The 243,793-nt window shown below is 46.7% G+C and overlaps 10 protein-coding genes and 2 long non-coding RNA genes across 14 annotated transcripts in view; 7 read left to right on the top strand and 5 right to left on the bottom strand.

Moving 5' to 3' along the window:
* Positions 1-366: 366 nt before the first annotated feature.
* On the bottom strand, positions 367-23,407 carry LOC110090814 (uncharacterized). The gene is made up of 10 exons (XM_078386428.1): positions 23,194-23,407; positions 22,239-22,496; positions 21,058-21,339; positions 20,088-20,238; positions 10,388-10,509; positions 8,235-8,407; positions 3,403-3,928; positions 2,035-2,316; positions 1,502-1,664; positions 367-853 (listed from the first exon to the last, which is right to left on the bottom strand). Exons 1-10 carry the CDS (start codon positions 23,390-23,392, stop codon positions 850-852), a joined length of 2,160 nt encoding a protein of 719 aa, XP_078242554.1. The 5' UTR covers positions 23,393-23,407; the 3' UTR covers positions 367-849.
* Positions 23,408-23,674: 267 nt separating this feature from the next.
* On the top strand, positions 23,675-31,460 carry LOC144587274 (H-2 class II histocompatibility antigen, E-S beta chain-like). The gene is made up of 6 exons (XM_078387344.1): positions 23,675-23,906; positions 25,415-25,714; positions 27,972-28,247; positions 28,397-28,507; positions 29,302-29,325; positions 30,438-31,460. The coding sequence occupies exons 1-6, from the start codon at positions 23,816-23,818 to the stop codon at positions 30,452-30,454; spliced, it is 819 nt and encodes a 272-aa protein (XP_078243470.1). The 5' UTR covers positions 23,675-23,815; the 3' UTR covers positions 30,455-31,460.
* A 5,433-nt stretch (positions 31,461-36,893) lies between these two features.
* Positions 36,894-49,144, top strand: LOC110071588 (H-2 class II histocompatibility antigen, E-S beta chain-like). Its single transcript, XM_078387365.1, has 6 exons — positions 36,894-37,111; positions 39,140-39,442; positions 41,638-41,913; positions 42,065-42,175; positions 42,918-42,941; positions 48,202-49,144. Exons 1-6 carry the CDS (start codon positions 37,021-37,023, stop codon positions 48,216-48,218), a joined length of 822 nt encoding a protein of 273 aa, XP_078243491.1. The 5' UTR covers positions 36,894-37,020; the 3' UTR covers positions 48,219-49,144.
* Positions 49,145-52,209: 3,065 nt separating this feature from the next.
* Positions 52,210-63,339, top strand: LOC144587275 (H-2 class II histocompatibility antigen, E-S beta chain-like). Its single transcript, XM_078387345.1, has 6 exons — positions 52,210-52,551; positions 54,773-55,066; positions 57,594-57,869; positions 58,021-58,131; positions 59,442-59,465; positions 60,553-63,339. The coding sequence occupies exons 1-6, from the start codon at positions 52,461-52,463 to the stop codon at positions 60,567-60,569; spliced, it is 813 nt and encodes a 270-aa protein (XP_078243471.1). The 5' UTR covers positions 52,210-52,460; the 3' UTR covers positions 60,570-63,339.
* A 2,679-nt stretch (positions 63,340-66,018) lies between these two features.
* On the top strand, positions 66,019-75,255 carry LOC110090811 (H-2 class II histocompatibility antigen, E-S beta chain-like). The gene is made up of 6 exons (XM_078387343.1): positions 66,019-66,258; positions 68,476-68,778; positions 71,268-71,543; positions 71,695-71,805; positions 73,121-73,144; positions 74,234-75,255. The coding sequence occupies exons 1-6, from the start codon at positions 66,168-66,170 to the stop codon at positions 74,248-74,250; spliced, it is 822 nt and encodes a 273-aa protein (XP_078243469.1). The 5' UTR covers positions 66,019-66,167; the 3' UTR covers positions 74,251-75,255.
* Positions 75,256-78,241: 2,986 nt separating this feature from the next.
* Positions 78,242-114,534, top strand: LOC110090810 (uncharacterized). Its single transcript, XM_078386427.1, has 16 exons — positions 78,242-78,433; positions 79,332-80,216; positions 80,490-80,613; positions 80,868-80,929; positions 83,827-83,953; positions 85,747-87,160; positions 92,367-92,814; positions 95,665-95,770; positions 97,101-97,174; positions 97,973-98,099; positions 100,249-101,072; positions 107,243-107,758; positions 108,087-108,210; positions 108,844-108,917; positions 110,937-111,063; positions 113,008-114,534. Exons 2-16 carry the CDS (start codon positions 79,800-79,802, stop codon positions 114,168-114,170), a joined length of 5,727 nt encoding a protein of 1,908 aa, XP_078242553.1. The 5' UTR covers positions 78,242-78,433; positions 79,332-79,799; the 3' UTR covers positions 114,171-114,534.
* On the bottom strand, positions 103,304-106,149 carry LOC140703912 (uncharacterized). Its single transcript, XR_013542490.1, has 2 exons — positions 105,089-106,149; positions 103,304-103,619 (listed from the first exon to the last, which is right to left on the bottom strand). It is a non-coding gene; the product is annotated as an uncharacterized LOC140703912 (long non-coding RNA).
* A 2,048-nt stretch (positions 114,535-116,582) lies between the features above and the next one.
* On the top strand, positions 116,583-128,171 carry LOC110090805 (uncharacterized). 2 transcript variants are annotated; one of them, XM_078386963.1, is made up of 5 exons: positions 116,583-118,102; positions 118,536-118,656; positions 119,823-119,926; positions 120,319-120,445; positions 122,560-128,171. In XM_078386963.1, the coding sequence occupies exons 1-5, from the start codon at positions 117,707-117,709 to the stop codon at positions 123,954-123,956; spliced, it is 2,145 nt and encodes a 714-aa protein (XP_078243089.1). In that variant the 5' UTR covers positions 116,583-117,706; the 3' UTR covers positions 123,957-128,171. The 2 variants fall into 2 exon arrangements, with proteins under 2 accessions (XP_078243089.1, XP_078243088.1); XM_078386962.1 differs by having other exon boundaries at positions 116,585-118,102; positions 122,551-128,171.
* A 6,145-nt stretch (positions 128,172-134,316) lies between these two features.
* Positions 134,317-198,679, bottom strand: LOC140703781 (uncharacterized). Its single transcript, XM_078386426.1, has 7 exons — positions 198,365-198,679; positions 192,181-192,370; positions 182,198-182,473; positions 176,003-177,984; positions 175,271-175,418; positions 150,592-151,516; positions 134,317-137,136 (listed from the first exon to the last, which is right to left on the bottom strand). Exons 4-7 carry the CDS (start codon positions 177,741-177,743, stop codon positions 135,859-135,861), a joined length of 4,092 nt encoding a protein of 1,363 aa, XP_078242552.1. The 5' UTR covers positions 177,744-177,984; positions 182,198-182,473; positions 192,181-192,370; positions 198,365-198,679; the 3' UTR covers positions 134,317-135,858.
* Positions 155,140-161,465, bottom strand: LOC144587311 (uncharacterized). The gene is made up of 3 exons (XR_013542462.1): positions 161,303-161,465; positions 160,186-160,267; positions 155,140-155,207 (listed from the first exon to the last, which is right to left on the bottom strand). It is a non-coding gene; the product is annotated as an uncharacterized LOC144587311 (long non-coding RNA).
* A 5,880-nt stretch (positions 198,680-204,559) lies between the features above and the next one.
* Positions 204,560-243,793, bottom strand: part of LOC140703825 (uncharacterized) — a 412,915-nt gene continuing 373,681 nt past the window's right edge. Inside the window, exons 2-3 of the mRNA XM_078387265.1 lie at positions 222,412-222,541; positions 204,560-216,640 (exon numbers count right to left, since the gene is read on the bottom strand). Coding sequence (XP_078243391.1) covers positions 215,179-216,447 — 1,269 coding nt within the window. The 5' untranslated portion in view covers positions 216,448-216,640; positions 222,412-222,541 and the 3' untranslated portion in view covers positions 204,560-215,178. The remainder of the gene's footprint in view (positions 216,641-222,411; positions 222,542-243,793) is intronic.
* Positions 224,758-243,793, top strand: part of LOC110090808 (uncharacterized) — a 25,590-nt gene continuing 6,554 nt past the window's right edge. Inside the window, exons 1-6 of one of the 2 annotated variants that reach the window (XM_078387380.1) lie at positions 224,758-224,882; positions 226,643-226,772; positions 229,012-229,067; positions 234,378-235,134; positions 236,849-236,852; positions 242,769-243,793. The exon at positions 242,769-243,793 is cut by the window's right edge and continues 1,910 nt beyond it. In XM_078387380.1, the coding sequence (XP_078243506.1) occupies positions 224,814-224,882; positions 226,643-226,772; positions 229,012-229,067; positions 234,378-235,134; positions 236,849-236,852; positions 242,769-243,738 (1,986 nt within the window). In that variant the 5' untranslated portion in view covers positions 224,758-224,813 and the 3' untranslated portion in view covers positions 243,739-243,793. Of the gene's footprint in view, positions 224,883-224,924; positions 225,874-226,642; positions 226,773-226,990; positions 228,295-229,011; positions 229,068-234,377; positions 235,135-236,848; positions 236,853-242,768 lie in introns of those variants that run through there. The other variant, XR_013542448.1, reaches the window with a different exon arrangement.

Genomic DNA, 243,793 nt, shown 5'->3' with positions numbered 1-243,793 from the left:
GTAGAAACATGAGCTGAGCCAATCAGAGCCCCCAAGACTGTTAGTGTCATCCGTTGCCAGGCAGGGAGGTCAGCCCTTTCACATCCACCCTGTCTGGGATGGGCTTATTTCATTGTGCTGTACTGTCAAAGGTATCTTCTCTTCTCTTTGATGGGCGCATCTTCCATCACTGGCCATGAACACTTTTAGAAAGAAAAGAAAAACCCACAGGGAATCTAGTTCATCTCAGACTAGGAAGGAAGAGTCACCCACCCCAGCTTACAGAAGATCCTGGCATCAACCTCACTTTTAGGCATGGATCCCAGCAGGCAATTCTTCTGGAGTTCCTCCTTAAGAAGAATTCTAAGAAGAGCAAGAATCAAGGCCTTCTCTTGGAAGCTCTGAACAAGCACTTTATTCATTGTTTTCTGGACAGAACAGAAGCAAGGCGGGAAAGGCAGAGCTGGGATGGCAGAGGTCCGAGAAGGAAGATTTTTTTGGTGGGGGCCCGAATATATCTTTTCAACACTTCATGCAGACTTCTGGGCCACCTGATATTGTCTTAGGAAATCAAAGAACTGAGGGTTTCTCTCTTACAGGAGGCTTCAGACTGGCTGTCCAAGTCTCTCATTCAGTGGCAGGCAAAGGCCAGCTCTCGGGCAACATGAATCCTTCAGGGACACCCCCACCCCCACCACAGGCACTGGTTGCTGGGATGGCCAGGATCCAAAAGGTGGCAAAGGCACTGGGAGTTGTTGGAGCAGACAGAGGAGAGAGAGTAGATTCAGCAGGTGAGGGTGGAATGCTGTGGAAGGAAGGACGGCTGGTGGAGCGGATATGGGAAAAGTAGCTCTTCTCTCTGTTGCCCAATTATCTGGAAAGGAAGAAGGAGGACTGGTTAAAAGGCAACAGCTGGCCTGGCATCCTCAGAGCATCACCGCTCAGCGCCTCTCCAGGTCAAAAGAACCAAAATCAGGAAGTTTTAGGGCCCAGGAAAGGCCCTCCTGTCCCCTGTTAAACCCCCTGCCTTCTGCTTCCTTCCAGCATCTCCTGCTCGACTGAGGATGCTCTCAGGGTCTCTCATTCGAGTCTCTTCCTGGCCTGCCTTTCATTCTCACCTTCCTGCAGAAGAGACCTGGGTTTTGTCTCTCCTCTTGCCTGCCTTCCCTGGAAGACAAAGCAGTCTAGCCAGGACTGGGCTTCAGGCTTTTCTCTCTGGAACGGAACTTTCTTAATAAGGCTCGAGCCTCACCTGGGCAGGATGAGGCCAACCTGCCCACCCTCCACTTTATTTATTTATTTATTTATTTATTTATTTATTTATTTATTTATTCATTCATTCATTCATTCATTCATTCATTCATTCATTCATTCATTCATTCATTCATTCATTCAATTTATATCCCGCCTATCTGGTCGATATGACCACTCTAGGCAGCAATGCCACAGATGCTCCCTTCCCTGGCACTCAGCCCCGTGCGGCCACTTTCTGAGTCCAGCTTATTCAAGGGATGCCACTCACAAGCCGTCCCTGCAGGTGCTGCTCCTCTGATGATTCTGGTTCATCCTCAGGGCTTTGAAGAAGAAGACGGTGCCAACCACGATGCCTAGAATGCCAATGGCCAAGCCCAGGCCACAGAGTATGTTCTCTGGCGTCTCTGGGATAAGGGCTGGCTCTTTCGCATCTGGGGAAGGTGAAAAGCACGGTAAGAATGGACTCTCTTTGAATACCCCCCCTTGTACCCCACTGTTAGTTGGACAGAAAGAAGCCCAGATTTGTGACACAGATCAGTTATTAGACTTGAAAATAAAGATGAAAAGGAAAATGGCTAAGACAGTGGAGTAAAACATTGCATAGGTGTCTGTTCACCTCCATCATGTATTTATTACATTTCTTTGAGTGGGTGGCCACAGAGGACTGAGCCACAAGAGAATAAAAGGAAGCAAGAAGGCAAGTATGTCTGAGATGCATAAACTGGGCTGATCTTACTAGGTCAGAATAAGGATTCCTGTTTGCTAAGGCATAGAGGAATCCTTTAACCCGATCCTGCTTACACCAGAGGCGGGTCAGGCTCCCCTGGAGGCCCCAGTGGTCCACTTGGCAGGCATAGATGTCTCCCTCCTCTGGAACGAAGGCCAGGTAGGAGAACTTGCGGAACGTGTAGTCCACGCTGGGGAGGAAGCCCGTCTCCTGCACGCCCTGGGAGACCACCTGCCCGTTCTTCAGCCAGGTGATGTTCAGCACTGGGGGGAAGAACTGGTCCACGAAGCAGATGAGCACGTTGGGGTCCCCCAGTTCCACAGGGTCTTTGGGGTACACTTTGGCTGAAGGGGCAACTGAGGGGAAAAACGGACAAAAAGGGTGACCTTCTGAGTGCAGAACCTACCATCCTCGCATCTCCCTCGGCACAGCTCCTCCTTCAAAGGCATCTCCCTGGTGGCTTCCTCAGGGCAGTCTCTCCCTTTTTGCCCATGGCCTCAAGGGGCAACGGCTGCTCAGCTGGAAGGGAGACCCTGAAATGGGGTGTGCTGACAGATTCATTTCTGAGCCCAGATGCCTGTAGCCCCCTCTAGCAAGGAAACCAGAAATAGCATCAAAAATGTCAAGGTGCTCGGATGACGCATCTGGTCCATGGTACACAAAAGGTGTTGCTGGGCATTTCTCACACAGGAGAAGACTCTGTGTCGAGTTCAGGAACCCTTCTGCTTTCGTCCCCCCCCCCCTTGTAAATCTAAGAAGACTTTCTCCCGCTTAAGGCAGCTGGATTTGGGGATTAAGGGCTGACTGGTGGGGTTAGGGGGGGCGGACGATGCTGGAAGCAGCCCCTGGCCTTTCTGGTGGGTCCAAAACAAGGGAGATGGGGGTGCTTGAGAGGTGACAATACGGGGTGGGGGGGGGAAGGAAAGTAAGAGTCTTTCCTGCAGTGAAATACCTTTTTCAGGTGGGATAGATTGCTGTTTGCCCCCCCCCGCACCAGCGTCCCGGGGTGGCGGGGTGGGGGTGGGGGTGGAGGACTTTCCTGTCCCCTCCCTTGTCCTCTGGGTCGTGCCTGCTTGGAAAGAGTCCAGCCTCTGCAGGGACTCGGAAAACCTCATCGCTACTTACTGAAGGCGGAGGGCGGGTCAAGGGGATGCGGGGGGGGGCATGTCGGGGCCTCCCTTCTTGTCTGAGCAGGGACTGGGGAGGGGGGAATATTGGACGAGGAGCCCCCCCCCCCCCACCAAGGGGCAGGACTTAGTGAATGAGGGTCGGAGGACGGTGCCTGTTGGGCCAAAGCTATCTCATCTCCTCCGCCGCGCGGGGATCCGGACTCACCTGGACGGCAACCCGTCCGACGTGAGGAAAGGTTTTAGGGAAAATTGGGGGGGGGTGGGTCCGCAAGGGCTAAGAGCAAAGCCGCATCCCGGGAGAGGCTCACTCACCTGGGGGCTCTGGCGCACTGTGCGTCTCCGAGGGGAGGACCAGGACTATCATTCCCATGAGGCTCACCTCGAAGAGGACTCCAAAGCCCATCGCAGACGCCTTCCCCTTGGGCGGCTGAGAAAGAAAGCGAGCGCAGGCGACCCTTCGCCTCCCCAAGGACTGAGAGGGACTGTCGGGGCTCAGCCCGGGCCGGGAGAAAGAACGCCAGCCGTCCACGCCCCGCCCCCTTCGCCCTTGGGGCCAATCAGCCCTGAGAGACGAGGCGGCGTCAATAGTCGCCACGCAGAAACCTCCTCGAAGGGGCAGGATGTGAGCGGCTCTCATTCTCCTCCCCGCCCCCTTCCCTCTCCACCTGAGGCTTCGGGGCGGGGCAGGTTCGCCTGGCAACTGACTGGTCAGCGCCCGTGCCTTTTTCCCATTGGACCAGCCTCCTGGCTTCACACCATCACCACCCCCGTCTCCCCGAGCTCCCCCCTTCCTCTGACGCCGCCGTCCCGGGAGAGCAGAGGGATCGCTCGGCGGAACATACAGTTAAGCTAAATCCGCAGATTAACACGTAACAGTACAATTTGAAACTCTTTTGTATTTCTCATATTTTATAACTTTTTGCTCATAAGAGTTTGAGTGTTTAAAGGAAGTGCCTTTAGCCCACAACGGCTGTGTTTGCTCTTTTCGTTCTTCGGGTGTCCTACCTGGTCAGGCTGGCGTGCAAGGCTTAAAGTACATAGCCAGGAGCATTTTATCCCAAATAAGGGAGCAACTGGAAATTCATTTGTCCTGCCCTATTCATGTGATGATGCTTGCATAAGTAACCCTTTCTCCTTCTTTCCTGCTCTCTGTATTCTTCACAAACATAGGGAAGTAATCCTGCAGGGCAGGGAGGGGGGGGGGAATCCCAACTCTACTGGGTGTAAGCTTTCAAGAATGTGCTACTGAGTCCCAGACGGGGACCTGAATCCCAGGACCCCTTTTTTGTTAACAGGTGCCCAAGCAAGAGATATGCCTTTGCACAGGTTGGCCTGGCACTGGAACAGATCTTTTAAAGTATTGAGCTAAGGGGAATGAAAATAACAGTAAGAATACAAGGAATTTAAAAGCATCATTCGTAATTCATTAATGGTAGTAGACTGACTGCATACATGCGAAAAGTTAAAGGTTATTCATACAGAGTGATATGTTTTTCATTGCTATGGAAGTGACTAACAGGAGAAGTCCTGACTCCTGGGGCTAGCAAGGCAGCAGACCTCCTCGTTTCGATAGGCAGTTCTTAAGCATCTGGGGGGTCAAAAGGATGTGCCCTAGGATGTGGGCAATCTTAGAATTGCAGAGCTTGGGAGAGACCCGGTGGATCGTCCAGCCAGCCCCTATGAAGGAGGCCTGTGGGGAATCGGACTCCGAACTTCTGGCTTCTCAGCCAGAGACCTAAGGCATAAAATGTGCTAATTGGGTGAAGCAAGGGGAGGGTTGAGTGAGGTTTGGCTAGTGAGGTTAGTGAGACAAAACAAACAACCTTGACCTACCTTCTCAAAGGGCAGGCACTGTGGTTGTCAATATGGAAATAATACACTCAGGAAGCTGAGAGACGAGTATCCCACTGTAAAATTTAGATGTGCACACAGTGCTTCATCACGCTTTGTCAAAATTCATACTTGCATCACCACAGGCACCACGTATTCCCTCTGCCCATTACACACCGGTCAGCTGCCCAATCTCAATCCATTGTGCAGTGCCGGGGTCCTCCTTCTATATTGGCTATCCAGGCTGGGCAGGAGCTCAGGCTTCCCTTCCCCGCCTCCTCTGGCAGCCAACCACTCAAGGGCTGCACAGTAAGAATCCCCAGCCCACCTCCTTGTCTGAGTGTTCAGCTGCTGGAGGAGGCAGGGAAGGGAAGCACACGCTCCTGCCTGGACTTATTTTTACCCACCTGTCTCCTTAAAAAGGACCCAAGGCAGACTATATCATTAAAAGACAATATTTAAAGCAAACAGTAGGAAGTGTGCAAATACTAAGATGTATCAAACAAATACCACACTAAAAAAAGGGTAAACAAAAGCAACATCAAAAACACATTCAAAGCAATAAGTCACAACCATCCATCCATTAAAAAAAACCCCACTCAGGTAACCCCATCACTCAGGAAAAGCCTGCTCAAGTTCTGTAGGCAGGTTGTTATTTTGATACGTAGCAAAGGAAGCAACCAACATGAATCTGACCCGACTCTGGGAGGCAGTGGAAGATAGGAGGGCCTGGCGTGCTGTGGTCCATGGGGTCACGAAGAGTCGGACATGACTAAATGAAACGAAAGGAAGCAGTTCTTTCTTTGATTCTGGGGAGCCCTTTCCTAGATCAGGAAAAGTGGCCTTCAACCAAGGGGGCAAAATAAACCTCCAGGATGCTGATGGACGTCTTACCCTCCGTTCTGCCCCACAAACCTTTCTGGTCCCTCTCTCTGAACTCTCTGGACGTTCTTCCCAAGAGCCACGATGTGCTTGCCGATGCTGGATTACTCATCAGTGGAAGCAAAAGTCTTGCCCAACCCAGAGCCATCACCAGGGAGACCCTTGAAGGCGCCTCTGACAGCGATCCGGTCTGCACCACAAACGACCAATAGCCCTGGACTGACTCGGAACTACGTTGCTGCAGCAACCACGTCAACAGACCAGGCTCTGGAATCCAGCAGAACAACCACTCCTTTTTAAGTGAAAACTAGTCTAAAGCTTTCCCAGGACTGGACAGCCACCCAAGGAGGACGACACGGGCGGTGAGCAACAAGTTGTGAATGGGGCAGCCAGCGAGGGGAGGGAACACACAGCACCTTTGCGCACAGCACATATGCCATGTGCACAAAGCATGAAGTGCTCCAAGCTCATCTCTACTACAGACCCAACTGCTACATATCAAAAGGAATCACAAAACTTTCTTTAAAGTTGCCGTCTGTTCAGTCCTTTGGTTTCAATCTCAATTCAAAGGTCACCTATTTTTCATAGACCAAACTGGTTCACAGGTGATCCTGTTTTATTTTATAGAAAGACGAAGAATATTTGACAGGCTTCTGCCCAGTGGAAAGATAGTGGATGGGCAAAGAATAGGGAAGTGTCATCCAGGCTGAACACCAGATGTGCCAGACTGACTCTCCCAGTGGCGCCAGTGGCTTGGAGACCAACGCTCCCCCCTCTTCACTTTTTCTCTCCCCAGTCCCCCTGCAGAACATTTCCTGCTCCAGTAGAAGCATGAGTGGGACAGAGCAGGTGGGACACCTGTAAAGCTGCACTGTGGGGAGTTTGAGGCTGTTGTGACACTCGGGGTACCCAACGCCTGGCTTTGGAACAGCCAGAAGGCTTTCCTGGGATACAAGCAGAGGGTCATGGATGGTTGAGTCCTTTGCCTCTAGGAAGAAGAGTAAGTTGGGGGTCCATCAGTGGATTGGGTGGAGCAGGGAGTGGGACCTCAGCCTGGCACAAGAACAGCCAGAAAGACCTCCTGCAGGGGAAGAAGGAACAAGGAAAGGGCCGGTGTAGTCCCGAAGGTTACACAAATGCAAGAGTGGGTGATACCTTTTTGATTGCATTAAAAATAAAGCAAACAGCAAGCTTTCCTGGATGAAATCCACTTCCTCAGGCTCTAAGCACACGCCGTTCATGGATGGTGCAGAAATGGATGCTGTGTGTATTTTTTGAGATGATCATTTATTCTTGAGAGGTTCTGACTGCCCTTGTAGCAAGATTTGGAAAACCCACACAGTTAAAAAAAAGATTTCAATAGGCCAGAGATGGTTGTGGGATCGAATGAGTCAAGTCTTGGCTCAAAGTGGGTGAATGAGAGAGTCTACAGCTGGGGGAGGATTTGGGGCTTTGCTTGCAGGCTATTAAGGGGGTCTCGGCTCTCCAGGCTGAAAAACTGAGTCACTGCTTGCTCTTCCATCTTGCCCTGGCCTGTGTGCATGCGCACACACACACACAGACACACATTTCCTACTTCCACCTGATGTTGTTGCTTTATGTCTGTGTGGACCTTGTGAAAGGTTATGAGGGGGTGGGTGCCTGAGCCTTAATGATCAGCCGGCTTTAGGCTTGTTGGCTGGTTTGCTTGCTTTATTCCCATACTGCCTCAAAATAAAATAAAATAAAGCAAGGCGGGGGAGTGTGTGCGTGTGGAGGTGGGGAGAAGGCTCAAAGGAAAAGAAACTGTTGAAAGTTTTTTGGGAACTCATTTAAGTTCCAGTAAAATGCACAGCGGAAGGCCAGCTACTTGAGGGACAGAATTAGCTAAGGAGCCCCCTTTTGTCCACCCTCACCAAGGATTAGCACTTTAGAAAATAATACTCAGGAAGCAATTTAGGTATAAAAAGGTTTCTGTATTTTACTCACATAAAATGTCCATTTCTAAAATGGGCAGTTTTCCTTCTCAGCCCATGTGGCTGGATCTTTTCGGTTCAGTGATCCAGCCTGGAGGTCTACCATCTTCCCAGGTGAAAAAAAAGCATGTGAACAACAAAGCGCATGGTGGGACAAGGGGCGGAGCTTATCTAGCCCGGGAACAACAAACCCCTCTGATTAGTTAGCATGCAAACAAACAAGCAAAACAAGTTAGTCTGTAATGCAGGCCCCTTCCTCCCACATCTTGAGATTTGCATTTGGATTACTAACCGTCCAACAACCCTCCTCAATCTAGCATGCTAAATTTCAACAAGTCCCATCATGCTTCGCAGTTTCTGGAAGCGATCTCTTGGTAGCGGTTTTCTCAGGATGTCTGCTGTCATCTCCGTGGATGGACAGTAGGTCATCTGAATGGTACCCCTCTGGACCAGGTCTCGCGCTAGCTCATATCTTACATCGATGTGCTTGGTGCACACGTTCATCTTCTCTCCCTGCGCCAACTTAATGCAGCTTTGATCGTCTTCCATTATCTGGAATGGCATTCCTCCATCTATCTCGAAGTCCATCAGCAGTTCCTTCAGCCATAGCAGTTCTCTGCATGCTTCTGCTGCTGCAACGAACTTAGACTCTGTAGAAGACAAAGCTACAATATCTTGTTTATGACTGCCCCATGAGATAGGGCCATTACCATATAGAAACAGAAAGCCACTGGTAGATTTACGATCTTCGCTATCTTCTGCCCAATCTGCATCTACCAACCCTATAAGTTTTGGGTTCTGGTTGGCTGGCAGCCTTAGCTTAAAGTCCATGGTCCCTTTCAAGTATCTAGCTGTCCTTTGTATAGCTGTCCAGTCACTCTGTGTTGGTGAGCTGACTTTTCTGCTGAGTATCCCTACTGCAGTGGCAATGTCAGGTCTCACAGTAGTTGTCAAGTATAAAAGCTTTCCTATAGCTGCTCTATACTGGCTATTGTTGGGTAAAGGTTCTCCTTTCTCTTTATTTTTGAAAAAATCTGTGTTCATTGGTGTTGCAGCACTGTAGGTATCTTGCATATTCAACATGTGTAACAGTTCTAGTATCTTTTGTTTCTGACTCAACAAATATGAACCATCTGCCTCTTTCTCAATTTGAATGCCCAGATAATATGTTGCATCTCCCAATTCCTTTATTTCTACCTCCTTGCTCAGTTTCTGTACTACACTTCTGTACTCTTTTTCCTCATTGGTGGCCACTATCAGGTCATCAACATAAGCTAGAATAAATGTGCAATGTCCATTCCTGTTCCTAGTATATAGGCACTGATCTGCCTTTCCTTGCTTGAAACCTTGTTTAAGAAGCATCTTCTTCAGTTTCTCATTCCAGGCTCCGGCTGCTTGTTTCAGTCCATAGAGGCCTTTCTTCAGTCTGCAGACAAGGCCAGGGTGCTTCTTATCAATAAAACCTGGTGGTTGTTCCATGTACAGTTCCTCTTTGATTTCTCCATGTAGAAATGCAGTCTTGACATCTAGGTGCTTGACTAGCATCTGTCTGGAGGCTGCTATACTCAGGAGCATTCTTATGGTGCTGTGTCCGACAACTGGAGCAAAAGTCTCATCAAAGTCTTCTCCATACTTTTGAAGAAATCCTTTGGCAACTAATCTTGCTTTGTAGCATTCCACTTCTCCATCTGTTCCCCTTTTCTCTTTGAATACCCACTTGCATCCAATTGCTTTCTTGCCTGGTGGTAGCCTTGTCAGTGTCCATGTTTCATTCTTATGTAAGGCTTCTATCTCCTCCTTTGCAGCTTGTCGCCATTTGGCGCCCTCTTGTGCTGGCATTCGTTCAACTTCATCCCAGGTTGTTGGCTCATCTGTCTGCAACAGGTGAGGGGGCGGCACACCTCTGTTGGATCGTGATGAGTGCCTGACTTCTGGTTCTGGAACCTCTGGTGGCATGGTGCCATCTTCCAGTTCTACAGTGTTGTCAACTGCTCCATCTGTATCCCCTTCTGTTGGTGTCCTGTTCTCATCCTGTGCCTCATCCTCATCCTCCTCTGCCTTTGGTTTAGTTTGTGAGGGCACTGGCATAAGTATGTCTAGGAGAGGTTGGTTGCATTGATCCTGCTCATCAGAGCTGTCTAACACAGTCCCTCTCTTGTCAGCCTTCCTTTGTTCATCAAAGTGAACCACGTGTCTTGCACTGACTTCACCAGTTCTCAGATTCATGACTCTGTACTGTTTGACGCCAGATGCATACCCAATAAGAATTGTTTGTTCAGTTCTAGAGTCCAGTTTATGCTTTTTCTCCTTGGGAATATAGGAGTATGCAATGCTTCCAAAAACTCTAATGTGTGAGATGTTTGGGATTCTACCATGCCAAAGTTCAAAGGGTGTTTTTGTGGTGCCTTTTGTTGGCAATCTGTTCTGGAGATACGTTGCTGTCATGATTGAATCACCCCATAGCTTGTTGGGTAGTTCTGCATCTGCAAGCATGCATCTAGTCATCTCTAGAAGGGACCTTAGCTTTCTCTCAGCTATTGCATTTTGTTCTGGTGTGTATGGAACAGTCCTTCTGTGTAGAATACCTTGTTCCTCAAAGAATGCCTGTGTGCAGTTTGAAATGTACTCACCAGCGTTGTCTGATTGAAACGCCTTAGGTTTTCTTTCAAATTTGTTGCTCACCATGGCCACATATTTCCTCAGAAGTTTGTGGGTCTCACTCTTGTCCTTCAGTAGGTAGGTGACACAGTACCTTGAAAAGTCATCCACAAAAATTAGAATATATCTGTTGCCTCCCATTGATGGCACATTAATTGGTCCACATAGGTCAGTGTGAATTAATTCCAGCACCTTCGTGCTTCTTTGTTCAGGGCTTGAGTGAAACAAGGGACTGACACCTTTTTCTGTAAGGCAACTTACGCACCTGGATCTTTTGTTTGTGTCTCGTGGCTTTACCTCAATTCCTTTGGCGAGGTTCTTGTTGTGCAGCTCCAGGATCACATTTGTATCTCTATGTGCAAATCTGCGATGCCACAGATCCAGGCTGCTCACCTCTTCTTGCACCGTCTGCAATGTGTTGATTTGCACCTGTTCATCTAAGAGACTGACTTTATATATGCCATCAGATTCATAAGCTTGCAAATGTATTTCATTGTCCTTTTCAACTATGCACTTTTCACCATCAAAATGTACTTGAAAACCCTGTTTTGTAAGAGCTGAGACACTGAGCATATTGCATTCGAGATTGGGAACATAGACCACTTCCCTCACTGTATTCACATAGATTGCATTTGATACTGGACACACCAAAGTCCCAGATCCCTTTCCTTGAATCTCTAGACAGTTCCCATCAGCGACTTTAATTTGCCCATTGGTACTTGAATCAAAAGTTTTAAAAAATGTTTTGTCATGGGCAGCATGCTGTGAACATCCACTGTCAATAATCCATAAGCCTTTATTTCTCTTGTAGCTTGGTGAAACTTCATAAGCTATAAATGCACTCTGTTTAATTTCTCTCTTTGGCCTTTCTGTAGCTCTGTCCCTCTTGTGACCAGAAGCTGCATTCCTTCCTTTGTTAGCTCTTTGTTCAAATTGGTGAGTGCTCCTATTGGCTGGAGGCTCTCTGTGGGCGTAACAATCCTTTGATTTATGCCCTGGTTTTCCAGAAGACCAGCAGCTGATACGTGATTGGTCGTGGGGCGGAGCTTTTCTCTGGCTCCTACTTTGAATCAGGTAATTTGATCCACTTGCCTCTGGGGAACTGAAATAGCCTCCCACCTGGTTTCTACATTGATCTCTCAGAGCTTTAACGCTGGCTTCAAAAGACAATTGTTGTGCATTTATAATTGAGGCAAAAGCATCAAAACATTCTCCTAGGGATGCTATCAAAAATCCCTTTTTAATCCTGTCATGCATTTGAAAACCAGTTGTATTCAGACTGTCTATTATATTTAAAAATTCAAATACATGCTTTTCACAATCCTTCTTGTTATTTAATTGTATTCTTGTTAGATCTTTAATCAATGCCGCTTGAGATTGAGGGCATGCAACCCCAAAAAATTCCTCTAGCTTTTTAATCATTTGTTTTGCTGTCTCGCAATTCTTAACATAGACTAGTTGTTGGTCAGTTAAGTTGTGGTAAATTACTGCTTTTGCAGTTGTATCTTTCTTTTCCCATTCTATTCTAGCTCTGCTTTCTGCAGGTCTGTCTGAGTTTAAGCAATCATTAAGCTCCATGGCCGCAAAGTCCATTAATAATCTTTGTTTCCATCTTTCGAAATTAACTGAGGTTAGGACTGGCAATTTACCCAGAAAATCCTTCTTTTCTGCCATGCTGAGTCCTGCCTCCTTCTGAGCAAAAGCAGCAAGCAAGCAAACAAAAGCAAAATCTCTTCAGCTAGCTTTGGTATATTGAGGGGGATGGGGGAAAGATAAAAACGCAGATACACTCAGAAAACAACAAAGCCCGAAAAAAAAATACTTCTTAGCTAATCTTTTCCTTTTTCAGCTGGCTGTGTTTAGGTACTCTCAGGGCCACATAATCTGTTAAGAGTTCTTTGGGAAATCGTTTAAGTTCCAGTAAAATGCACAGCAGAAGAACAGCTACTTGAGGGTCAGAATTAGCTAAGGAGTCCCCTTCTATCCACCCTCACCAAGGCTTAGCACTTTAGAAAATAATACTCAGGAAGCAATTTAGGTATCAAAAATGGTTTCTGTATTTTACTCACATAAAATGTCCATTTCTAAAACAGGCAGTTTTCTTTCTCAGTCCATGTGGCTGGATCTTTTCGGTTCAGAGAGCCAGCCTGGAGGTCTAGCATCTTCCCAGGTGAAAAAAGCATGTGTGTGAACAACAATGGAGTCTCTCAAACCGCGTGGTGGGAAGGGGAGTGACAAGGGGCGGAGCTTATCTAGCCCGGGAACAACAAACCCCTCTGATTAGCTAGCATGCAAACAAGCAAGCCAAACAGGTTAGTCTGTGACGCAGGCCCTTCCCCTTTGAAATGTACATCTAGATTGCTTGACCATCCAACAGTAACATGCATCCCTGCAAGGTCTCTGGGAGGCTTTTTCTCTGCCCGGGCTTGTCAGGACATTCAGCCTGATGGGGAGGAAGAGGCATCCCTTTGAGGGAGACCCTTTTCCCAAAACGCAATCACTGCCTCATTCCAAAAGACATTGTTTGCTGCCCTTTGCCGAATTCTTTATAGTCCCCCCCACAACACACACACACACTTTGCTTGTAGGTTATTAATGGGGGGCTACGATTGCTAAGGGTCCCCCTTCCTTCCCCCCTTCCTCCTCCTTCCTTCAGGTCATCCATTGCTAAGGGTCCCCCTTCCTCCAGCAACTGGTTGTTCAACTGCTCCCCAGCAGCAGGGTAGCTCCGTGGCTGAGGTCTCTTGTAGGTTGGGAGTCCGATTCCCTACTCTGAGAGGGGCTGGACTTGATGATCTACAGGGTCCCTTCCAGCTCTGCAGTTCTCAGATGCTGCGAATGGGTGGGTGGGAGCGGCCGCACGGATTCCTTCCTGGTGGTAGTGGAAGGTGACGCCGCTGTGTTTTCATCTGTCATGACCTCCGCTTCCATGTTGGATCGAGGCCCCCCGGAATACCAGAAAGAGGGAGAAACAAGGGGGTCCTAGATCAACTCGAGCCAGAACTATCTCTGGAGAAATGGACCATCATGTTGGCAAAGGCGGAAGGCGGCAGGAAATGAGGAAGCGCAAATACGAGATGGACTGCCTCCCTAAAAGAAGCCACAGACTTGGGTCTGCAACAGCTGAGCAGGGCCGTTGAAGACAAGAGCTTTTGGGGATCGCTCGTTCATGGGGTCACCATAAACCGGAGAGACCTAACAGCACCTGACAGGAACAAAGTGGGGACAGAGCGCCAGCGAAGATGATGAAAGAAGCAACCCACGGGGGGGGGGAGGATAAAAGGACCTGGGCTGCACGCGGGCGCGCCCACGCACGTTTTCCTCTCGCAGCCAAACAAGACCTGGGAGGATTTGCACGCGCGCGGGGGGGGGGGCGGTTTCACGGGCGCTGCCCCGATCCGGCTTCCACGGTGTTTTGAGGCGGTGGGCGTTAAGAAGGCCCCACCCAGAAATCGGGGTCAGGATCCAACACAAAGACCCGAGCTTTCGCTCCCCTTGGTCTCAGTTAAGAAAGCCAAGGGGCTCAAATCAAAGCGACTTCGTTCGCGAAACTCCCGCTGTCCCGTTTAAGGCAGCGGGAGTTTCTTTGGAGTAAACGCCGCCGTGCTCTTAAAACATGGGGAGGCCCGGAGGATGTGAAACCCCACACGGGTTCCTTCCTGGAGGACCCCCCCGTGGCGGCCTCACCCTTGTGTTTTCTGTGCGCGGGGTGTGTGTGTGTGTGGATGGAGCCGAAGGAGCGAGGAGGATCCGGTGGTTCGCTTCTTGCCGACCCGCAGCCGCTTGGATCCAGCCCAGCTTCCCTCTTTCCTTTCTTGGAACGCTGAGCGGAGGATCGCGCGTGGGGAAGCGAAACCTGAGCGCTCCCCCCCCCCCCACCCTTGGCGTCCCCTCTGAAGGGGGGGGAGGACGGCTCCGGGAGAGGGAGGGGGATCCAGGAGGAGCCCAGAGCCTCTCTTTTCCTCTCCAGAAGGCTAGAAACAAGGGAGGGGGAGGGGGGAACTGTGCGTGCGTGTGCAGAACCGGAACTCAAGCCTCTGACTCTGTTCCCTCCGCCACCCCAGAGCGCCCCTCTCTTTCAGCCTCTCCCAGGCCACCTATAGAGAGAGGCTCTCAGGCACGACCTGAACCTGCCCTAATATGAAGTGGAAGGATGGGCGTCCCTCCCCTCCTGATAGAAATCTAATCCCTCAAGGAGATGGAGGGGCTGCCACTGAAACGCGTGCCTATAAGCCACAGAATTGGACCAACTTGAAAGATCGGTTCCCTTTTGGGGGGGGGCTCAGATATTTCCAAGGGAGGGAGCACCCCCCCCCTCTGGCTTGGGTTTTCTAGCCGCTGGGGACAGAGAAAGGCAGCGCTGCTGGTTCTGGAGGCCACTCAGGGCTTCTCAGGAGGAGCACGTTTCCTCACCACCAGAAAGGACTCCCTTTGCCTAGAGGCAGAGGTTCCATGTGCCCCAGACTTCCCTCTCCCCCCTGCCTCTGCCCCTATGGCTGGCCTGGCCATCACCTTGTGCGTACCTTGCCCAGAAAATCCACCTGCCACCAGGGGTATCTCAGTTCCCCGGTCGCTGCAAAGTGGTTGTTGTTGGTGGTGGGGTTGCTACTCCAAAAACTGCCCACCTGGTATAGATGGGGGCGATGCCTGGAAACGAGATAATTTGCCCCTCCAAGGAGCCCAGAGAGGAGAAGGCATAGCTTTATCTTGTCATGTCCTCAACCCACCCCCACCCACCCCTCCGTGAAGCCTGGTCTGCGCCCAAGGACTTCCCCCACTTGGTTCAACTTGCTTGATGCAGCCTTCCGTGTCTTTTCCTCTGTTTGGGGACTTTCCTGGAGTTGAACCAATCAGAGCCTCAGCTTTGGTTTCGTCATCTGTGTCTAGGCAGGGAAGGCAGGCCTTTTGCCACCAACATCGCCCTCCTCCTAGAGCTCCCGCTCTTTCACTGTTGGAATGACTAAGAAATAAAGGATCTTGGAAGGGCAGAGCAGGAAAGGAGGGACCCTACGGAAGGGACCATCCAGGCCTCGAGCCGGTTTGGAACAAAACAGTAAGAACAAAAACGCATTCCGGAAAAGATCCATTTTATTCATTATCATATTGAAACCTTCTTCATGGATTGCTGCCTTGTCGTGGCGAAGGGGCTTGAGTAACTCAGAGAAGCTATGGGCTATGCCGTGCAGGGACACCCAAGACGGACAGGACATAGTGGAGAGTTCCGACTAAACGCAATCCACCTGGAGTAGGAAATGGCAAGCCACTCCAGTATCTTTGCCAAGAATGCCCCATGATCAGAAACAAAAGGCTAAAAGATATGATGCTGGAAGATGGGACCCTCAGATCAGAAGGCGTCCAACATTCTACTGAGGCAGAGCGGAGGACAAGTACAAGTAGCTCCAGAGCTAATGAAGTGGTTGGGCCAAAGCCGAAAGGACGCTCAGCTGTGGACGTGCCTGGAAGTGAAAGGAAAATCCAATGCTGCAAAGAAAAATACTGCATAGGAACCTGGAATGTAAGATCCATGAACGTTGGGAAGCTGGAGGTGGTCAAACAGGAGATGGCAAGAATAAACATCGACATTCTGGGCATCAGTGAACTAAAATGGACAGGAATGGGCAAATTCAGCTCAGATGATTATCATATCTACTATTGTGGGCAAGAATCCCGTAGAAGGAATGGAGTAGCCCTCATAGTCAACAAAAGAGTGGGAAAAGCTGTAATGGGATACAATCTCAAAAATGATAGAATGATGTCAATACGAATCCAAGGCAGACCATTCAACATCACAATAATCCAAGTTTATGCACCAACCAGCATTGCTGAGGAGACTGAAATTGAACAATTCTATGAAGATTTACAACACCTTCTAGAACTGACACCAAAGAAAGATGTTCTTCTCATTCTAGGGGACTGGAATGCTAAAGTAGGGAGCCAAGAGATAAAAGGAACAACAGGGAAGTTTGGCCTTGGAGTTCAGAACGAAGCAGGACAAAGGCTAATAGAGTTTTGTCAAGAGAATAAGCTGGTCATCACAAACACTCTTTTCCAACAACACAAGAGGCGACTCTATACATGGAAATCACCAGATGGGCAATATCGAAATCAGATTGATTATATTCTCTGTAGCCAAAGATGGAGAAGCTCTATACAGTCAGCAAAAACAAGACCTGGAGCTGATTGCGGTTCTGATCATCAGCTTCTCATAGCAAAATTCAAGCTTAGACTGAAGAGATTAGGAAAAACCACTGGGCCACTCAGGTATAATCTAAACCAAATCCCTTATGAATACACAGTGGAAGTAAAGAACAGATTTAAGGAACTAGATTTGGTGGACAGAGTGCCTGAAGAACTTTGGATAGAGGCTCGTAACATTGTCCAGGAGGCAGCAACGAAAACCATCCCAAAGAAAAGGAAATGCAAGAAAGCAAAGTGGCTGTCCAACGAGGCCTTAGAAATAGCAGAGAGGAGAAGGGAAGCAAAATGCAAGGGAGATAGGGAAAGTTACAGAAACTTGAATTCAGACTTCCAAAGAATAGCAAGGAGAGACAAGAGGGCCTTCTTAAATGAACAATGCAAAGAAATAGAGGAAGATAACAGAAAAGGAAAGACCAGAGATCTGTTCAGGAAAATTGGACATATTAGAGGAACATTTAGCGCAAAGATGAACATGATAAAAGACAAAAATGGGAGGGACCTAACAGAAGCAGAAGACGTCAAGAAGAGGTGGCAAGAATACACAGAGGAATTATATCAGAAAGATTTGGATATCCCGGACAACCCAGACAATGTAGTTGCTGACCTTGAGCCAGACATCCTGGAGAGCGAAGTCAAGTGGGCCTTAGAAAGCCTGGCTAACAACAAGGCCAGTGGAGGTGATGGCATTCCAGTTGAACTATTTAAAATCTTGAAAGATGATGCTGTTAAGGTGCTACATTCAATATGCCAGCAAGTTTGGAAAACTCAACAGTGGCCAGAGGATTGGAAAAGATCAGTCTACATCCCAATCCCAAAGAAAGGCAGTGCCAAAGAATGCTCCAACTACCGTACAATTGCACTCATTTCGCACGCTAGCAAGGTTATGCTCAAAATCCTCCAAGGTAGGCTTCAGCAGTACGTGGACCGAGAACTCCCAGAAGTACAAGCTGGATTCCGAAGAGGCAGAGGAACTCGAGACCAAATTGCTAACTTGCGCTGGATTATGGAGAAAGCCAGAGAGTTCCAGAAAAATATCTACTTCTGCTTCATTGACTATGCGAAAGCCTTTGACTGTGTGGACCACAGCAAACTATGGCAAGTCCTTAAAGAAATGGGAGTGCCTGACCACTTTATCTGTCTCCTGAGAAACCTATATGTGGGACAGGAAGCAACAGTTAGAACTGGTCATGGAACAACTGAGTGGTTCAAAATTGGGAAAGGAGTACGGCAAGGCTGTATATTGTCCCCCAGCTTATTTAACTTATATGCAGAATACATCATGCGGAAGGCTGGACTGGAAGAAACCCAAGCCGTGAGAGTGAAAGAGGAGAGTGCAAAAAACGGTCTGAAACTCAACATCAAAAAAACTAAGATCATGGCCACTGGTCCCATCACCTCCTGGGAAATAGAAGGGGAAGATATGGAGGCAGTGTCAAATTTTATCTTCCTGGGCTCCATGATCACTGCAGATGGAGACAGCAGCCCTGAAATTAAAAGGCGCCTTCTTCTTGGGAGGAAAGCGATGACAAATCTTGACAGCATCTTGAAAAGCAGAGACATCACCTTGCCAACAAAAGTCCGAATAGTCAAAGCTATGGTTTTTCCTGTCGTGATGTATGGAAGTGAGAGCTGGACCATAAAGAAAGCAGACCGCCGAAGAATTGATGCCTTTGAATTGTGGTGCTGGAGGAGGCTCTTGAGAATCCCCTGGACTGCAAGGAGAACAAACCTATCAGTTCTAAAGGAAATCAACCCTGAATGCTCACTTGAAGGACAGATCCTGAAGCTGAGGCTCCAGTACTTTGGCCATCTCATGAGAAGAAAAGAGTCCTTGGAAAAAACCTTGATGTTAGGAAGGTGTGATGGCAAGAGGAGAAGGGGACGACCGAGGATGAGATGGCTGGACAGTGTCTGCGAAGCAACCAACATGAACCTGACACAACTCCGGGAGGCAGTGGAAGACAGGAGGGCCTGGCGCGCTCTGGTCCATGGGGTCACGAAGAGTCGGACACGACTAAACGACTAAACACACATATTGAAACAGAGGAGAAAATTGCAAAATACTGTACAGATTTTATTGAGAATTTGTGTAAGAAAAGTTAGTAGAAAGTCTCTCAAAAATAGAGAAAGGGAGGGAAGCAAACAGCGAGCCAATTTCTGCCTGAAAATCTTCCTTTTCCAGGATTAAGCACCACTGGCAGCAATAGCAACCCAGGTCTCAGCCAAGAAATAATGAATTATTAATGAATTATTAATAAGGAATTAAGAAGCCACCTTTCAGCCCCCAGGTCTCTCCGACCTCAGCCTGTAAACACAGCAAAAAGGGCCTGAACACAGGGTAGGAGGGACAGCGGTGAAGTCTATGCTAAAAATTGCAACCTTCCATATTAGAAAATCAGCCAGAGGTTTTCATTCCCACACACTCCTATAATAAAGACTGAGAAATCAGACATTTCAAGTGAAATCTGATCAGCTGGGGAAGAGGGTGGGCTTTCGAAGCAGGGCATTGTGCAAGCGATGGGCCAGGAGAGAAGGTGACCTGGCTCTGCCTTGGTTATCTGGGAAAAAAAGAAAGAAGGAGGTGGTTAGAAGTCTTTAGAAAATGACCCCCGGCCCCAAGTTAAAGAAAACATTTTAAAGCATGTTTCTAGACCATAAGGACAAACAAAGGAACCCCCTCATCAGGGCCTCTGTTTGATGCAATTTATTCTTGAGAAAGGCCTGGGATTCTGTGGAAAACAGGGCAAATGGGGGGGAGCAGGATCTGTGCATCCTTCTCTCTCCCCCTTATACTTTGGCCCCTATTCAGCCCATCTCGGATCAGAACTGAACATAAATCTGAATCTTGATCCCTCCCAATAGGAGAAAGTACGGCTGCTAAGAGAATCCTGCCAATCGCAACACGGGAGGAGGGGGAAGGAACCCCATCTACTCCACTCCCATTGTCCAGGCTGGGAGCACAAATGGCTTCCAAGTTCCCTGAACTAATTGCTAATGACTGAATAATGACTCCATGAAGCCAGGCAGCTGTACAGGGGCCCCAATCCAGCTGGGACTCAGGAGTGCAGACTTTTCTGCTTGTTTGCCCAAGAGGAAGGGGAAAAAGGTGCCTAAAACCCAGCCGTGTACAAATATACACACAAGGAAGCACAAATTCATTGCACAGAGGCTGTATCATGTGCACAACCGGAATTGAACACAACTTCATGCCTGCTATTTTACTAGTGAAGAAAAACATCCCAGATAGCTTGTCTATGAACTCCAAAGGGAAGGCTGAGCGTTGACCCTGTAGGATCACAGGGTAGGGCTGAGACTTGAGCATCGTCAGGCCTGGGTGGCGCTCAAGCCCATCCCTCCAACTCAGTGGAAGGGAAGCCTTTCTGGGTTCATCAACCCTTTCCGGACATTTTGGGGCTCCTTTGAGCAACCTCTCCAGAGCTGAGGTGAAACAGAACAGGACTGCGTTCGACTCACATGGTGCCCCTGCGATGGTTTGACTCCTTCATCTTCCTGGCCTTGAAGAAGAGGACGGGGCCGGCAACGATGCCCAAAACACCAAAGACCAAGCCCAGGCCGCACACCACGTTCTCCGGCGTCTCAGGGATGGGGGTTGGCTTCCTGGGATCTGGCGTTGGAGAGGAAAGAAGGGAGAGCCAGAGGTAAGGACAGGCTCTGTATGTACTGTATGTTTGTGAGGGTGTTTGTACCTCCAGCCGTGTTTTTGGTGCAACAATGGCCACTCAAATTTTCTTGTCTGCTACAGGTCTTTCACCCAAGACAAGAGTGTGTCATAAGATCATATAGTGTGTGCATTGCGGCACAGAATTCAACACATACCAAGGGAAAGAACAAGAGAAAACCCAAGCACAGGTTATATAGATTTCAGAATGAACTTGATCATGTAGCCACCATGAACTGGGACAACACATAAAAGGGCCCCATAGAAACAGAACCTGGCTGTGCAAACAGAGATTAAACCCTGGCTAAGATCCTGGTGGTTTCACCACCAAATTGCTGTAAGAGACGAAATCGGTGTCGGCATTTTCTGTTTTTCACCTAGTCAACATGCATCTAATGGAAATGTCTCAATTGACTGCAATTGGTCTCCAGACACTCTACATTTTGGATAATGATGACGTGGGATTTTGGGCACGGGAGTTACATGGAGGCCCTAATCCTTGTGAAAGATCAGTGGCTGATGGAGCCTGGCCCCTCAAACACTCCAGGAGCCCAAAGAGGGCTCTGTAGCAAAGGGGGTGGTGGTACAAGGCCAGCACCTCCCTCCCCCCACCACAACCTCTTTGAAAGAAAAGAATTTGGCCAGAAGATATCACGGGTTTCCTTCCCTGTTCTTTTTGAAAGATTTGGGGTGACTGGGCCTGCCATGTTGAGATCTTGGGAGTTTTGCTTTTCTCAGCCCTGAGAAGGACCCAATCCTGCTTACACCAGAGGCGGGTCAGGCTCTCCGGGAGGCCCCAGTGGTCCACCTGGCAGGCGTAGATGTCCCCCTCCTCGGGAATGAAGGTCAGGTAGGAGAACTTGCGGAAAGTGTAGTCCACGCTGGAGAGGAACCCCGTCTCCTGCACGCCCTCCGAGGCCACCTGCCCGTTCTTCAGCCAGGTGATGTTCAGCACTGGGGGGGAGAACTTGTCCACGAAGCAGATGAGCACATTGGGGTCCCCCAGCTCCACAGGCTTTCTGGGGTACACAGTTGCCGAAGGACCCACTGAGCAAGAAAGATGGAGACGGTTAGGGTGACATCGAATCCCTAGCAGTAGCTGCTTTTCTGTTCTAGAACAGGCTAGATCAGGATCTGTTCTTGATCAGCCCAGAATGCAGAACACGCCACAAGGGACTCAAGTTACAGGAAGTCAGATTTCCACTGAATATCAAGAAAAACCTCCCAACTCTTACAGCAGTACAGAGGTGGAACCCATGACCTCTGAAGGTGGTGAGCACTCCAGCTCGGGAGGCACTCAAGAGGAAGACAGTAATTGGGTTTCTGCCTTGAGAAGGGCATTGGACTCAGTGGACTCCCTCCAACTCCACTGTTCTAGGGTTCTGTGATATCTCTGGGCATACACAGAGCGCCATCAGCACACAAGGTTCCATGCTTCGAAAGGTAAGTCTTGATCTAAATGGGTAGGTGGGTAGCCAAGTAAGAAGAAGCAGTAGGTGTATGTTTGTGTGCGTGTGTTGACAGACTCTGTTCCCTTCTGGGTTGAGGCTGCAGGGAAACCTCACTCATTCCGTGGTGAAAAGGGGGGGTGGTAGTTAATTGGCAGGCACAGCCCCTCAGACCAAGCTGGGGGACGAACCCAAATTGTCTTTGCAGGGGCATCATCTCCCAAAGGTAGCAAAGAGAGAAACCGAGGACCCACCCACATTAGAGGCAAGATGGAAGAGTCCTTCCTATCTGCTTTGAGGCACGTTGGAGTTTCTCCCCCAGCATCAGAAGGTCCCCTTCACTGGATGGTGGGGCTCACAAGCTTGCCAGCCTCAAGGGCTGAAGAGGGGGAGGTCCAGCTGAGAGGACAAAGGAGGGAGAGTGGGAAGAGGTGGGAAGGGAGCTCCCCCCCCCGAGGGACCGCCTCCTGCTTCTCCTCCTCCTCCTCCTCCCGGTACCGTTCTGGGCCCGGGTCCAGTTGGTCCTCTTCATCAGATTCTCCAGGTTGGTCTTCAGAATGCCCAGGTTGCCCAGGGCGCCCTGTGTCTCAAAACCGGTGAAGCGGGTGAAGTCGGGCAGCCTCCAGACGTTGCGCTTCTCCTCCCAGTCCACGTGGAAGATCTCCTCCTCGTCAAACTCGAAGCGTTCCTCTCCGGCCTCTTTCCGGGTTGGGAAGGTCTCTTGGAAGAAGTCGGCCTCCACCAACTTCTCTCCCACTGAGCAAGGGAGGAGGAAGAGAAGGAAGGAAGGAAGGAAGGAAAGGCGGGGGAGATGGGTTCGATCATTCCTTTAAAGCCTTTAGACCCCACCTTCATCATCCCTAAATTAAATTAAATTAAATTAAATAAATAAATAAAGAGGACCCAAGGCCGCCTACAATGTTTAAAGCTAAAAGCAGAAGGAAACAAAAATTCAAAAGGATCAAATACCACAGTTTAAAAAACAAAAATATCAGTAAATAAAAGCAACACCAAAAATGACATGTAAAAGCAAGGGTGTGTGTGTGTGTGTGTGGAGAGACTCCCCTGCCTTGAAAGGGGGACCCTCACAAAAGGGATGGGAGTTGGAAATTGGGGGTAAGGAAAAAAGCAGCAGCGCCGGAGACCGCGATCACCCTTTTCCTGGAGGCTCACCTACTTGGCGGGGCTGTTGTGAGCGCTCAAGGGAAAGCCAACCCTTCCGGGCTAAGATCCAGCAAGTCTGCCTTTCCTCCCCCGCTTTCTACTCCCAGGTAAATCCCATTGACGTCGATGGGCCCCCTCCCCGGAAAAGGGCTCGCGTCAGGCTCGTGGAGACCCCAGGGGCCCCTTTGCTCCCTCGGAGAGCCAGGTAGCCCCTCTGCTTCTCTCGGGTGGTCCCACCTCGGAGCTCCCTCCCCCCTCCTCGAGCCCCCCCCGCTACTCCCTCCCTCACCTTCCAGCGCCCGGGCCAGCGGGAGGGCGAGCAGGAGCGCCCAGAGGCTCGGGCGAAGGGCTGGTCCTCGGGCGGAGGGGACGGCGGGTCGCGCCATCTCAAGGGCCGGTCGGGCAGCGGGCGGGGAGGACGGCGGGGCGGCGGCGGCGGGAAGGAGGGCTTCGGCCGGGCGCTCCCTCGAGGCTCTCCCTCGGGTCATTGCCTCCGGAGGGAGGGGGAGGGAAGCGTCCCGTCCCCGTCCGCGGGCTGGGCTTGGCCAATAGGAAAAAGGCCCCGGGGATGACCAGCCTGTTGCCAGGCGAAGGGGCTCCGCCCCGCAGCCCCGCCGAGAGAGCGAAGGGGAGGCAAGAAGGGGGGGCAGGAGGGGGCTCGTCGCTCCTCTCTTGGCCATCGGGAAAGTTTCTGCGCTTCCTTGCCTGGCGACTGATGACGCTCCCGCCGCTTTGACGGCTGATAGGTCCCGAAGGTGGAGGGGGCGGTGCTTGGTGGCCGGAGGTCTTTTTCCCAGGGGGACGAGCAGGGGCTGAGCCCAGAAAGTCCCCGTCCGGACTTGGAAGACGGAAGGTCCAGATTTGGGGGGGTTGGGGGCTGCCCCCGAGGAAGAGGAGGCGTAGGTCTGGCGATGGGCTTTGGGGGCCGGCTGGTGGCGGGGATGATGGGAATTTTAGTCCTGGTCTTTTCCCGGAGGGCGGAGAGCGCGGCGGAGCCCCCAGGTGAGTGAATGCCTTTCTCCCCTGGAGGTCCTTACCGGGCTTCCTTCCATTTCTGCCCCGTGGCTCAGGCGTGGCTCTTCGGGATTTCCTTCGCAGACTTTATGGGGTGGCCTCTGAAGACCCTCTAAAGCGCCCGCTAAACTAACAATCCTTTGATGGTCTGCCCAAGGGAATATGGCTGAAAACGTCTCCATTGACTAAAGGGCCCCCCTTTTGAGCCAGAGAGTCATTGCCCGCAGGTGATTCCCCTCCCAGAAAAATTGAATAGCAATGCTTTTAATTGGTATCATTTATTTTCATACCTCCTTTTATATCGATGTGCTGACCTCCGAAAGGTCCTGTCCTGCACGAGAGCTGCCCTGCTCAGCTCTTATGAACTCAGGCCTGTCGCTTTCGCTCCCTTTAGGGAGTCAGTCCATCTTGTACTTGGTCTTCCTCTTTTCCTGCTGCCTTTCCTAGCATTATTGTCTTTTTAATGGAATCCCTCGTTCTCATTATGTGCCCAAAGTAGGACAGCCTCCTTTCCTACATTTCTTTTCTCCAGAGATAGTAGTTCAACCCTGCTTTGCTTCCGGATCCACTTTTATGTTTTTCTGGCTGTCCCACGAACCTGCAAAGCTCTCCTCCAGCACCACGTTTCAAACGGATATACCCCCCCCCGTACGTTTCCTTGACAGTGCAGCTTTCACACCTCTACAGGATGATGGGAAAGATAAGAGTGTGGATGGTTTTGGTCTGGGTCTCCTGTGCCACATTCTTCCACTCAGTTTTCTTTTCTAACTGCTGGAGGTCTGCTCTCCTCCAAGCATCTCCTCCAGACGTAATAACCATAAAGGGGAAGTAAGGCTGCTCCCTCCCCTTTACGCCAACTCTGCTTTCTCCTTCCTTCCTGCCCCTCTGGGGAGAATGAACCTGGGGCGTGGGGGTGGTGTCAATCGGCCTCCTTCTGACCCTTTTTAAAGTTGCCTTCTCCTTTTGCGATCAGAAAAGACAAGGGGTTTTCATAACAGGGAGCGCTGCTGGTGGGTTGGGGTTCCCAGATGTATTCCAGAGGTGACTCCCTCCCTCCCCCTTTGCGAAGCAAGACGTTGGACCCCCCGCGGTTGCTTCTTCTCTTCCCCCCCCCGCGCTTTGCCCCCAGTCTTCAAAATGGGGTCTCTACTTAAAACATGTTTTAAAGCCCCCCCCCCACACACACACAAACATACACACAGTGTGTTTTCCTTATGAAATGGGGCCTGGCCGGGGCAGAGAAGGTCGGCTTGTTTGGGGAGGGCTTCGTGGGGGGGATTATGCCCCGACATGACCCTCCTCCCTCCGCGCACCCCTCGCTCTCCCCCCCCCCCGTCCGTACTTCTTCCGGGCGCTTCGGAAGCAGCCGCGGCTCCGAGAAGCAGGGCCTCCCCCACCTCCGGGCAGGTGCTTCCCGGCCTTCGCTCTTCCCGGACCTCCCGCTCACTTCTTGCCCCCTCCCTCTCCCCTCGATCTCTCCCGATGCCCCCCCCCAGCTCATTTCTTGTACCAGGGAACCCACGAGTGCTACTTCCAGTCCAACGGGAGCGAGGCCGGATCGGGGCCACCTTCTCCTCCGCGGGTGCGCTTCCTGGAGCGCCACTTCTACGACCGGCAGGAGTACTTGCGCTTCGACAGCGACCGCGGAGAATGCGAGGCCGTCACGACCCTCGGGGAGCCCATAGCCCAATACTGGAACAGCCAGAAGGAGATCCTGGAGTACAAGCAGAGCGAAGGGGATTCCTTCTGCCGCCACAACTATGGCATCTTGGAGCCCTTCGCCCGAGAGCGGAAAGGTGAGCGGAGGGGGGGGAGAGAAAGAGAGAGGAGGGTCGGCAGGTGTTTGGGGGAGGGGGGGCAGCGGGAAGGAGGAGGCAAGGGTTCCGCGACGAGGAGGGGCCTCCCTTGACCCCTCCTCGCCCTGTGCGACCTTCAACCTTTGGAACTGGGTGGCCATTAACATCAACTTTTCATCCAATCGGTCTCCAAAATCCATTGACTCTTGTGCTGGCATAGAGCCGTTCCCCTTCGAAAAGACATACAGTACTCGGGAATCTTTCATGGGCCCAGGGAGCAAAAGTAATTACAGGTAGCATTCCGCCTCAGAAAGAACTGCATTGGGTATCACCTTCTCTCTGTTCTGAGTTCAAATGTCATTTCCACCATTTATTTATTTTTTGTTTGTTTGTTTGTTCGTTCTTTATTGCATTCATTCTTTTTGTATCCCCCTTTCATTAGTGTCACACTATTATATATACCATTCGATTAGTGCAAAAGCTGGGGTTATGCTCCTAACAATTATTTACTGAATTTGTCTTCCTAAGAGTCTGCCACACATAATGTAAATTATAGTTGTAATGATTCTGTTTATTCTTATGCAGTTATTCTGTGTTATTCACATCTGATCTGTTGATCATACAGGTAAAATTCACTATTCTCAGTGGTTTAACAAATAATATTCAAGGAGGGTTAAAACACAGAGAGTAAAAAAATCTAATGGGGAAAAGCAGTTTAAAATATAGCAGGATGGGAGATTGAGGAGATAAAAATAAAAATAAAAAGAGAAAAAAATCAAAAGGAAAAATCAATGCGGATCAGCACACAAGCTCTCTGAAGAAAGAAAAGTCTTACTTTTTTTCCCGAGTGGGACAGGCTTACCATCTCCAGGAGCAGATTTCATAAGGATGGGGCCACCACAGAGAAGGCCCTGCTTGTAGTAAGTGACTTTTCAGCTTCCTTCAGGGCAGCCTCTCAGAGGACCCTAGTCTGGGAGCACCTGGTGGGTCTGGCGGATGACAGATTCTCTGATTCTCTGACAAGTCATATTTTCTGACAAGTAACGTAGTCCCAAACCCTGCAGCATTTTACACACAAGAGTTAAAACCTTGAACTTGATCCAACGGGTAACCAGTGCAGACAAGCCAGAAGTGGAGTGATGTGCTCACATTTGCTCACACCAATCACCGGTCTGGCCATAGCATTTGGAACCCACTGTAGTCCCTGGGTCAGTTTCAAGGGGAACCCCACGTAGAGAGCACTGCAGTAGTCAATCCAGGAGAGGACCAGTACAGTACTTGTACCAGTGTGATGAGGTAACCCTCCTCAAGGGAAGGGTGAGGATGCCTGAGCCGACTGAAGGCTGCAATCTGGAAGTCCCTATAAAGGGCTGAGTCCAGATGAACACCGAGATTACATAATTGATCCCTAATCCAGAGGGCAGACCCATCAAGTCTAGAGATTAATCCACCCAACCTGTCTGAGGGGCCGCCCCGCGGAACAACATTTCAGTCTGGCCCTTGTCAGTTGGAGCCATGGCCCTTATTATACAAAATAAATCCTTTCTCCTCCACAGCTGTGAATAAGACCATTTACTGTATTCACGGTTATAATTGCAGACAATATGAGCAATTATACCAACGACAAAACACGACACTTTGTGGACCTAGGCCCTCGGCAAAAGCACCGTTCCAGAAGTTGCTTATGGAATTGCATGGTTCAAGTGTCCTTTATGGATTCAAATAGAGATTAAAAATCCAGGACTACTTCCTCAACTGTGTTAGGGGTCCAAAATACAAGGGTACAAGCTCCAAAGGTGGACTGTTTAATACCATAAAATAAAATATTAGTTCAATTGCTTGCAAATCATGAATTCACCCTATGGATACACCCCCAACAGAAACATGTAGGAATTCTATCTAGATCAAATTAGTAGAGACCAGTCAAAGAGGCAACAGCAGTTCCAGCCTCTTCAGTTCTCCCGCATCTTCTCATTCAAATCTCTTAGTCACAGCCCCACTCTTTCTGGATCCCTCCCCTTTAGGTGGAACAGAAATGTAATAGGGATTAAAGAAGAGGGGTGGGGTGGGGAAGATAACAGGATGTTGTGAAAGGACAGGCTTTGATCTGAAAGTGGGTTTTCTTTCCCAGTAAGATAGACAGGCTGAGGGAGGGGAAGGGATCCTCGTCCCTCTGACCTGAGAAGTCCTTTTTTCTTCCTCCTCTTCTCTCCCATCTTCTCACATTCCCCTTGTGCCTTCTTTGCCTCCCTTCCAGTTCAGCCCCTGGTGGAGATCACCCCCTCGGAGAACTCCCCCAACATTTTGCTGATTTGCACCGTGGACAGTTTTTTCCCCTCGAAGATCAAAATCACCTGGTTCCGAAATGGGAAGGAGGAAGACGAGAGCCAAGTGTTCACCACGGACCTGATCCGGAACGGGGACTGGACCTTCCAGATCGCGCTGATGCTGGAGGTCCAGCCGGAGCGGGGAGACGTCTACGCCTGCCAGGTGGAGCATGCCAGCTTCCCAGAGCCCATCTCTGTTCATTGGGGTAAGGCATGATTTGAAACTCGCCAAGAGGTCCCAGCCCTTCCCAGTTTATCTGGGCCAGTGTCTCAGAGGAGCTGAGGACTGAAAGGAATGAGGGCCAGATCCTGAGACTGCCCCCCCATTTCACCCAGACCTCTTCTCTCTCTGCAGAACCACAGTCGGACTCGGCCAAGAACAAGTTGTGGACAGGAGTGGCAGGATTTGTGCTGGGGCTGGTCTTTCTGGCTCCCGGCCTCATCCTGTACCTGAGGAATAAGAAAGGTAGGAATGTTGGGGCAATACCATAAGAAATTATGTATGTGAATGTGTATGTATGTGAGGGGGGGGCAAAAGCTCTCACAACATCAGTTTCTAAGAAATAGATCATGATTCTTTCTGGGAGCAGGACAGCCTTCTCAAACTAGAAGAAAAAGCCAGGTCATTTTACAAGATTTCAGGACTGGACCTTTTGGAGATCGTTCAGTTCACAATCATTCTGGGAAAGATGGAAAAGAGGATGACCAGGTGAGCTCAGGAGAACTTACTTCTGAGTTATCTGGAAGCTGAGTCGTGTCAACTGGACTTCATTCTTATGAGGCTGAAATCTTTCTATAATATTCGGAGTCACTTCTTCAGCTACTTGGGTGAGGAGCAAAACGTTTCAATCTCCTAAGAAAGAAGTCCAGTTGACATGACTCAGATTCAAGATAACCTCACCCGGAGGACTGAGAATCTTCACAGAGATATTTACTTCTGAATTCTCATGCAAGTACTACGCAGGATTGACCGGGGGCAGAAAATGGACTGGACACAGTGAGGAGAAGAAACATCTGCAGGATGATGCTGTAATCTGAGCTGTCCTGAAACGGTGCAGAAAAATGTGTACACCTGAAGGTGAATCAAATATACCAACAGCAAGGTTGCTGCCAAGATCTTTCTGAAGAGCTGAGAAGGCCCTTCTGCAATATGGGGTTTTTTTCCACCTTAGAAGTCAAGAGGTGCTGATGGGGAAAGGGGGCAGCCCCATGGAAGGGCTCCGGATCCCAACATCTTTTTCTCTCTCTTTCATTTGCCAGGCCATGTCATCCCTCAGCCTCCAGGTAAGTTTTTATCACAATGCTTCTTTTTCAGAAAAAGACTCCCAGAAGCCTTTCGGTCATGGCAGGGGTAGCTCTTGCCACCGCTTTCCCCTGCTTTGTATCCTTAGGGCTCATCCACACCTCCTTTTGACTCCTATTTAAGGGATCCTTCATGCTCCTGATGACTGGGGTTTGTTGAACAGGTCCAAACCATGTTACCGGAGATGCAATCCAACCCTTCCTGCTTCCCCTCCTTTTAAAGATTGTTTTCCCTTGTTTACAAACAGAGTTTTTCTTTTTATACCTGATCCCTTGAGATCCCTTATGCCTGTTTGTTCTGCCCTCTGAAACAAGCCCCTTTCCTATGGCGCTGTAAAGAATTCCCAATAGTAGGACTCAGAGGAAACTGATCATAGTTGTCAATTACACCAGACTGAGTGAACAGGTAGGAAAACCCAGGAAGAAGTGGTTCTAGATCTCTGGGGAAAACGGACCAGGGTTCCAACCCAGATTAACCTCAGCCATTGATCCTCATTCAAATGAGCCCATAGAGTCTCTCAAGCAGCAAACAAGGAGCATTAGATTTTCTTGGGGAAAAAGGGATCAGCTCCACTGGAGTTACATGAGTGCCCTCTTTCCCTGAGTACATCCCAGGCCGAAGAAAAGAAAAATTAAAAGAAAACATGTTCTGGTGACTTAAAAAACCAACTGACATATTTTAATGTGAGCTTCGGTAGACAAGTCCACTTTTTCAGAAAATTGTTAAAATAGAGTAGTTAGTCTTGAAGGTGCCTCAACATTGTCATGTTTTAAATTTTTTCTATTTTTCTTTGTTGTTTCGCCCGATACGCTAGCAGAAACCTATAGGGCTCTCTATTCTAAACCAGGACCTCCCAGAGCAGCTCCACTAGAGTTCAATGAGCCAACTCAAAGTGTACTCAGATACCTTGCGTGGCTGTATTCGGCAGAAGGGCTGCAGACTGGAGTGATTCCTGTTCATGGACATCCTTGGTCAACAGAGAGTCAGGGTCCTCTGATACCTTTTTTGACTCTCTTAGTTGAGGTTCATCTGAGATTGTTCTCTGCCTCTCTTGATCTCCTTCACTGTTTTGTCTCTCCTCCTCTGTCTATAGTGGCGCTCATGGACTAGGCTTCCCCAGTCCAATGGCATCGCATGATGCAGAGAAGCAGCCTTCCTTCCCAGCTATGGCCACCATTCCTTCCCTTAGAAGAGCCCGATGCTTGGATGGGGAGGCACTGAAGAAGCAGAGAATGTCCAGCCACCAAGGACTCACAACATCCTTCCCCCCTTCCTGTTCCAGATGCCTGAAGTTGTCTCTTGTTCATCCTGTCTCCTGCTTTGGCTGAGCTTTTGCATGTCCTTTGCCCTTTGGGACTACAAGTAGGGTTGCAAAGTCCTGGTTCGATGCATGTTCCTTGAGATTTGGGAAACAAAATCTTGAGGACAAGGAGGTGTTGTTGTTCTTGGGACCTTGTGAAGTTCCAAAAGTGGGGAATGCAAGGGTTGGAAGGGAGGGAGAAATGGCTCCTCCCCGGCTAGGTGACTGCAGAAATACCATCGGGATCCTCATCCCCTGCTGGTCTGCCAGGTCTTCCCCCTCTCCCTTCTCCTCTCTCCCCGCATACCCTTCCCCTCCTCAGTATTGATCTTCTTTTCACTCTGGGTCTGGGGGTGGGGGCTTTTAGCAGACAGTGCTGGTTCCTGGATCCCAAAGGAGGGTGGAAGGCAGAGGTGGGGGGGCTGCTGTTCTGGCTTGAGGAGTCCCATTGTCTTGCATGACTCTCCCCCTTCCCCTTCTTAGGGGCCCAAGACAAGACCTCCTGCAGGACAAATGCTCTCTCTCTGTGATCATGTCTTTGTCTCCCTCTTTCAAGGGTAGCTGTAGATGGGGGGGGAGGGGAGATGGATAGACACCCATTTAGCAATGACATAATCTAGTTTGAGGTATTTTTGAGTGGCATCCCTTAGAATGGCTTCCAGTTCTTAGGACGGGTCTTTTTCACCTGCTATAATCGCTTACGAATGATCTGTTAATAATACGCTTGTAAAATTTTGATTTATTTCCTGCCAATGTAAGTCTTGCTACTGTGATCTCCATGCAACCCACTAAACTCAAGATAACAAGGAATGAAAACCTGTGTAACAATTTGTGGTTTGTGTCATCAGCAAGAAACCCTTCCGACTTATGTCATGTGTCTTCACGAGGTTGAGAAGGGGAAGAAGGGAAGGTGGATGTCAGATGTAAGCCCCGCGTCCTCTGGGCTGGGCAAGGCTCTACTCTTTCCACCAGCTGATTGTCGCCCTTCCCACAAGGCTCAGCTTCATGTAAGACTTCAGCCAAAATAAAACAAGGTCCCATCTTCAAGGTGGGCAATGTAAGCAAGACAAAGCAAAACACAAGAAGGAGAAAGAGATTGGGTCATCTCTCAGAGTAGAAGATTTATTTCAGCATGAGCTCCTGCAGATGCCTGTCCTCTTCCTCTGAAGCATCACTTAGCAAAGAACATCCTTAGTCTTTGGAGTCTTGATCGCAGGCCTCTCTGCTCTGGGCTATTATCTGAGTTAACCAAGTCAAGCAGCCACCCAGGAGAAGGTCTGTGGTTATTGACTGATTGGTTGGCTGCTTGGTTGGTTTTGATTTTTTTTACCACCCATCTAGCTGCCAAGGCCATTCTGGGTGGTTTAGACCAGTGGTTCATAACCTTTGTTACTCGGATGTTTTTGAACTGCAACTCCCAGAAACCCCAGCCAGCACAGTAGGTGGTGAAGGCTTCTGGGAGTTGCAGTCCAAAACTCCTGAGTAACCCAAGGTTAAGAACCAGTGGTTTAGACAATTAAACCTCATATCACTAAACAACAGTGACAACGAAAAACAAAAATAAATTGAATAAATCTAAATTAAGTACAAACATACTAACAGTATTCAACTAATAATAACTAAAATAATTTAAAAAAACAAGGTGGTAGTTTTGATAATATAAGTGTTAAGAGCACCACTGTATTAGGATGTTAAGGTCCAGAGAAGTCTGTCTTAAAAAGACAAGTTTTTAACAGTCGCTTAGAAGTTCCCAATGAAAACGCCAGGAGGATTTCAGGTAAATAAAACAAGGTTCCAACTTCAAACTGGGCTACATATATTAAGCCAGGACAGATGGAATCCATGTGTAAGCACACGGCTCTCCTAAGAGAATTTTGCGGCTGGAACAGAGGGGTTTCAGGGTCCAGTTACTCCCATAATAGCTGCAATGAGTTCCTTTCACAGCCAGGCCATCCCACTGGCACCCTTTTTGCAAATATGTTCCCAATTAGCAATTAACTGAGAACACCAAAGATAAAAACCATGAGTCTGAGAGTCTGCCAAGACTAGCAAAACTCAGATAATTAATGGACTCAAGTAGCATAATTGTGGCCTAAAAAGGAAAAATAATTATGCAGGTTATCTGCTCAAGAGACCAAACATACGTTTTTAAGAATTATTGTTTTATTAGAAAAATAAAGAATTTAGAGATATTCAGTTTGTTGCAAAGCATAGCATTCAAGCACATTTCCATAAACTAAGGCAGTTAGAACTTTAGCAAATTCCAGTTACAGTGGGGTCTTGACTTAAGAACGGCTCGAGTTAAGAACATTTTGACTTAAGAACCGCTCTCATAGGAAAATATTGACTTGACTTAAGTACTTAGATTTGAGTTAAGAACTGAAAAAAAACCACGTGGGAGGCAGGGAAAGTGCAAAATGTGAACTTTCAGTTAACTGTTGGCCAGTGAAAAGGGTGCCTGTCTGCTTCCTCACTCCTCCCAGCGTTTAGAGAGTGGATTGGGAGTCTTCAGACTGCCTGGTACTGCCTGGACTGTATTTTCCCTGCCTTCCCTGAACCTTTCTTGACCTAAGAAAAAAAGAAACAAAATATCCCCCTCTAGTGGTCGAAGGTGGAATAGCAGCTTCCCATTAGTTTCTATGGACGGAAAAGAGCAGATACGGATCAAATGGTTTTCAATGCATTCCTATGGGAAATGCAGATTTGACCTGAGAACTTTTTGACTTGAGAACCGCCTTCCAATACGGATTAAGTTCTCAAGTCAAGACCCCACTGTATAAAAATAAAATAAGAAAACTCTAATTCATAGCTAGAAAGGTGGGTAAGGCTGAGCCCCCCTTTCTCTATTCCCTGCTATGAACTACATCCTAGGAGTTTACTAAAAAAATAGCAATGGGAACTCCAAAGTCCATTCAAAAATCCAAAATCCAAAGTAAAATCCAAAAAGTCCAAAAAAGTTCTCTCACTGTCACCATCCTGCCATTTTTCTTCCCATGCTGGAACCACCTCCTTCTTCACTCTCCACTGAAGTAAGCCCATCAGGACGAAGGACTGTCTCACCACTCCCCGCCTCCTTTTCTCACGGGATGTGCAGGTGTTGTTGACATTCTTCCGTGATGTTATGTCTTTGGTCCTTATCATCTCTGGCCAAGGTTGCTACATGGAAAATTCCAACTAGCTCTAAGAAAAAATAGCTTCTCGAAGCATCTAGTTAAGCTAACACAGACCAAGATGGATTCCTTCTACACACTTCCATGATTACAAATCCCATCTAGAAATTACATTCTAGCTTCAATAACCTAAAACATGACAGATTCGGAAAATATAACCAAAGCCAAACAAATCAAGAAGAAAGAGCTCGTGTCACCTCTCAGAGTGGAAGATTTATTTCAGCATGAGCTTCCAGAGATAATGATCCTCATCCTCCAAGGCATCCCTTAGCAAAGAACATCATCCCTTTCTGGACTCTTCAAACCTCTCCAGTCAGGGCTATTATTTCAGGTAACCAACCCACAGTTGGAAGCCTACCTAAGAAGAGAGGGTGGTGTGTCTCCGGTGCCAGGGGTGGGTGGGACTGTGATCTCTTAGGCATTTGTTAAGATTGGCCATGGGCGTGGAGGAGGCCAGCATCTGCTCTGCCTCAGAGGTTTGTTCACAGAGGGGCCAACCAACTGCTTTACTCTGCCTCCCGTACCCCCAAAAGAAAACTAACACATGACTGCGAAATCATATTCCAACCGTGAAGTGGGGGGGTCCACTCAGGCCGTGCAGAAGGGACGAATGCACCCATTGGGTTGTCATCTCCTCCTCCAGGAACTCTCCCAGATGCTGAACTCCAGCTCCCAAATGGGTTCAGCACCTGGACAGCTCCCTTAAGAGTCCTCACCTGTGCTTGCTTGCAGCCAAAGGAGTGTGAAGGGGCCTTGAGCCTCCCATCCTGGTCATGACACCGGCAGCCCCCTTGACCAGCAGCCACCAGCCCAGCCCTTGAGCTGCAATATTCATCATCCGCATTTCAATATTCTGCTGGTCTCTTCTCCAGATTCCCTTTTAGGGACCGTCTACAACAGGTTTCCTTCTCTGCTCCCTTTCAGGGCCCTGGGAGGCCTCAGACGGAAGGAGCATCATTGAGTTTGGGATTTCCAGCAGCTGGGAAAGAGAGTCAAGCCACCCCTGGTTCTAGAGTAGAGAGCCTTGAGCCGCCCAGAGTAGACATTGTCTAGATGGGCGGGATTAGATAGATAGATAGATAGATAGATAGATAGACAGACAGACAGACAGACAGACAGACAGACAGACAGACAGACAGACAGACAGACAGACAGACAGACAGACAGACAGATAGATGTCATCTAGGGCTTCTCACTCAGAGTTTTTTTCCTACCAACACATGAAGGGAGCATTTCTGATATGACTGCATTCCTCAACCCAACCAAAGACCCGCAGAGTTCAACTCATTTAAGGCAGCATTACAGCATTTTGGTATGTTCAAATCTGGCTGGGAACTTTCCTGGTGTGAAACTTGAGCTGAACCAACCAGAACCTCAACACTGATTTCATCATCGTTTGCCAGGCATTGAAGGCACTATCACCTCCCTCCCTACTTCCCTCCCTCCCTCCCTCGCCCTGTGACTCCCCCTTCTTCAATGCCTGAATGGCTGACAGGGAGAGTCCACCTCTCCTGTGGTTTTGCAACAGTACAGGGAGAGGCAAAGCCCCTTTCTGGAAAAATGCGGATTCTATTCATCACACCTCTTTAGGAATAGAGGAGAAAGTATAAAACAGGGATCTGAGGTGGTCCAGGTGGCCCCCCAGCTCTGCCTTCTCTGGGACCAAGCGCCATCAGCAAAAGGGATCCAGAAAGAGCAAACCTAGTTCTCGGCTAAGAAATGATTTATGAAATGAAGAAGCCGCACCTCCAGCCCCTGGTCTCTCCCACCTCCTCCAGCAAGCAGAACAGAAGGGGCCCCGAACCCTCAACTGAGCCATGAGCCTCACAGGGCAGGAGGGGTGGGGGGCAAATCCTGTGCCTGGAACTGCAGAGAGAATTTAGCGCTCTTAAAAATTGCCACCCTCCCTTGTAGAACATCAGCAAAGGTGTTTGCCCCCCTCCCTCCCCCATTTTCATCATCACAATCTCTAGCCTGAAATATCAGAGGTTTCAAGTGGAATCCCAGCAGGTTGTATAAAGAGTGCGCCTTTTGAAGCAGGGCTTTGAGGAAGCCTCCGGTCAGGAGAGAAGGTGGCCTGGCTCGGCCTTGGTCATCTGGAAAAGAAGAAATAGAACGGGGTGATTAGATGGGGAATCCGAACCCTTCCGGGCTAAAATCCATCGTGCCTGCCTTTCGTCCTCTGCAGCGGAGGCGCCGAGTGATCCTCCTTCCTGCCTTTCTACTCCGAGGTAAATCCGGTGGACCTCGATGGGGCTTCCTCCCAGCCAAGGGTGCGAGAGGGAGAAGCTGCGGGCCACGAAGAATTCAAAAGCCCATCGGGCGTGTATGTGGCGCGGGGGGGATGTGTTGCGAAGACACGTCAGGCTCCTGGGGACACAGAGGGGGGGCCCCCTTTCCACTGAGGGGGGCGAGGTAGCCCCTCTCAGGATCAGCCTCTCTCAGGATCAGCCCCCCTCCCGGTCCCTCGTCGGCTCCCCCTCACTGCTCTGCTTCCCTTGGCCGGTGCCTTGCCAGGGCTCCCCCCCCTCTTCTTCCCGGCGCCTCCCCTCCTCCGAGCCCCCCTCCCTCCAGCTTCTCCCTCCCTCACCTTCTAGCGAGCGGGAGGGCGAGCAGGAGCGCCCAGAGGCTCGGGCGAAGGGCTGATCCTCGGGCGGACCGGACGGCGGGTCTCGCCATCTCAGAGGCCAGACGGGCAGCGGGCGAGAAGGACGGCGCGGCGGCGGGAAGGAGGGCTTCGGCCGGGCGCTCCCTCGGGGCTCTCCCTCGGGCCACTGCGTTGGGAGGGAGGGCGAGGGAAGCGTCCCGTCCCCGCCCCCGGGCCGGCCTGGACCAATAGGAAAAAGGTCCCCGGGGATGACCAGCCTGTTGCCAGGCGAAGCGGCTCCGCCCCGCAGCCCCACCGGGAGAGCGAAGGGGAGGCAAGAAGGGGGGGGCGGGAGGGGCTCCTCTCTTGGCCATCGGGAGACTTTCTGCGCTTCCTTGCCTGGCGACTGATGACGCTCCCGCCGCTCTGACGGCTGATAGGTCCCGAAGGTGGAGGGGGCGGTGCTTGGCGGCCGGAGGTCTTTTTCCCTGGGGTGGGGCGGAGGCTGAGCCCCGAAAGTCCCTGTCGGGACTTGGAGGAGGAAAGGTCGAGGTCGGGTGGGGGTGTCCCTTCTTTTCTTTTTTCTTTTTATCGAGGAAGAGGCGGCGTAGGGTCGGCGATGCGTTTGGGGGGCCTGCTGGTGGCGGGGATGATGGGGATTTTAGTCCCGGTCTATCCCCGGAGGGCGGACGGCGCGGCGGAGCCCCCAGGTGAGCGAATGCCCATCTCCCCTGGAGGTGGGGATGATGGGCGGGGAGGGTGAGAGCAGCAGGGCAGGAGACTGCGCTCAGGACGCCCGTCTTCTTAAGGAGGGGGGGAACCTTCCGTGGACTCCCCTCTTCGAGGTGGGGAAAACCTCAGGAGGCTTCGTTCCGTTTCTGCTCCCAGGCTCAGGCGTCGCTCTTCGGGATTTCTTTCGCAGACTTTACGGGGTGGCCTTTGAAGACCCTCTAAAGGGGCCGCTGACACTCCTTTGATCGTCTGCCCAGGGAATAGGATGGCTGAGAACCTCTCCATTGGCCAAGGAAGCCTCGTTAGAGCCAGAGAGTGATTGCCCTCAGGTGTTTCCCCCTCCCGGAAAAAAATTGAAGAGCAATGATTTTAATTGGCATGAATTATTTTCATACTTTATTATTGGTGTGCTCACCTCCAAAACGCCTTGATTTCGAAGATGTGCCCTTGATGAGCGCTTATGAACTCAGGCCCGTGGCTTCTCTTAGGGAATCAATCCATCTTGCGTTTGGTCCTCCTCTTTTCTTGCTGCCTCCCGCCTTTCCCCGCATTATTGTCTTTTCTAGGGAATCCCACCTTTGCATGTTGTGCCCAAAGTAGGACAGCCACATTTCTCAAGCTGAACCATTTTTTCCCTTATATTCGCCAAGGCTTTCACGGCCGGGATCTAATGGTGGTTGTGGGTTTTCCGGATGCTGTCCTCTGAAGATGCCCATGGCCACAGAGACTGGAGAAACGTTAGGAAGAACAACCTCCAGAACATGGCCAAAGACCCCGAAAAACCTTTTTCTGAGATGCAGGATTTTGCACTTCTCCCTGTTGAATTTCATTCTGTTGCTTTCGGCCCACCGCTCCATCCTATCGAGGTCATTTTGAATTTTGTTCCTGTCTTCTAGGGTATTAGCTATTCCGCCCACTTTGGGATCATCTGCAAATTTGACAAGCTTTCCCTGCACTCCCTCATGCAAGTCATTAGTCAAAATATTGAAGAGCGCCACGTCCAGGACTGAGCCTTGGGGTATCCCTCTTGTTACCTCCTCCCAGTTAAGAGAAGGACCCATTAATTCTTGTTTGTATATACATCTTCATAAGTTTTTTTTGGAAAAACTTCTAGTTTTTCTTCCATTTTATTACTTCTATGCCCATTCTGATTTTTTATAACTCAAACATACTCAAAGATATTAGATCCCTCTGGACGTTTTCCATAGGGTAACCCTTCTAGTTCCTTCCTTTTCGCTCGTAACTCTCGTTCTTCTCGCCTTCCCCCTTTCCGATCGGAAAAGACAAGGGGTTATCATCACAGGGAGCCCTGCTTGGTGGGTCGGGGTTCCCCCGATGTATTCCAGAGGTCCCTCCCTCCCTCCACCTTTGGGAAGCAAGGTCTGTTACCGAATGCCTTTGTTCCGGTCCCACTTCTCCCCCCCCCCCCGCGAGAAGAGGGGCCTGAAAGCTGGACCCCGAGAGCACCTCAGGCTCGCTCTTCTCTGGCGAAGATCCTGCTCTCTCTCCCCCCCCCCCCACCGCGCTTTGCCCCTAGTCTTCGAAATGGGATCTCGACTTCAAACATGCTTTAAAGCCGCCCCTCCCCAATGCATTTTCCTTATTAAATGGGTCCTGGACAGGTCATAGAAAGTCATGCTTGTTCGAGGGGCTTATTGGGGGGGCGCTGGGGGGTAGAGTGGGGGTCGAAGGGTTGCCCCAACATGACCTTCCTCCCTCCGCGCTCCTCTCGTTCAGCCCCCCCCATCCGCACTTCTTCCCGGCCCTTCGGGAGCAGCCGCGGCTCCCAGAAAGGTGGCGTCCCTCCCCCACCCCCGCCGTTCCCCCCCTGCCTCCGCTGTTCCCGGTCCTCATGGGGGAGGGGGGGAGAGACGGGGAGGGGAGCGAGAAGGAACCTGCCCGCGGGAATCGGGGAAGGCAAGCGGGGCTCCTTCATTCGTCCCTCCGGGACCTCCCGCTCACTTTTCGCCCCCTCCCGCTCCCCTCGATCCTTCCCCCCCCCCCAGCGCATTTCCTGTACCAGTGGACCGCGGAGTGCCACTTCCAGTCCAATGGGAGCGAGGCCGGATCGGGGCCACCTTCTCCTCCTCGGCGGGTGCGCTTCCTCGAGCGCCTCTTCTACGACCGGCAGGAGTACGCGCGCTTCGACAGCGACCGCGGGGAATACGAGGCCGTCACGCCGCTCGGGGAGCCCGACGCCCGATACTGGAACAGCCGGAGGGAGATCCTGGAGGACGCGCGGAGGGCGGTGGAGCGTTTCTGCCCCCACAACTACGGCATCTTGGAGCCCTTCGCCCGAGAGCGGAAAGGTGAGCGGAGGGTCGGCAGGTGTTTTTTTGGGGGCGGCGCAGCGGGAGGGGGAGGCGAGGACGGAGGGGGGTCTCCTCCTTTCCATTCGGGGCCACCATCACCCCACCCGCCCGGCCTCCGGGTCAGGCAGGACTGCCAGGGGGTGTGGGATTCCCGATGAGATGTGTGTGTTGTGTTGCGGGGGGGGGAGTTGTTTAGGATTCTTTTCTGGGCGTGGGGTTTTCCCAATAGAGCACAGGGGGGGCGGGGGAACATGCCCAGGAAGTGGGGGGCTGAGACCCCATAAGAGTCTGTCAACCAAGAAAAGAGGAACATTTGGTTTTTTTGCGGGGGTGGGTGGGTGGGTGATGGAAAGGGCCGGTTCTCTCAGTTGAACCCCTTCCAGTTCTACTTCCTGGGCTGGTTTTCTTGGTCTGCTCAGAGGTTTCCCGCTCTCTGTGTCTCAGGCCTCTTTTTTTAAAAAAGAAAATAAATTAATAAAAGAAAAAAATACAGTGGTTTAGCAAATAAAATTCAGAGCAGGAACTGGCAACCACTCTAGTATCTTTGCCAAGAAAACCTCAGAAACAAAGGGCTAAATAAAATTCAAGGAGGATTAAAAACACAGAGAGAGTAAAAAACCTAATGGGGGAAAAGCAATTCACAACATAGCAGGACAGGAGATTGAGGAGACAAAAAGAAAATTAAAAATAGGAAAATAAAAATAAAAAGAGGGGGAAAAAATCAAAAGGAAAATTCAACCTGGCTCAGCACACAAGGTCTCCCAAGAAAGAAAAATATTAATTTTTTTATTCCCAAATGGGACAAGCTTACATTATCCAGAAGCAGAATTCATAAAGATGGGGCCACCACAGAGAAGGCCCTGCTTCTAGTAGAAGATGTTTCAGCTTCCTTCAGGGTGGCCGGGAGGACCTGGTGGGTCTGGCAGATGACATGGAGATCAAATTCTCTGACAAGTAACAAGGTCCGAAACCCTGGAGCACTTTACACACAAGAGTTAAAACCTTGAACCTGATCCAATGGGGAACCAGTGCAGACAAGCCAGAAGTGGAGTGATATGCTCACATTTGCTCGCACCAATCACCGGTCTGGCCATAGCATTTGGAACCCACTGTAGTCTCTGGGTCAGTTTCAAGGGGAGCCCCATGTAGAGAGCACTGTAGTAGTCAAGCCGGGAGATGACCAGTACTTGTGCCAATGTGGTGAGGGAACCCTCCTCAAGGGAAGGGTGAGGACGCCTGAGCCGACTGAAGGCTGAGATCCAGCAGTCCCAATAAAGGGCTGAGTCCAGATGAACACCGAGATTACATAATTGATCCCTAATTGAAACATAATTGAAACCGGAGGGCAGACCCATCCTGTCTAGGGATTAATCCACACAACCTCTCTGAGGGCCCCCCCTCACAGAACAACATCTCAGTCTTGCCCTTGTCAGTTGGAGCCATAGCTCTTATTTTACAAAATAAATATTTTCTTATCTACAGTTGTGAATAAAACTGCTTATTCACGGTTATAATGGCAGACAAAATGAGCAATTATACCAATGACCAAACACGCCCCTTTGTGGACCTAGGCCCTCGGCAACAGCACCGATCCAGAAGTTGCTTATGGAATTGTATGATTCAAGTGTCCTTTTTGAATGCAAATTCAAATAAAAATCTAGGACAGCCTCCTTATCTCAGTTAGGGGACAAACACATTGAAGAACCAGCTCCAAATGTAGACACTTTAAAACCATAAAATAAAATATCAGTTCAATTGAAATGCAAATCATTAATTCCCCATGTGGACACACCCCTCCAGCACAAATATAGAGGATTTATACTTAGATCAAATCAGCAAAGGCCAGTCCAAGAGGCAACAGCAACTCCGGCCTCTTCCGTTCTCCCACGCTTTCTGATTCAAACCTCTTACTCACAGCCCCACTCTTTCTTAATCCCTCCCCTTTAGGCAGAACCAATATTTCATAGGGATTACAGAAGGGAGGGGTTGGGGAAGATAACAGGATGTTGTGAAGCGACAGGCTTTCATCTGCAAGTGGCTTTTCTTTCCCAGTAACACTGTCAGGTAGATCATATGGGCTGAGGGAGGGGAGGGGATCCTTGTTCCCTCCAACCTGAGAAGCCCTTTTTTCTTCCTCCTCTCCTCTCCCATCTTTTGACATTCCTCTTGTGCCTTCTTTGCCTCCCTTCCAGTTCAGCCCCTGGTGGAGATCACCCCCTCGGAGAACTCCCCCAACACTTTGCTGATTTGCACCGTGGACAGATTCTTCCCCTCAAAGATCAAAATCACCTGGTTCCGAAACGGGAAGGAGGAAGACGAGAGCCGAGTGTTCACCACGGACCTGATCCGGAATGGGGACTGGACCTACCAGATCGCGCTGATGCTGGAGGTCCAGCCGGAGCGGGGAGACGTCTATGCCTGCCAGGTGGAGCACGCCAGCTTCCCGGAGCCCATCTCTGTTCAGTGGGGTAAGGCATGATTTGAAATTCGCCAAGAGGTCCCAGCCCTTCCAAGTTCATTTGGGCCAGCGTCTCAGAGGGGCTGAGGACTCACGGGATTGAGGGGCGGATCCTGAGCCTGGCCCTTCCATCTGACCCCGGACCTCTTCTCTGTCTGCAGAACCACAGTCGGACTCAGCCAAGAACAAGATGTGGACAGGAGTGGCAGGATTTGTGCTGGGGCTGGTCTTTCTGGCTCCTGGCCTCGTCCTGTACCTGAAGAATAAGAAAGGTAGGAGGGTAGGCAGTACCAGGAGAAATTGTGTGTGTGTGGGGGGAGAGAGACAAAAGCTTTCACAACCTCAGTTTCTAAGGAATAGATCATGATTCTTTCTGGGAGCAGGACAGTCTTCCCAAACTAGAAAAAAAAAGCCAGGTCATTTTACAAGGTTTCAGGATGGCTTAAAGACGGGACCTTTTGGAGATCACTCAGTTCACAATTATTCTGGAAAAGATGGGAAAGAGGATGACCAGGTGAGCGCAGGAGAACTTACTTCTGAGTTATCTGGAAGTTGAGTCATGGTAACTGGACTTCTTTCTTATGAGGCTGAAATCTCTCTATAATATTCAGAGTAGCGTCTTCAGACTTCCAACCTACTTGGATGAGGATCAAAACATTTCAATCTCTAGTCTAGTTGACATGACTCTACTTCCAGATAACCTCACCTGGACAACCTTCACATATATTTACTGACTGGACACAGTGAGGAGGAGAAACATCTGTAGGATGATGCTCTAATCTCAGCTGTCTTGAAACTGTGCAGGAAACTGTAGATCTGTGTGCACCTCAAGGTGAATCAGATGTACAGATGGCAGGGTTCCTGCCAAGATTTTTCTGAAGAGCTGAGAACGTCCTTCTGCAATACGGGGTCTTTCCCTCCTTAGTAGCCAAGAGGTGCTGTTGGGAAAGGGGGCAGCCCCATGGAAGGGGTCCAGATCCCAACTGATCCTTCCTTCTCTCTTTTCTTTTCCAGGCCATGTCATCCCTCAGCCTTCAGGTAATTTTTCCTCACTACTTTTCTCTTTCAGAAAAAAAACTCCCAGAGGCCTCTCGGTCATGGCAGGGATATCTCTTGCCACTCCTTCTCCCTGCTTTGTATCCTTAGGGCTCATCCACACCTCCTTCTGACTCCCATTCAAGAGGTCCATTCTCCTGATGACTGGGGTTTGTTGAAGAGGTCCAAACCATGTTACCGGAGATGCAGTCCAACCCTTCCTGTTTCCCCTCCTTTTTAAGATTGTTTTCCCTTGTTTGCAAATAGAGTTTTTCCTTTTGCACCCCCGTCGCTTGATATCCCTTATGCCTGTTTGTTCTGCCCTCTGGAACAGGTCCCTTTCCTATGGGGTTGTACATAATTGTCAGTTGTGGGAGTAAGAGGAAATTGACCAAAGTTGTCAATTACACAAGACTGAGTGAACAGGTATAGGAACCCAGGAAGAAGCTATTCCAAATCTCTGGGGAAAACGGACCAGGTTTCCAACCCTGATTAACCTCAGGGGTGGGACTTTCTGTTTTAAAAAGAGCATGTCCCAGGACCGAAGTTCTCAAATTCTCTGACTGTATCTCAGGCCCTAATATGGTAAATAGGAAAGCCAATTAGATTTGCATAAACATGGGAGGCAGGAAAGTTGTAAAGGTTGGATCATACTTCTGCACTATTAAAGAGCAGGCCGGGTAGGTGGGGCTCATTAGCCCTGGAAGGCAGCCCATCTAGGAGAAGGAAAACTCTGATTCCAAACCTCCACTGCCTTGTGGCTATATCTACTCATGGAAAAGGCTTCAGGAGTTAACGTAGAGGCAAAATCCGGAGCTGGAGTCCCGAAGGCTGTTCGTGTCGTTCTGCCAACTCCTGTGACATTGCTGGAACCAGTTGTATTGGCTCTTGCCTTTCCATTGGACCATTTCAGCAATGTGGAGAGGGGGGATCTGCTGCTTGGGTAACAGCCTATCCTCCATATTACTTTACCCAGGCTTCATGCTCTGGAGAGGACCCTCCTCGATTCAGAGCATGTTACCATAGTCTTTCAAGACTGAAGGATGCCTATGGATGATCCTCACTAGAGTGAGCCCATAGAGTCTGTCAAGAAGCAAACGAGGAGCATTAGATTGTGCTGAGGGAAAAGGGATCAGCTCCACTGGAGTTAAATGAGTGTCCTTTTTCCCTGAGTACATCCCAGGCCGAAAAGAAAAGAAATGTTCTGGCAACTTAAAAATGAATTGACATATTTTAATGTGAGCTTTGGTAGAAAAGTCCACTTTTTCAGAAAATTGTTAAAATTCAGCAGTTAGTCTTTAAATGCCAACTCCTGTGCTATTGCTGGAACCAGTTGTATTGGCTCTTGCCTTTCCATTGGACCATTTCAGCAATGTGGAGAGGGGGGATTTGCTGCTTGGGTAGCAGCCTATCCTCCATATTACCTTACCCAGGCTTCATGCTCTGGAGAGGACCCTCCTCGATTCAGAGCATGTCACCATAGTCTCTTGGGACTGAAGGATGCCTATGCAGTCGTTAAGGTGCCTCAACATTGTCGTCTTCTATTTTTCTTTGGTTTTTCACCCAATACGCTAGCAGAAACCTATCGTCGTTTAGTCGTTCAGTCGTGTCCAACTCTTCGTGACCACATGGACCAGAGCACGCCAGGCCCTCCCGTCTCCCACTGCCTCCCAGAGTTGGGTCAGATTCATGTTGGTCGCTTCAATGAGACTGTCCAACCATCTCATCCTCGGTCATCCCCTTCTCCTCTTGCCTTCACACTTTCCCAACATCAAGGTCTTTTCCAAGGAGTCTTCTCTTCTCATGAGATGGCCAAAGTACTGGAGCCTCAGCTTCAGGATCTGTCCTTCCAGTGAGCACTCAGGGTTGATTTCCTTTAGAACTGATAGGTTTGTTCTCCTTGCAGTCCAGGGTACTCTCAAGAGTCTCCTCCAGCACCACAATTCAAAAGCACCAATTCTTCAGCGGTCTGCTTTCTTTATGGTCCAGCTCTCACTTCCATACATCACTACAGGAAAAACCATAGCTTTGACTATTCGGACTTTCGTTGGCAAGGTGATGTCTCTGCTTTTTAGGATGCTGTCAAGGTTTGTCATTGCTTTCCTCCCAAGAAGCAGGCGTCTTTTAATTTCGTGGCTGCTGTCTCCATCTGCAGTGATCATGGAGCCCAAGAAAGTAAAATTTGTCACTGCCTCCATGTCTTCCCCTTCTATTTCCCAGGAGGTGATGGGACCAGTGGCCATGATCTTAGTTTTTCTGATGTTGAGCTTCAGACCGCTTTTTGCACTCTCCTCTTTCACCCTCATTACAAGGTTCCTTAATTCCTCCTCACTTTCTGCCATCAGAGTGGTATCATCTGCATATCTGAGGCTGTTGATATTTCTTCCGGCAATCTTAATTCCGGCTTGGGATTCCTCCAGTCCAGCCTTCCGCATGATGTATTCTGCATATAAGTTGAATAAGTAGAGGGACAATATACAGCCTTGTTGTACTCCTTTCACAATTTTGAACCAATCCGTTGTTCCATATCCAGTTCTAACTGTTGCTTCCTGTCCCACATATAGGTTTCTCAGGAGACAGATAAGGTGGTGAGGCACTCCCATTTCTTTAAGAACTTGCCATAGTTTGTTGTGGTCCACACAAAGGCTTTTGCATAGTCAATGAAGCAGAAGTAGATGTTTTTCTAGAACTCTCTGGCTTTCTTCATAATCCCGCGCATGTTAGCAATTTGGTCTCGAGTTCCTCTGCCTCTTCGGAATCCAGCTTGTACCTCTGGGAGTTCTCGGTCCACATACTGTTGAAGCCTACCTTGGCGGATTTTGAGCATAACCTTGCTAGCGTGTGAAATGAGTGCAATTGTACGGTAGTTGGAGCATTCTTTGGCACTTCCCTTCATTGGGATGTAGACTGATCTTTTCCAATCCTCTGGCCACTGTTGAGTTTTCCAAACTTGCTGGCATATTGAATGTAGCACCTTAACAGCATCATCTTTTAAGATTTTAAATAGTTTGACTGGAATGCCATCACCTCCACTGGCCTTGTTGTTAGACAAGCTTTGTAAGGCCCGCTTGACTTCACTGTCCAGGATGTCTGGTTCAAGGTCTGCAACCACATTATCTGGGTTGTCTGGGATATCCAAATCTTTCTGGTATAATTCCTCTGTGTATTCTTGCCACCTCTTCTTGATGTCTTCTGCTTCTGTGAGGTCTCTCCCATTTTTGTCCTTTTATCATGTTCATCTTTGCACAAAATATTCCTCTGATATCTCCAATTTTGCTGAACGGATCTCTGGTTTTTCCTTTTCTATTATTTCCCTCTAATTCTTTACATTGTTCATTTAAGAAGGCCCTCTTGTCTCTCCTTGCTATTCTTTGGAAGTCTGCATTCAATTTTCTGTAACTTTCCCTATCTCCCTTGCATTTTGTTTCCCTTCTCCTCTCTGCTATTTGTAAGGCTTCCTTGGACAGCCACTTTGCTTTCTTGCATTTCCTTTTCTTTGGGATGGTTTTTGTTGCTTCCTCCTGTACAATGTTACGAGCCTCTATCCAAAGTTCTTCAGGCACTCTGTCCACCAAATCTAGTTCCTTAAATCTGTTCTTTACTTCCACTGTGTACTCATAGGGGATTTGGTTTAGATTATACCTGAGTGGCCCAGTGGTTTTTCCTACTCTCTTCAGTCTAAGCTTGAATTTTGCTATGAGAAGCTGATGATCAGAGCCGCAGTCAGCTCTAGGTCTTGTTTTTGCTGACTGTATAGAGCTTCTCCATCTTTGGCTGCAGAGAATATAATCAATCTGATTTTGATATTGCCCATCTGGTGATTTCCATGTGTAGAGTCGCCTCTTGTGTTGTTGGAAAAGAGTGTTTGTGATGACTAGCTTGTTCTCTTGACAAAACTCTATTAGCCTTTGTCCTGCTTCGTTCTGAACTCCAAGGCCAAACTTCCCTGTTGTTCCTTTTATCTCTTGGCTCCCTACTTTAGCATTCCAGTCCCCCAGAATGAGAAGAACATCCTTCTTCGGTGTCAGTTCTAGAAGGTGTTGTAAGTCTTCATAAAATTGTTCAGTTTCAGTCTCCTCAGCATTGGTGGTTGGTGCATAAACTTGGATTACTGTGATGTTGAAAGGTCTGCCTTGGATTCGTATTGACATCATTCTATCATTTTTGAGATTATATCCCATTACAGCTTTTCCCACTCTTTTGTTGACTATGAGAGCTACTCCATTTCTTCTACGGGATTCTTGCCTACAATAGTAGATGTGGTAATCATCTGAATTGAAGTTGCCCATTCCTGTCCATTTTAGTTCACTGACACCCAGGATGTCAATGTTTATTCTTGCCATCTCCTGTTTTACCACCTCCAGCTTCCCAAGGTTCGTAGATCTTACATTCCAGGTTCCTATGCAGTATTTTTCTTTGCAGCATTGGACTTTCCTTTCCCTTCCAGGCACGTCCACAGCTGAGCGTCCTTTCGGCTTTGGCCCAACCACTTCATTAGCTCTGGAGCTACTTGTACTTGTCCTCCGCTCTTCCTCAGTAGCATGTTGGCCGCCTTCCGACCTGAGGGTCCCATCTTCCAGCGTCATATCTTTTAGCCTTTTGTTTCTGTCCATGGAGTTTTCTTGGCAAAGATACTGGAGTGGCATTGCCAGGTCCTACTCCAGGTGGATTGCGTTTAGTCAGAACTCTCCACTATGTCCTGTCCATCTTGGGTGTCCCTGCACGGCATAGCCCATAGCTTCTCTGAGTTACTCAAGCCCCTTCGCCATGGCAAGGCATCAATCCATCACTCCTATATACGGTGTTGTACCACCACGTTCAACAACATATATAGGAGTCAAATAATGATACCAAGACAAAGAGAACCCAGCCGCCCTCTAGAGTCTCGCCTTCTCGATGAACCTCCCTCTCTGCTCACTACATAGCCCATCGCCCTTCCTGTAACCCCTCTTTCTCCCCAGTGCATGCTGGTACTCACTGGAACCTATAGGGCTTTCTATTCTAAACCAGGACCTCCCGGAGCAGCTCCTCTAGAGTTAAATGACCCACCTGAAAGTGTATTCAGATACCTTGCATGGCTGTTTTCTGAGAAAGGGCTGCAGATTGGAGTGATTCCTGTTCAAGGACATCCTTGGTCAACAGAGAGTCAGGGTCCTCAGAAACCATTGTCGTCTCTCTTACTTGAGGTTCATCTGAGATTGTTCTCTGCCACTCTTGATCCCCTTCACTGTTTTGTCTCTCTGTTTTCCTCCTCTGTCTATAGTGGCCCTCATGGACTAGGCTTCCCCAGTCCAATGGCATCGCATGATAGGGAGAAGCAGCCTTCCTTCCCAGCTATGGCCACCATTCCTTCACTTAGAAGAACCCAATGCTTGGATGGGGAGGCACTGAAGAAGCAGAGGAAGTCCAGCACCAAGGATTCACAACAACCTTCCCCCCTTCCTGTTCCAGAAGCCTGAAAGTCCTGGTTCAATGCATGTTCCTTGAGATTTGGGAAACAAAATCTTGAGGACAAGGAGGTGTTGTTGTTCTTGGGACCTTGTGAGGTTCCACAGGTGAGGAATGCGAGGATTGGAAGGGAGGGAGAAATGGCTCCTCCCGGGCTAGGTGACTGCAGAAATACCGTCAGGATCCTCATCCCCTGCTGGTCTGCCAGGTCTTTCCCCTCTCCCTTCTCCTCTGTCCCCGCATACCCTTCCCCTCCTCAGTATTGATGTTCTCCTTTTCACTCTGGGTCTGGGGGGGGGGGGCTCTTAGCAGACAGTGCTGGTTCCTGAATCCCGAAGGAGGGTGGAAGGCAGAGGTGGGGGGGCTGCTGTTCTGGTTTGAGGAGTCCCATTGTCTTACATGACTCTCCCCCTTCCCCTTCTTAGGGGCCCAAGACAAGACCTCCTGCAGGACAATTGCTCTCTCTCTGTGATCATGTCTTTGTCTCCCTCTTTCAAGGGCAGCTGTAGATGGGGGGGGAGGGGAGATGGATAGACACCCATTTAGCAATGACATAATCTAGTTTGAGGTATTTTTGAGTGGCATCCCTGAGAATGGCTTCCAGTTCTTAGGACGGGTCTTTTTCACCTGCTATAATCACTTACGAACGATCTGTTAATAATACGCTTGTAAATTTTTGACTTATTTCCTGCCAATGCAAGTCTTGCTACTGTGATCTCCATGCGACCCACTAAACTCAAGATAACAAAAAATGCAAACCCATGTAACAAATTGTGGTTCATGTCGTTAGCAAGAAAACCTCTACCAACTTATTTAATTTGTCTTGGCGAGGTTGAGAAGGGGAGGAAGGGAAGATGGATGTCAGAGATGGAGGGTGGGCATGGTAAACCCCACATCCTCTGGACTGGGCAAGGCTCTGCTCTTTCCTCCAGCTGACTGACACCTTTCCCACAAGGCTCAGCTTCATGTTGGGTGACTCAGAAGAGTTCGGCCACAATAAAACAAGGTCCCGTCTTCAATGTGGGCAATGTAAGCAAGACAAAACAAAACAAAAGAAGAAGAAAGAGCTTGCACCACTTCTCAGAGTGGAAGGTTTATTTCAGCATGAGCTTCTGGAGATAACGGTCCTCATTCTCCAAGGCATCCCTTAGCAAAGAACATCATCCCTTTCTGGACTCTTCAAGCCTCTCCACTCAAGGCTATTCTTTCAGGTAACCAACCCATGTTTGGAAGCCTACCTAAGAAGAGAGTGTGGTGGGTCTCCGGTGCCAGGGGTGGGTGGCGCTGTGATCTCTTAGGCATTTGTTAAGATTGGCTATGGGTGTGGAGGAGGCCAGCATCTGCTCTGCCTCAGAGGTTTGTTCACAGAGGGGCCAACCAAATGCCCTACTCTGCCTCCCGTGCCCCCAAAAGCAAACTAACACATGACCGCAACATCATCTTCCATCCATGAAGTCTTGGGGGGTCATCTCAGGCCTTGCAGAAGGGACAAATGCACCCCCTGGGTTGTCATCTCCTCCTCCAGGAACTCTCCCAGATCCTGAACTCCAGCTCCCAAATGGGTTCAGCACCTGGACAGCTCCCTTAAGAGTCCTCACCTGTGCTTGCTTGTAGCCAAAGGGGTGTGAAGGGGCCTTGAGCCTCCCATCCTGGCCGTGACACTGGCAGCCCCCTTGACCAGCAGCCACCAGCCCAGCCCTTGAGCTGCAATATTCATCATCCGCATTTCAATATTCTGCTGGCCTCTTCTCCAGATTCCCTTTTAGGGACCGTCTACAACAGGTTTCCTTCTCTGCTCCCTTTCAGGGCCCTGGGAGGCCTCAGACGGAAGGAGCATCATTGAGTTTGGGATTTCCAGCAGCTGGGAAAGAGAGTCAAGCCACCCCTGGTTCTAGAGTAGAGAGCCTTGAGCCGCCCAGAGTAGACATTGTCTAGATGGGCGGGATACAAGCACAATCAATCGATAGATAGATAGATAGAGAGATAGATAGATAGATAGATAGATAGATAAATAAATAAATAAATAAATAAATAAATAAATAAATAAATAAATAAATAAATAAATAAATAAATAAATAATAGAGGTCACCTAGGGCTTCTCCTACCAACTCATGAAGGGAGCATTTCTGATATGACTGCATTCCTCGACCCAACCAAATACCCGCATAGTTCAACTCAATTAACACAGCATTACAGCATTTTGGTATGTTCAGATCTGGCTGGGAACTTTCCTGGTGTGAAACTTGAGCTGAACCAACCAGAACCTCAACACTGATTTCATCATCGGTTGCCAGGCATTGAAGGCACTATCCCCTCCCTCCCTACTTCCCTCCCTCCCTCGCCCTGTGGCTCCCCCTTCTTCAATGCCTGAATGGCTGACAGGGAGAGTCCACCTCTCCTGTGGTTTTGCAACAGTACAGGGAGAGGCAAAGCCCCTTTCTGGAAAAATGTGGATTCTATTCATCACACCTCTTCAGGAATAGAGGAGAAAGTATAAAACAGGGATCTGAGGTGGTCCAGGTGGCCCCCCAGCTCTGCCTTCTCTGGAACCAAGCGCCATCAGCAAAAGGGATCCAGAAAGAGCAAACCTAGTTCTCGGCTAAGAAATGATTTATGAAATGAAGAAGCGGCACCTCCAGCCCCTGGTCTCTCCCGCCTCCTCCAGCAAGCAGAACAGAAGGGGCCCCGAACCTTCAACAGAGCCATGAGCCTCACAGGGCAGGAGGGGTGGGGGGCATATCCTGTGCCCGGAGCTGCAGAGAGAATTTAGCACTCTAGAATTTGCCGCCTTCCCTTGTAGAAAATCAGCAGTTTGCCCCCCCCTCCCACTTTCATCACAACAATCTCAAGCATTGTGAAGTGTGAAATGGAATCTCAGCAGGTTGTATAAAGGGTGCCCCTTTTGAAGCAGGGCTTTGAGGAAGCCTCTGGTCAGGAGAGAAGGTGGCCTGGCTGGGCCTTGGTCATCTAGAAAAGAAGAAGAACGGGGTGATTAGATGGGGAATCCGAACCCTTCCTTTCCAAAATCCATCGTGCCTGCCTTTCGTCCTCTCCAGCGGAGGCACCGAGTGATCCTCCTTCCTGCCTTTCTACTCCGAGGTAAATCCGGTTGACGTCGATGGGGCTTCCTCCCAGCGAACGGTTGCGGGCCACGGAGAATTCAAAAGACCATCGGGCGTGTATGTGGCACAGGGGGGGATGTGTTGCGAAGACACGTCGGGCTCCTGGGGACACAGAGGGGGCCCCCCTTCCCACTGAGGGGGGCGAGGTAACCCCTCTCAGGATCAGCCTCTCTCAGGATCAGACCCCCCTCCCGGTCCCTCGTCGGCTCCCCCTCACTGCTCTGCTTCCCTTGGCCGGTGCCTTGCCAGGGCTCCCCCCCCCCTCTTCTTCCCGCCGCCTCCCCTCCTCCTAGCCCCCCTCCCTCCAGCTTCTCCCTCCCTCACCTTCCAGCGCCCGGGCCAGCGGCAGGGCGAGCAGGAGCGCCCAGAGGCTCGGGCGAAGGGCTGACCCTCGGGCGGACCGGACGGCGGGTCTCGCCATCTCAGGGGCCGGTCGGGCAGCGGGCGAGGAGGACGGCGGGGCGGCGGGAAGGAGGGCTTCGGCCGGGCGCTCCCTCGGGGCTCTCCCTCGGGCCACTGCGTTGGGAGGGAGGGCGAGGATAGCGTCCCGTCCCCGCCCCCGGCTGGGTTGGGCCAATAGGAAAAAGGCCCCGGGGATGACCAGCCTGTTGCCAGGTGAAGCGGCTCCGCCCCGCAGCCTCGCCGGGAGAGCGAAGGGGAGGCAAGAAGGGGGGCCGGGAGGGGCTCGTCGCTCCTCTCTTGGCCATCGGGAAAGTTTCTGCGCTTCCTTGCCTGGCGACTGATGACGCTCCCGCCGCTCTGACGGCTGATAGGTCCTGAAGGTGGAGGGGGCGGTGCTTGGCGGAAAAAGGTCTTTTTCCCTGGGGTGGGGCGGAGGCTGAGCTCCAAAAGTCCCTGTCGGGACTTGGAGGAGGAAAGGTCGTGGTCGGGTGGGGGTGTCCCTTCTTTTCTTTTTTCTTTTTATCGAGGAAGAGGCGGCGTAGGGTCGGCGATGCGTTTGGGGGGCCTGCTGGTGGCGGGGATGATGGGAATTTTAGTCCCGGCCTATCCCCGGAGGGCGGAGATCGCGGCGGAGCCCCCAGGTGAGCGAATGCCCATCTCCCCTGGAGGTGGCGATGATGGGCGGGGAGGGTGGGAGCCGCGGGGGCCAGAAACCAAGCCCAGGACGCCCGTCTTCATAAGGAGGGGGGGAACCTTCCGTGGACTCCCCTCTTCGAGGTGGGGAAAACCTCAGGAGGCTTCGTTCCGTTTCTGCTCCCAGGCTCAGGCGTCGCTCTTCCGGATTTCTTTCGCAGACTTTACGGGGTGGCCTTTGGAGACCCTCTAAAGGGGCCGCTGACACTCCTTTGATCGTCTGCCCAGGGAATAGGATGGCTGAGAACCTCTCCATTGGCCAAGGAAGCCTCGTTAGAGCCAGAGAGTGATTGCCCTCAGGTGTTTCCCCCTCCCGGAAAAAAAATTGAATAGCAATGATTTTAATCGGCATAAATTATTTTCATACTTTATTATTGGTGTGCTCACCTCTAAAACGCCCTGATTTCGAAGATGTGCCCTGATGAGCGCTTATGAACTCAGGCCCGTGGCTTCTCTTAGGGAATCAATCCATCTTGCCTTTGGTCCTCCTCTTCTCTTGCTGCCTCCCGCCTTTCCCGGCATTATTGTCTTTTCTAGGGAATCCCACCTTTGCATGTTGTGCCCAAAGTAGGACAGCCACATTTCTAACTTTTTTTTCCCCTCCAGAGAGAGTTTAGCCTTGATTTGCTTCGGGAACCACTTGTTTCTTTTTCTGGCTGTTGGGCGTATCTGGAAAGCTCTCCTCCAGCAGTTCAAGCTAAACAATTTTTTTCCCTTGTATTCGCCAAGGCTTTCACGGCCGGGATCTAATGGTGGTTGTGGGTTTTTCGGATGCTGTCCTCTGAAGATGCCCATGGCCACAGAGACTGGAGAAACGTTAGGAAGAACAACCTCCAGAACATGGCCAAAGATCCCGAAAAACCTTTTTCTGAGATGCAGGATTTTGCACTTCTCCCTGTTGAATTTCATTCTGCTGCTTTCGGCCCACCTCTCCATCCTATCAAGGTCATTTTGAATTTTGTTCCTGTCTTCTAGGGTATTAGCTATTCCGCCCACTTTGGTATCATCTGCAAATTTGACAAGCTTTCCCTGCACTCCCTCATCCAAGTCATTAGTCAAAATATTGAAGAGCACCGGGCCCAGGACTGGGCCTTGGGGTACCTCTCTTGTTACCTCCTCCCCGTTAAGAGAAGGACCCATTAATTCTTGCTTGTATATAAATCTTCATAATAATTTTGAAAAGCTTCTAGTTTTTCTTCCATTTTATTACTTCTATGCCCATTCTGATTTTTATTACTCCAATATATTCAAATATATTAGATCCCTCTGGATGTTTTCCATAGGGTAACCCTTCTAGTTCCTTCCTTTTCGCTCGTAACTCCACCATCATCGCCTTTTCTCTCGTTCTTCTCGCCTTCCCCCTTTCCGATCCGAAAAGAAAAGGGGTTATCATCACAGGGAGCCCTGCTTGGTGGGTCGAGATTCACCCGATGTATTCCAGAGGGGCCTCCCTCCCTCCCTCCCTCCCTCCACCTTTGGGAAGCAAGGTCTGTTACCGAATGCCTTTGTTCCGGTCCCACTTCTTCCCCCCCCCGCGAGAAGAGGGGCCTGAAAGCTGGACCCCGAGAGCAGCTCAGGTTGGCTCTTCTCCGGCGAAGATCCTGCTCTCTCTCCCCCCCCCCACCGCGCTTTGCCCCTCGTCTTCGAAATGGGATCTTCAGTTCAAACATGCTTTAAAGCCGCCCCTCCCCAACGCATTTTCCTTATTAAATGGGTCCTGGACAGGTCATAGAAAGTCATGCTTGTTCGAGGGGCTTATTGGGGTGGGGGCGCTGGGGGGGTAGAGTGGGGGTCGAAGGGTTGCCCCAACATGACCTTCCCCCCTCCGCGCACCTCTCGTTCAGCTCCCCCCCATCCGCACTCCTTTTGGCCCTTCGGGAGCAGCCGCGGCTCCCAGAAAGGTGGCGTTCCCTCCCCCACCCCCGCCGGTGCCCCCCCCGCCTCCACTCTTCCCGGTCCTGATGGGGGAGGGGGGGAGAGACGGGGCGGGGAGCGAGAAGGAGCCTCGCCCGCGGGAAGGGCCGCCCGCCCGGCTGTCTCCCGCCTTCTTCCCGAGAGGAGGAGCTGCGGGAAGCGGGGAAGGGAAGCGGGGCTCCTTCAGTCGTCCCTCCGGGACCTCCCGCTCACTTTTCGCACCCTCCCTCTCCCCTCGATCCTTCCCCCCCCCAGCGCATTTCCTGCACCAGGTGACCTCCGAGTGTTACTTCCAGTCCAACGGGAGCGAGGCCGGATCGGGCCCTCCTCCGCGGGTGCGCTTCCTCGAGCGCTACTTCTACGACCGGCAGGAGTTCGTCCGCTTCGACAGCGACCGCGGGGAATACGAGGCGGTCACGACCCTCGGGGAGCCCGACGCCCAATCCTGGAACAGCCGGAGGGAGATCGTGGAGGACGCGCGGAAGGCGGTGGAGCGCTTCTGCTCCCACAACTACGGCATCTACCAGCCCTTCGCCCGAGAGCGGAAAGGTGAGCCCAGAGAGAGAGGAGGGTCGGCAGGTGGTTTTTTTTGGGGGGGGCGCAGCGGGAGGGGGAGGCGAGGAGGGAAGGGGGTCTCCTCATTTCCATCACCCCGTTCAGCCCCCCCCCCGTCAGGCAGGACTCTCAGGGGGTGTGGGGTTCCTGATCAGATGTGTGTGTTTTGGGGGGGGGTGTTTAGAATTCTGGGCGTGGGGTTTTCCCAGTAAAGCACGAGGGGGGGAACATGCCCAGGAAGTGGGGGGCTGAGACCCATCACTTCCCTCGGGCCTTCAACACCCCAAAGAGTCTGTCAACCAAGAAAAGAGGAACATTTGGAGGTTTTGCGGGGGTGGGATGGAAAGGGCCGGTTCTATCAGTTGAACCCCTTCGAGTTCTACTTCCTCGGCTTGTTTTCCTGGTCTGCTCAGAAGTTTCCCACTCTCTGTGTCTCAGGCATCTTTTTAAAAAATATTTATTAATAAAAGAAAATATACAAACAACAGCACTAAAACTAAAATACAAATTCAATAGTGACTAGACTAGTGACGGCACCTTGAACTTCCCCCACCCTTGCTTCCTTCATCCTTTGGGACTACGTGGCCAGTAATATCAACTTATATCCCTTTTCACCCCATCCCTCTCCAAAATCCATTGACTCTTTTGCTGGCATAGAGCCTTTCCCCTCCAAAAAGACATACAGTACTCAGGCATCTTTCATGGGCCCAGATCGCAGAAGGGGCCATAGGTAGCATTCTGCCTGAGAAGGAACAGCGTTGGGTATTATCATCTCTCTGTCCTGAGTTCAAATGTCATTTCCACCATTGTGTGTTTTTTTGTTTGTTTGTTTTTTTGTTCTTTCCATTCGTTCATTTGTTCGTTTGTGTCCCACTCCCATTAGTGTCACAGCACTGCTCTGGGCGGATTACAACTTGTAAAACAGAAAATAAAGATAAAGATATTAAAACCAACAGCAATAACCTTAATAAAAACCAGGTGGCAACCACTAATCCCTGAATGGATGGGAAAAAGAGGGGAGGGAAGAAGAGGAGGGGAAAGGAAAAGGAGTTGGGGAAAGGAGGTCATCTGGGGTCAGTGTGGAAAGCCCCTCCAAAAAAGCCATGTCTTTAAATGCTTCCTGAAAGTCCACAGGAAGCTCCTCCAGAAGCTGCTTCCATCAAGTGGGAGCCACCACAAAGAAGGCCCTACCTCTTGGTAGAGGATTCATGGGCCTGCCTCGGGATGCTCACCCGAAGGAGCCTCGACTGGGATGATCTTGTGGGTTGGGCAGATGACATGAAGGAGAGATGTTACAAGACGTCACATGGGACTCCTGACCTGGGAATCCCAAACTATGGAGGGCTTTCTATGTATACATTTTAAAAAATCTAAAAATAGGAAAATTAAAGTAAAAATTACAAAAAATAAAAGAATTTTTAAAAATCAATCCAGATCAGTACACAAGGTCTCCCAAGAAAGAAAAGTCTTGTGTTTTTTTTCCTGAAAGTCAAAAGGGATGTGGTGAGGCTTACCTTCTCCAGAAGCTGATTTCATAAAGATGGGGCCACCACAGAGAATGCCCTGCCCCTAATAGGAGACTTTCCAGCTTCCTTCAGATTGGCCTGGTCTGGGAGGATCTGGTGCGTCAAGCAGATGACACTGAGGTCAGATTCTCTGCCAGGTAACGTGATCTGAAACTCTGGAGAACTTTACCTGCAAGAGTTAAAACCTTACACGTGATCCAAAGGGTAACCAGTGCAGATGAGCCAGAAGTGGAGTGATATGCTCAAATTTGCTCACACCGATCTGGCCATAGCATTCAGAACCCACTGTAGTCTCTGGGTCAGTTTCAAGGGGAGCCCCACGTAGAGAGCACTGCAGTAGTCAATCCGGGAGATGACCAGTGCTTGCAAGACAACAGTTTGTTGACCCAGACCCTCAGCAACAGCACCGATCCATAAGTTGCTTAGAGTTGCATGGTTCATATGTCCTTTTTGAATTAAAATTCAGATTAAAATCAAAGACAACCTCTTCATCTGGGTTAGAGGTCCAACATACAGAAGACCCAGCTCCAAATGTGGACTCTTCAAAACCCTGAAAAAATATCAGATCAGTTGTATGCAAATCATGAATTCACCAAATGGATTCATTCATCCCTCCAACAAAAACATATAAGAATTCTATCTAGCTCAAATCAGCAAAGGCCAGTCCAAGAGGCAACACTGGCTCCAGCCTCTTCAGTTCTCCCACTCTTTCTGATTCAAACCTCTTGCTCACAGCCCCAGTCCTTCTTAACCCCACCCCTTTAGGTGGAACCAAAATTTGTAAGGATTACAGAAGGGACGGGTGTGGGGAAGATAACAGGTTATTGTGAAATGACATTCTTTGATCTGGAAGTGGGTTTTCTTTCCCAGTAAGATAGACAGGCTGAGGGAGGGGGACGAGCTCTTTGTCCCTCCAACCCAAGAAGTCCTTTTTTCTTCCTCCTCTCCTCTCCCATCTTTTGACATTCCTCTTGCCTTTTTTGCCTCCCTTCCAGTTCAGCCCCTGGTGGAGATCACCCCCTCGGAGAACTCCCCGAACACTTTGCTGATTTGCACCGTGGACAGATTCTTCCCCTCGAAGATCAAAATCACCTGGTTCCGAAATAGGAAGGAGGAAGACGAGAGCCGAGTGTTCACCACGGACCTGATCCGGAACGGGGACTGGACCTACCAGATCGCGCTGATGCTGGAGGTCCAGCCGGAGCGGGGAGACGTCTATGCCTGCCAGGTGGAGCACGCCAGCTTCCCGGAGCCCATCTCTGTTCAGTGGGGTAAGGCATGATTTGAAATTCGCCAAGAGGGCCCAGCCCTTCCCAGTTCATCTGGGCCAGTGTCTCAGAGGGACTGAGGACTGAAGGGAATGAGGGGCAGATCCTGAGCCTGGCCCTTCCATCTGACCCCAGACCTCTTCTCTCTTTGCAGAACCACAATCGGACTCGGCCAAGAACAAGATGTGGACAGGAGTGGCAGGATTTGTGCTGGGGCTGGTCTTTCTGGCTCCCGGCCTCATCCTCTACCTGAAGAATAAGAAAGGTAAGAGGGTGGGAGGGTGGGGCAATACCAGCAGAAATGTGTGTGTGTGTGTGTGTGTGTGTGTGTGTGTGTGTGTGTGTCTGTGTCTGTGTCTGTGTAAGGGAGAGAGAGAGGCAAAAGCTCTCACAAGCTCAGTTTGTAAGAAATAGATCATGATTCTTTCTGGGAGTAGGACAGTCTTCCCAAACTACAGTGGTGCCTCGCAAGACGGTGTTAATTCGTTCTGCGAAAATCGCTGTTAAGTGAAAACATTGTCTTCCGAAACACGTTTTCCCATTGAAATGCATTGAAAACCTGATAATCCATTCCAATGGAACGGATTGTCATCGTAAAGCGAAAATTGCCATAGGAAACATTGTTAAACAAAACGCGGTTCCCAAGCGAAGACAGCCGTCTAACGAAACAGAGACCATTAAAAGACTCGTATAGCGAAGCAAGACCAAGCTGTCAAAAACATCGTAAACCGAAAAACAGGGACCTGAAATTTAACCGTCTTGTGAGGCAAGGTCCCTAGCATCGTAAAGCGAAAATCGCCCATAGGAAACATAGATAAACAAAGCGCAAGACTGCTCCGAAAACCTCATCGTAAAGCGAATTCGTCGTTATGCGAAGCAATCGTCTTGCGAGGCACCACTGTAGAAGAAAATGTCAGGTCATTTTACGAGATTTCAGGATGGGTTAAAGATGAGACTTTTTGCACATTGTTCAGTTCACAATCATTCTGGGAAAGATGGAAAAGAGGATGACCAGGTGAGCTCAGGAGAACTTACTTCCGCGTTATCGGGAACCTGAGTCGTGTCAACTGGACTTCTTTCTTATGAGGCTGAAATCTTTCTTTAATATTTGGAGTAGCTTCTTCAGTCTTCAAAGCTACTTGGATGAGGAGGAAAACATTTCGATCTCCTGAGAAAGAAGCCCAGTTGACATGACTCTACTTCCAGGTAACCTCACCTGGAGGACTGAGAATCTTCACAAATATATATTACTTCTGAGTTGTCATGCAAGTCTTATGCAGGATTGAAAAGGGCAGAAACCTGACTGGACGCAGTGAGGAGGAGAAGCATTTGCAGGATGATGCTCTAATCTCAGCTGTCCTGAACCTGTGCAGAAAACTGTGTACAGATCAAGGTGAATCAGATGTACAAATGGCAGGGTTCCTGCCAAGATCTTTCTGAAGAGCTGAGAACACCCTTCTGCAATACGGGGTCTTTCCCTCCATAGTAGCCAAGAGGTGCTGATGAGGAAGGGGGCAGCCCCATGGAAGGGCTCTGGATCCCAACTGATCCTTCCTTCTCTCTTTTCTTTTCCAGGCCATGTCATCCCTCAGCCTTCAGGTAATTTTTCCTCACTACTTTTCTCTTTCAGAAAAAAAACTCCCAGAAGCCTCTCGGTCATGGCAGGGATATCTCTTGCCACTGTTTCTCCCTGCTTTCTATCCTTAGGGCTCATCCACACCTCCTTTTGACTCCCATTCAAAAGGTCCTTCATTCTCCTGATGACTGGGGTTTGTTGAAGAGGTCCAAACCATGTTACCGGAGATGCAATCCAACCCTTCCTGTTTCCCCTCCTTTTTAAGATTGTTTTCCCTTGTTTGCAAATAGAGTTTTTCTTTTTGCACTCCCGTCCCCTGATATGCCTGTTTGTTCTGTGCCTCTGGAACAGGCCCCTTTCCTATGGGGCTGTACATAATTGTCATTTGTGGGTGAAAGAGGAAACTGATCATGGTTGTCAATTACACCAGACTGAGTGAACAGGTAGGAAAACCCAGGAAGAAGCGGTTCTAGGTCTCTGGGGAAAACGGACCAGGGTTCCAACCCAGATTAACCTCAGCCATTGATCCTCATTGGAATAAACCCATAGAGTCTGTCAAGAAGCAAATGAGGAGCATTTGATTTTGTTGAGGGAAAAGGGATCAGCTCCACTGGAGTTAAATGAGTGTTCTCCTTCCCTGAGTACATCCCAGATCTAAGAGAAAAGAAAAAATGAAAAGAAAAAAAAATGTTCTGGCAACTTAAAAATGAATTGACATATTTTAATGTGAGCTTTGGTAGAAAAGTCCAGAAAATTGTTAAAATACCGCAGTTAGTCTTTAAGGTGCCTCAACATTTCATCTTCTATTTTTCTTTGGTTTTTCACCCCATACACTAGCAGAAACCTATAGGGCTCTCTATTCTAAACCAGGACCTCCCGGAGCAGTTCCACTAGAGTTAAATGACCCACCTGAAAGTGTATCGAGATGCCTTGCACGGCTGTTTTCTGCAAAAGGGTTGCAGATTGGGAGCGATTCCTGCTCAAGTACATAAGTCAGTGTCCTCTGATACCATTTTTGTCTCTCTTAAATGAGGTTCATCTGAGATTGTTCTCTGCCACTCTTGATCCCCTTCATTGATTCATTTCTCTGTTTTCCTCCTCTGTCTATAGTGGCCCTCATGGACTAGGCTTCCCCAGTCCAATGGCATCGCATGATGCAGAGAAGAGCCTTCCTTCCCAGCTACGGCCACCGTTCCTTCCCTTAGAAGAGCCTGACGCTTGGATGGGGAGGCACTGAAGAAGCAGAGGAAGTCCAGCCACCAAGGACTCACAACATCCTTCCCCTCTTCCTGTTCCAGAAGCCTGAAAGTCCTGGTTCAATGCATGTTCCTTGAGATTTGGGGGCCAAAATCTTGAGGACAAGGAGGTGTTGTTGTTCTTGGGACCTTGTGAGGTTCCACAGGTGGGGAATGCAGAGGTTGGAAGGGAGGGCAGAATGGCTCCTCCCGGGCTAGAGGACTGCAGAAATACCATCGGGATCCTCATCCCTTCCTTGTCTGCCAGGTCTTTCCCCTCTCCCTTCTCCTCTCTCCTCGCATACCTTTCCCCTCCTCAGTATTGATGTTCTTCTTTTCCGCTCTGGGTCTGGGGGGGGGGGCTCTCAGCAGACAGTGCTGGTTCCTGAATCCCGAAGGAGGGTGGAAGGCAGAGGTGGGGGGGGCTGCTGTTCTGGCTTGAGGAGTCCCATTGTCTTACATGACTCTCCCCCTTCCCCTTGTTAGGGTCCCCAAGACAAGACCTCCTGCAGGACAAATGCTCTCTCTGTGATTGTATGTTTGTGTCCCTCTTTCAAGGGTAGCTCTAGATGTGGGCAGGGGGGAGGGGAGATGGATAGACACCCATTTAGCAATGATGCAATCTAGTTACGGTATCTCTGAGTGGCATCCCTGAGAATGGCTTCCATTTCTTAGAATGTTCCTCACCTGCTATAATCATTTATGAATGATTTGTTAAGAATACAGTTGTAAATCTCTATTTCCTGTGAATGTACGTAAGTCTTGCTACTGTGATCTCCATGCAACCCACTAAACTCAAGATAACAAAGAGTATAGACCTGTGTACCAAGTTGTGGTTTGTGTCATTGGCAAGAAAACCCTTACAGACTTATTTCCTGTGTCTTAATGAAGTTGAGAAGGGGAAGAAGGGAAGATGGATGTCAGAGATGGGGGGGCAGGCATGGGGGGCCTCACGTCCTCTGGGCTGGGCAAGGCTCTGCTCTTTCCACCAGCTGACTGTCACCCTTCCCACAAGGCTCAGCTTCATGTAAGACTTCAACCAAAATAAACCAACGTCCCGTCTTCAAGGTGGGCAATGTAAGCAAGACAAAACAAAACAAAAAAATGGAGAAAGAGATTGTGTCACCTCTCAGAGTAGAAGATTTATCTCAGCATGAGCTCCTGCAGATGCCTGTCCTCTTCCTCTGAGGCATCACTTAGCAAAGAACATCCTCAGTCTTTGGAGTCTAGATAACACACCTCTCTGCTCTGCGCTATTATCTGAGTTAAACAAGTCAAGCAGCCACCCAGGAATGGGTCTGTGGTTATTGGTTGGTTGGTTGGCTGCTTGGTTGGTTTTGATTTTTTTTTTTACCACCCATCTAGCTGCCAAGGCCATTCTGGGTGGTTTAGACAATTAAACCTCATATCACTAAACAACAGTAAAAAGAAAAATAAATTGAATAAATCTAAATTAAGTACAAACATACTAACAGTATTCAACTAATAATAACTAAAATAATTAAAAAAACAAGGTGGTAGTTTTGATAATATAAGTGTTAAGAGCACCACTGTATTAGGATGTTAAGGTCCAGAGAAGTCTGTCTTAAAAAAACAAGTTTTTAACAGTCGCTTAGAAGTTCCCAATGAAGACACCAGGAGGATTTCAGGTAAATAAAACAAGGTTCCAACTTCAAACTGGGCTGCATATATTAAGCCAGGAAGGATGGAATCCATGTGTAAGCACACAGCTCTCCTAAGAGAATTTTGCGGCTGGAACAGAGGGGTTTCAGGGTCCAGTGTACTCCCATAATAGCTGCAATGAGTTCCTTTCACAGCCAGGCCATCCCACTGGCACCCTTTTTGCAAATATGTTCCCAATTAGCAATTAACTGAGAACACCAAAGATAAAAACCATGAGTCTGAGAGTCTGCCAAGACTAGCAAAACTCAGATAATTAATGGACTCAAGTAGCATAATTGTGGCCTAAAAAGGAAAAATAATTATGCAGGTTATCTGCTCAAGAGACCAAACATACGTTTTTAAGAATTATTGTTTTATTAGAAAAATAAAGAATTTAGAGATATTCAGTTTGTTGCAAAGCATAGCATTCAAGCACATTTCCATAAACTAAGGCAGTTAGAACTTTAGCAAATTCCAGTTACAGTGGGGTCTTGACTTAAGAACGGCTCGAGTTAAGAACATTTTGACTTAAGAACCGCTCTCATAGGAAAATATTGACTTGACTTAAGTACTTAGATTTGAGTTAAGAACTGAAAAAAAACCACGTGGGAGGCAGGGAAAGTGCAAAATGTGAACTTTCAGTTAACTGTTGGCCAGTGAAAAGGGTGCCTGTCTGCTTCCTCACTCCTCCCAGCGTTTAGAGAGTGGATTGGGAGACAGTCTTCGGACTGCCTGGACTGTGTTTTCCCTGCCTTCCCTGAACCTTTCTTGACCTAAGAAAAAAAAAACAAAATATCCCCCTCTAGTGGTCGAAGGCAGAATAGCAGCTTCCCATTAGTTTCTATGGACGGAAAAGAGCAGATACGGATCAAATGGTTTTCAATGCATTCCTATGGGAAATGCAGATTTGACCTGAGAACTTTTTGACTTGAGAACCGCCTTCCAATACGGATTAAGTTCTCAAGTCAAGACCCCACTGTATAAAAATAAAATAAGAAAACTCTAATTCATAGCTAGAAAGGTGGGTAAGGCTGAGCCCCCCTTTCTCTATTCCCTGCTATGAACTACATCCTAGGAGTTTACTAAAAAATAGCAATGGGAACTCCAAAGTCCATTCAAAAATCCAAAATCCAAAGTCAAATCCAAAAAGTCCAAAAAGTTCTCTCTCTGTCACCATCCTGCCATTTTTCTTCCCATGCTGGAACCACCTCCTTCTTCACTCTCCACTGACGTAAGCCAATCAGGACGAAGGACTGTCTCACCACTCCCCGCCTCCTTTTCTCACGGGATGTGCAGGTGTTGTTGACATTCTTCCGTGATGTTATGTCTTTGGTCCTTATCATCTCTGGCCAAGGTTGCTACATGGAAAATTCCAACTAGCTCTAAGAAAAAATAGCTTCTCGAAGCATCTAGTTAAGCTAACACAGACCAAGATGGATTCCTTCTACACACTTCCATGATTACAAATCCCATCTAGAAATTACATTCTAGCTTCAATAACCTAAGACATGACAGATTCGGAAAATATAACCAAAGCCAAACAAATCAAGAAGAAAGAGCTTGTGTCACCTCTCAGAGTGGAAGATTTATTTCAGCATGAGCTTCCAGAGATAATGATCCTCATCCTCCAAGGCATCCCTTAGCAAAGAACATCATCCCTTTCTGGACTCTTCAAACCTCTCCAGTCAGGGCTATTATTTCAGGTAACCAACCCACAGTTGGAAGCCTACCTAAGAAGAGAGGGTGGTGTGTCTCCGGTGCCAGGGGTGGGTGGCGCTGTGATCTCTTAGGCATTTGTTAAGATTGGCCATGGGCGTGGAGGAGGCCAGCATCTGCTCTGCCTCAGAGGTTTGTTCACAGAGGGGCCAACCAACTGCTTTACTCTGCCTCCCGTACCCCCAAAAGAAAACTAACACATGACTGCGAAATCATATTCCAACCGTGAAGTGGGGGGGGGGGTCCACTCAGGCCGTGCAGAAGGGACAAATGCACCCACTGGGTTTTCATCTCCTCCAGGAACTCTCCCAGATCCTGAACTCCAGCTCCCAAATGGGTTCAGCACCTGGACAGCTCCCTTGAGAGTCCTCACTTGTGCTTGCTTGCAGCCAAAGGGGTGTGAAGGGGCCTTGAACCCCGTGGCTCCCCCTTCTTCAATGCCTGAATGGCTGACAGGGAAAGTCCACCTCTCCTGTGGTTTTGCAACAGTACAGGGAGAGACAAAGCCTCTTTCTGGAAAAATGTGGATTCTATTCATCACACCTCTTTAGGAATAGAGGAGAAAGTATAAAACAGGGACCTGAGATGGCCCAGGTGGCCCCCCAGCTCTGCCTTCTCTGGGACCAAGCGCCATCAGCAAAAGGGATCCAGAAAGAGCAAACCCAGTTCTCGGCTAAGAAATGATTTATGAAATGAAGAAGCCGCACCTCCAGCCCCTGGTCTCTCCCGCCTCCTCCAGGAAGCAGAACAGAAGGGGCCCCGAACCCTCAACAGAGCCATGAGCCTCACAGGGCAGGAGGGGTGGGGGGCAAATCCTGTGCCTGGAACTGCAGAGAGAATTTAGCACTCTAAAATTTGCCGCCTTCCCTTGTAGAAAATCAGCAGTTTGCCCCCCCCTCCCACTTTCATCACCAGAATCTCAAGCATTGTGAAGTGTGAAATGGAATCTCAGCAGGTTGTATAAAGGGTACCCCTTTTGAAGCAGGGCTTTGAGGAAGCCTCTGGTCAGGAGAGAAGGTGGCCTGGCTCGGCCTTGGTTATCTGGAAAAGAAGAAGAAGAAGAAGGGGGTGATTAGAGGGGGAATCCGAACCCTTCCGGGCTAAGATCCATCATGCCTGCCTTTCCTCCTCTCTAGCGGAGGCACCGAGTGATCCTCCTTCCTGCCTTTCTACTCCGAGGTAAATCCGGTGGACGTCGATGGGGCTTCCTCCCAGCCAAGGGTTGCGGGCCACGAAGAATTCAAAAGCCCATCGGGCGTGTATGTGGCGCGGGGGGGGGGAGGTGTTGCGAGGACCCGTCGGGCTCCTGGGGACACAGGGGGGGACCTCTTCTGCCTTGGAGGGCAAGGTAGTGCTTGGTAGGATCGGGCCCCCTCCCGGTCCCTCGTCGGCTCCCCCTCCACGCTCTGCTTCCCTTGGCCAGTGCCTTCCCGGAGCTCCCCCCTCCCCTTCTTCCCGGGGCCTCCATCTCCTCCGCCCCCCCCCCGCTTCTCCCTCCCTCCCCTTCCAGCGCCCGGGCGAGCGGGAGGGCGAGCAGGAGCGCCCAGAGGCTCGGGCGAAAGGCTGGTCCTCGGGAGGACCGGACGGCGGGTCTCGCCATCTCAGAGGCCGGTCGGGCAGCGGGCGAGGAGGACGGCGCGGCGGCGGGAAGGAGGGCTTCGGCCGGGCGCTCCCTCGGGCTATTGCCTTGGGAGGGAGGGGGAGGGAAGCGTCCCGTCCCCGCCCCCAGCCGGGCTGGGCCAATAGGAAAAAGGCCCTGGGGATGACCAGCCTGTTGCCAGGAGAAGCGACTCCGCCCTGCAGCCTCGCCGGGAGAGCGAAGGGGAGGCAAGAAGGAGGGGGCGGGAGGGGCTCCTCTCTTGGCCATCGGGAGACTTTCTGCGCTTCCTTGCATGGCGACTGATGACGCTCCTGCCGCTCTGACGGCTGATAGGTCCCGAAGGTGGAGGGGGCGGTGCTTGGCGGCCGAAGGTCTTTTTCCCTGGGGTGGGGCGGAGGCTGAGCCCCGAAAGTCCCTGTCGGGACTTGGAGGAGGAAAGGTCGAGGTCGGGTGGGGGTGTCCCTTCTTTTCTTTTTTCTTTTTATCGAGGAAGAGGCGGCGTAGGGTCGGCGATGCGTTTGGGGGGCCTGCTGGTGGCGGGGATGATGGGGATTTTAGTCCCGGTCTATCCCCGGAGGGCGGAGAGTGCGGCGGAGCCCCCAGGTGAGCGAATGCCCATCTCCCCTGGAGGTGGGGATGATGGGCGGGGAGGGTGGGAGCAGCGGGGGCCGGAAACCAAGCCCAGGACGCCCGTCTTTATGAGGGGGGGAACCTTCCGTGGACTCCCCTCTTCGAGGTGGGGAAAACCTCAGGAGGCTTCGTTCCGTTTCTGCTCCCAGGCTCAGGCGTCGCTCTTCGGGATTTCTTTCGCAGACTTTACGGGGTGGCCTTTGAAGACCCTCTAAAGGGGCCGCTGACACTCCTTTGATCGTCTGCCCAGGGAATAGGATGGCTGAGAACCTCTCCATTGGCCAAGGAAACCTCGTTGGAGCCAGAGGGTGATTGCCCTCAGGTGTTTCCCCCTCCCGGAAAAAAAAAATTGAATAGCAATGATTTTAATCGGCATGAATTATTTTCATACTTTATTATTGGCGTGCTCACCTCCAAAACGCCCTGATTTCGAAGATGTGCCCTTGATGAGCGCTTATGAACTCAGGCCCGTGGCTTCTCTTAGGGAATCAATCCATCTTGCGTTTGGTCCTCCTCTTCTCTTGCTGCCTCCCGCCTTTCCCGGCATTATTGTCTTTTCTAGGGAATCCCACTTTTGCATGTTGTGCCCAAAGTAGGACAGCCACATTTCTAACTTTTTTTCCCCCTCCAGAGAGAGTTTAGCCTTGATTTGCTTCGGGAACCACTTGTTTCTTTTTCTGGCTGTTGGGCGTATCTGGAAAGCTCTCCTCCAGCAGTTCAAGCTGAACAATTTTTTCCCTTGTATTCGCCAAGGCTTTCACGGCCGGGATCTAATGGTGGTTGTGGGTTTTTCGGGTGCTGTCCTCTGAAGATGCCCATGGCCACAGAGACTGGAGAAACGTTAGGAAGAACAACCTCCAAAACATGGCCAAAGATCCCGAAAAACCTTTTTCTGAGATGCAGGATTTTGCACTTCTCCCTGTTGAATTTCATTCTGCTGCTTTCGGCCCACCGCTCCATCCTATCAAGGTCATTTTGAATTTTGTTTCTGTCTTCTAGGGTATTAGCTATTCCGCCCACTTTGGTATCATCTGCAAATTTGACAAGCTTTCCCTGCACTCCCTCATCCAAGTCATTAGTCAAAATATTGAAGAGCGCCACGTCCAGGACTGGGCCTTGGGGTACCCCTCTTGTTACCTCCTCCCAGTTAAGAGAAGGATCCATTAATTCTTGCTTGTATATAAATCTTCATAGTAATTTTGAAAAGCTTGTAGTATTTCTTCCATTTTATTACTTCTATGCCCATTCTGATTTTTATTACTCCAATATATTCAAATATATTTGATCCCTCTTTAGCTTTTCCATAGGGTAACCCTTCTAGTTCCTTCCTTTTCGCTCGTAACTCCACCATCATCGCCTTTTCTCTCGTTCTTCTCGCCTTCCCCCTTTCCGATCCGAAAAGAAAAGGGGTTATCATCACAGGGAGCCCTGCTTGGTGGGTCGGGGTTCCCCCGATGTATTCCAGAGGTCCCTCCCTCCCTCCCTCCCTCCCTCCACCTTTGGGAAGCAAGGTCTGTTACCGAATGCCTTTGTTCCGGTCCCACTTCTCCCCCCCCCCCCGCGAGAAGAGGGGCCTGAAAGCTGGACCCCGAGAGCACCTCAGGCTGGCTCTTCTCCGGCGAAGATCCTGCTCTCTCTCCCCCCCCCCCACCGCGCTTTGCCCCTCGTCTTCGAAATGGGATCTTCAGTTCAAACATGCTTTAAAGCCGCCCCTCCCCAACGCATTTTCCTTATTAAATGGGTCCTGGACAGGTCATAGAAAGTCATGCTTGTTCGAGGGGCTTATTGGGGTGGCGGCGCTGGGGGGGTAGAGTGGGGGTCGAAGGGTTGCCCCAACATGACCTTCCCCCCTCCGCGCACCTCTAGTTCAGCCCCCCCCATCCGCACTCCTTTTGGCCCTTCGGGAGCAGCCGCGGCTCCCAGAAAGGTGGCGTTCCCTCCCCCACCCCCCGCCGGTGCCCCCCCCGCCTCCACTCTTCCCGGTCCTGATGGGGGAGAGAGACGGGGCGGGGAGCGAGAAGGAGCCTCTCCCGCGGGAAGGGCCGCCCGCCCGGCTGTCCCCCGGCCTTCTTCCCGAGAGGAGGAGCTGCGGGAAGCGGGGAAGGGAAGAGGGGCTCCTTCAGTCGTCCCTCCGGGACCTCCCGCTCACTTTCCGCCCCCTCCCTCTCCCCTCGATCCTTCCCCCCCCAGCGCATTTCCTGCACCAGGTGACTTCCGAGTGCTACTTCCAGTCCAACGGGAGCGAGGCCGGATCGGGCCCTCCTCCGCGGGTGCGCTTCCTCGACCGCTACTTCTACGACCGGCAGGAGTTCGTCCGCTTCGACAGCGACCGCGGGGACCGCGGGGAATACGAGGCCGTCACGACCCTCGGGGAGCCCGACGCCCAATCCTGGAACAGCCGGAGGGAGATCGTGGAGGACGCGCGGAAGGCGGTGGAGCGCTTCTGCTCCCACAACTACGGCATCTACCAGCCCTTCGCCCGAGAGCGGAAAGGTGAGCCCAGAGAGAGAGGAGGGTCGGCAGGTGGTTTTTTTTTGGGGGGGGCGCAGCGGGAGGGGGAGGCGAGGAGGGAAGGGGGTCTCCTCATTTCCATCACCCCGTTCAGCCCCCCCCCCCGTCAGGCAGGACTCTCAGGGGGTGTGGGGTTCCTGATCAGATGTGTGTGTGTTGGGGGTGTGTGTTTAGAATTCTGGGCGTGGGGTTTTCCCAGTAAAGCACGAGGGGGGGAACATGCCCAGGAAGTGGGAGGCTGAGACCCACCACTTCCCTCGGGCCTTCAACACCCCCAAAGAGTCTGTCAACCAAGAAAAGAGGAACATTTGGAGGTTTTGGGGGGGTGGGATGGAAAGGGCCGGTTCTATCAGTTGAACCCTTTCGGGTTCTACTTCCTCGGCTTGTTTTCCTGGTCTGCTCAGAAGTTTCCCACTTTTTAAAAAATATTTATTAATAAAAGAAAATACACAAACAACAGCACTAAAACTAAAATACAAATTCAATAGTGACTAGACACACGGCACCTTGAACTTTCCCCACCTTTGCTTCCTTCATCCTTTGGGACTAGCTGGCCAGTAATATCAACTTATATCCCTTTTCACCCCATCCCTCTCCAAAATCCATTGACTCTTTTGCTGGCATAGAGCCTTTCCCCTCCAAAAAGACATACAGTACTCAGGCATCTTTCATGGGCCCAGATCGCAGAAGGGGCCATAGGTAGCATTCTGCCTGAGAAGGAACAGCATTGGGTATTATCATCTCTCTGTCCTGAGTTCAAATGTCATTTCCACCATTGTGTGTTTTTTTGTTTGTTTGTTTTTTTGTTCTTTCCATTCGTTCATTTGTTCGTTTGTGTCCCACTCCCATTGGTGCCACAGCACTGCTCTGGGCGGATTACAAATTGTAAAATAGAAAATAAAGATAAAGATATTAAAACCGACAGCAATAACCCTAATAAAAACCAGGTGGCAACCACTAATCCCTGAATGGATGGAAAAAAGAGGGGAGGGAAGAAGAGGAGGGGAAAGGAAAAAGAGTTGGGGAAAGGAGGTCATCTGGGGTCAGTGTGGAAAGCCCCTCCAAAAAAGCCATGTCTTTAATTGCTTCCTGAAAGTCCACAGGGAGGGGGCTTGGCGGAGCTCCTCCGGAAGCTGGTTCATCAAGTGGGAGCCACCACAAAGAAGGCCCTACCTCTTGGTAGAGGATTCATGGGCCTGCCTCGGGATGCTCACCCGAAGGAGCCTTTAGCAAATAAAATTCAAGGAGGATTAAAAACACAGGGAGAGCAAAAAACCTAATGGGGGAAAGGCAGTTTACAACATAGCAGGATGGGAGATTGAGGAGACATTAAAAAAATCTTAAAAATAGGAAAATTAAAGTAAAAATAAAAAAAAGATTTTTAAAAAATCAACCCAGATCAGTACACAAGGTCTCCCAAGAAAGAAAAGTCTTGTGTTTTTTTTTCTGAAAGTGAAAAGGGATGTGGTGAGGCTTACTTTCTCCAGAAGCAGAATTCATAAAGATGGGGCCACCACAGAGAATGCCCTGCCTCTAATAGGAGACTTTCCAGCTTCCTTCAGGGTGGCCTGGTCTGGGAGGATCTGGTACGTCAAGCAGATGACACTGAGGTCAGATTCTCTGCCAGGTAACGTGATCTGAAACTCTGGAGAACTTTACCTGCAAGAATTTAAACCTTACACGTGATCCAAAGGGTAACCAGTGCAGATGAGCCAGAAGTGGAGGGATATGCTCAAATTTGCTCACACCGATCTGGCCATAGCATTCAGAACCCACTGTAGTCTCTGGATCAGTTTCAAGGGGAGCCCCACGTAGAGAGCACTGCAGTAGTCAATCCGGGAGATGACCAGTGCTTGCAACATGACAGTTTGTCGACCCAGACCCTCAGCAACAGCACCGATCCATAAATTGCTTAGAGTTGCATGGTTCATATGTCCTTTTTGAATTAAAATTCAGATTAAAATCAAAGACAACCTCTTCATCTGGGTTAGAGGTCCAACATACAGAGGACCCAGCTCCAAATGTGGACTCTTCAAAACCCTGAAAAAATATCAGATCAGTTGTATGCAAATCATGAATTCACCCCTCCAACAAAAATGTATAAGAATTCTATCTAGCTCAAATCAGCAAAGGCCAGTCCCAAGAGGCAACAGTGGCTCCGGCCTCTTCAGTTCTCCTACTCTTTCTGATTCAAACCTCTTACTCACAGCCCCACTCCTTCTTAACCCCACCCCTTTAGGTGGAACCAACATTTGTAAGGATTACAGAAGGGACGGGTGTGGGGAAGATAACAGGTTATTGTGAAATGATATTCTTTGATCTGGAAGTGGGTTTTCTTTCCCAGTAAGATAGACATGGTGAGGGAGGGGGACGAGCTCTTTGTCCCTCCAACCCAAGAAGTCCTTGTTACTTCCTCCTCTCCTCTCCCATCTTTTGACATTCCTCTTGTGCCTTCTTTTCCTCCCATCCAGTTCAGCCCCTGGTGGAGATCACCCCCTCGGAGAACTCTCCCAACACTTTGCTGATTTGCACCGTGGACGGATTCTTCCCCTCGAAGATCAAAATCACCTGGTTCCGAAACAGGAAGGAGGAAGATGAGAGCCGAGTGTTCACCACGGACCTGATCCGGAATGGGGACTGGACCTTCCAGATGGCGGTAATGCTGGAGGCCCAGCCGGAGCGCGGAGACGTCTACGCCTGCCAGGTGGAGCACGCCAGCTTCCCGGAGCCCGTCACCGTCCAGTGGGGTAAGGCATGATTTGAAATTCGCCAAGAGGTCCCCGCCCTTCCCAGTTCATTTGGGCCAGCGTCTCAGAGGGGCTGAGGACTCACGGGATTGAGGGGCGGATCCTGAGCCTGGCCCTTCCATCTGACCCCAGACCTCTTCTCTCTCTGCAGAACCACAATCGGACTCGGCCAAGAACAAGATGTGGACAGGAGTGGCAGGATTTGTGCTGGGGCTGGTCTTTCTGGCTCCTGGCCTCGTCCTGTACCTGAAGAATAAGAAAGGTAAGAGGGTGGGAGGGTGGGGCAATACCAGCAGAAATTTGTGTGTGTGTGTGTGTGTGTGTGTGTGTGTGTGTGTGTGTGTGTGTGTGTGTGTGTGTGTGTGTCTAAGGGAGAGAGAGAGGCAAAAGCTCTCACAAGCTCAGTTTGTAAGAAATAGATCATGATTCTTTCTGGGAGTAGGACAGTCTTCCCAAACTACAGTGGTGTCTTGCAAGACGGTGTTAATTCGTTCCACGAAAATCGCTGTTAAGTGAAAACATTGTCTTCCGAAACACGTTTTCCCATTGAAATGCATTGAAAACCTGATAATCCGTTCCAATGGAACGGATTGTCATCGTAAAGCGAAAATTGCCATAGGAAACATTGTTAAACAAAACGCGGTTCCCAAGCGAAGACAGCCGTCTAACGAAACAGAGACCATTAAAAGACTCGTATAGCGATGCAAGACCAAGCTGTCAAAAACATCGTAAAACGAAAAACAGGGACCTGAAATTTAACCGTCTTGTGAGGCAAGGTCCCTAGCATCGTAAAGCGAAAATCGCCCATAGGAAACATAGTTAAATGAAGAGCAAGACTGCTCCGAAAACCTCATCGTAAAGCAAATTTGTCGTTATGCGAAGCAATCGTCTTGCGAGGCACCACTGTAGAAAAAAATGTCAGGTCATTTTACGAGATTTCAGGATGGGTTAAAGATGAGACTTTTTGCACATTGTTCAGTTCACAATCATTCTGGGAAAGATGCGAAAGAGGAAGACCAGGTGAGCTCAGGAGAACTTACTTCCGAGTTATCTTGAAGCTGAGTCGTGTCAACTGGACTTCCTTCTTATGAGGCTGAAATCTTTCTATAATATTTGGAGTAGCGTCTTCAGTCTTCAAAGCTACTTGGATGAGGAGGAAAACATTTTGATCTCCTGAGAAAGAAGCCCAGTTGACATGACTCAACTTCCAGGTAACCTCACCTGGAGGACTGAGAAACTTCACAAATATATATTTACGTCTGAGTTGTCATGCAAGTCTTACGCAGGACTGAAAAGGGCAGAAACCTGACTGGACGCAGTGAGGAGGAGAAACATTTGCAGGATGATGCTCTAATCTCAGCTGTCCTGAACCTGTGCAGAAAACTGTGTACAGATCAAGGAGAATCAGATGTACAAATGGCAGGGTTCCTGCCAAGATCTTTCTGAAGAGCTGAGAAGGCCCTTCTGCAATGTGGGGTATTTCCCACCTTAGAAGCCAAGAGGTGCTGATGGGAAAGGGGGCAGCCCCATGGATGGGCTCTGGATTGTAACTGATCCTTCTTTCTTTTCTTTTCCAGGCCATGTCATCCCTCAGCCTTCAGGTAATTTGTCCTCACTACAATTCTTTTTCAGAAAAAAAAAACCTCCCAGAAGCCTCTCGGTCATGGCAGGGGTAGCTCTTGCCACTCCTTCTCCCTGCTTTGTATCCTTAGGGCTCACCAACACCTCCTTCTGACTCCTATTCAAGAGGTCCTTCATTCTCCTGATGACTGGGGTTTGTTGAAGAGGCCCAAACCATGTTACCGGAGATACAATCCAACCCTTCCTGTTTCCCCTCCTTTTTAAGATTGTTTTCCCTTGTTTGCAAATAGAGTTTTTCTTTTTGCACTCCCGTCCCCTGATATGCCTGTTTGTTCTGTGCCTCTGGAACAGGCCCCTTTCCTATGGGGCTGTACATAATTGTCAATTGTGGGTGAAAGAGGAAACTGACCAAAGTTGTCAATTACACAAGACTGAGTGAACAGGTATAGGAACCCAGGAAGAAGCTATTCTCGATCTCTGGGAAAACAGACCAGGGTTCCAACCCAGATTAACCTCAGCCATTGATCCTCACTAGAATGAGCCCATAGAGTCTGTCAAGAAGCAAACGAGGAGCATTCGATTTGGGGGGGGGGGAAGGGATCAGCTCCACTGGAGTTAAATGAGTGTTCTCCTTCCCTGAGTACATCCCAGATCTAAGAGAAAAGAAAAAATGAAAAGAAAAAAAAATGTTCTGGTAACTTAAAAATGAATTGACATATTTTAATGTGAGCTTTGGTAGAAAAGTCCAGAAAATTGTTAAAATACCGCAGTTAGTCTTTAAGGTGCCTCAACATTTTGTATTCTATTTTTCTTTGGTTTTTCACCCAATACGCTAGCAGAAACCTATAGGGCTCTCTATTCTAAACCAGGACCTCCCGGAGCAGTTCCACTAGAGTTAAATGACCCACCTGAAAGTGTATTGAGATGCCTTGCACGGCTGTTTTCTGCAAAAGGGTTGCAGATTGGGAGCGATTCCTGCTCAAGGACATCAGTCAGTGTCCTCTGATACCATTTTTGTCTCTCTTAAATGAGGTTCACCTGAGATTGTTCTCTGCCACTCTTGATCCCCTTCACTGTTTCGTCTCTCTGTTTTCCTCCTCTGTCTATAGTGGCCCTCATGGACTAGGCCTCCCCAGTCCAATGGCATCGCATGATGCAGAGAAGCAGCCTTCCTTCCCAGCTATGGCCACCGTTCTTTCACTTAGAAGAGCCCGACGCTTGGATGGGGAGGCACTGAAGAAGCCGAGGAAGTCCAGCCACCAAGGACTCACAGCATCCTTCCCCCCTTCCTGTTCCAGAAGCCTGAAGTTGTCTCTTGTTCATCCTGTCTCCTGCTTTGGCTGAGCTTTTGCACATCTCTTGCACTTTGGGACTACAGGTAGGGTTGCAAGGTCCTGGTTCGATGCATGTTCCTTGCGATTTGGGGGCCAAAATCTTGAGGCCAAGGAGGTGTTGTTGTTCTTGGGACCTTGTGAGGTTCCACAGGTGGGGAATGCAGAGGTTGGAAAGGAGGGAGAAATGGCTCCTCCCGGGCTAGGTGACTGCAGAAATACCATCGGGATCCTCATCCCCTGCTGGTCTGCCAGGTCTTCCCCCTCTCCCTTCTCCTCTCTCCCCGCATACCCTTCCCCTCCTCAGTATTGATGTTCTTCTTTTCTGCTCTGGGACGGGGGGGGGGGGCTCTCAGCAGACAGAGCTGTTTCCTGAATCCCGAAGAAGGGTGGAAGGCAGAGGTGGGGGGCCCCTGCTGTTCTGGCTTGAGGAGTCCCATCGTCTTGCATGACTCTCCCCCTTCCCCTTCTTAGGGGCCCAAGACAAGACCTCCCGCAGGACAATTGCTCTCTCTCTGTGATCATGTCTTTGTCTCCCTCTTTCAAGGGTAGCTGTAGATGGGGAGGAGGGGAGATGGATAGACACCCATTTAGCAATGACATAATCTAGTTTGAGGTATTTTTGAGTGGCATCCCTGAGAATGGCTTCCGTTTCTTAGGACGGGTCTTTTTCACCTGCTATAATCGCTTACGAACGATCTGTTAATAATACGCTTGTAAATTTCTGACTTATTTCCTGCCAATGCAAGTCTTGCTACTGTGATCTCCATGCAACCCACTAAACTCAAAATAACAAGGAATGCAAACCTGTGTACCAATTTGTGGGTTGTGTCATCAGCAAGAAACCCTTCCGACTTATGTCATGTGTCTTAACGAGGTTGAGAAGGGGAGGAAGGGAAGATGGATGTCAGATGTAAGCCCCGCGTCCTCTGGACTGGGCAAGGTTCTGCTCTTTCCTCCAGCTGATTGCCGCCCTTCCCACAAGGCTCAACTTCATGTCAAGCGACTCTGAAAAGTTCGGCTACAATAAAACAAGGTTGGGGGGGGCTGTCCCACGTGCTGAAGCCATTTTGGAGCCGGAGTGTGTATTCGCTACCTCTCCAAGGCCCCAGGGGCCGGGCCAGCTCCCCCAAAGCCCCTCACTTGTGCTGGTTTTCCTGCAAGGGATATGAAGGGGCCTTCAGACTCCCATCCCGGCGGTGACACCCGCAGCCCCCTTGACCAGCAGCCGCCAGCACAGCTCTTGAGCGGCAATATTCATCATCCACATTTCAATATTCTGCTGGTCTCTTCTCCAGATCCTCTTTAAGGGAGGAGTTTAGCCATGGCTGGAATGATTCCTTGATGTCCCTCAGTGTCCATCAGACCTGGTGGCGTCAGAGACAGAGAACACAAAGGAGCTGAGTTCCCTTTGATAATTTGCAGGATGTGACCTAACCCACTGCCCTCCCACCCACGCACCCCGTCATAGCTGCCAGAGGGCAGTTCCCATCACCCTCTATAACTGTGTTGGCTGCAGGATAATGGGAGTTTGAATTCCCTTCCTGTGGAGGTTCAATTGGCCCTCAGCCCTGCTAAGCTTCCAAAACATGGCTCTTTACCCAGGCTTTCCCAAATTTCACCCCCAGTTTATGCTGGCCCAAAGAGTTTTTTTTAAATAGGCTTGATTTTTTTTTAAAAAAATTGTTGTATAGTATGTTTTTGTTATTTCCTGGAAGCCGCCCAGAGTAGAGGCATGTCCACTAATTAGGTAGGGGTACAAGTTTAGATAAATAAAAATTAAAAGAAAAAAAGGTGTGGTTTGATCTGTCTGGAGGATGCCTGCTTAAAGGAAAGGCACCGCAGGCCAGCTGGAATGATGGAGGGAGGGTGTGATGTCAAAGGACCACAGAGATCTCTTCCTTCTGAGCCAGAAAGGCCATTCTTTGGGGGCTGGAAGTGGGGGGGGTTGACCCAGGCAAGTCCTTGCATCCTTTCCCCACAACTATTGTCCGCATTCAAAAGATCCTGTGCACACCACTTTTCCTGGTCCCCCAGGGGTCATGGGCTCCTTCCTTTTCTTCTTTCTTGTCTCAGGAACGACAGGGCCCTGAGACATGGTGTGCCACAGGTTAAATCAGGTCCAGCTTGTAGGTAAAAGGGGTACATCGGACAAAGAGCTTGTGGACATGTGGCCTGAAGTGGCCTGCAGAGGTGTGGCCTGTGGACCCGATGGCTGACCTGTGGAATGGTCGGCCTCTGGAAGGGCATCGAGGAAAACTTTTGGTTTGCTACATCCGCAGCACAACGGACCGTTTCCTGTTGGCAAAAAGGGCTGAGGATTTTCTCCCAGGCTGGACCTTTTGCATGATGGAATGAGCAGGGAAAAAACAGAGGCAGGATCTCTGTGGCAACAAGGCTCTGGACGAGCTGGAAGACAAGGGAAGAGAGTGGACAGGATACAAAGTTGGATGCTTTCGGTGACTCCAGGCCGTGAAAGTATGAAATGATTTACCCTGATAAGATGCTCTGGTCACACCGTGTGCCACACTTTACTTGCTGGAAACAAAGAAAATAAAGTGCAATACACTTTCTCTCCCAGCTTGCCATCTGCCAACACAGAACTGAATTTTAGGGGTGAAGGTAAAGAGGCCAGACATAATGCAGGAGAATTAGGGGCATCAGTGGAGCAAAAAGCAATTATTTCTTGAGGTTCAGAGTCCCCTTCATTCGCACTCACATGTAATTTTTCTTTTTGTAGATGTTGACTGCTCTGGGGCCTTTCAGGCCTTCGTTTGCCTTGATTCTGAGAGAAGATTCGGTTTCTACAATGGGTTGGAGTTTTAGAATTCAAGGAATTGATTTTATGCCCTAGAATTGAAAAGTTCTTTTGAAATGTGCCTCAGAGAGGTGCAGTAAAAGTTGAAGTATTAAACTACAACTGGGGAAAAATTTGTTTGTTTTCCAAACATAGAAGTGATAAGATCACAAGGCAGAAGTAGCCCATTCCGTTTCATGCCAGTTTTTGTGGTGAAAAAAGAAAACAACTGAGCTCTTACACGGGCTGGGAGGGAACCTGCCTGGTTGTAGGTGAGCATCATATACATGAATAACACGCAGGCGACACCGCGTCTTTCTCTCTGCGCATCATCGTTGATAAACCCATCCTGGATCTGGGGGAGGGGGCTAGAAACCTCACTTGTCCCCACACACACACACTTGCCGACGTCTACGTTGCCTTCTTTTGCCGCCTCGACCTCCCCTCGGACCCACGTGCCCTTTTCCTCCAGCGCACTTTGCGCCCACCCGATTCTCCAGGGAAGCGGAGGCGCACAGATGCTCCTGTCCCGCCCGGAGCGTGGGAAAATCCCACGCTTTTTTCCCACGGTGAGAGAGAGACCCAGACAAAGATAAAATAAAATAAGGCGAGGGATTTAATACACAATTCTCCCTTCAAATACCTTTCCAGGTACCTGGCTTTTCACTCTATAACTCCCAAAGTGTCCTGGAGGCAGCAAAAAAGACCCCCCCCCCCCCACTCTATTTCAAGAAGTCTTTGCAAATTCCACACGTACGCTCACGCACGCACACACACAAAGAGAAAGAATGAGAGACAGAGACACACACAGAGAGAGAGAGAGAGAGAGAGAGTTGGGTGGCCGGGAAACACTGAGATACCCGAATTTCTCCGAATCAAGTAAAACTTTTAACGCTCCCAAGCGTCTGTCTTGCTTGCTACCCTCTTTGACGTGTCTGGATCTAGCTCTCCAAGAGTTAAAGTCACTGTTTTTCCTTCCTAGAGAGGCTTTTGGAAACGTCACTTCCTCCCCAAGTTTTTGGTTTTTTTGGGGGGGGGATTTTACAGAAAAACTCCCGAAAAACAAGTCTGGCCCTTTGGACTGGGTGCCGGGTGCGGTGCGCGGGGTTTGTGGGTGTCTTTGGGGCAAACAGGGGGAGACGGATCGGTGCGAAAGACAACGCTGCGTGCAAGCCAAGCAGGTGATGATGTCTTATTTGGGGGGGGGGGTCCACATTTTGCAGAGCACCCGCCTTGCGTGGGCAGGGTTGGATGCCCAGCTGTTCAGCCGGTGCTGAAAGGAATCCCCCCCCCGCACGCGCGCCGCCGCCGCCTCCCTTCTTCCTCCCACGTTCAAGCTCAGTTTTTAAAAGTTAGCAGAAAAATGGGGGGGGGGGGGGTTTGGAGATCCGGAAGCCCCATCTTGGGAAGGAGGAGCGGAGACAGAAGAGCCAGGGCACCCCTTTTTGCCCTGGAGTCAAAGGCAGAGCTTGGACAGCGCCTCCTTGACCAGCTTTGGAGTCACAAAGGAGTCTTCGTCCCGAAGGGTGACGAAGAGAGCTGTGGCGCCTTGAAGGCTGGCGCAGCTTTGTTCGGGAGAAGCCCGCGAGGACTGCAGCCCCCCTCAAACCCCTTTGAGAAAGCTGCTGCCGAAGAAAACGGTCCGGTACCAACAGCATTTTATATTTGAAGAGCAGTTAACCAGGCAGACATTCCTGCTGGTTAGAGATGTTGGTTTTGTCAGGTTTTAAAAGGGGGTCACTTTTTAAAAATAAATTTATTGTCATTGTAAGTCTATACATAATATACACATACAACGAAATTCACACAGGCACCCAGAGACCAGACTGCATGCACACACATAAAAATCCCCAAACACTCCCCACCCATTAAAACAAACATCTACACCGCAGGCTAAGCAACACTGTCCAACTGTTCACAACTGGTGGTCTTTAAGTTCATTATTAAGTGAAATTATAGCTTTGGAATGATAACTATTCAGGAAACGTGGGGTCCGAGTCTTCAGGAGAAGGATAAAAGTGGGGGAGAATGTTCCTAAATCGATATGTCTGTTTCATACGTTTCATTTCTCTTCTGTAGGAAAAGTTCTGCCTAACAACTGGAAAGGTCCTTTCTTATCATCTGGAAGTGCCTTCTTGCTTGTTTGCAAATACAGTATCTTCAATGAATTTTGTGGTGCAAGAAGAATCAGGCTTGGTGGACTGCGGCCCCCTCTCCTTCCCTCGCCCCTCCAAAACAAAATTGATGCCCAGTAGAGTTTTGTTAGCCCACTTGAAGGTACCAACATGAACGTGATCCAACTCCGGGAGGCAGTGGAAGACAGGAGGGCCTGGTGCGCTCTGGTCCATGGGGTCACGAAGAGTCGGACACGACTGAACAACTAAACAACAAAAGCCCACTTTAGGAAACCACAAGATTCCGTGCTTTCTGCTGCAGCCTTTTACTGTCATTAACTGACTGGAATTTTTCTGCAAATCACAAGGAAGTGGCAGGGAAAGAAATTTATTCGTCACAGACCTTGTGAAGACGTTTTTATGCCCTTCAGAAATGGATACACAAAGTCCGGCTGGGAAGAGAGATGGAAAAGGCCCAGAGGCTGGAAGCAACAGCCTGTTCTACAGGGAAACGGTTCAGAAGATCCTTCGAGGAGAGACCTCCGGCTCAGAGGCAGAGCGCCAGCGGTTCAGGAACGTCCGCTACCAGGAGGCCGAGGGACCCCGGGAGGTCTGCGCCCGACTCCACGGCTCTTGTCGCCGGTGGCTGCGGCCCGAGAAGCGCACCAAGGCGGAGATGCTGGACCTGGTGGTGCTGGAGCAGTTCCTGGCCGTCCTGCCCCCGGCGATGGGGAGCTGGGTCCGGGAGTGTGGGGCGGAGAGCACCTCCCAAGCAGTGGCCCTGGCCGAGGGCTTCCTCCTGAGTCAGGTGGAGGAGGAAAAGGAACAGGTGATGGAGGAGCAGGAGCAGGTGAAATAAGTCCACGCATGCAACCCCTTGATCCTTCCGCGTGATCCTTTCCTAATCTTAGATGAGAGAGAGATTTTGCTGTTTGTTGAAAGCAGATTGTTCCCTGGGAGAGCTGCTGAATCTGACACTCTAGAACCATGGGTCTCAAAGTGGACTCCCCAGATGTTAATGGGCTTGTGGAGTTCGGAGAAGGAAGAGGAGAAGGCCCACCTTGATTTGCACTCTTCCTCGTCCTTTCCTTCCTTCCTGAGCATCCTGGTGGTTCTGTTTCAGGGGCAGGAGCCGATCCCGGAGGCGGCGGCATCCCCCGAGGCCTGGGAAGATTTCTCCATCCACTGCCAGAAGCCGCTTTTGGGGGATTCCTCACAGGAGAACAGAACTCATGGCGCCTTGTGGGGTAAAGCGATTCCTTCCGTCTCCTTTGAGAGACCTGTGAATTTCCTGAGGAAATGTCAGACCCTTTCTCTCCCTTGCTCCCCGGTGGCCTTCTCACAGATGCCAACAGTACAGAGGCTGGGTTTGGTCAGAAACACTTTGCATGTCTCTCTCTGTGTGTATGAGAGAGAGAGGCGCCTGCCTTTGGCCTCTCCTCGCGTCTCTTTGCACCCGTTCTAAAAAGTCACGTTTCTCTCTCTTTTGTCTTCTTCACAGAGAACGGAGTGGTGCCACAGACTCCCGCCGAAGCAGGAGCCTCGCTCGGGCGGCCAGATCTGGTAGGTGAAGTGGGTCAAAAACTTGGTCTTTTCTCCTTCTTCCTTCCTAAGCTCACGTTCCAAGCCTAGGTCTTTTCTTTCTGACCCGCTCCCAGCCATGTTCTAAGTTCCGCAAACAGCCCTTTGTTCAATCTCATTTTAACAGGGAAGCCACGTTGGGATATGTTGCTCTTTTTTAAACCACAGAAAACATATCTCTTTTTTGTTGTTGTTCAAAGTCTCTTGGAGCGGTGGTTAAACTGCAGTACTGCAGCCAAAACTCTGCTCACGATTTGAGTTCAATCCCAGGTTGCCGATTCAAGGTCGACTCGCCCTTCCATCCTTCTGAGGTGGGTAGACTGGGAATGTGTAGCGTGCAGAATTAACTTGTAAACTGCCCAGAGAGTGCTTTCAGCACTATGGGGCAGCATAGAAGCGGCACATTTTTAAAAGACACTGGAAGCAGAATCTCCATTGACTTGGCACTGCGCCGAGAAGTTAATTCCCTGGTCATGTGTAAGGTCGGTGCAATAACCATTCCCCAGGGATGACCCACAGACAGGAAAGGCTGCCGCCTTTGGAAGCAGGAGGGTTTTAGGGAGCTCCTCAAAGGTGGACCCAGGTGGAGGGAACGGTGGTGGACCTCGGCCACAATTAAGGAACATGTTTCATTAAAAGGGGAATTGAAAATAAAACAGCCAACATTCTAATGCCATTGTACAAAATGCTGGTAAGGCCACACCTGGAGTATTGTGTACAGTCCTGGTTACTGCTCCTCAAAAAAGACAGGATCGAACTGGAAAAGGTGGAGAAGAGAGTGACTCAAATGATGACTGGGCTGGGGCACCTGCCTTACGAGGAAAAGCTACAGTGTTTGGGGCTCTTGAGTCTAGAGAAAAGGTGCCTGAGGGGGGACACGATGGAGACGTCTCAAATTCTGCTGGGGATGGATCAAGTGGATCGAGGGAAGCTCTTTTCCCTCTCACACAATACTAGAATCAGGGGACATCCAATCCAATGGAGTGTTGGGAGAGTAACAACAGACCAAAGAAAATATTTCTTTACTCAGCGTGTTGTTAGTCTGTGGAACTCATTGCCACAGGACGGGGTGATAGCATCTGGCCTAGAGGCCTTGAAAAGGGGATTGGACAGATTTGTGGAGGAAAAGTCTATCGCAGGTTACAAGCCATGATGGGGAGGTATAATCTCCAGGTTTAAAAGGAAGGGACCTCCAAATGCCAGATGCAGGGGAGGGGGACCAGGAGATAGGGATCTCGTTGCCTCGTGTACTTCCAGAGGCATCTGGTGGGGGCCCTGTGAGATACAGGAAGCTGGACTAGATTGGGCCCTTAGCCTGATCCAAGAGGGCTCATCTTCTTAGGTTCTCATATCACAGAAGGCAGAGGAGACCCTTGCCCACCCTGCTTCAAATGGGTCCCGATGGTCAGTTTTGTAGTGCAAGAATAAACCTGCAGGTGGGCATGGAATGTGGGGGGCAGGGAAGCTGAGAAAAGCCGTGGGGAGGCCCACAGAGGTTTTCCCAGCTTGATCACAGAGAGCTTTCTGCCCTCCTCTCTGGAAGATGAGGTCCTCTTTAACGTTCTTACCAGATAAGGTTTCCAATCTCTGGGCCGTCATCCCTGTGTTTTCTCACCCAGGCCTGAAAGAGGATCTGAGACTCCCTGTCCAACAAGCCATTATTCCTTGTTCTCCTTCTAATGTTTTTTTCCTGCACCAAAATTGTCACTCAAAGTTGCAGCAAAGGGCAAAGGGACCCGGCTCTTTCGTTCTCCCCTTCAAACTCTGGTCCCCAGTCTCAGCCACTCCCCTGACTTAAGACAAATTCTGTTAGACATAAGACATAAGAGACATAAGAAATTTATTTGTCATTGCGCTCACAAGTGGGTGCAACGAAATGAGGTGCTCTTCCCCAAGGTAAAACTGGACAACACTACAAAAAAAAGTTAAAATATACACAACTTTCACCATCCAAATATAGATACCCCGTTTTCTCTCAGCAATTAAAAAGTCCACCAAAAACTTATGGCCCCGCATTTAAACTCAATACTGCACTTGGGTAAAAACTGTTCTTGAATCTGCTTGTCCTTGCTTTCAATACCCTGAATCTCCTTCCTGATGGTAATAGTTTAAAGAGCTGATATCCCGGATGAGAGGAGTCTTTCAGTATGTTAGATATCTTCCTCTTACATCTGTTCTTATACAATTCTTCCAAAGAGGGGAGTGAACAGCCAATGATGTTTTGGGCCGTCTTGATCACCCCTTGAATTGCCTTTTTCTCTGCCACTGTGCAGCTCGTGAACCATACACAGAGACAGTAGGATAATATACTCTCAATTGAACTCCGATAGAAGGTGATTAACAAACTCTCAGTCAATTGTTGCTTTCTAAGAATCCTTAGAAAATACAACCGTTGTTGTGCCTTCCTGATTAACGCAGCGGTGTTTGCACTCCAAGTCAGGTCATTTGTTATGATAGTCCCAAGAAACTTACATTCAACCACCTGTTCCACACAAACTCCATCTATATACAGTGGCTGAATGTCTGCTCTTTTTTTCCTATAGTCCACTATGAATTCCTTGGTTTTTTGGATGTTAAATAAAAGATTATTTTTTTTGCACCAGCGGGATAGCTGTAATACCTCGTCCCGATACGCAGACTCATCATCCCCAGAGATAAGTCCCACTAGTGTAGTATCATCTGCAAATTTGATAATCCTATCTAAATTCTGTTAGATGGAAGCTGGGAGCGAAGCCTCTTCTCTCCCGCAGAGGTTGGGGAGTCTCCCTTGCAGACTTCTCTTTGGTGGGTGATGAGTGAAGGACAAGGGGATTTTCACCCCTTTTCTGGTCCCGTCTGTTAATGGGGGGAAGAGAAACGACTTTTCCTTCCTCTTTCAGAGCTCCGTGTCCTTTGAAGAAGTGGCGGTCTACTTCACCAACGCAGAGTGGGCGCTGCTGGGGGCGGCCCAGAAGGCGCTGCATCGGGAGGTCATGCTGGAGAATTCCAGGAGTGTGGCCTCTTTGGGTAAGCCCCCCCCCCTTTTCTGTTCTAAGTGTTTCCTTGCAAGCATAGGTGAGCAAGAAGACCAGCGCAGCCTTCCCAGAATTGAGCTCTGTCTGTCTGGCAGGACCGTAAGGTGTCATCATATTTTTTTTCTCCATCTTTGGCCCAAGTCCTCTTGCAGAGAAATCTCCAAAGCCATTCTGTGTCGCAGGCTGAGTTGTTTGGGGCTTGGTATGCAGCCGAGGATTCCTGCGTAGATTTCTTAACTTACTGCAGTTTGCCTCCAAAAGTTACACCTTTGGTATAACTGCACAACAGGACTCAGGCTATTTGTTTTTAACCTTTGGTCTGGTCTTTTTTCTTTCTTTCATGCTGTCTGCTGTGAAGGAAACCATTTTATCTCTATTTTTCAGTGCTTGGAATTGTTCCCCTTAGCAGTCTTACAGTTCATTCATTCCTATTGGACACAGTCCAACACTGATCTGATTGGAGATAAGAATATTAGTGCTACCTCCCACATTTAGCCCTGTGCATCTTTGACCGCTGGCAGAGCCTTCCCGGAGGCCCCTTTGACAGTGCCACCCACCCCTCTCAGGGAGGGGCTCCTCATCCTACTTTCATTGCCAAAAAAACCCAACAACCTGTGATTGGCCCAGAGTTACCTTCTGAGTTTCATGGTGGAATGGAGATTTGGACCCAGATCTCCAGACTCATAGGAATATCCCTGGATAAATAAAGAGAGACACAGAATAATGGGACACGTCTGTGGGAAGCAAAGTCATATAAAAAGCTGTTAAAAAGTGGGATTTTTTGCTTGTTTGCTTGTTCTACAAAGCTGGAAATGTTGTGTTTGTGTGTGTGTGTGTGTGTGTAAGTAAGTAAGTAAGAGAGAGAGAGAGAGAACAGATAGACTAAAAGTGACCCTTTAAGAAGGGCTTCATTGTATTGCCTTTTGATAACAAAACTTGAGGTGTTCATCTTTTGTAGACCTTTTTGGAAACATGACACCGTGCTGTTCTGGTAAAAAAAACCACACAAAATCCAGAGTATTGAAGCACTATTAAGACCAACAGATTTTTCTCCTGGTGAGCTTTTACAGATTACAGTTTGGTGACCACCAGAATGAATTAGCCTTAAAACGGTGTCATAATATTTCTTTTTGTGGGTTTTTGTTGTTTTTCTGTGCTTTCATTTGGCTGATTTGGTGTTCATGGGAACCCTGAACCTTTCCAAGGCCAGAATGCAATTGCTGATTTACCTTGGTGTAAGGGAAACCACATTAAATCTCAACCCCAGATTGCTACTGCTCATTTTACGAAGTAGTAGTTGGACTCCTAGATGCACGGGCCCCGGTGCCTTGAACGTGGACCTGACATGTATTAGAAGTTGGCATAAGAATCGCATGTTGTGGCACCAGTAAATTAGGCACGGACGTGGTGCTGCTGCAGGTTAAACCGCAGAAGCCTCTGTGCTGCAGGGTCAGAAGACCAAGCAGTCGTAAGATCGAATCCACGCAACGGAGTGAGCTCCTGTGACTTGTCCCAGCTCCTGCCAACCTAGCAGTTCGAACACATGTAAAAATGCGAGTAGATAAATAGGCACCACCTCGGTGGGAAGGTAACAACGTTCTGTGTCTAAGTCACACTGGCCACATGACCACGGAAACTGTCTTTGGCAAAACACTCGCTCTGTGGCTTGGAAACAGAGATGAGCACCACCCTAGAGTCGGACACGACTGGACTAAATGTCAATGACAATCTTTACTTTTACCTTTACCTTCTCTCTGTCTCTTTCTCTCTCTCTATCTGCTTCAGCAGGTAACAGGGGGGACGGCAACCCTGGCGATGGTCCATGTGAGGTCTCATCAGAGAAAACCAACCATCTGGAGACGGACGAGGTCTTTGGAAATCAGGAGGGACCAAAGCAACCTGAGGGAAGCCCAACAGAAAAGGCTCAGGACGCGTCTTCCCCCAAGATGAACAGCAAACATGGCGTTCCGGCCCAGCACGCCAGACACAAAGGGAAGAAAAGGAACGTCTGTCCTGTGTGTGAGAAAATTTTCAGCCACAAGTCAGACCTCAACGTCCACCAGAGGATCCACACGGGCCAGAAGCAGCATAAATGCTCCGAGTGCGGGAAGAGCTTCCGGCAGAGTTCGCACCTGGCTTCCCACCAAAGCATCCACACCGGAGAGAAGCCGCACCAGTGCCCGGTGTGCGGGAAGAGCTTCCGGCAGCTGGCGTACCTCACCTCGCACCAAAGGATCCACACCGGAGAGAAGCCGTACCAGTGTCCGGAGTGCGGGAAGAGCTTCAACCGGAGCACCAACCTCACCTGCCACCTCAGGAAACACACAGGGGAGAAGCCCTACCACTGCTCCATCTGCAGCAGGAGCTTCTGCGATAAGTCCGGCTTCAATCTGCACCAGCTCATTCACTCCAGGGATAAGCCTCACAAGTGCTTGGTGTGTGGCAAGAGTTTCATCCGGCGCTCGCAGCTCACCTCCCACGAGGGGATCCACACGGGGGAGAAACCCTACAAATGCTCGGTGTGTGGAAAGAGCTTCCATCGGAATTCCAACCTGACCTCCCACCGGAGGATCCACGCGGGGGAGAAACCTTTCGGCTGCTCCGAGTGCGGCAAGAGCTTTTACGATAAGCAGCACCTCCTCATCCACCAAAGGATGCACACGGGGGAGAAACCCTACAAATGTCTGGAGTGCGCGAAGAGCTTCCGGCGGCATGCCAACCTTGCCTCCCACCAGAGGATGCACACGGGACACAAATCCTATAAGTGCGTGCACTGCAGCAAGAGCTTCTACGACAAGCATCACCTCGTGATACACCAAAGGATCCATACGGGAGAAAAGCCGTATCGGTGTCCGGAGTGTGGAAAAAGCTTCAGTCAGAGTTCGAGCCTCACGTCCCATCAGAGAGTCCACACGGAAGAGAGGCCCTACCAGTGCTTGGAGTGTGGGAAGAGCTTCAGCCAGAAGCGGAACCTCATCCGACATCAGAAAATCCACTCGGGAGAGAAGCCGCACCAATGCCCGGAGTGCGGGAAATGCTTTTATGACCAGTGTCAGCTGAAGAGGCATAAAAGGATTCATGGCAGGGACGAGAAAGCCCCATGTTCTTGGAGCCTTGGAGGGGATTCAGGCGGGGCACCCACTTTACATCCTCTCAGAGCATTCAAACAGGAAAATCAGTGTATAATTTCTGAGATCAGGTAACAAAAGATGTTACTTCCCCAGTCCTGGGAAACATAGAATCCTAGAATAATTGGAGTTGGAAGGGGCCTGTAAGGCCAGCGAGGCCAACCCCCTGCTCAAGGCGGGAATACGAATCAAAGGATATCTTCCAGGTGGTTGCCTACCTTTCTCTTGAATGCCTCCAGTGTTGGAGCACTCACCACCTTGCAAGATCCTTGGTTCCATTGTCGTACTACTCTTAACAGTTAAGAACTTTTTCTAGATATTCAGCCAAAATCTGGCTTCCTGTAACATGAGCCCATTATAATGCGTCCTGCATTCTGGAATGATCGAGAACAGATCCTGCCCCTCCTCTGTAGGACTGCCTTTCAAGTCTTTGAAAAGTGCTATCACATCACCCCTTCAGTCTTCTTTTCTGAAGGCTAAACATGCCCTCTTGAGAATCCCCTGGACTGCAAGGAGAACAAACCTATCCATTCTAAAGGAAATCAACCCTGAGTGCTCACTGGAAGGACAGATCCTGAAGCTGAGGCTCCAATACTTTGTCCATCTCATGAGAAGAAAAGAGTCCTTGGAAAAGACCCTGATGTTAGGAAAGTGTGAGGGCAAGAGGAGAAGGAGATGACAGAGGATGAGATGGCTGGACAGTGTCATTGGAGCAACCAACATGAATTTGACACAACTCCGGGAGGCAGTGGAAGACAGGAGGGCCTGGCATGCTCTGGTCCATGGGGTCACGAAGAGTCGGACACGACTTAACGACTAAACAACAACAAAACATGGCCACTTCTTTCAGTGTTTACACGCAGGTCTTCATTTCCCTGATCATCCTTGTCCCCCTCCTCTGAACCTGTTCCAGTTTGCTAGCATCCTTCTTAAAGTTTGGCATCTAGAACTGGACATAGAACTCATGCTGAAGCCCAAGAAGTGCCAAATAGAAGGGAACTAGCTCTTCACAGGATTTGTAGACTTCTATTAATGCAGCTGAAAATAGCGTTTGCCTTTTTTGCAGCCACATCACAATTGTTGGCTTTTTTAAAAACTTGTAATCTAAAACAGGGACGTGGTGGCGCTGCGGGCTAAACCGCAGAAGCCTGTGCTGCAGGGTCAAAAGACCAGCAGTCGTAAGATCGAATCCACGCGACGGAATGAGCGCCCGTCGCTTGTCCCAGCTCCTGCCAACCTAGCGGTTCGAAAGCATGCAAATGCTAGTAGATAAATAGGGACCACCTCGGTGGGAAGGTAACAACGTTCCGTGTCTAAGTCGCACTGGCCATGTGACCACGGAAGATTGTCTTCGGACAAAAATGCTGGCTCTACGGCTTGGAAACGGGGATGAGCACCGCCCCCTAGAGTCGAACACGACTGGACAAAAATTGTCAAGGGGAACCTTTACCTTTACCTAATCTAAAACAATTCCAAGAGCCTTCTCACTCCCGGCATTGCTGAGCCAAGTATCCCTCATCTCAAAACTGTACATTTGGTTTCTTTTTTTTTCCCCTGGTGTAGAACTTTGCACATTTCCCTGTTGAATTTCATTCTGTTGTTTTCATCCCAGTGCTTTTTAAAATTCCCCCCCTCCCATCCTCCAGGGTATTAGCTATTCCACCCAATTTTGTGCCATCTGTGCAAAATTAGAGTATTCTTCTTGGGAGTTACCCTTCAAAAGATACTTGGAGTAGAGAAAGAGCTTTGGTCACTGTCTACAGTTTTAAGGTGTAAGATCATTTGCGTGTGACCAGGTCATTTATGAAAACTGTCCTGTGATTTTCATCTCGTGTTGCATGGAAGGGGCCTAGATGATCAACCTCTTCCCTGAACAAACATCCCTTAACTGGGATGCAGAGTCACTTATAGTCTGTGAAACAGGTTTTGTGCCTTAACAGGATTCCAATTCCTTCCCAAAGATTATTAAGCGAGCAGCCTGTATGAGTTTTTTTTCAAAATTTCCATGTGCCTTAATTCTTGCCCAAATTTGTATTTTCTTATCAAAATATATATGGTATTGCATTAAATGTGGTTCGCTGATAATAACGCAGTGGCTATTGTCTTATATAGTCCTGGTCAGTGGTTCCTGAACTTGGATAACCCAGGTGATGAGTTGGACTGCAATTCTCAGACACCTTGGCCAGCACAGCTGGTGGTGTAGATTTCTGGGAATTGCAGTCCACGAATACCTGAGTTACTCAAGGCTAGGAACCACTGGTCTAGGTGATCATTTGCCATAAATCTTGAATTATCTAGTGGCAGGGTCCTGAGATTTCCGATTTCCAGAGCTAGGTATTGTTAGCTAGTGATGTGCACAGCGATGCATATTTTTTTTTAATGATCATAGTACAGGAAAAATTGGTTTGAAGCTTTTACCTCCCTCATATTTGAGTCTATGGGAACATACTGTATTTTTCCTTGTATAAGATGCCCCCATGTATAGGACCCTCCCCGGTTTTCTAACCCAAAATTTCTTTCTTTGCAAGAAAGTAGTGGGGGGAAGCAATTCCTGCTTTCCCCCTCCATTTCCTTGCGTGGAAAATGCTTCCCACCTCCCATTTTCTTTGCAAAATATGGAGGGGGGAAAGCAACTTTTTGCAACAAAAGCGTAGGGGGAAAGCAGGAATTGCTTTCCCCCCTTCACTTTCTTGCAAGGAAAGTGTAGGGGGAAAGCAGGGATCAAAGCACTTTGATTCCTCCCCCCGCCTTACTTCCATGTATAAAACAACCCTCAATTTTTTCCTCTAATTATTTTAGGAAAAGTATCATTTTATACACGGAAAAATATGGTAAAGTAGTAGTAGAAGAGGAAAACCAGACATGAGATAAACTGATTTATTCAAGAAGACTGTAGTGCTTTGTAAAAATGTACCATTTGTCAAAGAAGCCTCCTTAACAGTAGCTGGACTCAATGATCCATAGAGTCCATTCCAGCTCTGCAATTCTAAGATGATGATTATGATGATGAATGAACTTCAACTCCCAGAATTGCTCAGGAATACCCCAGAAAGAATTCTGAGAGTTGTAACCCACAGTCTGTATTTTGTTCACCTGGATCAAAAGGCAGTAGCGCCTTACTTCCTGTTGTTATTGTGGAAAACAAAGGAGAGAAGCTGCTGTGAGGCTTCCTGGGAGACATAGTTCTTTGAGTGTTACCCTCTATAGTGCCTAAAGGGCAGCGAGACTACATCTCCCAGAAAGCCCTGCAGCAGCTCCCTCTTCCTATTCATTGACAATGGGAGGCACAGGCCTCCGAGATCGGCCATGTTCCGGGTGAGCAAAACGTAGGTCTGGGCGCGGAAGCTGGAACTCGGAGAATTCTGTCTGGGGAATTGTGGGAGGTTGAGATTTCAGAGAAGAAGGACATGGCCCACGAAGGACCAGGAAATGGTTGTTGAGGGCAGGACTTTGCATATGTTAGACGTGGTTTGGCCGTGCCCACCAGCATGAATACAGCAACACAGGAAACTGATCCATCCTAGCCCAGAGTCGCCAACCGTTTAAGTGGAAGTCATGGCTGTTCGCCTTGAGTTTCCAGGAGGTCCTGCCTGTCTCCCAGGAAGAGTGTCCAAAATGAGACGAGAAGCGAAAGAGAGCTCGCCCGCAGGCTCGTTTTCTTTCTCGGCCACAGAGTTGGTGCAGAAATGGCCGAGGCTGGGTGGCTGAGTGATGCCGAAAACTAAAATCCCAAACCAAGAGCAGATCATGAATTTCCTTCAATATATTAAAAAACGAGCAAGCTTTCGAACCCGGCTGGATCAGGGTGGCAGGGTGGGGGCTGGTTCCATCCGCATGAAGTGGGTGGTTTCTCTTCAGGCCATGCACCAAAAAAGGGGGCCACCGAACGAGCCATCCCAGAGGCCAGATCAGGATGAACAGCCCTGTTCTTGCACCCACACGCAAGGACTGGGTGGATTTTGAGACATCACTGAATTGATTGGGAGTGGGGGGTGGGGACACACCTGCTAGTATTGCTTGGGTTAGATCATCATCATCCTCTTAGAACTGCAATAGCAGGTGATGAGAGACCAGACTGAAAGGGAGCCATCCCTACATGCCCTTAAAGGGTGGCCAGCCAGCAGAATCCTACCTGGGGCAAACAGACCCTCCCTCTCTCTCTCTCTCTGCCCCCCCCCCAGGCCAAGGGCCACGAGATATACACCCCCATGGAAAAGGAGGGAGGGGACGCCATAACCCCCCCTCCCTTCCCTCCTCCCCAAAAGAAAGAGGACGTTTATCCTTGCAAAACATACAAAGAAAGACAAGAGAGCCTGGGACCTTAGAGATAAGGAGGGCTGCAAGGTGGAACGCAGAGGCTCCCTTTCCGGTTCCCATGCGAAGGGGGCGGAGGGGCGTCCCTCGCGCCCAGGCCCTTCCCATTCGCCCGTTTGAGCCTTCGATGGGAAACCCGAAGTGTATCATCAGCGGCAATACAACCGGACTCCTAAGGGCGAGGAAGGCGGCTTCCCGGCGTGGGGCGGTGGTGGTGGCGGGCAGGAGGTGAGTGGGGGTGGAGGGAGACCGAGTCGGGCTGCCTAGAGAGGCCGGAAGGGGGGAGGAAGGGAGGGAGGCCCCCTGCTTCCTGCCGCGCACCCTCCCGTGGGAAAAGAGGCCGGGATTTTCCCACGCGGGGGAACCGGAGCGGCGCGCCCCCTGCCGAGCGATCGGGGAGGGGAGGGCCGGGGAGGGGTCCCGGAGATCCCGACGGAAGGAAGGGTGGGGAAGGGGTGGTCTTCGCTGCATCTCCCACCGAGGCCAGCCTTTCCTTCCTGGGCTCGCCTCTGAACCGGAGTCAAACCGGTTTTGCCGTGGGAAAGGTAAGCCGGGAGAATTGCATTAAGGGTGGGGGGTGGGGAGTGGGGAGTGGAGGCGCCGTTGCAGCCTGTTGGGAAAGGAGGTGGGGATTATTATTATTATTATTATTATTATTATTATTATTATTATTATTATTATTATTATTATTATTATTATTATTATTATTATTATTATTATTATTATTATTATTATTTGCGGGGGTGGGAGGAAGAGAGAGAAGGAATTCCCTGGAGCTGATCCGGAGCAAAGAGGAACTCCCAAGGGGATGCGCGTGGGGGGGGGAAGGCAAACGGGGTGGGGGGGTGGGAAAGGAGGGAGGGAGGGGGGAAGTACCCTGGCCGGGGTGCCTGCCCTCTTCCCCCCCCCCAGGCACCTGAGCTCCGCTGTCTGCCCTCCTCCTCCTCCTCTTCCTCCTTCCAGGGATCGGGGCCGCCCGAAAGGAGTGCGGATGCTGGAGCCGTCGTTGGAGGTCCTTTCAGAACCGCGATCGCCCCAGGAGCGCGACATGGGAGAGCCGAGGGCAGCTGCTGGAACCGTTCCCGGGGACGCCCGGGTCCCGCACGACAGTGGTGGGGAAGGAACCACGCTGCCACTGGAGGAACCAGGCCAGGGGGAGTCCGGCTGGCGCTTCGGGGACCTCCGCCCCCGGGAGGTCTGCGCCCGACTCCACGGCTCTTGTCACCGATGGCTGCAGCCCGAGAAGCGCACCAAGGCAGAGATGCTGGACCTGGTGGTGCTGGAGCAGTTCCTGGCCGTCCTGCCCCCGGCGATGGGGAGCTGGGTGCGAGAGTGTGGGGCGGAGAGCACCTCCCAGGCGGTGGCCCTGGCCGAGGGCTTCCTCCTGAGCCGGGCAACAGAAGAGCTCCAGGTGAGACCAGATCAGACCTTTTCTCCTCCAGGTGACGGGGCTTTGGGGAGGGGGGGGACTACATCTTCCAGAGCTGCCTCAAATATGGGAGGGGGAGGCAAATCCCCGCTGGCAGAGGGGCTGCAGAGTTATCGGTGGAACCTCTGCTTGAATTTGGAAGGCCCCGGGTTCAAATCCCCAAAAGAACCCCTACAGAAGGCTGGGCTGGGCTCCTAAAGAAAGCCCTGGAGGGCCAGGACGAGGTTGATTTCAGTCCAAACTGAGTGGAATGTCTTCAGAAGGACTCCAGTGGGGATTCACCCCCCACCGTATCCTTATTTATTCATTTATGTCAAACATTTTCAACCCGCCTTTCTGCTTGGAAAGGACCCTAGGCAGCTTGCAGGGATGAAAGATCATATTTACAGCTGAAAACAAGGAGTACAGGACAGTGGTTAACCTCATTAAAAAGCAATATTTAAAAAGTATGAACAATAAATAAAGAGGCATCCTACATGAATTATCAGGCCTTAACTAATGTTAAGGCAAAGATCAATAAGCATACCAGACTTTTAAAAAACGTCACTCTGAGGAATAAGGTAAAGGTTCCCCTTGACATTTAGTCCAGTTGCGTCCGACTCTATGGGTAGGTGCTCATCCCCATTTCCAAGCTGTATAACCAGCGTTTGTCCGAAGACAGTTTCCGTGGTCACATGGCCAGCACGACTAGACACGGAACGCCGTTACCTTCCCACTGAGGTGGTCCCTATTTATCTACTTGCATTTTTACATGCTTTCGAATGGCTAGTTTGGCAGGATCTGGGACAAGCGACGGGAGTTCACTCCGTTGCGTGGATTCGATCTTACAACGGCTGGTCTTCTTTACCCTGCAGCACAGAGGCTTTTAAACCGCAGTGCCACCACGTCCCTTTTACTTTGAGGAATGGAAAACACAAAAAGGGAAAACACAAGTAGTAGTAGTAATCCAGTCAAAGCAGTGATGCATAACAATCTATGTAAAAATCACACACGGGGGGGGGGGAGAGAGAGGTAGCTATATATATGTATATATTTGCAATACTGTATTTCCTGGTAAAAATTTTCCCCAGCCTTCCAATAATCCTTTATTTATGGGCACTTTCAGGGTTTTTCAATGTATCCACTCAAAGAGGGGAAAGACAAGGGTTTATGTCAGCACAAAATAGAACAATAACCTGGATTGCCGCACTTAATGAAAGAAACACTATCACAGTACAGTGGGGTCTTGACTTGAGAACTTAATCCGTATTGGAAGGTGGTTCTCAAGTGAAAAAGTTCTCAAATCAAATCTGCATTTCCCATAGGAATGCATTGAAAACCATTTGATCCGTATCTGCTCTTTTCCGTCCATAGAAACTAATGGGAAGCTGCTATTCCGCCTTCGACCACAAGAGGGGGATATTTTGTTTCTTTTTTTCTTAGGTCAAGAAAGGTTCAGGGAAGGCAGGGAAAATACAGTCCAGGCAGTCCAGTACCAGGCAGCCTGAAGACTGTCTCCCAATCCACTCTCTAAACGCTGGGAGGAGTGAGGAAGCAGACAGGCACCCTTTTCACTGGCCAACAGTTAACTGAAAGTTCACATTTTGCACTTTCCCTGCCTCCCACGTGGTTTTTTTTCAGTTCTTAACTCAAATCTAAGTATGTAAGTCAAGTCAATATTTTCCGATGAGATTGGTTCTTAAGTCAAAATGTTCTTAACTCGAGCCGTTCTTAAGTCAAGACCCCACTGTACAACCATAACAAAAACACCCTGATCACCATAATCACTCAATCCCCTGAAAAGGACAAAGAGCTGATCCCACAGCTATAAATACTCAACTATCCCACAAACAGCACCAGAACATAGAGTTCTAACTCCTGCCCTTTGAAGATGCCGGCCACAGAGACTGATGAAACATTAGGAAGAAAAACCTTCAGAACTCGGCCAAACAGCCCAAAAACCTGCAACAGCCAAAGACATATTATTCTAGGAAACAACAGAGAGCAATACTAGAGAATTTTTGCAAGGCTTCCAGGGAAATAAAATTACGCCCTGTTTTCGCACAGCTGATCGCTTTCCCCCGTTTTCGCACAGCTGATCGGCGGGCCTTTGTAGAGATCGCTTGGCCCCGCCGATCAGCTGTGCGAAAATGGGGCGTTTGCGATGATCGGGGGGGAAGCGATCACCACAAAGTGATTTTTTCCCATAGGGAACATCGCAATGCGATCGCAAAATCTTCATCGCTATGCGGATTCATTGTTAAACGGGGCGCCCATTAAGCGAGGCACCACTGTATATTTAAAAAATGTAAGGTTTGTGGTCCTCGTACACCATCTCACCACAAAAGTGACTGAAACTTTAATTAGACCTTTGAGTCTAATGATCGCAGACATAAGCTATCCTTGAGTCCTTGATCGCAGACATAAGCTATCTTTTGACACCACCACCCCCGTATGGATCTTCACCAGGCTAGGAGGAATATGTAGTCCGTAATCCATAATAATACTTCGAACATTTTAATGCTTTCACTTAAAAGTGCATAAAACAGCAAAAGAATTTTTTTTAAAAATTTAAGTCCTATTTAAGTTTTTTAATTTTAAAAAAGTTTATTGTTCTTTAAAATTGATCTATTTATCCACTGTGCTGGAGACCCTAACCTTCCCCTCCCCTTCCTAAAGCCATTTATGGCAGTGGTCCACAACCGTGGGCCTCCAGATGTTCTTGGACTTCAACTCCCAGAAATCCTGGCCAGCCGAGGTGGTGGTGAAGGCTTCTGGGAGTTGTAGTCCAAGAACATCTAGAGGCCCAAGGTTGAGGATCACTGATTTATGGGATCCCCTTCTCTCTTTCAGGCCCAAGGGACTGTTGCCAAAAGAGCCTCTGATCTCCCTGTGGCAATGAAGGCCACCTTAGAGGAAAGAGCTGCGGAGAAAATGGATGGAGCTCCCTCCGTATCAGGTCAGAATGCACAACCTACTTTCTCCCCTCTTATCAACTAGGAGCATGACCAAAACCCAAGGACGGCTTTTATGTTCTTACAGTTTTAAGGGTATATCAAAACCACATTTGAACCTTTTTTTAAAAAATCTTTTAATTCTCATATATTTTCCAAAATACTAATGGTGGCACCTTTTTGTTGGAGTAGGACAAACAGTTCCCAACCTGTGTGTCATGGCTCCGTGAGGCTCCCAGGATCGGAATCAGGGGCATTGATGGGAGAAGGGACAGAACATAGAGCGATGGAGGCTGTAGAGCAGCAGTTCATAGCTCTGTGTCAAACAGGAACCGGAGTTGAAGGCCGCGTGCCTGCCTCTCCTTGCCACATCTCTATGGTTCCAGGTGCAGGCCCTTGCCAGATGGCCTCAGGAATGTCCTGCATTAGGACCTGGAAAAAGGTGGGCCCTCTGGAGTACTGTGGGGCGGAGGAGATGGGATGGCTTGGGAGGAGTGTCACTCGGTGGTAGGGAAAACCCTGATGGCCCCTCCAAGCAAGGCAAGCGGTGGCCAGCGATCAGTGAATTATTAAACGAGCTGCTAGTCCATAACGTTTGTGAATCACTGGGGCAGGAGGATGATTCTGTTGGCAAAATTGTCATTATTCTTACATGCGGTCAAGTTGCCTTTGACTTAGGGTGACCCCATGAATGAGCTGTCGCCAAAACTTCTCGTCCTAGGGAGTGAGTCCGTCTTGCATTGGGTCTTCCTTTTTTCCTGCTGCCTTCTACCATTCCCTGGACATAATTAAAAGTGTGTTAACACACCACTTTAAAAAGATGCCACTTGCATCTGTTGTTCCCTTGAGGGTGCACCTCAAGTCATGACTAGCACCTTGTTAATTAGTGATCATTAGTTGGTGACAGTTGCACTGCTCAACATGAATGCACATAAGACGCGGGCAGATGCTGGAAAATGCAGATTATAGAAAGTGCTATTAGAATAGTGAACACTACACATAACACGGCCTCTTTAAATATATAATTAGTTGAGTTTTCAATTCTACTTTATTAAAACTGTGAACCAACTTGAGTCCCCTTGTCAGAAGAAAGGCAGCCTATAAATAAGGCAAATACAATAAATTTAAGCTGAAATGTCACTGGGCAGAGAATAGCCACGGGGCTGGGAGACCTCCCTTCAGAAGGGGGTGTTTCAAGGATCCCCATCATTTGGGAGGGGAGAGATTCCAAAAAGCATTTTTACCAAAGTAATGTCAGAGAATCCCATGGACAATGTAAGAATTGAAGGGATCAGGTCTGCCCAACACTTTCTGCTTCCTGTCTTGCCCTCACAGGCAAAAGATCTTCTCTTGGGATTCACTCCAGAATGTCTCTCATCTGTGATGTTCCTGCGGAGGAGCCGAATAAGGTATGAGAAGAACGGGCAGGACAGCTGCCTTCTTCCTCACCAGGGTCTGGGAGAACCTCGTCTCTGTTGGATATACTGCAATCTACGTATGATGGCTTTAAGAGGTTTTGGCTGGGAGGGGCTTTTCTGGACTTTGGTTGAATATCAATCAATCTAGTAACAGCCAGCTGATCCCTCTCTGCCCCAGATCCTTTTCCCTGTCTTTTTCCAGTCAGGCTTCTGGCAGCTGCACAACCAGTCAGTTCATCTCTAATTAAGTTAGTTAACCAATTAAGCTCAGGGATGTAACAAGTTTAACATTTTTACGCAATATGATGTTTATTTTTATATATGAAAAACTGTGAGTAAACAAACGTTTAATGCTCTTTCATTACCAGAGTCTCTAAGTGAATGATTGAGAGAGTACAGTAAGCGCCAGTTGCAGTAAACTAACCAAATAAGGAGTGGTCAGCTGGGGAAGACTTGATAGCTCAATCTTCTCTGTAGATTCCTGTCAGAACCATTTTATCTACTACATTAGAGGAAAGCTAATTTTTTCTGTAAGCCACATTCAGTTTTCTCACACCACCCTCTGCTGCCCAAGAGTCTTTTCCTTATCCTACACAACAGCAGCAGCAGCAGCAGCAACAACAACAGTAATAATAGAACCACGGAGCTGAATCATAGAATCTAGTGCCTGTCAAGGAGTTGCAGTGGGGGATTGAACTTCCAACCTCTGGTTCTACAGCCAGATTTTTTTTATTTTTTGGGGGGGCGGGGCTTGATCTCCCCTGATCAACCTTGGCCTCTTTCTTCCAGGCTCCAGTGACCTTTGAGGAGGTGGCTGTACATTTCACGGAAGAGGAGTGGGCCCTGCTGGATCTGGGCCAGAAGACCCTGCACCGGAAAATCATGGAGGAAAACCACGGGCTTTTGGTCTCACTGGGTAAGTTTACTCCTTCGCCTCCTTGATTCTTTACGGGAATGTGTGTTCCAACCTTCAGATCCCTTCCTGTGTAGTAGGAATCCTCAGCTCACTGCTGTGTGAACACAGAAGGATCCCCAAATCTCAAAAGAACCTCCACAAGATAAAAACATTGCAGATTAAAAAATATGGGGAAAATTAGAAAGGTTTATCTCTGCTGCCCAAATGGCACCAAGCGGCATCGAGGGAGCTCCCCCTTTGGAGCACAAATCTAGACATGCAAAGCAAAGCTTATCTACCGCCCCATAGTGCTTCAATCACTCTCTGAGCAGATTACAAGTTAATTATGCAGGCTACTCATTGCTCCTTCCCGCCAGCAAGGTGGTTGCTCGGTTTACCAACCTCAGAAGGATGGAAAGCTGAGTGAACCTCGAGCCGGGTACCTGGGATTGAACCCAAGTTGTCAGCAGAGTTCTGGCTGCAGTACTGCAGTTTAACCACTGAAAGACAAGGTCGACACTCTTCCCTTACAAACCGCCCAGGTGGACAATGAACCTGGAGAAGGGGATCTGGGGTAGGAAGGTTCTTAGGGGGACAGGCCATCCTTCTGGGGACTTTTTTCTCCAACATTGAAGGAAATGCTTTAAAAATCAACTCGGGATTTGGGGTCGCTGCCGCTGTTGGAGAAGCCTTAGAGCCGTGGTTCTCCACCTGGGGTCCCCGGATGTTCTTGGACTAAAATTCCCGGAAGCCTTTTCACCCCTTACCTATGCTGGCCAGGATTTCTGGGAGTTGTAGTCCAAGAACATCTGGGGAACCCGAGGTGGAGAATCCCTGCTTTAGAGGAAAAAAAACCAGCTTGAATGCCCAGTTCCAGTTAGCCGTCAGAGACACGTGAACTGCTTTCGGATCTAGTCCCACAAGAGGGACATTCCAGCATCTCATCCGTAAGCTCCCAGATCGTGGATCAGTGGGGCTAGAGTAGCTGTGGGTGCCATAGGGCATGGGTGGATTGGTAGGATCCCAAACGCACCTTCGAGCACTTCTGGTCCTCTCCGGCACTCACACACCCTCCAAAAACAATGTGGACAATTTTTTTAAAAAAATGATCAGAGAACTACATGTGTCTGTTTTTGCCGTGTTCTGAGATATGTCAGGCATCCTTGTGGGTGTTATGTGCCGTCATGTCAGCTCAGACTTATGGGGACCTTAAGAATGAGATCTCTCCAAAATGTCCTGTCTTCAAATAGACCTGCTCAACTCTTGTACACCTTTGGCTTCGTATTGGGTCTTCCCTCTTTTCCTGCTGCCCACACCTCCGATTAAAATTAATAACAATACCGTCCTTTTTTTCAGCCACTAGAGGGTGCAAGTGAGCCTTGGGTCCTTTTGAGGACAAAGGCGGGGGTGGGTGGGAATATTTAAAATAAATAAATAAAAAAACATATTTGTATTCTCAAGGGCTTTCATGGCCAGGATCCGATGGTTGTTGTAGGTTTTTTTGGGGGGGGGGGGCTGTCTGGCCGTGTTCTGGACGTTTTTTTCTTCCTAATGTATTCTCGAAGGCTTTCACGGCCAGGATGGGAAGGAAAAAACCTCAAGAACACGGCCAGACAGCCTGAAAAATCTACAACAACCATCCAAAAAAATATTTATTTATTTTGTTAAATGCCTATAACAGTGGATGTCACTATGGGTGGGTGTATGTGGTGGTGTACAAGTTAGTTAGTTAGTTAGTTAGTTAGTTAGTTAGTTAGTTAGTTAGTTAGTTAGTTAGTTAGTTATCTATTGATAAGTGGCGGACCTCCTTCGGCCCCATCTTGAGAAGGCAGGATTCTCTGGAAAAGACCTTCATGTTGGGAAAAGTTGGAAGGCAGCAGGAAAAGAGGAGGACCCAATACGAGATGGACTGATTCCCTAAGGGAAACCACAGGCTCGAGTTCAGAAGAGCTGAGCAGGGCAGTTGAGGACAGGATGTTTTGGAGAGCCTTCATTCATAGGATCGCCATGAGTCAGAGAAGACTTGGTGGCACATAACAGCAACGACACAATAGGCGGCGGCAGCATTACACCTTTAAAAGTTTGGGCATGCACCCAGCCATTAACTGGTCCTGGTCTCTGGATTGTGGGGTTTATTTCTCCCTCCTTTCTTCTCTCTTTCTTCCTGCAGGTAAACTGAGGGAGAACGAGACGGATGCTGAGCCCCCGAGAGGTGAGGGGGAACACAGGGAGGAGCCTGTCCTCCCTGAAAGCTCTGGTTTCGGCGAAAACACCCCCCACGAAGGACACGACAAGCCACCAGTCCCCCGGGATGCAAAACCCACAACGGGCCAATCGAGGCTTGACAAACCTCAGGGAAATCCCAGTGAGGAGACCCCGTGGAAGTGCGTGGAGTGTGGGAAGAACTTTACCCGGAGGGACAGCCTCTTTCGGCACGAGCGGTGGCACCGAGGGGAGAAGCCGTGGGTGTGCTCCTTGTGCGGGAAATGCTTCAGCGAGAGGTGCCACCTCACCCGGCACCAGCGGGTGCACTCGGGGGATGAGGTGTGGCTGTGCGCGGTGTGCGGGAAGAGCTTCATGTACAACCACAGCCTGCTCAGGCACCAGAAAATCCACACGGGGGAGAAGCCGTTCCAGTGTTCGGAGTGCGGGAAGTGCTTCATGGAGAACTCGGCCCTCTGCAAACACCAGAGGGTGCACACGGGGGAGAAACCCTACCAGTGCCCCGAGTGCGGGAAGCGCTTCAGCCAGAGGATCGGCCTGACGCTGCACCAGAATGGCCACCTGGGGAAGAAGCCCTACCAGTGCCCCGAGTGCGGGAAGAGCTTCAGTCAAAGGACAACCCTGACGTCTCACCAGCGGATCCACACGGGGGAGAAGCCCTACACCTGCTCCGTGTGCGGAAGGAGCTTCAACCGGAAGAGCAACCTCAATTCGCACATGAGGCTCCACATCAACGCGCAGAGGGAGGAGATCCTGTCGCACTTGAACCCTTAGGCCTGCTTTGGAAAGCCACGTGGCTAAGGAATTTTAGAAACCTGTGGAGTTTGGGGGAGGAGAATCTGGAGGAGAACAGGAAGTATGGTGTAGTGGATAGAGGGTGACGGTTAGGATTCAGGAACCTGGCTTCAAACCCTGTGGGGGATTTTATGGGAACGGTCAGACGCTCCTGGAACAGCTCATGTATCTTAAAAACCCTACTGGGGTCACCAAAAGTGTTAAATTGGGCAAGAAATAATTGTAGTGCTGGAGGAGAGCTTTGCAGGTATGCAGGACAGCCAGAAAGACAAACGAGTGGGTCCCAGAGCAAATCAAGCCTGAATTCTCTCTGGAGGCAGAAATGTTGAGACGGAGGCTGTCCTTCTTTGAGGACATCCTGAGAAGTGGTTTTTCCTTTCCCTTCCTATAGGGGCGCTGTGGGGTGGTGCGGCTGGCCCAAAGCCACCCAGGCTGGCTCTTCTCTCCCAAGGGGGACCCAGTGGGGGAATTGAACTCGCAACCTCTCACTCACTGAGCTGCAGTGATTTGGTGTACGGCAGACTCGGCTACGAGTGGCCCTCCCATTCCATGGCTGCACTGCACCTCCCATGAAGCTTAGCAGGGGTTTTAAAAATGGGATTTGTAGTCCCAAGAGTTTCCTGATGCATTGCTCAGCCTGGTGGGCGCTTCTGGGTCAGACGGGGTTGCACTTAATACGGCAGTGAAGCAGGTGTGCCAGCTGTGCCCTCTCCTTGAGCCGTCAAGGAAGCGTCTGGCGAAAGTGGCATGCGTCCTCGATAACGCCCTGCCTGGATTACTGCAGTTCACTCTTTGTGGGGCTGCCTTTGGAGATTGTTCAGAAGCGAATCACAACCGCTCCACTGGCTGCCGGCTGAGTTCAAAAGCGCTGGCGATGCTCTGTGATCTATACGGTTTGGGTCCCGGCTATCCGAAGGGCCCTGTCACCCCTCTGTGGAGCCCCTCTCTGTGTTTTAAGATCAGGGGAGGCTTCTCTCTTGGTCTCACCAGCCCCACTGGCTCGTTTGGCGAGGATGAGTCTTCTCTGTGGTTGCTCCCAGCCTGTGGAACTCCCTTCCCCAAGACGCTAGGCTGAATCCTTCATCTTGTCCTTTCACCAGCCGGCAAAGGCCTTGTTTTTAATTGACTGGGATAAAGGCCATTATGCTGTTTTCCAACACACACACACACACAAAACACACACACACTCTTCAAGTGCTTTTAAATGGTAGATTTTAATCTTGTGGATTGTTTCTTAATATTATTATGGCTTAGCTGTGCTTTTAATTGTCCTTGTGCTGTTTTCATTGATTGTGAGCTGCCTGGGGTTGTGTGGAGGGGGAGGGCAGGGAAGGGGGCTCATAAAATTGATAAGGAAATAAATAAATGGATAAACTGGAAAACCTCCCGTGAAGCGTGTCTAAATGAGCAGTGACATGGGAGCTGAGCCAAACCGGGACAGGATCCGTCTCGTGAGTGGAAGAATCGTGAGTTTCTCATCCGGGGGTGGGGTGCTTTGGGGGGGTGTCGAGCACCCCTCTTCTGCCCCTTTCTTTTGGGCCAAGGAAACAATGATTAATGGGGAGGGGTTCAGGAAAGGCGAGCAGTGTAGATGATTAAACCTTGTCCTTTTGCAAAAGATGGGTAGCCCCTTCCTCTTCAGAAAGCTTTTTTCAGGACCCAGCAGGGTATGAAAGGGCTTGAGGGGTGCCGTTCATGGCCGTGCTTCTGCTTCCCCCCCCCACAAAAAAACCACCTTGGTCTCTAGTACGAGCAATAGGGAATATATGGCTCCCACCGAACGGGTGGACCGCTCGAGCCAGAGGTTGGGAGTTCGAACCCCCTCCCAGGCCTCCTTGACAGGGGCTGGACTAGATGATCTTTAAGGATCCCTTCCAGGTCTACAGTTGTGAGATGATGGCGGTGATGATGATGATAGCCACAATATTCTTTCTTTTAAAAGGGGGGGTGGGTTAGGGTTTGAGAGGTGGAAAGACTTCACTGTGGCTGGCGTGATTTATTTAAATACGGACTGAGCTTCAATCTAGAGACCAGCTGACTGGAGGCTTTTATAGGGTTCCTCTCCCCTTCGTGCCATCCGTGTGGCTTCTCACACGTGAAGGACGCTGGTGTGTGTGTGTGTCTATGAGAGCAGAAGTCTCTCGCAGCCCTGGTACACACCCCACCCCACCAGCTCACTACACAACACCTAGACACACAGACACACATTTCAGGTTATTGCTTTCTTATTTCCTTTATTATTATTATTTCTTAAGCTGAAGTTTACTGTGCAATTTTATGTGCAACCATGGGACAGGACGGTGCCGCTTGGATTATGCTTCCATCTGCTGACGGGGTCAGTCTGTATCTGCTCACTGTTCTGTCACTAAAAATATTTATAAATCGCCTTATGGTCTTTTGAAAAGACCATCCAGCTAGCAAAAGTGGAAGGCAGCAGGAACAGGAGGGAAAGCTGGCATGAGATGACTTGACTCAGGATGACTCTTCCTCCTCTTTCTGGACAGTTTGTAATCGGGCAAAATCCTAAGACACAAAAAAAGAGAAGACAAAAACAGCTGGCCCCTGAAAGACTTGTTACATATTAATGTGAGCTTTTCATGGACAGGTCCACTTTGTGGGATGTACTGAAAATGAATGAAATGTTGCATGAACTGCTAACTATTTGTTGGCTCTTGAAAGTTACATCTATCTAATTTCTGGCTTCCCTTGCTTTAGGGCTCTGTTGTAACAATTCCTCAGGAGACAGAAAACAGACTCCGAGCCTGGACAAAGGTGGGGGGGGGGAGAGAAGAGAGAGTGGTGTGTATCCGCGTGGGGGGGGATGTTGAAGACTGGGGATTCACTTAAAACTCAAGAGGGAGAGAGAAAGAGAATATTAAATATAAAAGAGAAGAAGATGGCAGAGGGGAATCCCGTGCGTTAACGTAAGGAATACGGAGAGTTTTTTTACCTTTGAGCCTTGTGATGAGAGACATTGCTTCTCCCCCCTCCCCCGCCGGCCAGGTGACACACACCCCTCCCCTAAATGGCACTGCACCCCCTCCCCAATTTTCCCGGTTCTTCTCCTGCTGCAACTCCAGCGGCCCGCCTCTGCAGCCCTCGCTTGCACAGCATTCCCACTGAACTTGCATTGCATTTGCATTACAATTTGCATTGCATTGCAACAACAGCATCGTATTTGCACGCACTTGATTGCATTGTATTGCATTTGCACCCCCCCCTCTCTCTCTCTCTCTCTCTGGGGGGGCGGAAGGCGACGTCTCCGAGACCAACTCCGCCCCTGCCAGCCACTCTTTCCAGGGAGGGGGGGGAAGAAGGGGAGGAGCTACCCCCCACCACCACCACTGCTCTGCCCCTCTAGGAAGCAAAACTCTCTCTCCGCTCCACCGCCCCCCACAATACAAAAAATAATTCCGCGGGGGAGGGGCTTGCCGGGGCCTTTTCCCTCCCCCTCCCACGCTTCCCCCCCCCCCCGCGCGCGCTTGTCGGAGGGGGCGGGCCCTCCCCTGACTGGCCGCGGAGGCGGAGGGCAGGGAAGAAGCCAGTGAGCAACCAGGGGAGGGGGGGGAGCTTTCTTGGAAGGGGCGGGGCCTCTGGGCACTCTCCTATTTCTCCCCCCCCCAGCCCTCCATGCAAGAGAAAGTTCCTGTTTGCAAAGAAAGGGACGGCTTACACTCTCTGGGCTCCGCAGCTGATCTCCCCGAAGAGGACAAGGAGAGGGGGGGGAACCCGTCTCCCTCTCCGCCGCCCCCCCCAGTTTTCATCCCTGTGGTGAGTTGCAACGGGGGGGGAAGAGTCTCCCGGGAGGAAGGGAGGAGGAGGGAAAGAGGTTTGGGGGGGGGGTCCGACTTGGCTTGAACCCGGTGCTTCCATCAGGACGAAACCCCCCTTCCCAGCGGGGGGGGGGAGGGAAGGGGAAGGATCGACCCCTCTCTGTCTCCCCAGGACCCCTTGGGAGGGGTGGGGAGACTGACTTGCCGCCTACCCCCCACCTGAAAAAGCTCTGCCGACCTGCATCTCGCGCGGGAGGTGTTGGAGAGACGTGGGTTCCTCCCTTGGCACCGCCCACTCCGCTCTGAATGGGCAGCTAGCCCCGGAGGGCCGAGAATTCCCTGGGTGGAAACTCTTATGTTGGGGGGGTCGTTGCAACAGCCCTTGCTCAGCTCTTGCAAAGTCAAGCCTGCGGTTTCCTTTAGGCAGTCAGTCCATCTCGTGTTGGGTCTTTCCTCTTTTCCTCCTGCCTTCAGCTTTTCCTAGCATTATTGTCTTTCCCAGAGAATAATGGGGCTTCTCAGGATGGGCCCAAAGTCTGGGACTGATGCCTTAACAGCCTCGAAAAGGTCCTCTCGTTGCCTGAACTGTGCCCAGGTCTTGCAAAACTCAGGGCTAGAGTTTCCTCCTTCACAGCCTGGGTGAAGCCAGTTGCTTCATGCAACTGAAGGATAGTTGTCTTGAGCCAAAGGATGATGGTGGTGGATGTTAGAGGACAAAGATGCCTCAAGGGAAGAAATCTTCCTGGAATGTCAAATTCATGGCTTTGCATGTGTCATGTCTTTTTTTTGGGGGGGGGGAGTAGCCCAGAGTAAATTAGAGAGGACAACTCAGAAATGCAACAGTGCAACAAAACCTGTGTCCACGAGAGTCCCCCACTTACTGTGCAGGAGAGAGAGAGAGAGAGAGAGAGAGAGAGAGGACATCACGGTAAACAAACCACAATTGCAGAATTCTGTGGCTTTGTTCGGTAACAGAGTTTACAAACAAAATTTATTATGTATTAATTATTTCATTCTTTTGCCCAAAAGCATCCTTCAGAGCAAATGCCATAGTGGCATATATTCTTTTATTTTGCTTATTTAAAATATTTTTCCCCTGCCTTCATCCTAAGAAAGGAGCTGAGGTGGTTTATATAGCTGAAAACACAAGATTAGAAGCTAAAAACAGTATAGAAATATAGAACAAGATTTAAACAAATATTATATTTTAAAATGGTAAATAAAATCAATACTAAAAAACACACATAAAAACAACAAGACACAACACAGGTGGCCAGTCATTGAAGGGGAGCCTGCCTGAAGAGAAAGGTCTTGGCCTGCTGGCGGAAGGAGAGCAGAGCTGGGGCCAGCCCATCCTCCGGTGGCAGGGAGTTCCAGAGTCTAAAGGAGCAGCCATAGAGAAGGCCCTCTCCTCAAGATCTTATCCCCCAGGCAGGCTCATAACAATCAAATAAGAAATGCTTCACACAAATAAGCATTAGAACAGCTGGGTGTCCACACACAGAACAACACACACACACAACACACACAGAGGAGCCCTCTGCTGCTTGTGCAAAGCAAGTTGGAGGTCTACAAGATTTCTAGCTGCGGCTTATGTGCTTGCACGGTCCATGCGCTGCAGCTTCTCACCTCCTTAAGCCGATTACCTTTCAAAGGAACCAAACTGGGCACCATCCTGCTCCCTCAAACCCCCGGGTCTGAAGCTGCAGAAGGGCTGTCGTCCAGCCCCTTAATGGGCTCTGAAATTGCAGAGTTGCGTAGGAGAAAACAACGTGTGAGGTGCTGTCTTTTTTTGGCTGGCTTAGGAAGCCGCTCTCTCGGCGGTCGGATCCTGGGTCTCCCCCTCCCCCGGTGTCGCTGCCACGGATGAGGAGCAGCGATGGCCCTTCCAGGTTTCAGGCGGTTTCCCCAGGCGCTGCTGGGTACCAAACATTGGATCTCTGCACCCCACAGAATAGACCTTTGTTCTAGATGGGCGGGGTAGAAACCCAATCAAATCAAATGAAAACAAATAAATAAATAAAATCTCCTGTGCACGCCGTGTCAGCAGCTAAATTCTGCATCAATAGCATTAATGCCATACATCAGCTCGGCATTAGAATGGCTTTGCTGGACTTAGAGCAGGATACAAGCTTTTGAGTTATGCAGGACTCTTCCTCTCCCTTGACTATTTTTTATTTTGTTTTTTAACAAAGGGGAAAAGAGGAGAATGTTTGTTCTGAGTAGGGAATGAATGGGGTATCACGATAGTCTTGATTTTCCGTCTTCCAGAAATCCTCGGAGAGACCCGCCTTCGCCTCTTTAAGATGATCTTCTTTTCTGGAAACTACCATTAGAATGTCCAACCCGGAGGGGTCAGTCCTTTGACGCCGACCCTGCCTTAGGAAGGAACGTGGCCTTAGGATAATACAATCCGTTGACTTTGTTTTTGCGTGGCTGAGCCGTGGAGAGAGAATGCGTGTGCAGGATCCACCAGGGGGAGAGGGCCAGGAAGAGCCTGGCATCCCCCACCAGACTGGAAAGGATGGAAAAACAGTGGAAAAAACAGCCCAAAAGATGCTGGCCGTAACCATACCAACCCTGGACACACAGCGCCAGCGGTTCAGGAACGTCCGCTACCAGGAGGCCGAGGGACCCCGGGAAGTCTGCGCCCGACTCCATGGCTCTTGTCACCGGTGGCTGCAGCCCGAGAAACGCACCAAGGCGGAGATGCTGGACCTGGTGGTGCTGGAGCAGTTCCTGGCCGTCCTGCCCCCCATGATGGGGAGCTGGGTGCGGGAGTGCCGGGCAGAGAGCACCTGCCAGGCGGTGGCGCTGGCTGAAGGCTTCCTCCTGAGTCAGGCGGAGGAGGAGGACAAGGAGCGGGTGGCGGAGAAGGAGGTGAGAAAGGTAATGTCTCCTGACAGGGTCAGATCTGAAGACGTTTCATGCTGGCATTTCAGAGAGTCTGAAAACATGACAGGGGGCATTTTATTCCCCCAGTGGCAGAGGAAAGTCTGGGTCTCCCTGTAGCTTCTGCACGAGATATACCGGGAGAATCTTATCGCTTTCAGATAATTATCTTTGGAGGGGAGGGGTCGGGAAGGCCCAAACCGCTTTCCAGCCCTATAGATTAACGTAAAGGATTTCAGTGTTCAGCAAAAGGGGGGTTAATTCATCATCCTTTGTTTCTCTTCCTTATATCTCCACCTCGGTGGAAACTTGGCTGGTGTTTCAGGTACAAGGACCTCCCGTGGCCACTGATTCCCTCCTTGAATCCGGGAAGGATCCGTCAGATCCCCGCCCAAAACTGCTACTGTGGAAGGTCACAGAAGGGGATCGAGAGCCAGAGAGACATCTGGGTAAGTCTTCCTTTGATTTAAAGTGTAATACCTGGTGTCCTTTTTCTTTCTTTCTCTCTCTCTCTCTCTCTCTCTCTCTCTTTCTTTCTTTCTTTCTTTCTTTCTTTCTTTCTTTCTTTCTTTCTTTCTTTCTTTCTTTCTTTCTTTCTTTCAAGTCTGTGTTTACCTTCTTTAAATGTATTTCCTGACATTGCAATACATAGGTTATTTGCAGGTGTCCTCCTTATTTTTTAGGCTGTCTCGTGTCCCTTTCTTGGTGGGGGAGTAGACGTAAAAGCAACGAAGCCGAGAGTGCTAAAGAGAACCCTGGAACAGCATCGGGGCCCAAAGTATCTCAGTTGCAGGATTCTGGCCCCACAGTGGCCGATCTGGTGGCGCAAAGGGAGGTCGGCTGGCAGGATGTGACTCTCCTTTTTTTTTTTTTTTTGGCTCCTGCCCCGAGATACTAGGGGTGACAGGGGGCCGTCCAGACTAGTAGCCAGCAATGGCTTGGACTTCCATGAACAACTTCTTTGCCATTTTTTGCCACCACATCTTGGGGCAATGAGTTCCATGGGTTAACTCTGCACTGTGGGAAGAGGATCATTCTTTTCTGTGTTTTGAATCTCCCACCCTCTGTTCTCTTCCACATAGGCAAAGGGATGACACCCTCGGGATCGTGTTCCCTTCAAGGCAGGGGAGAAGCAGCTGCCATGCTGTCAACTCAGGTGAGAACCTTGTGACATAGCAGGAAATTCCTTGCCATTTTTCATATTTTTTTTTTCTTTCTTGCAAAATCGAGGCTCTGGCTTCCTTTATTGAGTTGATCCATCTCATGCTTAGTTTTCCTCTGTTCTTCATGCCATCAAATTTTCTCTGGGTTCGTTAGCTTTCAAAGAAGGTTGAGAGAAAACCAGAAGCCTGTGTTTGTCATTGCTGGCATTTGTCTCTGAAAAAAAAAAGATAACTCCAAAATGAACAAGAGAAATACTTTGCACCTTGTACAAATTACATTCTTCTTTTAAATATCCTTTAAAGTTGTTGGGTTCCCCCCCAAAAAATAAAAACAGATAAACTGAATGTTCAGAAAAAAAATCTCTTAATTTTTTTTCTTTTTATTGGACAAGCTAATATAGGCAGGTCTGCGGGTATAATAATATTGTTTTCAACCTACTGAATATCTAAATATAGTCACTACAGAAACTTAATACGATGCTGTAGGGATATAACTACGAAAACCTAAGGAAATACGTAAGTACTTCAACAGAACTTAATATTTACTTATTTATTTATTATATTTATATCCCGCCCCGCTAGTTGTTTGACTACTCGGGGCGGCGTACAACATACAAAATAAACAATTAAAATTGCATCATTATCAAGATTAAAAAGTCATTCAAGATGGGGGGGGGGGGGGGGAAGAAAGAAGATAGATCAAATAGTGCCTGGAGGGAAGGCCTGCCTGAATAGCCAAGTTTTTAAATAGGATGCTTCAAAATGGAATAATAAGAAATTAACTAAAGTATTACAAATAGTTTACAAAAGTGCAAACTATGAGCTGAGTTTTTTTTTAAAAAAACCTCAGTTATGTCACATCTGTGTAAGTATCTTTAGAAAACTAAAGCATAAGCAACTAAGGAATTACAGTGGTGCCCCGCATAGCGAGGTTAATCCGTTCCGGATTAACCCTCGCTATGCGGAATCGTCGCTAAACGGGTAGGGAAAAGGTATTGAAATGCATTAAACTTAGTTTAATGCGTTCCAATACCTTGCTTACTTACCCGTTCAGTGAGGATTCCCTTTGCCGGCAGCCATTTCCGGGCTTCCGGCAGCCATTTTGGAGCCGCCAAACAGCTGTTCGGCGGCTCCAAAATGGCCGCCGCAATACCCGATCTTCGCAATGCGGGTTTTCCCCATTGCGAAGATCGGGTATGTTTCCGTATAGCGATCCCGAAAAAGGGATCGCTATACGGAAACATCGCTATACGGTGCACTCGCTAAGCGAGGCACCACTGTACATCAGTGAAGGTTTGTAATGTTGCAAAAGAACGGCTGGACAGCTCCGTGGTTTAGGCGTCTAGATGCGGAGCCAGAGGTTGTGAGTTCGATTCCTCCCGGGCCCTCTTTATAGGGGCTGGACTTTAAAAGATCCATAGGGTCCCTTCCAGCTCTGCAGATGATGATGATGATGATTTTAGTCCCATCCCACTGCCAGGAGAGTCTCCTCCCCTCTATAGAGGCTCTCCTCTCAGCCTTGTCTTCTGGCTCACGCTCTCTTTTCTGGCTGTTATTTATACCCTTTAGTAATTGCTTCTCTCTCCCTCCAAATATCAACAATATCATAGGGTTGGGGTTGATAGGTTGCAGACTTCTCTACGTGGGCAAAATATTTTTTAATAGAAATCTCTGTTGCTTTTACTAAGGTGTCAAAGTACCAGCTCTGTACATTCCGATGCGTGCAGACGGTCACTTTCGCAGATAAGTCACCTCTCTGAGTAAACAGCAGAGAGGAATAGCGCTCCTTAAATAAGAGAGTGGTGGCCTCTCCATAACCTTCCAAAAAGCAAGCAAAAAGAGAGAGAGAGAGAATTAAAAATGAGAGGCTGACAAAGATAAGAAATATTTGACTAAGGCTGTTTTCTATCTCTTCTGACGTTTTGGGAGCAAGCAGGAGGGGTACTCCTTTCTACTGGATGGGAAGTCATTCTTTAGACCTCTTTCTGGAAAAGGTCTCCTTTTCCTTTCAGGGCCTGGTCTCCTTTGAGGAGGTGGCTGTATGTTTCACAGCGGACGAGTGGGCCCTCCTGGATCCGGGCCAGAAGGCTCTGCATCAGGAAGTCTTGGAGGAGAACTGTGGAAACATAGCTTTGCTGGGTAAGGAAGGGAATGTGGAACCGTGGGTGTATGGGTGGGACTTGGAAGTTCAAGCGATTTTTATACTGTGGTTGGGCAAAAAAGGGCCACCGCCATGCGGTACTGGACACCGCCCTTCAAGAAGGATGCTGACAAATGTTTGGAAGAGGGCAACCGGGATGATCAGGGGACTGGAAACCAAGCCTTATGAGGAAAGACGGAAAGAACTCAAGGCACGTTTAGCTTTGAGAAAAGAGGACAGAGGAGTGATAGGATGTTGTTGTTTAGTTGTTTAGTCGTGTCCGACTCTTCGTGACCCCATGGACCAGAGCACACCAGGAGTGATAGGATAGCACTTTTCAAATACTTGACGGGCTTCATTCAGAGGAGAGGCAGGGTCTGTTCTCAATCGTCCAAGACTGCAGGACATGTAATAATGGGCTCAAGCTACAGGAAGATTTAGGCTGAATATCAGAAGAAGAAAAAACTTCTGGACTTTTGGAGCAGTACGACAATGGAACCCATGACCTCAGAGGGAGGTGGGGAGCGCTCCAACACTGGAGGCATTCAGGAGAATCATAGACGACCACGTGGCAGATCTCCTTTGATTCATATTCCTGCACTGAACAAGGGGTTGGACTTGATCGCTTTATAGTCCCCTTCCAGTTTTATTATTCTTTGTCCTACGCAGACTCCCATTCCTAATTCTTTACTTTTTAAAAAACAAATTATTTCAGAATGTCCCCTTGCACCTTTTAGAATTCTGAAGGGCAATTTCCACTTTATTTTATTTTATTTTAATTTTTTTAATGCAATTCCCAAAGGGCTCTCTAAGACTCTTATAGGAGTTGCAGCAGCAGAAACTCGGATCTGCACACCCGTAGGTTGCGAGTCATTTACCTGCACCGTTCAATGTCTGAGGCTTTTGCTTCCTGTGGCTGAGCCATTTAAAAGGATAAAGGAAGCTGTCCCCGTGCTCCCTGGGAGCTGTTGTCTCTCTGCCCATTAGACTCTATAGGGAGTATCTCCCGAAGAACTACACTCCCATACAGCACAGCATCAGCAGCTTCAAAAAAAATTATTTGATTTTCAGTTAAAAAAACACACACAAAAAACATGCCTTTAAAAATTGGGAGGGAATGGAGGCATGAGAGTAGATACAGTGGAGGCCCGCATAGCGAGGTTAATCCGTTCCAGATTAACCGTCGCTATGGGGAAACATCGCTATACGGAACGGAAAAACCCATTCGTTTAATGCGTTCCAATGGGGTCCAAAACTCACCGTTCTGCGATGTTTCGCCATCCGGCCGCCATTTTCGCACCCTTGGTAAGCGAGGGCAGGGTGCGTAAACACTGCGCACGGCCATTTTGGGCGTCCGACAGCCATTTTGGAACCGCCGATCAGCTGTTTAAAAAAAATCGCTATGTGAAAATTGGTAAGCGAAACGCTTACCGATCGTCGCAAAGCGATTTTCGGCCATAGAAAGCATCGGTATGCGATCGCATTAGCGATCCCAAAAAACGGATAGCTATGCAAATTCGTCATTAAACGGTGTGCTTGTTATGCGAGGCACCGCTGTATGTCCTTCTGGGTTCTGACAGATGTCATGTGCAGCCCTGGGACCTCTGTAAGTCCCACCTGTCCACCTCCTGATTTACACTATCAGGGCAGAAGCTCCCAGATATACATAGCAAGAAGAGGGCTAAGCTCTGAACTGCCTATCATAGAACTGTAGATTAAGACGAGATATCGGAGATCATCTAGTCTTATTCCTGCAGATGCAAATGCTCCCTAAAGTCCCCCCAATGTCCAATTTGAGATTAAAAACCTCCAGTGGATTCACCTATAAAGACCCCTTATAGAAGGTAGGAGGTCTTCCTATCATTGATTTTTGTGCCAAATCTTGCCATATTCCAGGTCTGTACTGGGTATGATCCCTGATAATCATCCGTTCTTTCTTCCAGCTGAGAGGGAAAAGGAGGATTATGCTGGACCCTGTTCAGAAAGAAACGAGCCTCGGAAGATGGAGGAAATCTTCGGAAACCGAGAGCATCCAGAAACGCAGGAGAAAAAACTAATAGAGCAGGCGAGGAGTCATTCTTGGCCAGAAGATCACGTCCGTGAAATCCTGGTTCCCCAGGAAAAGCAAAAAGCAGCCAGAACGCACATCTGCCCGGTGTGCGGGAAAGGCTTCAATCGCAAATCAGACCTTAATGTGCACTGGAGGGTACACACTGGGGAGAAGCCCTACAAATGCCCCGAATGCGGAAAGAACTTCAGGCAGTTTGCGAGCCTCTCGTCTCATCGGAGAATTCACACCGGAGAGAGGCCGTACAAGTGCGCCGAATGTGGGAAAGGCTTTTACGACAAATCCAGCCACCTCATCCACCAAAGGATTCATACGGGGGAGAAACCCTACCAGTGCTTGGTGTGCGGAAAGGGCTTCCACCAGAGCTTCGGCCTCACTTCCCATCAGAGGATCCACACGGGAGAGAAGCCTTACGTCTGCTCCTACTGTGGGAAGAGCTTTTACGACAAGCCACACCTCACGCGACACCAAAGGATCCATACCGGGGAGAAGCCCTACACCTGCGCGGAGTGTGGGAAAAGCTTCAGCCAGATAACGAGCTACAATTCTCATCAAAGGATCCACACTGGGGAGAGACCTTTCGTCTGCTCGGACTGCGGGAAAAGCTTCTACGACAAATCCAACCTTTTGACGCACCAAAGGATTCACACGGGAGAAAAGCGATATAAATGCCTGGAGTGCGGGAAGACCTTTAGTCAAAAGAAAAGCCTCACTTCCCACCAGAGCATCCACACGGGGGAGAAACCGTACCGCTGCCTGGAGTGCGGGAAAAATTTCAGGCAACACACGGACCTCGCCTCGCACCAAAAAATCCACACAGGGGAGAAACCCTACCAGTGTCCGGAGTGCGGGAAGAGATTTTACAGGAAAGCTGACCTGAACAGGCACCAGAGAACTCACACAGGGGCAAAAAGACCCATCCTTGCCTGGAGCGTGGACATGGCCTCCGATGGTGTATCCATGCTGCGTCCTCTCGGTGAATTTACACAGGAAAACCAATATATAACTCCCGAGATTAAGCAGGAAGTTTACTGTTAAGCCCTCCCTGCTTAAGGCGTCAGAGAATTCACATGAAAAAGACCTTATTTCCTCTCACTTGCTCTTTATCTCAAAAATATTTGCTGCTTGTTTCCATCAGACTCAGTGACACAAACGTGAGGATGATGGCGAAACGCAGTGGACAAAACAGAACTGTCTCTTTGTATTTGTAACCCTTTATAGCCTTCCAGGTGTTTTATGGGTCCTGAGTCAGTCCTATCCTTCCTTAATTATTATTAATCAACCAGCTTACACCAGTTTTGGGGTGTGTTTTTTTTACTTTGCTTTAATTTTATGCCTTTATTTGTGTTTTCTTGCAAAAAATAATATACATGTCTGTTGGGAAGTCTCTCTTTAGACTGAACTTGGGGTTGAATCCTATCCTGCTTTTCCAAGGGGCCGTAGAATCATTGAATCGTGAAGTTGGAAGGGGCCTACGAGGCCATCAAGTCCAACCCCCTGCTCAAGGCAGGAATACAGATCAAAAGGGTATCTGCCAAATGGTTCTCTTAAGCTTCTCTTGAAGGCCTCCATGGTTGGAAGGTTCACCACCTCTCCAGGTCACGGGCTCCACTGTCGTACTGCTCTAACAGTTAGGAAGTTTTTCCTGATCTTCAGCCGAAATCTGGCTTTCTGTAACTTGAGCCCCTTTTTGCATGTCCTGTACTTTGGGATGATCCAGAACAGACCCTGCCCCTCCTCTAAATGACAACCTTTCAAGGCTTTGAAAAGTGCCGTCCTATCTCCCCTCAGTCTTCTTTTCTTGAGGCTAAACATGCCCAGTTCTTTCAGTCTGATCCTCCTGGTCGCCCTCCTGTGAATTGGTTCGAGTTTGTTAGCATCCTTCTTGAAGTGCGGTGTCCAGAACTGGACAGAATCCTCAAGGTGAGGCCTAACCAGAGCTGAATAGAGGGGGACCAGCACCTCGTGGGATTTGGAAAATATACCTCTGCTTATGCAGCCTAAAATAGCATTTTCCTTTTTCGTAGCCACCGCACACGGTTGGCTCGTATTCCCCTCCCGTGCAATTCATAGTCACATTATATCAGGCCCTCACGAGTGGTAATTATGGGAGCAGGTCTGCCTCAATAGCAAATTAAAAACAAACAAATTAGCCTGGCGTTCCATCAGCAGACAATTCTTGTTTAGGCTTAGAGGGTAAGAAAGAAACAAGAATATCCTAAAATCAGATCAGACAGAGGAGCCTTTTTCCATCCTGAGAAATGGAAAATGCTCGTTTCTTGAAAAAGAAAAATGTTTTAATGCCAGTTTATAGCCTCCCCCCGAATTCCCCCCTTCGACAAAAGTTCACAGATTGGGTCCAGAGACGTCTCCCTTAAGAGAGAGTCTCACAGCACTCTGCACATGCTTTTTGAGGGTCTTGTGTGGCTGTTCAACAAATAAAATATTATTGCTTGGGCACAACCAAGAAGCAAAAGGTTTATTCCTCTTGCCTCTTAATAGAAGAGGCACCCCGGTGCCATACAACCCGTTTCCAGAGCTACAATAAAATGAAGACGTAATTTCATTTAAAATATTTTTACATGATTTTATTGTTGGATAATGGGCAGTATTTATTACATTTTCATTCCTCTATTGCCCCATGCTGTAGACTCCTAAATCCTCCATCCTTCTTTGTCCGCAGAGCATAGAATCATGAAGTTGGAAGGGGCCAATAAGGCCATTGAGTCCAACCCTTGGCTTGAGGCTCGAAGACCGATGCACCTTTGCTTAATAAACGGGTGGGTTGCTCTTGAGACCCGGATCGGAGCCCGCAGGCAGATGTATTTTTATTTTTGCATTTTCTACAGGGTGTCCAACTGGGCACGCTGTTGAGCAGCTGGGCCTCTGGGCGATTTCACAGGTGGTCAGAACCAAGCATCTCTTTTTGCGTTACGCAAACTCTTCCGGGAATTAAACCCAGACAAGGAAAAACATACACACCAAAACATGGGGGGGCGCCTAAAATCGGTTTTCTTCTTCCAAATGAAAGCTTTGGATGTGAATGCACCCCCACCTCTCTTCTCTTTTTTGGGGGGGAGGGGGTGCCCCAATGTTTCTGGTGTTTTATTCTTATTTTTGTCTGGGTCTGTTTACACAGACCCAAGAAAAGGGTCCTACGGAGAGCCGGTCTTGCTAAAATGAGAACCTCTTCATTGGTGGTGGGTGTCGTTTGAGGAGCGGGGGATTCTGGGAGATGGAGTCCCCTCCCAAAGGGAAGACCTCTTCCCCCCACACACACACAGATTTCCACCGCCTCCCCGGCTGCGGCCGGCAGTGGGACCGGGAGGGCGCGCGTGCGCAAAAAGCGCTCCAAGGCGCGGAGGCGGAGGATGCGTGTTGTTTTGTGTGTTTGTTGTCTTGCAAGGGAAGGCGGCGGAGGGAGGAGCAAGCAAAGGCGAGCGGGGGCCCGGGGGGGAGGATCCCACCAGCATCACTCATTTTGCGTCCCACCCACCCCCCTAAAGTGCTGCTTGCTGGAAAAGGTCGGGGTGCAGCAGCAGCGAGCGCTCTGTCTCTGGACACGGGATCCTGGGCACGTCGGAACGCCTCCCGTGCAAGCGCCCGCTGGGTGCCAAAAAGGAGACGGGGAGGGGCTCCCAACCATGTCAACCCATGTTCTCTCATTTTACACGTGAGTAGGTGGAGGCGGGTCCTGTGTCTGGAAGAGAGACGCGAGAGGGTGGATCGGGCAAACCCCAGCTGGGTTTATCCCGCAAAAGGGGAGGGGAGAGGGAAATTCTCGCTGTCCCCGCCGCCCCCTTGGGGGCTGCTTGAGATCCTGGGAGGTGGGGCGGCGGAGGGGGGGGAGAGCCTTCCTTGCAGATGCCTGACAGAAAGCGATGGGGAGGAAAACAAGAATTAAAAGAGGCGCCCACCCTACAGAAAATCCAAAATTCGTTGCTGGAGGAGTTTCTTGCTTAGAAAACTAAAATACTTTGTTATGTGCTGTCAGGTCGTCCCCGAGCTCTTTAGAAAGTGCCTTTGTCAATGCTACCGATCCCTCCCCCTGGAGTTCCCACGGCTGACTAGGAATTCGAACCCAAGCCTCCTGCCTCCCCAGCTGACACTCGTTTTTAATTAGAAGGGAAGCTGGGATACGGAGCCATCCCCATTCAACCACAGGGACTCACTTTGGGTTTTCTTTTTCTTTTTTCTTTGTTCAAGTAATCAAATGTACAGTATGAGAAAACTTTTTCAGGAGCATTTAGGACCCCGAACATCAAACGTTCAGGGACGTGGAGTACAAACCAAGAACGCAGGTATGAAGTTGCCTGTACTTGTGAAGGACTGTGTCGGGGTGAAAAAAATATATCCCATTTTCCGACGGCTGGCAAAGGTAAACTGACTCTTGAACATCTCACAAACCCTGAGCCCCCCGTGGTGAGAGGCAGGGTGGTGTAGTGGGTGGAGTGGCAGGCAAGGAACCAAGGGACATGGGTTCGAATCCTTACGCAGCCAGGGAAAGTCAAGGTGGCAAGGAGTAAAACCTCAAAGGCTTCAAAAAACTAGAGCACCAGGAGGGGAGAACGGAGATGGAGGAGCAGAAAGCAGCTGGCCGTGAAGCAGGAGGAGGCCACCACGTCAAGGAGACTGTGAACAAGGAGATATTAGTGGTGGGGGCAGCTGGCCCGGATCTACACTGCCAGCGGTTCAGGAACGTCCGCTACCAGGAGGCCCAGGGACCCCGGGAGATTTGCACCCAGCTCCACCACCTTTGCCACCAATGGCTGCAGTCTGAGAAGCGCACCAAGGCGGAGATGCTGGACCTGGTGGTGCTGGAGCAGTTCCTGGCCGACCTGCCCCTGGCGATGGGGAGCTGGGTGCGAGAGTGCCAGGCAGAGAGCACCTCCCAGGCGGTGGCCCTGGCCGAAGGCTTCCTCCTGAGTCAGGCGGAGGAGGAGGACAAGGAGCGGGCAGCGGAGAAGCAGGTAATTTCTCTTGAGAAAGTCATACCAGCAGGCCAACCTTTTCTGCATGGGGAGATGCAGAAAAGGGGGAGCCCCCAACATGAGTAGGTGGATCGAGCCCTTCCCAGTGGATTATGATGGAGCTTTGCTACGCAACACAGCCTCCTGTGCAAATTCTCCAACCATGGCAGCCGTCAAGATACAGCTGAGATATTTCCCTTTTCCCCAAGTGGGGGTTGGGGGGGGGGAGAATGAAGGTGATGTTCTGTTCCAGGTTCTCTTCTGCCCAACTTCTTTCATGGCTTTGCTTACCTCAAAAGCACAAGCTAGGCTTTAAAAAGTACACACAGGGTTGAAGACATTCGAGAAATTTTATTTTTGCAGTTCCCATCCCTGTTCAGTCCCCTAATACCATTCCTTTGTGTCCTACCTGCCCCCCCCTCTCCTGCTCCAGGTAAAAGAGAATTTATTCCCAGGGGCCCAGTATTCTCCAGAGGCGGTGAGCGCTCTATCAGATCCCATCCTGAAATTGCTGTTCAAGTGGATCATGCTGGGGCAAGACACCACTTTCCTCGGTGAGGATCAGCCAGTTCCCGCTTCTCTTGGGTGACGGATGCCCATGAACTTGGCCTTTTGAATTCCATTTCTCCCTCCCTGTTAATTTTTTTCCATGTTAAATGTTTTTTTAAAAAAATCTGACAAATTTCAAAAAAAGCTTTGTTCCCGTGTGTGTATGTTCCGTGCCATTAAGTCAGAACCAGATTATAGTGTCCCTAATAAGGTTTTCAAGAGAAGTGAGATATTTAAAGAGTGGCTTTACCAGTTCTTCTCCTCCCCCAACCCTGGGAGCTTCCATGGCTGAGTGGGGATTCGAACCCTGGTCTCCAGAGTCCTAGTCCGTTACTCTTATCCACTACCAGCGGTCCCCAACTCTTTTTGGGGCGCAGACTGGTTGAAGGGAGCGAGCTCCATGTGCGGGGGATGCCCCCCTGCTCGCGCAGTGGGCATGTCATGCTCACGCAGTGTGTTGCACCTGCGTGGGTGACACGTCCCCTGCGCAAACATGACACACTCACCGTGCATGAGTGCGGGGGGGGATCCATATCCACAGCCTAGTTCCAGCAAGCCCACGGAACGGCACCAGGATGCGGACCAGGGGTAGACAACTCCTGCACTACACCACACTGGGAGCCTGTCCTGCCTCTCTCTCACAGACACACCAAGTAAAGGAGGGTTTATGCTAAGTATTCCCTCGTTGCAAGCACTGTATCACAGGGTTCCCCAACCCCTGGTCCACGGCCTGCTGCCAGTCTGTGGCCTGGGCTGAAGATACAGATCTGCCACCCACCCACCCCCACATGTACTCCCCCACACACAGCCCCTTCGCGCATGCGTGCAAGTGCTCCCAAGTGCCCCTCCGCCCTTTGCGCATGCAAACAAGTGTGCATGCCCCGCTCCTTCGTGCATGCGCGCTGTGCATGGGGGCATGCACCACCTTCCCCAACCAGTCTGCGGTGTTAAAAAGGTTGAGGACCACTGCTCTATCACATCCCATGCAGAAACTGCCCTCTTAGTGGCTCCTACAGGTGCCCACAGCAAAGGCTTTAGAACAGTGTAAACAATCCAGAAACTTTTGAAATTACGCACCAAAATAATTTTGGAAACAGAGGGATTTTACTCCGGGAATTAAAATGCAAGCCGTTTATTGATCCCCTGGACATTTTCTCTGTCCTTCTCATAGGAAATGGAGCAGCACTTGTAGACGCTGGGATGGTGCGGTGGGTTGCTTCCAGGTTTTCGCCTCGTGATGGTGGGGCAGGATCAGCTTCGGCAGAGACCCAGAAGGTCAGAGAGGCAACTTTCAAGGTCACGGGGGGGGGGGGCGGGAAAGGTGTCTGGCAATTATAACATTCAGAAGGCTTGCACGGTGGCTGCAGCCCCCCCCCCCAAAAAAATTTGATTCTGCATTTTGTTTTGGCTGTGTGTTGCAGTTTAATTCTTTCTTATAACAAGAATGTACTGTTTTTTTAAAAAAAAATCTGCATCCATGAGCTTCTTGAGTCATAGAATCACAAGAGTTGGAAGAGATCACAGGGGCCATCGACTCCAATCCCCTGTCAATACATTAAAACTGGCTCTACATGAATTTGTTTGTTTGTTCGTTTGTTTGTGAATTCGTTTGTTTGTTCGTTAAGGATATGATAATCTCTTCTTTCTTTCTTCCTTCCTTCCTTCAGCATATGGGGATCTGTGAGGAGGTAGCTGTGCATTTTACAGCGGAGGAGTGGGCGCTGCTGGATCCGGATCAGAGGGCCCTGTACTGGGAGGTCCTGCTGGAGAATTACAGGAACGTGGCGTCGCTGGGTAAGGGCTCTGTTTCTGCTCTGAGGGCATAAAAGCAGATAAAATGAACAGGGCCCTCTTCCATCCTGGCATCCTCTCAGACGCGTGGGTGCCCGTTCTTGATGAACGGCTCTTTTTGTGGGGCTATTGCTCTACATGTCTGACAGGCCACCAAATAGAGCGGAGCAAGGTCTCTGCCCCAAAGACAGTGCAGTCTAAATATGTCTTGCCTGGATGAACTTGATAGGAACTGTGATGGACCCAGTAAATCAACAGGATTTATACAGGAGCCAAATCCTCTCAGCAGTTGGCTCGGTGGGTCTTCTCTGCTAGGGACTACCCGTGGCATTGAGGCCCTTTTGTCTATTTTATTTTACTTTATTTTATTTCATTTTGTTTTATTTCTATGGTACATTTCTTCTAATTGTGGAACCCAAGTTGGTTCACCATTCATTCATTCATTCATTCATTCATTCATTCATTCATTCATTCATTCATTCATTCATTCATCCACCTACCTACCTACCTACCTACCTACCTACCTACCTACCTACCTACCTACCTACCTACCTACCTACCTACCTACCTACCTACCTATTTTATCTGTATACCACCCCTCTGGCTGCCAAGGCCACTCCGAATTATGAAAACAACCCAGTGACAAACACAATAAACGATTTTATGTTCAAAACCATTAAACGTGCTCTGGTCCATTGGGTAACAGTCGGACACGACTAAAGAACAAAAGACAAAAATTATTTTAAAAATCGGGAGTGATCAAAGCAGCTTTCAAAAGCTTATTTGTTTAGTTCATTTTTTTAATGACACCTTTCAGTGGACTTAAAAAGGGGGGGGAGCTCACAGGACAGAGAAAACAAATAGGAATTTGAAGCAACGACAGAAATTAAACTGTTTAAAGGCACCGGCTAGTTACAGGCTGAGATGCATGAGAGGGTGGGGTTTTTTTCTGGCCTATTGAGGGGACCTTTTTCTCCCTTTGGAAACTGTTTTTTGGGGGAAAATAATTAATTTTTAAATTTAAAAAAATACAGTGCAACAATAAGAATGGGTAGTTTCCCTGGAGGAAACAGGCTGCGGCTCACAAGTGTGTTGTTGTTGTTGTTGTTGTTGTTGTTGTTGTTGTTGTTGTTGCTGCTGCTGCTGCTCTAAAGGACACTTTTTCTATTTTGGAGTATAAAGCTCTAAAAATAATGGAAAAACTCTCCCCCCCCCCACTTCTTCTGAAGATGGATTTAGCTGACCCAGTTTATGGCCCATTCCCAGTAGAGAGCCATCTAGGTTTATCAAGAGATAAGAGAGTGAGCAAGCAAGGGAGAGAGAGAGAGAGAGAGAGAGAGAGGTGCCCAAGGCCACATTGAACCATATGACAGGAGAGGTAGAAAATAAGGTATAACTCTGCAGTTGCATGGCTGCTTTTTACTGGCATTTCGTTTATAATGATTATAATGGGAACTTTCCACTTATATTGGAATTGGCTTATTGATGTACCACAGTAGTTCCCAACCGTGGGTAATCCAGATGTTGTTTGACTGCAACTCCCAGAAGCCTTCCGGGCATTTTTGTCAAGAACATCTGGGGATCCAAACTGGGAAATATTGATGACAAGCAAGCAAGAGGTGTGTCTTCCTGCCTGCCTTTGGATTTAGTTTTCTTATTTTTAAATTTAGAAAAATTAGAATTCTCCGCTTGAATGTGCTTTTTGGGAACAGCGTGGCCTTAAAATCCAGGATTTACATGGATCCCTTCTTCCTGTATATGGTTTAATCGGAGTTCAAGGCTGGGGTCAGCTCCAGAAGGAATCAAGGTGCTGGGCTTTTTTTGGTCCCAGATCACTTTCCTTCTGGGTGGTGGTCATTTATTTATTTTATTTATTTAACTTATATGCCGCCCATTCTACCCAAAGGTCTCTGGGCGGCTTACAACAATTAAAATTCAATTAAAATACAATGCAAAATGCCTGGCATGATCTTGTGATTTAAGATTTCTTCTGAGATCGGAGGAGAAGCCACCACAAGCTCCATGTCTACACCTAAATTTTATTTATTTTTTCCCAGATATGCCAAAGACAATTTCTTTCTCTTTCTCAATTCCGTTCCCTTCCGCAGGGCTTCCAGTTCCCACATCTGATATCCTTTCTTGTCTGGAAAAAAGCGACGGTCCGTTCGTGGAGGGGAGCAAAGAAGGAGAGACGCCTGACGTTTCAGCACCTGTGGGCGAAAAACCCAACAAATGTTGTGAGTGTGGGAAAGGATTCAGCACTCAAGGAAACCTGACGGTACATAAGAGGATCCACACGGGGGAGAAGCCCTATGAATGCTCTGAGTGCGGAAAGCGCTTCACCCAGAGCATGTACCTCAAGAGGCATTGGATGACCCATGCAGAGGAGAAGCCGTACAAATGCGCGCAGTGTGGGAAGGGCTTCAGCGACAAAAGTGGCTTCAACCGGCACCAAAGACTCCACGTAAGGGAGAGATTTTACCACGGCTGCTCCGAGTGCGGGAAAAGCTTCCAGAACAGAGCGCGCCTTGAAAGGCACAAAATAATTCACACGGGGGAGAAGCCCTATAAATGCTTGGAATGTGGGAAGCAGTTCATATATAGGTCAGACTTTTGCCTACATCAAAGAGTCCACACGGGCGAGAAACCCTATAAATGCACGGACTGTGGAAAAGGCTTCAGCCAGAGCGCACACCTTAGAAGACATCAAATAATACATAGAAAGGAGAAGCCTTATAAATGCCCCGAGTGTGGAAAAAGCTTCACTCAGAGAACCCACCTGAGCAGACATTTGAGAAGCCATATAAGAAAGAAATCCTATAATGGCTGCTCAGAGTGTGGGAAGAACTTCCTCAGCGCCACACATCTTGAAAGCCATCAAAGGCTCCACACGGGGGAGAAGCCCTATAAATGCTCGGAATGTGGAAAGCAATTCATATACAGCTCAGACTTCTATTTACATCAGAGAGTCCACACGGGGGAGAAACCCTATACATGCGTAGAGTGTGGGAAGAGCTTCAGCCAGGCCTCAAACCTCAGCCGGCATCAAAGAATGCACGCCGAGGAGAAGCCCTATAAGTGTGCTGAGTGTGGGAAGAGCTTCAGCCAGAGAACCCACCTCAACAGGCATGAAGGGATCCACGCCAGGGAGAAATCCTATAGTGGGAAAAGTTTCCAGAATCGCATCCAGCTGGAGAGTCACAAGTGGAACCACACAGGGGAGAGACCTTATAAATGTTTAGAGTGTGGGAAGCAATTCATGTATGGCTCGGACTTCTGTATACATCGAAGGATCCACACCGGGGAAAAGCCGTACCAGTGTGCCGAGTGCGGAAAGAGCTTCAACCGGGGCTCAAACCTCCACAGACATCTAGCAGTACATGCAGAGGAGAAGCCCTATAAATGTTCAGAGTGTGGGAGGAGCTTCAGTCAGAGAACCCACCTCAATGTCCATCAAAGGATCCACAGGGGGGAGAAGTCCTATAAAAACTTAGTACAGTGGTGCCTCGCATAATGATTGCCTCGCTTAACGAGGAAATTGCTTGACAATTAGGTTTTTGCGATCGCAAAGCGATGTTTTAAATGGGTTTTTTTCGCATTGCGTCGATCAAAATAGCTGATCATCAGGTTTTCAAAATGGCTGCCCGCTGTGCTTAGGGACGGATTCCTCACTATACAGGCACCAAAAATGGCCACCGTATGGAGGATCTTCACTGGACGATGAGTTTTTAGCCCATTGGAATGCATTAACCAGGTTTTAATGCATTTCAGTGGGTTTTTATTTTCGCGTTACGATGTTTTCGCTCTACAGTGATTTCGCTGGAACGAATTAACATCATCAAGTGAGGCACCGCTGTATGTGGAAGGAGCTTAATTCAGCATGCTTATTTCACATCTCATCCAAAAATCATAAAGTAGTTCTGACCTGTCCTGGAATGCTGGAATTAATTCATCTGGAACGCAACCTTTCTTTGTAAACCCAGGAGAAAAATATTACTGTTTTTGATTCATTATGCAAATATTCATTAGCCATACCACAAAAACCCAAATAAAGATTTCGAGAAATATTAAGCTAAAATGTTCCTTGCATTTATTGTAGAAATATTTTGATGAGGGTTTTTCTTTTATTTTGAATGGAAGGATTCCTTTCTAGGTTGACGACACTCCGATACGCCATGAGAGGAAACCATATGGGAAAACAAGCAAGGGAGAACAAAACAGAATGGAAACGTGGTTCATGTTTCGATCCCAATCACCAACCGCAAATGGAGAAGCCCAAACGTGTAACCATTATGGGAACACTGCATCACCTTCACATCCAAGCAAACATACACATTTTATCCAAGCAAAGTGACGCCCTAGGTTTAGCGTCAAAGATGGTTACCATAATCGAATGAGATATGCCAAATGTTCAAGATGGGTTGCAAAAAGAAATAGGCATACAATTCCATGCCATCAAGTCCCTTTTTTTTTTAACTTATTGCAGTCCCGGTAAGAGTTACAATAGTAGGTTCAGAGAGCGCTTTCCCATTTCTACTCCCCAGAGTTTCCACGGTCCAGCGAAGGTTTGAACCTGAGTTTCCCAGACTCTGTCCATTTCTACTCTACTCACAACACATCACACCATCTCTCCATCGAGGGTTTTTGAGGTATGTGAAATGTCTTGACGAGTGCCTTACCAGTGCCAGACACCCCCAGTGAATTTCCCTGGGTGCATTGGGATTTGAACCCAGGTCTCTGCGTCCTATGTTCTGTCCGTTACACCCCACCGTTTCTCAGTGAGGCTCAATCTCCTTGCTCTTGCTTTATGAACTCTTTGGGACTTTTCCATAGACAGAGCAAGCCCTCTTGTGTTCCTTGAGCGGAAGCCCAAACTGAAGGGACTGGCTAGACCAAAGCTTCCATTCACAACTGCCTGGGCCTTCTGGAGAAGCAGGGAGTGAAGGGAGGGCTCCTCGGCTCCCGGGCCTCTCTGCTCCCACCAGAGCATCAACCTTTGTCAAAAATAGATATCCTGACCCCTGCACAAAGCAGATCACGGCAAATACGGGCAAGAAAGAGACCGGCCAGGGTCTTGCTGTTTCTGGCCAGTGGAGGAGGGGGCTTGATAGCCCCTTTCTCCTCCCCCCTCAATTGCAGGGGGCCATGGCTGGTCAGAGAGGGAGCGTGTCTATGTCTATCTATCTCCTACTGTGGAGCTGGGCATGTGTCTTGCTCTGTGCTTTAACATCCTGATGAGCCCAAATTTGTGTTGCAACAGGCGATGAGAATCAAACTGCATGTATTGATCAGTGTATGTGTGTGTGTGGGGGGGGTGTTTCTATAGATCTTCTATTTGTAAGCTGCCTATGATGACTAGACAGGCCAGGAAAAGACCAAGAAGCCAAGAAGGAGGAAGACGGACATCTGAAGACAGTTCTTAAGGCTTGTGGATATCCAAATGGGCCTTTAACAAGCCAATGTCCCAACCCAGGAGGACCATGGAACAGTCTGCGATCCAGAGCCGATGGTCATTCCTTACTCGGTGGGTGTGTCTGAAAAGCTCCAAAGGATTGTGGCGTCCACCCTCGTGCCCCTTTTGCTTGACCTTCAAGCCTCAGAACACAGGAAGGCAAACACTCTCCTCTTTAACACTGCTGCCACCAGGTGATCACTAATCAGAAAGATTCAGGTCCACACTTCAAGTTCCTTTAAATAAATCTTTGGTTTATTGATTGCAGAGATTCATAAACATCTTCAGTAGTTAATCACACCTAAATTTCCCAAACTACACACTCTATTACTCTGTCTGGCTTTTCTCTCCTGCCTGACTCTTACATTTCTCTAACTGACTCCCTGACTGACTCAGGCTCCGCCTCTTATAGCATCTCCTTCGGCTCCGCCTCTCATCAGCATTAATATGCATGAATCATTATTACATAACAAACATAGACCATTGCATAATATAACATGAACTATAGACCTAATAGATAGAGAACACTACAAGAATTTTTTTTGGTAAACACCACATAGCTGTGCACTTCAAACCCACAAACACACTAAAGCAGAGACTCATCCACCCAAAAGACAGGACAACAAAAACACAACAGGAGCAATATAGTTTATGGGGTCCGACACAAAGAAGAGTGTTCAGAGCTCTACATTGGAGAAACCAAACACCCACTAGACGAGAGAATGTCCGAGCACAGGAGGGGCAATGGCTCAGGACCACAATCCGCAGTTCCTTCGTTTGAAGGACAAAGGACACTCATTGGATGACCAAGATGTAGTCATTTTGGACCGAGAAGATAGGTGGTTTGAGAGAGGGGCTGGGGAAGCCATACATGTGCATATAGAAAATCTCTCGCTCAACAGGGGTGGAGACTTTAGACACAATCTGCCTCCTATTGCTCATGCAATCCTTTCATCCATCCCTAGAAAGAACAGGACTACACTTACCAGAAAGACCACTGTTAACAACCAACCCATGACAACAGGTGGAGAAGGACTGCAGAGGTGGAATTATCCTTCACCCCCAGTCCTTGGTCCATCTTAGGAGCCTATTCAGACCAGAGGGAAGTGAAACCAACGTGGAGGATCTATCAGGGGTCTCCTACCAACTTTCCTCAGACTGAAGAAGCTACTTGGAGGAGTAGCAAAAACGTTTCAACCTAATAAGAAAGAAGTCCAATCGCCATGACTCAACTTCAAGATAACCTCACCTGGAGGACTGAGAATCTTCACAGATATATACCTTTCCCTCGCCATCATAAGTGCACGTGCCAATAGGGAGTAGCTGTTGGTGGTTTAGGAGGCTGGTCAACCAGATGAAAGAAAAGAAAGCAAGGGTTTTTCCTTTTCTTCTTTTGTAGGAAGAGAACATAAGACTGAGGTAGTGGTTGTTCCTGGCTTGTTCTCAGTTTAGGTCAGCATCTGGGACTTAATGTGAGAACAGGGGCTTCAAGACAAGCAAGGCTGGCCGTCCTGCCCTCACCTGAGACCTGATGCCTCCCTCTGTCTCTCCCTTCCCTTGGGAGCCAGCCATGTCATTGGGCTCAGTGTTGGGAGGGTGGAGGAGGATGCCCCCGCCTTTTGAGTCCCGCTGCTTTCCTCCTTCAGGGACTTCCCTCCACCCACCCCTTCGGCCCACAGCAGCCACCTCTTCCTCCTCTTCTTCCTAGCACTCTGGCTGTCACTGAGACCAGCAGATGGCCACTGGCAGTGTTCAATTTGATTTTGGCCACCATGCCTCTCATCAGCCCCTTTTTGGTCTGGTCTGTTCAGCCGCATAAGACCGCTCTGCCCCCTCGCAGAGGTTGGTAATAATCTTGTTCTAAGCAGTGGTAGCTCTTGAGCTAAGACCCTCGGGTCAGCCTTTTAGGATCTTTGGGGCAAATATTAGCCATTCTCTCATCCCTAGTCCCTCCTTTTTGATTTTCCTACTCTTGAAGCAAATTGAGATGCACAAGACAATTATTTAGCAAGGTTGTCATCCATTTACCAGTTTGAATCTACGGAGGGAAAACCATGATTTCTCTACGTTGACATTATGCTGCATCGTCTTGCCTGCTTCTTGCTTTTGGTGCCTGTTATGTGCTGTTGGTATCTGGTTTGTTGTACACATGTCTTATGTCCTGCCTCCTTGTATTTATACTTCTCTTAATTTTCTTACATTTCCTCTCAGTTCTCAACAACTGAACCTTGCCAGTGCAGCAAACCACTAACCTATTTAAAAAATCTCTTAAAAGTTTATATGGAAATCTCTATTGCTTTTGCTAAGTGAGCAAACTCAAAAGGGAGAGATAGCTATGGTAGCTATTTGCTTCTACATTAATCCACTTGAATACAATCCCACTAGGTAAGCAGAATGCTTATAAAGGAAACTGGAGGAGTACCAATTTGCTCTAATTGTACTGTATACTCCAGTACTCTGGGAATTTCATGGTCTAGCACTTTTTTCCAAGGCTCTCTCCCCCCCCCCCCCAACACAATGTTTTCATTTCCTTACCAATATTTACCACATCCAAAATCAAATATCTACCTAGGAAAGAAATTCTTTATGAGGAATGTTATTTTATGTTGATTTTGCTTCTCTGTGTTGATAGCTGGGTCTCTTGCACTGATTTTTAGCACACTGCTGTTCAAATCACATTTTGTTAAGCCCAAGATACATTTCAGGTACCATTTTGACACTCCTTGATTCTTTTATCACTATATACCAAAAAACATTTAAAGCTTGATATTCAGGAAGTGCTATTTTTTTCCTCCTTGCTTAATGTAACCTTCTCTTTTAACGTGTTGTTTACCAGTATTTCTCTAGAATGGCAGTTTCCTAACTCTTAATTACCTTTGGAATCCCACTTGTCTTACCTTCATTAGGAAGACTGCAACATATGTGAACATTTAGTTAAGAAAACCATTAACATTTCCCTGTAGCAGAGTAGGAACATTGATGTATGGTTAATCCTGTAAAACACCCACCCAAAAAGGAGTTCAGAAGATACCACAACCTCTAATAAGGAAGTCACCTTCAAGATATCTCCTCCTAATAAGGAAGTCACTTTCAACATATCACCTAGACAGGTGTCCTAGAAGAACATGGGAGACCAACTGTATGTTTCCTCCTTAGCGAAACAGGAAAGGGAGACTGATAGACTCCTGAGTTATCCATCTTACAAGAGATGTAGGAGGAAGTGATCAGTGTCAGACGGAGAAACTTCCTCACCTCCTCTACTCCCACATCCAATTCTGGCCATTCGAGTGGGATAAGTATGCTAAGAGATGATGCTTCCATGAAGCCAGGCCAAAAGAACTTTGGGGTCTAAATATCTCCATTTCATCACCAGGCTGTCATGGGGGGCATAGCTGAATGCTAGCTTTCTGTAGTTCACATATGACACATCATCATGGATTGGGGCTCTGGAGATAAGAATAGGCCCCCCCTGAGGTTGAGAAATGGTAACAGCAGAAAAATCAGGGATAAGGAGGAAACTGCTCAAAGTACCTCTTTTTCTCATGTTCTAAATAAGAGGACATTTCTGATATTTTCTGCCTCTCAGTCTGGCTATGTCCAAAGAGACATCTGAGTGACTGGTAAGTTTTAGTGTTAATTCAACCATTTTTCATATCTAATGTCCAGTATTCATCCTACTTTTTGATGTCTACTACTTTTGATTCATCCATTCAAGGGTCAGAATCTTGTTGCATAGCCAGGCCTACATAACTTCGTCTTGTGCAAGCTGTTATGAAAGTTGTATTGATTTGAAAGTCATATCCAGTAAATAGTTCAAGGGGCATAGTGTACATTCTTTTGTGTGTCCGGTGTATAGTTTTTGTGTGGATTGTTGCGTAATCAATTGCTGCAGTTCACTGTGCAACTGGTTGCGCAGTGTGGCACTTGGCCTGCGAGGTATTACCTCTCTTTGAACATACCCTGGCATAACTTTACACTATACCAAGTCCACTAGGATTTCAGCCACTTTTACCTAAAAACAATGACACCAGACACATAAGCTTATTGTCCTACTATATAGTTTTAAATCACTGTATCCTTCATACAGATTTTGAATTTTATTTTATTCCCCAAAAAAGTAGAATCCTGAAACAAAAAAGGCAACTCTCTAAAAGAAGATTTAATATTTTCCATCTAAAGTCTGGCTTCACCTAAAGAGCAAAGGAAATGTGACACCATAGTTCTTCCAGAAAATGTCTATTGGAGCCTTCATTGAATTCTGTCTAATGTTCTCCCTTTGATGTTAGTCACATTTTCTCCTTTTAGTGCCTGTGAGATATATTGATTTATAATAAGCCTTTAAGGGGAGGGAAAAAAAAAAAAGAAAACAGCGTATTGATCAAACCAAAGCAGTACCTGGGGAAAACTATAATATGAATGTTAATAATACCACTCAGACATCTAGTGGGTATATAATATTAGACACTGTGGCATTCACCCTTGTGACCCTTGCTTGCCCTTCTGTCACAAAGGCTCACATCGTCTTTTCCTCTCGCTGCCACCAGTGAATTACCTCAGTCCACAATATAAACAATGTGTGTCAGGGCACTTGTCTTGTGAACACAAACAGAACTTATTTATTGAAGTGAAGCAGACTGAATAATAACAGAAGTCCTTCAGATACACATTATACACAAGCAACAGTTCTCTCAGTACATACTTCTTTTCTCTTGCTATATCATTACCACCTTCTCTACCTACAGTGGTGCCTCGCTTAACGAGGATAATCCGTTCCAGTGAAATCGCTGTAGAGCGAAATCGTCGTTAAGCGAAATAAAAAATCCCATTGAAATGCATTGAAAACCCGTTCAATGCATTCCAATGGGCTGAAAAACTCACAGTCCAGTGAAAATCCTCCATAGGGGTGGCCATTTTCGGTGCCTGTATAGCGAGGAATCCATCCAAAAACACAGCGGGGAGTCATTTTACACAGCGGGTGGCCATTTTGAAGCCGCCAATCAGCTGTTTTAAAAATGTCGTAATGCAAAGAATCGGTTCCTGAAGCAGGGAACCGATCACCGTCAAGCGAAATTTCCCTATTACAATATCGTTTTGCGATCACAAAACCAGCTTTCTCTCAGTATTTGTTTCCTCTCTCTCTAACAATCCAGCCCTTATTTCTGACTCCTCCTTCTCCCGCCAAACCTCATATAGCTGCTGACTCCGCCTCTCCAGTCCTCTCATAGACTCATGCAAATCAGCTCATGAATATGAATAGCATGAGTGACGTGGGGCATCGTTACATTCCTACCCCCCAAGAAAAAGTTTGTTTCATGAGGGAAAACCTTACAGTTTACTGCATTTGAGAAGGCTTTCACGGCCAGGATCTAATGGTTGTTGTGGGTTTTTTGGGCTTCTTGGCCGTGTTCTGAAGGGGGTTTTTCCTAACGTTTCACCAGTCTCTGTGGCCATGGGCATCTTCAGAGGACAGCAAACTGTCCTTTCTCCTCCACCGGGCACCTCCTCCGCTGCTGCAAGCACAATCGGGGCAGCCCTTTGGGAGGAGCCAGGCTGTGGGGAAGGCTGAAGCCAGTCCTCAGTTTGCTGTCCTCTGAAGATGCCGGCCACAGAGACTGGCGAAACGTTAGGTAAAACCACCTTCAGAACATGGCCAAGAAGCCCGAAAAACCCACAACAACCTTACAGTTTACCCTTATGAACAATGGAACATACAGGGAACATTGCATACAAAACATCATCATCATAATATGCTTACCAGTTATGTTCTAAATCATATACCATATCTTAACATATAACACTTTATATTTACCATATATTTATACATACCAGAGAGTTCCAGAAAAATATCTACTTCTGTTACATTGACTATGCAAAAGCCTTTGACTGTGTGGACCACAGCAAACTATGGCAAGTCCTTAAAGAAATGGGAGTGCCTGACCACCTTATCTATCTCCTGAGAAACCTATATGTGGGACAGGAAGCAACAGTTCGAACTGGATATGGAACAACTGATTGGTTCAAACTTGGGAAAGGAGTACGACAAGGCTGTATATTGTCCCCCGGCTTATTTAACTTATATGCAAAATACATCATGCGGAAGGCTGGACTGGAGGAATCCCAAACTGGAATTAAGATTGCCGGAAGAAATATCAACAATCTCAGATATGCAGATGATACCACTCTGATGGCAGAAAGTGAGGAGGAATTAAAGCACCTTGTAATGAGGGTGAAAGAGGAGAGTGCAAAAAACGGCCTAAAACTCAACATCAAAAAAACTAAGATCATGGCCACTGGTCCCATCACCTCATGGCAAATAGAAGGGGAAGATATGGAAGCAGTGACAGATTTTACTTTCTTGGGCTCTATGATCACTGCAGATGGAGACAGCAGCCACGAAATTAAAAGACGCCGCTTCTGGGGAGGAAAGTGATGACAAACCTTGACAGCATCTTAAAAAGCAGAGACATCACGTTGCCAATAAAAGTCCGAATAGTCAAAGCTATGGTTTTTCCTATTGTGATGTATGGATGTGAGAGCTGGACCATAAAAAAAAACAGACCGCCAAAGAATTGATGCCTTTGAATTGTGGTGCTGGAGGAGACTCTTGAGAATCCCCTGGACTGCAAGGAGAACAAACCTATCAATTCTAAAGGAAATCAACCCTGAGTGCTCACTGGAAGGACAGATCCTGAAGCTGAGGCTCCAGTACTTTGGCCATCTGATGAGAAGAGAAGACTCGTTGGAAAAGACCTTGATATTAGGAAAGTGTGATGGCAAGAGGAGAAGGGGACGACCGAAGATGAGATGGCTGGACAGTGTCTGCGAAGCAACCAACATGAAATTGACAGAACTCCGGGAGGCAGTGGAAGATAGGAGGGCCTGGCGTGCTCTGGTCCATGGGGTCACGAAGAGTCGGACACAACTAAACGACTAGACGACAACAACATGCATAAACCTGCTGGTTTTCTATTACCATGTTTACTAGAGCAAACTTATTACTTTAAATGTTTAAAACAATCGATGCAATTATGAACATTCGCACTACTCACGTCAATACAAATCACATTACCTTTACATTAGGAGGAGAAGGGAGGAGCCGATCTGGCCTTTCTCCTTCACCGGGCACCTCCTCTGCTGCTGCAAGCACAATCGGGGCAGCCCTTTGGGAGGAGCCAGGCTGTGGGGAAGGCTGAAGCCGATCCGATCTTCCACCCCCACCATCCGGCGCAGCGCTTTCGGAGAGGCCTCCCGGTGGGGGGGGGGGAAGACTGGATCGGCTTCAGCCTTCCTTCCCCGCAGCCCGGCTCCTCCTGAAGGGCTGTCCCGATGGTGCTTGCAGCAGCGGAGGAGGTGCCCGGTGGGGGAGAAGGCAGGAGCCGATCTGGCCTTTCTCCTCCACAGGGCACCTCCTCCGCTGCTGCAAGCACCATCAGGGCAGCCCTTTGGGAGGAACCGGGCTGCGGGGAAGGAAGGCTGAAGCCGATCCGATCTCCCCCCCCCCACCATCGGGCGCAGCGCTTTCAGAGAAGCCTCCCGGTGGGGGAAAAAGACCGGATCGGCTTCAGCCTTTCTGCACCACCGCCCGGCTGCTCCCAACATCGCTAAGCGAAAATCGCCCATAGGGAACATCGTTAAACATAGCGTAAGACCACTCCAAAAAAGCCATCGCTAAGCGAATTCTTTGTTAAACGAAGCATTTGTTAAGCAAGGCACCACTGTATGTACTTTCTTAATAAAAGTAACTGATTTCCATTGCTGAATTAGTCCAGTCTCTTTTTAAAACACTTTTACTGTTTTCTTTTCCCAGTATTTTTCTGGGGTACTGTCTAGCTCTCAATCGGCAGCTAAAGATAGCTACACTTTATCTGGCCTCACGCCAGCCACAATGTTTCTTGGTCTGAGACAATCTTCTTGCCTCCAGAAACAAAACAAATTCTATTTTCAAGCCTCTGCTTTTTATTTTCCTATCACCTCAGATCCGCTCTGACTGTGGCTTCCACATTTTATCCACCAGTGCTCCCTTATCTCCCAGAGCCTTGGATTTCAAGCTAACCCACTGGGTCTTTTCAAATCCTGAGGTAACAAAAAAAGAATTTTTCCTTTAGAGTCGGTTCCTATCTATAGTTCCCCCAGATCTGCATTCAAAAGCTCCGCCACCAAAATTTTCCACAAAAGATCTAACACGTCACCCACTTCTTCACCACAGACCTCTGACTAAAAAGTACCCACGACTCCAGAAAATTCGCTTTTAAATATTGGCTTCACTGGATTATTTCATATCCCGCCGCTGCATACCAATTCTGGCATTCACCCTTGTGACCCTTGCTTGTCCTTCTGTCACAAAGGCTCATGTCGTGTTTTCCTTTCGCTGCCACCAGTGGATTACCTCAGTCCACAATATAAATGACGTCTGACAGGACACTTGTCTTGTGAATACAAGAAGAACGTATTTATTGAAATGAGGCAAAATGAATAACAGAAGTCCGTCAGATACACATTATACACAAGCAAAACATTAACAGTTCTCTCAGTATGTACTCCTTTTGTCTTGCTATAACATTACCACCTTCTCTACCCATTTTCTCTCCAGTCCTCTCATAGGCTCATGCAAATCAGCTCATGACTATGAATGGCATGAGTGACGTGGGACGGCCGTCGCAGACACCTGTCTGGTATATATGTTTCTTGTTTGATAAAAAGGCAGAGCTGTTTGTATCTGTTGTTACTGCCTTGCTGATTAGCAATCGGCCCTGAACCAAGAGATAAAATGTCCCGCTGATCTGCAACAGCCTTACCCAGCCAGCAACAAAAGTAATCATTTAGAGTTAACTATATATAGCCAAGAAAGCTCTCATTCATGAGAATGAGCAAGAGAGATAAGGATGAAAGCCTTATTTAGAATACTGATTATGCTGGGTGAGGACATGTTGCTTTTGATGCTAACTGCTATGTTAAACTATAGCAGTGATGGAAACCTATGGCACACATGCCACAGCTGGCACGTGGAGCCCTTTCTGCTGGCACACGAGCCATAGGTCACCAGATTGCTACTCCCCCCACACAACCAAACCTCAGGAGGTGGCTACAGCTGGTGCTGGCACTTCGGCAGGCGGATCCGAAGCAACTGGTGCTGGCAGCACACGACTCCAAAAAGATTCGCCACCGCTGAGCTTTAGTATGTCATGATTTATCTTCTCTTACGGATTTTATGTTTCGAAGGTTTTCTGAAATATTTATGTGACTGCAAGGAGTCAGGCTATTTTTTATGCATATTACAATGGAACCAAAGTTGAACTTCCAGAGATGTCTCAGCAGCTCTCTCATGCATTTCTTTGCTTATATTCATTTTGGATTGCCAAGAGTTATTTTAGACGCAGTACACAATTTAAAACATAATCATGTCTCTGTGCTTTGTGAAACCATTATGAAATGATATAACCACATATGCTGTATTCCACAATACTCCATTTTTGTTAATTCCTATTTGTGAAAATCACAATGTAAATTTGGCATAAGTTTGCAAAGCTTGCTTGCCGGCGGAAAAATGAAACAGAAAAAGATGAAGACAACATACGAATAATTATTCAACAATATCAGATGTATGTGTAAATTAAATACAAAGTATCCAATAAAATAAAATAATATAAAATAATATAATTATATCCCCTGGCTACCAACAAACCTAAAATATTTTGTTAGCAGTTACCAATGAACAAGCTCCTGTGAATTATATGGTTCTGCTGGAAGGCAGTTTAAAAAAGAGTGCCCAGTAGGATCTGACATTCCTTTCCATATTTCACATATTTAAACATTAGCACTTAGAATTTAAAAGCCACACTTTTCTCATTTAACAAGGTTTCCATTACTGCGGCTCCTTCTGTTTTCAATGCAGCTGATGTGATTTCACCCCTGGGTGTAAAGCAGGTCCTGCCATTGGTGCAGCTTTTTTCCACACTCCATGCATTCATTTGGTTTGTTGTTTGTGAATTCTTTGATGGGAAGTAAGCTGATTGTTTTTTCTGAATGTCTTTCCACATTCCATGCATTCAAATGGTTTCTCTCCAGTGTGCATCCTTTGATGCGAACTCAGGCTATCCCTCCGAATGAAACCCAATCCACATTCCGTGCATTTATATGGTTTCTCTCCAGTGTGAATTTTTTGATGCGAACCCAGGCTGTCGCTCCGATTGAAGCTCTTTCCACATTCGGTGCATTTATATGGTTTCTCCCCTGTATGAGTTCTTTGATGTGAACTCAGGCTGTCACTCCGATTGAAGCTCAGTCCACATTCCATGCATTTGTATGGTTTCTCACCAGTGTGAGTTCTTTGATGAGAACTTAATTGATTGCTGTAAACAAAACTCTTTCCACATTTCATGCATTCATATGGTTTCTCTCCTGTGTGAGTTCTCTGATGTGAACTTAATTGACTGCTGTAAACAAAGCTCTTTCCACATTCCATACATTTATATGGTTTCTCTCCAGTATGAGTTCTTTGGTGTGAACTTAGATGACTGCTGTGACTGAAGCTCTTTCCACATTCCATGCATGTATATGGTTTCTCCCCTGTGTGAGTCCTTTGATGTGAACTAAGGTGACTGCTGTTAATGAAGCTCTTTCCACATTCCATGCATTTATATGGTTTCTCCCCTGTGTGAGTTCTTTGATGTGAACTTAGGTGACCACTCTGACTGAAACTCTTTCCACATTCCTTGCACTTATATGGCTTTTCCCCAGTGTGAGTTCTTTGATGTAAACTTAATTGACTGCTGTTACTGAAGCTCTTTCCACATTCCATGCATTTGTATGGTCTCTCCCCTGTGTGTGTTCTTTGATGTGAACTTAGGTGACTGCTGTGACTGAAGCTCAATCCACACTCCATGCATTTATACGGCTTCTCTCCTGTATGAGTTCTTTGATGTGATTTAAGGCTGTCACTTCGATTGAAGCTCAATCCACATTCCAAGCATTTATATGGTTTCTCACCAGTATGAATTCTTTGATGTAAAGTAAGGGTACTGTTGTGGCTGAAGCTCTTTCCGCAGTCAATGCATTTATATGGTTTCTCACCCGTGTGAGTTCGTAGATGTGTACTTAGGTGACTGCTTTGGCTGAAGCTCTTTCCACATTGCAGACATTTATACTGCTTCACCCCTACCACGGGTTTTTCATGTGAAATATGATTACTGCTCATTTTGATACTCTTTGCATGTTCCATACATTGGTTTGGTTTTTTTCCTTCAGCTCAATTCTATGTTTATTCAAATTTCTTTCTTTCTTTCCTTCTTTCTGGTTGCTGTCACAATTTCATAAACATTGGGCTTCTGAGAACTTGCATATTTTTCTTTTTCTAGCTTTTTTCCTGTCTTTTCTCTCTTTCTGGCTGTTTAGTTTTTTTTGTTTTCCTGCATCACACTTAGTTCTGCTTGGTGATAGAATAGGTGGCTCTGTATAATTCTGATGGTTCTGTTCATTATCTGATGGAGAAAAAAGAGAAGGAGGAGTACAGCACAGCAGCGAATTGCATTGGGGATTTACTTTGTTTTTCACTTTAATGAGTAGAGATGGGGGTGTTTGTATACGCATAAGCCTGCACAGCTAGACGTAACAACGGTCCACCCCCCCTATGGCCGGACCATCCACTCACATATCCACCGTCACCGCTCTCCCTTCCAATCGCTCCAGAGCTTGTGGTCGGCTATCCACTCATCAGCCTGGCAGGGAGACTCATCTTTCCTCCTTCTGCCAGGAATGGTTAGCCGACCGAGAGCTCCAGAGCAATTGGAAGGAAGAGTGGAGCCAGCAGCAGCAGACACATGAGTAGAGTCTGGCAACAAAGGGCTGGACCCTCATTACTCACAGCTGTGCAGGGCTATTCTTATTTGTGTATAAATACCCCAATTTCTAGTCATGAGAAAAGAAGGTATCCCATAACAATTATTGAATGCAGAATGACTTTGCTTCTAAGCATAAATGAAAATAAGATGGAAATGGCTTAGAGACACTCTACTAGGTCTGTGATTTGATAAAACAAAAATGCCCATTTAGACAGTGGACATCATTGGCAAATAGTTGCATATTGAATATTCCAGCATTCAAGTGCCCACCACCTCCCAAGGCATTTGGTTCCCCTGTTGTACTACTTTAACAGTTAAGACATTTTTTCCTGCTATTCAGCCTAAATCTGGCTTCCTGTAACTTGAACTCAATATTGCATGTCCTGCACTCTCAAATGATTGAACACAGATCCCGTCCCTCCTCAGGATGACAACACCCCCTCACACACACAAACACACACACCCTCCTTTTCTCAAGGGTAAACATGCCCAGAGCTTTCAGTCTTTCCTCACAGGGTTTGCTTTCCAGTCTTCTCATCATTCTTGTTTCCTCTCCTGTTCCAGTTTGTCTGCATTCTTTTTCAACAGCGCTCTTCTGAAATGGGCCCAGTACTAACAATGAAGCCTGCTCAGTACCAAATAGAGGGGAACTAGTATTTCATATGGTAAATCCTTAAAGAAATGGGAGTGCTTGATCACCTTATCTACCTCCTGCGAAACCTATATGTGGGACAGGAAGCAACAGTTCGAACTGGATAAGGAACAACCGATTGGTTCAAAATTGGGAAAGGGGTACGACAAGGCTGTATATTGTCCCTCTGCTTATTCAACTTATAGGCAGAATACATCATGTGAAAGGCCGGACTGGGGGAATCCCAAACTGGAATTAAGATTGCTGGAAGAAATATCAACAACCTCAGATATGCAGATGATATCATTCTGATGGCAGAAAGTGAGAAGGAATTAAGGAACCTTGTAATGAGGGTGAAAGAGAGTGCAAAAAACGGTCTGAAGCTGAACATAAAAAAAAACTAAGATCATGGCCACTGGTCCCATCACCTCCTGGCAAATAGAAGGGGAAGATATCGAGGCAGTGACAGATTTTACTTTCCTGGGCTCCATGATCACTGCAGATGGTGACAGAGCAGCCACGAAATTAAAAGACGCTTGCTTCTTGGGTGGAAAGTCATGATAAACCTCAACAGTATCTTAAAAAGCAGAGACATCACCTTGCCAACAAAAGTCCGAATTGTCAAAGCTATGGTTTTTCCTGTCGTGATGTATGGAAGTGAGAGCTGGACCATAAAGAAAGTTGACCGCCTAAGAATTGATGCTTTTGAATTGTGGTGCTGGAGGAGACTCTTGAGAGTTCCCTGGACTGCAATAGAACAAACACATCCATTCTGACGGAAATCAACCCTGAGTGCTCACTGGAAGGACAGATCCTGAAGCTGAGGCTCCAGTACTTTGGCTATCTAATGAGAAGAAAAGACTCCCTGGAAAAGACTGTGATGTTGGGAAAGTGTGAAGGCAGGAAGAGAAGGGGATGACAGAGGATGAGATGGTTGGACAGTGTCATCGAAGCTACCAACATGAATTTGACACAACTCCGGGAGGCAGTGGAAGACAGGAGGGCCTGGCATGCTCTGGTCCATGGAGTCACGAAGAGTCGGACACAACTAAACAACAACAAAGTACTTCATAGGACTCATAATCTCCTTCCAACTTTATTGTTCTATGATTCTATGTGAACTGTCAAAAAATTCATAGTCACAATATATTGCATTTACAGTATTTTCACTATGTACCATGAAGATTACCCAATCAAACTATGATGTAAGATTAGTCTGGCAGGATTTGTTCCTGAAAATCTTTTTACTACTGCATCATTTTCAGGTGCTTTTAGACAAATCACTTTCATCCTCTGCTCCAGAATTTTCTCAAAGACTGATGTCAACCTGAGCATTCTGCAGTTCCCAGGATCCTCCTTAACCACCACCACCACCACCTTTGAACTGTAGAGTTGGAAGAGACCCTATGGATCATCGAGTCCAGCTTCCTCTCAAGGAGGCACAGTGGGGAAATGAACCCCCAACCTGATTCTGCAGCCAGAGACCTAAATAAAGACAGCAGGTAGATTGAACCTCAGATGTTTTCTGAAATAAACATATACAGAAAGCACCTTCGAACATGGTGGAGAAGAACAATAAGAAAATGAAAGACACTTAAGATCACACAAGTTGGCACTCTACACTATATAAGGTCATTTTATTCATGTGAATCCACTACATGCCTAGGATACAGAAAAGTATTACCTTTTTGGCGGTGAAAGTTCCTCTAAATTTTGTACTTTTGCCATATTACTTTCTTAAAATTCTTATTTCAATTTTAAGCTCTTTAAATAAAGACAGAAAAGCTTTTAATGACTTTTTCTTCTACTCTGAAGTAGAACTGCATGCCCAGAATATTTTAAAAGGTGCAGTAAATTGTCCGGGTTCGATATTACTTACATCGGGAAAAAATGCAACTAATTTGCAGTGCATGCCCTTATTTTTTACTTAATATCTGAACTTCATATAGATTCATATTCCCCTAGCAACGTAACGGCACCTAATTATGTCACTATTGTGACCCAGAACATGAACAATTTTCTTGTACTTTTCGAGGTTATACGTATTCTTCTCAGTTTGCACTGTATTGCTGCTGGTGTTTTATTTTCTTGGGATCCTTCATTCTGGATTATTTTTCTCCAGTGCTTTTTTCCCACTTTAGTAAAGCCCCTTTAGTAAAGTGCAGGACAGGTGTCATGTTGTGTCCAGCTTATGCTGAATTTATGAATAACTCTACTCAGCTCTTACAAAATTATGGCTATGGGTAATTGTCCAGTGGGCTATTACTTATTGTCCAGTGGGCTATTAGTCATTGTCCAGTGCAGTTAAAACCTGGACTGGATGAAGAGGAACCCAAAACAGGAGTCACCCAATGCCAAGGACTTAACATTCAAGCTGAATAACCCCAAGGCCACCATGCTCTACATTAGAAGAAGAGCAGCCTTATGAACCAAAGCTATGTATCTCCATGCCTCCGTTGGCATACACAACATACACACAGAGTGAGAGAGAGATCATGTTTTTGTAATTAAAGATGGTATGTGAGTGCAGGAGATAAGAGTGCACACGTCAAACACTTGATCTACAAGCTGCATTTCTGGGTTTTTCTTGCTATTGTTTATGAGCTCTAAAGTGTGACTATTCACGTCTGACTGCTGGCTTCAAATAATTCATTTTTTATGTTCTCTAACAACTTGTTTTATTTCTTTTCAAGATTTATATCCCACCCAGATCACAAGCTCCAGGACTGAATTCAACAACAACAAAGTACAGTGGTGCCTCGCATTACAACATTAATTCATTCCAGTGAAATCGCTGTAGAACAATAACGTCGAAATGTGAAAAGAAAAAAACCCATTGAAACGCATTTAAACCCGTTTAATGCGTTCCAAGGGGCTGTAAACTCACCGTCCAGCGAAGATCCTCCATAGGGCAGCCATTTTCGCTGCCTCTGCAGCGAGGAATCCGTCCCAGAAAACGGGGGGGGGGGGCATTTTGTTTACCCGGCGGCCATTCTGAAACTGCCGATCAGCTGTTGGAAAATCGTCGTTTTGCAAAGAATCGGTTCCCAAAGCAGGGAACCGATCATCGCAAAGCGAAATTCTCCCATAGGAAACATCGTTTTGTGATCGCAAAAAGTTCATCGTAATGCGGTTTCGTCATTAAACGGGGCAATCGTAAAGCGAGGCACCACTGTACATAAAACAATTCCCATAGTCCATTGGTTTGTTTAAAATGTGGTGCTCCAGAAGAGGTTTGTGGATAACCTGGACAGCCAAAAAGATGAAGAAGTGGATCCTAGATCAAAGTTCAGGGTTGTTTTCAACAAGAACAACGTGAAACATAGTTTTATAAATGAAATTTAAAACAATTTTGGCTCTATGAAACTATTTAGTATATTGCACTCTATTCTCTATCCTGTACCCAGTAACAGAAACAGGAAACCTAATACTGAATTATGCAATTATTTTACTTTTCTGTCTTGTTTTCTCATAAATGTACCTTGATGGTGGAAAACCCCCACCATATTAATTCCTGCCTGTTGTTTCTCATTTATGGTGTGGAATTGACCATCTTTCTGTTATTACAGAGATCAGCTGCAAAAGTAGCAAAGGCCAATTTAGGCAGCATTAACAGAAAAATAGTCTCCAAATGACACAAGGTATTACTTCTCCTCTATTGGGCACTGGTGAGACCCCATTTTGACCACTGTGTAGGCTTCTGCTTGTTAACAAGGATACAGGCACATTGGAACAGGTTCAGAGAAGAACAAGGATAATCAGGGGGCTGGAAACCAAGCCATATAAAGAATGACTGAAAGAACAGGACATGTTTAACCTTGAGGAAAGAAGATTGAGAAGGCACATGATAGCATTTTAAAATACTTGAAAGAGTGTCATAGTGAGGATGATTGTATCTGTTTTCAGTCATGCCAAAGTTCAGGATATGTAATAATGGGCTCAAGTTACAGATATAGGTTGATTACCAAGAAAAACTCCTTAACTGCTAAAGCAGCAGGAGAATGGAACCAACTCTCACAGGAAATCATGAGCGTTCCAACACTATAGGCATTGAAGAGGAAAACAGAAAACCATCTTTCAGACATAGTTTAACTTCTTATCGTTCATTGAGCAGAAGCCTGGATTTGATAGCCTTATATTCCAGTTTCAATTCTATTTTTCTATGAGCCTACGATACAAAAACAAACAAACAAACAAACAAGAACATCTCACCTACCTTGGAAATGTTAAACAGACTTGGAATCTGGTTATTCCCTTTTAGTCCAGAGAGAAGCAAGGAGAGATCAACTCACTTTCACCTGTCCATGAGAGAAAAGGAAAAGGATCAGTCAAAGAAAACAAACAAAAAAACCCCACTTTCCCTTATACTATGCCCTTTTCATATCATGTGGAGCTACATCAACACATCTGCCTCTTCTTTGGAGAAATAGAAAAAAGAGAATGGAAAGAAAGCTAATGAAGAAAGAACATGGAGGAAGGAAAGGAGGAGGAGAAAGAAGGGGAGGCATCTCACAGACTCTGGGGCAAAAGCTCAGCCATTGAAGTTAGCAGGGGTAGGACAGTGGTTCTTAACCTTTGTTACTCGGATGCTTTTGAACTGCAACTCCCAGAAACCCCAGCCAGCACAGCTGGTGGTGAAGGCTTCTGGGAGTTGCAGTCCAAAACTCCTGAGTAACCCAAGGTTAAGAACCAGTGGAGTAGGAGAACAGCAGGCCGTGTTTCCCGCTGACTCATACTGGAAAAGAAGGAGCGTGGAAGGCTGCAATTTCTCCACCTGAGAAACCATTTAAGGGAGCCAGTGAATTGTAGTTGACAAGTCAGACTAGTCACAAGTACAAAAGAACACCAACACCTTCGATGTTAGTCAATATATTTGAGGATTACAAATCTACTGAATGGATCTCCTGCCTTTAGGAATGTCTCAGAATGGAAGCAGGAAGAGACACAATCTTCTGACGCCACTTTCTACCCCCAAGTTGACACCAACAAACCTCACACAGAACTGCCGCCTTCACTGCCGTGCTGGATTTCCATTGGTTACATCCTCCCCCCCCCCCCCGTTTTCACTTGGGCCATTACATTTTTTGCCACTATCCTGGCTGCCCTGTGTGGCAACAGGAAAGGAGTGGTGTTGTGGAGGGAGTGGTGGTGGGGGCAGTTCGTGTCTCAAGGCTTTTCTCAGTTCTTCACCTGCTCTCTTCCAACCCACACCCTGCTCGGGCGTCCCTCTTTCCCTCATAGCCAACCCACTCCCCTCACAGGAGCTGGGGGGGGGGCAGACATTGTGAGGTCTATCCCTACGTAAGAGACCCAGATGGGGAAAAAAAGGCCCGCCTTACAAAGCGTTTGTGCCACGAAGGATAAAGAGGCGCAATCTGGAGCCCGGCTTGAAGCCCGCCCACCCCCCGCATGTTCAGCCCTATATCTGCCCCCCCAAAACACACAAACCGTTCCGCACCGCGAGCGCCCACCTCATTCGAAGCCCGACCGCGAGAGACTCCGGAAGAGGCCGCTCTGGCCGCGGACTTGCTGGAAACCATAGAGGTCGGTCACAGAGGCGCGTACCTTCCAGTTCCTGTCCGGAAGCGCCCGCGGGAGGACCTCCTTCCCTGCCTTCGTAGCTCTATGTTCGCTCTCCTCCCCCCCCCAGTGTTTTAATGAATGGAGGGTTTTTTTTTTCTAAAAACAAAAGGGTTATTCGGAAGGAAAATGGGGGGCAGCGAGGGCGAAGCGGAACAAGAGCCCCACGCCATCCCTGGGTTGCCCGGACTTAGGCGGCAGAAGCGCAAGGTCGGCCATTCCTGATTTCCAAGCCCCCTCCCTCCTCGTGACCAGAGAAGAGGCTCCTGCCGTGCAAGAGAAAAAAGACGCCGAGCCGGGAATAACCGCCGCCTTCGCTGCTGCCTCTTTTCCCGCCAAGCGCCCAACGACTGCCCCCTCCCTTTGTGGGCACGCGAGCTTTTACCTCCCATGTGTCAGAGCGCATGCGCACCCTTCCCTCCTTCCCACAGAGGCTTTGGGAAAAGGCGGGAAAGCGGTGGTGGGCGAAGAGGGAGGGACCTGGCCTGAAGGTGAAACCATTCTTTCCCCTCCCCCTCCCTGTATTTATTTTTTAAATTGCATTGCATTTTTAACTCTGGTGGTTAAAAATACAATGTGATTAAAGAAAATAAAAAAAGAACAAACAAAAAGGACAAAAACGTGCTGGCATCATAAAAGAGTCACTCACTACTCCCCCCCCCCCAAAAAAAATAATTCTGAGGTGACAACTGAACTATAACTGCTAATAGGGAAACTGGTCGCAGGAAGCCTTTATGCCCCACAGAGAAAGGCAGTGAACCATCTGAAAAGCAGAGTACGGAAACTACTCTCTTTTTGGATTAAAACTCCCTGAATTCCCTAACACTGTGAGCAAGGGCCAGGCTGGTTGGGAGGGGGTGTCCTGGGAAATTATATCCCAAAATAACATTTCCTAACTCTGTTGATACAGATACTACAAGATGGCGTCAGTAGCGGGCGGCTAACGCTTACGTCCGCCGAGCCGGCTCGCCTCTTCTGCTTTTACTATTTTTTCTCTTTCTTTTTCTCCCCCCTCTCCCCTCATTTTCTTCCCCCTCTCCCCTCTTTTCTGGGTCCTCTCCTCACCCTCCGATTGCTGGCTGCCGGATCGAATGCGGTGACCGCGGGGCTAGAGCCGGAGCTCAAACACGGAGCCTGGGTTGAGGTCCGGTCTGGGCTTCCCAGCTTCAGCGGAGCTTGGACGCTCGGGAGCCTCGCTGCCTGCAGGAGGTGGCGTTTCGGGCGCTTTTCGCACCGCTGGGGAACTGGAGCCTGGAACCGGAGCCTGGAACGATCGCCGGAGACCTGCCCTACCAGGGAACGGGCTCGCCGGCCAGGCTTATGACAGGGCCCTTCCTGGAGGAGAAGGACCGGCTACTGGCGGCTGGGCATCTGCCCTCCCCTGATAATCTTCGCTCCGACCGCATGGTCGAGGTCGAAGCCCGGAGCCTGGAACCTGGGTTGTCGGATCTCCTGGGGCTAACGGTGGGGACTGGGCCGTTTGTGAGTGCTGTGGATCTCTGGCCGCTGTCGTGGGGCCAGAGAGGTGGCGAGGTGGCGGAAGGAAGATCTCCAATGACCGAAGAGAGAGCCAACTTGCCGGGCGGCCGCCATGTTGGGCTCCCTGTGGGCAGTGCCTTCTCCAGCTTTGGACTGCTCACCCTGCCCTTCCTGGACTATTTGCAGAAACACCTGCAAAAACATCTTGTCATCCTCTCAAGGAAGGATAAAGGAGAAACCAGGGACTAATTATTCTTTTGCCTGGACTTTGCTGCTCCCAACGCTGCCGGTTCTTTTTAAACTGATGCAACTCGTGAGTAACACCCTCACTTTGGCATTTTCCTTGGGTTTAATATCAATCCAAACAACCTTTAAAAATTTATTAACATCATTAAGAACATCAAGACCAGTAAAGCTTAAAGGACAAGGTTGTGAGGTGGCAGAGGATGGACTTGGTTTAGATGGGGGGGGGGGGTAACACTCTTGCTATTCTACAGTGGGGTCTCTACTTAAGAACGTCCCTACTTAAGAACAATTCCACTTAAGAACAGCTCCATTTGCTAAATTTTGCTTCTACTTGAGAACAGAAATCCAAGATAAGAACAGGGAAAAAAAACTTTCCTGCTCTTTTTTTAACCTTAGGTCATCTTAGGTTTAAAAAAAATTCTCCCCCTAGTGGTAGAGTACGTATTAACCAGCTTTGCATTAGTTCCTATGGGAACTAATACTTCAATGTACGAACGCACCTCTACATCACAAAAAAACAGCCAGAACGGATTAATTGGTTTTCAGTCCATTCCTATGGGAAATTTTGCTTCAACTTAAGAACGTTTCAGCTTAAGAACACCATTCCAAAATGGATTAAGTTCTTAAGTAGAGGTTCCACTATAGTTTCTATGGACAGAAAAGAGCAGATACGGATTAAATGGTTTTCAATGCATTCCTATGGGAAATGCAGATTCAACATAAGAACTTTTCAACTTGAGAACCACCTTCCAATACGGATTAAGTTCTTAAGTAGAGACCCCAGTGTATTATGTTTTATATTTTTTTTAATTTGAATTATTTTGTAGTGTGTTTATAATTTTGCATTATAACGTATTGTGTTTATTGTCAAGTTGTCATATTATTTAGTGTCTGCTTTCTTATTTCTCCTTTTTGCTTTGTCTGGCATAGAGTGGGAGGCCTGCTTGCCCAGCGAGGGGCCTTTATCATCCTGGTGGTTATGGGTAGAGGGCGATATGGCAGTGGCACAGTCCCTGCTCGTGTTAGTAGAACAGTGAACAGATGTTTGAAGGCTGTTAACTGTTCTGAGACTGCGGCCAACCCCCAGTATCGAAGTAGCCAGTTCAGCCACCCTTCCACTCTAACCCTCGTCCTGTTGAATGCCAGGTCTGTATCCAACAAGCCCCAGGTGATTCAAGATCTTATCCTGGAGGAGGATGCAGACCTGGCATGCATAACCGAGACATGGCTCAATGGGGAGGGTGGCCCTCCCCTGGCCCTTATCTGCCCGCCCGGTTATGATGTCCAGCACCAGGGTAGACTGGAAGGGCGGGGGGGGGAATAGCCATTGTCTATAAATCCAGCTTGGAGGTTACCAGGCGCTCCTCGGTGGTAAGGCTGGGTCTAGAGGAACTCCATGTGTTGATAGGGGCCAGGGATGGAATTGGGATTTTGCTGGGCTACCGTGCCCCCTGTGGCCCAGCCACTTCCCTTCCGGAGCTGGCCGGTTTTGTCTCCGCGGCATTGTTAGGATCCCCAAGGCTTTTGGTCTTGGGTGATTTCAACGTGCACACGGAGGCAGAGGTTGCCGGGCCAGCTCTTGAGTTCCTGGAAACCATGGCTTCCTTGAACATGTCCCAGCATGTCAACGGCCCCACCCACATGGGTGGTCACACTCTGGACCTGGTTTTTTCCTCCAATTGGGGCGAGAGTGGTCTGATGGTGACGGACCTAGTGTCAGTCCCCTTGTCATGGTCAGATCAACCCCTTGTTAAATGTAACCTAACAGTGGTCCTCCCCCCCCCCGCAGGGAGCAGGGGCCTATTTCAATGGTCCGCCCTCGAAGACTACTGGATCTGATTGGTTTCCAGGATGCCATGAGAGGTATTACGGCTGACCTGGCTAGCGGTCCTGTCGACGTCCTGGTGGACAACTGGACCACCGCTGCCACCAGGGCAGTAGACACGATGGCGCCCAAACGCCCTCTCCGGCGCAGAACTCGTCCGGCGCCCTGGTTCAACCAGGAGCTCCGGGCGATGAAGCGAACAAGGAGAAGGCTAGAGCGTAGATGGAGGAAGAATCCGACGGATAACAATTGGATAGCTGTCAAGGCCACAACTAACCTTTACCTGAACAAGTTGAAGGCTGCATGTAGATCATTCTTCGCTAACTGGATAAGCGACGCGTCCGAACGGCAGGCGGAGCTTTTCCGTATAGTGCGCGACCTATCCGGAGTTGGTCCGGGAGATGGGCTTTCCCCTAGTTTTTCACCAGTCCAATTTGCAGCATTTTTAAAATCTAAAGTGGAGGCCATCCGCCAGGAGCTCTCTCCTTTTTTGAATGCAGTGAATCGAGCTGAGATGTTCAGCGCTCCGTCTTGCCCGGTTATTCTCGACTCCGTTTAGCCGGTAACGCCTGACTCTGTGGCCAGGGTGCTTGATCGCTGTCGGGCCACCACCTCCTCCTTGGACCCTTGCCTGGCCTGGCTAATCAAAGCAGCCAGGCCGAAAACAACTGAATGGGCCACAGCAATAATAAATGGGTCTTTCCTTGAGGGCTGTTTAACATCGATATGAGACCGCTAGCTAGCCTTTGCCTGGAAGCCTTTGGGACACCCCCCCCACCCTGCAGCCACTGCCTGAAGCCACCCCGCGCCGCCTGCCCCAGCCGTTCTCGGACTTCCAGGCATCCGAGCACGGCTGGGGTAGGCGGCGCGGGGCGCTGAGAGCCTTCCGAGCTCTTAAAGGGCTTTCTGCAATGTTGGAGGGGGGCCCTTTGAGAGCTCAGAAGGCAAATGTCGGCAGTGGCTTCGGGGTCCTTCCGAGGCCGCCGCCCACCGCCGACATTTTCCCCCAGCTGAGCAGCGGGGCTCCCGCTGAGCTGGGGGGAAATGCCCCTTCCGAAGGGGAATGCAGGTGGTGGCTTCGGAAGGGTCCTTCCAAGGCCACCGCCGGCATTTTCCCCCAGCTGAGGGCGGGGCTTCAAAGCTCCCGCCGCTCAGCTGGGGGAAAATTGGGCTATGGGGAAAAATCGCAAAGCGATTTTCCCCCATAGTCAACATCGTAATGCGATCGCAAAAGCGATCGCAAAATCCACATCGGTATCCGGATTCGTCGTTAAACGGGGCCCTCGTTAAGCGAGGCACCACTGTATTTGAAAAGTGCTATCATATCAACCCTCAGTCTTCTTCTCTCAAGGCTAAACATGTACAATTCTTTCAGCCTTTCCTCATAAGGCATGGTTTCCAGCTCCCTGATCATCCTTGTCGCCCTCCTCTGAACTTGTTCCAATTTGTTAGAATCCTTCTTGAAGGGTGATGTCCAGAACTGGACACAGTAATCAAGGTCAAGGTCCCTCATTAATTTTATTATATTCAAAAAAAAAGAAGTAATTTCTCATATTTTCTGCATCGAACTCAGTGCAGCTCATGTTCAATCAAACCTCCAAGCCAGTGATAAATTTCAATATTATTTCGACCATTTTCTGAATCTAAGCTTCAGCATAAATTCTACTTTCTGAAGCCTAATTATCAGTGAGGTATGTGATTCATTCATTCATGAGTCAAAAACTTGTTCTGTAGCTAGGCGTGCATAAATTGCAGTTGTGTGCAAGGTTTTGTTAAAAATACTGAAATGAAAGTCACATCCGGGAAGAATTTCCATGGGCACAGTTGCAAGTTCACTTGTGTTGTTTGTGTGTAAAAGCAAATTGTGCAGTTCACTGCAGAACTGGTGTGTAGGCAGACATCTTGCTTGGGTGTAATCTATTAGTGAACATAATCTGGTATACATTTACATATTCTGGTATAAATTTACATTAACCTGAGTACAACAGCATTTCAGTTTAATTCAGAGTGGTCGATCAGACCAGATGGTCGGGATATAAATTAAATAAATAAATGAATAAATAAATGAATAAATGAATAAATAAATAAATAAATTCCGCCAGAGTGTTAGAGCTTAGTTCACATCAAATTGTTTAATTAATTAACTTTTAATTCAAGACAATGCTCAGACAGATGAACATGTTTTCCTAGAATCTTTCATATAATATTTCCTACTGTTTTTCCAAAATTCATTCTGTTAGAACAATCCTCTACCAGAAAGAGGCACTCACCAACCAAAGATATATTTCCCATTTAGATTTGAGTTTGGATTCCCCTTAAAAATAAAAGGGAATGTGACAGCATAGTTCTTCCAGCCAACGTCTACTCAAACCACATACAGCTATTCTGATGCTCTCAAATGTTCTTTGTCTATATCAAATGTGTTTTTTCCACATATTAAAAATTTAGCACATTACAGTGGTGCCTCGACTTACAAACGTAATCGGTCCCAGAAGATGTTCGTAAGTGGAAATGCTCGTAAGTCAAAGCACCATTTCCCATTGAAATGCATGCGAACAGGAATAATCCATTCCAGCATTTGAAAAACAACCAAAAATAATAATAAAGCACACAGAAAGCCCCATTGTTACCAATGGTTTGAATTTCCCACGTTATCCCCCTGCCTTTAGGTCAAAGCTCCGCTTGAAAGTTGAAGCAAAATTTTGCGAGTGGAGCTGCTCGTAAGTCAAAAGGTCCGTAGGTAGGGGTGTTCCTAAGTCGAGGCGCCACTGTACATGTATTAGAATTTAAATTCACTAGTTTCATGTTCAATTATATTTCCATTATTACTGTAGCTCCTTCTGCATTCCATGCACCTTATGTGGTCTCACACTTGTGAATCCTTCTGCATGTAAAGGCCACTACAGCTGGTGAATCTTTTTCCGTATTCTATGGATTTATTTGGTTTCTCCCCAGTGTGAGATCTTGAATGTGAAATAAGGCTGCTGTTCTCAAGGAACTTCCTTCCACATTCCATGACTTTATACAATTTCTCCAGTGTGAGTTCTTTCATGACTGCTGTTAATGAACCTACTTTCATATTCCATGCATTTATATGGTTTTGCCCTTGTGAGTTTTTTCATGTGAGCGTAGGTGACTGCTGGTACTGAAACTCTTTCCACATTCCATGCATATATAGGGTTTTTCCCCAGTGTGAATTCTTTCATGTGAACGTAGGTGGCTGCTGCAACTGAAGCACTTCCCACATTCCATGCACACATATGGTTTCTCCCCTGTGTGAGTTCTGCGATGTGAACTAAGCTGACCACTCTGACTGAAACACTTTCCACATTCCATGCATTTATATGGTTTCTCCCCAGTGTGAGTTCTTTGGTGTGAACTAAGGTTGCTACTGCGGCTGAAGCTCTTTCCACATTCCATGCACTTGTATGGTTTCTCCCCTGTGTGTGTTCTTTGATGGGAATGTAGCTGACTGCTGTTAATGAAGCACTTTCCACATGCCATGCATATGTATGGTTTCTCTCCTGTGTGAGTACGTTGATGGGAACTAAACTGACTGCTGTTAATGAAGCTCTTTCCACATTCCGTGCATTCAAATGGCTTCTCCCCTGTGTGAGTACTTTCATGTGAAATCAGGCTGTCACTCCGATTGAAGCTCTTTCCACATTCCATGCATTTATATGGTTTCTCCCCTGTATGAGTTCTTTGGTGTAAACTTAATTGGCTGCTTTGACTGAAGCTCTTTCCACATTCAATACATTCATATGGTTTCTCCCCTGTGTGAATTCTTTGATGTAAAGTTAATTGACTGCTGTGATTGAAGCTCTTTCCACATTCCTTGCATTTATATGGTCTCTCCCCTGTGTGAGTTCTTTGATGTGTACTTAGGTGACTGATTTGGCTGAAGCTCTTTCCACATTGCAGACATTTATACTGCTTTGCCTCTACCAGGAGTTTTTCATGTGAAATAAGATTACTGCTCATTTTGATACTCTGCATGTTCCATATATTGATATGGTTTTTCCTTCAGCTCGATTATATGTTTGTTCAAATCCGAGGTACACTGGAATGCATTTTCTCAGTGGAACATGTTCTCCTTTCCTTCTTTCCTTCTTTCTGGGGGCTGTCACAATTTCATAAACCTTGGCCTTCTGAGAACTTGCATATTTTTCTTTTTCTAGCTTTTTTCCTGTCTTTTCTCTCTTTCTGGCTGTTCAGTTTTTTTTTGTTGTTGTTGTGTTTACCTGCTTCACACTTAGTTCTGTTTGGTAATAGAATAGGTGACTCTGTATAATTCTGATGGTTCTGTTCATTACCTGATAGAGAAAAAAAGAGGAGTACAGCACAGCAGCGAATTGCATTGGGGATTTACTTTGTTTTTCACATTCATGAGTAGAGACGGGGGTATTTCTATATGAATAACCCCGCACAGCTAGACGTAACAAGCTTCCAGCCCCCTCCCCAAGGCTGGACCACTCACTCATGTGTCCACCGCCACCACTCTCCCTTCCAATCGCTCCGGAGCTTGCAGTCGGCTATCCACTCATCAGCCTGGCAGGGAGACTCATCTTCCCTTCTTCTGCCAGGAGTGGCTAGCCGACCGAGAGCTCCAGAGCAATTGGAAGGGCGAGCGGAGCCGGCAGCAGCGGACGCATGAGAGGATGGTCTGGCCCCAGGGGGCCGGACCCTCGTTACACCCAGCTGTGCAGGGCTGTTCATATTTATATACGAAAACCCCCATCTCTAGTCATGAAAAAAAAATCCCGTAACTGCATCAGCACAGGAGAAGGAGAAGAGTGATTCCCTTGAATTTTGCATGGTCAGATAGAATGGCAGTATAGTCAGGATTGACATTTTGTTTGTGAAAATCATGAAATCATTTCCTAGTTTTCTTTTTTAATAAAATGTATAAAAACCTTCAAAATCGTTTTGCTTTTCCAAAGCATCTTAACATAAAGTGAAAAGTCAAAGCATAGGGGATTTCTTGAGTCCTTGTGTCTAGATTGGTTGCTATACATGCAAGAGAAAAACTGAAAATTGTTGAATGTGAGCAGTTAAGTAAACAAAAATATGGGGATTGTTTAACCAGAATGAAACTGAAGACAGACAAGAGCACAGATGATGTAAAAAGCATCTAAAATGGTTCAGTTACTCAGGATAATTATACAATAATTAATGGGTCTCTCAAGGAGACACTCATTAGGCCCAAAGGGAAGAAACCAAGTTTGGCGGTGGAAAACATTGACAATTATAGGCCTGTCGCCAATGTTTCTTCCCTTAGCAAAGTGGTAGAGAGGATGGTGGCTGACTAGCTCCAGGCTCTTTTGGATGAAACCAATGCCCTAGATCCATTCCAGTCGGGTGTCAGGTCGCACCATGGTACGGAAATGGCATTGGTCGCCCTTTCGATGACCTGCTGAGGGAGGCTGACAGGAACAAAATGTCTTTGTTGGTCCTCCTCGATATCTCAGCAGTCTTCGATACCGTCGACCATGGTATCCTCCTGGGGAGGCTCTCTGAGCTCGTAATCGGTGGTCTGGCGCTTGCCTGGCTCCAATCCTTCTTGGAGGACCGTCCTCAGAGAGTACAGCTTGGGGAGAGTGTTTCAACCCCATGAAACCTCAATTGTGGGGTTCTTCAGGGCTCAATTATCTCCCCAATGCTGTTTAATATCTACATGAGGCTGCTGGGTGGGGTCATCAGGGGATGTGGGGCTTCGCGCCATCAGTACGCTGATGACACCCAGCTCTACATCTCCTTTTCTCCAACCACAGTGGATGCCGTTCTGTCCCTTCAGCGCTGCCTGGAGGCTGTACTGCAATGGATGCAGGAGAATGGACTGAGGCTAAACCCAGACAAGACGGAGGTCCTGAGGGTGGGTGGCCCCTCCATTGGTGATTTGGGAAACTCCCTCTCTTTTGGGGGAGTGAGGTTCGCAGCTTGGGGGTCCATCTGGATCCGGCGCTCATCACGGAAACCCAGGTGGCGTCAGTGGTCCGCTCTGCCTATTTCCATTTGTGGCCCAGCTGCCTCCCTATCTTGAAGTTGGGGCACTCACCACTCTGGTCCATGCGCTTGTAGTCTTGAGATTAGACTACTGTAATGTGCTCTACATGGGGCTACCTTTGAGTGTTGTGGAAGCTTCAAATGGTGCAGAACACAGTGGCCAGACTTCTCACAGGGATGAGAAAATATCAGCATATCTCCCCCACTCTGGCTGCCTTGCATTGGCTGCCTGTTCGTTTCCGCATTAATGAGGACATACAAAGCCCTAAACGTTTTAGGACCTCAATATCTAGCGGAACGCCTTCTCCCACCTAGATCTACCCAAGCCACGCGTTCTAGCCAGGAAGGACGGCTGAGGGGCCTAACGCCGAGGGAGGCCCGGAGAGAAAAGAACAAGAAACCGGGCCTTCTCGGCAGTGGCCCCTTGCCTTTGGAACAGACTGCCCCTTATCTGGCTCCCTCACTGGGTGTTTTTAATAGCAAAATTAAGACTTGGCTCTTTAGGCAGGCTTTCCCTCCTGTCATCACTTGAATTTTTTTCTTTTCCCAATCTTGAACTACATTACTATTGTTGTTTTTTTACTTCATTTATATTGTTTTTATTCCATTTTTTATTGTTAGCCGCCCAGAGTAGACTTCAGTCTCTATGGGCGGGGTATGAATTTAATAAAGAAATAATGAATAGAACAGAGAAAAATAAATTGCTATCATGACCTGCAACTCATGATTTTTACGTTGAGATCATTCTATCAGTAACAAGACCCTTATATGTTTCTTATAGATGTGGTCAATGTAAAAACTGCTGAAGGCTGTGAAATATATTTGTGAAGGTGATCGAGAGAGTGTGCCGTCCTCCGTTAAAAAGGAAGATGTAGAGGAAGGCGGATGTGTGGAAGGGGTGCTGATAGAACTGGACCAAACGGAGGTGGTGTCTGAGAGGGCTGAAGAGGTGTGTCTTGTGGAAGAAGGAGGGGAGGAGGTGGATCTAATTATGTGGGAGGAGATAAAAGAAGGAGGAGGCGCGCGGGACTTTAGAACTTGGACAGACTTAAACGTGGACAGACCAAGACACCGAGGGGTCCAGACTGAGCCCATTCTCGACCCAAGTCAAGCGTCTGGAGCAACATCGGGGTTCCCTAATCTGATGACCGGAGGGGGACTACTGCCGGATCCACCATTCCTGGGAGCCAAAGGCAGAGGTATTGAGCCCCTGGAATGGAAGGTTTCAGTTTTCCCCCTGAACTATCCTGGGAGAGGGAGGCGTGTGATCCGGCCCGGGCCAGAATATCAGAAGAAACCTTTAGAGGGAGATTGGGCCCGCCACCCTTGCTGCGGCACGGTGTGTGCACTGAGGAGCGTGCCCTTGAGTCAGATGACAGACAGGGAGAAGTTTGGGCCAGCTCCCTTCTAGGCGAACAAACCGCGGTTCCTACTGTTCGTCCTAAGAAGTACCATTTGTTGAATGATCAGTTGTTGCAAGATCCGTTTGATCCTTTAGAGTTGGAAGCTGTTTACAATAAAGTGTTTAATAATGAACCTCGGGATGGGCCTCCGTGTCTGTTTCCCGCCTTCACTACAAGTGCCCCCCCCCCGCTGGAGAAGGACCTTCTTACAATATTCCTTCAATTTTAAAATCTATCAGAAATATCTACTACTGGGTTTTAACTTTTTATGTCTACACGCTTCTATCTTTTCTGACTGATGGACTTCTGTAGATGGAAGATAAAACTAAATAAATGCTTATATATCTGCAATTTAACACAGTTAGAATAATCCCATTTGAATCATTGGAACCTAAGGAAGAATTGACTCTTCACATTCCCATTGATGCAATGGCCCCTATTCTAGTGGGATTTACTATACAATGGTGCCTCGCATTACGAGCGCTCCGTTTTACGATGAAATCACTTTACGTTGAAGGTTTTGTGATTGCAAAAGCGATTGCAAAACAATGTTTCCTATGGGGGAATTTCGCTTTGCGATGATCGGTTCCCTGGTTCGGGAATCGATTCTCACAAAGTGATGATTTTCAGCCAGCTGATCAGCTGTTTCAAAATGGCCGCCGGGTAAAAAACATGGCTCCTTGCTCTTTTCTGGGACAGATTCCTCGCTGCACAGGCAGCGAAAATGGCCGTGCTATGGAGGATCTTCGCTAGACGGTGAGTTTCAAGCCCCTAGGAACTCATTAATCGGGTTTTAATGCGTTTCTGTGGGCTTTTTAATTTCGCATTACGTTTTCATTCTACAGCGATTTCGCTGGAACGAATTAACGTTGTAATGCGAGGCACAACTGTATTAAACAACAGAATTTTGGCCACTCTGTTCCATTAGCTTGTCTGTGTCCACTGACTTGCATGATCGCTCAGGCCTTTATTGGCTATCCTTAGCCTGGTTCTCTTTCCAGAAACTGCCTTTGCTCCAGAACTCTGCTTCTGTCTTACGCCATCCACACAATCAGATCAAAGATTTTCTCAGAAAAGTATGTTTCTTTCCCAGCTGCATCGGGCCAAGGCTGGCATCAGAACTGCATTCTTCTTAAGCCAAAATGTATCATTTATTTATTTTATTCATTTCAAATCAACTGACTTTGGCTCCTGAACGTAGGAGAATAAGGGGATACCATGTTGCTCATTGTTCAGATGCTTTGACCATACGTCTGATATCATTTTAAAATTGCCAAGCTGGACTCCTCTGTTTACTTGAATGGGGGAAATTTTAACTGCTGAAATGTTTTAAAATATTGGAAATAAAGACTTTCCTCACCTCCCTTAATTGGGAAAGATGACAATAGAAAACCACATACGTAATACTGGAATTTCATACTGATTTTTATTCTCCTACCAAAGGGAATAATAATAATAATAATAATAATAATAATAATAATAATAATAATAATAATAATAATAATAATAATAATAATAATAATAATAATAAATAATAATAATAGAACTACATTACTATTACTATTACTATTACTATTACTATTATTATTATTATTATTATTATTAAAGAGGAGTGTTTTTGTATCTGTCCTCATTTGTTTTCAGTGAAAAGTGGGAAAAACAAGAACGTCTGGAATGGCGTTTAGAGGAAGCCCAGAGGAGGGAATACCTTGGGGACCCTGGAACCCCCATGAGAGAGAGAACCCCTCCGGGGTGAGACCCAAGATGAGGAGACCCTCCCGTTATTAGGAACGGAAGAAAAGGAGGTTCTCGAGGGAGACGGCAGCCCCTTTTTGCAGTGACCTTGGGAAAACAAATCCTTGAACCCGTTTGAGACAGATGTGTGGTTGCCCCTGCATCGCCCGTTGGTGACAAGAGAGATGTTGCACAGTGATCATTTGAACGAAGCCTTAAGGTTGAATGATTCAATGAATCCAAGTTATGGTTTAAACCTACAAGTGACTCCTGCTTTATTTGGGGGAAAAAGGAGGCTCTATGCAAACCCTCACACAGAATGACTTGACTTCCAACCATAAAGGAAAATAAGATGGAAATGGCTTAGAGACACTCTACTAGGTCTGTGATTTGATAAAAACAAAAGTGCACTTTTAGACAGTGGACATCATTGGCAAATAAGACATCTGCATTTTTCTCTTGAATACTTCCAGCCTCCCAAGGCATTTGGTTCCCCTGTTGTACTACTCTTAACAGTTAAGATGTTTTTCCTGCTATTCAGCCTAAATCTGGCTTCCTGTAACTTGAACTCAATATTGCATCTCCTTCACTCTCAAATGATTGAACACAGATCCTGTCCCTCCTCTGGATGACAACATCCCACCACACACACACGCCCTCCTTTTCTCAAGGGTAAACATGCCCAGAGATTTCAGTCTTTCCTCACAGGATTTGGTTTCCAGTCTTCTGATCATCCTTGTTGCCTCTCCTCTGAATCTGTTCCAGTTTGTCTGCATTCTTTTTCAACTGTGCTACTCTGAAATGGAGCCGGTACTAACAATGAAGCCTGCTCAGTGCCAAATAGAGGGGAACTAGTACTTCATGGGACTCATAGCCTCCTTCCAACTTTATTGTTCTATGATTCTATGTGAACGTTGTCCAAAAAAAATATTCATAGTTGCAATATATTACATTTACAGTATTTTCACAATCTACCAGGGAGATTACCCCATCAAACGATGATGTAAGATTAGTCTGGCAGGATTTGTTCCTGAAATCTATTTACTACTGCATCATTTTCAGGTGCTTTTAGACAAATCACTTTCATCCTCTGCTCCAGAATTTTCTCAAAGACTGATGTCAACCTGAGCATTCTGCAGTTCCCAGGATCCTCCTTAACCACCACCTTTGAACTGTAGAGTTGGAAGAGACCCTATGGATCATCAAGTCCAGCTTCCTCTCAAGGACGCACAGTGGGGAAATGAACTCACAACCTCTGATTCCGCAGCCAGAGACCTAAATAAGGACAGCAGGTAGATTGAACCTCAGATGTTTTCTGAAATAAACATATACAGAAAGTGCCTTCGAAAACGGTGGGGAAGAACAATAAGAAAATGAAAGACCCTTAAGATCACACAAGTTGGCACTCTACACTATCTAGTCATTTTATTCCTCTAAATTTTGTACTTTTGCCATATTACTTTCTTAAAATTCTTATTCCAATTTTAAGCTCTTTAAATAAAAGAAGACAGAAAAGCTTTCAATGACTTTTTCTTCTACTCTGAAGTAGAACTGCATGCCCAGAATATATATTTTAAAAGGTGCAGTAAACTGTCCGGGTCCAATACTACTTACACCTGAAAAAAGGCGACTAATCTGCAGTTCATGCCCTTATCTTTTATTTACTTAATATCTGAACTTCATATAGATTCATATTCCCTTAGCAATATAACGGCACCTAAAATTATGTCACTATTTCTTTTTAACAAGGAGTGACACGAACTATTTTCTTGTACCTTTTGAGGTTATACCTATTCTTCTCAGTTTGCACTTTATTGCTGCTGGTGTTTTTTTTTTCTTCTGGGTTATTTTTCTCCAGTGCTTTTTTCCCACTTTAGTAAAGCCCCTTTAGTAAAGTCCAGGACAGCTGTCATGTTGTGTCCAGCTTATGCTGAATTTATGAATAACTCTACTCAGCTCTTACAAAATTATGGCTATGGGGTCGTTGTCCAGATCACAAGCTCCAGGACTAAATTCAACAAGAACAACGTACGTAAAACAATTTCCATAGTCCATTGGTTTGTTTAAAATGTGGTGCTCCAGAAGAGGTTTGTGGATAACCCGGACAGCCAAAAAGATGAAGAAGTTCATCCTAGATCAAAGTTCAAGGTTGGTTTCAACAAAAACAACGTGAAACATAGTTTTATGAATAAAATGTAAAACAACTTAAGCTCTATGAAACTATTTAGTATATTGCACTCTATTCTCCATCCCAGTATCAGAAACAGGAAACCTAATGCTGAATTTTGCAATTATTTTACTTTTCTGTTTTGTTTTCTCATAAATGTACCTTGATGGTGGAAAAACCCCACCGTATTAATTCCTGCCTGTTGTTTCTCATTTCTGGTGTGGAATTGACCATCTTTCTGTTATTATAGAGATCGGCTGCAAAAGTAGCAAAGGCCAATTTAGGCAGCATTAACAGAAAAATAATCTCCAAATGACACAAGGTACTACTTCCCCTCTATTAGGCACTGGTGAGACCCCATTTTGAGCACTGTGTAGGCTTCTGCTTGTTAACAAGGATACAGGCACATTGGAACAGGTTCAGAGAAGAACAAGGATAATCAGGGGGCTGGAAACAAAGCCATATAAAGAAAGACTGAAAGAACAGGACATGTTTAGCCTTGAGGAAAGAACACTGAGTGGGGACATGATAGCACTTGAGAGGGGATATGATAGCATTTTAAAATACTTGAGTGTCATAGTGAGGATGGATAGGATCTGTTTTCAGTCATGCCAAAGTTCAGGATATGTAATACAGTGGTGCCCCGTATAGCGAGGTTAATCCGTTCCGGATTAACCTTCGCTATGCGAAAACATCGCTGTATGGGGCAGGAAAAGCCTATTGGAACGCATTAAACTTAGTTTAATGCGTTCCAATAGACGCCAAAACTTACCCCTCCAGCGATGTTTTCGCGGTCCGGCGGCCATTTTGGAGCCGCCGATGGCCGCGGATGACCCGAAATGGCCCCCCGCAGCGTTTTCGCTACCTCGGTAAGCAAGGGGAGGGCGCGAAAACACTGACGGGGGGCATTTCGGGTCATCCGGCGGCCATTTTGGAGCCGCCGATCAGCTGATCGGCGGCTCCAAAATGACCGCCGGACGCCCCAATCGTCGCAATGCGAGCGCGGCGATTGGGGCAGCTCCGTATAGCGATCCCCAAAAAGGGATCGCTATACGGATTCTTCGTTGTACGGTGCGCTCGTTAAGCGAGGCACCACTGTAATGGGCTCAAGTTACAGATATAGGTTGATTACCAAGAAAAACTCCTTAACTGCTAAAGCAGCAGGAGAATGGAACCAACTCTCGCAGGAAATCATGAGCGTTCCAACACTATAGGCATTGAAGAGGAAAACAGAAAACCATCTTTCAGACATAGTTTAACTTCTTATCGTTCATTGAGCAGAAGACTGGATTTGATAGCCTTATATTCCAGTTTCAATTCTATTTTTCTATGAGCCTACGATACAAAAACAAACAAACAAACAAACAAGAACATCTCACCTACCTTGGAAATGTTAAACAGACTTGGAATCTGGTTATTCCCTTTTAGTCCAGAGAGAAGCAAGGAGAGATCAACTCACTTTCACCTGTCCATGAGAGAAAAGGAAAAGGATCAGTCAAAGAAAACAAACAAAAAAACCCCACTTTCCCTTATACTATGCCCTTTTCATATCATGTGGAGCTACATCAACACATCTGCCTCTTCTTTGGAGAAATAGAAAAAAGAGAATGGAAAGAAAGCTAATGAAGAAAGAACATGGAGGAAGGAAAGGAGGAGGAGAAAGAAGGGGAGGCATCTCACAGACTCTGAGGCAAAAGCTCAGCCACTGAAGTTAGCAGGGGTAGGAGAACAGCAGGCCGTGTTCCCTGCTGACTCATACTGGAAAAGAAGCAGCGTGGAAGGCTGCAATTTCTCCACCTGAGAAACCATTTAAGGGAGCCAGTGAATTGTAGTTGACAAGTCAGACTAGTCACAAGTACAAAAGAACACCAACACCTTCGATGTTAGTCAATATATTTGAGGATTACAAATCTACTGAATGGATCTCCTGCCTTTAGGAATGTCTCAGAATGGAAGCAGGAAGAGACACAATCTTCTGACGCCACTTTCTACCCCCAAGTTGACACCAACAAACCTCACACAGAACTGCCGCCTTCACTGCCGTGCTGGATTTCCATTGGTTACATCCTCCCCCCCCCCCGTTTTCACTTGGGCCATTACATTTTTTGCCACTATCCTGGCTGCCCTGTGTGGCAACAGGGAGTAGTGATGTGGAGGGAGTGGTGGTGGGGGCAGTTCGTGTCTCAAGGCTTTTCCCAGTTCTTCACCTGCTCTCTTCCAACCCACACCCTGCTTAGGCGTCCCTCTTTCCCTCATAGCTTACTCACACCCCTCACAGGAGCTGGGGGGGGGCAGACATTGTGAGATCTATCCCTACGTAAGAGACCCAGAGGGGGGAAAAAGGCCTGCCTTACAAAGCGTTTGTGCCACGAAGGATAAAGAGGTGCAATCTGCAGCCGGGCTTGAAGCCCGCCTACCCCCCCGCTCTTCCCACCCCCATATTTGCCCCCCCAAAACACACACACACACACACACTTCGTTGAGCACCGCGAGCGCCCACCTCATTCCAAGTCCGACCGCGAGAGACTCCGGAAGAGGCCGCTCTGGCCGCGCGATTGCTGGAAACCATAGAGTTCAGGCACAGAGGAGCGTAGCTTCCAGTTCCTATCCGGAAGCGCCCGCTGGAGGACCTCCTTAACTGCCTTCAAAGCTCTATGTTCTCTCTCCTCCCCCCCCCCCCCAGTGTTTTAATAAATGGTTTTTTTTTCCTAAAAGCAAAAGGGAGGGGTGTGAGCAGCCCCTGCCTTTATCTTCTCCAAAGGGAACTTCGCGTGGGGTGGCGGTGGTGGAGGGAACCCCAAGTTTTTCACTACGGAGTGAGACGGGGGAGAAGAAATGACGCTCAGTCCCCCCCCCCACAAGCCAACGGTCCTTCCCAGAATCCTCAGGAGGGCCTTCCGTCAGAGCCCAAGGGGGGAGGGTTTCTCAAGTCCATTTCCTTCAAACACTGCGCATGCGCGGGAGGGTTTGCAAAGACTTGCGAGCCCGCTCTCTCGCCAGTCAAACGGGCCTTCCTCTACTTCGCCTTGCGAGGGGGGTGGGCTGTCGGGCTACTCGGAAGGGAAACTGGGAGGGGGGGTGGAGGGCGAAGCGTAACAAGAGCCCCCGCGCCATCCCTGGGTTGCCCGGACTTAGGCGGCAGAAGCGGAAGGTCGGCCGTTCCTGATTTCCAAGCCCCCTCCCTCCTCGTGACCAGCGAAGAGGCTCCCGCCGTACAGGAGACAAAAGACGCCGAGCGGGGAATAACCGCCGCCTCCGCCGCGGCCCCTTTTCCCGCCAAGCGCCCAACGGCTACCCCCTCCCTTGGGGCCCGCGAGCTCTTTTACCTCCCAGTCACAGCGCATGCGCACCCTTCCCTCCTTCCCACAGAGGCTTTGGGAAAAGGCGGGAAAGCGGTGGTGGGCGAAAGGGGAGGGGCCTGCCCTGAAAGGGAACTGTCCTTTCCCCTCTCCTCCCTGTGTTACTGTGGCCCTGACGCACGAGGTTAAAAACACAATGCAAATTAATAAAAAGCAAAAACAAAAAGCACAATACGTGGTTGCATCATAAAAGAGTCACTCATTATTTCCCCCACACAGACACCCACCCAAATTCTGAGGTGACAATTTAACGAAACGGACTAATACGGAGACTGGCTGCAGGAAACCTTTATGCTCCGCAGAGAAAGGCATTGAACCATCTGAAAAACAGAGTGCGGAAACATTACTCTCTTTTTGGATTAAAACTCCCAGAATTCCCCAACACTGAGCAGTGGCCAGGCCAGATTGGGGCCGGGGATCCTGGGAAATTCTAGTCCCAAAATAACATTTCCTAGCTCTCTTGATAAGATACTTTACTCATTTTGAACGGTCACTCTCTGTGCAAGACATGTATCTGGCCAGTCTAGTTAATCAGGAGATTTCAAGTTCAGAAAATAACACTAGTGTTCAACGCTTGTTGTAATAGTAGCAAGAAGGAACAAAATGGAAGTTCCAACTGACCAACAGAAATCTGTGTAAAAAGGCGATTGCATCAAAGACCAAAAAGGGTTATATGTTGTGAGCTTTCGTGGACAAGTCTGCTTCCTCAGACATACCAGAAAAAGATAATGTGGCAGATATATGTGGCATCAAAATCAGGTATCTTTCTATGGAACTCATGATCACCCCATTGCCCAGAGGAGGGTGAGGAGGCAGCCCCTTCTTCCCTTTTAAAGGGTTTGTGAATGACAGACTGACAGGGACTGACCATTAACCAGATTTTAATTCATTTTTGTGGATGAAGGAGTCAAATTAAATCATTTATATAGAAGAACAACTTAGCCTTACAGCAGTCACCTTGCCTCTGTAACTTGCTTTGCTACATGAATGTGGAAACCTATTATATCAGGTTTCTGCTTAGCAGAAATAGACACAGAAGGGAAGCCAATTGTGTTCCTTTCCTTGCAAGTACAGTGGTGCCTCTCTTAGCGATTGCCTTGTTTAATGATGTATTCGTTTAGCAATGAGGTTTTAGGAGCGATCTTGTGCTCCGTTTAGCGATGTTTCCAATGGGCGAATTTTGCATAGCGATGTTCGGGACCATGCCTCGCATAGCGATGACAGTTTAGGTCCCCCTGTTTCGCTTAGTGATGTTTTTGACAGTTCCGTTTTCGCTATTTTTAAAAGGTGTTAAATTGTCTTAAAAGGGTTTAGAGTGCTTGAAATTGTTAGTGCACTTAATAAACCATTTGTTAAACTAATTTGGCTTCGTTCTGACTCTTTTAGAATTTTTGGTGATTTTTTTTTCTCCCCCATTGAAATGCATTGAAAAGGTTTCAATGCATTCCAATGGGGGGAACCGCGTTTCGCTTAGCGATGTTTTCCCATAGTGATGTATTTTTTTGCACCAATTAAAATCACTGTAACTAGTTTTCATTGGGAATTTTTCCTTGCTTACTGATAAGAGAGCATTGGTAACTAGCGCTAAGACAGGAGAGAAGAGTTATGGCCCAGAGCCTAAGCGCAAGTGACCCCCCCTTTGTGCTGTCCTTCTTCACACCTCTTTGCTTCCCTCTTTTTCATCTAAAAAAGTTGCATCCATGTACTTTTGCTTCTTTTCAGCTGAAAATAAACAAATATATATTGGATCTCCTTGTCTCTGTTTAATTGAAAATATATCAGAGACAGGTTAATGTCCAGAAATTACTTCTGCCCCCCCTTCATGGTTTTTTGAGAGAACCACAAGTAGTCTTTCTTTGCAACATCCCTTAAAACTCTGCAGCTAAATTACTATTAAGGCCTATTAGGCCACTGAATCCAAATCCCTGTTTGTGCAGGAATAAAAATCAAGGGAGATCTTCCAGGTGATTGTCTAAACTTCTCTTGAATGTCTCCAGTGTTGGAGCACTTGTCATCTCTCAAGGTCATTTGTTCCATTGTCATACAGCTCTAACAGTTAGGAAGTTTTTTCTTGCTGTGCAGCTCAAATCTGGCTTCCTGTAACTTGAGCCATTGTTCCTGCACTCAGGAATGATCAAGAAAAAATCCTGTCTCTCCTCTGTATAACGGCCTTTCAAGTATTTGAAAAGTGCTATCATATCAACCCTCAGTCTTCTTCTCTCAAGGCTAAACATGTCCAATTCTTTCAGACTTTCCTCATAAGGCATGGTTTCCAGCTCCCCGATCATCCTTGTCGCCCTCCTCTGAACTTGTTTCAATTTGTTAGAATCCTTCTTGAAGTGTGATGTCTAGAAGTGGACACAGTAATCAAGCTGAAGCTTAACCAGAGCTGAATAGAGGGGGACTAGCACCTCACGAGATTTGGAAAATATACTTCTATTAATGCAGCTTAAAATAGTATTTGCCTTTTTTGTAGCCACATCATACTCTTGGTCCATATTCAGCAGTACAATGATAATTGTATTTTATTTTTATTATATACTGGAAGCCGCCTAGAGTGGTCTGGTAGTCCAGATAGGCGGGATACAAATCAAATAAATAAATAAATACCAAGATACTTCTCGCTTTTAGTATAGCTGAGCCAGGTATCTCCCATCTTGTAACTGTGTGTTGGTTTCTTTTTCCTAGGTGCAGTACTTTGCAGATCATCCTAACAGATCCAACCTTCTGTGAAGGGGTCGTCCAAACATATATGGAGGATGTTAAAGCCATCACTCTTAGATTATCACCTCCAGTTGTAAACATCAGGCTGAATGTGTGATCCACCACATGCATGAGACCATTCACATTTTGGGATAGGCTGATGGATATCAGTCAGAGTTCCCTGTGTTGTGAAGAAAATGCTACTGTTAGGACAGTACTGTATATGAATTGACAGAATGGTTTCCTAAAGCGAATGTGTCAGACAAGGGTGCATTTTATTTCCTTCTGTTCAATCTGCATGCAGAACATATCATATGGAAACCTGGACTAGATTCATATGGAAGAGGAATGAAAATTGGTGGAAGGAACATCAATGATATATGATTTATCAGTAAGATAACACTATCTTACTGATAAAAAGCAGCAAAGACTTTAAATGGCTTGTAGTGAAAGTGTCAAATCAGGACAGCAGCTGAGCATTAAAAATACCAAATCATTACTACTGAAGAATTACAAAACCGTAATATATACAATTATTAAAGATTGTGTATAGGGTACTTTGGTTCAGTCATCAAGCCAAAGCAAGACTGCAACAAAAAAAATTAGAAGACTAAGACCTGGAAGAGCAACAATGAAGGAATTAAAAAAATTAATCAAGTGTAAGGATATGTCACTGGAGATGAAGACTAAGATTGTCCACACTCTTGTATGTCCAGTCACCTTGTACAGGTGTGAAAGCTGGACAGTGAAGAAAGTTGACAGGAAGAAAATTGATTTGTGTGAAATATGGTGCTGGAGGAGATGTTTGCAAATGAAACTAGCACTGTTGTGATTTGGGCCCATCATGAGAAGGCAAAATTCATTGGAAAAGACAATGATGCCAGGAAGAGTTGAAGAAAGCAGAAAAAGAGGAAAATCAAATGTGAGCTGGATTGATGTCCATCAAGGAAGCCACGGGCTTGAGTCTACAAGAACTGAGCAGGGCTGTTGAGGACAGGGCATTTTGGAGATCACTCATTCCTAGGGTCGCCGTAAATTGGAGTGACCTGATGGCACATAACAACATCAACAAGCACACAAAAACTTGACAGAAGATGTTTTTATTTGTTCACCAGCGATGGAATTGGTGCCACCTCAGAAGTGATTATATTGTGTGAGCCAGTGCCCAAATCTGATCATTCAACATCAGCAGGTTGGCTGGCATTCTCTTAGCCTGTTCTATGCACGTAAAGGTTAGTTGCACGAGCAGGTGGACTTTTAGTGAGCTTACAGAAAGAGGCATCCACTGCCTCCCTTTACCCTATTCTGTTCAGTACGGCTTGTATCGTGGGAAGTCAGATGTTGCATGGAGAGCATAACACGTCCAGGTAATTATGGTCAGTGATTCTGAAGAGCATGTGGGAAGCCTGCGCTCAGACAGCATTTTTCCCTCATCCCCATGTTGCTACTTGGCAGTGGGATTCTTTCACCCTATTGCATGTCAAAACTGTCTCTAGTTGAGGGTATTGGCTACTTGTATCTTTCCAAATGTCAGTATTCATTTCCCAAGAGGGCAGGTATCACGGAGGATTAAGCCTGGAATTTCTGGGGACTTCAGAAGTTAACACTTCCCTAAGACGTGTTGATTTATTGAATCTGCTGTATTTAAGACTGACAACTGGATATTTACTCCAGTGGTGCATACATCTTCGTCTTAGCCCTTAGCTGAAAGACTTGCTCAAGGTATTTTGGAATGTTACAGTTCCATGCTTTATAATTAGTTGATGATTCCTTTTAATGCCTATTACATATACTGAGAATGTGAAGGGCGTTTGAACCCCATCTGGAAGGGGGCACTCAGGCATCAGGTAGGCTCTGTTTTGGGAGCACATTTTCTCTGGGAGAGGTATATTTTTCTTCCTTCTCTTTGTCCTTGCTAACTGCCTGGGCTGAGGTGGAGGGGGGGAGATTGGAATGAGAATGTGTAGGGCATTTGGGCCCCATCTGGAAGGGGGCAGTCAGGCATCAGGTAGGCTCTGTTTTGGGAGCACATTTTCTCTGGGAGAGGTATATTTTTCTTCCTTCTCTTTGTCCTTGCTAACTGCCTGGGCTGAGGTGGAGGGGGGGTAGATTGGAATGAGAATGTGTAGGGCATTTGGGCCCCATCTGGAAGGGGGCAGTCAGGCATCAGGTAGGCTCTGTTTTGGGAGCACATTTTCTCTGGGAGAGGTATATTTTTCTTCCTTCTCTTTGTCCTTGCTAACTGCCTGGGCTGAAGTGGAGGGGGGGGGGAGATTGGAATGAGAATGTGTAGGGCGTTTGGACCCCAACCGGAAGGGGGCACTCAGGCATCAGGTAGGCCATTTTCTCTGGGAGAGGTATATTTTCTACCTCCTCTTTGTTCTCACTAACTGCTGGAGCTGAGGGGGGGCAGATTTAAATGAGCATGATGAGAGGCACTTTTCTTACCCCAATCTGGTAAATTGGAAAGCCAAACAGCATTGCATACACCTAAGGGGCAGGAAAACCTTAGGGGCCGGACCATACCTCAGCGCTATTAGGGGGCAGGCTGGGTGGATGGGGCTCATCAGCCTTGGAAGGCAGCCCATCTAGGAGAAGGAAAACTCCAGTTTCAAACCTCCACTGCCTTGTGGCTATATCCACCGATGGAAAAGGCTTCAGGAGATAACCTTGAGACAAAATCCGGAGCCGGAGTCCCGGAGGCAGTTCGAGTCGTTCTGTCAACTCCTGCGACGTCGCTGGAACCAGTTGTATTGGCTCTTGCCTTTCCACTGGAACATTTCAGTGATGTGGAGAGGGGGGGGGTTGCTGCCTGGGTAACAGCCTGTCCTCCATATTGCTTTACCCAGGCTTCGTGCTCTGGAGAGGACACTCCAGCTTCGCATACAGCGTCGAAACAACACGGGAAGTAGCAGTTACTGGTTATAAGTCTTTGCTCAATTGACGTAGAGCAGGACGCCAGGGGCTACTTCTGAGAGTGGGAGAGGTCATTGCACCTCACTAGGTAGATACCGCCCGCCTTAAGCTGGGCAGCCCCCAGCCAGTAAGGTGCTACCTCGCCACGGTCTGTTAACTTCACGGGGTGCGTGGGGTTTAGGGTGAAACCCGACAAGCAGATCGATAACCGTGCACCATGGAACAAGCGTAAGAAAACTCCTGCCCTAAAGCTGGGCACCTGGAATGTACGGACAATGACCCCTGGCTTTTCTGACTATGGCTTTTCTGACGACCTGCAGAAAATAGATGACGTGCGCAAGACAGCTGTCATTGACATGGAACTTAGTAGACTGCAGATTGACATTGCTGCCCTGCAAGAGACGAGATTGCCAGACTCGGGATCTGTCAAAGAAAAAAACTTCACATTCTTCTGGCAGGGAAAACCATCAAATCAGACCAGGGAATATGGTGTGGGCTTTGCAGTCAGAAATACTCTGCTGAGATCCATTGTTCCACCTACTATGGGGAGTGAAAGAATCCTGTCTCTGCAGCTCCACTCATCAGCGGGACTGGTCACCCTCATTAGCGCATATGCACCAACGCTGTCATCCACAACAGAAGTGAAAGACAAATTTTACGATGAACTGGCTGCTACTATCAAAAAAGTCCCTGAGAGAGAGCCACTGTTCATTATTGGAGACTTTAATGCTAGAGTTGGTGCTGACAATAACTCTTGGCCCACCTGTCTAGGCCGTTTTGTCATTGGAAGGATGAATGAAAACGGCCAACGCTTGCTGGAGTTTTGCTGCTATTATGGTCTTTGCGTCACTAACACGTTCTTCAATACAAAGCTTCAACACAGAGTTTCTTGGAGACATCCAAGATCCAAGCATTGGCATCAGCTCAATTTGATCCTCACTAGACGTTCAAGCCTTCCTAGCACTACGATCACACGCAGCTACCAGAGCGCTGACTGTGATACTGATCACTCTCTGGTGTGTAGTAGAGTAAAACTGCGAACAAAGAGACTGTACCACACAAAAAAGGAAGGAAGACCATGTATTGATATCAGCAAGACTCGCGATCAAAGAAAAGTAGAGAAATTTGCCCAAGCGCTTGAGGAAACCCTTCCAGGCCCAGCTGAGGCAAGTGCACCTGAACGCTGGGAACATTTCAAGAACGCTGTTTATAACACTGCCTTGTCCACATTTGGCAAGAAGACCAAAAAGACGGCCGACTGGTTCGAAGCCCACTTGGAGGAGTTGCTTCCAGCCATCAAGGATAAGAGGAGAGCTCTAGCAGCATACAAAGCCTGCCCTAGTGAGTACAACTTGCAGGCTCTTCGAGCTGCTCGTAGCCAAGTCCAACAGACTGCCAGAAGATGTTCCAATGATTATTGGCTCCAGCTTTGCTCTCAGATACAGTTAGCAGCAGACACAGGTAACATCAAGGGAATGTATGATGGGATCAAGCAGGCTTTAGGTCCAGTACAGAAGAAAACTGCTTCGCTGAAGTCTGCCACAGGCATGTTCATCCAGGACCGAACACAGCAGATGGACCGCTGGGTGCAGCACTACTCTGAGCTGTATTCCAGAGAGAATGCAGTAACTGAAGAAGCATTAAATAACATTGAGTGTCTCCCTGTCCTGGAAGAGTTGGACAGTGAACCAACCTCAGCAGAAATCAAAACGGCCTTGGATTCCCTTGCCTCTGGCAAGGCACCTGGAAAGGATAACATCCCTGTTGAAGTGCTGAAGTGCTGCAAAGAGACCATCACCACCGAACTGTATGAAATCTTTCATCTTTGCTGGAGCGAAGGTAGAGTACCACAGGACATGAAGGATGCAAACATCGTCACATTGTACAAGAACAAAGGAGACAGGGGCGACTGCAATAACTACCGCGGCATCTCTCTTCTTAGCGTTGTAGGAAAGCTGCTTTCCCATGTTGTGCTGAAGAGGCTCCAGGTGCTTGCAGACAGAGTCTACCCAGAATCACAGTGCGGATTCCGAGCAAATAGATCCACCACTGACATGGTATTCTCCCTCAGACAGTTGCAGGAGAAATGCAGGGAACAACAACAGCCACTCTTAGTGGCCTTCATAGACCTTACAAAAGCATTTGACTTGGTTAGCAGGAATGACCTTTTTAAAATACTAAGATTGGATGTCCTCCTCGACTCCTTAGCATCATCAGGTCCTTTCATGAGGGAATGAAGGGCACTGTAGTTTTTGATGGCTCAACATCAGATCCCTTTGACATCCGAAGTGGAGTGAAACAGGGCTGTGTCCTTGCGCCGACCCTGTTTGGGATTTTCTTTGCTGTCATGCTGAAGCATGCCTTCGGAACTGCAACAGAAGGGGTCTATCTCCGGACTAGATCAGATGGAAAGCTCTTTAATCTCTCTAGACTGAGAGCAAAGACCAAAGTTCAGATGAAATGCATGTGGGACTTCCTCTTCGCTGATGATGCAGCCATTGTTGCCCACTCTGCCGAAGACCTCCGACAACTCATGAATCGTTTTAGCAAGGCCTGCCAAGACTTTTGACTAACTATCAGCCTGAAGAAAACACAAGTCATGGGCCAGGGCGTGGACTCACCTCCCTCTATTACCATCTCCATGCAAGAATTGGAGGTTGTCCATGAATTTGTGTACCTTGGCTCAACCATCTCTGACACTCTTTCCCTAGACATCGAGCTGGATAGATGCATTGGCAAAGCAGCTACCATGTTCTCAAGACTCACAAAAAGAGTATGGCTCAATAAGAAGCTGACAGCATATACCAAGATCCAGGTCTATAGAGCCTGTGTCCTGAGCACACTCCTGTACTGCAGTGAGTCCTGGACCCATCATGCACGGCAGGAGAGAAAGCTGAACATGTTCCATATGCGCTGCCTCCGATGTATTTTTGGTATCACCTGGCAGGACAAAGTTCCAAATAGAGTAGTCCTAGATCGAGCTGGAATTTCTAGCATGTATACACTACTGAAACAGCGACGCCTACGCTGGCTCGGGCATGTTGTGAGAATGGCTGATGGTCGGATTCCAAAGGATCTCCTATATGGAGAACTAGTGCAGAGAAATCGCCCCAGAGGGAGACCACAGCTGCGATACAAGGATATCTGCAAGCGGGATTTGAAGGCCTTGGAAACGGATCTCAACAGATGGAAAACCCTGACATCGGAGCGTTCAGCCTGGAGGCATGCGGTGCATCACGGCCTCTCGCAATTTGAAGAGACCCTCGCCCAGCAGGCTGAGGCAAAGAGGCAGTCACGAAAGCAGCAAAATCAGGGAGCTAGACGGGGTACAGATTGTATTTGTCCTAAGTGTGGAAGGGATTGTCACTCTCGAATTGGCCTCCTCAGCCACACTAGACGCTGTTCCAAGTCCTCCATACAGAGCACGATACCAGTCTCTCGAGACTGAAGGATGCCTATGATGATGATGGATATCATACTATCCATGTACTCCAAGACCAAACTCCTGGCTATCACCTACACATGGAGGTTGAAGTCATTCAGGAACACAAGCTAAGAAACCTCAGCAGTGTAGTAGAAACAAAATTCATTAGCCCTGGTAGAGAAAGTGCTGGTTCATGGGGAGAGTGGTACACCAGAACTATCATTCTAGCCCATTGATCCAGATAGGTGGAGAAACTCCAACCCTGAGCAGACCAGGGCTGAGACTTCGCTTGCTCTGATGGAATCTTTTTGGGCACCACCTCCCCACCTTTCTGGTCTGCCCTGTTGCTGGCTGGAATAATCTGGAGCACATATGGGAGCCTCCCCACCCTCAATATCCATGCCAGATTGGGAGGCATGAGAAGCCCAGGAGGTACTGGTGCTACTGGAGCACTCGATGGCTGTCTTGGAGATAATCTCTTGCAGGGACCCTGACACCAGGCATTGGGAACAGTTCTTGTGCCACCAAAGGAAGCAGTACAGTGGGACAAAGCAAGAAGCAGCTGGGTAACCAACACAGTGCACAACGCCAGCAGAGGAAGCCACTGAGGCAAGCAGCTCTGCAACAAGGCTCCTGAGCGTAACACACTGTATTTTTCCATCTATAAGAAACACCCCCCCCCTTTTCCAAACCCAAAATTAAGAAAACTTAGGTTTGAGTATTCAGCCTCTGGGTTCAGAATGCTTGGACATTAGGAGTCTCTACAGACTCCATCTCCAATGAGGTGTGTTTCAATTGGTTTGTTCAGCATCAGCTGACATCAGTTCCATAAGGTTTGTGACTGGAGGAAGCTAAGTCTCCTGGCTGTAGGAAGCTAAGCATCCCAATTGGAGGCAGTTAAGCCTTGTGACTGAAAGAATCTTGTTTACAGAGGCAAGGTACAGGCTGTTTTGTTCTCTGTGTTCTCAGCTCACTTCCATGTATAAAATGCCCCTCAATTTTTAGTGTAATGATTTTAGGAAAAGAGAGGTTACTTACCTGTAACTTGTTCTTCAAGTGGTACTCTGTGAATGCACACGAATGGGTTAAACTGTACCTGCGGAGGATTCTTCAGACTATTCTAAACTTTAAATAATGACAAGTGAAATGTCTCCCTGTATTGCGAATGCTCTGCCCGCTGGTACCTCAGTTCCAAATATTTGCCACTGTAATGGCTCTGAAATTTAAATAGTCATGACGGATACCAGGGAGGTAGGGTGGGGCGTGTGGATTCACAGAGTACCACTTGAAGAACAATGGTTATAGGTAAGTAACCTCTCTTTCTTCGTGGTCTCTGTGAATGCACACAAATGGGTGACTAGCCAGCTCACTTACCGGAAGGAGGGCCGTCACGGCAGAACCAAAGTCAACACAGCCATTCCGAAGCTTGCTTCTTTTTTTTTTTTAGCTCTGACATCCAGTCTACAATGGGTAGCAGAGGTAATGGTGTAGACCAGGTTGCGGACCAACAGATGTCAGAGAGTTCAATGCCATGCAGTGGATGTAGCCATAGCTCTCGTGGAGTGTACTTTGATCACTTCTGGTGGAGTCTTGCCAACCAGGTCATAGGCTAAAGCGACGGCAGAAACCAACCATCTGGAAATTGATTGGGAAGAAGCTGGATGACCTTTCTGAGGCCCATGAAAGCAAATAAATAGCCTGGTAGATTTACGGAAGTCCTTCGTTCTTGAGACATAAAAGGCTAAAGCCCGACAAACATCGAGGGAGTGGAGCATGCGCTCAACATCTGACAAAGGGTTGGGAAACAATTTTGGGAGAATCAAGGGCTGATTAACATGAAATTCTGAAATCACTTTAGGGAGATATGAAACATCAGGATAGATAACAACTTTCTCTGGATAAAACTGTATGTAAGGTTCATCAGCCCATAGTGCAGCTAGTTCACTTGCCCTTCATGCAGACGTGATGGCCACCAAGAACAAAGTCTTTAAGGACAGTAATTTCAAAGAAGCAGTAGCCATTGGCTCGAACGGAGAACACGTTAGCACCTTCAGAACAGTCTGAAGAGATCATTGAGGACTTTTCCCAGAGATAGGATCAGAGTCTTTGCAGCCAAAGTTTTAAGGCAGGCATGGTCAGCTTTTTGCAAGCTTGACAAGAATTAGGCTGTTGTCTCTCCCTTAAACAAAATAAACAGCGGTCCTGGTCATCCGTTAAGGGGATTTTATTCACATGTTCGAATGGCCCTGAAGAGGCCATAAAATTTGGCAGGAACCAAGAACAACACCAACAAGGGACAAACTCATGGGAGACAGTATTGATAGCAGTCCTGATTAAGCTGTAGATATCAATCTGATAGAAAATGAAGGAATTAGAAATCAAAATCCAAAGCCAGAAAGATAATCAGCCCAAGAGTCAAGACAAATAATCACAGAAGCCAAATCAAGATAAAGCAAAATTGAAGGTAAAAACAGTCCAAGTCAATAAACCAAATGAGGATCGTAGTCAAAAAACAGTCCAAGATCAAACCAAATTTTTTTTAATGAAGAATAAGCTCTAAACCAGGGGTGGACAATTAATTTCTATGGGGGGGGGACATGAAAAAATCTGAACTGTGTTTAGGGGCCGAACCAACTTTACTTTAAAATAAAATGAAACAGTGATGTTATGATTTTTATCTTAAACTTGTTAATCTTCAAAAATACTAAAAAGGTTTTTTTGAGATATGCTAAGCAACGGATAAACTTTAGACACAAAGCAATAAATGGTTTTGATGTTCAAAACTGTCCACCGGCTGGACAGGAGCGCCGCAGTTTGCCCAGGTCTGCTCTAAGCGAATCGAAGCAGTCCGTTTGCAGGACGGTAAAAAGGAACTGAAGTACCAGCGTGCGGAGCATGCATGATACAGGGAGATGTTTCACTTGTAGTTATTTAAGCTCTAGAATATTCCTGTAATTTAATACATTCGTGTGAATTTAGAGACCACGAAGAAGCAGTAGCATCTTATACACGAAAAAATACGGTATCTAGCATGGGCAAGCTGGTCTTCCCCCTCCTCCTATACAGCCATCATGGAGATGAGTGCTCACATGTGTTCGAAAACTACTCAAGGTCCCTCATTAATTTTTATTATATTCTAAAAAGGAGTAATTTCTCAACCTCAGTGTGGCTCATGTTCAATTAGACCTCTAAGCAAGTGATGTTTCAATATTAGTTCAACCATTTTTTGAATCTAAGCTTCAGCATAAATTCTACTTTTTGATGCCTAATTATCACTGAGGTATATGAATCATTCATTCACGGGTCAAAAACTTGTTCTGTAGCTGGGACTGCATAACTTGCAGTTGTGTGCAAGGTTTTGTGAAAATTGCACTGAAATGAAAGTCACATCCAGGAAGAATTTCCATGAGCATAGTTGCAAGTTCAGTTGTGTTCTTTGTGTGTGGCTCTCATGTAATTTGTTGTAAAATCAAATTGTTCAGTTGACTACAGAACTGGCGAGTATCTAGGCACACATCTTGCTTGGTGTAATATCAGTAAACATATTCTGGTATCAATTTACATTAAACTGAGTCCAAAAGGATTTCAACTTAATTAAATTCAGTCAGAGTGTTAGGGGTTAGTTCACATCAAATTAATTGTTTAATTAATTAACTTTTAATTCAAGACAATGCTCAGAAAAACAAAGACAGATGAACATGTTTTCCTAGAACCTTTCATATAATATTTCTTACTTTCCCCCCAAAATTAATTGTTAGTACAATCCTCTACCAAAAAGAAGCACTCACCAACTAAAGATATATTTCCCATTTAGATTGAGTTTGGGTTCCCCATAAAAGTGAAAGGGAATGTGACAGCATAGTTCTTCCAGCCTATATCTACTCAAACCACGTACAGCTATTCCGATGCTCTCCAATGTTTCATTTATATAAAATGTTATTTCCCACATATTTAAAACTTAGCACATTATATGTATTAGACTTTAAATTCACTAGTTTCATGTTCAATTAGATTTCCACTATTACTGTAGCTCCTTCTGCATTCCATGCACCTTATGTGGTCTCACACCTGTGAATCCTTCTGCATGTAAAGGCCACTATAGCTGGTGAAACTTTTTCCATATTCTATGTATTTATTTGGTTTCTCCCCAGTGTGAGATCTTGAATGTGAAATAAGGCTGCTGTTCTCAAGGAACTTCCTTCCACATTCCATTACTTTTTAGACAGTTTCTCCAGTGTAAGTTACAGTGGGGTCTTACGAACGGCCCGAGTTACGAACATTTTGACTTACGAACCGCTCTCATAGGAAAATATTGACTTGACTTACGTACTTAGATTTGAGTTATGAACTGAAAAAAAACACGTGGGAGGCAGGGAAAGTGCGAAATTTGAACTTTCAGTTAACTGTTGGCCAGTGAAAAGGGTGCCTGTCTGCTTCCTCACTCCTCCCAGCGTTTAGAGAGTGGATTGGGAGACAGTCTTCAGACTGCCTGGTACTGCCTGGATTGTATTTTCCCTGCCTTCCCTGAACCTTTCTTGACCTAAGAAAAAAAGAAAGAAAATATCCCCCAGGCTGAACAGCAGCTTCCCATTAGTTTCTATGGACGGAAAAGAGCAGATACGGATCAAATGGTTTTCAATGCATTCCTATGGGAAATGCAGATTTGACCTGCGAACTTTTTGACTTGAGAACCGCCTTCCAATACGGATTAAGTTCTCAAGTCAAGACCCCACTGTATTTCATGACTGCTGTTAATGAAGCTACTTTCATGTTCCATGCATTTATATGGTTTTGCCCTAGTGAGTTTTTTCATGTGAGCGTAGGTGACTACTGTTACTGAAACTCTTTCCACATTCCATGCATGTATACGGTTTTTCCCCAGTGTGAATTCTTTCATGAGAACGTAGGTGGCTGCTGCAACTGAAACACTTCCCACATTCCATGCACACATATGGTTTCTCCCCTGTATGAGTTCTGTGATGTGAACTAAGCTGACCACTCTGACTGAAGCACTTTCCACATTCCATGCATTTATATGGTTTCTCCCCAGTGTGAGTTCTTTGATGTGAACTAAGGTTGCTACTGCGGCTGAAGCTCTTTCCACATTCCATGCACGTATATGGTTTCTCCCCTGTGTGCGTTCTTTGATGTGAACGAAGTTGACTGCTGTTAATGAATCTCTTTCCGCATGCCATGCATGTATATGGTTTCTCTCCTGTGTGAGTACGTTGATGGGAACTAAACTGACTGCTGTTAATGAAGCTCTTTCCACATTCCATGCATTCAAATGGTTTCTCCCCTGTGTGAGTTCTTTCATGCGAATTCAGACTGTCACTCCGATTGAAGCTCTTTCCACATTCCATGCATTTATATGGTTTCTCTCCTGTATGAGTTCTTTGGTGTAAACTTAATTGACTGCTTTGACCGAAGATCTTTCCACATTCAATACATTCATACGGTTTCTCCCCTGTGTGCATTCTTTGATGTAAACTTAATTGACTGCTGTGACTGAAGATCTTTCCACATTCCTTGCATCTATATGGTTTCTCCTCTGTGTGAATTCTTTGATGCGAGCTTAATTGACTGCTGTAACTGAAAGTCTTTCGACATTCCATGCATTCATATGGTTTCTCACCAGTGTGAATCCTCTGATGTGAACTCAACTGACTGCTGTAACAGTAACTTTTTCCACATTCCAAACATTTATATGGTTTCTCCCCTGTATGAGTTCTTTGATGTGAACTTAAGTGACTACTGTGACTGAAGCTCTTTCCACATTCCATGCATGTATATGGTTTCTCACCAGTGTGAGTTCTTTGATGCGACCCTAGGTGACTGCTGTTAATGAAACTCTTTCCACATTCCATGCATTTATATGGTTTCCCCTCTGTTTTAATTCTTTGATGTGAACTCAGGCTAGTGCTCTGATTGATGCCCAATTCATAATCCACACATTCATATGGTTTCTCCTCTGTATGCATTTTTTGATGGGAACTAAGGTGACTGCTGTGAGTAAAGCTCTTTCCACATTCCATGCATTTATACAGCTTCTCCGCTGTGTGAGTTCTTTTATGTGAAGTAAGGTTACTACTCTGACTGAAGCTCTTTCCACATTCCATGCATTTATATGGTTTCTCCCCAGTGTGAGTTCTTTGATGTGATTTAAGACTATCGCTTCGACTGAAGCTCAATCCACATTCAATGCATTTATATGGTTTTTCCCCTGTGTGAATTCTTTGATGTAATGTAAGATGACTGGTTTGACTGAAGCTCTCCCCACATTCCATGCATCTATACGGTTTCTCCCCCGTATGCGTTCTTAGATGTGAACTAAGGCGACCACTCTGACTAAAGCTCTTTCCACATTCTGTACACTTATATGGTTTTTCCCCTGTGTGAATTCTTTGATGAATACTTAAGTTACTGCTTTGGCTAAAGCCTTTTCCACACTGTTGGCATTTATACGGTTTCACTCTTATCAGGGATTTTTCACATGAAATATGATTATTATTCATTGTGATGCTCTTTTGATGTTCCATACATTGATTTGTTTTTCTTTTAACTCACACTCTTCTTACATATTCTTTATATGTAGTTTTAGACGGTCACAATTTCGTAAACATGGTATCTTGAGCAGCCGAAGATTTTCACCGGTGGTTGGCTAGCTTCTTTTTTCTCTTTTCTTTTCTTTCTGGCTATTTTTTCCCCTTGTTTCACGCTTGTTTATTTTTGCTAACAGAACAGGTGGATTAGTACAATTCTCATTCTCTTGTTTGTTACCTGATGGAGAGAAAAAAGAGAAGAGGAATGCAACACAGAAGAAAGCACATTGGGGAGTGAGTCAAGGCGGAGGTCCCCAAACCCTGGTCTGCGGCCCAGTGCCAGTCTGGGCCTGGGCCATGGTGACAAATTTCCCACCCTGCTCACACAGCCCCTTTGCATATGTGCAGGAGTGCACCCGTGTGTACCTCTGAGCACCCCCACCCCTTTGCACATGCACATGGGTGCCCCCTGCCCCTTTGCGCATGTGTGCAAGTCTGCACCCACCTGTGCAAGTGTACCCTGCCCCTTGGTGCATGCGCGCTAGTGTGGGGGGTGCCCTGCTTTCCCCGTACATGGACCCCGTCCTCCCCCGACTGGTCTGCAGTGTCAAAAAGGTTGGGGACCACTGAGTCAAAGTATTTGTCTTAGTAATGAAAATGGGACGAATCCAATAGCTGCATTTAGGACAGCAGAAGAAGAAAAAGATGGTTATGACTCAGTTTCCTTCTGTGTGGTCAGCATTTTCTTTGTGAAAAACATAAAACCATTTCCAATTTCACTTTTCTTAATCAATTAGCAAAGGGAAAAAAAGCCTTCACCCTTGCTTTGCTTTTCAAAAGCAGAGTAACATAGCTAGGAGAGAGAATTTACCAACTCGTTGTGCCTAGACCCAACATTATCAGTTTCATGTTACGTGTGCAGGAAAAATATTATGAGTTTGAAGTTAGGACCAGTTTAGTGCTAAACAAAAATATTGGGCTCACTTGACTAGAATGGGATTGAAGATACACATCACATGCGCGTGATGTAACTATAGAAAATGTACCAAAATCACTCCATTATGCCGAACGGAGGAAGAGAAAACATTGACACCATGCTGGGATTATTTTATATTGGAATTATTTTATGGGTAATAGACCCTTGTATTGGAGGAATCCCAAACTGGAATTGGGATTGCCAGAAGAGACATCAACAACCTCAGATGTACGGATGGTACTACTCTGATGGCGGAGGGTGAGGGGGAATTGAAGAACCTTGTAATGAGGGTGAAAGAGGAGAGTGCAAAAAAGGGTCTGAAACTCAACATCAAAAAACTAAGATCATGGCCACTGGTCCCATCACCTCCTGGGAAGTAGAGGGGGAAGATATGGAGGCAGTGACAGATCTTGCCTTCTTGGGCTCCATGATTACTGCAGATGGAGACAGCAGCCACAAAATTGAAAGACGCCTGCTTCTTGGGAGGAAAGCGGTGGCGGATCTTGACAGCATCTTGAGAAGCAGAGACATCACCTTGCCAACAAAAGTCCGAGTGGTCAAGGCTATGGTTTTTCCTGTCGTGATGTATGGAAGTGAGAGCTGGACCATAAAGAAAGCAGACCGCCGAAGAATTGATGCCTCTGAATTGTGGTGCTGGAGGAGGCTCCTGAGAATCCCCTGGACTGCAAGGAGAACAAACCTATCAATTCTGAGGGAAATCAGCCCTGAGTGCTCGCTGGAGGGACAGATCCTGAAGCTGGGGCTCCGGTACTTTGGCCATCTCATGAGAGGAGAGGACTCCTTGGAAGGGACCTTGATGTTGGGCCAGTGTGACGGCGGGAGGAGAGGGGGACGACCAAGGATGAGATGGCTGGACAGTGTCTGCAAAGCAACCAACATGAATTTGACACAACTCTGGGAGGCGGTGGAAGATAGGAGGGCCTGGCGTGCTCTGGTCCATGGGGTCACAAAGAGTCGGACACGACTAAACGATGACAAGACCCTTGTATGGTTCTTATCATTCTGTATCAGTGTAATAATTGCTAAAGGTTATGAAATATATTACTTCAATTTTAAAATGTTGCAGAAATATCTATTGCTGAGTTATCTTCAATTGTTTACAAGCTTGTACATATAGGGACTGTAGCTTACATCCCTGTGGCCATCCTCTAAACTTATTTACCATAAGGTTGTCTGCATTCTTATTCAACTGCACTATCAAGAAGGGGGAGACTGTATTGATGATGCAGCCTAAACAATGTCGAACAGAAGGAGACTAATAATTCATTGGGACTTGGTCACTTCTATTAATGAAGCCTAAAGCTGTCTGCTAGAAATAGCAGAGAGGAGAAGGGAAACAAAATGTAAGGGAGATAGGGAAAGCTACAGAAAATTGAATGCAGACTTCTAAAGAATAGCAAGGAGAGACAAGAGGGCCTTCTTAAACGAACAATGCAAGGAAATAGGAAAATAACAGAAAGGGAAAAACCAGAGATCTGTTCAAGAAAATTGGAAATATGAAAGGAACATTTTGTGCAAAGATAGACATGAAAAAGGACAAAAATTCAAGGGACCTAACAGAAGCAGAAGACATCAAGAAGAGGTGGTAAGAATGCACAGAGGAATTATACCAGAAAGATCTGGATGTCCTGGACAACCCAGATAGTGTGGTTGCTGACCCTGAGCCAGGCATCCTGGAGAGTGAAGTCAAGTGTGCTCCAGATATAGTATCGCTGAGCCAAGTATCCCCTTTAACTACGCATTGGGTTTCTAATTCCCAACTTCCTCTTTTTCCACTTTTTTGAAGAGAGGGACATTAACCCCCAATGCTCTCGCATTTCACCGATCCTCCATGATTTGAAGAAAATGATACAGAGTGTTTCTGAGAGTTCTTCAGTCAGTTCATTCAGTACTTTTGGATGTAGTTGTTATGCCCTGGCCATGTTAACTTATAAAAAAATTTGTTAGCTATTTGTCTACCAGACATATAGAGAAGATGCCTACAGGTATGGTGAAAAGGAAGGATAAGAAAATGAAGGACACTTAAATTGCTGAAGCTGGCATTCCACCCTATCTGTAGTAATTTTATTGTTGTGTATTAATTAAATGCCTAAAGTTATAGACAGTTTTTGGATTTTTCTTATCATATAAAAGTGCCTTGAATTTCATCCTTTTCATGTTTTAATTTTAAGGAAAAGAGAAATTTAGACAACGCAGATATCTTTTGATTTATATTCCTGCACTCAGCAGGTGGTTTGATTTGATGGCCTGATAGGCCCGTTCCAACTTCATTATTCTATGATTCTACAGGGAACCTATAAGGCAGGGGTCTCAAACATGCGGCCCGGGGGCCATTTGCGGCCCCCCAGATGATAGTTTGTGGCCCTCGCCTTGCCTGCCCCCCCAAAGCGCCCACACATCCTCTGCTGTCAAGAGAAAAAAAAGCCTTGCCTCGCTCGCCAGCTCTCTCCCAAGACAGCACCTCTTGCACCCTCCATCCAGAACTGCAGCCTGCCAGCCAGCCCACCTGTCTGTCAGCTAAGGAAACTCCTGGGCGGCTTCCTCGGGCTCTTGCTCCGCTTGGCGGAAAATCTGATGCAACCCAGCCTCACCCAGACTCTGCCTCCAGAGACCCCCAGGTAAATTAAGTTTAAAAAACCCTGCTATGCCATAAAGTCCAACTCTCTGCTCAATACAGGAATCCAAATTAAAGTATATTGGATATATGGTTGTCTAATTTTCACTTGAATGCCTCCAGCACTGGAGTACGATCCCTTGAGGTAACCAGTTCCATTGTTGTACTGCTCAAACAGTTAAGACATTTTTTTCTGATAATGAGCAGATATATGACTTTATATAACTTGAACCCATTATTATAGAACCTGCACTTTGGGATGACTGAGAACAGATCCTGCCCCTCCTCTGTATGCCTATCTTTCAAGTATTTGAAAAGTGCTATTATATCTCTCTTCAAACTTCTCTTTATTGAGTTCAGTGTGGTTGCATAGCAAAAAAGGGGCAGTTTTATTTTTCATAAATGCAGTGGTGCCTCGAGTTACGACCATAATCCATTCCAGAAGATGGATGTAACTCAAAATGGTCATAGGTCGAAGCACCATTTCCCACTGAAATGCATTGGAACATTAATCCATTCCAGAAGAAAAAATACGCCCCCAAAATAAAATAAAAATGAAATGCTGCAAGCCCCATCGCAAGGTGCTGGGGCTGCAAAAAAACCAGAAATAAACAACAGAGCAAGCCCCAAAGGTACTGGGGCTTAAAAAAACCCAAAGAAACAAAAAATAAATGAGCCAGTCCCATCAGAAGGCGCTAGGGCTGCAAATAATAGTAATAATAATCACAAAAAATAAAACAACAATAAAGCACAGAAACATAACCCCCCCCAGATCAAACCCACCCTGCAAAACCCACCCAGAATAGTTTTTAAAAAGCAGAAAGCAGCACCTTTCCTTACCAAGCAGTCCCAAGCTTCCGTTGTGGCGAAAGAGCTACAGAGAAGCAGCCTGTTCGCCTACCAATCATCAGCAAATTTGAATTCCCCGCCCTTTTCCCCTGCCTTTTTTCGGCTGCAACTCGAAGCTCCGGCCGCAAGTCAAAGCAAAAATTTTGTGGCCTGAGCAGGCCGTAACTTGAAATGGTCGTATGTCGGGACGTTCGTAAGTCGAGGCACCAGTGTATAGGCTTAGAATCATAAGCAAGTTCCTCAAGAATCCACCTTATCTAAGTAGACCTACAGACAACAGTAAAATGAAGAAACAGTATTTACTTACAAAATTATGTGCTCAAAAACTTGACATGAAGTTATGAAATCATTAATATTACAAAGAAGAATCAACTAGTCTGTTAAAACCATGACTAGGGAAAGAACTCTACATAACTGTTAAACTGCAACTAACTGAAAACAAAACTGCCTCAGAGTAAAGATGGTTAAGCCCCTAGTGATGGGAAGGAAAGAGAGCTCTTGACTGGTTCCTTGGGAATACCATGTTTCCCCGAGAATAAGACAGTATTTCTTGTATTAATTTTTGCTCCAAAAAAAGCAGTAGGGCTTATTTTCAGGGGATATATATTTTTTTTCATGCACAACCATTTACATTTGTTCAAATACAGTCATGTCATCTTCTGGTTGCTGCACGATGGTGGAGGGCAAGCTTTCACTTAACTAGGGCTTATTTTCGGGGTAGGGCTCATATTACGAGTGTCCTCGAAAATCATACTAGGGCTTATTTTCAGGTTATATCTTATTTTTGGGGAAATGGTAAATAAACAAACAATTTAGGTTTTTATACATAACCTGCTGGGTTGCTACATATTTCAACACTTCCCAAGGCTAAACATGACCGTTTTTTCCCATCATCCCTCACATGGCTTGGTTTCCAGCCCCTGACCATCCTTGTTACCCTCCTGTGAATGTGTTCCAATTTGTCAGCATCCTTCTTAAAATGTGGTGTCCATAGCTGGACACAGTACTCAAGATGAGGCCTAACCAATTCTGAATAGAGGGAGCCTGACTCCAACAGAAAGAGAAAAGGAAAGGCTGGGAAGGCATGAAGAGGAGGACCACTATATCCATACGTTCCGTGCGCATATTTCCGCATATTTCAGTGCCTGAAAATATAAATAACGCCTCCACCAGAAATATGCATTTCCAAGATGTAGTACCAGAATTGACAACTAGAGGGAACCAGTTGTCACTATATATTGGTCTGTCTTACCGCAATTTCCAACATATGTTGGGTCTTTGAAGCTGATCCCCTATGAATACAACAGGCCTATTGTAAACAGAAAGCATGCATAGCCATAATTCTGAACATAAATCAGATTACTAGATCATTTACTCAGGGTGCATCAGTTATTACAGTGGTGCCCCGCATAGTAAGGTTAATCCATTCCGGATTAACCGTCGCTATGAGGAAACATTGCTAAACGGAAAGTAAAAACCCATTGGAACACATTAAACTTCGTTTAATGCGTTCCAATGGGGCCCAAACTCACCGTTCAGCGAAGTTCCTCCATAGCGCCGCCATTTTCGCGCCATCGGTAAGCAAGGGCAGGGTGCAAAAATGCTGCGCAGGGCCATTTTGGGCGTCCGATGGCCATTTTGGAACCGCTGAACAGCTGTTTAAAAAAAATCCCTATGCGAAAATCGGTAAGCGAAACGCTTACCAATCGTCGCAAAGCGATTTTTGGCGGATTCATCGTTAAACGGTGCGCTCATTATGCGAGGCACCAATGTATATACACCAAAGTCTTTATAAATCTAGATAAAAAATCCAGTGGAAATATTCAAGTTGCTAATGATGATTACAGGAAAATGAAGGTAATGGGACTGACATTCTGCAATGTGATCTGCCAGATAAGTGAGACTACTACATGTTTTCTCTGTGTTGGTTTTTTATGATTTTTTATTTTACCTTCTATCCCTTTAGTTTCTTTTTAAAAGTTGTAGTTGTTGTTGTTGTTGTTATTTATTATTATTATTATTATTATTATTATTATTATTATTATTATTATTATTATTATTATTATTATTATTATTATTATTATTATTATTATTATTATTATTATTATTATTAATTAATTAATTAATTAATTAATTAATTAATTTATATGCCGCCCACTCTACCCAGAGGTCTCTGGGCGGCTTACAATTAAAATTCAATACAATAAAATATAAAATGATTAAAATACAATTAAAATACAATTAAAATACAATTAAAATTACCATCAGGACGCACAGTTATTTCAATTAAAAGCCTTCTGGAACAGGAAGGTTTTGACCTGGCCCTGAAATGTCATCAACGTCGGCGCCAGACGAATTTCAGTCGGGAGGGCATTCCATAGTCTGGGGGCAGCAGCCGAGAAGGCCCTTTGTCTCTTTCAAAAGGGTCCCCTGGCTAGATCTTAACTGCCGGCTAGGTTCATATGGAAGGAGGCGGTCCTTCAAGTATCCAAGGCCCAAGCCCTTTAGGGCTTTATATGTCAAAACAAGCACTTTGAATTGGGCCTGGGCAGCAACTGGTAACCAATGTAACTTATACAGAATCGGCTTGATGTGCTCTCTAGCGGCCCCACCACTCACCAGCCGCACAGCTTGATTCTGGACCAGTTGCAGTCGCCAGACTGTCTTCAAAGGCAGCCCCACATAAAGCGCATTGCAGTAATCTATGTGGGATGTTACCAGTGCATGTGTAACTGTCATGAGACTCCGCTTGTCCAGGTAGGTCCGTAGCTGGTATAGTTTCCGCAGCTGAAGGAAGGCACCCCGGCCACCGATTCCACCTGGGCTTCCAGTGTTAGACTGGGGTCCAGGAGCACCCCCAAACTGCAGACCCTGTCCCTAAGGGGGAGTGTAACCCCATTCAGGGCAGAGAAATGGCCCTCCAGCCTGTCCGGCAAAGCACCCACTAACAGCACTTCCATCTTGTCAGGATTTTCAATTTATTAACCCTCAGTACATATAAAGTACAAATAAAGTACATAAAATATTTTCTTGCCTTGGAATGATGTTAGAATACCAAGGGCAGACACAAGTTCTCAATTCAGAACCATACTTTTTTGTTACCTACTGATCATTCTCCCCCCCCCCATGTTTTGCATGTTACATCGTGATCTAAGAATTCACAACAGAATTAGGATGGTGATAGTGATAAGCCGCCCAGAGTGGCCTTTTAGGCCAGATGGGCGGGGTATAAATGAATGAATGAATGAATGAATGAATGAATGAATGAATGAATGAATGAATGAATGAATGAATGAATAAATAAATAAATAAATAAGAAAAAAGAAAAAGAAAATGCAACTCCCTTTGGCATTTTGGAAGTTTCTCGATACCTTCTCAGTTTCCCTAGTCTGAAGGAAAGGACCTAAAGATTAACCGGTAAAAACTTCAAAGGAGTGCTCGGTTTGTGACAGATGGTAACAGCATGGAGTTCTGACATCACTACTTCGTACACAGAGATCCAAAAGCAATTCTGGAGCTGCAAACCAAAAACTTCCTACAGGTATCGAAATAATTCTACATGATTCAACCAACACAACCAGATGTGTGAGCTACATCACAGAAAAGATGTACCTACCAAAGACTGAGAGAAGAAGCACTTAAGTGCTAGATGTAATACTCAGTCACTTGTATGAATCAATCAAGATCCCATCGCTGGGGCATAATAAATATATTCTAATATCTGTGGACGACTTCTTGTGGTACTGTAAAAGAAACTCATGATATGCCGAAGAAGTAAGCATAGTGGAGGAAGCACCATGGAAAATAGTCACAGAAGCAAAAAGAAGGAGAATACTATCTTCACTGGTGGAACTGCAAAACTGCTTTCAGGTTCTTGATGGGGGGGCCTGTCAGCAAGCAGTCAAAGTCAAAGAGGAGACCTTGCAGGAGTATATGAGAGGGACTGAAACCTTTGTCCTTCAGCTAAGCTTCCTGGAAGATGGACTGTTAGCAAGAGATGGCTTGCACCTCAAAAGGACTGGGAAGAAGAACTTCATCAGGGGGGCTTTAAATTGAACTTGAAGGGGGAGGGAGAAAGAAGCACAGAGAAATGGACCAAACAGTTCTAATGAATAATAATATTCATAAAATGTACAAAGACAAACAGGTCACAAATCACAAAGGCTCTATCTATGAATACCAGGAGTCTCTGAAACAAAAACTGAAAATCTTTGTTCAGGAGGGTAAATATGACTTGATAAGGAATAACTCCAGTGATGGGATGGCTCCAGTGACTGGAACACAGCAACTGAAGGACATTAATTGTTCAAAAAGAAGAGAAATAAGAGAAAAGGACGAGGGGTTGCAGTAAAAACACACATTACTGCACAGAAATACAGGAGTAGATTGGTTGTCCCATTGAGACCATCAGGATCTATGTAGGTAGGGTGAAAAATAGTTGACGTCTACTAACCACCCAATTAAGGAGTGGATTAAAATTCTGAAAAACAAATTGCAAGGATTTCAAAGAGACACGACATAGCAGTGACAGAAGACTTAAATTAACATAATATCTGTTGGGAGGCAAATTCTGCCAAGTATGCTCTTCCAAGAAATTTCTGGCTTTTGTGGCTGATAATTTTCCTACAAAAAAGGGAGAAAGAAAATAGAGAACTAGCTATCCTTGATTTGAAGGACGTGGTGGCACTATGGGCTAAACCGCAGAAGCCTCTATGCTGCAGGGTCAGAAGACCAGAAGTCGTAAGATTGAATCCGTGGGACAGAGTGAGCCCCCGTCGCTTTGCCCCAGTTCCTCGCCAACCTAGCAGTTCGAAAGCATGTAAAAAAAATACAAGTAGATAAATAGGTACCATCTTGGTGGGAAGGTAAAATGGTATTCCCTAGTCACGCTGGCCACGTGACAACGGAAACTGTCTTCGGACAAGCGCTGGCTCTACGGCTTGAAAACGGGATGAGCACCACCCCCTAAAGTCGAACACAATTGGACTAAGAATGTCAATGGGAACCTTTACCTTTTAATCCTTGATTTTATTCTAACCAATAGAGATGACTTAGTGGAGGAAGTGGTAATACAGGGAACCCTGGGCGAGAGTGACCATGTTCTACTAGAGTTCTTTATTTTAAAGGAAACCAAAGCAGATTACAGCCACATGTATATGGTGGATTATGAAAAAGTCTATTTTAATAAACTCAGGACAAAGTTAAGTAAGGTCCCATGGCAGGAGATCCTAAGAAGAAAAGGAGCCCAAGAAGGATCTGAGTTTCTAAAAAAGTAAATTCTAGAGCATAATGACCAACAAATCCGAGAAGAAAAAGGGTGGGAGACAGCAAAAATATCAGTGTGGCTTCACAAAAAGCTCAGAGAGGACCTGAAAACAAAAAAGGACATGGAAGGAAGTGTAAGGAAGATGAGGCCACAAAGGGAGAGTACAGTGGTGCCTCGCTTAACGAGCGCCTCGCTGAGCGATGAAATTGCTTAACGAGGCGCTCTGGGCCATCGCTGGAGCATTCGCTCAGCGATGGCCCCTATGGGGATTTTTCGCTTTGCGATATTCGCTAAGCGTTTTGCTTAGCGAATATCGCATAACGAAGCCGGGAGAACAGCTGATCGGCGGTTCCAAAATGGCCGCTGGAAGGTCCGCGCCGCATTTTCGCGCCCTGCCTCGCTTACCGAGGGCGCGAAAATGGCGGCGCTATGGGACAACATCGCTTAACGGTGAGTTTTAAAGCCATAGGAACGCATTGAACGAAGTTCAATGCGTTTCTATGGCTTTTTAATTCCCGTTTAGCGATGTTTTCGCATAGCGAAGGTTAATCCGGAACGGATTAACCTCGCTATGCGAGGCACCACTGTATATATGTGGCAAGTAGTTGCAGAAATGACAGGGCAAAAGCTGAGGTTAGTTATACTAAAAACAACAACAACAAAATGTACAAGTATGTGCACAGCAAAAGACAAACAGTGGCTCAATTACTCAGTGGAGATGGAAAAAATAACAGACAACAAAGAAAAGACAGAAGTGCTGAATTCTTTTCTTTTTTAGCTCAGTCTTTTCCCAAAGGACAGACTATGACCCTCCAGACAAAGGTGAAGTACATGTGGAGGGGGCATTATTAAAGCCGGAGATTGATAAACAAATAGTCAAGGAATACCTTATTGCCTCTACAATATGCAAATATATTTATGGCTGACCTAGAACACCACTTCCTTTATTGTACCCAAACCCCACTCGTCTATTTGAGGTACACTGATGATTTTTAAAACCTTGCCCTATGGAAAAGAAGCCCTAGATCAGGCTTGTCCAACCTGCGGCCCGAGGGCCGCATGCGGCCCAGGTCAGCTCATAATGTGGCCCAGTGCAATTTTTTATTTTCCAAGAAATTCCAAAGTTTTAAGTTACACTGCCGGCGCTTGCGGCCGGAATGTGGCCAGGACATGTCACAACAGTAGAGGGGGAGAGAGGGAAGGAAGGAAGGAGTGGGAGGGGAGGGGACAGGGGGGCTGCGTGACTGCATTGCTCTGTCCCCGTCAATAGGTGGACCCCCTCCCGGCCCCATAAAGCCACCGGAGTCGAAGCTGGCAGCCTCTGCTGTCTGAGATCACAGCTGCCGGTAAGCGCACTTGGAGTGGGGCTACGGAGGACGGCTAGGGCTGTCCCCCCCATGCGGCCCAAACCAAATTTTCATCTTCTAATGTGGCCCAGGGAAGGTGAAAGGTTGGACACCCCTGCCCTAGATAAATTCTGTCAGGGTTTCAATGACTTTCCACCAGGATTACCACACAATAGGTGCATTTTCTTGACACCACTGTGAAGTTACCACATAGATATTGTTACAGTAACGGTGATGTCATCTGCCCATCATTGCTATGGTTGTTTGTCATCTGCCAATAGCGTGAAGGGAGGTGGGACATAAGAGGGTGGAGCTAGGGTATTTAAGGGGGAGTGAATGAGGTGTGAGTCAGATAGGGACTTGATAGGGTCTGGATAGGGATTTAGGGAGTTAGGGCTTGTACATGTTGTGTAGTACTGTGCTATATATAGAGTGAAGGTCTGAGAGAGAGAGAGTGTGTGTGGGATACTTTATTATTACTGATTGCCTTTTATTTTAATTATTATTGTGATTTACCATTCCTTTTGTTATTATCAATAAACATAAGTTTTTATTTTAAAAATCATACTTTTGTCTGAAGAGCCTTATGAGGGAATGGTTGGTGGCAGCGTGAAATAAAGTGAGTGTGAGTGTGACGTGGCAGCTCCTTTGTGACGTGAGAGGAGGCTGTCACAGATATCTTAGCACTACTCTATCAAAAACCCACCGATTAATATACTGACCTGCATGCCTCTAGCTTCTATTCTGAACACACCACTAAATCTATCATTTACCGCCAACCCTTCATATACAATCGCATATGGTTAGACCAAACTCAAGGATCTCCAAAACGCATTCCCCATGAAACAATGCGCACTGAATATGTTTAAAGAACAAATTAACTGAGCGAAACGAATAACCAGAAGCAACCAACTGCAAGACAGACTCAAAAGACAAAATGATTAACACTGCTAACATTTTCAGTCCACAACTGAGACCAAGCACTTGCTAGCAGGCCTATGCAAACGATATCAAAGGCATGTTTACTTGTTCCTCAACTAATGTGATTAATGCCATTTTTGCCAACAGCGCCCCCTGCACTCTACATAGCACTAAGAGGACAACCTCTTCACAGAAACGTGCCTCAAATCACTTTTCGCAAGACCTGAAAGTTGCTATTCAAAGAACAATGACAGAAGAATTTAGGGGAATCAGCTGGGACAAAATATATACAGTGGTGCCTCGCTTAATGGTGATAATCCATTCCAGGAAAATCGCCATTAAGCGAAAACATAGTAAAGCGAAAATAAAAAGCCAATTGAAATGCACTGGAAACCTTTCAATGCGTTCCAATGGGCTTAAAACTCACCGTCTAGTGAAGATCCTCCATAAATCATACTGCTCTTTACAAAATATCTTTTTATTTGTTTGTTTTTGTTTTGTGTTCCTTTTGAGGTTTTGACCTCCTATTTTTAATAGCCCTGTTTAGCCTTTACAAACTCATGGCCATGGATTCCTTATTATATCTCATGTTTGGTTGCTCTTCTAGTATTTTTTCTTCTAGAGTCAAATTGAGTAATATACAGTGGTGCCTCATTTGATGATGTTAATTCGTTCCAGAGAAATCGCTGTAGACCGAAAACATCATCAAACGAAATTTAAAAAAAAAACATTGAAACGCATTGAAAACCATTCAATGCGTTCCAAAGGGCTGAATACCTGCTCGTCCAGCGAAGATCCTCCAAACAGCAGCCATTTTCGGTGCCTGTAAAGCGAGGAATCCGTCCTAGAAAACAGCGGGGGGGGGCATTTTCTTCAGCTGGCGGCCATTTTGAAATCCAACGATCAGCTGTTTTCTGATCATCGTAAAGCAAAAATCGGTTCCCGAAGCAGGGAACCGGTCATTGTTAAACGGAAAAAACCATTTAAACCATTGTTCTGCGATCGCAAAAACCTAATCGTACAGCGGTTTCCTCATTAAGTGAGGCAATCGTTAAGCGAGGCACAACTGTAATCAGTTTTTTAGCTCACTCTGCACACAAGACTGGGACTTCTCTATATTATGATTATTAAACAAGGAGGTGGAGAATAGCTTGGCCAAGATTCACCAAGGAGAAAGGACAAACTCTACAAGTACAATAAATTAACTGCCAGTAATGACATCAGACAAGAAACTGGAATGCTATCAGTGAGGGAAGTTACAATTTCCTTTATGTGCAACAAGGAGCGCTGATCCTTCAGGATCTCCAGAACACTGATTACACCATTCAGGTGAGATGGGTTCAGATCTGCTCCAGTCCAAATCCTTCTTAAAATGGACCATGAAATGTGTGCTTATGAACCGGCCTGATGAGGCTAAAGGAAAAAGGACTATTCCTTGCCGTGGAACAGAAGTTCTATAAACAAAGGCTGCATACTTCCACTTCTTTGGCATACACAACACACATTCACACATAGAGAGAGCATGATTCTGTACTTAGAGCTGGTATGTGAGCACAGCAGAGAAAGTCTGCACCCCACCTACTTGATCTACAAGGTGCAAGCACGTTTTCTGTTGATGATGATGAGCTCCAAGGTGTGATCGCTCAGGTTGGACAATTAGCTTGAAATGAAATTTATCCTTTCCATCCCCTCATTCTCACAATTCATTCCAAACACATTCATTCCAAATTGGAATGAATTTCTTTTGAATACTTATACTGTACACTGCACAGTATCAAAAACGTTTAGGATGGGGCTCAACAAGAACATAAAACAAGGTTCATACTTCAAAACACATGTTAAATAAAACATATTAATTGTTTAGATTATAAAATAATCCTTTGGTATATACCAGTCTATTCTTTATCCTGTGCCCAGTAACACAAACATGTGAAGAGTGCAATTTCTGAATTGACTCCATCTCTATGGCAGGCTGAAATTTAACATGTCTTGTTTTGTCATAAATGTACCTAAAAGCTGAAAAAACACCCTATTAATTCCTCCCTGTTGTTCTTCATTTCTGGTGGGGAACTGGCCATCTTCTTGTTAGTACGGGAATTGGCTACAGAAGAGGCAAAAGCTGTTTTAGACAGCAATAACAGAAGGACAGCCTCCAATCGATGTTAAGTACTACTTCCCCTCTATTAGGAACTGGTGAGGCCTCATCTTAAGCACTTTGTAGAATTCTGCTCTTTAATAAGGATGCAGGCAACCTGGAACAGACTCAGAGAAAAGGAACAAGGAAGATAACGGGACTAGAAACCAGTCCCTAGAAGGAAAGAGTGAAAGAACAGAACATGTTTAGACTTCAGGAAAGCAGACTGGGAGGAGCCATATAGTCCTCTTCCAATCCCATTTTTCTATGATTCTAAGATTGAAATAAAGAACAACATTTCACTTACCTTGGAAATGTTAGATGGACTTGTTTTTTCCTTTTGGTCCGGAGAGAAGCAAGTAGAGATCAGCTCACTTTACCCCGTCCTTGGGAGAAAGTATGAGTCTGGAGGCTTCTTTGATAAAACACACAAAAGCTTTTCCTTATAGTGTATCCCTTTGTCCTTTCCACATCATATGGAACTACACCACGTTTGCCTTTTTGGAGAACAGAACATGGAGAATGGAAAAGCAGTTAAGAAAGGAACAACAGGGATGGATGGAGGAAGGAAAGAGAGAGGAGGGACAAGAGGCATCTCACAGACTCTTAGACTCAGCGATTAAATTTAGTAGCGGTGGGAGGTGGGGAACCAGAGCCATAATTCCCACTGACTCATACAGGAAAAGATGAATGGGAAGCTGCTATTTCTCCACCTGAAAAACCTTTCAGTTGAGCCAGAGTGCTGCAGTTGACAGACTATCAGACTAGGACCTGGGAGGCATGGGTTCAATCATCTCTCCAATGCTGTTTAACATCTACATGAGGCCGCTGGGTGGGGTCATCAGGGGGTGTGGGGCATCATGTCCCCAGTATGCTGATGACACACAGCTGTACATTTCCTTTTCATCTACAGTGGGGTCTTGACTTGAGAACTTAATCTGTATTGGAAGGCGGTTCTCAAGTCAAAAAGTTCTCAGGTCAAATCTGCATTTCCCATAGGAATGCATTGAAAACCATTGATCCGTATCTGCTTTTCCGTCCATAGAAACTAATGGGAAGCTGCTATTCTGCCTTCGACCACTAGAGGGGGATATTTTGTTTCTTTTTTTCTTAGGTCAAGAAAGGTTCAGGGAAGGCAGGGAAAATACAGTCCAGGCAGTACAGTACCAGGCAGTCTGAAGACTGTCTCCCAATCCACTCTCTAAACGCTGGGAGGAGTGAGGAAGCAGACAGGCACCCTTTTCACTGGCCAACAGTTAACTGAAAGTTCAAATTTTGCACTTTCCCTGCCTCCCACGTGGTTTTTTTTCAGTTCTTAACTCAAATCTAAGTACTGTATGTAACTCAAGTCAATATTTTCCTATGAGAGTGGTTCTTAAGTCAAAATGTTCTTAACTCAAGCCGTTCTTAAGTCAAGACCCCACTGTACCTCTGTGGATGCCGTCCTGTCCCTTCAGCACTGCCTGGAGACTGTACTGGAATGGATGCAGTCGAATGGGTTGAGGCTGAACCCAGACAAGACGGAGGTCTTGAGGGTGGGTGGTCCTTCTATCAGCGGTATAGGTGACTCCCTTTCTTTTGGGGGTACAACCCTTGCCACAAAGAGTGAGGTCCGCAGCTTGGGGATACATCTGGACCCGGCATCCGTGGTCCGCTCTGCCTATTTTCATCTATGGCAGATTGCCCAGCTGCGGCCATATCTTGATGGGGGGCCCCTCACTACTCTAGTCCATGCGCTCGTAATCTCGAGATTAGACCATTGTAAAGCACTCTACGTGGGGCTGCCTTTGAGGCTAACGCGGAAACTTCAGATGGTCCAGAAGCCAGGCTTCTTAGTGGGGTGAGAAAACACCAACATATCTCCCCAACTCTGGCTGCTTTGCACTGGTTGCCCATCCGTTTCTGCGTTGATTTCAAAGTGCTAATTATTTTAGTGGGTGGGGAGTGTTTGGGGAATTTTGTGTGTGTGCATGTGTCTGGTCTCTGGGTGTCTGTGAATTTCGTTGTATGGATTTTGTGCTAATCTCCCACTCTTTATCTAGAGAGGTACTGGAATTTTCTGTAGGTCTAAGGCTGGATAGTGACCACCTCCCCCTTAATACCACCCTCCTTCTCTCACAATCTGTCCACCTGAGTGCAAAACCTCATCTCCAAAAGAAATTTCTAAGCTTCAAACAAAAGAGAATAAATTGGTCTGAGGAAACCCACAACAAGCTAGAAGGCTTCTTTGGCTCCGCCGAGGGGGAGTCTCTAAAAAATTCAATCATAGGAGCCACAAATGCCACCACTGCCATAAACAACTACTCAGTCCTAATCAAAGCGATGAATACGGCCCTAACCTCCAAACAACTGCTCCCACAAACTTCATCAAAGATAAGCGGCCCTAAGTGGTTTGACAGGGAATGTTATGCAGTTAAAAAACAACTGGGGAGGTATATAACAACTATAGAAAGGAAAACCTAAACGTATTACCTGCAGAATATTATAATATAAAAAAGAAATATAAACAATTAATAGCATATAAAAAGAGACAAGAAATTCAAAAGGGATGGAATGCATTAATAGAATGTACTTTAAATAAAAAATCTAAACTCTTCTGGGCTCTTGTCACTGATGCCCTGAGATTGTCCTCAAACCAGCTCAGCTGTAATATTTCAGCAGACATCTGGGAAGAGCACTTCTCTTCTCTATTTGGGGACATTAACGAGAACTCAACAAATTTCTCCCCAACTATAAATTTAAATGGCACTCCTCTATGGAGGCCGGTCACAGTGACTGAAACAAAAACCCTGATTAGAAGTATGAAATCAGGTAAGGCCCCGGGAACAGATGCCATTCTCCCTGAAATGCTAAAGGCTAATATGGATTGGTGGGCACCTCTGTTGGCAAACTTGTTTACCCACATCAATAACTCTGGTAAATTTCCCATCGCTTGGTCTGAAGCCATTATAATTCTTATCTTTAAAAAAGGAGAAAGAGGAGACCCATCAAACTACAGACCAATCAGTCTACTCTCTGTGCTGGGTAAATTGTACTCTAACCACTTAAATCAAAAACTACTTACTTGGATAGAAGAGGAAAACATACTGGGGAAGGAACAGGCAGGATTTAGAAAGGGCAGATCAGCTATTGATCACTGTACGATTTTGAGCCATCTTGCAGAAAAATATATGTCCTCTCATGGTAACGGGCTCTATACTGCATTCATAGACTTAAAATCAGCCTTTGACTCTGTACCAAGAGATAGTCTATGGACAAAATTATACAAAACCTCCATAGATAAGAGACTCCTTCATCTTATTAAATGTCTCTATCAAGGCACCATACTCCGTGTTAGATGTGGTATAGAAGGAAACCTGACAAAACCTATTCCGGCTAATAAAGGGGTTCGACAGGGCTGTATATTAGCCCCCACGTTATTTAACCTGTATTTAAATGATCTGCTTGGGTGGTGTCTTGGAAGAGACTTCCATCCTCCTAAATTGGCAGAGACCAAATGCCCCCTACTGCTTTATGCAGATGATGCGGTTCTTCTGTCCCTATCGAAAATAGGACTTAAACGGCTGATCTGTATATTCATGGACTATTGTAAGAACAACCAACTGGTTATAAACTTTGTTAAAACCAAAATTATGGTTTTCGCTCAATATGTAACACCTAGAAATTGGATCATTAATGGTTCTTGCATTGAGCAAGTAAAACAGCTAAAGTATCTAGGTATCACATTCCACCACAAACTTTCTTGGGCTGCCCATAGACGGTCCATAATCCAAGCAGCCAAGAACACGCAGAAAGCTATCTTGCGTTTTTTCTTTACTAAGGGGGGGACAATTTATACCAGCTGTTATCCAAATTTTTAAGCTCAAGATTCTGCCCCAACTGTTATATGGAACCTAGGACTTCACACAAGTATAGAGAGTGTTCTCTCAGTTTTTCTAAGATCCATTCTGGGAATGCCAAGATGCGTCCCTGCAGCTGCCTTACGATTAGAGACTGGTCTAACATCACTAGAATGCAGCGCCTGGCTTTTTGCTTTTAGATATTGGAACAAGGTTATACATGCTGATCCCTCCATGGGATATCTAAACCTTCTACAGAAAGATGTCCATAACAGCTCATGGCTTAAAGCTTTTCCAGCCAAACTGGATCTATTAGGGCTCTCTTTGGACTTCCCTTATGCCCAGGAACCCAAGGCAGCCAACTCTATCTTAGAAAAGCGGATCAGGGACATTGACTTCCAGTATTCTATTTCAATGGCTCGCAAAACATGCTCCATTTTGCACCTTGGCCTAAACTACAATTTCTCCCAAAGTGCTAGGTATTTAGAGAACATGATTATCCCTAAATATAGGCATGTATTCTCAAGAGCCCGATTTAACTGTCTCCAATCCGCAATCTTAGATGGACGATATTCCGGCACCCCTTACAAAAAAAGATTGTGTCCTTGTAAGGATAGAGAAATTGAAACTATGAAGCATGTCCTTTTGGAGTGCAATTTTTACATAAACGAGCGTATCAAATTCCTTAACCCCATAATGAATGTCTTCCCAGGTAGGACTCTGATTTGGCATACAAAATATTTATTAAGTGATACAAACAAGAAAACCACTGTTATCAGTGGCCAAATTCCTCTTCTCTGCCCAAAGAATACGTAAAACAATCTTGACCTCTACCTAACCCTGTCATTTAAAAAAAAACATTGTATGGGTAATCTACTTTGTTAATTTGTACTGTTTTAGCTGATTTGAAATGTTTTAATAGTTTCCATCCATTTTAAATCTGACGTATGTATTTTAAGGGGTCCAAGTCCATAAAATAAAGACTGACTGATGATATATAACATTAATACAAGAAAACATCATAGGTAATCTATCTTATCACTTTATACTGTTTTAATCGTCTTGAAATGTTTTAACTGTCTCCACTCATTTAAAATATTACATGTATGTATTTTAATGGGTCAGAGACTGCAAATAAAGATTGTATTGTATTGTATTGAATTTTGTTGTATGGGTATACTGTGTATATACTTACAATGACAATAAATTATTATTATTATTATTATTATTATTATTATTATTATTATTATTATTATTATTATTATTATTATTATTATTATTATTATTATTATTATTATTATTATTATTACTTATAAAGCCCTAAATGGTTTGGGACCTCAATATTTGGCAGGTCGTCTCCTTCCACCTAGATCTACCCGAATCACCCAATATAGCCAGCAGGGACGGCTGATGGGTCCGACGCCGAGGGAGGCCCGGAAGGAAAAAACAAGAAACCGGGCCTTCTCGGCAGTGACCCCTCAGCTGTACAACGCCCTCCCAACAGAAATTTGGCTGGCACCCTCGCTGGGTGTTTTCAAAAGCCAGCTAAAAGCTTGGCTATTCAAGCAGGCCTTCCCTCTAGTCAATTAAGTGATTCTTATTTCTCTTTCTTTTGATTCATGCCACCTTGGTAATGTTTGCTTCAAATTAATTGTTATAATTGTAATTTTATGATTTTATATTGGTCTGTTTTTATCTATGTAAGCCGCCCCGAGTAGACATGGTCTAGAGGGGCAGGGTAAAAATCCAATAAATAAATAAATAAATAGATTTAGGTTTCTGCTGAAATATATCCCATGAAGAAACGTCCGTCACCTTCTCAGACCTAAGCCTGCTCTGCCTTTATTTCAGAAAAAGATTTTTTTGTGTGTTTGAAAGCAACACATGGAAGCCCCCAAGCCAGACAGGAAAGAAATTGCCCTCTATCTCCTGCAGTTGATTCCTCAGTTTAGAAGTGATCTTGAGATGGACCCTCTGTTTGCCCCAATCTCTGCCAGATCATCTAGATAAGAGCAATTTAATCAAGAGCTCCTTAAGACTCCCTAAAGGGTGATAGGGTGTATGTGCATAAGACAATATCCACAACGTATTTTATATCCCGGGCAACTAGGCTGGATCAGGTCCCTCCCACCAGCTGACCTCTACTCACCCATCTTGACAGCCAACCTCCTCCTTTTCCTTGCTCCACCTGACAGGCCTGCTTCTCACCCAGGGACTTGGGGCTTTACAAGAACTTTTCCAAGGTTTGGCAAAGGGAGGGAGTGAATGCGGTTTCCAGTGGACACCTTGCGACTTCAGGAGGAAAACTGAGCTTTTCTCTCAGTCCCCCTTTATACGCGAGGATCTCCTGGGAGGAAAACTGAAGAGGACCCCCCCCCCCCCCAGCCCCTACTGCTGTCTTGCTAGGAAGGGACGTCGGGGGACTCCTTGCTCCTAGCGGGTGGGGTCTGGATCTCTCCCAGACATCCCATCTGCCCCCCTGAATCTTCCCACGAAAGACACTCCGGAAAAAAAAGGCCTGCCTTGCAAGGCGTTTGTGCCACACAAGCCAAAGAAGTGCAATTTGCAATCCGGCTTGCACAGAGAAACACTATCCACCCCCGCTTTCCCAGCCCCATATCTGCCCCTCCAAAAACACACAAACACACGCACCGTTCAGCACCACGAGCTCCCACCTCCTTTCAAGTTCGGCCGTGGGAGATTCCGGAAGAGGCCGCTCTGGGCATGACTCTCTGGAAACCATAGAGCTCTGAGGCGTGTAGCTTCCGGTTCCTGTTCGGAACCGCCCTCGGGCGGACCTCCTCCCTTGCCTGCGTAGCTCTATGTTCCCTCTCCTTTTCCCCCTAGGAGTGCTTTTATGAATGAAGTGAGCCCCCCCCTCTAAAAACAAAAGACGGGGGGGGACGGGAGTGAGCAGCCGCCCCCCTTTATTTTCTCCAGACGGGCAGGAGGCCTCCAGAGAGAACAAAGGAACTCAGGAGGGGGTAGCGCTAGAGGGGACCTCAAGTTTTGACTAGGGGGTGAGACGGGGGGGGGGCGAAGAGATGACGCTCAGCCCCCTCCCCGCCCCCAAGCCAACGGTCTTTCCCGGGACCCTGACGAGGGCTTTGCGCCGCAGCCCACGGCCTCGGAAGGGGAGCGAAGAGCTCTTTCTGCTGCCCCCCCCGCCCGAATGAACGAGGTTCCCCTTGAAGGGGAAGCATAAACGGGGAGGGGGAAGGGCTTCTTTCGCCTTCTCTCCCCCCCCCCCCCCGCAGTCTCCATCAAAGGTGGTTGCTGGAGGAGAGCGAAATCCCCTGGGGGAGGGAGAGACGGAATCCCGAAGGGGCCAGAGACGCCTCAGCATTCCCCCTCCCCCTCAGGCGCCTGGGTGCCTGACAGAGAAGCTGCGCCAACGGTGGGAGGGAGACCGTCTGGGGCTTCCTTGCGAGGAGGAGGAGGAGGAGGAGGAAAGCCGCCTCCCAGAGCCCCCCCCCCCACGCCGCTTCTCAACACGATCCCTCGGGCCGACAACCCGAATCATTCACTGGGAGAGGAGGGAGGGGGAGAAGCGGTTCCCGCGCAGGAATAACCGCCTCAACCGCTGCCTCTTTTCCCGCTAGATGCCCAACGGCCGCCCCTCCCGCGCGCGCGCCTTTACAGCCTGAGCGCATGCGCTCCCCTCGGCGGCTGCCGGGAAAGCGCCAGTGGGCGAAGGGGGCGGGGCCTGGACTGAGGAGAACAGTCCTTTCGCCTCAAGGCTTTGGACCCCTTCGGCTCTTCTTTCTGTCTCTCTCTTCTGTGCCCTCAAGTTTGTCTCTTAACCACCACCCCAAAGTCCTTCCTCAGCTTTTTTCCTGTCTTGCTTCTCCTTCCAACAGCTGCATCCTTTAACCTTCCAGAGGGAAAAGAGGGACCCAGGCTTCCCCTACTGCCATCATTATGAATTTTACTATTGGACATAACAATAGAGAGGGACTGACATAGCAGGACTTCATTTTCAGAAAGAGAGAAAGGAGGGAAAATTGCATAAAGAAGTCGAAGGTCTACATTTTTAGCAATAAATGCTGCAGGCAAGAACGCAAATCTATCCAAAAAGTACAGGAGTTTATAGCCTTAAAAGTCACATCTCTTCAAGTATGTGAATGTAAAATACGTTACTAAGCCTTTTAATATTTTGTCACACTGAGAAAATTACTGAAAATTGTTCTCATTCATGGAAAACAGTCGTGATCCCTGGGTGCTTCCTTCATGCTACTGTATCTTCCACCTCAAGAGAGTAATTCAACATATATTTAGGAGGCCAAACACTTAATATTCATATTACCACTGTTGATTTATGGCAGAAGTTCTCACATTTTTACAGCACAAGCTAAAGATACTATCATCACAGTGTTTAACACCCACTGACCCACTTCTTACCAACCAACCACAATCTCTGTATTTTTAAATCTATATATTGATGCCACGTATAAATATTTGCCATGTTACATCTCCTTCTCTTATGTCATGAAAGATGAACTTTCGTGTCTAATGAACTTTTCCACGAAAGCTCACGTTAAAAAAAATTTAACAGTTGGTCTTTAAGGTTGTCTTTTTTACTTTTTGATTTTAATTTTGTTTTCACCTATAATACTTGGAATGCACACATTTCCTTTCTAAAAGCAGGAAGGAAATGCCTTGTTATCAATTTTTCTCCAAGGAGATGAAAAAAGGGGTACAGACAGATGCCCTCAAGAGCTGCAATCAACACTTCATAGTCAGGTGAAATTTCCAGAACAAGTGGACTCATTTCAGTTTTCTTAGCAAGTTTTCTAGAAATATTTTTAAACTTTTTATTGCATCCAATTCTTTTTGAGCTTTAAGATTTCTGAAGTTTTGAATTTTTTTAAAAAAATTAAAAGCATCTATCATGCCAATAATTATATATTTTGTTAATGAGAATGACACACAATCCTCTTGGGTGGACATGCAGGTGCTCCTGCATATGCATGAAGGGCTGGGGGAGCACTCACACTGGTGCTGGTGTGCATGCCCCCCCTTCGCACATGTGCCCAAGAGCGCAAGTGTGCCTGCGCAAGCGTGGGGTGGTGGTGCCCTGCCTCCCTCAGAGGCTCAGCTGCTCCGTGGTCCCAAAACAGTTGGGGACTGCTGTTCTAGAGAACAGAGATCATCTACAGGCCAGGTATCCCCACACTCACCTGATGGAGGTATGTCAAAGTATAAAACTTTATATAAATAAAGTGTACAATTATGAAGGACAGTAATTCATTCATTTATGTCATTTATATCATTAAAAGATGATATTTAAAGCTAAAAACAATAAGCATACAAATGCTCAAAAGGATTGAGCCTTTTCACCACTCTACAAAATGGTAAACAAAGGCAATGCTGAAACTGTCGTGAACAACCCAGAGTAGGGGTTTTCCACTGGATGAGTGGTGTATAAGTGCAATAAGCAAACATAAAACTTTCCGCTTTCCCCCCCTGTCCCTCACCTTCTCTCTGCTTCTCCATTCACTTAGCAGCCCTCCTTCAGTCTCAGTTTCTGCTTCACTCTCCACCGTTTCTCACATTCAGATAAAAGCACATGGGCACAGGAACACAATTTCATCATCATCATCATCATCATCATCATCATCATCATCATCATCATCATCATCATCATCATTATTAAAATATAGTCTTTGATTGGTACTACATAACAGGTACAGGTTTTCACCAAAAACTTAAATATCAGTGTGATATGTGTATTCTTCCTAACACTGTTCTGAAGGTTGTTCTTCCTGATGTTTCGCCAGTCTCTGTGGCCGGCATCTTCAGAGGACTGGAGTAGGAACTCTGTCCATGCTCTGTTGCTGAATGATATTTATTTATTTAATTTATACCCCGCCCATCTGGTCTTCCGACCACTCTGGGCGGCCACAGTACTTTTATCAATTAACATTTTCAATCACCACTTTCAATTTGTTTGTTATTACACTTTTCCATTGCTTACCATTCTTTCATTTTAAAGTACCATTACACTTGCAGTTACTTCTTCTTAATTTTACATAACTAGAAGTTTATTACATTCTACATGTCTTACCATTTTTTAAAAAGACAATTACCTTTGCTATTACTTATTTTTATTTATACATAACTTGAAGTTTATCACATTCTACTTTTATTTTCAGTAGTCCTTTTTCTTCTTCCTTCAGTCTTCGTGCCCAAGCTTCAGCAGCTATCTTTTGAGTCTTTCTTTTCTTACGGAATTTAAAGTCCATACCTTGCAGTTTCCTCTTCCAGCTTGCAAGCTTGTTCTTCTGGGCTTTCCCATTTCATAACCTCACATAAAGTTTCTTTCTTTGCAATGTCCAGTCAATCAACAATCTCTCCTTCCAGTTGCCAATTAAATGTCTCACACCTGCTTGGTCTTTCTTGTTGCCTGCTTTGCTCTACACGGCTCCTGGTTCGAATCCTGCTACAGCGATGATGTTGAAGACACTCTGGAACTCTGGACCTCTCACAACATGCACATTGTATTTTTGAGAGCTGGGAACCAAGTTTTGTTGAGCTTCCCTGCACAGGGAAGCCACTGAAATCCACAAGCACTAGCACAGTTTCAACAAAAAAGAGGAAAGTATGGAGCTCAACAAAACTTGGCTCCCAGCTCTCAAAAATACAACGTGTAAAAGGTCAACGAACTTTACCCAGCCACAAGGACAGGGGATCACTACACACAAAAGACCAGCTAATGACACCCATCAACCACAGGAACAGATAATCTCTTCTCCTTAGCACAACAATACACCCACAATAATACACACTAATCAACCATCTACAGAAAAAGACAAAAGCCTGTCTCACAGCCATAAATACTGCACTCCCAAGCCAACTACACCAGAGCACAGGTTGCTATCCTCTGAAGATGCTGGCCACAGAGACTGGTGAAACGTTAGGAAGAACCTTCAGAACACGGCCAAAGAGCCCGAAAAACCCAGAACAACCATTAGATCCCGGCCGTGAAAGCCTTCGCGAATATATTTCTCACCTACCTTGGAAATGTTAGAGGGAACTTGGAATTTGGTTATTCCATTTTGGTCCAGAGAAAAGCGGTGAGAGATCAGCTCACTTTCACCCACCCCCTTGGGAAAAAAGGGAAAAGGATCAGTCTGGTGGCTTCTTGAATAAAAGGACACCAAACACTTTTCCTTACATTTAATGCTCTTGTCCTTTTCGTAACTTCTCGAGCTGTATCCCTCTCTCTTCTTCAGTGAGTGAAAAAGAGAGAAAGAAAAGGCAGATAACAATGAAACAATGGGGAAGAACACATGGAAACAAGACTCAGAGACAACAGCTCATAGATAGTAAGCGTGGGAGATGTGAACCACAGACCAACAGTCCATGTTTCCAGCTGAAACATATAGGAAAAGAAGGCTGCAATTTCTCCACCAGAAAAACCCTTCAGATGGGCCAGTGTAGAGGACAGAAGGTCAGACAGAACCTCAGCAGACCTGGGTTCAAATCTCTGCTGACCCACAGATACTGACTGGATCTAGATGGCAATGATGAACCTCTTCTCAACAACATTGAACCTCAAGAATCATTGTATGAGAAGCAACGTAGTGTTATTTATCAGGTATCTAGGACAGGGACTCAGGAGACCTGTGTTCAAATCTCGGCTCGGTCAAAGAAACCTACTGGTTTCTTTCAAAAATTCAAAGGTCATCTGCTCCTTGAACATCTCACTTCTCTCTCAAAAAAAAATCCCTCTTAGGGTCCCTGTAAGCCAGAAGCAACATCACAGCACAAAAAAAGAGCCATATCTTCTAAGCTAGTCCACATATTTGAAGGTTAGAAATCTACTGAATGAGTCCTCTGCCACCAACAGTGTCTCTTATCTGGAAGCACGAAAGCAACCACCTTCTGCTCCCAAGTCAGCACCAACAAACCTCACACCAATCTCCCCCCTCTCACTGCTATGGCAGATTTCCATGGGCTGCATCTCTCCACTACGACAAAGCAAATAAAATCCTTCTTATTTCCCTTTCCCGGATTATGAAAGAGGCCAACACATATGTGATGGCAAGAGAAGGGGACGACCGAGGATGAGATGGCTGGACAGTGTCTGCGAAGCAACCAACATGAACCTGACACAACTCCGGGAGGCAGTAGAAGACAGGAGGGCCTGGCGTGCTCTGGTCCATGGGGTCACGAAGAGTCGGACACAACTAAACGACTAAACACAACACATATGCCTGAGGGCTCCTCTGCCTCAGTGCCCTGTGTGCCAAGAGGAATGCCCTGCGTGGTGGTGTCATGGAGTCAGGATGGGCAGCGTTCATGTCCCAGGACTGTTCTCACATTCAGGGACGTCTTCACTTGGTCTCTTCCAACTCTCACCCTGCCCAGACTTCCCTCTTCCCTCCCAGGAGCTGGGACCGACACCGATTGCTGCTAGTTTGCCTTGACTCTAATGCAAAGGGTTTGATAATGACCTGGTGTGGAACCCACAGATGGAAAGGCTGGCGGTAAAAATGGAAAAGGGAAAAGCAACCCGATGGCTGCAGACTCCTGCTGGTTTGCCTAATTCTCCTTTCCTCCTGTCCTCCATGCTCACGCTGGCTGTTTCCACAACCTGCTCCCCCTGCTTAAAGGAGATTCCCAAAATGGAGGCCGCAGGATGGATCCATATCAACAAATGAAGAGCAGGCCTTGGGTAGAGTGAATGGCACCGCATTGTGCATTTGGGACCAAACGTGCAAAAATATATTCTGCATTTCCACAATGCAGAGTGACAGAGTTGCGGTATTACCAGGATGCACCAGGTGGCGCTAACCAAAAGAACTTCCCTGAGAGATGAAGACACCAAGCAATAAAGCAGTGTTGATAGCAGAATAGTTGTATTATTTACAGGATATATACATACATGTACAGCTTCGTCCTTGTTTTCAGTCCCAAAGTCATACACAGCAGTTGCCACAGAGTTCAATGTATAAATCAGAGTCAAAGTCCTTGTAAATTAGTTCAGCAGTCAAATACCATATGTTCAGTCCAGTAGCCAGAGTTCTTCTTCCAATATACAGCACGAAGACACGGCTTCTTCCAGGATACTCCAGCACAGCACCACGACAACACCAACCCACAACACAGCAACCCACAGAGTGTGTGTGTTAGGTCTGCTAGCTTTATCCCAGGGTTAGCCAATCCTGGGAATGCTCTCTCAGCTGTTACAATTTACTCAGCCGGATAAATTCTAGCTATGCTTCTTTCTACAGTACTGATTCTGATAAATACTTATTTCTATGTACAAAACTGTATTTAACAATTCCTTCAGGTTTAGCTCAAACCTGTCAATCTACTCCAATTGTTGAATTCAGTTTTGTTTACATATATACATCTTTAAATTGTTTTTCAATATTTCACATTACATAATATTCACATGCATATTCATTTCACTGCATTCCCAACATGTTACAAGCTCTTTCATATTTTGTAGGTCTTAATACCTTAGTTAAACAATCTGCAATATTCTTTTTAGTTTCACAGTAAATCAGTTTGAACATTCCATTTTCTATACTTTGTTTTACATTTTGATATTGTATATCTATGTGTTTTGACCTGTTTTTAATATTTGGAGAAGTTGCCATCTGAATAACAGCCTGGCTATCCTCATACACTGCTATTGGATCTTGTAAATCTATTCCTAGATCCTGCGCTATTGTTTGTAGTAAACAAGGTCAGTACATAGTTCAAATAGTGCAGCGTATTCTGACTCAGCAGATGATAATGATATAAACTTCTGTCTTGCTGTTTTCCAATTTACTAAACTTTCACCTAAATGAACTGTCGTGCCTGATGTAGACCTTCTTGTTATGATATCATTTCCATAATTTGCATCCGCGTATGCAGTTATGGCCAACTCTCCCTTTGGTTCTAAATATAATTGTTTTGTGTCTCTTTTAAATATCTCAATACTCTCTTAGCAGCTTGCCAATGTTTCTCATTTGGCTTTCTCACATTTCTTGATTGTAAATTTACTGCTATCGATATATCAGGTCTTGACCATCTACTTAGGTACAACAGACTACCTATCAAAGATCGATATAAATCAATATCATATTCAGGACCTGTTACATTTTCTCTTTCAAATTCCACATTTATTGGAGTGATGGCACCTTTGCAATTTTCCATGTTGTATTGTTTTAATAGCTTCAGTATTTTATTTCTCTGAGCTATTTTAAATCCTTTTGCATATCTCTTTATTTCTACTCCTAAGTAATTGCTAATTTCACCCAAGTCTCTTAAATTGTAATTTCTCTTCAGCATTTTAATTATGTTACTAGCAGATTTCTCATCCTTTGTAAATATGGCAATGTCATCTACAAAAATCTTCTGCTTCTGTTAGGTCCCTCCCATTTTTGTCATTTATCATGTCCATCTTTGCACAAATGTTCCTCTAATATCTCCAATTTTGCTGAACAGATCTCTGGTTTTTCCTTTTCTGTTATTTTCCTCTATTTCTTTGCATTGTTCATTTAAGAAGGCCCTCTTGTCTCTCCTTGCTATTCTTTGGAAGTCTGCATTCAATTTTCTGTAACTTTCCCTGTCTCCCTTGCATTTTGTTTCCCTTCTTCTCTCTGGTATTTCTAAGGCCTCATTGGACAGCCACTTTGCTTTCTTGCATTGCCTTTTCTTTGGGATGTTTTTTGTTGCTACCTCCTATACAATGTTACGAGCCTCTATCCAAAGTTCTTCAGGCACTCTGTCCACCAAATCTAGTTCCTTAAATCTGTTCTTCACTTCCACTGTGTATTCGTAAGGGATTTGGTTTAGATTATACCTGAGTAGCCCAGTGGTTTTTCCTACTCTCTTCAGTTTAAGCTTGAATTTTGCTATGAGAAGCTGATGATCAGAGCCACAATCATCTCCAGGTCTTGTTTTTGCTGACTGTATAGAGCTTCTCCATCTTTGGCTGCAGAGAAGATAATCATTCTGATTTCAATATTGCCCATCTGGTGATTTCCATGTCTAGAGTCGTCTCTTGTGTTGTTGGAAAAGAGTGTTTGTGATGACCAGCTTGTTCTCTTGACAAAAGTCTATTAGCCTTTGCCCTGCTTCATTCTGAACTCCAAGGCCAAACTTCCCTGTTATTCCTTTTATCTCTTGACTCCCTACTTTAGCATTCCAGTCCCCTAGAATGAGAAAAACATCTTTCTTTGGTGTCAGTTCTAGAAGGTGTTGTAAATCTTCATAAAATTGTTTAATTTCAGTCTCCTCAGCAATGGTGGTTGGTGTATAAACTTGGATTATTGTGATGTTGAAAGGTCTGCCTTGGAGTCGTATTGACATCATTCAATCATTTTTGACTATGAGGGCTACTCCATTCCTTCTACGGGATTCTTGCCCAAAATAGTAGATATGATAATCATCTGAGTTGAATTTGCCCATTCCTGTCCATTTTAGTTCACTGATGCCCAGTTTGTCGATGTTTAATCTTGCCACCTCCTGTTTTACCACCTCCAGTTTCCCAAGGTTCAATGTAGGCATGGCTAAATCTGGGGACCCTTAAGAAAGAAACTATGGTGTTGTGTGGAGTCTTGCGTTGGAGAGTTGCTATTTACTGAAAGTGTATTATTGAGTCTGCTGACTGACATATATCGTTCTATTGCACATAGTTGTAGATACACTGCTGGTGAAGGAAGCCACCCTCTTTGTGTGTCTGGATATCAAAAGGAGAGATTTGGGAGTCTTAGGGCAGCTTGACCATTCTGGGTTTTAGAGTGCAGTCTTTTGTCGAGACAGCTGGGAATTGAACCTGGGACTTTGTGAGCCTACAAGCTGCAGCCTCTCCCTGACTTAAGAAACTTGGCTATTTTTAATGTATGCTGGACGCCCATATCAACAGATCAAATATTAGCCAAGGTTTCTTAAGTCATTACCAGATGGAACTGTTACATTGTTATATACTATTATTTTCTTTCCCACCTAAACAAACCCATTCTTCTGAACACGGCTCAAAGGTAAAGTCTGTCATACTTTACATGACTTGTTGTTCCTCTGTTGTTTCCTTTAATCACTGTTGCTGTTTACAGAACCAAGCTTCAAAAGTACTGAACACAAAACTTGGGTCTCATGACTAGGGTGTGAAGTTCAACCAAGCACCACTGCCCCTTTATCTTAAAGCCTCTGCCGAGTGTTGTAGCAGTCTCTGTACTAATCATATGCCTGACAAAGTGGACATGTTCCACAAAACATTAAAACACTTAGTCTGAGGAGCCACTGCTGTCTTTCACTTTCTAATATCAAGTTCTGCTATGCAAGGATCAGGGAACTTTTTTACCTTTTACCCCCCCCCCCAAATTTTTTTATATACACTGACATTAACCCCTTGATTGGAAAGGAAGGAAATTATACATTATTTGAATTCAAAACCTTTTTGAATCTACACAGGCTGTGTACCAAACTAGCAAGGTGCACCAAATTTAATAAAGATGTGCACTATTTTTACTGGAACACATTGCAAACCAGCCATGAGGTGATGTAAGTAGTAAGGTGTCCAATGTGCCTAGCAAGTTGCATTAAATTTTTGCTAGCTCACACAGGATTTAATCATCATCAATAGCTGCCAGATAGGTGCTAGCAATGACATGTTTGCTAGAGACTTCTGAGTTTTTTTGGGGGGGCGGAGTCCTACTACTTCCATCATTCTGTGTGTGCTATGCAAAAAGGAACAAACCAGGCTAAAGGTCATGTCACACACCCTGGTGCCACAGCCCAACATCAAAGGACCAATGCGCTATTTTTTTAATCATCAACAATGGAAAAATCAGCAGTGGCCAGATGATTGGAAAAGATCAGTCTACATCCCAATCCCAAAGAAGGGCAATGCCAAAGAATGCTCCAACTACCGTACAATGGCACTCAGTTCACACGCTAGCAAGGTTATGCTCAAAATCCTCCAAGGCAGACTTCAGCAATATGTGGACCTAGAACTCCCAGAAGTACAAGCTTGATTTCGAAGGGGCAGAAGAACTAGAGTCCAAATTGCTAACATGCGCTGGATTATGGAGAAAGCCAGAGAGTTCCAGAAAAACATCTACAGTACTTCTGCTTCATTGACTATGCAAAGGCCTTTGACTATGTGGACCACAACAACTTATGGCAAATTCTTAAAGAAATGGGAGTGCCTGACCACTTTATCTATCACCTTAGAAATCTATATGTGGGACAGGAAGCAACAGTAAGAACTGGACATGGAACAACTGATTGGTTCAAAATTGGCAAAGGTGTACGACAAGGCTGTATATTATCTCCCTGCTTATTTAACTTATATGCAGAATATATCATGCAAAAGGTAGTACTAGAGGAATCCCAAGCCGGAATTGCCGGAAGAAATATCAACAACCTCAGATATGCAGATGCTACTACTCTGATGGCAGAAAGTGAGGAAGAATTAAAGAACCTCTTAATGAGGGTGAAGGAGGAGAGTGCAGAAAATGGTCCATGGGGTCATGAAGAGTCAGACACAACTAAATGATTAAACAACAAACAATAGATGACAGACTGAAGTTGACCCAACTCCTCCTGAAAAGGTGGGGATTCCACACCCACCCAGGCTTTTGTGAGTGCAAAGAAGAGGCCATTGTACAGCTGGCCCAGGGTTCTCTACCTCCCTCAATGTGTGGCTGGGAAGATCTGAAAGGAGCTGCCACCAAATCCTCCTGACCTTGTGAACTCTCCAGCGCAAATTGTCTGACATCCTTTTCTCAGCTTCGCAGCAAACGGCATCCTGTTAATTGTCCAGCGGGGCTTCTGATCCAAAGAGAAAGAAATCTCACCTGACCTGGAAATGTTGGAAGGATTTGGAGTTTGATTCTTCTCTTTTGGTCCAGAGATAAACTTGCAGCTATCAATTCGGTCTCACCCGCTCCTTTTTAGGAAGGAAAAGGGATCAGTCTGGAGGCGTCTTGGATGAAGGAAACCAAACGATTTTCCTTCCATTATGCAAGGCTCTCTCTCCATGTGCAAAAAAAGGGAATGGAAAGGCAGCTAACAAAGGAACAAGAGGGAGGAAGACAAAGGTGGTGGGAGGAGGAGGGGCATCTCATACACTTTTGCAATTAACATAATGCATCAAAAATTCCGCCAGAGACTACAAAGAAAGCTCTCTTCACAAGGGGATTCCCCAGAACCCTAGACGTGCAGGACGTATGTGCGCAATTCCCACTTCTGATTCCTGTTTGAAGTGTGCCAAGGGAGGAGCTCCCTCTTTGCCTTTGTAGCTCTATATGCTCCTGAAGGGTGATTTACTTACTTTGCTTTTATTAGACTTATATACCGCCCATTTAGAATGTGTCTACTCTGCAGTTTACACAAAACACAAAAAACAAAATAACAGATATAATGAATGAAAACATATATGCATTAAAATGGGGACCAGTTTTACTACAAAGTCCAAGGTGGGAAAAAAGGAGGACCATAGCCAAGGAAGAGAAAGGCCACTGATCCCAAACTCGGAGAGCCTCTCCAGGAGGATACCATGGTCGACAGTATTAAAGGCAGCTGAGATATCAAAGAGGACCAACAAGAACATTTTGCCCCCATCAGCCTCCCTAAGTAGGTCATCCGTGCCATGGCGTGGCCTGAAGCCTGACTGAAATGGATCCAAGGTGTCGGTTTCATCCAAGATGGCCTGAAGCTGATCGGCTGCCACCCTCTCAACTACCTTACTGAGGAAAGAAACATTGGTGACAGGCTTATAATTGCCAATATTGCCTGCTGCCCAGTTTCTTCCTACTGGGCCTAATTAGTGTTTCCTTAAGGGCAATAGGAACCTTACCCTCAAGAAGAGACCCATTTGCTATTTCAGTAGCCCATTCAGTGGTCACTGGCCTGGCAGCTTTGATTATGCAGGCTGGGCAAGGGAGGAGGAGGCTCAGCAGTGTTCAAGGAACTTGTCCACCTCTGTGGGCATCACAGGCGGAAACCGAGTAATTCTCAATGAACAAGGCACTGCACTGGATGTCTCCGCTCAATCCACTGTTTTCAAATAGGGTGCAAGATCCCAGTGGATGGCCTCCACTTTTGATTTTTAAAATGTTGCAGATTAGTCACACACTAATCATTTTGGCCAATTCTGGATAGATTACCTACTACAGTCGTGCCTCACTTTACGATTGCCCCGCATTACGACAAAACCACATTATGACAACGTTTTTACGATCGCTTTTGCAATCGCAAAATGATGGTCTGAATAGGGGTTTTTCACTTTATGATGATCGGTTCCCTGCTTCGGGAACTGATTCTTTGCAAAACGACGATTTTCCAACAGCTGATCAGCGGTTTTAAAATGGCCGCTGGGTAAATAAAATGGCTCCCTGCTGTTTTCTTGATGATTGTTAGCCGCCTAGAGTGGTCCTGAGTTGGCTAGATAGGCGGGATATAAAATAAATAAATAAATAAATAAATAAACAAACAAACAAACAAACAAACAAACAAACAAACAAACAAATAAATAATATCTGCGACTGATTCCTCGCAAGACAGCCACCGAAAATGGCCGCCCTATGGAAGATCTTTGCTGGACGGTGAGTTTCCAGCCCATTGGAACGCATTGAAGGGGTTTCAATGCATTTCAATGGGCTTTTTATTTTCGCATTACATTTTCATTCTACAGCGATTTCGCTGGAACGAATTAACGTTGTAATGCGAGGCACCACTGTATACGGAAAAGTTCCACCTGCTGATTGGATGCTTCGCTTATCTGGATAGAGAAGTAAGCTTATGGCAGCCTTTACATTGGTAAGGTAAAGGTTAGACGCAACCTTGGCAGTTTTTAAGTTGTTTTCCGCCTCTAGATGTTCTCTAGCCTTCTACTGTTCTGCTTCATAGCTCACAACCGCTGGTTAAACCAAGGGGCTGGACGGGCTCTGCAGTGGAGAGAGCTGTATCCAATAAATTCCAGCAAATGCAACATTCAACAGCACCAAGGTTAGAATGGAGTCTCGACTGAGCTGGCTACCTTGAGCCTGGCAGGTGGTCACAGCGCCAGAGCAATGGACAGCTTTCAGGCATCTGTTCATCATTCTTCTGGCACAACTAACAACTGTACTAATGCCATATCTTCCTCTACTCATAATCACCTATATGTTCTTAAAGCCCCTGCTAGGATGCAGGCCTTCCTTTCCACTCCTAGCGCAAAACAGTCTAACAACAATGGAAAACACTCAAATTAAGAGACAGATAAGTACACAATAATAAACAATAACATAATTGACATAGACAAAATAAATTGAACACTTAATTAAACTAGAAATCAATAAAAGTGAACAGAACATAAATACCATTTATACATTGCAACTTAGGGCAGGGAAGGCTAGATCGTAAGACTGAGGAAAACCTTTCCGCCCACCCCGCCACTAAGTGCAAAGCTGTAAGTTTCTTTAATAAAAAGATAAGAACAGAATAAAATGAAATAAAATGAAGTAAAATAAAAAGTAAAAAAGATGGAAGCTAAGATGTACAGTGGGGTCTCGACTTAAGTAATTAATCTGTATTGGAAGGCAGCCCGCAGGTCGAAAAGTTCGCAGGTCGAATATGCATTCCCCATAGGAATGCATTGAAAACCATTTAATCCGTATCTGCTTTTTTCCGCCCATAGAAACTAATGGGAAGCTGCTATTCCACATTCTACCACTAGAGGGGGATATATTTTTTCTTTTTTCTTAGATCAAGAAAAGTTCAGGAAAGGAAGGAGGGAGGCAGGGAACAGTTTTAAAAGCACTTTTGAAATCATATTTTCACCTTGAAAAGCACTTTTTCAGCCAAGCCAAGCCAAACACCTTTTGGGGAAAAGGGGGCAGCAAAGGAGGGAGGGAACACCTTTTAAACCAAACACCTTTCAGACAACAGAACAGATTGAAAAGCACTTTTCAAACACGCCAAGCCAAGGAAAGCACCTTCTGGGGGAAAAGTGGGGCAGCAAAGGAAGGAGGGAACCTGAAACCCCCCCCCCCAAGAAAGGCACAGAATCCAGCAACCATTCCTCCAGCACAAAGATGCCCAAGAAGAACCTCTACCTTTGAGCTGGTCTCTTGCCTCAGCATGGTCAGTCCAGCACTCGGTGGTGGTGGCGGCAGCCAGAATCCTTGCCCGGGGGGAGATGATGGCTGCGACCCGATGGGATTGTGACCTCTGAGGAGGGCGGGCAGGGGCCAGAGAGGTGAAGCGTGTGGGAGTTGAGGGAGGGGAGCCAGCCTGGGTAAGAAGACGGGCAGGGGCAAGAGAAGCAAAATACGTGGGAGCGGGGGGGGAAGCAAGCCTGGGGAACAAGACAGAGAGGCGAAGCTACTGCAGGAGCAGGTGAGGAGGAGAGAGAGCAGACGGCAGGTCCGCTCTCCTCCGGGGAGGGGAGGAAAGTGAGGCAAGGCATGGCTGTGCTCAGGGTGGGCAAGAAAGGAAAAAGGTAGCAATGGAGGGACAGAAAGCAGCCACGGCAGACCTGACCTACCCTCCTCCTTCTCCTCCCAGGGAGCTCAGATCAGGGGCAGGGTCTGTGCTGGCCAATGCGCTCTTTTCCCCGCCGTCTGGTCCCCTCTTCCCAAGATCCCTCGCCAGCCTCCGAATCAACAGGAGGGGAGGAAAAGTCAGTTTGAACTTTCAGTTAGCCAACAGTTAAGTGAAAGTTCAGGTTTCACACTCTCCCCGCCTCCCTTCCGTAAGTCAAAGTAAAGTTTGCAGATCGAGGAAATATTTTCCTCTAAGAGCGGCTCGTAGGTCAAAAAGTTCATACCTTGGGTCGTTCGTAAGTCGAGACCCCACTGTAATGTCTCCCTGTGATGGACAGGTCAGTAACCACTCCTGTCCATCACAATGGAACCCTGATTCAGGAGCCAATGGTTGTACAGAAGCGGCGGGACGAAGGATATATAAGGGAAGTTAGAGTTTCAGTTAGGGATCAGTTAGGGATGAGTTAGGGATATCAGTTAGAGAGAAGCAGTTTAGGCAGTTAGGACCAGCCGTGTGTTAGAGAAGGGTAATAGAGAGATAGAGAATAAGACAAGGAAAGTACAGATCTTGTATGGTTTATGGTTATGATTGGAAAGAATTAGAAGTTAAGAGAAATGAATAAATATCTTGATTAAAATGATTCTACCTAAGCAAATATGAATGTTACAAAAGCACAATTTCTTGAATGAATAAAATAAGACCATCCATGATTCACTTTACATGATTTACTTATACAGTAAATACTTAAATAAACATTGTTATATTGGAGAACTGTGATTTCAGAGTCATATGTAACAGAGTGAGGAATAAATCCTCTGGTGGCAGTGGAAAAGGGTTGAGAAATAAATGTCATACCCGAAAGTGAACCTGGGTTGTGTGGAAGAACAAACAGGGGAACAGGGGGGGTGAGATACCCCCCAACCTAGGTCCTGTCCCGCAACAATTTGGCTGTAGATCTTTTCCAACGGAGATGGCTAGAAGTTGAATTAAGGATGAAATTATACCTGGCATTCTTAACCCAGTTCATCCTATTGCTGTACCTGGCAATGAGAGTGAAAATGGCAGCGCCAGTGCCAGGATGACCACCTGCGTCACCTCCACCGCTTGCGCTACCTCCTCCACTTGCTGTGGGAGGCAAGGCAAGGTTCGGTGCCTGTCCCAGAGGGGAGACCATGGAGGATAGCAGCAACAGGCTGGCGAAGTCAAGGAACTGGCACACTGAGCCGCCCAGAACATGGCAGCCAAGGAGAAGGAAGAGGCCTGCAATGGAAACAGTGACTGCTGGGTGAAACTTGCTCCAATGGTAAAAGGTGGAATAGTAGCAGAAGTAGCAGGAGAACTCATAGTAAGCAAGCACCACTGTTGCCATTCTCCACGGCAACCCTAACCCTAACCCCTACAGGGCATACCAGGTGAAGAGGCGAGGAAGGATGGCTTTTATGACTATAGTTGCCTCAATTTACTCAGCCTTCACCATTGCCATCACCACTTGGCACCACTGGCAACACAGCTAGCACAGCCAACCCACCTCAGACTCAGAAACACTCAAGCAGCTCCATGAAACACATGTTCTTTTGGCTTCTTCTACTCTCGCCAAAGAGCACCCAGGCTCCGCCGACCCTCGCAGCACTCGGATCTGCTGATCTTCACAAGGTCAAGCTCTTCCATGCCTCACAACCCTAGGCTCCGACAAGCCTCTCAAACTCCAGGTTCCACCAAGCTTCACTAGGTAGGGCTCTTCTGAGTCTCACAATATTGGGCTCCAAATGAGCCTCTCAACTCCTGGCTCCACTGAGCCTCACAGCTCTGGTGTCAACCAAACCTCACAACGCTGAGCGGGCTCCATCATTCCTCACAACACCAGGCTCTGCCTTGCAATATAAGTCCTACTTTGTGTAGGCCTAGCCTTTCGTTTTAGGATTTTTCCTGAGTGTGTGTTTTTGATGTGAATTAAGGTTATTATTCTGACTGAAGCGCTTTACACATTCCATGCATTAATGTGGTTCCTCTACTGTATGAGTTCTTTTATGTGAGCTGAGGTGACTGCTCCAGCTGAAGCTCTTTCCACATTCTATGCATTTATATGGTTTCTCCCCTGTGTGGATTCTTTGATGTGACCTAAGGTCACCACTCTGACTGAAGCTCTTTCCACAGTCTATGCATTTATGTGGTTTCTCTCCTGTGTGAGTTCTTTTATGTGACCTAAGGTGACCACTCTGACTGAAACTCTTTCCACATTCCATGCATTTAAAAGGTTTTTCTCCTGTGTGAGTTCGTTGATGTGTATTAAGGTTACCACTGTGACTGAAGCTCTTTCCACATTCCATGCATTTATGTGGTTTCTCCCCTGTGTGTGTTATTTGATGTGAATTAAGGTCACCACTCTGACTGAAGCTCTTTCCACATTCCATGCATTTATATGGTTTCTCCCCTGTATGGATTCTTTGATGTGACTTAAGGTCACCACTCTGACTGAAGCTCTTTCCACATTCCATGCATTTATATGGTTTCACCCCAGTGTGAGTTCTTTGATGTGAACTCAGGTGACTGCAGTGACTGAAGCTCTTTCCACATTCCATGCATTTATATGGTTTCTCCCCTGTATGGGTTCTTTGATGTGGCTTAAGGTAACCACTCTGACTGAAGCTCTTTCCACAGTCTATGCATTTATGTGGTTTCTCTCCTGTGTGAGTCCTTTGATGTGAACTCAGGTGACTGCAGTGACTGAAGCTCTTTCCACATTCCATGCATTCATATGGTTTCTCCCCTGTGTGAGTTTTTTGATGTGAAATAAGGTTACCATTCTGACTGAAGCTCTTTCCACATTCCATGCATTCATATGGTTTCTCACCTGTGTGAATTTTTTGATGTGTATTAAGGTTACAACTCCGACTGAAGCTCTTTCCACATTCCATGCATTTATGTGGTTTCTCCCCTGTGTGAACTTTTTGATGTGAACTCAGGTGACTGCAGTGACTGAACGTCTTTCCACATTCCATGCATTTATATGGTTTCTCCCCTGTGTGAGTTTTTTGATGTGTATTAAGGTTACTACTCCGACTGAAGCTCTTTCCGCATTCCATGCATTCATATGGTTTCTCCCCTGTGTGAACTTTTTGATGAGAAATAAGGTGACCACTTTGACTGAAGCTCTTTCCACATTCCATGCATTCATATGGCTTCTCCGCTGCGTGAGTTCTTTGGTGTGAACTTAGGTGACTGCTCTGACGGAAGCTTCTTATTTTATTGGTGAACTCTGCCATGTCTTTTGCTATTTTGGGTACACTTCAATGTTTTTCTGCCTGTGGAACACTTTCTACTTCCTCGTCCCCTTTGTCTTTTTTTTCCCCTCTCCGTTTCGGTATCTCATTTATTTCTTTTTCCTTCTTTCCATATGGTTCTTTTTGTTGACTGAAGAGTTGGCCGCATAGAATTCTGGTTCCCTTCTTTGTTTCCCTAATGGAGAAAAAAAGGACGGGAAGTACAGCACAGAAAGCAATCTCATTTGGGATCAAGCAAAGGTATTGGCTTTCTCTTTGACAATCAGGAGGAAGGGACAAACCCTAGATCTGCACGAAGGAGCAGCAGAAAGAAAAGTTGCTTGTGACTTAATTATTTTTTCTTCTGTGTGATCAGACGGAAAGACAGGAGAGTTTGAGAAAATCATAAAAGCTCTTTATATTGTTAACATAAAATTCAACACCTAGTTAACTCTTCAGAATTGCTTTGCTTTTAAAAAGAGGACCATCATACATGTCAGGTTTAGGTCAAACCTGTGTGAATTGTTGAATGGAATTCTATAAGTATTAACAGGATCGGAGCTACAGGATATGCGTAGCTACAGGTGGTACAGCTGAGCTGATTGAGGCAGCTGAGAGAAGAACGACATATTTGGTGAACCCTAGGATAAAGCTAAGAGAACTAGCTTACACAATTTGTTGGTTGTTGGGTTGGTTGTTGGTAGTGTATGCTATGTCGGTGTTGCTGTATTGGAGAAGATCCTGGAAGAAGCCTATCTCCGAGCATATTGGGAGAAGAACTTGTGGTTTCAGGACTGCTCAACTGGTAAACGAACTCTGGACTATTTACAAAAGGACTTTGACTGTGATTTACGTATTGAAACTGCTGAACTGCTGTGCATGACCAAGGACTGTGAGACCAAGAATAAAGCCGTGTATATATGTAAAAATCCTGTAAATAATACAAGTAATACTTCTATCAGCACTACAAGTGGTTTGGTGTATTCATCTCAGGGAAGTTTATCTACCAATACCACCACCTGGTGTATCTTGGAAACACTGCACCTCTGTCAATACAGAAAAGAGAAAGGATGATAATTTCCTGAGTACTTGTGTCTAAATTGTGTTCTCAATTTTCTGCTATGCATGGAAGAGAAACAGAACATTCTTTGATGTCACCATCAGTTTCCTATGTTTCTGTAACCAAAAACAATGGAGATTGGATCCTATGTGGAACTATTATCTGGATATTTGTTGGACAATTCTGATTTTTAGGTTGTGAAAACCCTTAAAGTGCAAACATTTTAATTGCTAAAATATTTTAAAATATGAAAATAACTTTCTGGGCCATTTCTATGTTATAACAATCTTAGCCTACAAGATGGCAACAGTAAACCAGATATGAAATATTTCTGCTTTACATTGAAGCATAAGAACCAATTATTGAGGGCAGAATGGCTTTGCTTCCAAGCAGAAATGAAATCCATTCATCCAAGCCCCTTCATGGATTAATGCCTTGTTGTGGCAAAGGGGCTTGAGTACAGTGGTGCCTCGCTTAACGAGCGCACCGTATAACGATGAATTCGGATAGCGATCCATTTTTTTTGATCGCTAATGCGAAGGCATACCGACAGTTCCAATGGGCGAAAATCGCTTAGCGACGATCAGTAAGCATTTTGCTTACCGAATTTCGCTTAGCGATTTTTCAATCAGCTGTTCAGCGGTTCCAAAATGGCCACCGGCCGCCCGAAATGGCTGCGCACAGCGTATTCGCGCCCTGCCCTCGCTTACCGACTGCGCGAAAATGGCGGCCAGATGGGGGAAACATCGCAGAATGGTGAGTTTTGTGCCCATTTGGAACGCATTAAACAAAGTTTAATGCATTCCAATGGGCTTTTCCGTTCCGTATAGCAATGTTTCCCCATAGCGAAGGTTAATCTGGAACGGATTAACCTCGCTATGCGGGGCACCACTGTAATTCAGAGAAGCTATGGGCTATGCTGTGCAAGGACACCCAAGATGGACAGGTCATGGTGGAGAGTTCTGACTAAATGCAATCCACCTGGAGCAGAAACTGGCAAGCCACTACAGTATCTTTTCCAAGAAAATCCCACGAACAGAAACAAAAGGCAAATAGATATGACGCTGGGAGATGAACCCCTCAGGTCAGAAGGCATCCAACATGCCACTGAGGAAGAGTGGAGGACAAGGACAAGTAGCTCCAGAGCTAATGAAGTTGTTGGGCCAAAGCCGAAAGGCTGTGGACATGCCTGGAAGTGAAAGTAAAGTCTGATGCTGCAAAGTAAAATACTTCATAGGAACCTGGAATATAAGATCTATGAACCTTGGGAAGTTGGATGTGGTTAAACAGGAGATGGATGGGAATGGGCAAATCCAATTCAGACGATTGTCATACCTACTATCGTGGGCAAGAATCCCAAAGAAGAAGAAACGGAGTAGCCATCATAATCAATAAGAGTGGGAAAAGCTGTAGCGGGATACAATCTCAAAAATGAGAACAAACCTATCCATTTTGAAGGAAATCAACCCTGAGTGCTCACTGGAAGGACAGATCCTGAAGCTAAGGCTCCAATACTTTGGCCATCTCATGAGAAGATAAATCTCCCTGGAAAAGACCCTGATGTTGGGAAAGTGTGAAGGCAAGAGAAGGGGACGAAAGAGAATGAGATGGTTGGACAGTGTCACCGAAGATACCAACATGAATTTGACCAAACTCTGTGAGGCAGTGGAAGACAGGAGGGCCTGGTGTGCTCTGGTTCAAGGGGTCACGAAGAGTCGGACACGACTTAATGACTAAACAAGAACAAAAAGAAATGAAAATGAAACAGGAAATATTATGGAAAAGGCCTGGAAACACTTGACTGACACTGGATAAAATAAACGTTCAGGTTTAACATTAGTTCTTGCTAGTAAAACATTGAAACATTCTCAAATCTTACCTTTCCAAGGGAGGGGAAGGGAGGAATGCCAAAATATAAAATTTCACATGCATCGAGTGTTAAAATAATTACAGGGCATGAGGAAGAGCAGCCCAGTGGAAATGTAGAATGTGTTGAAAAACTGAGGCTTGAACGAGTTAGTTCTCCTGGGAACAAGGTCACAGGGCAGAATAATGTTGACATAGCTGAGAGTTCAGGATGGAGGCAAGAAAGAAGAGAATGGAAAAGGTATTCATCTTATTTAGTTGTACGTGTTAATATGACATTACAAGAATGGAACCCACTAGCTTGGGAGGTAATGAATGCTCCAATGCTGGAGGCGTTGAAGAGAAAACCTGACAGCAATCTGTCAGATCACTCTAATTGGGATTGAGGCACTGAGCAGGGGGTTTGGACTTGATGGCCTTACAGGCCCTTTCCAACTTCACTATTGACCAGAGGTAGTTTTTGCAAGTCCTGCAGCTTGTACTCTTGATCACAGGCTTTTATTCTTCCAGGCTTTGCAAAATTTGAGTCAAAACCATGACATTATGTTCCTAGTGGCAGCGTACCAGATTCTGAGTTACAAGCCCTTGTACTTACAGGCGGTAAAGGAACAAAAAGACTCCTATTTTAAAAAATGATTTATATACAAGGCCCCTGGACCTCTAGGTCCTGCAGAGAAGATTGTTGGCAGTTCAGTGAAGTGGGGATAAGGGTATAAACAATGGCCCCAAAAGATAGCTAGTGCAAGAAGGAAGGGATGCCAGAGAGCAACAGCAGCACCAGATGAAGACAATACGGATTTTCCTCCATAGATCCAAACCGGCTTTGCTAGATGAACACTGAGAATAATTTTTATTTGTGTTTGGCTTTGCTAAAAGGCAAAGCAATGTATTTACTTTCATAGATTTTTATTTTAAACCATTTTAATATTCCACAAGTTTTCATTGTGCCTTTTAAGGCTTTCAGCTCCTTTTTATGCTCTTACATCTGGCATTTAGGCTCTCAGCTCCTGGACTGAAACATTCTTATTGTTTTCTTTCCTCGTAAAATATATCTCTGCTGTATTTTCAACTGAATTCTGACTTAAGTCATTGATTCAACTTTAGTTTTCAAAGATATTTTAAGCTTTTGTTCTTACAATTTTCCATTGTGCAAGACTTTTAGGTTTTTAATATTTTTATACTTATGGAACACAGAAGCAATGAAACTTAAATTAGTATTAGACAAGCTGATGTTGCTTGGAATTATTGCAACAGTGAAAAAATTATACCTCGATACCCAGATGAATTTTGACATAAATGGAAATGATTGTCGGGTTTCATTTGAAATTAATCTTTTTTTGATTAATGCCAGTTGTGATGGACTCAGGCTTATGGGTTTCTCCTGGTGGTCTACAAAGTTGTATCGGTCTCTTAGGGAGAGGTTCAGGCATCAGATTCCCTGACCTAGTAGTCTGAATGACCACTTCTCAAGTATTTAAAAGCCACTACCACGTCTTCCCCTGCTCTCCTTTCTGAAAGCTAAATATGCCCAGATTTTTAACATCTTTCCTCCTATGGTTTGCTCCAGGCCCCAATTACCCTTGTTGCCCTTCTATGAACCTGTTCCAGCTTGTCTTCACCCTTTTCCAACACTGCTGTCTAGAAGTAGAGAGAGTACTCATGATGAAGCCTAAGCAGAGCTGAATGGAGGGGAATAAGAACTTCATGGGTCCTGGGCACTCTACAAGGTGCTTCGAGAATGACAATTTGATCATCTGCTCCAGAATTGTTCTTGGAGCTTATTTCATTCTTTCTTTATTCTAGAGGTTTCCATAATAAAAATTCCTCTTAGGTAGGCTTTTAGGACATCTCATAGCAATGCTGATTTTATTTCTGCAGTATCATTTATTTCATAGAAATTTTTAATTTATTTATTTATTCTTCCAATAATTTCTATATTTGAACATAGAGCTCAATCTCCAGATTCTAGATTTACTCTTTGCTTCATTGACCCAAGAAAGTTTTAATGGTGCATGGTCAGAGGCTATCTCAGGGGCAGATTGTATTTTGTCCAGATTTGAGACCAAAGTCTCTGAAATAAGGAACTGATCAATTCTTGAATATTATCTTTTAGAAAAATATGTATATTCTCTCACTTTAGGATATAAATATCTCCACCCATCAATTAAACTTGATTTCTCTATTACCTTCCTAACTTTATTACCATCATTTGAAATCTATTTTTTGATGTATCTATTTTGTTTAAAATACAATTTGTGTCTCTGCCTAGGATAATTTCTCCCCAGGCAAATTCTTTTATCTTTCTTAAAAACTTCTGCATAATGCAGTTCCCAATATAACACATGGCACTGTCTGTGAACATCTCCAGGTCCTGATGGTCAAAAACCTTCCAAATAGTCTGATCAAAGCAGTCCTGCAGCTGTTGGGAGGCACCATCTGGCCAAGCTCTTATGGTTCTAATAGTGGGGAGAACAATTTTCCTGATGGAGACATATGCAGGGATTAAAAACAAGGTCACGTGCTTAGACTGGCCCAGATATGCTAAGGGGGAAGGAGACCTGTTAGATGAGGACCCTGGCTCTTCACATTTCAACCAAAATTCCCAAGAGGAAAAGCCTAGCTCTCTGAAGACGGAGACGGTAAATTACACTCCAACACCCATGATAGCATCAGAACAAGGGAGGACAGTAAAAAAAACCAAATTCCCCCCCCCTCCAGCCCAAAAGGTGTGTAGCTTTCATTTTCATCCCCTGCTTTGGCTTCCAGGGATTAGTGGAGAACATCTTTGCATAAGGAGGATGCCAACAAACTTGGACAAGTTTAGATGAGGGCAACAATTGTGATCCAAGGACTAGAAATCAAATGCTAGAAAAATGTCCATCAGATTTCCTTTGATTTTGATTCCTATCTTCAGCTAGGGACTCAACATAAAGTTGATCTAGGCTACTTCTAACTTGGTTATTCTCTTAAACAGCTGCATCCCGTTGGGGCAACAAGAAACCACCTTCACACTCTCTGCCCAGGAGGCCAAAACACCTTACCTGGAGAGACCTTGTTGTTCCCAGAAATCTCAAGTAGGATATCCGTGTGCGGAGCTCTCCGGCCTGGATGCAGAAGATCTCATTTTTTACTGAAGAAATAGGAAGTCAACTCGTAAAAGAACACCAGCAGCTGAAAGGGGAAACCACAAGAAAAAGGGTCTAAATATTCTCCCCTATAGGCCGGGACAGAAGAGGTAGAGTCCATACTCCCAATTCAGAAAGGGGAACTGGCAAGCCCAGAGAGCACTTCCTTGATTTAAAAAAAACATATTCGACTCATGGCATCGCATTGCAGTTGAAATCTAGGGTTTCACAGAGAAGAATCTGAGGCATGTTGTTCTACTTCTTGAGGAGAAATTAGGGAGGAGAGGCTCCCCTTGGGTTTCCTGGCATTGCTTCACGGAGGCTGCCACCAATTTGCAGGGAGCAAAAAAAGGGGTCCCCTAATGAAGTGGACTTCCATTCCCCTTTTAATTTTTTTCCCCTCCTGTCTCCTGGATCCTCCCCCCACAAGAGGAACTGAAGGAAAACATCCTGAATAGTAAAACAGAAAGGAGAGGGAGAGTGTGCGTTGCCTGCCTTCACTCTCCCTCCCACCTTCCTCTTCCTCCTGCTATCTACCCCCCCCCATTCCTACCCAGGGCATTGAAACCTTAAAATCCCTTTTAAGTTCCTTCCTTACCTTCCTTTTTTTTTTTTTTTGACAGCCACTGATTCCTGCAGGCTTCAGGAGAAAATTCAGGGGGGGCTCTTCAAAAGAAAATCGAGTTTGAGCACACCCCCTCCAGACAGACAGACACACACACACACACACAAAGTGTCTTGCTGGGAGTGAACATCGCGGGGGGTCTCCCTGTTTCTGGGGGGGATCCTCAACCTCCCACCTCCATCCCCCCCCCCAATAAATGTGCAATGGAGACCAAAAAGGGTGGGGGGGTTTTACAATCCGGATGGCAGACAGAAGACCTCTCCCCCCTCTATCCTCCGGGGAGGGTATTTTGCCTTCCTTTCTTTAAAACTCCCCCCCCAAATATTTTGCACCCCTCCCCCATAGCTCACCTTCTTGCACGTCCTAAGGAGGGAAATTCACGAGGGGTCCCCCTTTGGAAGCGCCTCTCCCGGAGGCCATAGAGACGGGGAGGGACAGAAGCGCCCTCTGACCGCTTCCGGTTCCTCTTTAGAGAAACTCCAAAAACGAAGGAGCTCGTCTATCCTATTTCGTAGCTCTAGGTTCCCCCCTAAACCAAATGGTCTCATGAATGAAGGGAGGGGGTGTGTGTGAGGAGGAACCTGCAGAAAGAAAAGGGGAGGAGGGTCGGGGGGGGTTGTTATATAATGAAGAATTTCCTCCCCCCTCCCGATCTGAGGTGCTCCTCTATACCCCTTCGTAGCTCTACATTCTCCCTCTTCTTACAAAAACGGGGGGTGGGGTGGAAGGGAATTCCTTGTTTGGTCTTCAAATCAAAACAGGGGCCAAAGGGCAGGAATTCCCCCCCCATCATCGTCATCCTCTTCCGTCGTCTGCTCTCAACCCCCTCCCCCCCCCCGGGCTCTTCATTAATGAGACTGATGTGGAAGCTTCAAATGGTCCCCAACACGGTGGGCAAGGCTATTAACAAGGGTGAAAAGATTCCACAATACAGTATATTCCCCCATTCTTACAGTGGCCCCTCATCTCTGGAACAATTTTTACATACAACATAAAAAAATAAACTATGAAAGTATAAATGTACTAAGAATAAAACGCAAATTCACAGCAGAATCCAAAATGGGTGAGTAGGAAAGGAATACACTTGGGATTATTTACCTGCAGAGAGCCCCCTGCCCCCCCCCCTTTGAGGGCTTTTAAAATCAGTCTGAAGACCTGGCTATACAGGGAGGTTTTCCCTACAGCCATGACCGAATGTATTTTTCCTTCCCACCCACCTACTCACCCATTTTGGATTCGGCTGTTAATTTGGGTTTTATTCTTACCATTTATGCTTTCATGGTTTATTTATATATATATATTTTATGTAAACTGCCCAGAGTAGGCACATTCTAGATGGGTGATATATAAGTTAAATAAATAAATAAATAAATAAATAAATAAATAAATAAATAAATAAATGCATAGATGGGTGATATATATAAGTTAAATTTAAAAATAAATAAATAAATGCATGGAATGTGGTAAAGGGTTCCAGGACCAATTCCTGGTATTTATTACCTGTCTCTAACACATTAATCAATCAGCCAGGGACAGAGAGATCCAATAAATATTTGTTTATTTTCGGCTGAAAGAAAGCAAATAAGGCAAGAAAAGCATGAGAGGAAGAAGGCGCCCCCACAAGCCAAAGTATACCTTTCTCCAAACAGGAACCGGAAGCGGCGAGAGGGCGCGTCTGTCTGTTCCCGTCTCTATGGTCTCGGAGGAAGGGGCTTGGAAAGTCGTGTTCTGCGGAGTTTCCCGTCTCAGGACCTGCAAGGAGGTGAGCCGTGAGGGTTGTTGCAACATATATTTGGGGGGGGGGGGGGGGCGGAATTCAAGAAAAGCAAGGCAAACTCCCCCCCCCCCAGGGGAGAGGGGTCTTCTACTTTCCATTCGGATTGTAAAGGCCACCCCCCCTTTTGGGTCTCCATTGCACGGTCCCGAATTGCACGTCTTTCCTTCCGAGTCTCCTATTTGGGGGGGGGGGGTTGATGAAGGTGGGAGGTCGGGAATTCCCCCCCCCCCGCGGAATCAGGGAGGCCCCACCATGTCCCTTCCCAACAAGGCACTCTCTGTGTTTGTGTGTTTGGTGCGTGCACGGAGGGGGGAGGGAACTCGTGGTTTTCCTTTGAGGAGATCTTTCTCTCCCCCCCCCCCGCTACTTTCTCCTGAATCCTGCAGGCCTCGGTGGCTGTCCCAAAAAAAGTGAAAAAAATTAACGAGAAGAAGGAACTTGGCTCTCCTCTTCCCTCCCCCCCATTGGGTTCCCCCAAAGTCCAGACCCCCCCCTTCTGCAAAAGTGGGAAAAGGGATTTTAAGGCTGCAACGCCCTGGGTGGGAAGGGGGGGACTTGGCAGGAGGAAGAGGAGGAAGAGGAAGGCGGGGAGAGATTGGGGTCCCAAGAAAGGGGGTCTGGCAGAGAAAGTGGGGGTGAAGGTGAAGATTACAGCCTGGGAGGCAGGAGATATGAAACATAGGTGGGCGGGGGGGGGGGATGGAAGGACTTGGCTGGAAGGGAAGGATTTGGTTGGCCATGGAGGCTGATCTCCGAAGAAGAAGGCTAGGAGGGAGAATTGCAAAGTTTAGATAAATAATTATTTTCTTTTTATCTATAATAGCCATCTGGTTAGAGGCCACTCTGGGTGTCTTAGAAGACGTGGGGGACAGGAGAAGGAAGGAAATATTCAAAGCCAGAATGATCTGAGGATGGAGACTTTCCCTGTGAATTGACACTAATATCCCGCCCATCTGGTATATTCTACCACTCTGCTGTAAGAATTTGGTGACTGTGTTTTTTTCTAGTAGCTGAGTTTTTCACCTGACATCTACCTTTTAAGGAAAAAAGACCCAGGTCCTTGTGTGTTCAAACAGCTGATCTTATATAAACTGTTGGAGTACGCAGCTCAGTGGTGGCCCAGGATAATTCTGGCAAAATTGTGAAAATGTCACATTTTCTGGGAGACACACATAAATCAGACTGTCTTGTCTTGAGTGGGAGTGTGTCGGGTGTGGCAGTGACTAGCCTAGGCTCCCTTTGGATTTCATGGATATCCCAAAATGCATAAAAAGGTATTATTGAATAAGCAGAAAAGTTACTTATCAATATGGCTTCAGGTTTCAGTTCTGAGGGCCTGGAGAAAGGAAGATGGCAGTAGAGCTGGAAGATGAACCCAACTTGCTTTGGAGAAAAATTTAAAAGGGAATGGAAGTACATTTATTTGGGGGGGGGGGGTTGTTGCTCTCCATAAACTGGTGGCAGCCTCTGTGAAGCAATTCATTGAAACCCAAATGGAGCTTATCTTCCCTAATTTCTCCTCAAGAGGCAAAATGACAATAACACGCCTCAGATTCTTCTCTGTGAAACCCTTGATTTCAACTGCAATGGGATGCCATGAATCGAATCAGTTTTTTTTACATCAAGGAATTGCTTTCTGAGCTTTCCAATTCCCTGTCTCATTTGGGAATGTGGACCTTGCCTCTTCTGTCCTGGCCTGTAGGGGAGAATATTTAGACCCTTTTTCTTGTGGTTTCCCCTTTCAGCTGCTAGTGTTCTTTCAGGAGTTGTCTTTGTATTTCCTCTGTGGAAAATGGGATCTTCTGCATCCAGGCCAGAGCGCTCCGCAACCGGATGTCCTGCTTGAGGTTTCTGGGAACAACAAGGGCTCTCTAGGTAAGAGTTTTCGGCCTCCTGGGCATAGAGTGTGGAGGATGTTTCTTTTTGCTTCCTTCCAGGATGCAGCTGTTTAAGAGAATAACGAAGTTAGAAGGAGCGTAGATCGACTTGATACTGAATTCCCAGCTCAAGACAGGAATCAAAATCAAAGGAAATCTCACGGATGGTTGTCTAGGGTATGATCTTGATTGTTGCCCTCCTCTCATCTTCTCCAGGTTTTGTTCTTTTTTTTTTGTCGCCCTCCTTGTGCAAAGATGTTCTCCACTAGTCCCCAGAAGCTGAAGCAGCGGATGAAAATGAAAGCTACAAACTCTTTTGGCTGAGGGAAATTTGAGTTGTTTATTGTCCTTCCTTGTTCTGATGTAATTGTGTGCGTTGGTGTGTAATTTAGCCGCCTAGAGTGGTCCTCACCGACCAGATAGGCGGGGTATAAATTAAATTAATAATAATAATAATAATTAATTTACCGTCTTCAGTAAGCTTGACGTTTCCCCTCTCTGAACATAACAATATATAGGACTCCCAGTCTTGCGTGCAGGGAGACTCCTAGAGAGAGAGGAATCTGATCCTAACACTTAGCTGGGCACTAGGAAAATGGACAGAGGATGATGGTAAGGGAATAATTTCCCTCAACAGTGAATTAATAATATTTATGACCGAATTAATCATAGCCCCTTCCGTGGTTCTAACCAGCCATGCTGGGAAGGATCAAGCTAGAACTGTCAAACCCAGACAAGTTACTGCATCATTTTAAAAACTTTCCTGGATATCTGCTTCTACTTCTATCTATCTATTTATTTATTTATTTATTTATTTATACATACATACATACATACATACATACATACATACATACATACATACATACATACATACATACCCACCCCACCCAGCTGGTATATTCTACCACTCTGGGTGGCTTACAACAAACATATATACAATTAAAATAAAATAATATAAATCCATTGACATCATTGGTAACAAAACATTCCAAAAGATAATAAATAATAGATAGCCAAGAGAAAGGAAGTTAAATGCTGACAGGAGGGAAGGCCTGGATGTAAAGTCATGTTTTTAGTTGAATTTTAAATGTACCCAGCGTAGGGGCCGCGCGAATCTCAGGAGGGAGATTGTTCCAAAGGTGAGGAGCCACTGCCGAGAAGGCCTGGTTTCGAGTCTTTTCCCTCCGGGCCTCCCTCGGCGTCAGGTTCCTAAGCCTCACCTCCTGGCTCGCGATTAGAATGACAAGTCATACAAAATTTCTTAATTATGTGCTATGGAGTCAAAGTTGACTTATAATTAGTGACTCTAATAAAATTTTCACAGGAAGTGAGATATTTAAGAAGTGGTTTTACCAATTCCACTCCCTCGTAACCAACGGAGGATTCGAACCCTGGTCTCCAGAGTCCTAGTCTGTCTTTCCCTCCACTACACCACACTCGGTAGTTTTTTAAAAAAAATATTTTATTTAAAAAACCTAAAATTGAAATTCAGGTTTCCAATTAATAATATGCCAAAATTATAACATTTGCTGCTACCCCTGTTCAGCAGTTCCTAACCTTGAGTCGACAACTCCCAGAAATCCTGGTCAGCAGAGCTAGCGGTGAGGGCTTCTTCTGGGAGTTTTAGTCCCAGAACATCTGGGGACTCCAAGTGGGGAACCACTGCCCTTGACCATGTATGGGGCTAGCTTAAGCCATCCAAATGTCCTTCCGTTTCTAATCCTTTTCCACTATGTCTGGAGGAACTTTGTCAAATATGTTTACATTAGAAAACATCTGTGGTACCATCATTATTGTATCACTGTAGCCAAAAAGGGCTGAAAGGATAGCCTTGGTAACTACAGAGCAGTCAGCTTGATATCAGTCCCAGAGAAAATTCTGGAGAGGATGATCAAATGGTCATTCTCGAAGCACCTTGTAGAGTGCCCAGGTCCCATGAAGCTGTAGTTCCCCTCCATTCAGCTCTGGTTAGGCTTCGTCATGAGTACTCTCTTTACCTCTAGACAGCAGAGTTGAAAAAGGGTGAAGACAAGCTGGAACAGGTACAGAGAAGGGCAACAAAGGTGATTGGTGATGTCTATGTGTAGAGTCGCCTCTTGTGTTGTTGGAAAAGAGTGTTTGTGTTCACCAGCTTGTTCTCTTGACAAAACTCTATTAGCCTTTGCCCTGTTTGTTTTGAACTCCAAGGCCAAACTTACCCGTTGTTCCTTTTATCTCTTGACTCCCTACTTTAGCATTCCAGTCTCCTATAATGACAAAAACATCTTTGGTCTCAGTTCTAGAAGGTGTTGTAAGTATTCATAGAATTGGTCAATTTCAGTCTCCTCAGCATTGGTGATTGGTGCATAAACTTGGATTACTGTGATGTTGAAATGTCTGCCTTGGATTTGTATTGAAATCATTCTATCATTTTTGAGATTGTATCCCATTACAGCTTTTCCCACTCTTTTGTTGACTATGAGGGCTACTCCACTTCTTCTGCAGGATTCTTGCTCACAGTAGTAGATTTGACAATCATCTGAATTGAATTTGCCCATTCCTGTCCATTTTAGTTCACTGATACCCAGGATGTCAATGTTTATTCTTGCCATCTCCTGTTTGACCACATCCAGCTTCCAAAGTTTCATAGATCTTACATTCCAGGTTCCTATGCAATTTGCATCTGACTTTCCTTTCACTTCCAGGCATGTCCACAGCTGACTGTCCTTTCAGCTTTGGCCCAACTACTTCATTAGCCCTGGAGCTACTTGTGCTTGTCCTCCACTCTCCCTCAGTAGCATATTGGACGCCTTCTGACCTGAAGGGTCATCTTTCAGCATCATATCTTTTAGCCTTTTGTTTCTCTTCATGGGGTTTCCTTGGCAAAGATACTTGAACGGCTTGCCAGTTCCTGCTGCAGGTGGATCGCATTTAGTCATAACTCTCCACTATGTCCGAGTCCACCTGGGCTTCCAAGGTCAGACTGGGGTCAAGGAGCACCCCCAAGCTGCGGACCCTGTCCTTTAGGGGGAGTGTAATCCCATCTAAGGTAGGGAAATGGCCCTTTAACCTATCTGGTGGGGCACCTACCAGCAGCACTTCAGACTTGTCTGGATTGAGCCTCAGTTTATTGACCCTCATCCAGACCATTATCGAGTCCAGGGACGAGTTTAGAACGGTGACTGCCACACCTGGATTGGTAGAGAATGAGAGGTAGAGCTGGGTGTCATCAGCATATTACTGACTCCAGTCCAAACCTCCTAACGACCTCCCCCAGCGGTTTCATGTAGATATTGAACAGCATGGGGGACAATATAGCGCCCTGAGGAACCCCATGACGCAACTGCCATGGGTCAGAGCTGCTGTCCCCCAGCACCACCTTCTGGACTCGATCAGCCAGGTAGGAACGGAACCACTGTAAAACAGTGCCTCCGATTCCCATCCCAGCCAGTCTGTCCAGAAGGACACCATGGCCGATGGTGTCGAAAGCCGCTGAGAGGTCCAGGAGAATCAACAAGGATGCATTACCCCTGTCTTTCTCCCAGAAAAGGTTGTCAAACAGGGCGACCAAGGCAGTTTCCGTCCCATAACCCGGCCTGAAACCCGATTGAAATGGATCTAGATAATCCGTTTCATCCAGGAGAGCCTGGAGCTGCTCAGCCACCACACGTTCCAACACCTTGCCCAGAAAAGGGAGGTTTGCTATTGGACGATAGTTGTTCACTAGACCTGGATCCAGATTAGGTTTTTTTTAGGAGTGGGTGAATCACTGCCTCCTTTAATGGGGCAGGGACCACTCCCTCTCTTAACGAGGAGTTGATGACCTCTAGGATCCAGGTGCAAACTCCCCTGGCAGATTTCTTTATTAGCCATGATGGGCAAGAGTCAAGTTGTGTAGTGGTGGCACGAACCGATCCAAGCATCCTGTCCACATCCTCAGGTCGCAACAACTGAAACTCATTCAATAAATTATGACATAAGTCCGGAGCACTGGACACAACCATGAGCTCTGCATTAACAGTGGAGTCCAAATCTTTGCGAATCTGAGCAATTTCCCCCACAAAGTGTGTAACAAATTCATTACAACGAGCCACTGAGGAGTCCAGGGCCTCCACCGAACCATTAGGTTGAAGAAGGTCCTGGACCACTCGAAATAGCTCTGCTGGACGACACACCGAGGAAGTGATACGGCTGGAGAAATACTGCCGTTTCGCCAGCCGTATTGCCACAGAGTAGGCCCGATAATGGGCTCTAAGCTGTGTTTGGTCATAGTCACAGCGATATTTCCTCCATCTGCGCTCAAGCCATCTCCCCAACCGTTTCATGGCCAAAAGCTCCTCTGTGTACCATGGAGCCATATAGGCTCTGCGGGCAGGGAGAGGCCGCCTAGGTGCGATCGTGTCAACCGCCCGGGCCATCTCCTTGTAGCCCAAGGCGACCTGGTCTTCAACAGGAGCGCCGCCCATATCAGCTGGAAACTCCCCTAGAGCGTTCAGGAATCGTTCAGGATCCATAAGTCTCCGGGGGTGGATCATTTTAATTGATCCCCCACCCCTGCAGAGGATAGTAGTGGCAGAGAGTCTAAATTTTACTAGGAAATGGTCTGACCATGACAACGGAGTCAAAGATAAATCCACCACATCCAGACCACCATCCCCCCATCCCATTGAGAATACTAGGTCAAATGTATGGCCTTTCTCACGAGTCGGGCCGATGACATGTTGAGACAGCCCCATGGTTGTCATGGTGGCCATGACGTCCTGAGCAGCCCCTGATAAAGTGGCCTCGGCATGGGGGTTGAGGTCTCCCAGTACCAAAAGTCTGGGGGTCCTCACCACCAGATCCTAGATCACCTCCGTCAGCTCAGGTAGGGAGACTGTTGGTAAGCAGCAGGGTGGCCGGTACACCAGCAGAATCCCTGATCTGTCTCACAAGGCCAGCACACAATACAGGCCCTCTAGACCATTTCCCAAGGGGACAGGTCCCAAGTGGAAGGAATCCTTATAGACTATTGCCACACCTCCTCCCCGCCCCTCCGGGTGACCCTGGTGTTGGACCAAGTACCCAGGGGGACATAACTGAGATAGAGGAACTCCTCCTCCTTCTCCCACCCAGGTCTCAGTAATGCATGCCAGGTCGGCCCCCTCATCCAAAATTAAGTCATGGATGAGGGCAGTCTTGTTTTTTGCTGACCCGGCATTTACCAACAATACCATGTGGCCTGGGGGGTGGCTGATATGGTCACCTGGTACCGTTTGGCTGGGAGTAGAGCTAGAAAGAGGGATAGGTGTAAGGTATCTAACCTCCTTTCTCCTACGCAGGCATATTCTCCCTCATCCAGCAAAGCCAGTTTCGGTCTATTGAGGAAAATCCATATTGTTCTCATCTGGTGCTGTTGTTGCAGCTGTTGTTGCAGCTGTTGCTCTCTGGCATCCTTTCTGCCTCCCACTAGCTACCCTTTGGAGCCATTGTTTATACCCTTATCTCCCTTTCTCCGAACTACCAACAATCCTCCCTGCAGGACCTAGAGGTCCAAAGGCCTCGTGCACCAATCATTATTTTAAATAGGAATGTTTTTGGTTCCTTTCCTTCCTGTAAGTACGAGGGCTTGTAACTCAAAATCTGGCAGGCTGCCACTAACAGTACAATGTCATGGTTTTGACTAAAATTTTGCAAAGTCTGGTAGAATAAAAGTCTGTAAAACAAAGGATCAGGACCTCGAGATACTGTAGCATCAAGGTCTACTCACACCAAGGTATTTGAATGACCAAGAGTACAAGCTATAGGACTTGCGAAAGCCGCCTCTGGTCAGTAGTGGAGTTGGAATGAGGACATCAAGTCCAACCTCCTTGCTCAGTGCATCAATCCCAATTAGAGAGTATCTGACAGACGGCTGTCAGGCTTTCTCTTCAATGCCACCAGTATTGAAGCATTCACTACCTCCCAAGCTAGTCAGTTCCATTGTTGTAATGTCACATTAACACGTGCAACATAAGTATGTTCAATACCTTCTCAGTTCTTTTCTTTCTTGACTCCACCCTGAACTCTCAGCTATTTTCTACCCTGTGACCTTGTTCCCAGACTTGGTTAGTGAGTTAACTCTTTCAAGCCTTGGTTGTTCAACGCATTCTACATTTCCTCTGGGCTGCTCTTCCCCCATGCCCTGTAATTATTTGAGCACTATGCGTGTGAAATTTAAGATTTTGGCATTCCTCCCTGCCCCTCCCCTGGAAAGGTGAGCATTTGAGGATGTATTAGTGTTAGTTTTACTAGCAAGGACTAATGTTAAACCTGAATGTTTATTTTATGCAATCTCAATCATGAGATTGACAGACCCCCAAAGCCAGCCTGAGTAGTTGGATGATGCTTTCCTGGAGCAGATGGCCACACATTCAAAAGGGAGAGATGCTGTAGTAATGGGAGATTTCAACTATCCCGATATATCTTGGCAGTCAAACTCTGCCAAGAACACAAAGTCCAACATGCAGACAATTTCATGGTCCATAAGATGGAAGAAGCAACAAGGGGAACAGCTATTTCAGATATGATCTTAACCAACAGGGATGACCTTGTTAATGGGATGGAAGCGGTGGGAAGTTTAGGTGGGAAGTGACCACCCTCTCTTGGAATTTGTTATATCGTGGGAAGGGGAAGAGGCAACCAGGAGATCAGCTATTTTAGATCTGATCATAACCAACAGGGCTTAATGGGATGGAGGTGGTGGGAGCATTAGGTAGGGAGTGACTATCCTCTCTTGGAATTTGTTATATCGTGGGAAGGGGAAGCCAAGTGCAGCCAGAGACGCATTCTAGACTTTAAGAAAGCCAATTTCGGTAAAGTTAGCTGTAATTCCATGGACAATGATACTGAAAGAGAAGGGAGTTCAGGATGGATGGGAATTTCTTAAAAGGGAGATACTAAAGGCACAATTTAAAACTGTTCCAATAAGAAGGAAAAATGGGAGATGTCTAAAGAGATTCCACCTCAATCTCAGGAAGAACCTCCTGACAGAGCAGGTCAGAAGTGGAATAGACTGCCTCGGAGTGTGGTGGAGTCTCCTTCTTTGGAGCTTTTTAAACAGAGGTTGGATGGCCATCTGTCAGGAGTGCTTTGATGGCGTTCCTGCATGGCATGGGGGTTGGACTCGATGACCCCTGTGATCTCTCCCAACTCTGTAGTTTTATGATTCTAAGGATATCCAGGCCTTCCAGGCAATAATACTTCCTGATTCATTTTCATTACTAGTAAGCAAAGTCATTCTGCTGTCAATCATTAGTCTTTATAGATCACTGTTAAACTGAAATATTTCCGTTCTGCTTTCCTCTTGCCATATTGTAGACTAAGATAGTTATAACACAGAAATGGTCAGGAAAGTTATTTCTATATTTTAAAATATTTTAGAAATTAAAATGTCTGCATTATAAATAAATGGGTTTTAGAGTCCAAAAATCAGAAGTAATTAACACACAAGAAACTTTTCTTTTTCTTTCTGCTGCTCCCTGGCGCAGCTGTGGGGTTTCTCCCTTATTCCTGACAGTCAAACAGAAAGCGGTACCTTCGCTTGATCCCGAATGAGATTCCTCTGTATGCTGTGCTTCCCATCTTTTTTTCTCTCCATCAGAAACGAGCCAAGAGAAACGAGGGAGGAGAAAGTATCCAATTTGCAGAAAAACATTTAAGTGTACCTGAAACACCAATAGACATGGAAGAGTTCACCAAGAAAACTACGAGAGGAGAGAAGGAATCTACATCCTTTTATAAAAGCAAGTGTGGAAAGAGTTTCAGTAACAGCAATCACCTAGGTTCACATCAAATAACTCATGGAGAAGAGAAACCATATCAATGTATGGAATGTGGAAAGAGCTTCAGTCACAGCAGTGCCCTCAGTTCACATAAAAAAACTCACACAGGGGAGAAACCATATAAATGCATGGAATGTGGAAAGAGCTTCCGTCGCAGCAGTGTTCTCAGTTCACATCAAAAAACTCACACAGGGGAGAAACCTCATATATGCTTGGAATGTGGAAAGAGTTTCCGTCACAGCAGTACCCTCAGTTCACATCAAAAAACTCACACAGGTGAGAAGCCACATAAATGCATGGAATGCGGAAAGAGCTTCCGTTGCAGTCATCAGCTTAATTCACATCATAAAACTCACACGGGAGAGAAACCACATATATGTTTGGAATGTGGAAAGAGTTTCCGTCACAGCAGTACCCTCAGTTCACATCAAAAAACCCACACAGGGGAGAAACCACATAAATGCATGGAATGTGGAAAGAGCTTCCGTCATAGTTGTCACCTTAATTCACATCAGCGAACACACACGGGGGAAAAACCGCATAAATGCATGGAATGTGGAAAGAGCTTCAGTCAGAGTGGTACCCTTTATTTACATAAAAAAAAACACACAGGGGAAAAACCACATGAGTGCATCGAATGTGGAAAGAGCTTCAGTCACAGTGGTCACCTAAAGTCTCATCAAAAAACTCACACAGGGGAGAAACCACATAAATGCATGGAATGTGGAAAGAGCTTCCGTCTCAGTCATCAGCTCAATTCACATCATAAAACACACACAGGGGAAAAACCACACAAATGCATGGAATGCGGAAAGAACTTCAGTCGGCGTCATCACCTTCATGCACATCAAAAAACACACACAGGGGAAAAAACACATAAATGCATGGAATGTGGGAAGTGCTTCATTCACAGTGGTAACCTTAAAGCACACCAAAAAACACACACGGGCGAAAAACCACATAAATGCATGGAATGTGGGAAGAGCTTCAGTCAGAGTGGTAACCTTCATGTACATGAAAAAACACACAGGAAAAACCATAACAGCACCCCCCTTTAGAAGAAATCACTCTATTTTATGTGAGAGAAGAGACCAGCGGCTAAAAAACATAAGCTGCTTCAAACGTGGTGTAAGACTGATCGCCTTATTAAATATGAGAAGTGTCACTGTTTTTTTCAATCTTTGGTTAGTTTTAATGCCTAAAAATATGGAATGTGAGAAGGTAAAGGAAAAATGTCTTTTATATCAATAATGAGAGAGAATCTCAATCAGTTTAGACATTTGCTTGAAGAACTGAGGTGTGAGCTTCCCTTTCCTCTTTGAGGGAAAGCTAAACTTTTAATCTAGATGGGAAACATGATATCTTCTGTTTGAGAGGTAACATTTTCTGGCACAAAATGGTTTTGGTTAAAAGGAAAGAAAATCTTTCTGGAAGTCTGTTTTAATTATTTTAAAAATAGATATCAAGATGTAATTTCGGCTCAACTCAGTTTAAATCAGTGCAGACTTTATGCCACAGCAATTTCATTGTGCAACCAGTTCTTCAGTGAATTTGCAGAATTGGATTGTTCAGTGAACCACAAAAAAACTGCACACCAACCACTCCACTGAATTTGCAGCTGTGTGCATGGCACTGCATCCTGGATACAACTTCTACTTCAGTTCAGCTCTCACTACAATTCCAGGATCTGCAGATCTAGCTACACAATATTATTTTGAAATGGGCGAATCACCTGCCTCAGTGATAAGGCAAGAAGAAGTAGGATGAGTACTAAAGCTGAGATACAGAAATTGAAGAGAATCATATAAAACTTGTCCCCTGTTCCTTCACAGGTGGCATTATAACAATATAATCAGTGCTGGTCTCCTGTCAGTGGACTGAATGATGTGGCTGGCTCAGTGTACATATGTGGTTCTTGTTTATTTTAAAAGTTTATTTGGTTTTTATTAGTTAATGGACTTTTTAATATCCTTTTAATTAGCATTTTTGTGGTTGTTAATATAACTCCTTTTAACATTGCAAGCCACCTTATTCTCTTGAGTGGGGTAGTCAAGAGAAGTCAGGAGGAGAAAGCGTTCTACCAAGAGACGGGGCAAATGGAGTCGCAGAGAGATAAGTGTGAAAGAGAACATCTCAAGTGCAGGTTTGGGTCCGGGTCCAATAAGTTTCCATGTGTGTTGTAATATTTGTTTCATGCTGTTATGTCAGTTCAGATTTATATCAACCGTAACAGGCCTTTGGGGTAAGAGATTCAATGGGTTTCTTAGGCAGAGTGGGGATTTGACTCCAGCATGGTGAGAAAAGGGGAGGGCCTCATGAAATGTTTACTTGGAGCAGTGGGGAGGGGGTGTCAGTAATGCAACAATTAAAGAATTGGTGGGGAGAAAAAGTGATTTTAACAGACAATAAAAGTGAAAATACAATTGAAAAAATTCCCACTTTCTGAATAATTCCACTGCTTACCAAAATCACTAGCTTGTTTGGGAACAGAGTTATTGATAAGACAGTGTGGTAGAAGTATTTCATTCATTGAATGCCTGTTGAGTTTTCATATATTTTGAAACATGATTCTAACATGACTTAAATATTTGCATAAAGCTTAAGTTGAGTTTTCATATATTTTTTAAAGTTATGTGCCTATAGCTTACCTATCTGTAAAACGTTTGAATTTTACAGTATTTCTTACACCTATGTTTTCTGAAACCAGTTTTTCTTATGTAACCTGGAAAAAAATGAGGAAATTAAACACTGTAGTAATAATCAAGCAATGGAGTTGCCTGGAATTGTTGCAACAACTAAAATATATGTACCCAGATGGAGTTTGGAAATATTTGTCAGTGTTTGTCTACTTCCATTGAGATCACACCTTGACTTGGATGATTGATTGATTGATTGATTGATTTGATTTTTATACCGCCCATCTGGCTGCCAAGGCCACTCTGGGCGGTTTACAAAAAAAGTAATTAAAAAAAATAAAAAACTGAAATAATAAATAATGACCAAACAAAATATAAGAGCTACTAAAACAAATTACACTAAGAAACAACATAATAAAAGCATAAGGGCATGGCAGAGGGTTGAATGTTTGTTATTAAAAGCACTATCAGGATTTTTTAAAATCCAGGAAGGCCTGTCTAAATAACGTTTTTAATGATTTTTTGAAAGTTCCCAATGAAGGGCCAGGTGAGACTGTTTCATAGTTGCAGAGTGACCACCAAGAAGGCCTGATATCTGGTCATCATTTTTAGAGCCTCTCTCAGGATCAGGGCTCCCAATCGCCCAGTCTGGGAAGATCTTACAGGATGGGCAGATCTAATTGGAAGGAGGTGTTCTGCCAGATATTGAGGTCCTAAACCAGTGATGGCGAACCTTCCATTGAGATCACACCTTGACTTGGATGATGTCTGCTATGATCAACCATAGGCTTCTGATCCTTGCCCAGGAGGTATATAAATCTCCGGAGGACTCCTGGGAAAGTCAGGCACCCTGTCGGGTCTCAGACTAGATGACAACAGAGGCTTCCTGGGTGGGCTGGGACTTTGAGAAGACCACTCCCTTGGTTCAACACTGCTGTTCTGTGGACACTCTTTCCCCCCTCCTCTTCAGTCATTCATGCTCACTCATGGGGTGAGCTCTCGCATTCGGGCAAAGTAAGCCTCTTGCATTTCTCCATCTGTTTCCTTTAACCCACAAATATTTGGCTCTCTATGTGACTGAGGCTTGATTTGGTAAATCCTAGCAACTCTGAGAGTACTTATAGCAATCTAGGGAGGTGTCCCATTTTTTTGTACAGCATGTCCATGACTCCCACATTCCCCATTGGTCACCCACATTCTGCACACATGCACCTCCAACCACCTCCACAAAAGGCTGATGCTTGGGGCTCCTGAGAAGAAAGCATTGCCTTCCTGCTCCTTTTCCCCTTTTCTGTTTCTGAACCCTATGAACACATCCTCACCATCATAGTAATAATCTAGACCCACAGAGGTGGAAGGGAAACTCTGGATCGTGAAGTCCAGCTCTTGTGAAAGAGGAACAGTGGGCAACGTAATTCCCAACCTCTGGCTCTGCAGATGGATGATAGCAAGGAGGAATAGAGCTTTCCCTGGTCTTTCTTTAAGAAATCACAATCAGGGAGGAAAGTTGCAGTTCCCTCGATGTGCAAACCACACGCTGTACCACAACGTGCTGATCTCTCGGGATGTCCACAATCTGTGAAGCAACCTGACAATGTAAATTTGTATCCTGCTTTTCCCCGTGGTGAATCTTTTTCTGCATTTTTTTAAAATATAAAATGAGATGATCCATTCCATCACAGGTAGAAACTGTCGGTCTCTGTACACGGTCTCAGCTGATGATCGTTCTAGTTTCACGAGTGCTGATTCCATTCTGAATTTTTCTCTGCACTTCTGTTGGGGGGGCAGATTATGGTCCATGTCATTGGGTAATCACTCTTGTACAGAACAGTCAAAATGTGGAAGGTATTCATAATACCCCTGGTGCAGGAATCATCCAATACCAAGATTTTAACCTCCAAGCTAACTGGCTAAAAGGTTGACAATACTATGCATTAGTCACCTTGGGAAGTAGCCCTTCCAGAAAATCATTATCTCTTCTTTAGACAATCAGACTTCCCGTTTCACTAATAATTATTTTTTAAAAGTCCCCCCATATAACAATTATTCTGATTTAACAATCCATTTTTATTTATTATTACTTCTCCACTTATTGTTGATTAAATCCCATACTTCATTATATTATACAATGAAACTTGTTATTGATAGGGTCTTTATGGATAAGGCAGCACCCTTTCCTTTACCGTTTTCTTGTTGTTTAGTCATTCAGTCGTGTCCAACTCTTCGTGACCCCATGGACCAGAGCATGCCAGGCCCTCCTGTCTTCCACTGCCTCCCAGAGTTGGGTCAGATTCACGTTGGTAGCTTCCATGACACCGTCCAACCACCTCATCTGTCATCCCCTTCTCCTCTTGCCTTCCCACTTTCCTATCATCAGGGGCTTTTCCAAGGAGTCTTCTCTTCTCACGAGATGGCCAAAGTATTGGAGCCTCAGCTTCAGGATCTGTCCTTCCAGTGAGCACTCAGGGTTGATTTCCTTTAGAATTGATAGGTTTGTTCTCCTTGCAGTCCAGCAGAGATTTAATCCAGTTCAGGTATCAGTATGCAGACAAGCAATGAAATAAGAGTCGATTAAGGTAAAGAAAAATTGTATTGTAGCAGTAGTCATATGCACAGAGTTGTCTTGGTTAAGCCCATTGGTCATAAGCGATAAATCATTCAATATCAGTCCTTTCACCATAGCATATATCCAGGGTCCACCTCCAACCACATCCTCAAAAGGCTGATGCTTGGGCTGATCCAAGAAGAAGCAGAGGTGCTTCCGGTTCCCGTTTGAGACGCACTTTGGGAGGAGCCCCCTCTCAAGACGAAGAAGAGGAGAAACCTAGAGGTACGAAGGAGGATAGAGGGGCTCCTCCCCTCCGACGTCTCTTTTACGAGAACCGGAAGCTACGAATAGAGCTCTCCCTGCCTAGAAGACGGGGGGGGGAGAGACTCTTAGAGCAGCCCCCCCAAAACCCTCCCCGCTTTTTCCCCTACAGGTTCCTTCCCTCCCCCCTCCCTCCACTCATCAAAGCCTTGGGTTTAGAGGGGGGAGGGGAATATCTAGAGCTACGAAAGAGTCGAGGAGCTCCTCCCCTTCCTCTTCCCGTCTCTATGGTCTCTGGGGAAGGCTGTTGCAAAGGGGGTCTCCTTGGGAGTTTCCAGCCTTAGGACCTGCAAAGAGGTGAGCCGTGGGGGGGGGTGTATAAAATATTGGTGGTGGCGGCGGCGGGGGGGGGAGAGTTATAAAAAAGGGAAGGCAACCCCCACACACACCATGGAGGTGAGAGGGCTGGAGGGATCTTCTTGCTGCCTCTCGGGTTGCTAACCCACGCACCCCCCTCCACGCACACACATACACACTTTGGTCTCCATTGCACGGGCCCGCATTGCAAATGTATTCTTCCGGTTCTCCTAATTGGGGATATTTGGTGGGGGAAGCGGGGGGGGGAAGTCGGGGATTCGCCTCCCCCCCAAGCAGGGAGAAGCCCCCATTCCCCTTGTCCCCTCCCAGCAAAGCATTCTCTCTCTGGGTGTGTTTGGTGCATGCATGGAGGGGGTGGGGCTCAACCTCGGTTTTCCTTTGAGAAGATTCTTCCCCCCCAACTTTCTCCTGAATCCTGCAAGCAGGGATGGCTGTGGGAAAAAAAAGGAAGGAAAGGAAGGAGCATGGCTCTTCCCCCACCCTTCCCCCCTCCCGGGGGTCCCTGAAAGTCCAGACCCCCCCCCCGTTCTGCAAAAGTGAGAAAAGGGGTTTTGAGGGTGTAACGCTCTGGGTGGGAAAGGGTTTTTTTTACCAATTCCACTCCCTCATAACCCACAGATGATTTGAACCTGGGTCTCCAGAGTCCTAGTCGGTCTTTACTTATGTTCAGTACCTTTTCAATTCTTTTCTTTCTTGACTCCACCCTGAACTCCCAGCTATGGCAAGGTTATTCTACACTGTAACCTTGTTCCCAGGCTTGCCTGGAGAATTAAATCTTTCAAGCCTCAGTTTTTCAACACATTGTACTATGCTTGTAAAACTTCGGATTTTGTCATTCCTCCCTGTCTCTCCCCTGAAAAGAGGAGTTGAGGATGTATCAATATTAGTTTTACCAGCAAAGACTAACATTAAACCTGAACGTTTATTTTATGCAATCTCAGTCATGACATTGACAAACCCCAAAGCCAGCCCAAGGAATTGGATGATGCTTTCCTGGAGCAGATGGCCACACATTCAAAAGAGAGAGATGTTGTAGGAATGGGAGATTTCAACTATCCCGATATATCTTGGCAGTCAAATTCTGCCAAGAACACAAAATCCAACAAATTTATTCACTTGCCTTGCAGACAATTTCATGGTCCAGAAGGTGGAAGAGGCAACCAGGAGATCAGCTATTTTAGATCTGATCATAACCAACAGGGCTTAATGGGATGGAGGTGGTGGGAGCATTAGGTAGGGAGTGACTATCCTCTCTTGGAATTTGTTATACCGTGGGAAGGGGAAGCCAAGTGCAGCCGGACATGCATTCTAGACTTTAAGAAAGCCAATTTCAGTAAAGTTAGAGAATTACTAGCTGCAATTCCATGGACAAAGAAACTGAAAGAGAAGGGAGTTCAGGACGGATGGGAATTTCTTCAAAGGGAGATACTAAAGGGACAATCTAAAACTGTCCCAATAAGAAGGAAAAATGGGAGATGTCTAAAGATATTCCACCTCAATCTCAGAAAGAACCTCCTGACAGAGCTGGTCGGAAGTGGAGTAGGCTGCCTCGGAGTGTGGTGGAGTCTCCTTCTTTGGAGCTTTTTAAACAGAGGCTGGATGGCCGTCCGTCAAGAGTGCTTTGATGGCGTTCCTGCATGGCATGGGGGTTGGACTCGATGACCCCTGTGATCTCTCCCAACTCTGTAGTTTTATGATTCTAAGGATATCCAGGCCTTCCAGGCCATAATACTTCCTGATTAATTTTCATTACTACTTGGAAGCAAAGTCATTATGCCATCAATCATTAGTCTTTATAAATCACTGTGAAGCTGAAATATTTCCATTCTGCTTTCCCCTTGCCATATTACAGACTAAGATAGTTAGAACACAGAAATGGTCAGGAACGTTATATCCATGTTTTAAAATACATTAGCAATTAAAATGTCTGGATGATAAATAAATGGGTTTTAGAGTCCAAAAATCAGAAGTAATTAAGACACAAGAAACATTTTCTTTCTGCTGCTCCTTGGCTCAGCTGTGGGGTTTCTCCCTTACTCCTGACAGTCAAAGAGAAAGCAGTACCTTTGCTTGATCCCAAATGAGATTCCTTTGTATGCTGTGCTTCCCTTTTTTTTTTCTCTCCATCAGAAACGAGCCAAGAGAAACAAGGGAGGAGAAAGATTCGAATTTTCAGAAAAACTTTTAACTGTACCCGAAATAGCAATAGACATGGGAGAGTTCACCAAGAAAACTACAAGAGGAGAGAAGGAATATAAATCCTTTTGTAAAAGGAAGGGTGGAAAGAGTTTCAGTCACAGCAGTCACGTAGGTTCACATCAAATAACTCATGGAGAAGAGAAACTGTATCAATGCCTGGAATGTGGAAAGAGCTTCAGTCACAGCAGTGCCCTCAGTTCACATAAAAAAACTCACACAGGGCAGAAGCCACATAAATGCATGGAATGTGGAAAGAGCTTCCGTCGCAATCATGACCTTAACTCACATCATAAAACTCACACGGGTGAGAAACCACATATATGCTTGGAATGTGGAAAGAGTTTCCGTCACAGCAGTACCCTCAGTTCACATCAAAAATCTCACACAGGGGAGAAACCACATAAATGCATGGAATGTGGAAAGAGCTTCCGTCGCAGTTGTCACCTTAATTCACATCATAAAACACACACGGGGGAAAAACCACATAAATGTATGGAATGTGGAAAGAGCTTCAATCAGAGTGGTAGCCTTTATTTACATAAAAAAACACACACAGGAGAGAAACCACATAAATGCATGGAATGTGGAAAGAGCTTCAGTCACAGTGGTCACCTAAAGTCTCATCAAAAATCACACACAGGGGAAAAACCACATGAATGCATCGAATGTGGAAAGAGCTTCCGTCGCAGTGGTCACCTAAAGTCTCATCAAAAAATACACACAGGGGAGAAGCCATATGAATGCATCGAATGTGGAAAGAGCTTCAGTCACAGTAGTCACCTAAAGTCTCATAAAAAAACTCACACAGGAAAGAAACCACATAAATGTGTGGAATGTGGAAAGAGCTTCCGTCGCAGTGGTCACCTAAAGTCTCATCATAAAACACACACGGGTGAAAAACCACACAAATGCATGGAATGTGGAAAGAACTTTAGTCGGCGTGATCATCTTCATTCACATGAGAAAACACACACAGGGGAAAAACCACATAAATGCATGGAGTGTGGAAGGAGCTTCAGTCGGAGTGGTAGCCTTTATTTACATCAAAAAAACCACACAGGTGAAAAACCACATAAATGCATGGAATGTGGAAAAAGTTTTAGTCAGATTTCTTCCCTTAATTCACATAAGAAAACTCACACGGGAAAAGCCACATAAATGCATGGATGGTGGAAAGTGCTTTAGTCAGAGTAGTCACCTTCATTCACATCAA

Source organism: Pogona vitticeps, chromosome 2, assembly GCF_051106095.1.
Source record: "Pogona vitticeps strain Pit_001003342236 chromosome 2, PviZW2.1, whole genome shotgun sequence".
Lineage (NCBI taxonomy): Eukaryota > Metazoa > Chordata > Lepidosauria > Squamata > Agamidae > Pogona > Pogona vitticeps.
The sequence above is the reverse complement of the archived record's forward strand: the minus strand, read 5'-3'. Positions and strand labels throughout refer to the sequence as shown.

Excerpts from the sequence above, each read along its gene's own strand:
- LOC110071588 (XM_078387365.1), top strand. The coding sequence starts at position 37,021 with ATGCGTTTGGGGGGCCTGCTGGTGGCGGGGATGATGGGGATTTTAGTC. Across the intron at positions 37,112-39,139 it reads CGGCGCGGCGGAGCCCCCAG|CGCATTTCCTGTACCAGTGG; the intron begins GTGAGCGAATGC and ends CCCCCCCCCCAG. Across the intron at positions 41,914-42,064 it reads GCCCATCTCTGTTCAGTGGG|AACCACAGTCGGACTCAGCC; the intron begins GTAAGGCATGAT and ends CTCTGTCTGCAG.
- LOC144587275 (XM_078387345.1), top strand. The coding sequence starts at position 52,461 with ATGCGTTTGGGGGGCCTGCTGGTGGCGGGGATGATGGGAATTTTAGTC. Across the intron at positions 52,552-54,772 it reads GATCGCGGCGGAGCCCCCAG|CGCATTTCCTGCACCAGGTG; the intron begins GTGAGCGAATGC and ends TCCCCCCCCCAG. Across the intron at positions 57,870-58,020 it reads GCCCATCTCTGTTCAGTGGG|AACCACAATCGGACTCGGCC; the intron begins GTAAGGCATGAT and ends CTCTCTTTGCAG.
- LOC110090810 (XM_078386427.1), top strand. The coding sequence starts at position 79,800 with ATGGATACACAAAGTCCGGCTGGGAAGAGAGATGGAAAAGGCCCAGAG. Across the intron at positions 92,815-95,664 it reads GGGCAACAGAAGAGCTCCAG|GCCCAAGGGACTGTTGCCAA; the intron begins GTGAGACCAGAT and ends TCTCTCTTTCAG. Across the intron at positions 108,918-110,936 it reads CTGCCATGCTGTCAACTCAG|GGCCTGGTCTCCTTTGAGGA; the intron begins GTGAGAACCTTG and ends TTTTCCTTTCAG.
- LOC140703781 (XM_078386426.1), bottom strand. The coding sequence starts at position 177,743 with ATGGAACATCAAAAGAGCATCACAATGAATAATAATCATATTTCATGT. Across the intron at positions 175,419-176,002 it reads CTCACATGAAAAAACTCACT|TAATGGAATGTGGAAGGAAG; the intron begins AGGGCAAAACCA and ends CTGTCTAAAAAG. Across the intron at positions 137,137-150,591 it reads AAAAAACTCACAAGGGCAAA|GAAGGAAAAAAACCAAACCA; the intron begins ACCATATAAATG and ends TAGAATTGAGCT.
- LOC110090805 (XM_078386962.1), top strand. The coding sequence starts at position 117,707 with ATGGAGGAGCAGAAAGCAGCTGGCCGTGAAGCAGGAGGAGGCCACCAC. Across the intron at positions 118,657-119,822 it reads GCAAGACACCACTTTCCTCG|GAAATGGAGCAGCACTTGTA; the intron begins GTGAGGATCAGC and ends TCCTTCTCATAG. Across the intron at positions 119,927-120,318 it reads CTTCGGCAGAGACCCAGAAG|CATATGGGGATCTGTGAGGA; the intron begins GTCAGAGAGGCA and ends TCCTTCCTTCAG.
- LOC144587274 (XM_078387344.1), top strand. The coding sequence starts at position 23,816 with ATGGGCTTTGGGGGCCGGCTGGTGGCGGGGATGATGGGAATTTTAGTC. Across the intron at positions 28,248-28,396 it reads GCCCATCTCTGTTCATTGGG|AACCACAGTCGGACTCGGCC; the intron begins GTAAGGCATGAT and ends CTCTCTCTGCAG. Across the intron at positions 28,508-29,301 it reads GTACCTGAGGAATAAGAAAG|GCCATGTCATCCCTCAGCCT; the intron begins GTAGGAATGTTG and ends TTCATTTGCCAG.
- LOC110090811 (XM_078387343.1), top strand. The coding sequence starts at position 66,168 with ATGCGTTTGGGGGGCCTGCTGGTGGCGGGGATGATGGGGATTTTAGTC. Across the intron at positions 68,779-71,267 it reads CTTCGCCCGAGAGCGGAAAG|TTCAGCCCCTGGTGGAGATC; the intron begins GTGAGCCCAGAG and ends CCTCCCATCCAG. Across the intron at positions 71,544-71,694 it reads GCCCGTCACCGTCCAGTGGG|AACCACAATCGGACTCGGCC; the intron begins GTAAGGCATGAT and ends CTCTCTCTGCAG.
- LOC110090814 (XM_078386428.1), bottom strand. The coding sequence starts at position 23,392 with ATGACCCGAGGGAGAGCCTCGAGGGAGCGCCCGGCCGAAGCCCTCCTT. Across the intron at positions 21,340-22,238 it reads CTGGACCCGGGCCCAGAACG|TGGGTCCTTCGGCAACTGTG; the intron begins GTACCGGGAGGA and ends TTTCTTGCTCAG. Across the intron at positions 10,510-20,087 it reads AACCATCGCAGGGGCACCAT|GTACTGTGTCACCTACCTAC; the intron begins GTGAGTCGAACG and ends TGACTTTTCAAG.